The sequence below is a fragment of the Ambystoma mexicanum genome, chromosome 7q, assembly GCF_040938575.1.
Source record: "Ambystoma mexicanum isolate Mex_15411 chromosome 7q, UKY_AmexF1_1, whole genome shotgun sequence".
Taxonomy (NCBI): Eukaryota; Metazoa; Chordata; class Amphibia; order Caudata; family Ambystomatidae; genus Ambystoma; species Ambystoma mexicanum.
This window is the reverse complement of record NC_090941.1, coordinates 574,263,820-574,552,177: the sequence shown is the minus strand read 5'-3', so window position 1 is coordinate 574,552,177 and position 288,358 is coordinate 574,263,820.

Here is a 288,358-nt window from a genome sequence, read left to right as displayed (position 1 = left end):
TAGCTATGCAAAGCTTATGATGGCATTATTAGGCCATTTCAGGGTGAAATCTGGCATGTGTTAATAGCACTTGAAATTGTGGGCCTATCCAATATATAGATTGTTCATACCAGATTTATATTGAGATTATTGGAGCATTATATGCTGTCATCACCTGCCAAGTGTACCTTTCATACGCTGGCTTATCAGGCATTATTAGGGTATTTAAGGCTGCACTTCGCACATGAGTGTAGCATCTGCATATTTGAGTTTATAGCTGGATTAAGGTGACTCTTCCAATAATATAATGGCATATTGGGGCATTTGAGGACTGCACTTGACATACGAAAGCCAAACTACCGGATTTGACTCATAGCCTCTGTGCTATATATGTAACCTAATGTGCCCGCAACTACCGGATTTGACTCATAGCCTCTGTGCTGTATATGTAACCCAATGTGCCTGCAACTATCGTATTTGACTCATAGCCTCTGTGCTATATATGTAGCCTAGTGTGCCTACAACTACTTGATATGACTCATAGCCTCTGTGCTATATATGTAACCTAATGTGCCTGCAACTACCAGATTTGACTCATAGCCTCTGTGCTATATATGTAAACCTAATGTGCCATAACTACCGGATTTGACTCGTAGCCTCTGTGTTATATATGCAACCTAATTTGCCCGCAACTACCGCAGTTGAATCAGAGCCTCTATGCTACATATGTAACCTAATGAGCCTGCAACTATCGGATTTGACTCATAGTCTCTGTGCTATATATGTAACCTAATGTGCTGCAACTACCGTATTTGACTAATACCCTCTGTGCCATGTATGTAACCTAATGTACCCGCAACTACCATATTTTACTCATAGCCTCTGTGCTATATATGTAACCTAATGTGCCCGCAACTACCGGATTTGACTCATAGCCTCTGTGCTATATATGTAAACCTAATGTGCCTGCAACTACCGGATTTGACTCATAGCCTCTGTGATATATATGTAACCTAATGTGCCCATAACTACCGGATTTGACTTGTAGCCTCTGTGTTATATATGCAACCTAATTTGCCCGCAAATACCGCAGTTGAATCAGAGCCTCTATGCTACATATGTAACCTAATGAGCCTGCAACTATCGGATTTGACTCATAGTCTCTGTGCTATATATGTAACCTAATGTGCTGCAACTACCGTATTTGACTAATACCCTCTGTGCCATGTATGTAACCTAATGTACCCGCAACTACCGTATTTTACTCATAGCCTCTGTTCTATAAATGTAACCTAATGTGCCTGCAACTACTTGATTTGACTCATAGCCTCTATGCTATATATGTAACCTAATGTGCCTGCAACTACTGGATTTGGCTCATAGCCTCTGTGATATATATGGAACCTAATGTGCCCGCAATTTACCGGGTTTGACTGATTGCCTTGTGCTGCTGATTTACCCAAATTGTCTGCAACAGATCATTTTTGACCTGCACCAAATGTAACTAGCGCCTACATGCCTGAGGGCTTTTTGTGTTGCTATAAATGTAAAAATGAATAAATAAATACATTTAAATAGGCTGTTTTTGTTCTTTAAAAATTATCATTAAATGAGACTACTTCCTACGCTGCAGAGTGCCTCTGTGATGACATACTAGTTTTGTTAGTTCCTCCACATTAGTGTTACCTGTGCCTCTACTCTCCCAATTTACTTCAATTGTTTACCCTGATAGTCAATAACAAATACAACTGGTGTCTCTCCTACTCAAGTCATCATCCAATTGTCTAACATATCTGTCCTGTCATTTGACCCCAATGGTCTTTCCTTTGAAGCACACTTAAGTCAACCGGATGTAACTTGTGTTGATGCCCATGAGTAAGAAACAGCAAAATATAGAATGGCCAATGGTCACCTTCTGATCGTGGATGACCCTAACGTATGTGCACAATTTAAATAATCTAATACCTAAGTATAAATAGTCTACAATAGAGCAGCTTTGACCCTGCAAGTGGATTGGTCTATCTAGACAGTCACCTTGAACTTTATTGTTAACATGGTGCTTATGAAGGGAGTTCCTCCTACCCACGAGAGTGCAGCCCTGTTTATTTCCAGGGCCCTGTATATCACCCTCCCAAATCCAATCTCTGTTATCTATGCTTTCTAGTTAAACTCCCTCTCGAATAATCTGAGAAACCCGAGCAGCGAATACTTTGCAACACGTTTTCCAAAACTCTATGATACATACCATTATATAAGGAAGAATAGGGATCTAGCTTTATATAACGAAGGATATAATCGATATAAAGAAAAAGAATCAATTCACATAAATAAGTTGCCCCTTCACTATCAATGTTTATTGCCATAAAGTAATGGAAATCCTGGGGAGCTCTACAATCTCCAGCGAGGCTAAGACAGAGACTAATTTATTGAGTCCACCACTAGGCTGTGCACATATTTATCTTGACTCATTTGTGAAAAGAGAGAAACTAAGCATCCCAAGCCTTTGTGGCCTTCACTATAATACACCCACAATTATTTTAAAAAGGAGAAATGTGATCAAAGCTTTACCTCCAATCCTGCAATGAAACCATCAAACCCTTTTCCATAGCAGAATTATCATGGGAGTGGTGTAACATTTGGCTGAAGAACTTTGATTGCAGGGGAAACTAAATTTCTATATACAGATGAGAGATGTTTGATGTTACTCAACTCAATACTACTGATGCTACCATCCTCTGAACTACAAACCTATGCAGTTTCTGGTGGTGAAAAACCTTAATTTGATTAAACAAGAAGGGCCTGTTAGGGCTGAACATACCTCTCCAATACCCAATCAAAATAGGGCTACACAACAGAGAGAGGAAAACAACACTTTTTATACTGGAAAACCTAGTTTAAATCTCCCTATAAAGGTACTAGCTGTCCCTTTTTGTGTCCATGAATGGGGAGGAACAGAATGTTGTTAATGCCTCCTATCTAAGGAAGGACATGGAGTGAATCTTTCCATATTATAGTCTTAGTTCATTCAGTATTCATGTCCGGTTTTGGAAAAGATGAACCATAAAAGAGCAGTTTTTTAAATAAAATTGATCAAGAAAATGATACAAAAATATATATATATGGTAACAGGGTAGAAGGTGGGTTCTAGAAGGTGAACACTCCAGTGCTGAGCTCTGTATTTATTTGTTGCATAGAGTTTTATATCTCTGCAAGGTCACAGGTAAGGAGAGGTAAACCCAATACCTCTTGTACACAAAATGCAAAAAAAGTCCTGGCTACCTTGCAATAAAATAAGGAATTGCGTGACCCTTTAAAGAAAGGATCTGACGCTTGTTGCTGTATTTTCAGAGTGCATTTTCTTGTATTGTTATAGTGTAGACGTTTTGTCTCGAGAGGTTGGTCAGCTGACACGTGTTTCAACCCCTGAGGGTCTTTCTCAAGGTGGTGAGGGTATTGAACGTAGGATAGTATCCTGTTATGTTATGTTGCCGGATGGCAGGAAAGTCTGAAGGAATCAAAGATTGTCCATAAGGCTGAGAAATAGTTAAGATTATGGGTATAGGGCCTGTGTTAGGGCGCTCTGCCCACTTGAGAATATTTGTGCTGGACTGAGCTGCGGTGTGTAGGTCATATAATAGGTGTACCCACTTCCACCAAATTGTAGAGAATCACTAGTAGTGGTATGACTTGTTCACCGCGCTCTTCCCTTGAAAATTAGATTGTACTCATAATTCTCAGCCTGGCTGACGTAGTGTCTCAATAAAGAATTGTGCAGATGGAACTTTGAATGGCTTTAATATTAACATAATGTTAGAATTATGAGTACAATCTAATTTTCAAGGGAAGAGTGCGGTGAACAAGTCATACCACTACTAGTTGTCCATAAGGCTGCTGCCTTTTGCTTGCGAGTCCCTGCACAGTCACTAAAGAAAGCACAGAATAGAGCACAGAAGGTTTTGAGTTGCCTACATACGACTGAAAAAGCAGCAAAGGAGGTAAAGAAAGCTAAAGTACCTACTCTCCCAAAGATCTATCTAAGCAAAAATGAGTCGATGCATATCAACAGAGATCCTGCAGTCCTAGTCAATAGGGCTAGTGATCGACATTAAATGGCCAGCTACACTCTAAAACCACAGCTTGAGCGAGACCCAGGATTAACAAAGAGCTCTTCTACCGGCCCCAGGATTATGAACTTGAAGGAAGTTGTCGTGTTCTGAAATAATTGACCACACATCACCTCATTCTGTGTTTTAAAACATCCCCCTTGAGGAAAGCAGGTTTGAAATTGAAAAATCTGAAAGACAGAATCAATTTTATATCCTATCATGCGCCACAACAGGGGAGCCAGGTTGTTACCAACTTACAGGGTGCTGCACATTCCAGTGTCAAAAAATAGGACAGTGAGGTTCAAATTAACAATTTTGATCCAACGGTGCTGCTCATACTGACCAACCGACAAATAGGGTGGGAGAGAGCGGGCAACACTGCGGTTGCAAACATAAAGATAGCTCGCTACATGGCACCCGGATCCAGAGTAAACATTATAATTGCGGCAACCACTAGAGAGAGAGCTGCATGAATGGTGGAGGTGGTGTGTTCAATAAAGCTGGTCAGAGGACAGTAGCCCCCAGTGGCCTTATCGAGACACAATCTCAGGGAAGGCCAGATAAGCAGGCCTTGGGCAAACACCTGGGAAACCCAGCTGTCTCGACTATAGAGACGCAAGCTGATAAACTCATGAGAGCAAAGACAAACATGCCTTTTTTTTAACAACTTCAAGCCAATTTGGTTAGTGGCCCATCATGGCAGGCTGACCATTCAAACTAAAAGTGGAGCATATGGACCTGCATGGGGATGAAGGGGGGAAAGAAACCAATACCAGGGAAAGAGACTTTACCTGAGCATAAGTTCCCAGCAATGGTCCGCTGCACCACAAGGACCCCAAAGTCCAAGAATCTGCTTCAACCTACGTAATGTTGAAATTTGTTCTTGATCCTAGATTGTGTCCAGGCTTGGTTCTGAACCACAGCAACATATTAACGTTAATGAAAGAAATTGCAGAGTTATGTTTCATTTTGAGTAAAGGTATTGCCCAAGTAAAATTGTATGACAAAAGGCTGGACACAGCGGTGATAAATGTACCATCTAATTTTGTTTATGTTACTAAATGCGAGTGCATCACTTGATAAGCTAGGGTTTAGGATCACTCCCTGCCCAAATCCTAATAAGGGATTTCTTTCATGGGTAACCAGAGGGTGGACTCAAGGGGGTTATTCCGACTTTAGGGGTGTGGCCCATGGCAGTCCTGCCTCCTGGAGTAGGTGCCCACACCCAATTGCGAGTGGACGTCCCTACTGGTAACATCACTAATGAGGAGATGGTGTAGTGAAAACCAATTAGCAATAACACAACGCTGTCATCATGGAATGTAAGGGGATTTGGGAAGTTAAGGACTCACTCACCCCTTTTGGAAGTTGTGGGTACTCATGCTATAGTGTGTCTACAAGAAACAAATGCTATGATGCCATTGGTTTGGGATGGATACGTGAGCATCTGTCAGGGGGCAACAAGATTTAATGGAAGTAGGGCATTAGGGGCCTTTGCATAGCACTAAAACATTCCTTCGGTATTAAGAGAGCCTTATTCAATGATACTACTAAATGGCTTTTTGCAACCGATATTGAATTGGAAGTTGGTCAAACTACCAGACATACGCTGCTAATTAAAATCTACTGGAATTGTGCCCACTCAACGCTAGTGAATTGTCTGGAGGCGCTGCAGGATATCATTGATATGTATAAATCAAAATACCCTGTTTCTGAAATGATGTTGTGGGAGATCTGAACTCCCATTGCCTAGACCCAAATGTTGTCTTGGGGACGGAATGCAGGAATCAGAGTGAATATTGGGCTCAACAAATTATACATGGTGAAAAATTGATAGAATTCTGGGAGGGATGGGGTACAAGTACTGCATGGTCAGACTTTGGGGGACATTTCACCTAAATCGACTTGGCATAGAAATGAATTCAGATTCTGGATTGACTACATAGTAGTATCGGAGTCCATTTTTAAAGAGTCGATCTATTTTGAGATAAAGTGTTCCAACCGCAGTGATCACAAAAATCTGATTTAACATCTCGATCGAATAGCCAGATCCCAGGGCAGGCCACTTTGTAAAAACTTAGTGGTAAATGCCAAGAAAAAACGGCTTGGTTGGAACCACAAAAGTCTTGAGCTTTTCAGTAAATTCATTAAGCGTCTCTGGTCTGAAACCACATTGTTAGATAAACTGGGAGCGCTTGAAGTTAGTCATTTTCCCTTCATTTTATATAGAGGAATGTCAGAAGAGCCCATTAATGGCATTACCCATCATAAATCAACCCGCCACCACCCTTTTGACAGAGAGGTCCAGGCAAGGAAGACCTCTATGCGAAATAGTGTAAGAGCACTTAAATCCCTTACTGGGGATGGTAGAAGCTTATAGGAAGAGTGGACCCCCGCGCTGATCTATTCTTTCTAAGTTGACCTGAATTCATCCTGTAGCCCGATGTTGAGGTTCCTGTGGGACAGAGCTCCTGAAGTCCCAGTAGTTTGAAGTAGAGAGTTGGGTTAGGAACCTCAGTTACAATAGCGCTGGATATGGCGGTTGCCAAGAGGTATGGTAGTACCTTAGTATGATTTTTCAATAACTGCTGGACATAGTTGGATGATAAGGTTGGGCAGACATACTTGTGTACTGTTGCATATGAAGTATATGTCATTTGCATGTCAAGAATTGCCAACACGTGTTTTGACCTAGGGTCTTTCCCAAAGCTGTGCATAGGTGTGATAGTGACAGTGTGTGCAAGTAAGGTGAGTGCGTATCGTGAGGGACATGGTTTATGATGATATTTATACATATTTTTATGTAATTAATTGTTTGGCATGTATACAGTTGCAAAGGTTAATACCAGTTGTCGGTCAGATTGTTGAAAACACATAAGATGGCAAGAATCCTATGTGTACAGTTTTTGTTTCATGGAGGAACGTGAGTTGACCATGAGTCATGAGTAGTGTCAGTGAAGTGACCAAAATGCAAGAATCTTTGCAGTTTCTGTGACCTCACCAATGCAACATTAAATTTGACTAACCTTAACATCCAACTGTGTCCAGCAGTTATTGGAAAATCATACTAAGGTTCTACCATACCTCTTGGTAACCGCCATATTCTCTTAAATCCCTTGGCATAAGTGAACAGAATAACATTACATTTATTTGAAAGAGAAACAAAGTTACAAGAACTGGACCATATCAAATAGACATTTAGTGATGCAAAAAGATGGAGAAAAATTGCTGGAGGCTATATTGAATCCCTTTAATTGGAATTTCTGGTCATTGGTAAATAACCAAAAGGGTGAAAATGCTGCGGAAATGACTAACCAAATCTCTGAGGCGAAGTAGGTATCTTACTTTGGGGACCTATTTAAGAAGAAGAATGGTGCAGGTTTTACTCTTCAGTATAATGGGAAATTGGACTTAGACATTTCCTTGGAAACACTCACTTGAATAATAAAGGCAGGATCAAACTCTCAGGCTGCAGGACCTAATGGTGTCTGTAATGTAATCATGAAACGAGACCCTGACCTCTGGGATGCTATTCTATAAACATTGTTTCAGGGTGTATTAAAGGGAAAATATTCCCAGACTCATGGGAGACTGCCATAATTATACCTATTCATAAAAAAGGCAATTGAATGTATCCTGGGAATTATCGTTCAATAGCCCTCTTGGACATTGAAAGTAAAGTCTTCGCCAATTGCGTACTAAAAAGTCTAGAAGAATGGATATCCCTGACAGGGAAAGTCTTGAAATTTCAAACAGGTTTTATGAGAACTATTGGAACTGAAGCGAGAGGGCTACTTATACAGATATTAATTGATCAAGTGTGTGGTAAAGGATAGGATCGTCTTTACATGGCGTGTGTTGATTTGTCTCAAGCGTTTGACATGGTTGATAGGGGGAGGCTATGGTCCAAATTGTTGAAATGGGGCATTCCTAGAGATCTCTTAGACATAATAGTCCAGTTCCATGCTAATACCACAGTGTGGGTGAGGCTGAGCAACACAGACAAAGTGACCAATTCAATCACACCTGCTTGTGGCCTAAGGCAGGGGTGTTCCCTTGCAGCATGCTTATTCAATCTCTATTTATCCGATGTGGGGGATTCTGTGGGGAAAACAGGTTTAGTGTCCCCTAAGATCCAGGGTGAGCCATGTTTCTGCATTGCATACGCAGATGATGTCATATTATTGGACAAGACGCCCTTAGGTCTCCTGAAACATCTGACAGGTTTTGAGGCATACGTGGCCTTGAATAGACAAGAAATAAATCGGTCCAAGTCTATGGTTTTGTGCTTTAATGGGAGGAAAAAAAAGAATATACGTTTTGCCAAGAAACTAGGATGAATGAAGAATAACGTCCTCTCTTGAGTAAAATATCTGGGCATAACCTTAGTAAAACCATCAGATCTAAGAGTTAGGAGAGAGGAATTATGGGCTTGAGGGTTACCGTTCGCAGTCCAAATGAAGCATTTGAAGAACAAGTATTGCCGGTTTAGCCTCCGTCCATTGGTTGCATTTTTTAAGAGCAAAGTTGTCCCGGCACTTCTATATGGTCTGGAAATGGGGGTTGAGAATGAAAACATGTATTTGAGTAAATTGGATGGGTTGTTCTGGAGTAGCCTCCCGAATTGCATTCCAGTCACCATCTTGCATTTCGAATCAGGACTAAGCTCCATGAAGTGTGCAGTACATATAAAGAAATGAATGCGGAAACTATTAACTAGTGATAAGAATTCCTTGTATACCTGATTGGGAAAAACATCGAACAACCAAGAGAAGGACGATAGTCCCATTTAGGGACAACTGCATTAACATCATGGAGCTATTTGGGATCAGTTTAGAGGCCCTGTTGGAGAATGCCAATAAAGTTAAACTCAAAATGCTAGAAGCTGACTGGATAAAAACTAGCGTAGCGAGAACAGCATAACCATCACAAGCAGATATATATATCTGGAGTCAGAGAAACAGGGAAGCCGGCTGAAATATCTTAGACAATGCTCAGATGGCCGCCTCAGAGACACCATCATGAGAATGAGGTTTAATCTCCTGCCTACAAAAGAAATTCTGTTTAAGGGAGGCCGAAGTGAACATTCTGTTTGTCGTTACTGTGGGAGAGAAGTGGAGTCAATTAGACACTTGGTAAATGTATGTCCTGTCCTTCAAGAGGCAAGGGTAGAGGTCTTAGGCTAATTTGTACATAACCTTAGATCATTAAATGAGGTAACATTTTGGAATTATGTTCTGGAATGCACTAATACTCCACTTCTGATTAGAGTCGGTACATTTTTAAAACAAAGGTGGAGCTGAATTTCTGATACTATGAATTTTTATAGAATTTTATAGAAATCATGATATCATGAATTATCAACTGATTTTATATGTATATATTACTATCTGTATTAATATGTTAATGTATTAATGTCTCTATTGGTTGTATTGTATGAGGTTTAAATAGACCATGTGCAAATACAAATTAAAATGCATTAAGAACCTTATTCCTAAAACAATTCTCTCCTTAACTACACCCTTCTTGTTTGGAATTCGTAAGAGATATTGAAGTGGATGTGCTTACCACTCTAATTCTCCCTGCAGATAACTGTGCCTTACCTCCAATATCGAATGTAATGTCATGTTGTGTCCAGAGGTCATCACCAGATAATACCCTCAGCCTTTTGTGCTTCCCCTGCCCTAAGGACCCTTTAAACAAGTGTCCACATAGTCGGTGAATGTAGCCTCTCACCTCCACTGAAGATCTGTAAATGACATGTTCAATATAACATGCCACAGACTCTTAGGTACAGCCCAAGTTTTAGGCACAGGTTTTGCATTAAACCTAATTACATCATGGCCATAATGTTCATAATAGTGGCGTATCCATCTCAGGGAAGTGGGTGGACTGTTGGATGGAAGGTTTCCAAGGGACAATGGTGTGGTATGCAAAATTGGTGCCTCACCCAGATCTGACCTATTCTAGGAGATACCACACCTGACTTGATTGTTAGTTAAATTAAATGAGTGCTATAATGCATAATTGGATCTTTAAAAAAACAGTGAAGTTATCATCAGTGGCACTCTGGAGCATTGAAATTCACTATATGTAATTATGCAAAATACTCTCCAAAATGTACCTTAAAATAGACTTTCGTGGGCAGTTATTTTAAAATTATTATTTGGCACTCGTCAGAAAATCCTACAAATTAGCAAGAGATGATTAATGACTAGAAGACATTAGTTTAGCTGAGTCTGGTCCATGTGTTTAAGTAAAAACAGGGACACGTTGAATTATTCCACTAACAGTAGACAACATCTCTGCAAAGTTATATTCTCTACTGTTTAGTGCCGGAATACAATGTGGCCATATATATAAGAAAGAAACCTGGCCTGATTGGCTGTGCAAGACCACCAAGTTGGTGGTGATATTTATACTTTTTGTCGGTACTGTTGTGAAGTGCTTTGCTGGATGGATGCAGGTAAGCTTGTCTGGAATGCGTGAGGTCAGTGAGAATGTCGGACGGTGAGAATGTTGATATGTGAGTGAGAGAATGCTAGTGTGCTGGTGTTCCTACCCAGGCAGTTGGAAGATGTAAGCCTGGGTATTGGGAGCCAGTGGATTCTTCCTGTGTAACTATATGACTTAAGAGAAACAGGAATAAAGGACTTGCCATGTACCTGCCTGAAGCGTCTGACTGTCTTCCTTTATAACACTGGGACGAGTTGGCTTTTTAAGAGGACCTAGAGACAGACCAGCATGCGTTGAAGCAACAGGACCTGAAAAAGAAAAAAATGTCAAGTAAGCTGCTGCAGGGGTTGCAGTAAGAGTAACAGAGGACCCATCGCCCCCAAATTGAAGTCCATTCACACAGGGCTCCTCGTTGAATTGTTGGTAGATGAAGGAGGTGTTGCCAGAGCAGCCTGTGAGTTATGAATTATGGAGTAAGCAGGTATGTGAAAGGTGTTTTATGGACATGGCAGCTGTTGGCAATTAGGCTCAAAACTGTTGAGGACTGAGAGGCCTGGAAAGCTATGGAAGTAGACGTTGGAGCTGTCCCATTGCAATGATGTTGGGACAAGGATACCTGTATACTAAAAAAGGACTAGGGTTTTTTTTGTTAAAACAAGAGGACAGGGTCGTGCCCCTTTTAACAGAATAATTTATACTAGAAAATCCTGTCACCTCTTAGCTATTCCCAAACAATACAAACCTTTTTTAGGTTGAAATACATGAGGATTGATAAACATGCTCCCAACTCTTATTACAAGACAAAGGGGGTAATTCATAGAATTTAGCGCACAAGTGGCGCACGCGGCTGGCGCACAGTGTGCGCGTGCGAATGTCTACGCCAGCCGCGTGTGCTAAAATCCATTTACGCGCACAGCGTATTCATGGATTTTCACCTCCAAAACCAGCCGTGGCGCAGAGTGATGCAGCAACCCTGCAGCAGCACCACTTATGCCCCCAGGAACGCCCCTAGCGCAGGGAAAAGCCATCAAAATCCCCAATCCAGCGCAAAGGGCTGCGCTAACCCTGGACCAGTTTACAGGGCTGCCAAATAACAAACACCAAGCGGGGAACATGCATTACTGGGGTTCGCGTGAAGTTTCACACACAAAAGGGCCTGTGCGAGTGGGGTACGTGTATAACTGGGGTTCGCGGGAAGTTTCACACGCAATTTCAGCATGGTACGTGTATTACGGGGGTTCGCAGGAAGTTTCACACGCGAAAGGGCCTGTTCAAGTGGGGTACGTGTATAACTGGGGTTCGCGGGAAGTTTCACACGCGATTTCAGCATGGTACGTGTATTACGGGGGTTCGCGGGAAGTTTGACACGCGAAAGGGCCTGTGCGAGTGGGGTACGTGTATAACTGGGGTTCGCGGGAAGTTTCACACGCGATTTCAGCAGGGTACGTGCATTACGGGGGTTTGCGGGAAGTTTCACACGCGAAAGGGCCTGTGCGAGTGGGGTACGTGTATAACTGGGGTACGCGGGAAGTTTCACACGTGATTTCAGCATGGTACGTGAATTACGGGGGTTTGTGGGAAGTTTCACACGCGAAAGGGCCTGTTCAAGTGGGGTACGTGTATAACTAGGGTTCGCGGGAAGTTTCACACGCAATTTCATCAGGGTACATGCATTACGGGGGTTCGCAGGAAGTTTCACACGCGAAAGGGCCTGTGTGAGTGGGGTACGTGTATAACTGGGGTTCGCGGGAAGTTTTACACGCGATTTCAGCAGGGTACGCGTATTACAGGGGTTCGCAGGAAGTTTCACACGTGAAAGGGCCTGTGCGAGTGGGGTACGTGTATAACTGGGGTTCGCGGGAAGTTTCACACGCAATTTTGCTGTCAGAGCGGGGTACGTGAATTTCAGGGATGCGCGGTGAGTCCTACACGTGAATTGGCAGTGTGGGTCCTCCCAGGTGTTCCCTCTACACCCCCCACGGCACCTGCAGGCAGCCCACACCACAGGGGACTATCCCCCACCCCTGGTCATGTCCCGCAGGCAGCCCATCCACCATGGGCATGCCCCCCAGCCAAGCCACATGTCAGCTTACACCCCCCAGCAGTCAGGGGCACCTGCCAGCAGGCCCCCCCACATGTCCCCCTGCACCCCCACCCCCAGCAGTCAGGGGCACCTGCCAGCAGGCCCCCACTCATGTCCCACTCATGACCCCCTGCACCCCCACCCCCCAGCAGTCAGGGGCACCTGCCAGCAGGCCCCCACTCATGCCCCCTCTACCCCCACCCCCCAGCAGTCAGGTGCACCTGCCAGCAGGCCCCCACACATGTCTCCCTGCACCCCCACCCCCCAGCAGTCATGGGCACCTGCCAGCAGGCCCCCACACATGTCCCACTCATGTCCCCCTGCACCCCCACCCCCCAGCAGTCAGAGGCACCTGCCAGCAGGCCCCCACTCATGTCCCACACATGTCCCCCTGCACCCCACCCCCCAGCAGTCAGGGGCACCTGCCAGCAAGCCCCCACTCATTTCCCACTCATGACCCCCTGCACCCCCACACCGCCAGCAGTGCAGGGCACCTGCCAGCAGGCCCCCACTCATGACCCCCTGCACCCCCACCCCCCAGCAGTGCAGGGCACCTGCCAGCAGGCCCCCACTCATGTCCCACTCATGACCCCCTGCACCCCCACCCCCCAGCAGTGCAGGGCTCCTGCCAGCAGGCCCCCACTCATGTCCCACTCATGACCCCCTTCACCCCCACCCCCCAGCAGTGCAGGGCACCTGCCAGCAGGCCCCCACTCATGTCCCACTCATGTCCCCCAGCACCCCCACCCCCCCATCATTGACAGGCACCTGCCAGCAGGCCCTGACACATGTCCCCCAGCCAACACGTCATCACAATACAGATCCCTGGCTCTTATGGCCACACAAATCCCACCCCACAGCACCCCAGTCCAAACACCCAACAAAGCTTTACATCCACTCCAAATTGAAATCCCCATTACATGATAGATCACAAATAAGCAGTATGCGCATGAGTACAAGTCTGTCCGACCCACACGATGCCTCCCACGTTGAGCCTGCTGCTGCCTCCGACGCAACTGCCTCTGCCAGCATGACGGCATCCAGGCTGATGGAATACACCGACGCCGTCGTGCACGTGCCCTGCTCGATGCCGGCACATCCTCCATCTGCTGGGGTCCAGTTGCTGTGGTGTCTACCCCTGCTGGACCTCCGACTCCTGACTGTGGCAGGGATGGGATCCCCACCGAGCTGGCTGCATTGGTCAGGGCAGGTCCACAGGGGGCCCTGGTGGCATCTGGGCCGGAAGACGGCATGGAGAACGACGGCGCATAGTCTCCACAGAGGAGGAGAGGGCCGCCAGAGTGGCCGACACATGTACAAAACCCCCGACCATGGACACTCCCAACTGGGCCACGTTGGCACGCTGCTCTTTGTGATGACGTGCATGCTCCCCCCGGGAAGCACGCACGTCATCACGAATGTCACCAATCAGGACCTTCTCCATACGGCCCGGGGTCCCCTCCTCCGCAGGTAGAGGAGTGTCAGATGACATGGACATCCCCCCTACCTGCGGATGGGCCTGGGATGGGGCATCCCTGTTGGTGCATGGTGGTGCAGTCACAGGGTCAGGGACAGTGACATGCACAGGCCCCTCCGCGGCGACCTGTGCTGCCTCCTGCCCCTGCCCCTGGACTGCACCACTTGCACCAGTAGTACCACCCCCAACAGGCCCCATGTGCGACTCAGTAGCGGCCTCCTCCTCCTCTGTGGAAACCACCAACCTGGATGGCTCCACACCGTCTTCCGCCGTTGCAAGCCCCTGTGGGGACTCACCCACCCCTTCCGCTGCAGCCGTAGTGGCAGACCCAGCACCAGTCCCCTCACTCCCGGACGATGGTAAATTCTGGGAGGGTGACTGGGCCTTGCGTCGCCGGCCGGTGGGGGCATCCCCGCCGCTTTGCTCCACAGCGCCGTCTCTGCCCTCTTCATCACTTGCCGCTGTGTAGAGAGAGACATAGAACACAAGCATCAGGGTACTGTAGAATGGTCCCCTAGACAGGAAGCAATAGCAGATGACTGGCACTGTCAAACATCACTTCCATCATGTCCCTCCACAACACATGGGTCAGTGCAGGCAAAACACATGCAGTAACAGGCATGGCACATGCTATGAACATTAGCATATATGTCCAAGGGACTCTTGAAACATACCATGCTGGTTTGAAACTCACATGCATCATGGGTCATGCCTATCACATGCACACACTGCACCGTAGTTTCATCCATCTGGCCTCGTACACCCCAGACACAGTGGATACAAGGATGAGTAGGCTGCATCAGTGAATCTGAACATGTCACCGACATGTATCATGCATCCATGGCATTTACAAGTCATAGGGCCTCATTCCGAGTACGGCGCTAACCAATGGCGCTATTAACGCCTTGGTTGACGCCGTACCCGGACCGGCAGCGCCTTGGTGGATGGCGGAATTACCGCCCCATTCCAAGGTTGGCGGGGCGGTAATTCCCCATTCACCAAGGCTCTTCCCCATTCCCAAATGAGCCCCCATAGGGCTCAATGGGAATGGGGAAGATGCAAATAACGGTGACCGTTAATTACGGTCACCGTTATTGGCTTGGAGGCCCCTTTGCGCCCTCGACTTTAACACCTGCTCAAAGCAGGCGTTAAGGGCGAGGGCGCAAAGGGAACTCGGAGTATGGCGGTAAGGGATCACCGCCACCGGTCTCGTTATCGGTGGCCGCTATCCCTTAACGCCATACTCGGAATGAGGCCCATAGACACACAAGTCAGACACACAGACATGCACAACATACATGTCCATGACCGCAGCACCCATCTCTCACACCCCATCCATGTTCAATAACAGAGACAGGCATGCATTAATGTGTGCATTCCGCATGCTGCTCTGCATGTTGCATTGCAACACATGCACCTACCGTGTGGTTCACACATTACTGGTCTCACATGCATGACCATGATGTCCCTGCACACACACATACGTACATGGCCTATGTCAGACATACAGGCAAGTATCAGACAACCAGCACCCTGCAACATGCCCTGTCTCACACACCAATGCTTGGCCACTTACCGCTCAACTCCGGACGGATCTGCCTCTGAAGGATCTGGGCATGGAGCGCTGGGGCTACGAGTTCCAGGACCCTCACCTGGATGGTACTCATGCGGCCCCGGACCCCCTCCACGAGGCGCCGGGCCTTTACGAGGGTCCTGGACCTCAAGTCCTCCCAGCGCTTCTTGACTTGCTTGATGTTGCGGGTTGCTACCCCCTCAGCATTGATGGCAACCACAAAGTCGTCCCCGATCCTATTCCGTCCTTCCTTGTTGGCGCGTGATGTTCCGAAGAGGGCATCATAATGCCCCAGGACATGCTCCACCAGGACACCAAATTCCTTCTGACTGAAGCTGGTGGCCCTCTGCCCCTCTGGCTGGGGGTCTCCAGTGGTCTCAGATGGTGTTTGCCCCGACATGGCAACCCCCGAGGCAGGCGTGGGTGGGCAACTGGGTCCTGGGACTGGGCTGTGGAGCGATGGTATCCCATTTGGGAGTCTTCTGTTCCAGCAGGGGTGGACACGGCAACTGGACCCCTGCAGATGGCTGATGTGCAGGCACCAAATAGCAGGGCACGTGGGCAGCAGGCAGTCCGGCAGCAGCAGATGGCAGGTGGGAGCGAGCTCGGGGCTCTGGGGGGCAGGAAAATGGCCTTCAGGGCAGGAGCGTGGTCTTCTGTGTGTTTTCGCGTGGCCAGCTTGATACGGAGTGATTTGGCACGTGAAAAAATTGCACGTCAGCGTGTAATTCGAGGAAAGGCCCTTAGCGCGTGAGCGCATCAGCGATTTCATTGGACCAAAGGCCCTTCGCGTCCCCATGTAAATGCGTGTAATCCGAGGAATGGGCCTACGCGCGTAAGTGACGTGACACGCGCGGGCGTTTCCCTAAGAATGGGTTAAAGGTGAGCGGGGCCAGCAGTTCACTGTACGTGCCTTTCGTGGAGACCGACGTGTGTTGCTGCTTCGTGTTGTTTTGCGCGCCATCACAACTTCACAGCTATCAAGGACGTATCTCTTCTTTTGCCAGGGGTATTGGCTACGCGTGTTTTTCTGCATCGCGCTAGTCAGACGGTGAGTCGCGCACGCTATTTTTCCCACTGCGGGTGCCCCTGTGTATCGCACTGTTTTTGATGTCATAGTAGCCTGCGTGTCCCACGCGTATGCATTTTTTGTGTTACTGGGTGCCACCGCGTACTGCGGGAGGTTGATTCCACGCACGTAGGCTGCAGGGCTGCATGCACGGTTTTCCAGCAGTTTTGGGGTGTCTGAGCATTGCGTGACCTGTCACTACATCACCGGGGTCACATAAAGCCTTGCAGGTGCAGGGGGGCTGTTAACATCTTGCTTCCCACCCCCTTCACCCCAATTGCCCAGGTCAATTACCGCTCGAGCAGGAAAAAATAACTGCCCTAGCAATCCTTGAGGCCACAGGTGTGGAGTGTCGTCGTCAGCCTGGTACCGGGAACGCCGGAAGGATCCCTGAGTGCTGTAAGGCAAAGGGTTAGAATCAAGGAAACACCCAAAAGGCAACTGGCAGAGGGAGCAAACAAGGTACAGTGACACCAGCTTACCTAAAGGATGGTAGCATAGGTAGGAGACCTACACAGACAGCAGGGGAAACCAACAGCAGGCTGGGATGATGCAGTTGGCACTCCGGAAACACCTGGGTGAAGCAAGAACTTGATCTGTGGCAAAACTTGAAGCAATCCGAGGTTTCAGAAACAGAGGGACAATCCAGAGCCAAGTCCAGTGTTCAAACAGAGGTCAAGATGATCCGGGGGTCAGAGAGCGCGCCAAAGTCCAAGGGTAATCCAAAGCAAGTCCAAGTAAAACGTTCCGAGGTCGAGGTAAGGATAGTAACAAGGTGCAGTAAGTAACGCCTGGCAGTTCTCCGAAGAAGTAGCTGTGAAGCGACGCGGTGCATTTGCCGGCTTCTTTTGAAGCTGCGAGCGGAGTCACGTGATGCATTACGTGACCGCTCGCGCGCATTACGCGGAGCGCAACGCAGCCAGCGATTGGTGCTGCCGGCGCTTCCTGGTATGCTGGCATCGCCGGGTGTGGAGGAGGCGCCATGGCAACTGCCACCGTGAAAAGGGCGAAAAGAGGCGGCTCTGCCCACCGTGGTATCCCACCTGCCGTGCCTCCCCTGATGATGTGGGTGGAAAACATGATGGCGAGAAGCGCCAGGTAGGGGAGACAGGTGTGAGGGAGAAAGTGGGAGTGGGGGTGTGTGCGGGGGCGTGACACACAGCCGTGACATGCTAGTGGGTGCCAATAGTCAGACTACGGCTGCCCAACATGATACCCACTGGAAGCATGTTGCGGAACATGTCAGTGCATTCGGCCATGAGGTGCGCATGGCGCAAGAGTGCAAAAAGCGTTGGAATGACATCAAACGCAGCGCTAAGGCTAAGCGTGCCTCAAATTACAACTTGACTCTGGTGACTAGCGGTGGGCCTGCACCAGAGGAGGAAGTCCTCACCCCACATGAGTCACTTGTTGCAGAGTTCATACCATCTGAATCGGTCGAAGGAGTGGGAGAGATGCCAGACTTTGATGCCCAGTCCAATGAGTGTTGATGCATGTTTGTTGAGGACGTGTGTGTTTTACTTGTGTGATGTATTGTGCATGATTGCCACTACATGTGACGTGTACATGTTTCGGATGTGCAAGTAATGCAATGCTTCCGTGATGCATGTCTGCTCTGCTGGATGGAGGACATGTGGCGCAGACGGGGACTGTCGGCATCAACACTATTGCACCCTACTCACATGCTGGTTACCAGTATGCCCCTCCGGTCCATATCCCAGCTCACTGGCCCTTCTGCATGTAGCGTGGGGTGACCTTCGTCTCAGCCCAGGCACGATGTCATAGCATGACTGACATGCATGTGTCCTCTGCCTGCATGCGGGTACTCCATGTAGGCATGCTCCCTTGCCCCTCCACCCCCCGCTCTGCACCCCAATTCCACCTTTGCACTGGTCTGCTTCAATATTGCCATTGGGTACTTCCCGGTTAATGCGTCCTGTGTACATGCTAACTTCCCACAACCAATCTGCCAGACATATGCTGTGTGGTACAGCCTTAGTTCTTGATGCAGGGTATCTCACTTGTACTCTTCAGAGGTCAGATGCCCCGCAGGGACATGAGTGCCCATTCATGCTCCATGTGCATTGCACGCATGCCCCTATGTGTCCTTGACTGGATGATCACTGTAATACAAGTCCTGGGTGACATACATTGCATGGCATTTCATAAGCCTTCCCATTTCTACTGTGGCTCAGTACTGCATTGCACACATGTTTAGGGTCTGACAATCTGGGTGGGTCACAGGCCTCAGCCTGTTTAATGGCCAATGACTCTGTCCAACTGGTTTACTGTCCTCTTCACACGTGGGTGGCCTCCAGACTTTTCATCATGTGTCCTGCTTACTGTCCCATCATCATTTGCAGTGTTGTCACTTGACTCACATGAAGATGTTGATGCTAGTCAACACGGCCTGTCAATGCACAGGTCTATGGTCAGCCTTTTGATAACATGCTAGGCATCCATGCTTTTGCACTTGGGTGGAGGGGTGCTTTGCTTGTAGATATGCTACCCATTGAATGCACATTGCACGTGATGCCTGAAGTTGACCTTGCACTGCCTTCACATTTTCTGACACACACCATGAAGTACTTGTACATGTAGGTAGTGAGTAACATACACATTGGCTGCACTACATAGACCCACTTCAATGCAAACTGCCACCTTTCAACAGGTCTGATCACAGAAGCAATTCCAAGTTGACCCAGCATGCATGCCAGGTTCTATTTTGTGTGTCACATTTCTGCCTGATGTTGTCGGTGTGTGTGTGTGTGTTGTGTGCTTCTGACATGTGTAGTGACCTTTTTTCTCTATATTTTTCAGATGATGACGCAATGGAGCCGGAGGATGGTGTTGTCATGCCAGGCACAGGGTTGGTATCACTACATCAACCCGGCACAAGTGGGGGTTGTGGGGTGGCAGGCCACGAAAACCCCCAAGTGCTACAGGCCACCTTGTCTCTGGCTGCCTATGAGTCCGGCCCTGATGACGACTCAGACGTCCATGTCGAGTTGGATGAGCAACAGGTCCATGTGTCAGGGGTGAGTGATTCTGATGTGGACACTCCTCTGTCCGCGACACCTGCACTGAGGGGTCAGACAGTCTTGGAACCTCTGTCCGTGGTGGATCAGGACGCAGGGTCACCTTCCACACCAGTCACTGATGTGCCTGGGACATCACGTCGACGGGGGCATGTAGTCGTGCAGCCGCGGGCGGTGCTAACACAATGAGGACAACCGGACCTTGGGTCCCGCACGGGTCAAGCCCAGCAATGCGGTCGCCGCGCGCAACCGCTGTATACTGAGTGGGAGCAAGACATGACTGCCAATTCAAAACGGCAGGGGGTAGCAATGGAGAACATCACTGAGAGCATGGAGCGTGTGGCCCGATCCGTGCTCCCCCCTGCTAGGCAGGTGCTTCTCCAGCAGCAGGCGGCACGGTCCACGGCCCGCTCGCACAGGCTGGGCATGGCGGCCTCAGACAGGGCACACCAGGCTGAAATGTCGTCTCTGCATCAAGCAATTGCTGCTCACGCAGAGGGACACATGGAGGCCCTGAGGGAGGAGTATGCTTCCCTCAGATCCACTCTGGGTGTCCTTCTGATATCCCAGAGGGAGCGGTCAGAGGAGAGGTTTGCACAGCTTGAGCGTACCATCTCGGCTGATCTACAGGCTTGCCGGAGGTGCAGCGGTTGTCCAGCCAGGCCTTGCAGGAGGAACTCCGTGTTACACGTGCTACCTTGCAAGAGGAAGCGCGTGTATCACGGGCGGTTCGGCATGCAAACCTACAAGTCATCGCCACACAGAACCAGGCTCACCCGTCCGGCAGACTTGCTGCTGACGGGGGCAAGCTGCGGCTAGGCGTGGCCAGGCTACTGTGCCACGTCCTCCTTTCCAGGATGAGCCAGACTCGGACGACCATCTATCTCCCACATAGGTCGGGCTGTGCAGGCGTTGAGCCCATGGAGTTTTTTTTTTTGGCTCAGCATCATCGCATGTGGGTGTTGAGCAGCACCCTGTACCTCCCCCCTCCTGAGTGCCACCCCCCGGGTCGTATGTGGCCATTTTTGATTTTTCTTTTAGTTTAGTTAGTTAGGTTTCTGTTTGATAGTTTAATTCGGTAAAGTAGGTTTTTCGGAGTTAGTGTAATTAGTTAATATAGTTTAAAATTGCTTGTCTCTTGTGCTTTCATGTGACAGTGTGGTGCTTTGTGGCTTTCGAAAGCATCCACTGTCTGTTCCAGCTGAGCCCTTCAGGCTTGTCTTGTGTATGTGTTTGCTGCTTGGGGTCCTTGACTCACATATGCCACTCCTGCTTCCCTTATCCATGGGCTCGCAAGGATGGTTCGGTGTAACAGCCTATTACACAAGGGCTTTGGACTGTCACATCTGTGGCATGTCTGCCGCTGTGGAACTTGTGTTAACACCCCTAGTGGGGATGATTGGGGTGTTATTGACCACTGTTTTGCTTTTGCTAGATGGGGTGTTTCATGATTCATGTGTACATTCATTGCTATGCATTGTGCAGTATGTTTCTTATCTTTACTGTACATGTGCTTGTTGCAATTCATGCCGTAGATAGTGTGTTCCACACTTTGGCTGTGAAAGACGGACTGTGGTGTGATTTTTGATGTACGTCTCTGACATGGTCCAATGATGTGATGCCTGAAGAGACACACACAGGTGAATCTAATGCATTAATCATTTGTTTCATGCCCTTTCTGCAGGGGGATGTGCCTCCAGACCACCTTTGCCAGCGGACATGGGCCATTGTACGTCTAGAATCTGGACATGTTTGGTGGTGCCCACATGCACATGTGTGCGCAAGCAGAGGCACAGGGATTGCAATCATACACCCGAAAACTGCTGACGTGTTTCAAGGGACTCCAGGCAAGGTGAGCAGCACAGGGGGGCCACAACACAGCAAACCTTCCACCATGCCAGTTGCACATGCATGCTTAGTAGCAGCACTGAGGGTGAGCTTGGACGAATATTGGTATTGAAAAGCACAATACAGCTCAGGTGTGTTGGTGGACTCATGGCTAGTTGATTGTAAGGTTGCCTGGGGCACCTGCACGGGCAGTGGCACATTCCCTCCGGTCCACCATGGTCCATTGAGGCACTTGTATCACCCATGTAGCATTCCGAGAAATGGAAAGAAGCAGCTCACAGGAACAGACGGCAAGGGACAGACTCGGGTGCAGTGCATTTCATTTCCATGTAGAATTTGAAACATGCACTGCCTACTTTATTTGGGTCATGGTGGAACACGACTTGTTTGGAAGTCATACCTTGCTATATGCGTCTGTCTGCTTACCCAGGGAACATTGCATGTTGTGTGATTCGTGACACATTGGGGTTCCTTTTGCCACGCACCCACCGGCGCCTGACTTACTGTATTGACTGTGTATGAACCATCACAGGGGTAATGTTACGTATGGGTACGAAGCATCCACACCAGATTGTCTGTTTGTAGAGTAGTTTGTTACTTTGGGGCATATTTGGTGGTGTGTTTGTGTGTTATCGGCACGCACAGATTTTTAACTGTGGCTCTCTTTGCAGCATTGAAGTGCTCCTGTACCGGACCTGAGAGTGCGCAGGCAGGAGGCCAGCACTCACCCCAGAGATAAGTTTCTCTTTGACTTCCATTTCAGTGAATTGCTGCTATGTTTATGATTAACAAGTTTGGTATGATTGTGTATGTGTTAATGTGAGTACTACATTCTTGGCCATTCCCTACTTTCCCGTGTCAATCCTACTCCCCTCTCCTGCCCCTCATTCCGGTTATCCAGTATCCCAACGCGTGTCCCGACTCCATATACCTGACCCTCCTTCCCCACCAAGTTCTCAGAGGCCCGTGTGAGTTTGACCTTGCAGCCACCCAGACCACGGTGGGGGTGGTTGGTTCGTGCCACTCCTGCACCTGTACACGGGAGCAGTGACAGTACACATCCGTTTGTGGTGCTTCATCCTATGTTATGTACCACACATGGTACACATCCTGTTTGACATTGTTTTACTGTGCTACCTTGGTTGTTACGTCATTGTGGTAGTTCTTGGCCTTTGTGGGGTACTGCTACTTCAAGTCATCTACTGGAGGCTGTTCTGGTTAGTTTTTCTGCCTACAGGCTTTTTGCTTGGCTTCTGTGTTGGCCTGCTTTGAGTTCTCTTGGATGTAGTGTTTTTGCAAATCAAGGTGGACTCTGAGGGTGCAGGTACATTTTTACACACAAGGTGGGAGATGGTGACAAAGGGGAAGGGTGATCCTGTGGCCAGGTGAAATTCAAGGATGAAGGCTCCATAACCCCGGTGCAGTTGGTCATGGTGATTTTGAGGGAGGGGTGGTGCTTGGTTGGTGATAGTTGCCTTGCCCTGCAGTGTGATGGGCACCCTGACATTGTAATTGTGGTATCCTATGTACATGATGTGTTCTGCTGATCAATGCCTGTTCATGTGTTGTGTTTACCTTTCAGGTGTGAGGGGATAGTTGTGGTTTGACATGCTGGGGTGCACACATGGTGAATGTTCACATGTGATGTGTATAGGACACTGATGGTCACTTGATAGCACATGCATATGTTGAGTGCATGTCCCTACTGACCCACACACTCGCACTATAATGCACTACATGTACAACCACCCTTCCATGTCCACATGAACACTCTGTGTTCCTTCTGGTGCCCACTGTGTCCCTGCAGCACATGTCCTTTGACCAATTGTGGATCCTGTACATGCCTAATTTGCTTTTTGATGTGGTTTGTCGCTTAGATGTGATGCTCAGGGTGTGCATCACACGCAATGGCTGTTAACTGTGCTGTGCACTGAGCAGTGTGTTGCAGGAGGTGGACACGGCACACAGAAGCTGCAGTGTTGATTTTTCAATGCACACTGTGCATGTAGACAGGCATTCATTGTTATGTTACAACTTCGACTTTTGGAATGCATTTTGGTATGACTTATTTTGGGTGGGAGGTTGTTGGTTAGTCATTTCATCTGATTCCATGTCAGGCATCATTGTCTGATGCCAATTTACATTTTTCACATAGCAATGTGTACCTTATTGGTACTGTGTCGGTGTATGGCTATTGCTTGTCATGTCATGTTGTGCTTTGGGAGGGTTTGAGTCACATACCAGTGATAGTCATGGCCTGTTTTGCAGGTGTGTGTGATTCACACCTTGCATGTGTGCCTTTTGGTCACACAGGATTGCTTGTGTTTAAGTAGCTAGGGATGCACACAATGCGGCACTTCCATGGCAACAATCTCAGGGTGGTAAGGTTGTGACAGTTGACTGTCTCTTTGTCATCATCGATTGTCACCTGGTATGTGCCAGGCCTGTGTGCACTCCGCAGGGGTGGGAGTTTAGGTGAAAAATGTGTCCACAAGCTGGGTCCGGGCATCCTCGCCAAATGCCCTATCCCCACCCATGGGCAGTGCCTGTGCCTGTGGTTGGGGATGTGGGGGCACCACCATGTCCACCAGTACGCCCTGCCGTGTTGCAACATTGTGCAGGACACATGCTGCCACAATGATCCTGCACACTACTGGGGGTGCATAGAGTAGCTGCCCACCAGAGCGGTCAAGGGAGCGGAAGCGTGACTTGAGCACTCCGAATGTGCGCTCCACTATGGCCCTGGTTGCAATATGGGTCGCGTTGTATCTTACCTGGGGTGGTGTGGTGGGGTTCCGGATTGGCATCATCATGTGGTTGCTCAGAGGGTAGGCACTGTCCCCTGGAGAGGTGATAATGGTTGTGATCATTGGGGTTTGTGCATTTGTGTGTGTGTGTGTGACATGCATGAATGTGCAAGGGCATTTGTACTGACCTAGGAGCCATGTGTCGCCATGCTGCCCAGCTTCCAGGGCCCGGCTCAGGGCAGACATTCTGTTTATGAAACTGTCATGGGTGGAGCCAGGGTAGTTTGCATAGACAGAGGTGATGATTCCCTTTGCATCGCATACCACCTGTACATGGATGGAATGCCAGTGCTTGCGGTTTCGGTAGATGTGCTCAGTGGCCCTAGGTGGACGTAGGGCCACATGGGTGCAATCTATGGCACCAAGCACTTTGGGGAAGTGTGCCACCATGTAAAAGTCCAGGACAACGGCCTGCCTTTCTGCGGGTGTTCTGGGCATGTATATGTGCCTGCGGACTGAGGGGCGCGCTGTCATGATTGCCAAGACCTGGTGTAGGCAGCGTGACTACGTGGCCTGTGAGACCCCCCCACTATGGCAGTAGTCCACTGAAATGACCCAGTGGCCAAAAAATGCAGGACATTGAGCACCTTCTCCAAGGGGCTCAATGCTTGGGAGCAAAGGGTGGGGGATCTAAGGTCATCTTCCCACTCCCTGACCAGGTCTAGGATGATACGGGGTGGAAACCTATACCTGCCGTAGACCTGGTCATCAGGCATCCCAAAAAGGCTTGTCCGTGGTGAAAAAATGCATGCCCTGGCTATTCTCCTCCTCCTGCGGTGTCCCACGATCAGTGCTGCGACAAATGGGGCATTCATCGTAGCTGTATGTACGTGTTTGTTGTTTGTGTGCCCTTTTATACTGTGCGCAGGGACGCTTCCGCCTGCCTTCGTGTGGCGGACGCATTCACGCCTGTGTGCGTCTTTTGCCGTGCACGGGTTTCCAGTATTCGTATCCATGAATACGGGTTGTTCGCGTGTGTGGGGGCGTTCCGTGTAGTTCCCCAGTACTTCCCCAGTTGCGCCTTCTTTTTCACACGTTATTCCCCATTCCGCGTGTTACGCCCACTGTTCTGCCTACTTTTGTTGTGTGCGTTTGCTGTGCGCGTAGCGCACTCTGTTTGATGAGGTGTGTGCCCGAGTGCGACATGCACCGATTTGGCGCACAACCAGTGGGAAACAAGCGCAGCGCCTTCCTTGAATCGCACGAGTGCGCTTGCTTTCTCACGCTTGCGCCACCTTGCGCCTGCTTGCGCTGGGATTTTCGGCACACGTTTGTTCCATGAATCGGCCCCAAAGTTTTTAAGGTCTTATCGCGTGAGTATACTCATTGAAACCTCACACCTTTTGGTACAAAAATAATGCATCTTTTTATTATACAAAAATTGTTCATAAAAACAGACCACACATATCTAACATGGTCATTTTCAAAAATTACAAAAATAACTCAATAGAAAACAGAAAAGAAAGTTAGAAAAAAGTGAAAGTAGATAAAAACACAATAGGAAAGTAAAACCACAAAGAACCTGTGATCTATTCACTAAATCAACATTATATATTATATATTTTTTTTTTATTTGTTTGGCTGAAATTCAACCTTTCAAATATTTGGTACAAAAACAGACATAGGAAATCTTGAATAAATCATTACATTACAATACATCATTTTAAAAATATATTCACAATTTTTCAGAGTTAAAAAAGAAAAAAAAAGAGGTAGAGAGAAAAGGTTGCCACTCTTTATGCTTTTAGCATTCACATTAATAAAGAATAGCAGGTATGAATTTAACTAACGCAATTTGTATTGCTGAACGTTCACTGTTAATCAACAACCCCCACATTTCTTCATTAGAGCGAGAACAGTAAAGCTGTAACAAATTTTTGAAATATGCTTACCGTAGTGTTTCCAATGCTGGGCAGCACACTACTAAGTGCATGAGGGACTCAGTAAGTTTGTTGTTCTCGCAAAAACGACACCATTTACTTTGCTTTAATTCATAATCCCGTCTAGCCAGAATTTCATAGGTAGGGTGAAGATTTAGGCGCGTTCTGAACCTTTGAGCTCACACAAAATGTGATGGACATTTTTGGAGATATTTTTCCATTGTGCCCAATTTTTTCGGAAGAATAATTGTTGAGGATAAATCAACTAGTTTTTTACACATATCTTAGGTCAAGATCCAGTCGTGTACAAATAGTGTTTTCTTGGCTTTTGTTGGGTTTAAAATTAACATTTGTAAAGATATGTTTGCTTCAGAGAGTGAATTAAGTACACATTGGAACCAGACTTTTGGAAATTTGTCAGAGGCCGTTAGAAGATAGTATGCAATAGTGTTCAGCACATTTTTCTGAGAGGCACCTACCAGACACTTCCTGAAGAAGCAGCACATCTTCCATATAACATGGCAGTAGATTGAACAGGAGCCCATTTCTAGTCTCAACAAAGCTGTCGGCGTGCAATTTGGAAGTTTAAAGGCTGATTTCCAAAATAAGCCTTCATACCTGTCCCAATATTTCCTTGGTTGAGGTGATTGGGAATCGGCTCCATACGATATTATGGGAATTACCTTTTGCTTGTAGAATAGCAGTACATGATTTGTTGTAAATTTCCCATATTTTCGTATTATAATGGAAGCTTAAGAGGCTACTGATTGAATTTTGGCTTTTAGGATGGAAGATTGCAACATAGGCTCAGAGCTGCCAGAAAAGTGTAGGCCTAGATATGTATATGTGTTAACTACACAGAGCTTTTGCTTGTTTAGTAACCATTTACAGCATTTAGTATTTTTCTTAGTTTTATTCTTTTGACAGATAACCACCTAAGTTTTTTCTGAGTTGATTACCAGATTATTCACTCTGCTGTAGTTCTCTAGGCACTGAAGCAAGTTCTGAAGACCTCTGGGGGTTTGTGATACAAGTACTAAGTCATCTGCATAGAGAATCCATCTAACATTTTGAGTACCTAATTTAGGTGCATCACTTTCTGTGCCTTCAAATTCAGTTCCCAGATCTAATAAGAAAAGATTAAAGAGCGTTGAGGCTAAAATACAGCCTTGTTTGATGCCTCTTTCTCATTTTCTTCTTTTGGATAACAGTCCTTCTGTGGATAGTCTGATTTGAACTGTTGTGTTGGAATGCAGTTCTTCTATTATACGTTGTAATGAGTCTGGACAACCATACCTTTTCGGTTTGGAGAATAACAGGCTTCGGTCAACAGAGTCAAAAGCACCACGGAAATCAACAAATGCCATATAAAGATTTTGGTTGCGATTAGCATATTTTGCTCTCAGCATACTAAGGACTATCATGTTTGGTGTCGTGCCGAGGCCTGACACAAACCCAGTTTGGAATGGATCACGCATATTTACTGTGTTCATCCAGCTGTTCAATTCTTTCAAAACAATCCTGGTGTATATTTTACCCGGTGCATCAAGCAACGCAATGGGCCTGTAACTGTCTGGTTTCTCTCAGTTGCCTTTTTTATAAAGAGGGACTATGATGGAGTGTTTCCAAGAGCAAGGGTTGGTTTGAGAGTGGTTAATTTGCTGAAAAATGGAGAATAGAATGTTCGACCACAGATCAGGGTTTTGTTTGAATATGTAATTAGACAGACCATGGGGCCCTGGCGCTCTTGAAGTGCTAATGGTTTAAATGTAATATAATATATCTATTTTATCTATGTTGAGATGGAATGGAGATAACTTAGCTTGGACGGGAACGTGAACAATTTGGTTGGGTGAAGCAAGAATTTTCTGAAAATATTCCACCCAGATAGATTCTGATACTTGTTGAGTTTGTATGCAATGTTGTTGGGATGAAGTTGATTCATTTATGACTTTCCAGATGCGTGAGGTATTCTTATCTTTTATAAGTTCGAGCATGTGTTCTCCGTCAGTTTGTAGCATTTGTGCTTTGTGGTGTCGAATCCAGTTTTTATAGTTTATTTTGAGTAACTTAAGCTTTGGATATCGAATACATGATGGTAAAAGCTTAGCCTGCCGCATTTCTTTTCTGAAGAGCCTTTTCCTTTCCTTAATTATTGAATCGAACACATGGTTACGAGGCTTATATTGTTTAAGCTTGTTATCTGCTAGTCTCATTTTTTGCAAGATGTCATAATAGACGGAACTGGGGGCCACAGTTCTGTGAGTACTGTCAAAAGTTGTTTCCAGCATTATGCCAAACTGAGTGATGGTATCTGTTGTCCAGCGTACTCTATTGACACTATTATTTGTCATTATAGAATGACCCCAATTTGTTTTAGTAGTCAATGATTGTCAATGGGGAGTTAACCATTGCAAGCAGAGCATATTATGGTCACTATTCCTGGTTTGTTCAATTTTAAATTCGGATGGATATACGGTAAGTGAACCACTAATGTAAATGTAGTCAATGATACCACAAGAACCTCTTTGCGACCATGTGTTTTGAGGTGGATGATCCTTGGAGCCCGAACCATTCATCATAATGAAGCCTCTTGAATGAAGTCCATGTTCGACATTTTTCAGTTTTGCTAAACAGTGAAGATTTAAGTCACCCGCTAAGATGATATGTGCTATTTTGGGCACATAGGTAATGTAATCCAACAGCGTTGACACATTAGTAACAAACTCTGAATCTTCAATTCTTAGAGGGTTCCAGTAGAGGTTAATTAGAGCATAAAGGATGGAATTAGTAGACACAATAGTTAATTGAGAGTAGTAATTCAGAGAGAATTTGTGTATGATGAATATGTTTGCACTAGTTTTAGTGGCAGTTAGAAGGCCACACATAGGACGGCCTCTAAGGCTTTTAAGGGCTAACGTGGCATGAACTTCATGATTGTCCCATAGAATTGTATTCGTGATCCACGTTTCCTGTAACATAATGATATCATAATCCGAAAGTGCTTCAGCCTTATTTCCGAGTGAATGGCTAAAACCACATGTATTCCAGGAAATAAGGGATATTGCAATTTTCACTTCCTTTTGCTCCAGTTAACCTTTAGTTACTTTACAATGACATTGACATTTGTGATTTGTATCACAATCAGCAACTTGATTAACATCGTCAAAGCACCACGTAACATTCTTTTTAAGCCCTTCTTTTACAAATGAATTTGGCAAGGTTTCATCTTGAGGTTCGCACATGACAAGGAAACCCATTGAAAATAGTACTTCCTTAGCTTGCCATATGAGACTTTTAATCACTCTGGATCGAAACCAAAGTCTAACAGTGCCTCGTTGATTTGAGGCTATAAATTCAACTTGTTCTATATCAGAGCTAATGATTTCATTCAAGGAATCAATATCAGAAAATATTTCCAAAATGCTTTGACGGTTTAGTGTATATTGAGGGTGTGGTTTAGGGCGACAACACACGAGTAATGAGCCTAGATTATGATAGTTTGGCTTGAGTTGTGTTTTCTCTTGAGAAGTTGACATGTTTTGCTTTACTAATATCGATGGATGTTTGCCTGTTTCAGCATTACTTTTTGCTGGCAAAAGTGATTTTACCATTTGGGCTGTTTCTGTCTCGTAACTAATCTTATGATTGGATAGTGTGGCATTGCCAACAGTATGCACACCTGTGCATGGAGGTTTGATTATTTTTGGGGACATGTTAGTGTGATTTCTGGAGTCACACTTACTTGATTGAACACTGTTGCATTGATGTTCACCAGGTGTTCAAGACCTAGATGTTTTGCCTGTAGTTATAGGAGTGGTGAGGTTTCTTTGGGCTGGACATTGGGTCATATAAGCATCTACTGCTTTCCTAATCTCTTCCCGACGTGCGGCTATACTTTCTTTCAAGTCATTAGCCAGATGACCTAACTGTTGAGATGTCGAAGAGATAGTGACTGTTTTTGATGGTGTTTCTTTGTGAAATTTTGCATGCGAATCCACTGCCTTAATCAATTCGTCAGGTGGTTCATAAGGGATTTCTTTTTGTTTGGAGAGGAAAGCAGCATTTGGTTGTTGTTTGCGAGCTTGAGCTAAGAGTTGATATTTTTTAGCAACAGCCGAAGAGGCTAATTCGGTGCATGAATTTGGTACATTGAGTTGTTTAAAGAACTGCTTGGAAGCAGCAGTCATTGATTGTTTGGTGCTCTTAAGGTTTTTTGTTTTTTTGGTCGCTAAGCTAGATACTTTTTTAGAGTCTGTTTGCTTTGTGGAGTTGTCTTTTTTTGAAAAGATAGTATAGATTTCATTGTCCACTACGTTTGAAGGGATCTTTTTCCCCTGTTTTTCCAGTATGACTTGGTCAGATGGAACATTAACAACCAAATCAACAATGGTATTTGGAAAACATGGTAGCACAGGAGTACATAAGTTAGATACAAAGCATGAATGAGCATTTGTGACAATTTCAGGTGATGTGGCAGAGTCAACCATTTTGGTATGTTTTTTCCTACTGAACTCAGTGGCAGTCGCGGCATCTTGCAACACGGGTACAGCATCATGTTCAGTTTACCAAGATACCACTGAATTGAGTAGGTCAGTTTGGACTTTTATCTTATCATTCAAAGTATCAAATAATTTGATCAGAATGTTCATGGTTGTTTGCATTGCTTCAAAAGATATTATAACTGCTTTGGACACACCTTCATGCATTGGGTGGAGTTGTGATTCAACTTGCCTACGAGGAGTAGGATTTATAAATGAGGAAGATGAGACACATTGATTCTGGCGGGTAATTTCAGAGATGTTAGGTGAGAAAGATAATTTTTCTGCCAAAACGGTTGGATATTTCCTTCTGGGAATTTGCTAAGTCAATTGTCACGGGCACAGCATTATAAGAAATAGATGAAGATGATGAACAATTACCCATGACAAGGCTAGTATGTGGTCTTGATTCACCCCTGAGAACAGTACTGTCTGACAATGAGATATCACATCCTGTAATTTCTATCACATCCTCTACATCTTGAGGTAGTGTCATCAAATCTGCCACACTCGCACCGTTGTTATCTGTCTGACCATTTGTTGTATTAACAATGGGTATATGTGTTTGAGAGGCAGTACAGGCAACAACTGGAGCAGTAGGGAAACAGAAGGAGCGGATGTCAGAGGAATTGCCAGCAGAATCCTTTTTGCTACCTCGCTTTTGACTCCCCGGGACTATTTTTGGGGTGGAACAAGAGGGCGCAGCATTGTTAGATTCAGATATATCAGTGTTATCCCTCATACGTACTGCCCTCCAAACATTTGGAAGCAAAGGCATTCCAGTTCTTAGTGTATAAATATGTCTCATGATTAGCGAGGGGAGACTTTAAGTGCCTCGTAGATTATAACTTTCCTCAAAGGACTCACAGAAGTGGTTGGTAGGAAAATAACTTACGTGAGGTTTTAGCAGAGTCTTTTACCCAGACTTTAAGCTCTATAAATGCAGCGCTGACGCTTCGCGCGCGCACCGCAAACAGCAAACAGTACTTTCTAGTACTTCCGCGGTGCGCGCGCTAATGCGCAGGCACAGCTGTATTTGTACCACACCACCCGTAGTTGAAGGGGCGGAGTTAGAGGCAGCCAGAGATCTACAAACACAAACAAAGGACACTGTGGGAGGAGCTAGCTCAAGATAAGAGTATAGTGACACGTGACACATGACAAAGTCTTTCAAGTCTTTCAATGTCTTTCAGTGTTCACTGCTTAGTGAACAATCAGTTCCTTACTTCTCTTAAAGCTGCACTAGCCCGTCGGTGTCGCAGTGAAATGGTTCCTCCTGCGGATTGGTCCTTGCACGATCTAGCAGTCTTGCAGAGTAGCGTCAGAAGCGCCCGGGCTGAACAGAGAACGGGAACAGCAGACAGCAAACAGTACTTTCTGGTACTTCCGCGGTGCGCGCGCGAATGCGCAGGTGCAGCTGTATTTGTACCACACCACCCGTAGTTGAAGGGGCGGAGTTAGAGGCAGCCAGAGATCTACAAACACAAACAGAGGACACTGTGTGAGGAGCTAGCTCAAGATAAGAGTATAGTGACACGTGACAAAGTCTTTCAAGTCTTTCAATGTCTTTCAGTGTTCACTGTTTAGTGAACAATCAGTTCCTTACTTCTCTTAAAGCTGCACTAGCCCGCCAGAGTCGCAGTGAAATGGTTCCTCCGTCGGATTGGTCCTTGCACGATCTAGCAGTCTTGCAGAGTAGCGTCAGAAGCGCCCGGGCTGAACAGAGAACGGGAACAGCAGACAGCAAACAGTACTTTCTAGTACTTCCGCGGTGCACGCGCGAATGCGCAGGCGCAGCTGTATTTGTACCACACCACCCGTAGTTGAAGGGGCGGAGTTAGAGACAGCCAGAGATCTACAAACACAAACAAAGGACACTGTGTGAGGAGCTAGCTCAAGATAAGAGTATAGTGACACGTGACGAAGTCTTTCAAGTCTTTCAATGTCTTTCAGTGTTCACTGCTTAGTGAACAATCAGTTCCTTACTTCTCTTAAAGCTGCACTAGCCCGCCAATGTCGCAGTGAAATGGTTCCTCCTGCGGATTGGTCCTTGCACGATCTAGCAGTCTTGCAGAGTAGCGTCAGAAGCGCCCGGGCTGAACAGAGAACAAGAACAGCAGACAGCAAACAGTACTTTCTAGTACTTCCGCGGTGCGCGCGCGAATGCGCAGGCGCAGCTGTATTTGTACCACACCACCCGTAGTTGAAGGGGCGGAGTTAGAGGCAGCCAGAGATTTCTCTTAAAGCTGCACTAGCCCGCCGGTGTCGCAGTGAAATGGTTCCTCCTGCGGATTGATCCGTGCACGATCTAGCAGTCTTGCAGAGTAGCGTCAGAAGCGCCCGGGCTGAACAGGGAACGGGAACAGCAGACAGCAAACAGTACTTTCTAGTACTTCCGCAGTGCCTTTATATTGACAAATCAAAAATAAAATATATAAATACAAAAAAACAATTTTACATTTTCAATCAACTGAAAGGTTACAATCAATAAAACGAGCATTTTAAACAATCAAACGTGTTCATGTCTAGTATCTCAACCCATAATCTCAATGAAGGGTTCCTAAGTACAGTTTGGTCTGCTTAGCTTTTAGCGCTTTAGTAGAACTGTGGAACTAATCACACAGTGTTTCTGTTCAGGGCAAAAGTTCAGGTGGTATGAGCCACGTCGTAGCTTGAGATCCACCAAGCAAGGACTGATCAATCCTAGCCTTCCAGGCAAAGCCACTGGTCTAGGTTGAGCTTTTCCGAGTTTGGAAATTTCCCACTGGAACAAACTGCCTTGCAGCCTTAGACTGGAAAGCAACACCCAACTCTTTAGGAGGCATCTGAAGACCTTTCTCTTCAAATAACTAGGCAATTTCTACACCGAATCATGTTGCCATCTTTCTGCCCACCTCTCTTTACTTTCTTTTGTGTCGTCCTGTTAATCTTCGTCCTTGTGTCTTTTTCGCGCCCTGATGCTTGCGAGCTACGGCGCGTTACAAATAAATAAATAAATAAATAAATAAATAAATAAATAAATCTAACCCAACATGTTTCATTCCCAGTGGATTTATGTTAGTTAAAGGGAAATTCATCAGGGGACAACATTCACTGTGTCGACAAAGTTGATTCTAAAGGTCTGTGGCTTCAGCGTTGGGATCACAACTTGTTTTACAATCAGTCCTTGTGGAGTTCTGAACTTCTATTGAATCTGCAGTTACCTAAGGGAATAGTACAACATTGTGTAGGTTGCACTGCTGTCTAATACATTCCAGCAGTCTTCTCACCTAAATTGTATAAATACAAATGGTGGGGCTTACCATGTGTCAGTCCGAAATCACTGATAGCTGTGGGTAGTGGAACTTCTTATAATTAATGGCCGAATCTATGTAAGTAAAAAAGGAAACACATGTCCTTAGTGTTTAGGTACAAGCATGTCCAGCTGTCTAGTACCGCCTACTTGGGAGAATTATTATTGGGACAGGGATACCCAGGTTCACTGCCTGTTTAAGCACAGATTCCCAGTGAACAAGCTGCTGGCATAGGAGATGGAGTGTAGAATGAATGTCTGCAGGTCAATAAGGGAAGGACTGAAGCAAGGAGCGGGTGAGTGGCCGTTGGATGGCCTGGCGATCCATCTCTGGTGAGTGCACATAGAAATTATGACATTAGTCATCCTCTGAGAAGCCACGGCTTCAAGATTTCAGGAAGAAGTTGCAGGAGGAACAGAAGCAGTTGTCCCACCTGAATCCACGAGTGATTAGAAGAAGTACTGTGGAACATGGGGATATTGAAGTGCGTGCCGAGGAACATTGAAGGAGGGATCGAGACAAGACAAGGAGCTGCGGCAGAAGCGTGATGTGAGGATCTGCAGGAGCCGTTCACGAGGTGTCCAGCAAAGTAAGAGTAAGATGGTAACATGATAATGTGGCTGACTGACGAGCCACAGCATGGACTTTTGTCTAGTGCTCTACGGTAATAAGAGAGTTATAGATGTATTAAATAGCGTAGATGCTATCACAGGATATGCAGGTTTAGTGCTGCAATCCAGAAAATAGACTGCTAGATAAATACATATTTTGCAGTGAATCTAATAAATGTCTTGGTAGCAGCGGAGGAGACTTGGGCATGTGTGAACAAATTTGGTATGAGCACCAAAATTGTTCGAAAGAGTTGAAGTTTTGGAAAATAGAGAGTTTTAAGTTTGACTAAAATAACACTATTGAGGAATTGCCGGATGTGGAACTGCTATAAAAAAGGAATATAGACCGTGAGAAGTATTTGGCAATTGAATGTTAAGGAGAAACAAATGTTTTAGATGATTTGTAGGAATTAGAACTGCTAAAGTGCAGTATGGAATCCAGGAGAATTTCAACAAACATTTTATGGCTAGAAGAGGTTAATTTTTAGGAGGAATTGCAGGATGTAGGACTGCCAAAGTGCAGTATGAACCTTATGTGCCATGTGAGTGGTACTGGATTATGTGTGCCATGCGAGTGGTTAAGTTTTAGGAAATCTATACAAGTTCAGAATATTATAGTTATGGTTAGCATGCCTATGATGTAGGCCATTGTGGACTGGAGATGTGGAGTTGTTGAGTGGATATGTAGGTGCCTTAAGGGTGGTACCAGAATGGTTATGTGCCATGTGTGTAGTACTGAATGTTTATGTTGCATGTGAGTGGTACCGGAAAAGCTATGTGCCATGGAGTGGTACTGGATGTTATGTACCATGTCAGTGGTACTGGAGGATATGTGCCATTGGAGTGGCACTTGTAAAATTATGTGCCAGGTGAGTGGTACCGGAAATTGTATTTGCAAGTTAAGTGGTATCAGAAAAGTCATGTGTCATGTGAGTGGTACTGGATATTTATGTTTAGGGGAAGTGAGATGCATTGAGGAGGAGGGGGATTATCTGTTTCACAAGGGCGTGAGTGATCTGCTCATTGCCAGTGTGGATGTTGAGGACGTCGATGCCCCTTGGTGTGATGTGAAGGTTGATGGGCACAGTTTAAGAATGTTGGTTGATTTGGGTTCCAAATGCATAGTTGTGGGGGTGGATGCCTTAAAGACACTAGATTTTGAAGTAGGTGATTTGGATGCTTCTGACATATGTCCCAAGGGATATAGGGGCTCGCCAATCAATATACTGATGTGGAAGTCTGTTGAGATTGCATTTAAGGACCGATCTATAAAGGCTGTGTTGTATGTGGCCGACAAAGGCGTGCTTTTACTAAGCTGGAGTCATCAGAAATGGATGTGCATTGTTCTAAATCTGAATGCTCCGCAACCTGTTATGTTAGTGGAAGTTGATTTGTGGGCTCAGTATCGCAATGTGTTTGCCAACCATCTGGGTTGCCTGGAGGGGTTTTGCCACAAAATAATTTTGGAAAGGGGGTGAAGCCTGTTGTATACAAGGTTCATCCTGTTCCCCTATTGTTGAGGGAAAAAACTAAATCTGAGCTTGACAAGTTGTGTATGAATTACGTAATTGAACCTATTGAAGCAACTGAGTGCTTACTCCCTGTAGTAATTGCAAAAAAAGTGGACGGCAATATAATGATTTGTGTGGACCTCAGATCCCTCAACAATAATATCAGGGTAGATGGGCACCGTTTGCCCAAAGTGCAGGAAATGATCACCCTCCTGCACGGCGCCAAGTATTTTACCACAATTGATTTATCTAGTGCTTATCATCAAATTGTATTGCATCCCAACTCTAGATCTCTAACATCATTTGTTGTAACGTTCAGTGCCTACAGGTTTAAAAGAATTTTGTTCGGGTTGGCGTCAGCTGGAGCAGTGTTCCAGAGAGTTAAGGAATGGTTGTTTAACGGTTTGTCCTATGTGAAGTGCTTCCAGGCCGACATTCTGGTGTTTGCTCCTGATATCGAGTGTCATGAGGAATATGTCTGTGAGGTACAGAGGATTGATTTTGGACCATGCTGGTCTGACTGTAAAGAAAGAAAAGTGCAGATTTAGGAGGACAGAGTTGTCTTACCTAGGGCATGTTATTGACTGGCAAGACCCAGGGCTAACTTAGTGGAGGCTGTGCTAAAGTATCTAGTGCCTCAGAACAAAGATGCTCAGAAAGGGTTCCTAGGCTTAGCTGAGTACTATTCTAACTTTATAGAAAGGTTTGCTACCATTTGTGCCCCAATGAGGGAACTGTTAAAAAAAAATGTCAGGTTTGAATGCAGCACGAGGGGTGAGGGAGCATTCTCCCAGGTGAAGAACAGTATTAGCACGTTCAATCCGTGTTGTAAGACTATCCTAATGACTGATGCTAGTATGGTGGGCCTTGGGGCTTCTCTTATTCAGGTCCAGGAGTGCAGAGAGTGTGTAATTGCATTTGCTTCCAGAACTTTGCTAGGCCCAGAGAGGAACTACTCTACTGTAAAGAGAGAGGCGTTAGCATGTTTTTGGGCTGTCAACCACTTTAAGTTCTTTTTGTGGGATATGCCATTCGCCTTGAAGACTTATGACAAACCGTTGGTTCATGCATTGAGTGGGAAAAATGTGGGGGCTCCCCGAGGATCAATCGTTGGTCTCTAGCCCTCCAAGAGTATAATTTCTCAGTGGTCTATGTCCCAGGCTTAAGGAATGTAGTAGCGGATTGCCTTTTCCATCTTCCCCTTGAACGGGGGGAGAAGGTTCGTGAGGAGGTGTGGTGCATGATTGCAGAAGTTGGTCAGAATAGTGTTTGACTTGGCCAGATGGCGTGGGGAGAATGAGATAGATAGATAGATAGATAGATAGATAGATAGATAGATAGATAGATAGATAGATAGATAGATAGATAGATAGATAGATAGATAGATAGATAGATAGATACTTTATTTCGGGTTTCACCAATTACATCATATAAAATAAAGTGCATTCAAAATGCAAGAGGCATGTTAAAATGTATAATAAAATAAAAATTGCTAAAAACGTAAAATGTTCTGCCCATTCGTTTAAAAGCCTCAATAATGTACTCAAATAAATCATTGATAAAAGAAGCATCGACACAGGACGGTTTATAGTGATATTTTCAAATGTATTATTTTCTAATGCCATTTTCTCGACACAATTTTGCCGAAAATGTTTTTTTTTAATGGTTTCTTTTAATTTTATTTTTTAAATAGGGGGGGTTCCCCAAAACCCCGTTTTTTTTTTACACTTTTTTTTACTAACTAATCAAAAACAAAACATATAAAATAAAATAAAAACATTCGAAAACATTTTTTTCGCCATTTGTTTTTTTAAATGGCATTTTGAAATATGTATTCGAGAATTTAACCGGATACCACATAGGATAGAACAAAATCCATAGCGTCATTGACATGCCTAATATTATTGGATCTAAAATGTCTCCTCAGCCATAGACGTCTAAGATATAATAATTTTCGACAGATAAGTAGAAAATGAGTTAAATCCACATCCGACCCACTTCTGCAAGTACAGAGCTGTGTAATAAATAACCACGTCATCCGGACCCTCAAACGCACCATTGTGATGATACATCTTTGCACCGGAGAGCGAATGACACTTAGCGAGAAATGTTCATAATAGATGTGGCGAGCCCCCATCAAGTGGCTGAGTGACCTTAAGTTTTCCATACTATTTATCACGAAATCTAATGCTCTCCTAGTTTTCCTAGACAATTATTGTTTTTAATCCAGCCACCCCTTCGGTAGTCAAAGGCAATTCCCCATTTTTTGCACAAGATGAGACACCTCCTATGCCAGGGGTAGGTAACATACGTAGCCGCATTTGCTAATTCTTCTGCCACATTCACAATATTAGGGTTCACCACCGGGGCAGAATGTAGTTTACGTAAATACTCTAAGGACCTACATTCATCCTGGACACCAATATTTGGATCCTCAGAGTCCAGTGCAAGGCAAAACCCTGGGATGCTGGAGGTGAGTGAGGCAGATGCAGATATGACTAAGGTTCAACAGTTATTAGAGGGTGGTTGGCCCAACAAGGCTGCAGGTGTTTGGGCACAGTTCTAACAGGTCAAAGAAGAGTTGTGGATAGATGGTGACATTTTGTGCAGAGGTGAGAAAATTGTTCTTCGAAGAGGATGAGGAGTCTCATTCTCAAGATCGCCCACAAGGGCAACTAGGAAGGAATATGACTAAGATGAGAATAAGGGAGACATATTGGTGGGCCAGTATGGGTGCTGAGGTGGAGCATCTAGTTAGGCACTGTGTACCATTTGCATCTAGTGATGAATTTCATGTATTGGCAGAACCTCCATTGTGTCCCATGAAATTCCAGACGAAGCCCTGGGAGAGGGTGGCGCTGGATATAATAAGCCCTTTGCCCAAGAGATATCATAGGCAAACATTCATGTTTATATTCATGGACTACAATTCCAAGTGTAGAGAAAGGGAGGAGCCTGGATAGCTTGCCTTGTTAAATTGTTAAATATCTGAAAAAGAACAAGTTACTTCTTACCTTGTAACATTCTTTCGATGGGATGTTCCTCCAACGTATTCCTTATCTTTGATAGATCATCTCCCAGCTTGCTGGCCTCGGAATGTTTTTTTTCATTAGAGGGCGCTGCGGGTCGACGTCCCTCGAGCCGATGTCCCTCGACGGCCTCTGTATCGGCGCCGACGTCATCACGCGTAAAAATAGACTTGCGCAGCGTCCGTTGCTCAGATCCGTTTTGACGTTAACAGTTGTTTTACATGAATTGGTTATGACCTTGAAGGAGCGTAAGCTGCAATCACAAGGGAAGTATTACTGCTGGGATGGATGGGAGGGGCGATAAGGAATACGTCGGAGGAATATCCCATTGAAAGAACATTACAAGGTAAGAAGTAACTTGTTCTTCGAAGGGATTGTGTCCTCCGACGTATTCCTTATCTTTGATAGACTCCCATAGCAGCGGTGTGTAATTGGAGTTGGGAGTAAAAAGCCATGTTTCCTTTTAGGAATGAACCAAATGTAATACGGCTTTGCCAAACCTAGTCTCTTGACTAGAGGAGGAATCCAGGTAGTATGTGCGGATGACCATGTGGCAGCCGGACATATGTCTCGAACCGGAACCCCTCTTTGGAGGGCCGAGGAGGCTGCGATACCCCTGGTTGAATTAGCCCTAAGATTTTGAGGAGGCTCTTTCCCTGCTAGCTTGTAACATTCCAGGATGGCCAAAATAATCCATCTGGAAATGGTTTGTTTTGTTATCGGTAGTCCTAATTTGTGCCCTCAGTAACCTACGAACAGTTGGTCTGCTTGCCTAATCCTAGCAAGTCTGCTGATGTAAAAGCTTAACGCCCGCTTTGGGTCCAGCCTATGTAGCCTTTCTTCCTCTTTCCCCGGATGGGGAGGCGGATAGAATGAAGGTAAGGTAATTTTCTGAGTGATGTGGAATTCAGAAACCACCTTTGGGAGGAAATTAGGCTTCACCTGTAGGACAACTTTGTCCTTATGAAAAATTGTATGAGGGGGTTTACAAGATAGAGCTTGTAATTCGCTCACCCTTCTAGCAGATGTTAAAGCCACTAATAAGACAGTTTTAAGGGTGAGAAATCTTAGCGAACAAGAGTGGAGTGGTTTGAAGGGAGTACCCATCAGGAAATTTAAGACTAGATTTAAGTCCCATAAAGGAACCTGGAAAGGTCTTGGAGGCTAGACATTAGTTAATCCCTTTAGAAATTGTATTACTAAGGGTAATTTGAAATACGAAGGTTCCTCTGCAGTGCGCTTGAAGATTCATAGCGCTGCGAGATAGCCCTTGATAGTGCCAACTTGAAGGCCTGAATTTGCCAAGTGGAGTAGAAAGGATAACATCGTTGGCGTACCACATAAAAAGGGGTTGATATTCTCTTCTCTACACCAGCTGCATAATTTGTTCCAACGGCAGCGGTATAAAGACTTTGTTGCTGGCCTTCTGGCCGAAAGCAACACTTCCATGACGTCATCAGGGAGGTCCCAATCCTTGTATCTCAACCTTTCGGAAGCCAGGCGTGAAGGTTGAGGGTTCTGATGTCTGGATGGAGAACCTGACCTCCGTTCTGTGAGAGAAGATTCTCCTTGAGTGGAAGACGAATTGGAGGGCAGATGGACATGTCCAGAAGGTCCGGGTACCACGTTCTCCTGGCCCAGTCCGGGGCAATTAGGATTATGGTTCTCCGGAATCTTCTCAACCTCCTGATCATTTGAGGAATGACAGGGACTGGTGGAAACGCGTACAGGAGTGGAATCTCCCAGTCCTCTACGAACGCATCCCCTAAAGCTCCTCTCGGGGAAAATTCCCTTGAACAAAGCAGATCGCACTTTCTGTTGGTACTGGTGGCAAACAGATCCACTTGAGGGGTTCCCCAAAGGGCGAAGATCTCCTGAAGGACTTCCTGAGCTAGTTCCCACTTGTGGGAGACTGTGCTCTGCCTGCTCAGAGTGTCTGCCGTCAAGTTCTTCTCTCCGGCTAGGTGAACTGCCGATAGAGAGATTCCTTCTTGAATTGCCCAAAACCAGAGCTGCATTGCCTCTCTGCACAGTGGCAGTGATCCTACGCCTCCTCTTTTGTTGAGGTAGTGCATGGCCACTGTGTTGTCCGTCATTATCAGGACATTTTTCCCCTGTACAGATGGCAGAAAAGCTTTCAGCGCTAGTCTGATTGTTCTCAGCTCTAACAGGTTGATATGTAGTCTGGATTCTGATGGAGACCAATGACCGCTGATGGTCAAGTCGTTGGTATGGGCTCCCCACCCCGTGAGTGAGGCATCTGTGACTACTGTTATCTCCGGCCATGGTTGCCAAAACAGTTCCCCCTTCAAGATGATTTTCTGGCAGGCCCACCACTGAAAGTCTCGAGCCACCTTGTCCGGAATCTGAAGGAGGTCTGTCATTCTCCCTGAGAATTGCGACCACTGAGTTCTCAGTGCCCACCTAAGAGATCTCATTCTCAGGCGAGCCTCTGGCACAAGGAAGATGCAGGATGACATGAGGCCTAGCAACCTCAAAAAGTCAAAGGCTGGGAGACGTTGGGCATTTTGAAACTTGATGACCATCTGCAGAATATCTTGAGCCCTCACCTCTGGTGGCGAGGCTTTTCCCAGGGAAGTGTCCAGGACCGCTCCAATGAACTGGAGTCTCTGTGATGGTATCATCTGTGACCTCTTTAAATTGAGGGAGAAGCCCAGTTTGTGAAGGAAGTGGCAGACATAATCTTGCTGCATCTGAGCTTGTTCCGAAGATACAGCTCTGATCAGCCAATCGTCCAGGTAAGGGTAAACGTGGATCCCTTCCCTCCTTAGAATTCCAGCCACTACCGACATTAACTTGGTGAAGACCCTCGGGCGGAGGTCAGCCCAAATGGCAGAACTCGAAATTGATAATGAGAGTCGCCAATTGCGAACCTTATGTATTTCCTGTGTTTGTGATGGGTTAGCACATGGAAATAAGCATCCTGGAGGTCCAGAGATACCAGCCAGGCCTGGAGCTGGAGGGCCTGAAGGATCTGAGAGAGAGTTACCATCTTGAACTTGTCCTTCCTGAGGAACTTGTTCAATTCTCGTAAGTCCAAGATAGGTCTCAGTCCTCCGATTTTCTTCGGTATGAGAAAGTAGGGGGAGTACCAGGCCTTGTTCCTCTCCGCTACAGGTACCGGTTCTATGGCACCTTCCTCTAGCAGGTCTACAATTTCCTGCAAGAGGAGAGGATCTGGAACTTTCAGAGAGCTGTTCCACGGTGGATGACTCTGAGGGATGCATAGAAAAGGCAGGCAGTAACCTTGGGCAACTGTCTCCAATGCCCAAGCATCTGACGTAATAGCCTGCCATTCCGTCTGATGTTGAGTTAACCTGCCCCCTACTGGTGTTTTGTGAAGAGAGTCCTCAGAGCGGTTTGGAGGCGGCTGATGCAGATGCCGAGGGTAAAGAGGCACCTGCTGCTGCGGCTTTTGTATTTTTACCCCGTCCACCGCGGGTGAATTTCTTCTGACCCCTTTGAACCGGCTGTCCTCTGCCTTTTCCGAATGCGGAATATAAGCGAAAGGACTTACCTCTCCAAGAGGTTCCTGAGGGGCGATATGGTGTCTGACGGATTGCAGCTCCTAGGGATTTTGCTCCTGCCTTTGATGTTTGTAGTTTTTCTAAACTGTCATCCGCCTTCTTGCCAAACAAAGAAGAGCCGTCAAAGGGCATATTCAAGTGTCTGCTTTGCACAACTGGAGCAAAACCAGACTTTCGCAACCAAGCAAATCTCCGGGTTGTTGTACTTGCCGCCATGGCCCTGCTGATGCTGTCAGCAGAATCAATGCCAGTTTGAAGGGATTCGCACATAGCGTCTTTACCATCCTTGATGATGTTTAGGAATGCTTCCCTTTCTTCTCCCTCCGGGAGGCAGTCAGCCGATGATGAAGCACACTCCCAAAGTGTGTGGCTGAACCTTGCGAGCGTACAAGTAGCATTGATGGATTTCAACGCCATGCTACATGCGGAAAAGACTTTCTTGGCCATAGAGTCATATCTCTTATCATCCCTATCCTGTGGAACAGTAGGGTAAGCCGATTTACTTCCTGCTGAAGTAGCTGCCTGAACAACCAGACTCTCCGGAGTTGGGTGTTTGGATAAATATTAAAGGTCAGCAGAAGACACCCTATATTTAGCTGATATTTTTTTGTTAACCGCCGGGATTACCTCAGGTGTTTCCCAGTTTGCCAGTATTCTCCTTTGTAATGCCGCATGAAATGGCACCACAGGATCCTGCTGTGGACCTTTGACCAAGATGTCTGTGAGGTTGTCTTGCTGAAAAGCAGGTGAGAGTGTGGACCACCCCATAAACTCTATTATCCTTGCCATCAAGGTTCTATAAGGGGTTTCAGCATGTTCCCCTGGGTCTGGTGTGGCAAATTCCACTTCTGGGGAAGTGTCCAACCCACTTGCATCCTGTAGGGTTTCATGGAGGTCTTTCAACCTACCTTCCTCAGAGGTAAATTCCTCTGGTGCAGGAGTTGCAGATCCCTGCAACTCAAAAGGTCTTTCCTGATCCGAATCCGCCCCTTCTTCATAAATAGAAGATAAGACTCTGGAGTGATCAGGTCTTGAAAATGGTATAAATCCCATTTCTCGAGCAGAAGGAGCCAAATTTGTCATGATTGGCTGAGAAAACATCGACGTCGTTGATGCGGACGTTAAAGGCTTCGGAGCCATTGAAAAAGGCGTCGAGAAAGGTGGTAAAGGCCTCGATGAACTCGAGAGTATCGGGATTCTACTCGAGGTTATCAACGACAGTCTCGTGCTCGAGGCTCTGGGTATGGCCACTGGCTGTGAGGTGGCCGTGGGTTTATCCTTTCTCAGCGTCGACGTCGGCGTCGAAGACGGCGTCGACTCGACTGACCTGTGCGTCGAAGAACCCTTCGATAACGGCATCAACAACGCCAATCTATGTGTCGAAGGGATCTTCGACGACGGCGTTGAAGACACAACTTTGCCTTTACTCGAGGGTTTGTGATGCTCTCGAGTGGCTTCTTTCGCCGGGTGCTGCGACTCGTGGCTTTTTGATTTTTCGGGTCTTTCACCCAGGGTATCACCCTCAGCAGTCTTCGAGGGGGTCGAGGCCGCTTTCTCGAAGATGCTTAGCATCTTTTTCCTGAATTCCTCCCACTCAGCCTGAGAGCAATGTTTGTGGGGCAGGAGACCCTTTTTGGGGAAATGGAAGAAGATGAAGATGAGGAAGGGGATCTTCGACGTTTCTTTTTTGAATGCTTAGATCTCGAAGAGTGATGGGAACTGCTTCGAGACCTAGAACGAGAATGTCTTTTGTGATGGTGAGGAGACGAATGTCTCGACACTGCCGAGGAAACTTTCAAAGAAGTTTTAACTGCCTTACCTCTCTCGAGCTTCCCCTTACGCTCCTTCAAGGCTTTTGCCGTCATGGACATGCAGTCCTCGCACTCTGAACAAAGGTGCTCGATTCCCAGGCACCATAAACAGATCCTGTGAGGATCTGTCAACAACATTTTCTTTCCACAGTCTCGACATTTTTTGAAGCCGGACCATGGAGTCGTCGGTTCGGGTGAGGAAGCCATCGAGTACGAGTCGGTATTCACAAGGAATAATGATATATTTGACTGAAGAACTGAGCAACGATATTCTGAGGCCCCACGAAGCGCAGAAAAACTGAACTGAGCAACGGACGCTGCGCAAGTCTATTTATACACGTGATGACATTGGCGCCGATACAGAGGCTGTCGAGGGACATCGGCTAGGGGGACGTCGACGCGCAGCGCCCTCTACTGAAATTTTTTTTTCTGAGGCCAGCAAGCTGGATGATGATCTATCAAAGATAAGGAATACGTTGGAGGACACAATCCCTTCGAAATATATTTTCCACACAGTTTTTTGCGTTTTAGTGCTTCTTTGAATCAGGGTTTGTTTATTTTCTTAGATTATAAATGCCCTTCATGGGTACAGTCGGCGTTCTTATGTCCCCATGTGGTCAGCCGACACATGTTTCAACCCATAGGTCCTTCTCAAGGCTGATACAGGTTAAAAAATCATATTTTGTGACAATTAGTGTTTTTGTGTGTCGTTAAAGTGACATGTTATACATTTCATTTGTGCATGGTGTAGGGTGACCCGATGGTGGGGGTTGTAGTTGGGGACTGGGATGGTTCTCTACCCACCAAACGAGGTGTGGGCTGCACCTCAGCTCTAACCTGTGACCTTGCAAACACCAATAGAACCCAAAAGACAACCAAACACTAGAGCTCAGCAAGGCTGGTTCCATCCTAGAGCCCATGTTCCCCCGCCATTAATATTCCAAGTGGCCTTGTGTGTGGATGTCAGACAAAGTCACAGCAAAGTCTGTGGTGGAGTTTCTGGTGCCATTTTTAGAATAGAAGGGTTTCTGTCCATCCTGTTCACCAACAATGGAGTCCAATTCAAATCGAATGTGGTGGCAGATTATTTGAGGGGGCAGCGGTTTGTCATTAGACAACGGCCTTGTATTGTATGTGCCAAAAATAGAATGGTGGAGCGCTTCAACAGAGTGGTGAAAGGGATGCTTCAGCTGGCAAAAATGTCCAACTTTGATGTTGTGAGTTTGACTTGTGATAAGCGCAGGGCTTACAGGACCACACCCCATTCCACTACAGGGGTGACGTCCTTTGTGGCATTGAGGGGCAGGAAACCGGTTGAACAGCTGACTCTGGAATGGCTGGGGACCGCTGGCCCAGTTAAGGTGAACAGGGAGGAGCTTATCAGTAGGGCAGAGAAGTGCCAGGAAAGGAACAAACGGTGGTATGATAGTAGGAAACGTCTGAATACAGAGCTGTTTGAGGTTGTGGCTTCGTCAGGGTGAGGACCCCGAGAGTGAGAGGTGCAGGTACCCAAATCTGTCTGCTCCCAGGAAAATGTACAAGGTCATGGGCCCTGTGGTTGTGTTGGAGGAGGGCACAAAGGGGAGTCTAAGCCAGCTGGTGAGGTGTCATCAGATGGAGCACAGTGTGCGTGATTGTAGTGGAGTTGTGCACCAGGAGGTATCTCAACAGTTCCCCGTTTATGGTGGCAATAAGTAGAGATGTATCTGTGGCTTCTCAGGAAGGATGTGAGAGGATGCCTGTTGTGGGTGTGGAGAGTGGCTACCCATCAGTTCAAAGCGAGAATGCTAGTGGTGACTCCTCAATTCGAGGTTGTGATGATGTTTTAAGTCAAGGTGTAGGAGGTTTGTAGGGGGTATTGGCGAGCAGCTCTGAAGAAGGAACTCTGGCAGGCAGCTCTGTAGAAGGAACTCCAGAGACCCAGGTTTAGGTCAGCATACAGAAGAGTAGTTGGCTGCAAGACGAACAAGGAGATATTGTGCATGGCGCACATGTGTGATGGCCTCCTGTCAAATTCAAGGACCGTGTGTTGAGTTTGTTTAAGTTAAGGGGGAAGGTGTGTGGACGGATCTACAGCTGCAGGCCCAGCTCTCTTGTGGGCTTGTGGGTGCTTGTCGTGTGCCCCATGTGGCGGGTCCCACAGGAGCATCCTTTGAATGCTCCTGTGTGACGCACTGTTCGGGGCACCCTAGATACGGTTGCCCTTGTGTCCGAGAAAGGTGCTGCACCCATCTTGAAAGCAGGCTTGTATTAATAAAGAATGTGCACTTACCTTGTGTGTCTACTGCTCTTCCCTGGGTCTTCCTTTTTCTGGTCGCGTCATAGACCACAACCCACGCTTATGGCCTAGATGTGTATGTATATGCCTGTTATGCTTCCATGCATTTGATACCTTTTTAAGCATAGCATGTTTTGAAGGCATTCTGTGCTTTTCACTACCTTCAGTGGTTTTAAGGACTTTGCATAACTTTAATGCGTACCTTACGTTTGAATAATGCCTTTATGACCGTTAATGCCTCATAACGCTTTATATACCCTCCATGCCTCTTTATGCATGCCATTAGTGATTTGTATGCATTTTGAATGACGTCTCTGCCTCTTTAACACCATCAATGCCTATAAATGACTTCCGTGCTTTTAAGGCCTTCGATGACAATTAATTCCATTGTGCCTCTAAATACTTTCTCTGCCTTCCATGAGCCATTTAATCCTTGCTATGCCTTCCATGCCATTAATGGCGCTCATAATGCCTCCCAGGCCTTTAAAGCACTTTTTATAGGTGGAATTCTGTTTTATGACTCTCAATGCACCTGGATCCCTCTTAAAGGCTGTTATGCCTTCTGAAGCAACTCTATGCCCTGGTATGCATCACGTCCCGTTTCTATTCACCTTTGTTGACCTTTATGCCTCCCATGACCAAGGTTGATCCGCCTTTTATGTCTCCAGTACCTTTTAAGGAACATTCCTAACTTCCATACATTATAAATCACCCTCTGTGCCTTTTTATGTCTTTCATGCCTAGTATGCTGCACTAATGACCTCCAGAAACCCATTACCATGGAAGCTGATAGGCATAGGCTGACTAAAGCTCTATGAGGCCATACCAACGGCATGTATGTGCTATAGAAATGACACACACTGAGCAGTTCTTCGGGGGTTATTAAACTATGCCACGGTCATTGTTACAGGCCCTATTGCAGGTATTTCTCCCCATTAAATTGTATTTTTGGAGCAGGTGGTGAAAGTAGGCAGCAGAACACAGATGCCTGTGCAGAAATAAGCAATACTAAACCAATCATTTCTAGCAGCAGACGTTCACAACAACAAGGTGATGATGCTTACAAGGGTACTGAGTGCCACTGCCAACCCCACGACCACCTTGGACAGCGGTCAACTCTCACTGCCCACTCCACCAGTGATCCAGCAGACCTCCGCCCCCCTCACCAACCACTGCTTAGAAAGAGCTGTGTATTGTTTAAAAATGGTGCATAATATCTTTCGCGTGTTGGAAATGCACATGAGCAAACATTGTCTAAAATGGCAGCTACTGTTAAAGAACTGCAACGTGCATGCGCATGCACCCTAAGGCTTCTGGGAAAAGGCAGAATAGAATGCTTCCGGTGCGCGGAAAAAGCAGAGCACTTATTTAAACTTGGTGGCCTTAAAAGAACATCTTTAAAAGTCGCACGACCGTTTCACTGTAGGATTTAGCATCGTGTACCTCTGCGTTTACTGCCCCATTATTAGGAGAGGTCTAAGAGCTTCTAGCGCACGTGCCACACACGGAATCGCCTCTGCGCACTGACCGCAATTCAGAGGCGCTTGGCCAGACAACCTTCGCTGCTAAACCGTCGGGTCAACAGGGACACGTTTTAAAGCCATCGTGCTCGAAACGACGGAGATTATGTCAAGCTGGAGCTTTTCCAAATTCAGGAGAATTCACAAATGCTTTTGTATTAATCACAAGGGGACGTCTTTCTTCATCAGATACTCGTGATTAAGCCATACTCTTTCACAGCCCTAGGTACATAGGAGACTCGTTGAATGGAGGGAGGGGTTTGCCCTGAAGAGGTGGTTGACACGTGCTGTGTCCACAGGGACTGTTTGCTTGGTGAGCTCATGGTGTGTAACCGGCTGGGTCGTGTGTGCTGTTAGTCATCATTAGGTGTGCGCCTGCCATTGTTTTTCTTTGAGGTGTGTAGACTTAAGGGGGCAGATCTTGACTCCCCAGATTATGGCAGATCACAAACGTCAATAATAATACAAATAGACAATATACATAGATTATAGCATGACAAACACAAATGCGCCCAGACAAATGGACCGATGTCAAGTATCTAACTTATTAACAACATTCAATCGTTTACCTATGGGCTTTTTGCAGACACACACTGCTTTGCGGGTGCTCTGTGCTTGGGTCTTTGATGAGTTGGCCCTCTGCTGGGCTTTCTAGTAGGTAGGGAGTGGGTCAGAGAAGCCAAGGAGCACCCCGAGGGCTATCCACAGATCAGGGGTGAATTGGGAACAAAAAGAGGGAGGCCTGGGAAATCATTTTCAAAGTGGCTCGATATTACACATTTTGAGCAAGCCCAAACTGTTTCCTATAAGAAAATGGGGAACTATAAAAGGTAGCGACAGAAAAGAATCTCATGGTGCAGAGGCCCACCGACTCAACTCCAGAGTCCCCGTAGGCCCGTCTACCCTTAGATCAGTGGGTCTTCTGACTCATGGGCTTAATTTTAGGGGACACAGGGTTGTTTGTCCCCCCCAACTTTCATGGTACACCATTCTGTCCCCATTCATTTGGCCGGGGCACCTTTTCATCAGATGTCATGTCCTCCCCAACATTTTCAGCAAAGTTACTCCACTGTTCCGGCTTCACCAACAGAGGGAGGGGGAGTCCAATTAAAAACTGCACTGTGGGAGAGCGTCCAAGTGAAGGCACAGAATGCTAAACCAAGCAGCGTCACAGAGCAGGCATGCGGCCATTCTTATACAGGAAGCCGCTGCGCAACAGCACACAGGCCTGGCCGCTGCTGCTGTGGATTGTTGTTGATGATGTATCATCAATTTAGGAAAGGCTGCCACTGTTTCGCCGATTCTATTCAAAGCTGTATTTGCTCTGTAGCATAATGCAGTGTATTCGACCGCCCTCATTTTAACGAGCAAGGTTTCTATCTGGTAAAAAAAAAAAAGAAATGCTCAGCCGTTACCTTATCTGCCGCGCTGGATATGTCCAGACTCCCCTACGGAAGTGTGGTAACATTTCACAAATCAGCAAACACAATGCATGAGGGCAGAGTACTGGCATTTCCACACCACTTATGTTGGAGACGACCTCATTATGAGCTATGCAATAAACCAACTGTAAATCCACTGATTTACCACCAGAATCATTTACTGTTACAGCTACTTGGTCCCATGGCATTACCACGGGAGTATGTGTGTTGGCGTTAATCCACATTTTTTAAGTCTGCATGGTAAATCTGATTTTTAGCCTTAAAGTGAAGGTTAAATCCCCCATCCCCATTTCCAGGTCAAATTAGGATTTCTCTGGATCCGTAAAAGTGGCAGTAATTCCGTTAAGGCCCAAAAAGTGGAGGTAACGGAATTACTGCCACTTCTTTACTGCACTGCCAAACTCGTAATTAGGCACTCAAGTACTGTCTTGTGTCTTGTATCCAAGTGCCCTCCAACTGCCCACCACCTTGCATCAGAATATCCACCCCCTTAGCTGTTTCTAAAGACCATCTGCTGCTGCTTGTAACTTTCTCTGCTGCAAACAATGCTGTGCAATTGTTCATTGACGTCCTTGGATTGCTGACCCCTCAAATGGACTGCTTCCCTGGCTGTACCCTAGCCTGGCAACAGATGCCACCCTTTCCTGAAATCCCCAAATCTTGGCCCCTGCAGTCTATCTCAATTGCCATTGGCTGGCTCTTGGATCCCCTTGCTCCCACCACCCATACCCCAATTCCACAAGATCATGTTTGAGAAAATCTGAAAAACAAAATTCTTAGCTAAAGAGCTAACACTCTAGGTGGGTGGTAAGCAGCTATTTGACTACCTATTGACCAAAGATCCACTACAGATCAGAAGCAGTTTGTGGGAGTACCCCTGAGTCAATGCAGTAACTGTGCACCCCTGAAGCTGGTAAGATAAAAAAAATGTGGAAAACCTAAAAAGCACGTGTACAGCAAGGTATGCATGCTGCTTACAGTCTCTGAGCACAGGGTGTGGTGCACCTGGTCATAATGTTGAAGGCGCAGAAGGCCATGCCAATCATCCATATGGCGGGTCTTGAGTGAGTCACAGTTAAGGACACAGTAGGAAAGGTGATATGATATATGTTATTTATAACACGCTTAATACCCAGAGGTTTCTTAGTGCGGACCCAGGGATCTAACCTGTTTGCTCTGTGTCATCTTACTTCCTAGGCGAGCACGTTGCCGCTGAGCTATCCTCCCATGACGAGGTGCAAGTGCACCCATGTATGCCAGCCAATTTTTGTAAATTGATATATCTTATTTTATTTATTGGATATGTATAAGGTGCTTATACAAGTCTTTCAAGGCACATAGGAAGGGAACAAGGGAGCAAATAAACATTGAAACGGACAATGAATAAATAGAAACGGACAGCGGTCCTACTAGGCCTTGTGACATTCGGAGTGTGCAAGTGCAATGAAAGGAAAAAGGAAATAAAAGAGAGGGAGCTAGGGGTAAGTGCTATTATGGTCGCCTAGGCAGAGGAAGTGCTAGAGGTGCCCATTGGGGAGGCAACAGGTAAGTCCATGGGTGGGGACATCCCAGACCAGGAGGAAGGTCTACTGCCCAACAGGTAAGTGCATATAGCGACTGATTCAACCAGAGGATGGCAGTGATGCGTCAGACAACCCCTGCCTACCTGCTAAGAAAACCGCAAAAGTGTAACTGGCCTCCCAACACCCTATCATCCTCCCTCTTGAACCTACCACTTACCCCTCTTCAGTGGCATCAGAAACCATGTTGAATGTGAACCCATGGTTCCTGGGTATAAAGAGGAAATGTCATACATATGGTGAGTATTGTCCGTGGAGGTTAAGGGCTTGCCGCACTGGAGTCCAGCTTAGGAATGGCAATGGGGTCAGAGTTCACTTCCAAAGCAACAGAAACATACAGGGAAAACCATGGAACCGTGCAATCTTTTCCCCGACCCTCCAATCAGGCCAACACATTCAGAACCTTTTGCTCTCTTCCCATCCGCAATGGAAGGACCAATAGGATATTGTGAAGACAGTGCTGAAGTGTTAGAGAAGAAACAATACAGCCTACAGTTAGCCAACACCTTGAGGGTGGCAGAGTTGGAAGAGGCACTCAAGAATGCGGTAGATGTATGCAATGAGATGGCTGCTGCTTGGGTTGGAGCAACGGCTGACTAATGAGCGGACACAGTAGGATGCTCCCTCGTCTGCAAGCATGCCTCCAACCTCAATACTTCCCTTGTCAATGAATGCCTCATAGCGCAGATGAAAAGATGCCATGTCCCCAATCTCTTCATCTGCCAGCTGATGGTCAGCAGCAAAGTGGAACATAACTTGTCACATAACAGGCTTTCTGGGTTTATGGAGCAACAGGAGCAGTCCCTTTTCCCTCTGTTTATTTAGTATGGTAGAGATAGTACAAGCTCACTACTGTCCCTTCCCTGTCTCCCCTTCCAGCTCTCTCTACAAATAAGCACATGGGGCTCTCAGAACTCATCACCACTGCTAATGTTGTCCCCACCTGCCTATATTGTGATTATTCAGGCAGTGGTACATTATACACTTCTGGTGACTGAGGTATAGCCTGTGGCCATGGCCAGTGACCAGATTGTACGCTCTGGCCATGACTCTGACAATCTGGATACTGGGTATTGCCACGAGGGACCGGCAATGGGGTTAAAGTGGGCATCACCACCAGGGACTGGCTATGTGTTAAAGTTCTTCGAAATCAGGATAGGTTCAAATGGGAAAATAAATTCTGCCGTGGCTAACGCCCGAAGTGCTGGATAGGATTGCATCAACAGATCGCTGTGACTACTGCTGCATACACTGCAAGCCCCAACGGGCTCCAAGACAATGCTAATCAGCAGATAAATACTGAGCACGCCAAACCAGACACCCACATGGTCACCAGGCTACCCCTACAAATCATCAACCAACCAACCTTATTTGCAACCATAACGGGACAAGATATTGGGATTGCATCCTGGACTTATTCCCACAACCTCGCAGCAATTACTGGCCCACAATCCACACTCTATGAGAAAGACTCTAGAGAGTTGAAACACGTGTTGGCTGACTTCTAACAATAAATATAGCACCAACAATGGTTTCCGAGACTGCTTTATTACGTCAGCACTTATTTATTGAATAAACCAGCACTCAGGTGAACAGGGCTCACTCTCCTATTCGAAACCTAACACTTGAAGAAGGAAAGGCACCTTTACAAAAGTACACTATCATCAGCAGCAGGGTAATACGATTAAAGTACTAGATCATACTAGACCCCTGACATCTTGTTTCCAACATTATAAACACAACCCCTGTAGAGACTGTTCATCAAAATGAATTTCATGTGTGATGTCATCAGTGAAGGCATCAATGACATTTGTGATTTCATCTTTGATGTCCTGGATGTTAGTCTTAGCAGTGTACGGTGGTGGTGCAAGTTATGGTTGCTTAGCTTACCATAACTGCCGAATTTCTGGGGATTTCGGTTATATTTGTAACCATAAAGTCCCTTTAACAAAGTTTTTTCACTGGTTTTTATTAGTGCAACTTAACCAAAACATCCCTTTAACAAGGTTTTTTCACTGAATATATATATACAGGTTCCCATAAAGCCGGCAATAGATCTCGATGACTCATATACTTTCCCCTTTTTTAACATTACATATAGAGCTTTTCAGAAGCTTGGCCTGGGGCTGCTAGTCCCAGTGTTCCTTTCTAACTCTGGAATACAGTAAACCGTCACAAAGTTGGTACACTGAAGCTTTGGAGAAGCAGCTTTCCTTTAACCGAAGTAGAAGGGAAAGGAAGAACTGAGTTTGCCACCCCCAAAAAAATGAAACAGGTGCGCAGCTACAGCTTGCATAAAAATACAATGGCCAGGAAAAACAGAGGTGCGCTAACAATTATTCAAGATTGGTTTCAGAAGGTAAAAGTCCACCTTCCTGGATTTAGTTGCCACCTTAGTCTAATCCAGGCTCTCCGTCCTGTGGACCCTTTCATCTCTGTCTACCGTGAAGTACTGTGCTTCCCTACATCTCTGGAAGGCACCCAGTCAGGTATCTCCTACCCTGAGCACACTCCAGATTATGCAGCTGCGTTCCTTCTGCTCCTGCATCTTCTCACACCACAGTGTACTTCACCATCTGGGCGGCTGGTGCTGCACAGAGTTGCACATAGGCAAAGACATCGGGCCCCAGAAACGGATAGGGCGAGAAGCCGGTGGATCCACCATAAGGTGGCTGTAACACAGATGGATGAGACCCCGGTTGGGAGGTCAAGGAGAGGGACCTGGCCTGGGAGGGTTCCCAAGGCTTCACTCTCCTTGTCAGTCAGCTCTGCTTTAGTCACCAACGGTCACTTCTACTAAAAAAACATCCAGCCAGGCAGTTTGGAATGTTGCATGTTTAACAATTTTCCATGCTGGGACCATGGCTTGAGCTCTTTCCCACAGAGCACTGAAACAAATCATGATCAAACTATCCAACCTTTTACATTTAAATATAGTAAACTGGTTTCCTCTGAAGGCTAGAGGATCAAGACATACATTGAGTGGATCAGCTTTCATTTTTTGTACTCCCTTTTCTATGTATTTTAAAAGAGAGTGCACAGAATATTTTAGTCAGTAGCTGTGTTTTCATCATTCTTTGATGCATAAATTCATTTTTACTCCAAACATACTTGACTACATATTTGGTACCAATATGGCATGTGTTTTGCTTGTGCAGAGATCACTTACATGCTCAATAGAGTTTAGGTGACCACATGTTTACAGGGAGTTTACACATTCCTGCTGGCATGTTGGGGTTATGGCCATATGGCCATTGTGTTCTTTGCCACCACCCTCCTCCTCTATCAGGGGTGTTTTGAGCGCCATTGCACTGTACTACAATGTGTGCAGTATATAACACAAACCTACATTAGGGAATTCTTTGTCAGGTTGAATTGCAAGGCTTTCCCAGTACTGTGCAATCTTTAAAACCTGCTTCAGGACCCAAAAGGCCACCAAAATGATGTTGTTGATGTGTTGCAGCCGTTCAATGGGGCAATTGCAGGTGGGGTATGGAGCCAAGGGGGCTGTGGGTATCGGGAGTCCCCTGTGAATGGAAGTGTAGCTTTATCTAAACCTATGTGCAGAAAAGTAACATTTCTTGTGTCTTTCATTCCCAGCATAATTTCTCCAGTGTTAGCATGGCAGGCATCCATCCCAATCCTAGTGTAGACATTGCTTATTTATAATATAAGTGCAGGGGTCTAGGTCAACACCAATATTCATCTTGCATCAGCATGGCAACTTAATGTAACAATCATTAACAAAGCCAATAGTTTTGCCATTTGCAGTTCTTTATTTCATTTAACATTTATAAGTGAGAATGCAGAAAATATTTGGGTTCCACGTATTTAGAGTTACAGTGTGCAGACACATTACATTAGTTATAGACATATTAGAAACACTTCTCTTCACTGCTGTGTACCAAAGCCTTTTTGCTAAGGCCATTACCAATGTTATGTGCCACCAAACACTAACCTGAAGACATGGGTGGAACTTGGAAAGTCAGCATGGTATTTTCTGGGGTGAGCTAGGGTTGCGGGCAGGGTGATCTATGGTGGGAGGGTGCTAGGGCTCTGGGGTAAGGTGATCTATGGTGGGAGGGAGCAAAGGTGAGATAGCCTGGAAGAGGTATGCAGGGTAAAGCATGGTAGGCATGTGTGAGGTAGGGAGGGTGGTAGGGATGTAGAGCGGTCGAGTGGAGTGGGTGGAGAAGGCGAGCGGTGAGGTCTGGTGGCTGCTAAGGTCAGGTAGGGTGGGGACAGTGAGGGGTGAGGTTGTTTGGGTGAAAGGGAAAGGTACTTTTTGGGTTGAGTGGGTGGGAAGATCGGTGAGGTCTGGATAGATAGCTGTGAGGTTGTGTGAGTTGGGGATAGAGAGAGGGGCTAGGGATGGAGTAGAGAGAGAGGAAGGAGTGCCAAGGAGGTCTGTGTGTGGATGGGAGTGATTTCAATACAGAGAACTGAAGAGAGAGAAAGATAAATAGAAAGAGAGAGGGGATAGGGTGGGTGGTGAAACAGAAAGAGAAAGAGAGAAATATATGTGTATGTGTATATATACATGTATACTTATATTATAGGGTGGCCGGTCGCCGCCCTATAGTTAAGGTGAGTCAGAGATACATAGGGACCTCTCAAAATTCTATTGTTAATAACTTTTGATTTGAGTCAGAGATACATAGGAACCCCTCAAAATTCTATTGTTAATAACTTTTGATTTGAGTAATGAATTTGACTGATTTCGTTTTGCACCCTGCTTCCATTCATTTTCCCATAAACAAAAAAGGTCAATTTATACCAAAGCACACAGCCCAAACCGCTGGATGGATTTGGACCAGGTCTGAAACAACTTGGGCACGAAACGTTGCCTCGCAAACCATGCATGGTTTGGGGTTATTCTGTACAGTAGATATTTAAATATTTGACAGAGAAGGGGGTGTGCTGTTACCCTAAAAAAAATAGAGTTAACTCCCATGGTGCATTGCAGGATCATGGTTTTCAGAAATGAAACGAACGCCCTCTTGTTTTTCTCTTGATCCAAGAGATATTTGCGGCTATAACCAAGGTTATGGGAAAATGAAACGCAGTGAAAAGCTATAGGCAGGTCAAAAAACATTCAAATGCCATCAGGGTAGAGGTGGGGGGTGGCTAGAGGGCACTCAGTGAAATTTGGGAATTGGAGGGGGCCCAGGGATAGAGTTTGCAAAGCTTTCTGTAGCCTCAGCTATAGCCACGAATAGCCGACATCTGAAATAAGACTGTGTCAAAGAAGCAACGTGTGTTTTGAGGTGAAAGGGAGAGGGCATGGGAGATGAGGAGGTCGTCTGAGGAGTGGGGGGAGCTGGCACAGATGAGGGGTGCACAGGGAGAAGCATTTTTCCCAGTCGTTCTGCCGAAATTCGCGGCTATATCCGAGGCTATGAAGGCCTACAGATACCCGCGGGTAAGAGTAGTTCTGTATTCGCTGCTACATTTTTGGGGGTGTCTGTGTTTCATTTATTTTTGAAAGTTACTTGTATAGGTAGAGTGATGGCGGGGGTGAAAAATCAATGGCCATTGACCCGGTAGGTATTAGAGAGTCATTTTTATTTTGGATGTGTGTGTTTCAGACATTTGAGCATGTGAGACTTTGTAGAAAAATAGAAGAAAATAGTTTAACAAAATTAATATAAAAATGAGCAATTGTAGTCTAGTTTTAGATGTGCCATACAATGGGCCTCATTAGGACCCTGGCGGTAAGGGGTCTACGCCAGCGTTAGCTGCGCCGACCCCTTACCGCCAACTACGAGTTCCCAAAGCGCCATGGTCATTTTTCCGCCCGCTTTTTGCGGGCGGAGAAATCCATGGCGCTATGGGACCTTGGTGTTAATTACGCCACCGTAATTTACGGTGGCGTAATTAACTCCTTCCCCACTCCCATTATACCCTATGGGGCCGAAATGGGAATGGGGAAGGGTAAATGGGTCAATGGGGACTTACCGCCCCGCCGACCTCGGAATGGGGCGGTAAATCCACCATCCGCCATGGCGTAAACGGACTTTACGCCATGGCCGGAAAGTCCGTCGATGGCGGAAAAAATCCGCCAGGGTCGTAATGAGGGCCAATGTATTTTAGGTTGGGTACTCACTTATGGTATTATATTGTGTGGCTGTGAAATGTTTGCCTATCTAGTGTATTGTTATGTATTTTTCTATGCTTTCTTACTTTGCAGTTACTTTACATAAGTACATGCCTAGTGTTGTACTGTATTGATCAATAAGGTTGAATTGTAGCATAAAATTTGAAGTCAATAACTGACTTTTTGTAACCGCGGTTATGGTAAAGTCAATGAACTGTAGCCGCGGGTATAATAAAAAATGTTTTTGTTATGTATTGTATTTGTGTATTTATGTATGATGAGTAGTCCTTAAAAGGCCTGTTTTGGTGTACACTGAGTGTAGAGCAATAGCACATCAGGAGTACTGTGTTGATGTTATGATGGAGCACTGCATTTACTTCATCGGTTAGGTGTACTCTGTCATGTCTATAGAAATTGGACTGTATGTTGTTGTTCGAAATCCATAATTGGTTGTGCTCTATCATGAATGCTGAAACTGCGTTATTAACATTTCTCCGGGATTTCTCAATTTTACCATTATATCTGATGGTCCATTTCCATTTATGCCTTTGAGTGAGATTCAAAAAGCTAAAGATGGGGTGAGGAAATAGTTCCATTAGTTTCCCCATGTCTTGTTTTTATCATTAAAGTAAGGGACACTCCTCATACATTCCCCAAATCATTGCTTCCACAATGAATTAGTATGATGTCTGGGTGCCCTGTACTTCTCAGATTTAACAATTTTGGAAAAACTTGGAACCAACGCATTCAGCGCAATCCAAACCATTTAATTGTAAAATCTCTCAAACCAAGGTCCATATTAATATTTATTTTATCACAAAAAGCCAGCAACCAAAACAGCCAACTATCTCCAATCAGCCACACAGCTTTACAACCAGCCATAATATCTGTAGTATTTCTGTTTCCAGGGAAATGAATCCTAGTTTGAATTTGTAGCAGTTTGTATGAGCAGGGTATGTATGATGTGTGTGTGAGTTGTAGCTTCTATTTGGTTGATGGTGCTGTTGATATTATTTGTGGCTATACAGCAACCACCCAGCACGCAGCATTCCTATTTGTGGGTAGATACCCACACCTCCCCGACCCCCTCTGCAGCCGTGGCTATTTTCGGGCAATATAGCTCGTGTGTTTGTGGACATGTGGTAGCCGCGGCTATCCAAAATTTAGGGTGTGGTTGCATCTCATATTAATTGAGTGGGGGATTGTAAGAGACTAAGGGAGTGGAGGTGGATGGTGAGGAGTGGAAGAGGGCTGGTAGGCATGTTGGGGACAGTTTTGAGCTTGGTGGAGTGGAAATGCAATTTTGAATCCGTCGTTTTTGCGATTAGCCATGGTTATCAGCAAGCGTCTAGGAGGGGCTTTTGTATAACCGCGTCTATGAAAAGCATGTGCATATGCACGTCAATACTATTCTGCATTTTATTGGTTGTGGCTGGATCCGCAGATTTATTTAAAGTCATGCCTATAAGTATACATATTCACTGCAATAATCATATTCTTATGTGGATGATACAGTACAGAATTGTATGTGTCTGTGTTATTTTATGTACTTAGTTCTTCACTTATTTGATTTTAAGGTTTGAGGGCCAATTTAGTTTGAGATGGGGCTTGCAGAAAAATGCGCATGTAGCCGCGGATACAAACCAAGATCAATAGCTGCATCGAGTAGCCGCGGCTATGAAAGATGCTAAGTGGGAAAAAATTGATTTCTGTCAGTTTCATAATTTTTTATTGGTTATTGTTACTTTCCTTTTTATGTAGCTGACTGTCATAGGTTGTGGGGAAAATATATCATCAATTTTAGTAGTTTTATTGGTATATAGTCCTTTTTTTAGTATTCATTTTCTGCAGTTTCATCCTTTTGTTTGCAGAACTCTGCCTGTGTACATGGCAGGAGTGTGGGTGATGTCAAAGTAAGTGTTATTAAATGTTTATATGTTTTAAGGTTTATTTGCAGTGTTGTGTGTGTTAGTTATAGTAGTAACTGCTAGTAGATGGTGTTTATTTTCATTTGTTTCATCTGCTCTGATTGTGTGGCAAGTATTTTTTAACTTAATTTTTAACTTTCACTAACATGGACCTACAAAATTCGATTTGTCAATCAGTGGCATTTATATGTAGGCATTTCGTTTTTTAATTCATGTCAGTGAGGTTGAAGGTTTATTTGATTGTATTTGTTGTAATTTAAATGCAGTTTCGGCTATGCAGTACTCTTAGTTTTGAGTTTTCTGTGAGGTACTACCATTGATGGTGTTTTGTAAATTAATTTGTGTCATTTATTTTGTTGTAGCTGTATCATTGTTATTATCCTGGTGGATTTGCACCAGATGTTGAATAGTTAACTTCTGTGAAAGGTCAACCTATATTCAAAATATAGTGGTACTGCTGGAGATAGGAGCAGCACATTTGTAGACAGTTTTTGAGAAGCCTTTTTTTTTTTAAACCTCTCTAGCATGTTTGATGATTGCTGAAATGGAGTGCTGCAGGTGTTTCAAGTCTCTGGTTTGATTCCAGAATTCTCGCTGTGGAGATGACAGGCATGTGGTTGATGTGCTGATTTTTCTGCATTTAATGTTTGAGCCCCATGAATTTGTATTTTGTGGCACTTGTGTGATTTTTGATAGGCATCATGCACATCTTTGTAGTAGATTCGTAGCAGATGGTTTGACATTTCTGAAATGTGGCTACTCTCTTAACTATCCATTTGTGGCATCGTCTACACATGACGGATCATGGAATGATCAGGAGACGGTAAAAGAGGTGTGTGTGTAGGTGACATTGTTGTTGAAGTTGAGGCTTCATTTGCACTTGGTGATGTTGTTGAACTGGAGGATGGAGGGTGTGCAGGTGGTGCTGATCTCTGTCTATGCAAGGAATGGGCCCCAAGCATTTTTTCTATTATGTTTTTTTTTTTACTTTAAAGAAGTGTGAACTGTGAGCAGTGGCTTTCATTCTGGATGTCAATGGATTCAGAAAGCAAATTATGACATTATCAATGCTGCTATTCAAAAAGTGTGTTTTCTATCCGTTGTTCTCCAAGTTTACTTAGCCAAGCCTATTCTATTTTGTTATCCAAGTTCACGTAACCTTTGCATTCCTTTGTCCTGCAACCACTCAGTATAATGTTCTTTTTTTTATTTTTACACAGTTTATATATCCTTGTTCTCCAAGTTTACTTAACCTTCCCTTCCTCTGCCCTGCATGCAACTAGTTTTAACCCAGTTTATATGGTATTTTCTTATTGTTTTTTTATATTGTTGTATGTTTTTTAATCCAAGTTGGATCTTTCCCAATGACCCAATGCTTACTGTGTGCGAAGAGAACAACAGTGTACTATGCACGAATATTGTATCTTATATAGTGCATGTGATGCACTGCATACAAAATATGAGGGTCATAAAAACGTGTGTATAAAACTGTCTTTATTAAAGTGTGTGTTTTGTTGAACTGATTATGTTTTCTTTTTTTCAGCTAGAAGGATAATTTTTGTTTAAACATAGATGTGTAACCACAGCTACATTTGAGTCCAATGGGCTGTTGGATGTTGGAAGCGTGGTTTCCTGCAGGCACAACTGGGAGGGGTCCTAGCCGCAATTTCGATGACTATAGATGCGGTTATAGCTGTAATGTATAAAAAGTGCATTATTCACATACTCTTTTTTTTACTGTGTCTTCCGTTATCAATATTTTGCACTAAGTTTATAAAAAGAAACAGACGCAGTAGCATAGCCACAGGGGTGTCATTGGATTTTTGGTAACTGTGACTATACATCATTTTTGGAGAAAAAAAAAATAAATGTGGAAAGAAAATTTACCATGTATTGAGTGCAGTGCTTGTAACATTTGTAATACTTTTTATTCATTAATAATGCATATAAGTGTACGTACTTGAAATTAGTAAATAAATATTCAAACACAGTTTATTGAAAACAGGTTTATTTGGGGGGCATATGGTTGTGGGTTTTCTTCTTCTTTTATTTGGAACACATGCTCAATTATCTGGATTTTTACTGTCCATGATTTCTCAAAAATGTTAAATGTCCTTTTTCATTGATTGTATTTCTTGTTATTAAGTACTAGTTCTCTTAGTTCTGTTAAGGAATCCATAATTGGATTTGTGGGCACTTGTGCTGGTGCTTCCTGCTTGAATCTTCTTGAGACCTGAATGATTTCTTCATCTGTTTGAAAATATTTGAAATATTCTGAAACAATTGAAGACATAATACACTTTAAAAATATTTGTGTTGGCTGCATAAACATTTAAAAGTAGTTAAACTATATCTGTTTGTTTGGTGACTGATGTTTGTTCAATCACATATTATTGCCAGTCTAACTAAAATATATAAAGAGTGTACACACAAAATCCTAAATGTGATGTATTTTCTTTTGGTTCCTTTTCTTGAGTATATTCTTTTTTAATTTCTTCCTCTGTAGGATAATTTTCCTCCATCCATTCCATGTCATTTTCCATTGTACTGTGATAGACACAAATACTGCTTGTCAACTTAGATATCAGAATCAGCAATGGAGGGAGATTTCATGAGGAGAGAAGGTCACATTTCTTGTATTTACTTTCTGATTGGTTGTTTATTGTCTATGTGGTGGGTGTAAAGTACGTCAGATGCTGTTGAATGTTGTACCTATCAGAGTATGCATTTTTTTGAGTGATGTTTATATATGCCAATAAAACTGAAGATTATATTGTAATATTATACTGAGGTGTTCTACATAGTACATTTATATTGTTCGAGGGTGAGGTGTACTTTTAGGAGATAGTGCTGTTTTGGGGGTATTTTATTGTTTCATTGGATATTTGAAACATGGAGCAAATTTCAGAAGGAAAGGAATCTCTTTGTTCAGAACACTGTGGAAAATGTGTGAATTTTGGTGTTAATAGTGATGTTGAGGACATAGGTGATGAGTTCGCAAAGCATTGCCTTACAAGGTTTTTTTGGTTTTATAATATTATTTTAGAAGGCGTGTTTTAAATGAGAGGTATATGCTGCGATTGTGGAGAAATATTTTTGACACAGAGCACAGGTTTTTTCTCTTTGGGAAAACAAAATTAATCATCTAAAGAAAGAGCACAGACAAGTTATTCAAAAATGTTTGAATCATCATAGAGGTGAAGACTATTTCTCTGATTTAAAATATATTTTTGGGTGATATGTTAGCAAATGAACCCAAAGGCTCTTTTAAGAGCCACCCAGAGACCTTTTTAAGTATATTGGAAAAGGAAAATACCTTTGATGCCATTTATTTTAAATAGCCGCAGTTACGATAGCAGCCAATGAAACATTGTGTCCTATCAGATGTTTTATAGCTGCGGGTACCAACTGTTAGATGGGTTAGAGCCGTGGGTATGAGCAAGTAAATGGCACGTCGTGTATTTTTGGCGGGTGGAGCTGTGTTTATAACTATTGCCCTAGCTGTGGGTATAATGATTCCAATTTCTATGCATTGATCATGTTGCTCCATTGATTTTACACTACACAATTTCACATGTGTTTCTGATTCCATGCCCTCATATGTACCTTTATGTTATTTGAATTGTTACAGCTTGTCAATATGCCTTTTTGAATCTGTAAAAATGTTATGTGTAGCTGCGACTACTTGTGGTTGACTTGATCCGTGGGTATGAATGCTCCAATCGCACGTCATACTTTGGCTCGGTCTTTGATAGCCATGGGTATGACTCCGTTTGCTCTACCCGCGGTTATAGCTGGTTGTATTTTGATGCAGTGATCATATTATATTATGGATGTTTTAGCTCAGCTGTGTATATGTGTTTCTGCTTGGATGTTCTCACCTGAAGGCTTATGTTAATTGATTTTGAAATCTTTGTAATATGTGTTTGTGAGCGCATTTGAAAAATGTACGTGTAACTGTGTCTATAGGTGGGTTTTCATCATGTATCCGGGGTTATAGCCACAGTTCTGTTATTTGGAAAAATTAGGAAATATTAAAAGATTGTTTTTAATATAGTGTGTAAATATTGTATAACGTATTCTTTGAAGGATTCTGTTGGGGTTTATTGATTGATATAAATTATGATAAAAATGTGTTTGACATTTTATTTGTTTACATTCTACAGTCCTCTTTTAGTGCTATTGATTTGTGAAAGCTGTGTAAGTTACCTTTTTTGTGAACATTTGACAGTCTGACCCCAGAATAGTTGGATATTAAGCAGTTCTTTGTGACCCTATATTGGTGATTTTTAACTGGGTTAGAATTGTGAAAGTGTGAAATTATGAAGTGAAGAAGCTGAATTCATAGTGGCTAAGTGGGTTTGGTTTGATAGCAGATGCGATTTCTTATTATACAACAGAATTTCCACTGTCATGTAATTGTTGGTAGTATTTTATAAATAATAATGAACAATTGTGTTTGCAATGTTTCCAATTTGCTTACAACCGGTGTGCTTTGGAAGGGCAGGAATCTATTTGGGTTCCATGCTATGTAATGCTATATGTTGTTATACAATGCACTGCCATAAGGAGATGTAACATGAATGGGGGTGCATAGTGGGTTAGAGGAAACAGTATTACTGATGAGGTTTGCCAATAAAGTTTTCGGGGGCTGCTTAGGGCACATGAACATTGAGGCGAATGGGGATGGACAGTGAAGGGAGTACATACATGCTGTTATCTTTTTTGGAGTAGCAGTAGTAGGTATTAGTTTGAAGGTGAAAGGCATGATAGTGGATCCGGCTATTGTCTTATTATGCTGAAATACATGGAAACAGGTGAGGTAGTTAATTGTGCATGTTTTTTGTTGAGGATGGCTAAGGAGGAGTAATTAAATGGGTGCTTGGAGAAGCAAGGATGTGGTTGGGCCTTTAATGTAACTACTAGTATACTCAATGGTGTGTGCCTGGAGTTGGCGTTCAGCTGTTAAAAAGAGGCTTGTGAGATGTGAAAACTGGAGCCGGGTAGACCAACTAAGTGGCAGTCCATTATCTTGGTGGTATGTTCTCTAATCACGTTACTTCTGAATGGAGAACATAACATAGATGAATGAATAGTTGGTTGGTATATGAAAGCAGATGTGTTACATATTATTTTGGAACACCTTTATGAATGTGAATGAAAAATATCATGTTGTTTCTAGTGAACATTTCCTCTATTTAGAAGTTGTTTGGGAATTGTACTCTGAAGTTATGTGTAGAGTATGTGAGGTATTATTAAGAAGCGTATAGTGGTATGGGGATTACAGTACTATTGATTAGGTTTGGTAGGGTAGTTTTATGGGGTTGCCAGTGGACTTAGCCATTCAAACTGTAGTGATAGTGGGGATGGGTAGTGAAGGGAGGATATACATGCAGATATGCTTTGTTGAGTAGTAGTAGTAATATTAGTTTAAAGGTTCCTTTTTGGTGGCCAGTTTGGAATAGTTTTGTTTATGTTTGCTGTCATCTGAATAGGGACCAAGTCTCTTTTTGATTTAAAACGTGGTGGCAAATTATTTATTTCTGATGGGAGGTGTACTCCATTTGAGTATATCTCTTGTCAGGAGTAAAAGAAAAGAACATTATTTGCACCCCAGGCAAATCCCAGGGTGTGAATAACTATTACTCCTGGGCTGACGGGCAGACACAGGTTTTTACATCCAGCAGCTTTGACTGAGTCTCTTGTTTCACTTGGCCGCACAAATCCTGGGTTGGCAGGCTGTTCAATTCCATCTCCACCTATCAGCCTGGGCTTGAAAGTTATATTATATTGAGAATATAAAGAAACACAATGCGTGAACTTAATCATTGAGTGCAAAACACCAAGTAAGTCTCTTGCAGTTTTAAATCAAATACTTTTGACTGGAACTGTAGAAAGTTTAGTTTCTACAATGCAAATGATAAATATGATGCATTTAAAAGAGTATCTTGTCAACACACTTTTTATAAGTCTCAAGTACAACTAGTGTATGTTGAGAACAAAATTAAACATACTGTAGAAGATGTTTGGAATGGACTTTATCTGTATTTGTCTATAGAAGAACGATTTAATGCAGGTGAAGCACTTTATGTTTGTAGACACTGTTGGATTTCATAATCAAACACGTATTCCTCCAAGAAGTGTCTTAAACGACATGGTCGTGCCTGATATCCCTGTTGTGCTTCAAATATGTGACATGTTTGAAGTGATTGCATTGAAAACTGTTAATCCTTTCCAAGTTATTGTTAGATTGCAAACAAATATGTCAAATCTGCCTAAAGCATCATTAGCACAAGGTGTGAGAGGCAAATTTCTGTATTTACCTCTAAATTTGGAAGAAAATGTTAATACTATAGGAGTGAAGCATGACATTGCAGATTCTTTGTTCTTTTAGTAAATGGTGTTCCCACTAAAGACAAGAGCATTTGACAACAGCTTATTGATATTGGAAAAGTTAAATACGCATTGGCGTTTCTATTGGAGCACAATTATTTATGCAAAGGCAGTGTGACTGTACCAGATTTGTGGATGCTTGATGGTGAGTAAACAAACAAAAGGAGTGAAGGTCAGTTTCATGGTCTATCTGTTGCAGAAGGGAAAAGTTCGCATGAACATTACACTATTCATCCTCCACACTACCGTGAAGGCATGAGCGACAGTTTAGAAATGTATCAAATTAAAGCAATGAATGTTGCACCAATTAGTATCTGGGAAAATACATTAGAAGCCTGTTGTTTCCCTATGCTTTTTCCAACTGGTACTGGAGGGAGATTGGATGATTGGAAGGTGTCGAATCTCTGCTTCAGAATAGCGTTGTACAAGAATGTATTCAGAAGATTCACGATTCTGCACAAATGTTGAATATATTTTTCACTTATTGTATGAAAGTGAATTTTCAATATTATGTTATGCTGTTGCTCATACACTTCAGACCGGAACTAGATTTCAAAATCTTTCTGTATATGAGATGCTGCAAGAGGTGAAACACACATTTATTAGAGGGCAAACTTACAAATATTCTTGCTACAATGAGAGGAACTAAAGAATATTGGCATAGGAGACACTCCAAGGTTAAATGCATGATCAGAAACCAGGTTTGTGACTCTTAGTTGCGCTGCATATGGTTGGAATGATGTTGCAGAGTGGATATGGGAAAGTGATGCAGAGAAAGAAAACATAAAACACATGGCACCAGGCCAATTGTGTTCTATGGACCCCGTAAGTCTATTGCATTTTTTATCACATATTTTTAGCCATGTTAGACTTTATATGTAATAAAGAAAATGGTCCATTATGCCATTTGGAACATTTCGTTTGGAGGAAAGAGTAGCAGGCACATCGGGCTCCACATATACATATGCTGTTGTGGAATAAAAATGCCCTTCAGTTTGGTAAAGAAAGTGATGGCTGTGTGATGTAGTTCATTGAAAAATATGTTACTTGTTCTTTTCTAGTGCATCACGTGAATACTGATCTATGGAACACAGTTGAAAGGTTTCAAAAACATTTATATGGAAAGTACTGTCACAGAAAATACAAAAGTAAAGACAAGTACCACACTGTTACAGCATACATGACAAAAGCAGAAAAGAGCAATGCAGCTGAAGTATGGGCAGATTTATCAGCAGATAAAAGTCTCAGTCAGAAACTTATAAGCTTTGATTTAAAGATGCTTTCACATAGAGAGTGTGGTAGCTGCAAAGCTGCAAATTGGCTAACGAGTTTGCCTCTGTATGGATGTAGCATTAATGTAGTTTGGTTAAGTCTTGGACCGGCTAGTAGTACTAGAAATACAGTTTTGAAGCCTTTGAATGAAATTGAGCAGTTAGCTGAAGCAGCACCTGACAGTACAGAGATTTTGAAAACCAACTTGATTGATACATATTATCCAAAACAATCTGAAATGTTGGAGAGTCTTTGTTTATATGAAGTAAAACAATGCTACTCATATTGCAATATTGAAGCAAACAGTGACAGAGGACGGTTTAAAGTACATGGATGTAGTGGTTGTCTAGCGAGACATGAGAAAGGAAGTCGCATTAACCACATTAAACTGTCTTGCCAAACTGCAGAGAAAAGGGAATTACTTTATTTTTGTCTTTTGCAGTTGTTCTTCACATGGCGCGCAGAGAGAGATTTACTTGGAAGTTTTGAAACTTTTGAAAAATAAATTTTGTTAAAAAATGTTTAATTACATGTCCAAATTTGAGCAGCACTAGGAGTTACTGGAGAAAGATCTACGTCAAGAAGAACTTTTGGCAGCTGAATTTGCAAAAAAGACTCCTGGAGGTAGTGAAGATTCTGCAGCAGGAAGTCAAAATATCCTTAGTGAGCCAATTATTCAAATTGATGTAGAGCTTTTCTATGGAGGAAGTAAACATTGCAATGCAACAAAGTAAAGTTGCAGATGTGAATTGTGATGAAATGGTTATTACACTTAATATAGAGCAAAAAGAAGTTAATTATAAAATTAAAGTTAGGTTCTTACATGGTTTACTGCATGACAATAGTGAATGCTCTTGTGTGCAATACAAACATGTATTGATGTATATTAGTGGACAAGCAGGAACAGGTAAATCTTTTGTTAATTCATGCAATAAAAGCTATGATCCAAAATGTAACAGATTACTCTTTGTTGTGTATAATAACTGTTCCAAAAGGTGTTATTTTACATCACATGTTAATGTTACCAGTGCAGCATGACAGCAAACTAGAGTATGGAAAACTGATATCAAATGCAGCATAAGAAGTAGGAAAAGTTCTTAGAATATTAAATACCTTGATTGTAGATGAAGTAAGTATGGTGTCTAACTTGTAGCTAGCTTTCCTTCACTTGCAAAAGTAAGAGGTTTTGAAGACTGACTACAACATTTTGTTTTGAGGTAAACATGTACTTGTTTTTGGAGACTTGCTACAATTAACTCCTGTGAAAGGTCAATCAGTTTTCAGAATGCTGCAATCTAAGGATAGTAAAAGAAGTTTAATGTATTGGTAATTTTAACCTTTGGAATTGTTGTGAATTCCAGGAACTTACCATTAATATGAGGCAATCTGCAGACTTAAAGTATGCAGAAATGCTTAATAAGATTTGTATAGGTGTTCTTGTGGAAAATGTGAAAGCAGTCTTAAAGGAAAGACTGATTTCTAACATGTTTCATGCAGATTGCAGTCTGTTTGATGTCATGTTGACTCTTGAGGAAAGAAACATTTCTTGTGTTGCATTAATGTGCACACTTGCAGAGTGTAACACGTTTAACTTTACAATGCTACTGTCAGAGAAGCAAAATATTGCAGAGATAAACAGGCCGATTCATAGAATTAATGTGCGCCGAAAATCTCAGCGCAAGCGCGCGAAAGCGTGCGAATTGGAGCGCAAGCGTGAAAATCACAGTGCAAACGTGCGAAAGCCGCGCACATCGATTCATGGAAGTCCATGCGCGTGTAAATACTGGGATGTGCGCTAAAATCCTGTGTGGCGCACGCAGGCGCACACGTCATCAAACGGCGTGCGCTATGCACACAGCAAAAGCGCACATAGCACGGCGCACACAACAAAAGTAGGCGGAACACGGGGCATAACACGCGGAATGGGGAACAACACGTGAAAATGTGGGCGTTACGGGGGAAGTACAGCAGGCAAATGCATGGAACGCCCACACGCGCGCCTACAACACGTATTCATGGAATCGAACAGGGGAAACGCGTGCGCCAAAAAAGACGCGCTAATCCAGAAACACGTATGCCAGCAGGAAGCAGGCATACGCGGACCTGCACAGCATAAAAGTGCGTGCAAACAACAAACAAGCTCAGACGCTACGATGAATATACCGTTCCTCGCAGCAGTGGTCATGGGACACCGCAGGAGGAGGAGGATAGTCAGGGCCAGAATTTCTACACCCAAGACCAGCCTTTTTGGGATGCCTGATGACCAGGTGTATGGGAGGTACAGGTTTCCACCTCACATAATACTAGACCTGGTGAGTGAGTGGGAGGATGACCTCACATCACCCACCCTGTGCTCCCAAGCACTGAGCCTCTTGGAAAAGGTGCTCAATGTACTGCACTTCTTGGCCACTGGTTCATTTCAGCGGACAAGTGCCATAGTGGGGGGTGTCACAGGCCACGCAGTCACACTGCCTACACCAGGTGATGGCCATCATGACTGCACGCCCATCAGTCCGCAGGCACATATACCTGCCCAGAACACCTGCAGAAAGGCAGGCTGCCGTCTAGGATTTTTACGGGATGGCACACTTCCCCAAAGTGCTAGGTGCCATTGATTGCACCCATGTGGCTCTATGTCCTCCCAGGGCAACTGAGCACATCTGTAGAAACCGCAAGCACTGGCATTCCATCAACGTGCAGGTAGTATGTGATGCCAAGGGAATCATCACCTCAGTATATGCCAACTATCCAGGGTCCACCCATGACAGTTTCATTTTCAGAATGTCAACCCTAAACCGGGACCTAGAAGCTTGGCGGCATGGCGATACATGGCTGCTTGGTGAGTATAAATGCCTCTGCACATGCATGCATGTGAGATACTGAGTAATGTCACAACCCCACTAATAATACCCATCATCACCTCACCAGGGGACAGTGCCTACCCTCTGAGCACCCACATGATGATGCCAATTCGGAACCCCACCACACCACCCGAGGTAAGATACAACACAGCCCATATTGCAACCCGGGGCATAGTGGAGCGCACATTCGGAGTGCTCAAGTCACGCTTCCGCTCCCTTGACCGCTCTGGTGGGCAGCTGCTATACGCGCCCCCAGTAGTGTGCAGGATCATAGTTGCAGCATGTGTCCTGCACAAAGTTGCAACCCGCCGGGGCCTGCCGGTGGACATGGTGGTGCCCCCACATCCCCAACCACATGCACGGCCGCTGCGCATGGGAGGGGAAAGGGCACGTGGTGAGGCAGCCCGTACGCAGCTGGTGGATGATTACTTCACCTAAAATCATACCCCTGTGGAGTGCACACAGCCCTGGCACATACCAGCTGACAATCAATGATGATGACATAAGGGACAGTCAACTGTCACAACCATACCAGCCTGAGATTGGTCACCTGGAAGTGTTACATTGTGTGCATCCCTACCTACCTAAAGACAACCAATGCTGTGTCACAAAAAGACACACATTTATGCTGCATGAATAACTACCCCCTTGCAAAATAGAACATGAAAACAGTACCATGTCACCCAACCCCTCCCCATCTCCGCTACCCAACACACCATGGCATGTCATGCAATGTGAAAGCAAACAAATGAATGCAAAACACAAAACACAAGTGTCACAAAGTGCACTGTCCCAAATGGAAACAGGCCACAGACAATATGCTCCCAGTAATCAATAGCAAACAGCACACATGACCAAAAACTTACCAGCAACACAATACAGCAACAAAGGGTGAAACATTGCCAAAATATGACAGTACCAAATCAAAGTAGTGCAAGTTTTACAACCTGAATAAGCCAGCACATCCACCCCTTCGAATTGCAGAGTGTTGACGTCAGGCAAATGTGTCAGTGTACTGCATACATCATTAACTGAATCCGCAAAGGAGATGGCCTTGTGAAGACATGAAGAAGGTACCTGTGAATAAGGAGGAAGACATGGATGCACAAGCACATATCAATACACCATGCAGTGTTCAATACGACAACAATCCCCACTAGGGATGTACACACAGTTTTGACTACAGACTGCCCACACAGCTCATGAAAGCCCAATGTCACTGTGCAAGTCACTGTCACTTGGTCACACCCTTTGCAAGCCCATGGAAAGGTAAGCATGAGGGGTGTGTGACAGGAACCCAAGCATCTAACCCAAAGACAGGACAAGCCTGCATGTGCCCAGCTGGAATACACAGTGGATGCCCACGGGAGCCACACAAGGCAACACACTGTAAAAAAATACCTCCATGGGCTCATGGCCTGCACGGCTACGCTATTGTGGGAGAACTGCTGCTGTCGCTCTCTTCACCCTCTGCTTCTGCATCAGGAGGTGGTGGTGCTATGGGAGGCAGCCCACACAAAGCCCTGATATGGTCCTCCATGGCAGCAAGCATGCAGGTGTTGAAGGTCCGATTCTAGAGGATGATAGTGCGGAGATCCCCATGCAGCACCTCACGGGTTGCCTGTATTTCTGCACGCAGGGCCTCGCGTGATGCCCGGATCTCCTCCTGAGTTGCCTTCAGCTCAGCTGAGAGCGAATGTGTGAGCTGCTCCAGCTGCTGTTCTGACCTTAAATTTCGGAACCCTCAAGTTCACTTAGAGTCTGCCTGAGGAACTGGAGTTCTAACATCAGGGCTTCCCTGTGGCCCTGTGACTCTACAGAAATGGCTTCCCGCAGAGCCTCCAGTGCCGCCCATCAGTCCCTGTTGGACGCCAACTTGTCTTCCCTGTGTGATCGGCAAATGGAGTCTGTTGCCTGCTGTTGTTGCTCCATCTGTCTTTCAGGGGGGAGAGTGGAAGTTGCCACCCTCTCCATTGCCTGAGTCATCATTTCAACTGATGCTCCCTTTTGTGCTGGTACGGCCACCGCGTCGGCGGGCACCACACCTGTTTGGGGCAGGGCAATCTGCACCTTGCTGTGCCGGCACTGTCTGAGGCTGCAGGACTGCATTCCCCCTCTGATCTGCTGGCCCAGGAACAGGATCAGATGTTGTGGAGTGTGACCCTGCATCCGTAACCGCCAAAGGCGGACTTACCAACACTGACATCCCCCTAGAGGGTTCTACCCCTGGTGCAGGTGGGTTGGACAGAACAGAATCCCTGCCAGAAACACTCACCTGCGACAGCACATAAGTCTCATCATCCAATTCAGCACCTGAATCATAGAGGTCTGGGGAGGTGCATCCAGAGACACCCCTGGACAGTATGGTCTGCAATAAGATTGGGTTTTCACCCACCACCACACCACGTCCTCCACTTGTGCCCGGTCGTGCCTGAGATTCCTCCTGGGTCTGCACCATCTCCTCAACCTCAACAGCATCAAGTGCGTCATCACCTGCAAAAACATGAAAGACAACAAATGGAAACAGGCATGAGCACCATAGCACACACATAGGCCTGACAAGCCAGAGATCCAGTACATGATTTACACATGTCCCACATGACAATGGGCCTCATTACGACCCAGGCGGTAAGTTACCGCCTGGGCCGTGACTTTACCACCATGGCGTAAACTACGTTTACGCCATGGTGGTTGGCGGACTTACCGCCCCATTCCGACCTTGGCGGGGCGGTAAGTCCCCAATCCCCATTTACCCTTCCCCATTCCCATTTTTGCCCCATAGGGCATAATGGGAGTGGAGAAGGCGTTAATTACGCCACCGTAAATTACGGTGGCGTAATTAACTCCATGGTCCCTTAGCGCCATGGATTTTAACACCTGCTAAAAGCAGGTGTTAAATCCACCATGGCGCTAAGGGACCTCGTACTCAGGCGGTAAGGGTCGGCGCTGTTTACGCTGCCGTAAACCCCTTACCGCCTGGGTCGTAATGAGGCCCAATAACCCTGGCATGCATGCCCTGTCAATGAGTTGGAAGGGGAGGCAAAAAGCAGACACTGAGAACACCAAGATGGAAAAGCAACACATTTGCTGCATGCTGGGTAGCACTGGCTTCACACATTAGCCTGTGAGTGGCATGTCCAATACACATCCATGACACATGCCAGCACACAGATGGCATGTAGCCTAGCCCTGGTACATTTGACAAGTACAGTCATTGAATGAGTACTGTCACCCATCCATGTGAGATGGACATGATGAGATGAAAAATGCTAAATAGTATGACAAAATGTGCATGTGCCACACACTGCAACACATCCAGTGTACAATAATACAGTGATCGCAGGCAGATGTACACATCAATGGTTGGTCACTTCAACATGACAGGAAACAACTATCATGTTCTGCATTCAAACAGGCCCCAAAAATTAATGTGAGCAGGCCAATACTCAATCAGCCTGAATGGTCTAATCATTCACATAACAAGGCAACAAATGTGGGCCAATGTGGGGTGTAATCAATGACAGAAGCATGTCACATATGTGGCATTAGGGCTGAAAAATGCGTTGCAAAAATTGGAAAATTGAAACAATCAACCTGAATGAACACTGAAAAATTCAGAACAATGTTGTTGCAAGATGACATTTCAAGGGCAACTGCAGTAATGTGGCGCTAATTGGCTACTGTGGGCAGAAGGGATACTGTCATACCCAAATCCAAGGCCGGTGAATGTTTTGGGGGAAGCACATGGGTGACCCATACCACCCAGGAGTACACACCCTCACCTGGCACTCAATCAGAACCCATCACCCAAACAACATACACATGGATTACACACACATGCATGGGCACTCACCAGACAATGCGTCGTAATCTTGTAGGTCTCCCACGCCTTGGATCTGTTCCTCTGTGATGAAGGTTCCTGCAACAGACTCATGTTCAGTGAGTTGGTTGTCCTCTGGTGGAGACCCACTGCCAGTTACCAGAGTAGAGGCATGATTTGAGGCCAGCTTGTTCTTTGCTCTGTGTTTCAGGTAATTCCACCGCTTGTAGCAATCATCAGCTGTGCGCCTCACAAATCCAAGGGCACTAATGTGGTCCGCGATGGTCTGCCAGTGTGCCCTACGTTGACCAGGTGTGGTCTTGCACCCTGCAGTCACCACCATTTCGCGGCTATGTGCCGACACATAGGCCACAAATGCATCAAGTTCGGCATCATTAAAGCTAGGCTTCCTTGATGTGCCAGAGTGTGTAGCCGTGTCTGGTGTCAGCCTGTAGTGCCAGAGCACCCTTCTTCTTCTTTTTCAAAGGTGGTGCGGATCCTGAGTTGCTTACGACGCTCTGGTCAGTAGGGGCAGAAGCGCAGGTGGACTCGGTACTAGAAGTGTGCGAATGCACAATGACTATATGTCTTGGTGCAGGCATTGGCTGCAGGGTGATGTTAGCAGGGCCAACGTCGGTTTGATGGACCTGGACCGACACTGTCCCGGCTGGGAGACTCAGAGCTGGGGTGGATATAGCTGCAGCTGCCCCTACATCCTCCCCACCCTGCCTACTTGGGGCAGCAGATGACATTGCTGCCCCAGATCCACATACCATGATGACAGCAACTTGCACCGCCACACGTGGCTTAGACTTGCTGACCTGGAAGTCAGCCTGGGAGTCATCCTGTGCCGGTTCAGGTGCCAAAATGGGCCAGTCCAACAAGGGCTGAGCTGGGATGGTGTCAGCTACGTTTCCCACAACCATGGGGGATGGGGGGCATGGGTGTCCCTGATTGGTCCTCCACACACAGGGGTCTAGGGGCACCCTGCAAATCCTGGCCACGTCCCCTACCGCGCCCACCACGCCCACCTTTTGGAGGTCGGCCACCTTTGCCTCCCTTACTGCTTGGTCGCCTCCCAACCATGGCACTGATGTTGTTGTGCGTATGGGAGTTGCAATAAACAATTATCCTGGGCAATTGGGGTGAAAGGGGTAGGGTACTAGATGGAATTCGTACCCTAGTGCTCTAGCAAGGCTGTATGTGACCCCTGGGGGAAGATGATGGGTCACGCAATGCACAGGCACCCCAAAAACAAAAGCACACGTGCACGCAACCCCTGGTAGACCACGTGCATGGAAAAATAAACCTGCACTACGCTGTGGCACCCAGAAACACAAAAATAAGCGTGTGCGTGTTACACGCAGCCTAAAATTACCTCTGAAGGGGTAAGCGACACACGGGGGCAACCACAGTTGGAAAATAGGTGCGCGACTCCCCGTCTGCCTTCAAAAAGAAAATGAAAAAGACGCGCGTGTGCAGGTAGGCAACACCCCCGCCAAAAGAAGAAATGAACACAGTCTGAGGAAACAGGGAGTACGAACTGGAAACGTGAAGTAATCGCGTGTGAACCGACAAGAAGTACAAGAAACACCCGCTCGGTCTACACAAAAAGCACGTACAAGGAAATAGAGTGATACTCGTACCTTTTAAGCCAGCCCACACGTGAAACGTCACTTACGCGCTTACGCGGTAAGGCCCTTTTCTCCAATAGCACGGTGACGTGCAGTTTTCTCACGTGATGATTCACAATGCACCCGTGTTGTGGGCAACGCCTGCGTCCCTAACGTCACTGACGCGCTAAGGCGCTAAGGGCCTTTCCTCGAATTACACACTGACGTGCAATTTTTTCACGTGCCAAATCACTCTGTATCAAGCTAGCCACGCGAATACACACGGAAGAGCACGCTCCTGCCCAAAAGGCCATTTTCCTATCCCCCAGGGCCCATCCCATCTGCTGCTGCCTGACTGCCTGCTGCCCACGTGCCCTGCTATTTGCTGCCTGCACATCAGCCAGGGGTGCAGTTGCTGTGACCACCCCTGCTGGAACTGAAGACTCCCAACTGGGATACCATCGCTCCACAGCCCAGCCCCATGACCCAGTTGCCCACCCACACCTGCCTCTGGTTGCCATGTCGGCCACAACACCATCTGACACCACTGGCAACCCCCAGCCAGAGAGGCAAAGGGCCACCAGCTTCAGTGCCAGGGAAGTTGGTGCCCTGGTGGAGCAAGTCCTGGGGCAGTATGATGCCCTCTTTGGAAGTTCCCGCGCCGACAATGAAGGATGGACCAGGATCTGGATGGACATCGTGACTGTCATCAACGAGGAGGCGGTGGCAGTCCGTGACATCAAACATATCCGGAAGAGCTGGGAGGACTTCAGGTCCAGGACCCTCGACAAAGCCCAGCGCCTCTTGAAGGCAGCGGATGCCAAGGGTCGCCGGGGCCACCTGTCAGACCACCAAATGAGAGTCCTGGAACGCACACGCCCAGCGCTCCACGTCCAGGTCCTTGAGAGGCAGACCCATCTGGAGTCGAGCGGTAAGTGTACATGCATACTGATTGGATGCTGTGCGTGTTGTGGTGTGCCAGTAGTGTGCAGGTGTCACTTGTGTTTTTGTAGGGCCATGTATGGATGTGTATGTACAGGGGCGTGAGGGGCATGAGGCTGACACATGTGAGTCCTCTCATGTGTGAGACACATGGATGGTGTATGTGTTGGTAAGCATGCAGGCCAAATGCAGGTGTGGGAGCACACATGTTTGAATTACTGTGTATGTACGTTGGCATGGTTGTGGTGTCACACATGGATGGTGGTTCCAGCTGCATGTATCTGCACTGTGTACATGTGCATGTGTGTGTATTTGACAAGTGTGCAACTGTGATGCAACATGGATGCATGTGACACTGACATGTAGAAGGCTGAATGGCAGACGTGACATGGATGGCGATCTCATCACTGCGACAGTTGGTGGAGATATACACATGCATGTAAGTGTGGTGGCCTGTGTGCATGTGTTGTGCACTCCCCGTGTTTCATGTGACATCAGGCTCACCTTCGGCTGCTCGTGCTGTTGTTTGTGTATGTATGGATGGTGCTGCCTGGTGCAATAATGCTGTTGAATTGCTCATGTGTGTGAGTTGAAATGACATGTGTGTTGGGGAGTGTGATGCCATGTCTGAAGTTTGACACTGACACTCATGTACAACTGTCATGTGTGTATCAGTCCATTGTGCAGTGCCCTGATGCCTGTGTTCTATCTCTCCCTGTCTGCAGCGTCAACTGATGAAGAGGGCAGAGAGGGTGCTGTGGAGCAAAGTGGCAGGGATCGCACCACCAGCCGGAGACGCAAGGCCCGGCTCCCCTCCCAGGTTGCCATCTTGTCAGGGAGTGAGGAGTCTGGTGCTGCGTCCCAGGCTGCAGCTGCCGAGGGTAGGTCCAAGAGGCGGAGGTTGGAGGTGGACTCCTCGGCAGCAGAAGGGGCAGCTGAGACCCCACAGGGTCTGATGGAGGAAGATGTCACAGAGTCATCCAGGTTGGTGGGGGATTTGGTGGAGGAGGAGGCCGTGGAAGGGACACACACGGGGTCTGGAGGTGGGGATTCCACTGGTGCTAGTGGTGTAGTGCAGGGGCAGGGACAGGAGGCAGCACAGGCCGCCGCGGAGGTGCCTGACCCGTTTTCAGGGAGGGGATCCGCTTGCAACATCTGGCCTTCCTTTCCCTGCGGACGTGGCTATCCAGAACCGGGTTGAGCCTCTCCTGAGTCGGATGGCGTTGTGTCAACGGGGCATGCGAGGTGACCTGCAGTGTTTTCGTGAAGACACTGCACGTCATCTCGAATGCCTCATTGACTGCGTTGACCTACTGGCACTGGTCACCAGGGCTGGATTCCTCCGTTTGCTGGACCTTGGCCCAACCCCCTCCTCACCTGAACTTCCCCCCTAGTCGTACTCCATGCCCTCTTCCCACCCATGTATCACCTGGGTACCCTGTGGAGCTGCCTCTGACCCAGCGGCCAGGCTGGTGGGGGACACATCCCTGCCACAGTCGGGAGTCGGATGTCCAGCAGGGGTGGCCACCACGACAACTGCACCCCAGCCAGTGGAGGATGTGCAGGCAGCAAGAGCAGGGGCACAGGCACAGCAGCAGCAGCAACAAGGTGGGAGCCATGATGGCTCGGGGCCATCGACATCGGAGGGGCAGGCATCGGCCAGAGGGCAGGAGGACCCAGGATTACAAGTGTCTTCCATGTGGCAGCGGTTGGGCCACGCCATAGATGCGGAGCGGCAGTGGGCGGGAGAGGCACGGCTCACAATGGTCAGGGCGGAGAACTCCATGCGGAGGGTACTGAAGTGGGCTGAGTGCCTCGAGGCAATTCGCAGGGAGTTGGAGGTCAACATGTCATCCTCCCTGCGAACCCTTGGGGCCATGGAAGAGGATCGCCTCCAGGACATTGAGCGGGAGTTCGATGATGCCCTGGCCCGGGACATCGAAAAGTGAGCCGTCGGACTAGACCACCGCCATTGTAAATAGTTTTTAGTGTTAGGTTTCATTTTCGTTTTCCTTTGATTTTGGGTGATTGGACTATGCCCCACACATTTGTATATAGTTTTTTTCTTAGGTAGTTTCTTAGGTAGGTTTAATTTCTTTCGTTTTGCTCATGGACCCTTGACAATGGAATGTACATAGTTGGACAATGGATTTATTTGAACTTTTCATTTGGATTTGGACATGGATTAATGGATTTTTCTTTTTGACAATGGATTGTACATAGTTGGACAATTGATTCATTTGTACTTTTCCTTTGGATTTCACCATGGATTAATGGATTTTTTTTTTTACGTTTCCTTTGGATTTGCTTTGGTGGAGGGAGTGTTTGGACTATTTTTCTTTTGAATTTCTTTGGATTGGTTATACTTTTCATTTACTCATCTTTTGGACATGCTTTTCATTTCATGTTTGCTATTTTTTATGCTTTCATTTTATTGCTTTATTTTTGTCCATAATAAATTTTGATATTTTACTTCCATGTGTGTGGTTCGCTCATTGGGTTCATGCATGTGAAAATGTGGGTTTACACAATCAATGCCAACCAGTGTGTGTGTGTGTGTGACGGACATGTGTTGATGTACATAGTTGACTTTTGGTTTGTGTCTTGAGATAGGCATGTCAGTGTGGGTGGATTGGGAAATCATTGCGTCTCAAGACTGGGGTGGCGTGCTGTGGTATTTTGGTGTAGAAGTGGGCCATGATTGTGCATCTTTATGTCATGTAGGGGGGACATGAGTGGGGGCCTGCTGGCAGGTGCCCTTCACTGCTGTGGGGTGGGGATGCAGGGGGACATGAGTGGGGGCCTGCTGGCAGGTGCCCCTCACTGCTGGGGGGTGGGGGTGCAGGGGGACATGAGTGGGACATGAGTGGGGGCCTGCTGGCAGGTGCCCCTCACTGCTGGGGGTGGGGGTGCAGGGGGACATGAGCGGGACATGAATGGGGGCCTGCTGGTAGGTGCCCCTCACTGCTGGGGGGTGGGGGTGCAGGGGGACATGACTGGGGGCCTTCTGGCAGGTGCCCCTCACTGCTGGGGGGTGGTAGTGCAGGGGGACATGAGTGGGTCCTGCTGGCCGGTGCCCCTTACTGCTCGGGGGTGGGGGTGCAGGGGGACCTGAGTGGGGGCCTGCTGGCAGGTGCCCCTCACTGCTGCGGGGTGGGGGTGCAGGGGGACATGAGTGGGACATGAATGGGGGCCTGGGGGGTGCAGGGGGACATGAGTGGGTCCTGCTGGCAGGTGCCCCTCACTGCTGGGGGCTGGGGTGCAGGGGGACATGAGTGGGGACATGCTGGCAGGTGCCCTTCACTGCTGGGGGGTGGGGGTGCAGGGGGACATGAGTGGGGACATGCTGGCAGGTGCCCTTCACTGCTGGGGGGTGGGGGTGCAGGGGGACATGAGTGGGACATGAGTGGGGGCCTGCTGGCAGGTGCCCCTCACTACTGGGGGGTGGGGGTGCAGGGGGACATGAGCGGGACATGAGTGGGGGCCTGCTGGCAGGTGCCCCTCACTGCTGGGGGGTGGGGGTGCAGGGGGACATGAGTGGGGGCCTGCTGGCAGGTGCCCCTCACTGCTGGGGGGTGGGGGTGCAGGGGGACATGAGTGGGACATGAATGGGGGCCTGCTAGCAGGTGCCCCTCACTGCTGGGGGGTGGGGGTGCAGCGGGACATGAGTGGGACATGAATGGGGGCCTGCTCGCAGGTGCCCCTTACTGCTGTGGGGTGGGGGTGCAGGGGGCATGATTGGGACATGAGTAGGGGCCTGCTGGCAGGTGCACCTCACTGCTGGGGGGTGGGGGTGCAGGGGGACATGAGTGGGGGCCTGCTGGCAGGTGCCCCTCACTGCTGGGGGGTGGGGGTGCAGGGGGACATGAGCGGGACATGAGTCGGGGCCTGCTGGCAGGTACCCCTCACTGCTGGGGGTGTGGGTGCAGGGGGACATGAGTGGGGGCCTCCTGGCAGGTGCCCCTCATGCTGGGGGGTGGGGGTGCAGGGGGACATGAGTGGGGGCCTGCTGGCAGGCGCCCCTCAATGCTGGGGGGTGGGGGTGCAGGGGGACATGAGTGGGACATGAGTGGGGGCCTGCTGGCAGGTGCCCCTCACTGCTGGGGGGTGGGGGTGCAGGGGGACATGAGTGGGACATGAGTGGGGGCCTGCTGGCAGGTGCCCCTCACTGCTGGGGGTGGGGGTGCAGGGGGACATGAGTGGGGGCCTGCTGGCATGTGCCCCTCAATGCTGGGGGGTGGGGGTGCAGGGGGACATGAGTGGGGGCCTGCTGGCAGGTGCCCCTCACTGCTGGGGGGTGGGGGTGCAGGGGGGCATGAGTGGGGGCCTGCTGGCAGGCGTCCCTCAATGCTGGGGGGTGGGGGTGCAGGGGGACATGAGTGGGACATGAGTGGGGGCCTGCTGGCAGGTGACCCTCACTGCTGGGGGGTGGGGGTGCAGGGGGACATGAGTGGGGGCCTGCTGGCATGTGCCCCTCACTGCTGGGGGGTGGGGTTGCAGGGGGACATGAGTGGGGGCCTGCTGGCAGGTGCCCCTCACTGCTGGGGGGTGGGGTGCAGGGGGACATGAGTGGGGGCCTGCTGGCAGGTGCCCCTCACTGCTGGGGGGTGGGAGAGCAGGGGGACATGAGTGGGACATGAATGGGGGCCTGCTCGCAGGTGCCCCTTACTGTTGGTGGGTGGGGGTGCAGGGGGCATGATTGGGACATGAGTAGGGGCCTGCTGGCAGGTGCCCCTCACTGCTGGGGGGTCGGGGTGCAGGGGGACATGAGTGGGACATGAATGGGGGCCTGCTCGCAGGTGCCCCTTACTGCTGGGGGGTGGGGGTGCAGGGGGCATGATTGAGACATGAGTAGGGGCCTGCTGGTAGGTGTCCCTCACTGCTGGGGGGTGGGGGCGCAGGGGGACATGAGTGGGACATGAATGGGGGCCTGCGGGCAGGTGCCCCTCACTGCTGGGGGGTGGGGGTGTAGGGGGACATGAGTGGGGGCCTGCTGGCAGGTGCCCCTCACTGCTAGGGGGTGGGGGTGCAGGGGGACATGAGTGGGGGCCTGCTGGCAGGTGCCCCTCACTGCTGGAGGGTGGGGGTGCAGGGGGACATGAGCGGGACATGAGTGGGGGCCTGCTGGCCGGTGCCCCTCACTGCTGGGGGGTAGGGGTGCATGAATGGGACATGAGGGGGGGCCTCCTGGCAGGTGCCCCTCACTGCTGGGGGTGGGGGTGAAGGGGGACATGAGTAGGGGCCTACTGGCAGGTGCCCCTCACTGCTGGGGCGTGGGGGTGCAGGGGGACATGAGTGGGACATGAGTGGGGGCCTGCTGGCAGGTGCCCCTCACTGCTGGGGGGTGGGGGTACAGGGGCACATGAGTGGGGGCCTGCTGGCATGTGCCCCTCACTGCTGGGGGGTGAGGGTGCAGGGGGACATGAGTGGGGGTCTGCTGGCAGGTGCCCCTCACTGCTGCGGGGTGGGGTGCAGGGGGACATGAGTGGGGGCCTGCTGGCAGGTGCCCCTCACTGCTGGGGAGTGGGAGAGCAGGGGGACATGAGTGGGACATGAATGGGGGCCTGCTAGCAGGTGCCCCTCACTGCTGGGGGGTAGGGGTGCAGGGGGACATGAGTGGGACATGAATGGGGGCCTGCTCGCAGGTGCCCCTTACTGCTGGTGGGTGGGGGTGCAGGGGGCATGATTGGGACATGAGTAGGGGCCTGCTGGCAGGTGCCCCTCACTGCTGGGGGGTGGGGGTGCAGGGGGACATGAGTGGGACATGAATGGGGGCCTGCTGGCAGGTGCCCCTCACTGCTGGGGGGTGGGGGTGCAGGGGGACATGAGTGGGACATGAGTGGGGGCCTGCTGGCAGGTGCCCCTCACTGCTGGGAGGTGGGGGTGCAGGGGGACATGAGTTGGTGATCACTAGTGCAAGGTCACATGTGGCCTGGCTGGGGGGCATGCCCATGGTGGATGGGCTGCCAGCGGGACATGACATGGGGTGCAGGGTAAAAGTGGTGTGGGCTGCCTGCAGGGCCCGTGGAGGGGGTAAAGGGCACACCTGGGAGGACCCACACTGCCAATTCATGTGTGGGACTCCCCGTGCACCCCACTGGATACACGTACCCCGCTCTGACTGTGAAATTGCGTGTGAAACTTCCTGCGCACCCCCGAAATACACGTACCCCTCCCACACAGGGCCAATCGCGTGTGAAACTTCCCGCGCTCCCACAAAATACACGTACCCCACTCGCACAGGGCCAATCGCATGTGAAACTTCCTGCGCACCCCCGAAATACACGTACCCCTCCCACACAGGGCCAATCGTGTGTGAAACTTCCCACGCTCCCACGAAATGCATGTACCCTGCTCGCACAGGGCCAATCGCATGTGAAACTTCCCGCGCACCCCTGAAATCCATGTACTACAATCTCACAGGACCGACCGCGTGTGAAACTTCCTGCGTACCCCCCAAATACATGTAGCCTGCTCGCACAGGCCCAATCGCATGTGAAACTCCCCACGAACCCCAGTCATACACATACCCCACTCGCACAGGGCCAATCGCGTGTGAAACTTCCCACGCACCCCCGAAATCCACGTACCACGCTCGCACAGGCCCTACCGCGTGTGAAACTCCCCGCGAACCCCAGTAATACACGTTCCCCACTCGCACAGGCCCTACCACGTGTGATAATTCCAGCACACCCTACGAATACACGTTCCGCGCTCAGCGTTTGCTGTGTAGCGGCCCTGTAAGCTGGTCCAGGGTTAGCGCAGCCCTTTGCGCTGGATTGGGGATTTTGATGGCTTTTCCTTGCGCGAGGGGCGTTCTTGGGGCGTAACTGGCGCTGTGGGATGTTCTCTGCCCCAGGGCTCTTTTTGCCTTGGGAATTCCATGAATATGCGGTGTGCCAGAATGCTGTTTAGCGCACACGGCTGGCGCACGCTGGCGCACGATCCCTCTCTGCGCTGCTCGCATGCACTGCCTCAGCGCTGAAATCTATGAATTACCCCCTTAATTGTGTGATGTTTTGGATGGTCAGGTTATGCCTTTAGAGTTAGATAAGAGAATTCTATTTCCATTTCTAAAAAAGCAGGCCCTGAAGGAGTTTTAAAACTGTGCATCAATGCATGAGTAATGTTAAAGAGGAGCTTGAATGTAGACATTGCTCTAGTCAATGGAGCAATGGGAAGAGTGATTGCATGTTACACTTTTCCTCACAGTACAGATATTGAACATGCTGAAGTAAGGTTTGATCGTGTAGAGAGAACTCACTTCATATATTGATACCTTTGTGAAAAGAGCACAGTTTCCATTGTGCTCTGCTTATGCAATTACTATTCATAAATCACTAGGGTTACTTCAGAAGCAGCACTTATTAACATTGGTCATACTGTGTTCAAAGAAGGAATGTCATATGTAGCTTTGTCGCGTGTGAAAAATATAGGTTTATTTTTAATAAACTTTGATGAAAGAAAACTGACATTTCTTGCATTGAAGAATATAATAGGTTGTGTGTACTGTATGCTCCTCACCTGACCCTTATAACCGTACCTGTGAAGCACTCATCCAGAAATGTAAGGAGTAAGGGGAAGCACATTCAAATGAAATCAGTCCTTGGAAGACTAAAAAAGCAACTTAACGGAATTTAACAGAATTGAAGAGTAGTTCAACTATAACATACTCTCATTACAGATTTAGTAATGAAACAGGAGTTGAATGCAATTGTAAATCAGCTTTGTGTATGTTGTTTCAAATTACTTCATTGATGCAAGAAATAGCTTCCGCAGCAGAGAAGCAGAGAAGCAGCTAGGTGTGGAACCTTTCTTTCTTAAAATATCTGTAGATGAAAATCCACTATGTTTATTTTTCGACAATGTCAATCCAAAATGTAATAGCTGTTGCAAGTGAAAATCAACAATTTTCTCAAAGTACACAGGAAGATAGTCAAGAATTTTGATTGATTGTCTTTGATTTATTAGTGAAGGAAACTGTTAATGTAGATAGGTATGTAGGAATTAGTCATGAGTGGAATCATATGTGTCCAATGTAAGAAAGGTTATTCTACTCCCGATCTCTGTTGTAAGTTTTGTATACCTGCATGTGGATGATCAGAAAAATGTGCACTTTTCTGATCTTGTTATTGATGCATTCCATGATATGCAATGCAGTGGCTATGGTTGTAATTTACAATCAACCCTGGAAAATCTAGTTTTTAATAAGTATGTATTGATTATGTTTCAAATATAAAGTGTAGATGGTAGGAAAATTAACACGCCAATAAAGAATTATAAATATGCTAAAGTTTCTGCTAGTTAGAAAATGTAAAAAAACATCTACAATTATTTTTCATGAGGGGACATGCATTGTATCTGAACATTTCATTACATGGGTGCCTACAGAAGTATATTGGCTTGTTTTGTAATGGCTCTAAATTGACACACCAAGCTAGATTGCCAAATGGTTTAAAGAATGCTTAGTTATTGTTGTTAGCAGCAAAGATTTAAAATATATGTGTAATATCCTTTGTGAATATCATGCAAAATAAAAGTTTGAAATGGAGAAATAGGGTAATAGGTGTTTTATTTAGAGTAGGAGATGTATTGTTACTAGGATGTACTTTAATAACAGTACTAAATAAATGTAGAGGAAATATTCTGAAGATTACATACATTAGAAGAGAAAACAGCATTCTGCAATCTTCTACTTCTGTTTTGTTTTATAAAACACTGTACATTTTAATATGTACAAGTGTTCCCTAAAAGTGCTAGGTTACATAAATGGTTCCATGTACATTATTTTTAGTGTGAGGGAGTGTAGAAGGTAATGACTGTTTACATATTAAACAAGTAAACAGTAGGTTGTCAATACAAAAAACACAAAGTGCAATGTTTGAAAAATAAATGAGATGTAACTATTAATATGAGTTTTAGGGGCGAATTTAGGTAGATTGGGTTTACTTATTATGAGTATAGGTGTTGAAAATAAGTATACACACAACATTTTACAAAAAGTATTCTAATTAAACTTAAAAAATTAAATACGTTACTCAAAAGGTTAGCTTGTTAAATGTATAAATATGTTCTATATGCAGTTTTCAGAAAAGTGGTATAATCTATTAAGTCATTAAACCGTCCATGTTTTTTTTAATTTTCCATAGTAAGTTTAAGAAAATTGAGGTTGGCTACTTAGGTGTGTAGGTGGCCAGAAAAAGGATGCACACCAAATTAGGAAAGAAGTTATGAAATGGCAATGTAGATATCATTTTTATAATTTAGAATGAATGTTGATATATTAAAAAAGGTATACCACACTGCGTAGAAGTATCAGTGCTAACAGAAGTTTATATAATAATTTGTAGTTTAACATTTTTTTAAATATGATGTGTACAATTTGACATGTCATTATGAACTTCTCGTGTGTAGGTGGACAAACAAGGGACACACACAGATGTCATAGGAAGTATGGAAATTACATTTGTTAGGTTATTAGTGTAGTTTTTGCTAAGTGTTAATATGTTTACACAGAAATGTTTTTATTGTATACCTATTATTTGAAATTTAGGTATGACTATACTTTAAAAGATGAATACTCAAAATAATGTTACAGTGTTGGCATGTCTTCATTTATTTATCTGTAAAAATAAAGACATAGGGGGTCTAACGAGTTTGGAGGCAGCCATGGTGCTAACAGCACCATGGTTGCCTCCAAACCTGAGTCCGGGTCCGTGGTGTCGGAATGGGGACTTACCAGGACATTCCGACCCTTGTGGACCCGCTAAATCCCCATTTCGAAAACCATTCCCATTTGATTCCCCATAGGGCTCAATGGGAATGGGGAAGGAGCTAATAACGGGCCCGCAAAACCAGCCGGCCCTAGTGGGACCCGCTAAGGGACCTCGGAATGCGGCGGTAGGGGGTTAACGGCACTGGCAACCTTACCGGTGCCATTAACCCCCTACCGCCGTACTCATAATGACCCCCATAGTTAGGTTATATGCTTTGGTTTCCAGGGGTGGAGGTTGTATAAAGTAATTTGTAAATGTGTCATCATGTAGTATAAAGTAATGTTTGTGTAATATTGTAAAATCTGTGCATTGTAGTGAAATGCCTTTATCGGTATACAACGTATGGATGTTGTGTGCAATTCTTTTTTAAATGTGCTGATGCAAAAACTAGTTTGTAATTATCTAAATGTTAAATATTTAAAATAACAGAAGAGATGTTTTTTTCTCTAATGAGAAGTTTTTTCCTCTATAGCATGATTAATGAAAACAACCTGTTAATGGTTGTGAACTTGGAATACAATCAGTATTCTTTTAGTATCATTATGAAAAAAACATAAATAATGTTGTATTTATTTTGTATGATGAACACCAGAGGACCACTCTGGTGGTGATAGTGTGTGGTGTAAATGGCCTTTAACATTAATATTAAGTACATTTTCTTTTCTTTCAGAGTTGGTAATGTGGAATAAAAGAGGTGAACACATATTAAGGTATTTGGTAAGACTTTTGAGAAATATTTATGTACATACAAACAGTTGAATATTTTGTTCATAATATTATTTCTAGCCGCGGCTACAGTATTAGCCAAAGAATCACAGGATTTTTCTTGTGCGGCTAAAGTGAGCAATGACTGGAGTACCTTTATTCGTGGCTAAACGGTTTCCCCTGTTAACTGTGTCTACAGACAGCAATTTCGAATTCTGAGTACTGAAACCTCATAAAATAAATTACAATCAATTTTGTAATATATTTTTGCAGTCTGTGTTCAATTTTATCTGTTCTTGTAACGTAAAATATGGCCCTTAAAAGGGCAGTTTTGGGAGATGGAAAAAGGGGGTGGAATAGGGGAGGAAAACATATAACAAAGGGAATTAAAATAAAAAGAAACATATATTTTAAAGTAATTTATTTGTATTTTTTAGAAAAAAGGGGGAAGGGAAATTGCCACTTAAAAAAAAATAAAGATGGCAAGTAATCTAGTGTTGTGTGATTAATTTCTGCCATTCATTATATGTGGCACATTCCTTGACTACCCATTTGCAGCATTTTCTGACATGACTTTCATCATGGTTAGATCGGGTGCTGGTAAGAGAGGAGTTTGTGTAGTGGATACCAGTGCTGATGTAGAGGCCTTATTTCCAGTTGGAGTTGTTGGCACACTCATGGATGGAAGTTCTGTGGGTGGTGCTGTTCACCTTCTATGCAAGGAATTGGCCCCATGCATTTTCGTTTTATGGTGTTTGTGTGCTTTTCGATATTCATCATCCACCTCAACCCAATGTACTCTCACTAGATGGTTGATCATTATTCATCTTCCTAGAATTTGAGATGGAACATCAGAAGGCCCACGGCATAGCGTCTTATTACAGAAGGTGCAGAGTACCTCCTTTGATTGTTTTCTGGAGCAGTGTTCCTTCACTTTGAAGACGCGCCAACTGTCAGCTGTTTTTTTTTCATTCCGGTGTGCTTCTTCCTTGGTGGTGATGGATTGTCGAACCAAATGATGACATCATCACTACTCATGCTCTCATGTTCAGCCATGTTGGAATGTCTTAGGAGGAAGGAAAAAGTAAAACTTTCAAAAAGAGAAGGCAAAAAGACAATGCTGCAAAAAAAAAAACATTTTTCTTTAAAAAAGATAAAAAGTAAAAATCACAGTACAAAGGATCAGGAATTTAAGGGTAAAGTGCCAAAAGTGCTTGCAGTTACTGAGAAATCCTTTCACTAGCAAGTACAGAAAGCAATGATAAATGTGAACTTTTTTTTGGGTGTGGTGATTAATCGCAGCTATAGATTGGCGCACCATCTGATTGGACAGTCTGGTACGCGTGGATGTCACCAAATGGTGTGGGTGTGGCCATGTCTATATACCGTAACATTTGATTGGCTCATTCGTTCACGTGCATAAAGGTCAGGTGTAGACTCAGAGCTGCAGCCTGTGCTTTCATTGGTTGGTAGATCATGCACAAATATTGGTAGACTCGTTAAAGGAGTTCGCCATCCTAATGCCTCATTTAGCTCACGCAGGTTACGCCAGATGGCATGGGCATATTCACGTGAATACATCCCAACGTTTGATTGGATCGTTCGTTGACTCACATAAAATTCACATGTAGGCGCGGAGCCGCAGCGCATGATATGATTATTAGGCGCGAAGATACGTAGCCATGTTGAAGGATGTCGACATCTATTGGCTCATTTCACACACACGGGTAACCCCCCCAGTCGTTGCTGCATGCAGCCGTGCATGCATCCTTAGTAGGCGCGGCTATAAAACCTTTTTTAAAGATATATATATATATATATATATATATATATATATATATATTCAGTAAAAAAACTTTGTTAAAGGGACGTTATGGTTAAGCTGCGCTACTAAAAACCTATGAAATTCAGTAAAAAAAACTTTGTTAAAGGTACATTGTGGTAACAAGTAAAACCGAAAAACCCCTGAAATTCGCCAGTTATGGTAAGCTAAGCAACCATAACTCGCGGCACCACCGTGCACTGCTAAGAATAACACCCAGGCCATCAAAGATGACATCACAAATGTCATTGATGACATCACTGATAACATCACATGTGCATTTACTTTTCATGAAAACTCTGTACAAGGGATTCTTATTATAATGTTGACAGAAAAAGTGTCAAAGATAATTGGAATAGATATCTTGAGCTATCTAGTGCATTCTAGTGCATTAGGCAATGTATTGATATAAATAGCATTCTATTATGAAGTTCTTTACAGTATACTAAGCTACTCAAGTATAAATATAAGCATTGTGTGCAGCATACATGATGGAGGTGCAATATTCATAAACTTACCATGTTGAATAGTGAAATGATAAATGCTTTCTTATTAGAGTTTTGTGTAATGTGCAACATGTAATAAGTAGCTAATAAAACCACTTACTACATAATTTCATTATTACATACAAAACACAAAGACACAACAACACATACAAATATGAGTATCTATAGAGAAAGTGAAGTATGCAAAAAAAGCAGCAGTAGAAGCAGAAAGTGTACACAACCTAACTGATTATCTTTATGCACAGAAAGGGTTGCTCTGTTTCAAACCTACTACTTCCCTATGTACAAATATCACATTATGTGACTGCACCCTAAAGAAACTAATGCAAATACAAATATGAGCACATCCAGAGAAAGTACAGTAATAAAAAAACAGCAAAACAATAAGAAAGTGTTAATAACCTTACTGATTGTGTATTTTTCCTATGTATATGTTTTATATGCTGTGAGTGGACCCTAAGTGAATTATTGTAAGAACATATTTAAAAATATACTACTTTTTGATTTTTTTGTTCCTAACTATTACTGTCTAAGATATATCACTAAAGGAAAAAACAGCGAGTCAGACATGTGATGTTATCAGTGATGTCATCAATGTCATTTGTGATGTCATCTTTGATGTCCTGGGTGTTAGTCTTAGCAGCGCACGGTGGTGGCGCGAGTTATGGTTGCTTAGCTTACCATAACTGGCGAATTTCAAGGTTTTTCGGTTTTACTTGGAACTTTAACGTCCCTTTAACAAACTTTTTTTTACTGAATTTCATAGGTTTTTAGTAGTGCAACTTAACCATAACGTCCCTTTAACAAAGTTATTTTACAGAATTTCATAGGTTTTTAGTAGCGCAACTTAACCATAACGTCCCTTTAACACAGTTTTTTACTAATTTTCATAGGTTTTTAGTAGCACAACTTAACCATAACCTCCCTTTATCAAAGTTTTTTTTACTGAATATACATTTTCATAGTGTGAATTTGATATTTGATAGATGTTTACTAGGATTCCCTTACTTTATATACATTTAACAAAGAACATACTGAACCCCCTGCTAATGATGTTGATGTCCGCGGACTGTGTGTATGTCCGCGAACGGACGCGGACAACATCAACACTACCCAAACACTCATGGGGTATCTTAAATTGTTCTAGCATGCCATATAAACACTGCACAAGCAGCAAATAAACACATTATATTTAATAATAAATAAAAAGTGGAACCTATATATCTAACACATCAACCATCCATTTAAATACCACAAGTACTAAAATGGAATATACCAAAACAAAAAAGATATGCTTCCAACATAATTACCTCACAGAAAATGCACAGCTAGGAGCAACAGCAGACCTACACAACAGTAAGAATACAACTTACGAGAAACTAGTAAGTAAACTTTATTTTTCTTATATATTTCTTAACTTTACGTATTAGGTACACTAAAATTAATATATTTTTGTTTTTTACACAGAAATGTCCAGTACTTTGGAATGGCTTGAGGAAAATGTCCCACGTTAGGAAATGTCTAAAGACAGTAATACTAATGGTAGACACTTCTCTTTATAAGCAAATTAATAATCATTACTTTATGTGCACTTAACATATATCTTTTTTTTAACAGACCATACAAACATTGAAAATAATACACCAAAAGACACATTGGAAAATACTCTGCAGCACATGGAACAACAAATGGACATGCTCAAGGAAAATTTCAATCTTTTGAAACATTTTGTGGAGGACCACATAAAAGAAAAAATTAAATACCATTGTCCCACATGTACCTGTTCCCCCTCTCCATGTCCCAGTCAACTATCCCCAAACCCTCAACACCAAGAAAAACGTTTTGATGAGACTTCAATCCCTTCATATCCTCCCATCTATGCTTTCCAAACCCCTAATTTGCCTATATTTGTATCAGTTTCTGCTTCCCCCTCTCTTTCATAAAGTGTGTATCTGTATATAATTAAAACAAATATTATGTGTCTTTTAATTCAATCCTTTGTGTCTTATTTTTTTTTTTTAAAGTCAGTTGTGGTGTCCGCAGACAGCGCGCCTGTCTGGAATGTTTGTAATCAGCCAAAATGGGGGTGTCCTAAGGACACTATACCTGTACATACCGTTCCCAAGCAAGATGGAACTATTCTTAGAACACACTTGGTGTCCGGGATGTCCATAAGTGAACAAGATGGAGATGTCCAAAGGACACTATACCTGTCCGTACCGTCCACAGGCAAGTTGAAACTGTCCAAAGAACACGCACGGTGTCTGGGATGTCCATAATTAAACAAAATGGAGGTGTCCTGAGGACACTATACCTGTCCGTACAGTCTGTAGAACATCTACGCACATGTGCACCACACCCATAAGTCCTGCGAACATCGCGCCTGTCCGTAACTCTCCGTCTCACTTGTGTCGCACTTTTAATTTGTTGAGGAACTAAACACTGTCCGTAGAACACCCGCGCGCATGCGCATGACCGTTCCCGTGCACCTGTTTCCTTCGCGGACATGTTCCCGACGTCATCATGTGACCGCACCCACGCTGAGCATCTGTCCTGATTTGCGGACACTGTCCGGTTCCCCAACATTTTAAAAGAACTTTTTCAGACAATCCAAATTATTTTACAGTAAATATTCACCATTGCACATGTCCCAGACAATGACCATGGCTTTCCAAATACTTTTTGGAACTTTTGGAACCTTTTTGGGTGTGTTCGATCTGTCCACAAGGGCACCCCTGCACCCCTATAAAAGTCCACACCCCAGAGCTGATCTTCATACTTTTGCTGCCTTTGCTGCTCTTGCTGAGATTATCTCATCAACCCTGATGGCATCCATGGCTGCTGTTGCTACATCTGCCTCAGCACCACCCCCAAACCCTCCACCACCACCACCTGCCCAAGGACCTGCAGAGGGGAACAGGCATCAGGATGTAGAGGACGAGGATGACTAGGATGAAGAGGATGAGGTAGAGGAACTCCCTACTACCAGCACTCGCCAGGAGTCTTGGGTGTGGCGGTTGTTTACCATTCTTGGTAATGTACCAAAAGCACGTGCGAACATGGTCATCTGCAACCAGTGCAAAATGGTGCTGAGTCATGGGAGACGTGGTTCGTACAGCTTTGGTGCAACATCCATGAAGCGACACCTGAAGTCGTTCCACGGTGGGGCCGTTCGCAAGGTTGTACCTTGTGATGAACGTAGTAGGTTGAGCTCCTGTACCACATGCTCTGTTTCCACTCCTCTCAACACAAGTGACACTCCTGTGGGAGAGCGCATCCCTCCAGCTGCCTCACAGGCCATTCACGATGCTGTTGACCCTTATCTTTTGAGGGTCACAATATTGGGTATGTACTGCGACGCAGTACTCTGCAGGGGGGGAGAGTCTTCGAAGTGCTTTCGAGACTGCGGTCACAAAGCACCAGAAGACCTGCTACCTACCTAAGTAAGGCCCACCCTACATCTTCCTCTCTCCACCTGCCCTTTCGTATCCCTGTGGTTAGTGTGTCATCATTACCCTCTTTTTCCCTCCTCTCTTAGTGTGTCGTGTGTAAAAAACAAAAAAAATATAAAAGAACAAAAATAAGAAAAGGCTCTTTTCAGAGCCGCCTTTCACAGTTTAAAAATAGAAGTGGCAAATAAACAGTGCAGGCCCCTGTGCATTTTTTAGAAGTCTGCGGACAGTTCTAGGACATATAGGGGCCGTTTCATGGAACAAACGTGCGCCGAAAATCTTCGCGTAAGCAGGCGCAAGCGCAAAAAAACAGGCGCACGCGTGCGATTCATGGAAGTCCCTGCGCGTGTTTACCTCGGGATGTGCGCCAAACTCGTGCATGGCGCACAAGTCACTGCAACATCCCGAAAGGCGTGCGTGACGCGCACAGTGATAGCGCACAACCTCGGCGCATACACCAGAAAGTGGGCGCGACACGGGGCGTAACGCCCGGAATGGGGAACAACGTGCGAAAATAAGGGCGTAACTGGGGATGTACTGCAGGGAAGCAGACGGAACGCCCACACGCACTCGAACCACGCGTATTCATGGATCGAATAGGGCAAAGCCACGCACAGCCAAAGACACGCACAAGCTGAAACACGTCCGCCACACGAAGGCAGGCGGTAGAGTCCCAGCGCATCACAAAAGTGGCAACATACAGCAATTGGGCCTGTGCGAGCGGGGCACGTGTATTGCGGGGGTGCGTGGGAAGTAACACACGCGATCGAGCGGGGTACGTGTATTTCGGGGGTGCGCGGGAAGTTACACACGCGATTGAGCAGGGTACGTGTACATCGGGGGTGCGCGGGAAGTTACACACGCAATTGAGCGGGGTGCGTGTATTTCGGGGGCGCGTGGGAAGTTGCACATGCGATTGAGTGGGGTACGTGTATTTTGGGGGTGCGTGGGAAGTTACACACGCGATTGAGTGGGGTACGTGTATTTCAGTGGTGCGCGGGAAGTTACACACGCGATTGAGCGGGGTACGTGTATTTCGGGGGTGCGCGGGAAGTTACACACGCAATTGAGCGGGTACGTGTATTTCGGGGGTGCGCGGGAAGTTACACACGCGATTGAGCGGGGTACGTGTATTTCGGGGGTGCGCGGGAAGTTACACACGCGATCACATCAGGGTACGTGTATTTCGGGGGTGCGCAGGAAGTTACACACGCGATCTCATCAGGGTACGTGTATTTCGGGGTGCGGAGGAAGTATCACACGCAACATCAGCAGGGTACGTGTATTCCAGGGGTGCGCGGGAAGTTCCACACGCAATTTCATCAGGGTACGTGTATTACAGGGGTGCGCGGGAAGTTCCACACGCGATCTCATCAGGGTACGTGTATTACAGGGGTGCGCGGGGAGCACCACACGTGAATTGCACGTGTGGGTCCTCCCAGGTGTTCCCTCTACACCCTCCACGGCCCCTGCAGGTGGCTCACACCACAGGGGCCTACCCTGCACATGTCCTGCAGGCAACCCATCCACCATGGCCATGCCCCCCAGCCAACCCACATGTCAACTTGCACTACTGCCCACCAACGCATGTCCCCCTGCACCCCCAGCCACCAGGGGCACCCTCCACCAGGCCCCCACCCATGTCTCCCACCACCCCCTCCCCCAGCAGTGCAGGGGCACCCTCCACCAGGCCCCCACCCATGTCTCCCACCACCCCCACCCCACCAGCAGTGCAGGGGCAGCCTCCACCAGGCCCCCACGCATGTCTCCCAGCACCCCCACCCCCCAGCCACCAGGGGCAGTCTCCACCAGGCCCCCACCCATGTCTCCCACCACCCCCACCCCCCAGCACTGTGGGGCACCTGCCAGCAGGCCCCCACCCATGTCCAACTCATGTTCCCCACCACCACCAGCCCCCAGCACTGTCGGGCACCTGCCAGCAGGCCCCCACCCATGTCTCCCAGCACCCCCACCCCCCAGCAGTGCAGGGGCACCCACCACCAGGCCCCCATCCATGTCTCCCAGCACCCCCACCCCCCAGCCACCAGGGGCACCCACCACCAGGCCCCCACCCATGTCTCCCAGCACCCCCACCCCCCAGCCACCAGGGGCAGCCTCCACCAGGCCCCCACCCATGTCTCCCACCACCCCCACCCCCCAGCAGTGCAGGGGCAGCCTCCACCAGGCCCCCACCCATGTCTCCCACCACCCCCACCCCCCAGCCTCCAGGGGCAGCCTCCACCAGGCCCCCACCCATGTCTCCCACCACCCCCACCCCCCAGCAGTGCAGGGGCAGCCTCCACCAGGCCCCCACCCATGTCTCCCACCACCCCCACCCCCCCAGCAGTGCAGGGGCAGCCTCCACCAGGCCCCCACCCATGTCTCCCAGCACCCCCACCCCCCAGCCACCAGGGGCAGCCTCCACCAGTCCCCACCCATGTCTCCCACCACCCCTACCCCCCAGCACTGTGGGGCACCTGCCAGCAGGCCCCCACCCATGTCCAACTCATGTTCCCCACCACCCCCACCCCCCAGCACTGTGGGGCACCTGCCAGCAGGCCCCCACCCATGTCCAACTCATGTTCCCCAACACCCCACCCCCCAGCACTGTGGGGCACCTGCCAGCAGGCCCCCACCCATGTCTCCCAGCACCCCCACCCCCCAGCAGTGCAGGGGCACCCACCACCAGCCCCCCACCCATGTCTCCCAGCACCCCCACCCCCCAGCCACCAGGGGCAGCCTCCACCAGGCCCCCACCCATGTCTCCCACCACCCCCACCCCCCAGCAGTGCAGGGGCATCCTCCACCAGGCCCCCACCCATGTCTCCCAGCACCCCCACCCCCCAGCCACCAGGGGCAGCCTCCACCAGGCCCCCACCCATGTCTCCCACTACCCCCACCCCCCAGCAGCGCAGGGGCACCTGCCACCAGGCCCCCACCCATGTCTCCCAGCCCCCCACCCCCCAGCCACCAGGGGCAGCCTCCACCAGGCCCCCACCCATGTCTCCCACCACCCCCACGCCCCAGCAGTGCAGGGGCAGCCTCCACTAGGCCCCCACCCATGTCTCCCACCACCCCCCAGCCACCAGGGGCAGCCTCCACCAGGTCCCCACCCATGTCTCCCACCACCCCCACTCCCCCAGCAGTGCAGGGGCAGCCTCCACCAGGCCCCACCCATGTCTCCCAGCACCCCCACCCCCCCAGCCACCAGGGGCAGCCTCCACCAGGCCCCCACCCATGTCTCCCACCACCCCCACCCCCCAGCACTGTGGGGCACCTGCCAGCAGGCCCCCACCCATGTCCAACTCATGTTCCCCACCACCCCCAACCCCCAGCACTGTGGGGCACCTGCCAGCAGGCCCCCACCCATGTCCAACTCATGTTCCCCACCACCCCCACCCCCCAGCACTGTGGGGCACCTGCCAGCAGGCCCCCACCCATGTCTCCCAGCACCCCCACCCCCCAGCAGTACAGGGGCACCCACCACCAGGCCCCCACCCATGTCTCCCAGCACCCCCACCTCCCAGCCACCAGTGGCAGCCTCCACCAGGCCCCCACCCATGTCTCCCACCACCCCCACCCCCCCAGCAGTGCAGGGGCATCCTCCACCAGGCCCCCACCCATGTCTCCCAGCACCCCCACCCCCCAGCACTGTGGGGCACCTGCCAGCAGGCCCTCACCCATGTCCAACTCATGTTCCCCACCACCCCCACCCCCCAGCACTGTGGGGCACCTGCCAGCAGGCCCCCACCCATGTCTCCCAGCACCCCCACCCCCCAGCCACCAGGGGCCGCCTCCACCAGGCCCCCACCCATGTCTCCCACCACCCCCACCCCCCGGCAGTGCAGGGGCAGCCTCTGCCAGGCCCCCACCCATGTCTCCCACCACCCCCACCCCCCAGCACTGTGGGGCACCTGCCAGCAGGCCCCCATCCATGTCCAACTCATGTTCCCCACCACCCCCACCCCCCAGCACTGTCGGGCACCTGCCAGCAGGCCCCCACCCATGTGCAACTCATGGGTGGGGGCCAGCCAACATGTCATCACAATCTAGATCCCTGGTCCCTATGATTAGCCTCCAAATTCAATACACCCACCCGAGTATTGCATCCACCCACTCATAATTTGCAATTACATCACAGAACACCAATTGCAAGTTCCGAAACAAACACATTTCCCTCACATACACCCAATGGGTGTCAGTGAATCTCAAAACCCATATCATGAAATGCATGAAACCAATGAGATACCACACATTGAAGTTCACCAAAAAAAAATATGTATTAAAGGAAACATAAATAGAATCAAAAATGAAGAAACAGAAATGTGAATGTACAAAAATTAAAAGAAGCATGTCTGTGAAAAAAAGCAAAACCAAAAATAAAATTCCAAAGTAATGGTGTCCAAAGTCAATGTCCACAAAACAAAATCCAATGGGAAATAAAAAAAGAAAGCCATTGCTCCATGGTTAAAATGTGAAAAAAAAATACAATCCAACAGTGAACTATGTACATGGGAACAAGCCAGGGTCCATTATCCCAACAAAAGAAAGGAAACCTATCTAACTACACTAACTAATAAAATAAACTATATACAAAAATGTGGCCAATGTCCGAAAGGTCCAAATAAAATCAAAACAAAAATGAAACCTAACACTACCTACATAACTATGTACAAGGGCAGCGGGCTAGTTTCACGGCTCACTTGTGGATGTCCCGGGCCAGGGCATCATCAACCTCCTCCTCAATGTCCTGGAGGTGGTCCTCCTCCATGGCCCCGATGGTCCGCAGGGCCGTCGACGTGTCCACCTCCAAACCCCTGCGGATTGCCTCGAGGCACTCGGCCCACCTCAGGGCCCTCCGCATGGAGTTCTCCGCCCTGACCATTGTGAGCCGTGCCTCTTCCGCCCGCTGCCGCTCTGCATCTATGGCGTGGCCCAACCGCTGCCACACGGAGGACACTCTCTGTCCTGGGTCCTCCTGCCCTCCGGCTGATGCCTGCCCCTCCGATGTTGAAGGCCCGAGCCTTCATGGCTCCCACCACATTGCTGCTGCTGCTGTGCCTCTGCCCATGCACTTCCTCCTGCTGCCTGCACATCCTCCGCCGGCTGGGGTGCAGTCGTAGATGTGGCCACCCCTGCTGGACGTCCGACTCCCGACTGTGGCAGGGATGCCTCCTCCACCAGCCTGGCCGCACCGTCAGAGGCAGCTCCACAGGGCACCCAGGTGACTGATTGGTGGGAAGATGGCACGGAGTACGACTGGTGCGTAGGGGGTCCAGTTGAGGAGGGGGTCGTAGCAAGCCCCATCAGATGGAGGAATCCGGCCTGGGTGACCTGTCCCAGCAGGCTGACGTGGTCAACGAGCCATTCGAGATGACGTGCAGTCTCCTCATGAAAAGACTGCAGGTCACCTCGCATGGCCCATTGACGCAACGCCACACCAGTCAGGACAGACTCAACCCGGACCCGGATAGCCACGTCCGCAGGCAGAGGAAGGCCAGTTGACGTGAGCTCATCCCCTGCCTGAAAACGGGTCTGGACGTAGGCATCCCTGCTGGTGCAAGATGATTCAAGGACAGGATCAGGGACAGGATTGCACACAGGCACCTCCGCAGCGGCCTGTGCTGCCTCCTGTCCCTGGTCCTGCACTGCACCACTAGATCCCCACCTCCAGACCCCGTCTCTGGTGCTTGCACGGCCTCCTCCTCCACCAAACCCCCCACCAACCTGGATGACTCCATGCCATCTTCCCCTGTTGGGCCCTGTGGGGTCCCAGCTGCCCCTTCTGCTGCCGAGGAGTCCAACTCCAACCTCCACCTCTTGGACCTCCCCCCGCAGCTGCGGACTGGGACGCGGCACTGGACTCCTCACTCCCCGACGAGATGACAACATGGGAGGGGAGCCGGGCCTTGCGTCTCCGGCTGGCGGTGGGATCCCCGCCGCTGTGCTCCACAGCACCTTCTCCGCCCTCTTCATCAGTTGACGCTGCAGACAGGGAGAAACAAAACACAGGCATCAGGGCACTGTACAATGGACACATACACACATGACAGTTGTACATGAGTGGCATTGGCAAACCTCAGACATGTCATCACAATCCCCAACACATGTCATTTCAACTCGCACACATGAGCCATACCACAGCCATATCGCAACTGCCAGCACCATCCATACACATACAACAGCATGAGCAGCCAAAGGTGAACCAGACATCACATGCAACACAGGAAGTGCACCACACATGTACACACACCACCACACTTGCATGCATGTGTACACCTCTGCCAAGTGTCGCAGTGTTCAGACGGGCATCCATGTCACATCTGCCAATCAGGCTTCCACATACCGCTGTCACATGCATCCATGTTGCATCACTGTTGCACCCTTGTCAAATACACACATATGCACATGTACTCAGCGCTGATACATGCAGCCGAAAACAACATACATGCGTGACATCACGGACATGTCTACTTACATACACATTCATCCAAACATGTGTGCCCACACAACTGCATTTGGCATGCAAGCCTACACACACAAGCACCATCCATGTCTCACACATTCCAGCCCTCGCATGTGTTAGCCCACGGCCCTGTACACCCCCACCCATACTCAACCCCATACAAACAGATGTGCAACCTGCACACTACTGAAAAATCACCATACGCACTGCTCACAATCAGGATGCATGTACACTTACCGCTCGACTCCAGACGGGTCTGCCTCTCAAGGACCTGGACGTGGAGCGCTGGGGATATGCGTTCCAGGACCCTCATCTGTTCTTCTGACAAGTGGCCCCGGCGCCCCTTGGCATCCGCTGCCTTCAAGAGGCGCCGGGCCTTGTTCAGGGTCCTGGACCTGAAGTCCGCCCAGCGCTTCTTGACATGTTGTAAGTCGCGGACTGCCACCCCCTCCGCGTTGATGGCAGTCACGATGTCAGTCCAGATCCGAGTCCGTCCTTCCTTGTCGGCGCGGGAACTTCCGAAGAGGGCATCATACTGCCCCAGCACTTGCTCCACCAGGACACCAACTTCGGTGGCACTGAAGCTGGTGCCCCTCTGCCTCTCTGGCCGGGGGTTGTCAGTGGTCTCAGATGGTGTTTTCCCCGACATGACAACCCCAGAGGCAGGAGTGGGTGGGCAACTTGGTCCTGGGGCTGGGCTGTGGAGCGATGGAATCCCAGTCGGGAGTCTTCGGTTCCAGCAGGGGTGGTCACAGCAACAGCACCCCTGGCTGATGTGCAGGCAGCAAATGTCAGGGCACGTGGGCAGCAGGCAGTCAGGCAGCAGCAGATGGCAGGTGGGAGCGTGCTCGGGGCTCTGGGGGGCAGTAGTTCGGCCTTCTGGGCAGGAGCGTGGTCTTCCGTGTGCTTACGCGTGGCCAGCTTGATACGGAGTGATTTGGCACGTGAAAAATCTGCATGTCAGCGTGTAATTCGAGGAAAGGCCCTTAGCGCGTATGCACGGCAGCACGCATATGCGATTTCATTGGACATAAGGCCCTTAGCGCGTGAGCGCGTCTGTGACGTGACGCGCGCGGGTGTTTCCCTCATTGCACGTGATGACAGAACACACGTGGATTTCCACCAATCCCGTGTAAAAGTTCCCGGCACCCCGGAACACACGTACCCAGGCTAATCACGTGTGGAACTTCCCGCGCACCACGAAACACACGTACCCAGGCCAATCGCGTGTACGCTCACTCCCCTCCGATCACACGTGATGACACTCGGACGTACAGTCTTACCACGTATCCGAATACGGGAAACCCGCGCACGGCAAAAGACGTGCAAAGGCGTCAACGCGTCCGCCCACACGAAGGCAGGCGGAGGCTTCCCCGCGCACAGCATAAAAGTGCGCGCAAACAACAAACGCATATATACAGCTACGATGAATGCCCCATTTGTCGCTGCACTGTTCGTGGTCCAGCGCAGGAGGAGGAGAATAGCCAGGGCACGCATTTTCGCACCATGGACAAGCCTTTTTGGGATGCCTTATGACCAGGTCTACGGCAGGTATAGGTTTCCACCCCATATCATCCTAGACCAGGTCAGGGAGTGGGAAGATGACCTCACATCCCCCACCCTTTGCTCCCAAGCATTGAGCCCCTTGGAGAAGCTGCTCAATGTCCTGCATTTTTTGGCCACTGGGTCATTTCAGCGGACCACTGCCATAGTGGGGGGTTCTCAAAGGCCACGCAGTCACGCTGCCTACACCAGGTACTGGCAATCATGACAGCGCGCCCCTCAGTCCGCAGGAACATATACATGCCCAGAACACCCGCAGAAAGGCAGGCCGTTGTCCTGGATTTTTTCAGGGTGGCACACTTCCCCAAAGTGCTCAGTGCCATAGATTGCACCCATGTGGCCCTACGTCCACCTAGGGCCACTGAGCACATCTACCGAAACCGCAAGCACTGGCATTCCATCAATGTACAGGTGGTATGTGATGCAAAGGGAATCATCACCTCTGTCTATGCAAACTACCCTGGCTCCACCCATGACAGTTTCATATACAGAATGTCCGCCCTGAGCCGGGCCCTGGAAGCTGGGCAGCATGGTGACACATGGCTCCTAGGTCAATACAAATGCCCTTGCACATGCATGCAAGTCACACACAGACAAATATCCAAACCCTAATAATCTCAACTATTATCACCTCCCCAGGGGACAGTGCCTACCCTCTGAGCAACCACATGATGACGCCAATCCGGAACCCCACCATACCACCCCAGGTAAGATACAACGCCGCCCATATTGCAAACAGGGGCATAGTGGAGCGCACATTCGGAGTGCTCAAGTCACGTTTCCCCTCCCTTGACCGCTCTGGTGGGCAACTACTCTATGCACCACCAGTAGTGTGCAGGATCATTGTGCCAGCATGTGTCCTGCACAATGTTGCAACATGGCAGGGCGTCCCGGTGGACATGGTGGTGCCCCCACATCCCGAACCACAGGCACAGGCGCTGCCCATGGGAGGGGACAGGGCACGTGGCGAGGAAGCCCGGACCCAGCTTGTGGCCACATTTTTCACCTAAACTCCCACCCCTGCGGAGTGCACACAGGCCTGGCACATACCAGGTGACAATCGATGATGACAAAGGGACAGTCAACTGTCACAACCCTACCACCCTGAGATAGTTGCCATGGAAGTGCCACATCGTCTGCATCCCTAGCTACTTAAACACAAGCTATCCTGTGTGACCAAAAGGCACACATATGACATATGACATGATATGGCCCACACACAAGTATTTCAAGGCGCAATGAGGCAGGGAGGGGGGAACAAGGGAAGACAGACAACGGTACTACTAGGCCAGGTATCATTGAGATCGTGCAAGTGCAGGGGTAGGGGGAAGGGAAAAGTGCAAGGGGAAGGGTGGGGGGGGAGTCCAGTACAGGGGAAGTATCCCAAAAAAATAATACATAGGTCGGCTGGTGGCAACTGCAAAGGTAAGTGCAGACAAGTGCTGGGAAGGGAGGGCTGTGGGGATAGAGAGACAGTACTGCAGTGCAGGGGTTGCCAGGGAGGCAGTGCAAGTGGAGAGTGGCTGGGCCAGGGACCGAGGTCGGTGAGAGTGGCCCAGTTGCAGCTCCTGTGCAGTTCCAATGAAGAATTCTGCAAGGGAGAGGCAGAGAGTAAGCAGAAGCAAAGGGGAAGGTCTTGAGGTGCTTCCAGAACTGGAGATGGTTCCCCTCAAGTTCAAATCAGGCAGGAAGTCTGTTCCAGGGGGAGGGCCCTGCCGCGGAGAGAAATCTACCCCCAGCTAATTGCTCTGAGAAGCGGATGACCCTGACATGCAAGGTGTGCATCACACACACCTGCAAAACAGGCCATGGCCATCACTGTCATGTCACTCAAACCCTCCCAAACATCAACATGACATGGCAAGCAATACCCATACACCAACACAGTAACGATAAGGTACACATTGCCATGTCCTAAATGTACAGTGGCATCGAACAATGATGCCTAACCCGGAATCAGATGAAATGACGGACCAACAAAATCTCCCACCCAAAATAAGTCATTTCCAAATGCATTACAACAGTCGTAGACGTAACATAACAATGAATGCCTGTCTACATGCACATTATGCATTGCAAAATCAACACTGCAGCTCATGTGTGCAGTGTCCTACTCCTGCATCACACTGCTCAGCGCACAGCACAGTGAACAGCCATTGTGTGTGATGCAGACCCTGAGCATCACATCTAAGTGCCAGACCACATCAAACATCAAATTAGGCATGTACTGGATCCATAATCGGTCACAGAACATGTGCTGCAGGGACACAGTGGGCACCAGAAGGCAAACAGTGTACACGTGGATATGCAAGGGTGGGAGTACATGTAGTGCATCAGAGTGCAAGTGTGTGGTTCTGCAAGGACATGCACTCCACATATGCATGTGCACTCAAGTGACCATCAGTGTTCCCTACACATCACATGTGAACATTCACCATGTGTACAGCCCAGCATGTCAAACCACAACTATCCCCTCGCACCTGAAAGGAAAACACAACACATGAACAGGCATTGATCAGCAGAACACAACATGTACATAGGATACCACCATTACAATGTCAGAGTTCCCATCACTTCAGGGCAAGGCAACTATCAACAACACCCCCCCTCCCTCACAAATGACCATGACCCACTGAACAACTGCACCTGGGTCATGGAGCCTCCAACCCTCAATTCCACCTGGCCACAGGATCACCTTTACCCTTCGTCACCATCTCCCACCTTGTGTGTAAAAAGATGCCTGAACCCTCAGAATCCACACTCATTTCCAAAATCACAAAATCCAAGGCATAAAAACGAACCCGAACACCCTCCAGTAGATGACTTGACGTAGCAGTACCTCACAAAGGCCAAGTACTACCACAATGATGCAACAACCAAGGTAGCACAGCAAAACAATGTCACGACAGGATGTGAGACATGTGTGGTACATGACATAGGATGATGCACCATGAATGGATGTGTACTGTCACAGGTCCCCTGTACAGGCGCGGGAGTGTCACGAAACAACCGCCCCCACCATGTCCCGGGTGCCTGCAAGGTCAAACTCACACAGGCCCCTGAGACCCTGGTGGGGAAGGAGGTTCAGGGATATGCAGTCGGGACAGGTGTTGACACACTGGATGACTGGAATGAGTGGCAGGAGAGGGGAGGAGGAATGATACATGAAACTAGGGAATGCACGAAAATGTACAACCTGCATGAACACATACACAATCCAAACAAACTTGGACATCATTGTCATGGCCTTCTGTAGTCCAGGCTCAGGAGTGGTACGAACCAACCACCCCCTCTAGGGTTTTGGCGCCTGCAAGTTCGGGGCTTACACAGGCATCCGCAACCCCAGCGGGGAAAGAGGGTCAGGGAACGTTGCTTGGATAGGTACGGGAAGCAGGAACACCGGGTAGAGGGTACAGGTTTCAAAATTGCATAGGATCACGGGTGATTAGGGAGAAAAAACATACCAAATTGAACCACACATACATCCATGCATCAGTACACTCCCCAGCAAGCCTATGCAGAGCAGTTCGAAAGAAAAACAACAAGACACTTAGCTCTGGTTTTGAGTGCTGGCCTCCTGCCTGCGCACTCTCAGGTCCGGTTACAGGAGCACTGCAATGCTGCAAAGAGAGCCACAGTCAACAACCTGTACGTGCCAATTACACAAAAACACAACACCAAACATGCCCCATAGCAACAAACTACTCTACAAACAGACAATCTGGGGTCCATGCTTCGTACCCATATATAACATCACCCCTGTGACGGGTCATACACAGTCAATGCAGTAAGTCAGCCGCTGGTGGGTGCGTGGCAAATGGAACACCAATGTGTCACAATTCACACAACGTGCAATGTTCCCTCGGTAAGCAGACATACCCATATAGCAAGACATGACTTCAGAGCAAGTTGTGTACCACCATGACCGAAACAAAGTTGGCAGTGCATTTATCATAATGTACATGGAAATGAAATGCACAGCACCCAAGTATGTCCCTTGCTGTATGTCCCTGTGAGCTGCCCCTTTCCATGTCTCGGAAGGCTATATGGTTGATACAAGTGCCTCGATGGACCTTGGTGTACCGGAGGGTATGTGCCACTGCCCCTGCATGTGTCCCAGACAACCCTACTATCAATAGCCATCAGTCCACAAACACATCTGAGCTGCATTGTGTGCTTCAAAACTAATATTCGTCTAAGCTCACCCTCAGTGCTGTGACTAAACCTGCATGTGCAACTCGCCTGGTGCAAGTTTTGCTGTGTCGTGGCCCCCCTGTGATGCTCACCTTCCCTGGAGTTCCTTGGAACATGTCAGCAGTTCTAGGATGTGGGTCTGCAATCACTGTGCCTCTGCTTGTGCACACATGTGCATGTGGGCACCAACAAACGGGTCCAGAATTCCGTCGTCCAATGGGCCATGTCTGCTGGCAAAGGTGCTCTGGAGACTCATCCCCCTGCAGAAAGGGCATGAAACACATGATTAATGCTTCAAAGTCATCTGTGTGTGTCTCATCAGGCATCTCATTACTTGACCATGTCAGAGAGTCACATCACAAATCACACCATCAGTCCGTCTTTCACATCCAAAGTGTGGAACACTATCTACAGCATGAATTGCAACAAGCACGTGTACAGGAAAGATATGAAACATACTACACAATGCATAGCAATCAATGTACACATTAATCATGACACACCCCATCTAGCAAAAGCTGAACAGTGGACAATAACACCTAAATCATCCCCACTAGGGGTGTCAACACAAGTCGCACAGCACCAGACATGCCACAGATATGACAGTCCAAAGCCCTTGTGTAATATTCTGTAACACCGAACCATCCTTGCGAGCCCATGGATAAGGGAGGCAGGAGTGGCATATGTGAGTCAAGGACCCCAAGCAGCAAACACATACACAAGACAACCATGAAGGGCCCAGCTGGAACAGACAGTGGATGCCTTCAAAAGCCACAAAGCACCGCACCGTCACATGAAAGCACAATAGACTAGCAATTTTAAACTAAATCAACTATTAACTAATTACACTAACAATGGAAAACCTACATTACCTATTTAAACTAACTATCAAACAGAAACGTAACTAACTAAACTAAAAGAAAAATCAAAAATGGCCACATACGACCCGGGGGGGAGGGGAGGCACCCAGGAGGGGGAGGTACAGGGTGCTGCTCAACATCCACATGCGATGATGCTGAGCCAAAAAAAAAACCTCCATGGGCTCAACGCCTGCACAGCCCGACCTATGTGGGAGATAGATGGTCGTCCGAGTCTGGCTCATCTTGTAAAGGAGGATGTGGCACAGTAGCCTGGCCACGCCTAGCCGCAGCTTGCCCCTCGTCGGCAGCAAGTCTGCCGGACGGTTGAGCCTGGTTCTGTGTGGCGATGTGAGATAGGTCTGCATGCAGAACCTCACGTGATACACGTGCTTCCTCTTGCAAGGTAGCACGTGTAACACGGAGTTCCTCCTGCAAGGCCTGGCTGGACAACTGCTGTACCTCCCGGCAAGCCTGTAGCTCAGCCGAGATGGTACGCTCAAGCTGTGCAAACCTCTCCTCTGCCTGCTGCCTCTGGGACATCATAAGGACACCCAGAGGGGATCTGAGGGAAGCATACTCCTCCCTCAGGGCACCCATGTGCGATCCACCACGGGCGGAGGAACCAAGACTGTCTGATCCCTCAGTGCAGGTGTCGCAGACAGAGGAGTGTCCACATCAGAATCACTCACCCCTGACACATGGACTTGATAATCATCCAACTCAACATGGACGTCAGAGTCGTCATCAAGGCTGGACTCATAGGCAGCCAGAGACAAGATGGACTGCAGCACTTGGGGGTTTTCGTGGCCTACACATGTCAGAAGCACACAACACACACACACACCGACAGCAAAGGCATCCGGCAGACATGTGACACACAACATATGACCTGGCATGCATGCTGGGTCTACTTTGAATAGCTTCTGTGATCAGACCTGTTGAAAGGTGGCAGTTTCCATGGAAGTGGGTCTATGCAGTGCAGAAAATGTGTACGCCACTCACTACCTACATGTACAAGCACTCCATGGTGTGTGCCAGGAAATGTGAAGGCAGTGCAATGTCAAATTCACACATCCCGTGCATTGTGCATTCAATGTGTACCATGTCTAGAAGCCAAGCACCCCTCCACCCCAGTACCAAAGCAGGGATGCCTAGCATGGTATCAAAAGGCTGACCATACACCTGTGTATTGACAGCAGTGTTGACTGGCATCAGCAGCTTAATGTGATTCAAATTACAACACTGCAAATGATGCTGGGACAGTGGGCAGGACACATGATGAAAACTCCGGAGGCCGCCCACGTGTGAAGAAGACACAACAAGAGTTGGACAGAGTCATTGGCCATTGAACAGGCTGAGGCCTGTGAGCCACACAGATTGTCAGAGCCTAAGCATGTGTGCAACGCAGGACTGAGCCACAGTTGACATGGGGAGGCCGATGAGATGGCAGGCAATGTATGTTACCAAGGACTCATATTACAGTGATCATCCAGTCAAGGACACATAGGGGCATGCATGCAATGCACATGGAGCATGAATGGGCACTCATGTCCCTGAAGGACATCTGACCCATGCACAGTACAAGTGAGATACCCTGCAGCGAGTACTAAGGCTGTACCACACGGCATATGTCTGGCAGTTTCTACGCTGGAAGTTAGCATCTACACAGGACACATGAACAAGAAACTACACATTGGCAAGATTGAAGTAGACCAGTGCAAAGGTGGAACTGGGGTGCAGAGTGGCGGAGGAGGGGCAAGGGAGCATGCCCACATGGAGTCCCGTATGCAGGCAGAGGAGACATGCATGACGGAAGCATTGCATTACTTACACATCAGAACCATGTACACGTCACATGTAGCAGCAATCATGCACAACACATCCCACAAGTGAAACACACCGGTCCTCAACAAACACACATCAACACTCACTGGCCTGGGCATCAAAGTCCAGCATCTCTCCCACTCCTTCGACCAATTCAGGTGGTATGAACTCCGCAACGAGAGCCTCATGCGGAGTGAGTTCTTCCTCCTCTGGTGCAGGCCCACTGCCAGTCACCAGAGTCAAGTTGTAATTTGAGGCACGCTTAGCCTTAGTGCTGCGCTTGATGTCATTCCAACGCTTTTTGCACTCCTGCGCCGTGCGCACCTCATGGCCGAATGAACTGATATGTTCCGCAACATGCTTCCAGTGGGTGTCACGTTGGGCAGCCGTAGTCTGACTATTGGCACCCACTAGCATGTCATGGCTGTGGCCCCGCACGTAGTCCACGAGGAAGTCCAGTTCCTGCTTACAGAAAGGCTTCTTCCTCGACGTGCAGGAGGTCGTGGCTGTGTGTGGGGTCCCAGCCTGTGCTGCTGGTGCAACCTTCCTCCTCTTGGACTGTGGCGCAGACCCTGGCTAGCTAATGCCGCCCTGACCAGTATGGCCAGTGGGTTCAGTGGATTGAGCCAAGGGAGTGGCAGGTGGAGGGATGACCAAAGGCCTGACTTGTGTCAGTGGCAGCTGGGTGCCCACTAATGGACCCTGCGCAGCAACATCAGCTGTGGCAGGGTCATTGACCGCAATGGTCCTGGTTGGCAGACTCACAACCGGGGTGCTGTTGGGTGCATCTGCCCCTGCACTTGCCAACACCCGGCTGTTCGGGGCAGCAGATGACATGACTGCCCCAGGGACACGTGTTTTGGTCTGAGCAGCCCGGCATGCCCCTAAGGCTTCCCCCCTGGCCTGTTGGAGATCTACCAAGGGCTCTTCAAGTGCCAACGCAGCCTGCGCTGGCAGACCCTGAGCCTGGGTGGCGGTGTCCACAGCTGCACCTGCAGCTACCACTACCCTTGGGCCCGTGGCAGTCGATGGAACGGACTGCCGGGTCGTACGGGTGCCAGTGCCAGATGCAGGAGCGGCATCCCCCGGAACCACAGGGGGTGGTGGCATGGCTGCACCGACACATGTCACAACATTGTGCTCAAGTGGCGCACCCCTGCCTCTTCCCCCTCTGTGGCTGCCCTGGACACCCTGGAGTCCCCCTACTCCCTGGTCACCACGGCCACGTCCCCGACCACGCCCGCCACGAGGAGGACGCCCAGCTGAGGCACCCCTCACCTTTGGTGCCCTCCCAACCATGGAACAGATGTAGTATTGCTGGCACAGATGGAGTGGTGCCAATGGGAGGTGTACACCACAATTGACCTGGGCAATTGGGGTGAAGGGGGTGGGAATCAAGATGTTAACAGCCCCCCTGCACCTGCAAGGCTGTATGTGACCCCGGTGATGTGGTGACGAGTCACGCAACGCTCAGGCACCCCAAAACTGCAGTAAAACCGTGCACGCAACCCTGCAGCCTACGTGTGTGGATTCAACCTCCCGCAGTACGCGGTGGCACCCAGTAACACGAATAACGCGTACGCATGGGACACGCAGGCTACTATGACATCGACAATGGGTGCGATACACAGGGGCACCCGCAGTGGGAAAAAGAGCGTGTGCGACTCACCGTCTGACTAGCGCGATGCAGAAAAACACGCGTAGCCAATACCCCCGCCAAAAGAAGAGATACGTCCTTGATAGCTGTGAAGTTGTGATGGCGCGCGAAACAACAGGAAGCAGCAACACACGTCGGTCTCCACGAAAGGCACGTACAGCGAACTGCTGGGCCCGCTCACCTTTAACCCGTGCTGAGGGAAACGCACGCGTGCGTCATGTCACTTACGCGCATGGGCCCTTTTCTCGTATTGCACGCGGACGTGCAGTTTTTCATGCGCGCTTACGCGCATGGGCCCTTTCCTCGTATTACACGCGGACGTGCAGTTTTTCACACGCGATGAAATGCCAATGCACGTCTGTACGCGTCACGTCACAGGGGCGCTTGCGCTTGAGGGGCCTTCTGTCCAATGAAAATGCGTATGCATGCAGACGTGCTTACGCGCTAACGGCCTTTCCTCGAATTACACGCTGACGTGCATATTTTTCACGTGCCAAATCACTCCGTATCAAGCTGGCCACGCGTAAGCACATGGAAGACCACGCTCCTGCCCAGAAGGCCGAACTACTGCCCCCCAGAGCCCCGAGCACGCTCCCACCTGCCATCTGCTGCTGCCTGACTGCCTGCTGCCCACATGCCCTGACATTTGCTGCCTGCACATCAGCCAGGGGTGCTGTTGCTGTGACCACCCCTGCTGGAACCGAAGACTCCCGACTGGGATTCCATCGCTCCACAGCCCAGCCCCAGGACCCAGTTGCCCACCCACTCCTGCCTCTGGGGTTGTCATGTCGGGCAAACACCATCTGAGACCACTGACAACCGTCGGCCAGAGAGGCAGAGGGGCACCAGCTTCAGTGCCACCGAAGTTGGTGTCCTGGTGGAGCAAGTCCTGGGGCAGTATGATGCCCTCTTCGGAAGTTCCCGCGCCGACAAGGAAGGACGGACTCAGATCTGGACTGACATCGTGACTGCCATCAACGCAGAGTGGGTGGCAGTCTGCGACTTACAACATGTCAAGAAGCGCTGGGAGGACTTCAGGTCCAGGACCCTGAACAAGGCCCGGCGCCTCTTGAAGGCAGCGGATGCCAAGGGGCGCCGGGGCCACTTGTCGGAAGAACAGATGAGGGTCCTGGAACGCATATCCCCAGCGCTCCACGTCCAGGTCCTTGAGAGGCAAACCCGTCTGGAGTCGAGCAGTAAGTGTACATGCATCTTGATTGTGAGCAGTGCGTGTGGTGATTTTTCAGTAGTGTGCAGGTTGCACATCTGTTTGTATGGGGTCGGGTATGGGTGGGGGTTACAGGGCCGTGGGGCTAACACATGCGAGGGCTGGAATGTGTGAGAGATGGATGGTGCTTGTGTGTGTAGGCTTGCATGCCAAATGCAGTTGTGTGGGCACACATGTTTGGATGAATGTGTATGTAAGTAGACTTGTCCGTGATGTCACGCATGTATGTTGTTTTCGGCTGCATGTATCAGCACTGTGTACATGTGCATGTTTGTGTATTTGACAAGGGTGCAACAGTGATGCAACATGGATGCATGTGACAGCGGTATGTGGAAGCCTGATTGGCAGATGTGACATGGATGCCCGTCTGAACACTGCAACACTTGGCAGAGGTGTACACATGCATGCAAGTGTGGTGGTGTGTGTACATGTGTGGTGCACTTCCTGTGTTGCATGTGATGTCTGGCTCACCTTTGGCTGCTCCTGCTGTTGTATGTGTATGGATGGTGCTGGCAGTTGCGATATGGCTGTGGTATGGCTCATGTGTGCGAGTTGAAATGACATGTGTGTTGGGGATTGTGATGACATGTCTGAGGTTTGCCAATGCCACTCATGTACAACTGTCATGTGTGTATGTGTCCATTGTACAGTGCCCTGATGCCTGTGTTTTGTTTCTCCCTGTCTGCAGCGTCAACTGATGAAGAGGGCGGAGAAGGTGCTGTGGAGCACAGCGGCGGGGATCCCACCGCCAGCCGGAGACGCAAGGCCCGGCTCCCCTCCCATGTTGTCATCTCGTCGGGGAGTGAGGAGTCCTGTGCCACGTCCCAGGCCGCAGCTGCCGGGGGGAGGTCCAAGAGGCGGAGGTTGGAGTTGGACTCCTCGGCAGCAGAAGGGGCAGCTGGGACCCCACAGGGCCCAACAGGGGAAGATGGCACGGAGTCATCCAGGTTGGTGGGGGGTTTGGTGGAGGAGGAGGCCGTGCAAGCACCAGAGACGGGGTCTGGAGGTGGGGATCCCACTGGTGCTAGTGGTGCAGTGCAGGACCAGGGACAGGAGGCAGCAGAGGCCGCCGCGGAGGTGCCTGTGTGCAATCCTGTCCCTGATCCTGTCCCTGCATCATCTTGCCCCAGCAGGGATGCCTACGTCCAGACCCGTTTTCAGGCAGGGGATGAGCTCACGTCAACTGGCCTTCCTCTGCCTGCGGACGTGGTTATCCGGGTCCGGGTTGAGCCTGTCCTGACTGGTGTGGCGTTCCGTCAATGGGTCATGCGAGGTGACCTGCAGTCTTTTCATGAGGAGACTGCACGTCATCTCGAATGGCTCGTTGACCACGTCAGCCTGCTGGGACAGGTCACCCATGCCGGATTCCTCCGTCTGATGGGGCTTGCTACGACCCCCTCCTCAACTGGACCCCCTACGCGCCAGTCGTCCTCCGTGCCATCTTCCCACCCATCAGTCACCTGGGTGCCCTGTGGAGCTGCCTCTGACGGTGCAGCCAGGCTGGTGGAGGAGGCATCCCTGCCACAGTCGGGAGTCGGACGTCCAGCAGGGGTGGCCACATCTACGACTGCACCCCAGCCGGCGGAGGATGTGCAGGCAGCAGGAGGCAGTGCACGGGCAGAGGCACAGCAGCAGCAGCAACGTGGTGGGAGCCATGAAGGCTCGGGGCCTTCAACATCGGAGGGGCAGGCATCGGCCGGAGGGCAGGAGGACCCAGGACAGAGAGTGTCTTCCGTGTGGCAGCGGTTGGGCCACGCCATAGATGCGGAGCGGCAGCGGGCGGAAGAGGCACGGCTCACAATGGTCAGGGCGGAGAACTCCATGCGGAGGGCCCTGAGGCGGGCCGAGTGCCTCGAGGCAATCCGCAGGGGTTTGGAGGTGGACACGTCGACAGCCCTGCGGACCCTCGGGCCATGGAGGAGGACCGCCTCCGGGACATTGAGGAGGAGTTTGATGATGCCCTGGCCCGGGACATCCACAAGTGAGCCGTGAAACTAGCCCGCTGCCCTTGTACATAGTTATGTAGGTAGTGTTAGGTTTCATTTTTGTTTTGATTTTATTTGGACCTTTCGGACATTGGCCACATTTTTGTATATAGTTTATTTTATTAGTTAGTGTAGTTAGATAGGTTTCCTTTCTTTTGTTGGGATAATGGACCCTGGCTTGTTCCCATGTACATAGTTCACTGTTGGATTGTATTTTTTTTCACATTTTAACCATGGAGCAATGGCTTTCTTTTTTATTTCCCATTGGATTTTGTTTTGTAGACATTGACTTTGGACACCATTACTTTGGAATTTTATTTTTGGTTTTGCTTTTTTTCACGGACATGCTTCTTTTAATTTTTGTACATTCACATTTCTGTTTCTTCATTTTTGATTCTATTTATGTTTTCTTTAATGGTGAACTTCAATGTGTGGTATCTCATTGGTTTCATGCATTTCATGATATGGGTTTTGAGATTCACTGACACCCATTGGGTGTATGTGAGGGAAATGTGTTTGTTTCGGAACTTGCAATTGGTGTTCTGTGATGTAATTGCAAATTATGAGTGGGTGGATGCAATACTCGGGTGGGTTTTTTGCATTTGGAGGGTGACCATAGGGACCAGGGATCTAGATTGTGATGACATGTTGGCTGGGGAACATGAGTTGCACATGGGTGGGGGCCTGCTGGCAGGTGCCCCACAGTGCTGGGGGGTGGGGGTGGTGGGGAACATGAGTTGGACATGGGTGGGGGCCTGCTGGCAGGTGCCCCACAGTGCTGGGGGGTGGGGTGGTGGGGAACATGAGTTGGACATGGGTGGGGGCCTGCTGGCAGGTGCCCCACAGTGCTGGGGGGTGGGGTGGTGGGGAACATGAGTTGGACATGGGTGTGGGCCTGCTGGCAGGTGCCCCACAGTGCTGGGGGGTGGGGGTGGTGGGGAACATGAGTTGGACATGGGTGTGGGCCTGCTGGCAGGTGCCCCACAGTGCTGGGGGGTGGGGGTGGTGGGAGACATGGGTGGGGGCCTGGTGGAGGGTGCCCCTGCACTGCTGGGGGATGGGGGTGGTGGGAGACATGGGTGGGTCCTGGTGGAGGCTGCCCCTGCACTGCTGGGGGGGTGGGGGTGGTGGGAGACATGGGTGGGGGCCTGGTGGAGGCTGCTCCTGGTGGCTGGGGGGTGGGGGTGCTGGGAGACATGGGTGGGGGCCTGGTGGAGGCTGCCCCAGCACTGCTGGGGGGTGGGGGTGCTGGGAGACATGGGTGGGGGCCTGCTGGCAGGTGCCCCACAGTGCTGGGGGGTGGGGGTGGTGGGGAACATGAGTTGGACATGGGTGTGGGCCTGCTGGCAGGTGCCCCACAGTGCTGGGGGGTGGGGGTGGTGGTAGACATGGGTGGGGGCCTGGTGGAGGCTGCCCCTGCACTGCTGGGGGGGTGCGGGTGGTTGGAGACATGGGTGGGGGCCTGGTGGAGGCTGCCCCTGGTGGGTGGGGGGTGGGGGTGCTAGGAGACATGGATGGGGGCCTGGTGGAGCCTGCCCCTGCACTGCTGGGGGGTGGGGTGGTGGGAGACATGGTTGGGGGCCTGGTGGAGGCTGCCCCTGGTGGCTGGGGGGTGGGGGTGCTGGGAGACATGGGTGGGGGCCTGGTGGAGGCTGCCCCTGCACTGCTGGGGGGTGGGGGGTGGTGGGAGACATGGGTGGGGGCCTGGTGGAGGCTGCCCCTGGTGGCTGGGGGTGGGGGTGCTGGAAGACATGGGTGGGGGCCTGGTGGAGGCTGCCCCTGCACTGCTGGGGGGTGGGGGTGGTGGGAGACATGGGTGGGGGCCTGGTGGAGGCTGCCCCTGGTGGCTGGGGGGTGGGGGTGCTGGGAGACATGGGTGGGGGCCTGGTGGTGGGTGCCCCTGCACTGCTGGGGGGTGGGGTTGCTGAGAGACATGGGTAAGGGCCTGCTGGCAGGTGCCCCACAGTGCTGGGGGTGGGGGTGGTGGGGAACATGAGTTGGACATGGGTGGGGGCCTGCTGGCAGGTGCCCCACAGTGCTGGGGGGTGGGGGTGGTGGGAGACATGGGTGGGGGCCTGGTGGAGGCTGCCCCTGCACTGCTGGGGGGTGGGGGTGGTGGGAGACATGGGTGGGGGCCTGGTGGAGGGTGCCCCTGGTGGCTGGGGGGTGGGGGTGGTGGGAGACATGGGTGGGGGCCTGGTGGAGGCTGCCCCTGCACTGCTGGGGGGGTGGGGGTGGTGGGAGACATGTGTGGGGTCCTGGTGGAGGCTGCCCCTGGTGGCTGGGGGTGGGGGTGCTGGGAGACATGGCTGGGGACCTGGTGGTGGGTGCCCCTGCACTGCTGGGGGGTGGGGGTGCTGGGGAACATGAGTTGGACATGGGTGGGGGCCTGCTGGCAGGTGCCCCACAGTGCTGGGGGGTGGGGGTGGTGGGAGACATGGGTGGGGGCCTGGTGGAGGCTGCCCCTGTTGGCTGGGGTGTGGAGGTGGTGGGAGACATGGGTGGGGGCCTGGTGGAGGCTATCCCTGCACTGCTGGGGGGGTGGGGGTGTTGGGCGACATGGGTGGGGGCCTTGTGGAGGCTGCCCCTGGTGGCTGGGGGGTGGGGGTGCTGGGAGACATGGGTGGGAGCCTGGTGGAGGCTGCCCCTGCAGTGCTGGGGGGTGGGGGTGGTGGGAGACATGGGTGGGGGCCTGGTGGAGGCTGCCCCTGGTGGCTGGGGGGTGGGGGTGCTGGGAGACATGGGTGGGGGCCTGGTGGAGGCTGCCCCTGCACTGCTGGGGGGGGTGGGGGTGGTGGGAGACATGGGTGGGGGCCTGGTGGAGGCTGCCCCTGGTGGCTGGGGGGTGGGGGTGCTGGGAGACATGGGTGGGGGCCTGGTGGAGGCTGCCCCTGCACTGCTGGGGGGTGGGGGTGGTGGGAGACATGGGTGGGGACCTGGTGGAGGCTGCCCCTGGTGGCTGGGGGGTGGGGGTGCTGGGAGACATGGGTGGGGGCCTGGTGGTGGTTGCCCCTGCACTGCTGGGGGGTGGGGGTGCTGGGAGACATGGGTGGGGGCCTGCTGGCAGGTGCCCCACAGTGCTGGGGGGTGGGGGTGGTGGGGAACATGAGTTGGACATGGGTGGGGGCCTGCTGGCAGGTGCCCCACAGTGCTGGGGGGTGGGGTTGGTGGGAGACATTGGTGGGGGCCTGGTGGAGACTGCCCCTGCACTGCTGGAGGGTGGGGGTGGTGGGAGACATGGGTGGGGGCCTGGTGGAGGGTGCCCCTGGTGGCTGGGGGGTGGGGGTGGTGGGAGACATGGGTGGGGGCCTGGTGGAGGCTGCCCCTGCACTGCTGGGGGGGTGGAGGTGGTGGGAGACATGGGTGGGGGCCTGGTGGAGGCTGCCCCTGGTGGCTGGGGGGTGGGGGTGCTGGGAGACATGGGTGGGGGCCTGGTGGAGGCTGCCCCTGCACTGCTGGGGGGTGGGGGTGGTGGGAGACATGGGTGGGGGCCTGGTGGAGGCTGCCCCTGGTGGCTGGGGGGTGGGGGTGCTGGGAGACATGGGTGGGGGCCTGGTGGAGGCTGCCCCAGCACTGCTGGGGAGGTGGGGGGGTGTGAGACATGGGTGGGGGCCTGGTGGAGGCTGCGCCTGGTGGCTGGGGGTTGGGGTGCTGGGAGACATGGGTGGGGGCCTGGTGGAGGCTGCCCCTGCACTGCTGGGGGGTGGGGGAGGTGGGAGACATGGGTGGGGGCCTGGTGGAGGCTGCCCCTGGTGGCTGGGGGGTGGGGGTGCTGGGAGACATGGGTGGGGGCCTGGTGGTGGGTGCCCCTGCACTGCTGGGGGGTGGGGGTGCTGGGAGACATGGGTGGGGGCCTGCTGGCAGGTGCCCCACAGTGCTGGGGGTGGGGGTGGTGGGGAACATGAGTTGGACATGGGTGGGGGCCTGCTGGCAGGTGCCCCACAGTGCTGGGGGGTGGGGGTGGTGGGGAACATGAGTTGGACATGGGTGTGGGCCTGCTGTAAGGTGCCCCACAGTGCTGGGGGGTGGGGTGGTGGGAGACATGGGTGGGGGCCTGGTGGAGGGTGCCCCACAGTGCTGGGGGGTGGGGGTGGTGGGAGACATGGGTGGGGGCGTGCTGGCAGGTGCCCCACAGTGGTGGGGGCTGGGGGTGGTGGGAGACATGGGTGGGGGCCTGGTGGAGGGTGCCCCACAGTGCTGGGGGGTGGGGGTGGTGGGAGACATGAGTTGGACATGGGTGGGGGCCTGCTGGCAGGTGCCCCACAGTGCTGGGAGGTCGGGGTGGTGGGAGACATGGGTGGGGGCCTGGTGGAGGGTGCCCCTGCACTGCTGTGGGGTGGGGGTGGTGGGAGACATGGGTGGGGGCCTGGTGGAGGGTGCCCCTGGTGGCTGGGGGTGCAGGGGACATGCGTTGGTGGGCAGTAATGCAAGTTGACATGTGGGTTGACTGGGGGTCATGGCCATGGTGGATGGTGTGCCTGCAGGACATGTGCAGGGTAGGCCGCTGTGGTGTGAGCCACCTGCAGGGGCCGTGGAGGGTGTAGAGGGAACACCTGCGAGGACCCACACGTGCAATTCACGTGTGGTGCTCCCCGCGCACCCCTGTAATACACGTATCCTGATGGAATCGCATGTTGAACTTCCCGCGCACCCCTGAAATGCGCGTACCCTGCTCGCACGGGCCCAATCGCGTGTGGAACTTCCCGCGCACCCCTGAAATACACGTACCCTGATGGAATCGCGTGTGGAACTTCCCGCGCACCCCTGGAATACACGTACACGGCTGATGTCGCGTGTGAAACTTCCCCCGCACCACGAAATACACGTACCCTGATGAAATCGCGTGTGGAACTTCCCGCGCACCCCTGCAATGCACATACCCTGCTGCAATCGCGTGTGGCACTTCCCGCACACCCCTGAGATACACATACTGTGCTCGCATGGGCCCAATCGCGTGTGGAATTTCCCGCGCACCCCTGAAATACACGTACCCTGCTGAAATCGCGTGTGGCACTTCCCGCGCACCCCTGAGATACGCGTACCCTACTCGCACGGGCCCAATCGCGTGTGGAAATTCCCGCGCACCCCTGAAATACACGTACCCTGCTAAAATCGCATGTGAAACTTGCCCCGGACCCCGAAATACACGTACCCTGCTGAAATCGCGTATGGCACTTCCCACGCACCTCTGAGATACGCGTACCCTGCGGAAATCGCGTGTGGAACTTCCCGCGCACCCCTGAAATACGCATACCCTGCTCGCACGGGTCCAATCGCGTGAGGTACTTCCCGCGCACCCCAGTGATACACGTAGCCCGCTTGCCGTGCTGGTACAGCGTTAGCGCAGCCCTTTGCGCTGGATTGGGTATATTGATGGCTTTTCCCTGCGCGAGAGGCGTTCTTGGGGGCGTAACTGGCGCTGCTGCAGGGTCGCTGCGCCACTGTGCGCCACGGCAGGTTTTGGTGGCTGGAATCCATGAATATGCTGTGCGCGGAAATGGATTTTAGCGCACGCGGCTGGCGCAGGGATTTGCATGCGCACACTGTGCGCCAGCCGCGTGCGCCACTTGTACGCTGAATTCTATGAATTACCCCCATAAAGTTTTAGGCTACTGCCCTAGCAAAACCAATGGACTTTTCTCTTGGAGGAAGTCGTGTCTCTGATAGAGCCTTTTGGTGGTGTTTTTGTGTATTTGAAAATCTACTGCAAAATAGATGACTGTAATTCCAAAAAGGTTGCAATGCATTTTTTACATTTCTCCAAAAAATCTGATTGCCAGCATAAGTAAAATGGATTCCATCTCTGCAAAAAATGTATGTGCTATGAAACATAATATTTTCATTGTGAAAAGAGGACATGCCAACATCTCTTAGAAAGGCACAAACAGCCTTATTGACATTGCGCCTCGCTTTCTCCATTTGTGGACCAACTGAAGAAGAACGCAGCCACATTTGTCTTTGTGCAATACGAGAAACAATTACTTAATTTGGAAACATGTCCATGACCTTCCCAAGTTCTTCTTTCATTGCAAATTGCAAAGAAATTCCAGACACATGTCCTAAACTGTTCCCTCCACAATGAATTATAATTATGTCTGGATGATGCTCTGTCTCTAAAGTAGCACAGAGAGGTAGCAAGTCCAGCCACTTCATTCCACGCACTCCATGCCAGTGCACTTCCAGATGAGGGAATCCAAGATCTGCAGCTACTCCACAGCGTTCTGCATGCACCTCCAACCAATGTATCCATGAGTCTCCCAAAATCCAGATAATCTGTTTTCGGAAACACAAAGCCATAGCTATCTGTTCTTCTCTCAGGAAAATGACGTTCTGACAAACTCTCTCCTTACACAACACACCCAGTAAACTTTACTGACCAATCCCTAGCTCTGCTCATTCTTATTTGCATGCCTCTCTACCCCAAAATCCCTGTATGTGATAAGTGTTGTCCGTGGACTACCGCCATGTCCGCGGACATATCGAAAACCTAAGAGTGGTGAATGTGAAATTAAATAGTGTGCCCCATTTCCCCTTTGAGGTTGGCTGTGAAAAGAGTCATTTTATGGGTTTTTTTTGCAGATGCTTGACAGACACCTGTTATTTTGTATTTTTTTGGGGGTTTTTTCTTCTTACTTTACTACTAAAATCTTCACATAACCTTCTCCAAAGCAACCCTTATATTCCAAAACAGCAAAGCATTTCCCAAAAAAGATAAGGAAATGCCATCTTCTTTAAAATAAACAGCATTACTGGAATCAATATTCTCATTATTACAGAAAAACATACCAGCTTAAAGCACGAAAGCACACATGCCTCGGTTGATTGCACACCTACCAATGTTTTGCTGAGGACAAAAAACAGAACTATTGTCCTATATTGCCTTAGGTAGTAATCCAGAAAAATTACTTTGTCATTTAGAAGGATGTTCATTACTGCTTGAACCAAGTGTTCCAAATCTGCCAACAAAGTAGGGGCACTGATGTAGCCCAAATGAAAGCACCATAGTTCAAAACTACCAGATGCAGACTGTTCATCCTGGCCATATCTTCACAAACATGTACAATTCCCTCTACATTGCAATCAGGCACAGTGCTCCACACCACCACCACTCCTGAAATCAAAATTGTTTGCCACATGCCTGCATTGAGCATACTTCTGTAAAGAATGCACAAACATATCTCCAAGCACCATCACCCTGACTTTCTCCACCTCTGCCATCTTCACTGCACACAGTCTCTTTCAACACAAATCCACAACCTCAACATCTGATTGGCTGATCCCTACAGTCCCCTTTCCATGCTGGATTTGCTGAAAAACCCCGGATGTGGCACACCCTCCCGCACAACTCTTAGCCAGCCCTTCTACCCTTTTCACATCACTCTCTGGGCCATTCCCTAATTGGATACAGCTAAGCAGTCACACAACCATCCACCAATCACATCCAAGAGCTCTACATCTAACTCCATCATCAGAGTTCCATACTTCAAATGTACTGTTGATCACTCTGAGTACAAGTCTCATATCATTGGAAAGCACCTACTACAAAAACTACTCTACAAGTCTCCAAAATTTCTACTTACAGCTGCATGCATATCCACATGCATGAATACAAACTACATGTATGCACATTTTATTCACAGTACATGTACAACTCTTATGAATGCATATAAACAGAGTAATGCCACTAAACCTGCATAACCTATAAAATGAACTTATTGCAATGTTTCCCATCTACTATAATTAACTGTCACTTCCAAACCTGTCTGCTATCTACAGCACAGCTTTAAAAAAACCAAGTGAATTTCATGCACTTAAAATTCTACTCATTTTCAAACCATGTTGAACTAACATTTTGTAAATAAAATATAAAGGCTGCACAGAGTCAAATGAAATGCATGCATACACTATGATCAGATATCAAAAAAGAATACTACTACAAAAACATAAAAATCAATCACTAAATTAACATCAGTGCTATAAACACACAAAATTACTAACTTCTTTCTTTTGCAATTGCTGTGAAGACCATGCTGCTGAAAATCAGCAGCATCTGAACTGCAAACAACATATCCGAAGAAACCTGCTCATTCCACAAAAAAAGAGTAAGTACAATACTAACTTAATATTCCTACTGTTACTCAAACAGACTGTGTAGTTCATGCATGTAATTTGCACACCAAAAAAACAGAGATTTCTGAACCATTCTGCCCACAAATCCCCATTTATTAAAAAGGGATTAGCAGGCAGAATGGCACACAAATCCCCGTTTTTTGGAACCCAAATAAAATAAGTCAACCCCTAGAATGTTAGTATTACGAAACAAAGAACTGTTTTAAATGTATACCATTAGATTTACTATTAGTGCTTCTCCTCACCACTAGCTCAGTTTCTACCTTCATCTGAACCGCTGTAAGAATAGCCTTCCCAACTAATTGTAGCTGCCCAATGCACAATCACACACCACCCAATACATCTTTACCATCATACTCAGACACTCATGCACACAGCAAACATAAATTGCAGAACGGCCCAACCCATACCTTCTTTTTTTTCAACAGACCCCAAAGAATACCTACCAAAAAGCAAGTCCGTACAAAGCAACGCAGAAATGGAGCAAATGCAAATAAAAATGTCCAAAAAAGCATCCATCTCTAGCAGAGTTTGTACAAAAAGTTCCAACAAAACAGCTAATACAGTCATTTAGCGAAACAAAACAAGCTTCCAGTACAGAAACTTTGCCTCCTCTATCAAAATGTAAAACGAAACAGAAAATGATTAACAAGAATTCTGCTACCAGTACTGCTAAAACTGCTCCTATAAATCTTGATATACTAGCAAGTAACCATACCCAAAAAAGTATTTTAGCAAAAATGTTCCGCCACAGAGTCCTTCAGAATCTTATAAAAACAGGAGACAAATCATGCACAACCCTTAAAACCTACCGTAGAAAATTAATCTTAGAAGCTTTGGTAGATAGTGCAATCCTACTCAAAAGAAAGGTATTTATTTTAGTGTTAAACAGAATGAAACCACTAACAAAACTAACTACTAAATGACAAAAAACACTTCTCAAAAAATGGAATGTCAACAAAAATAACTTCTTAAATATCTGTGGAGGTGAATGGAGTCACACCAAAAACACAGAACCATATTTTAATGTAGAAGCATACAAACAAAACCAAACAAACACAATTGCCATACATAGCAGTGGACGAGGTTATGAAAAACAAAATAATACCATAATGAAACAAGAAATACTGCTTACAAAAATATCCCCAGAAAACTCAGAATTACCTCTCCATTCGACTGAACCAGAATGTCCAGTATACAAATGGCTATGCACGTCAATGTGTAACATTCCCAAAAAATCTTTCAAATCTTTATGCCAGTTCCTCAATCAGTATGTGAAAGGCAAATATAAAATCAAAATGAAACTGCTGCAAAATATGGATACCTGTCCAGTGCGCAAATACACAGGACTACAAGGACATTCATTAGCCTGCATTTCAGGACCTATTTGCAAAAGCACCTTCCATCATATCAAAATGATATCAACACATCATTCAACTATAAGAAATCTAGTCCATAAACTATACTATGCTAAAAGTCCTGCTTTAGCACTAGCCAATTTAAATAACAATCTTCTACATGGTACAGCCAAAGACATAGCCAGAAAAAATATTTTGGAAGTGAAAGCCACTTACAAAATGTAATAGCTTTACAACAGACTATCAACAATTTTACACATGACAACCTTCTACTACACACATAACAGAAAGAAATACTAACATTTAAAAGTACATCCGTTGAAGTAACAAACCATGTGTTGTTGCCGCAGAACTTTTTTTATAAAAGTAACACAAAAACTATAGATGTAACATACAAAATAGAAGACAATGAAGATTCCAAATGGTTTGAATTAGCTCTCTACCTTATAGCAGAAAACAAATACAAAATAACTGACCCCTTAACAATTTGCAGTTACTGCACTACAAAACTTGACAACAGCCAAACTCCTTCATGTGCTATCACAAATAACTTGGAATTATTCCCACTACCAAAACCCCTCCAACAACTCAATTTATATGAGAGCATCATAATTCAAACAGTGCACCCCTTTCAAGCAATAATACGCCTTCAACCAAAAACAGCAAAATTACCTCCCTCTGAATTGGTGAAAGGCATTTGTGGCAAAGTAGTTTATTTACCATTAGATCTAAAAGAAAATGTGCACACTCTGGGAGTGCAACGTCCAATAGAGCAATCTTTAATTGTCTTAGTAAATGGTGTACCTACAAAAGACAAAACAATTTGTCAACAACTCGTAGACTTACATAAAGTTAGACAAGACTTGCAATATCTAAAAGACAATAATGAATACTACGAAGAAAACTTAAGGGAAACAACTGAAATAATTCAAGAGTCACCAGATACTGGTCCATTTGAACTTCTAGATCCTGCTACAGTAGCCAATATTTTAGACAATTACACAATTCATCCATTACACTCTAATGACACCCTAGATGATGCACTAGAAATGTACCAAATGCGACAAACCAAAGGATCAACAATCAGCATATGGGAAAAAAGTATAGAAGCACATGCTTTTCCTCTACTCTTTCCTACTGGCAAAGGAGGAAGGTACGATGATAGACCTATTCAGATAACAGCATCAGAATACCGCTCGTTGCAAATGTATTCTGAAGATCCCAGATTTAGACAAAATGTGGAATACATATTCCACCTACTCTTTGAAAGTGAACTAGCAACCCTATGTTACGGAGTTGCACACACATTGAAATCAGGAACCCACTTTCAAAATATGTCAGCTACACAATTAATACAAAAAGTGCAAGAAAAAGATGAGGTTTTACAATCAAGCATTATAAATCTGTTAGCAAACATGCGTGGTATGAACGAGTACTGGTTCTGACGTCAAGGAGCTGTACGTATGATAAGAAACCTTGGCTCACCCACTTGGTTTGTTACATTAAGTTGTGCAGAATATGCATGGAAAGATTTACATAATTTCCTACGCATATCAAAAAAAAAAAAACAAACATAGATATACTAACACCTGGAGAACTTTGCTCTCTAGATCTTGTTAATGTTTCAAGATATTTGTATCATCGTTTCATTGCTATGCTACACTTTATTTGTAATAAAACTGTTCCTCCCCTCGGAGAAGTGCAATACTTCTTTTGGAGAAAAGAATACCAAGCCGGAGGAGCACCAAATATCCACATGCTTTTATGGATTAAAGATGCTCCTAAATTTGGTCAAGACAGTGATGCCACTGTTTTACAGTTCATCGAAAAATATTTAGTGAATTTCACTATTCCAGCACAGTAGTCCAATTCGTGTCTTATTCCATGAACACTGTATGTGTTATCAGGTTTGATGCTTGCATTTCTATGAAGGACTAACATTTGCAAACACAATTGGTCTATATTGTGTAAGTAAATGTTGTCAACAATTGGTAGCAATTGAAATAGAATATTTATTGCTACATTTGCGTATCAATGTACACCAGTTATATTTGAACATTTGAATCGACCAGATAGTTCTGTGTCCATGTCATTTCTTTGGAGTGTGTGTTGCTTCTTTGAAGAAGTACCTGAGTTACTTTGAGTAGTAGATTATTCTTTGGTTGTAGTAATTGATGAAGTATTAGCTTCTTTTACTCTCTTTGGAGGATTTGCAGTGAGATCCTGTGCATTTCTGTTTGAAGTAGTTTTCTTTTACAACATTTTGCTTTTTGTGGAACAGGATAGGTTTTTAGATGGGGGTGTATAGTGAACGTGGTCTATTGTATTCTTAAATGCAAGGAATATCAGCGTTTACTTTACTTGCATCAAAGTTCATTAGAAATAGACCGTCAAGTGTACATAAGTGTGATAGTGCTACATAGCTCATGCCTTCTTTAAAGACTGTTTTCCCAATATCTATCAATGCTTTATCTAGAGAAAGTCCTTGTGATTTGTGAATGGTGACTGAGTATACTAGAGTTAGAGAAAATTGTTCTCTACAAACATACATGTCTTTGAAACGAAGGAATCGAGCTGTTGAGCATCCTATCCTTTTTTACTTCTGATAGTTTGTCAAAGAGAATATTGACAAACTGAATGTTGTTTATACGTGGGTATGTTTGAAAGCCAACAACTGTACCAAGTGCTCCATTAACTAGTCCTTGCTCCACGTCAAGGTTACGTTTAAGCATTACTCTAGTTTAAAGATAATTTTAATATTTTCTCCAAACCAGCTGTGTTGGAGATAGAGTTTTCTAAGGTATTTAGTCTTGTTGTGGCTTGTTGACACATGGGTAGTGTCATACCATGTACGTCCAGTTTGTCTGTGGAGCAAATTTGAATTATTGGTTGCATTTCTTTTTTCAACATTGTTTCATTAAATTTGGAACAGCTTTCAAGAGTTTGCATCAAGAACATACAATTGACATTTTTGTGTGCTAATTGTTCCATGATATCAGTAGCACATGAGTTATGGACATAAAGTGCATGGATGTGCCGAGGTTTTAATATTGCTTGTGCTTCTTGAGATAGTAAACCAACTCTAATACTTTTTAAAATGTTGGCGTAGGTGAGGTCTGCAGACTGGCGCATGCTTTCTGTTAATTCTCTGTATTGGAAATGTTACCAAAGGTTAACATTTAATATGCTGCCAACAGTTTTATGGCAGAGATTGTGTCTTAAGGTTTTAAAAATAGGTTCACCTTTCACTGGTGTCAATTGGAGAAGATCTCTGAAAACAATAATGTGTTTTCATCCAAAGAGTTCTTAGTAATTTGTTTTGAGTACTTTTTGTAATCTGAGGTGAATCAAAGCCAACTTTAGGCTGGAGACCATGCTCACGTCATCCATTAGTAGCATTTTCATTTGTTTTAACACACTGCGTAGTTCCATTGCAACTTCTGTAGAAAGTTTGTAGTAGTCTAATTTGTTTTGGTGTTCTACTGGAAGGAGTAGTAATTGGTGTAAAGTGACACCGCCTATGTTGTAGGCAGCTAAACCTGTGTGGGCAGTTAAAACAGCTGACAGTTTGTTGTTCGTCAATTGTTGAAGGAACTTACTGATGATTTTGATTAAGAATGTTTTGCCTGAACCAGCTTGACCACTGACGTACAGCAGTATGGGTTTGTAATTTTGGCAGGTACATTCTTTATTTTCATGCTGTACACCATGTGCAATTTCTTTTGTTACTTCTTGAAAAATCCTTAGCTGGTCATTGTTCAGTTTTGATTGCTGTACAGTTAAGTTTTCTGTATCTTCTTCACAGTGACACATGGTGTTTTCTACTTCTGTCATAGCTAATTCTGCCTCATTTGCTATTAGTGGTTGTCCCAGTGGTTCTTGGCTTCCTGTTACAGAAGGTTGAATCCTGTTGGGAGTGTCCTTATCTAATTGGGCTTGGAGTTCTTCTTCATGTTACTGTTCATTGTGCAACATTGTTTTGTACTGTGTAAAGTTTACATCGGTTATAGTGCTTTCATTTGCTTTGAAAGCGTCTTCATAGGAGTCATAGGTATCTAGTAACTCTTCGTCTTTTCTCCATGGTTTAAAATGTTGTAGCAGGGACATATAATATAGTTCTTTATGTTGAGGAGTTTTTAATGACAATTTGATATGATTAATTAAGCTTTGTTTGGTAAGTTTCACTAAACTGCCTTTTATTTTCATCAGGTGTTATATTATTTTTGTATGTGAAGTTTTGGGCTATGTGGTATAGACACATGGTTTCCAAAGTGGTACTCCTGTTTGGGTAGTATGTGTCTAGTAAATTGTTTTTCAAAATGTCTTGGCTGTTGGGATCATTTTTGGCTATTGTTTCTATGTCATCGTATGATTTGAAAACTCTTTTTCTAGATTTAGTAGGACCAAGACTTAGCCATACTATGTTTTCAGATTTTCCATACAAAGCAGTACCAGTTAAACAATCTGCAGTTTCATGGGAGCCACCTTCTCTATGAGAGAGCATTTTTATGCCTAAAATGTACAATTTCTGAGACAGTGTTTTGTCCGATGATAGGTCATTCCAGAGGTCTTGAAGCTCGTTTTTTCTGCTTTGGTTAAGTAGGCTGTAACATATCGGCGGAATTGTCTGCAGTGTACTGCAATGTACTGCACATCTATGTTTGCATTCCATAAGAGGGCAATGATTGCATTGTAATCATTGATATATTTTGCTTCTTCTGTTCTTTTTATGTAATATGTGTTCTTAGGTGATTTACCTTTAACACTATGTCTAACTGAAGACATGAAGTTGTTCACTTCACCTGTTTCTGTAACTGGTCTAGGGAAACCAAAGCAGCATTTGGTGTAGTATTTCCCTTTGTTTTTGTATTTGCGACAACAATGTTCCCCACATTTGTGTGTTTGAAATTGTACAATTTGTGCATGAAGATCACTATTTGTTGTTTCTTATGGAATTTCACAAGTGATAAACTATAAAACAGTGGCATCACTGTCTTGACCAAATTTAGGAGCATCTTTAATCCATAAAAGCATGTAGATATGTGCTGCTCCTCTGGCCTGGTATTCTTTTCTCCAAAAGAAGTGTTGCACTTCTCCGAGAGGAGGAACAGTTTTATTACAAATAAAGTGTAGCATGGCAATGAAGCGATGATGGAAATATCTTGAAAAGTTAACAGGATATAGAGAGCAAAGTTCTCCAGGTGTTAGTATATCTATGTTTGTGTTGTTTTTGTTTGATATGCGTAGGAAATCAATGTAAATCTTCCCATGCATATTCTGCACAACTTAATGTATCAAACCAAGTGGGCGGGCCAAGGTTTCTTATCATACAACGTACATCTCAGTGACGTCAGAACCAGTACTCTTTAGTACCACGAATATTTGCTAACAGATTTGTAATGCTTGATTGTAGAGCCTCATCTTTTTATTGCACTTTTTGTAGTAATTGCGTAGCTGACATATTTTGAAAGTGGGTACCTGATTTCAATGTGTCTGCAACTTTGTAGCATAGAGTTGCTAGTTCATTTCCAAAGAGTAGGTGGAATATGTACTCCACATTTTGTCTAAATCTGGGATCTTCAGAATACATTCGTAACAAGCTGTATTCTGATGCTGTTATCTGAATGGGTCTATCATCATACCTTCCTCCTTTTAAATTTTAGTATTTCTTTTTTGTATGTGTGTAGTAGAAGTTTACCATGTATAAAATTGTTGCTAGTCTGTTGTAAAGCTATTGTATTTTGTAAGTGGCTTTTACTTCCAAAATATTTTCTCTGGATATGCTCTATTTCTTCGAGTTGGTCTTTGGCTGTACCATGTAGAAGATTGTTATTTAAATTGGCTAGTGCTAAAGTAGGACTTTCAGCATAGTACAGTTTATAGACTAGATTTCTTATAGTGGAATGATGTGTTGATATCATTTTGATATGGTGGAAGGTGCTTTTGCAAATAGGTCCTTAAATGCAGGCTAATGAATGTCCTTGTAGTCCTGTGTGTTTGCGCACTGGACAGGTATCCATATTTTGTAGTAGTTTCATTTTGATTTTGTCTTTGCCTTTCCCATACTGATTGAGGAACTGGCGTAAAGATTTGAAATATTTTTTGGCAATGCTGCACATTGACGTGCTCGGCCTGTGTATACTGGACGGCCTGGTTAAGTCGAATGGAGAGGTGATACTGAGTTTTGTCGGTACATTTTTGTGAGCAGCATTTCTTGTTGTATTATGGTATTATTAAGTTTTCCATACCCTCATCCACTGCTATGTATGGCAATTGTGTTGGTTTGCTTTTGTTTGTATGCTTCTTCATTGAAATATGGTTCTCTGCTCGTGGTGTGACTCCATTCACCTCAACAGATATTTAAGAAGTTGTTTGTTGAGATTCTGTTTATTGAGAAGTCTTTTTTGTAATTTAGTAGTTAGTTTTGTTAGTGGTTTCATTCTGTTTAACACTAAAATTAATAACTTTCTTTTGAGAAGGATTGCACTGTCTATCAAAGCTTCTAAGATTCATTTTCTACGGTAGGTTTTAAGGGTTGTGCATGATTTCTCTCCTGTTTTTATAAGATTCTGAAGGACTCTGTGACAGACATTTTTTTCTAAAATACTTTCTTTAAAGGAGCAGTGTTAGCAGTAGTGGTAGCTGAATTCTTGTTAATCACTTTCTGTTTCGTTTTACATTTTGAAAGAGGAGGGAAAGTTTTTGTATTGGAAGCTTGTTTTATTTCGCTTAATGACTCTAATAGATCTTTTGTTTGAACTTTTTGTACAAATTCTGCTAAGGATGGATGCTTATTTTGGACACTTTTATTTTCATTTGCTCTACTTCTGCGTTGCTTTCTACGGACCTGATTCCTGGTAGGCATTCTTTGGGGTCTGTTGAAAAAAAAAGAATGTATGGGTTGGGCTGTTCTGCAATGTATGTGTGCTGTGTGCATGAGTGTCTGAGTATGATGGGAAGGATTTATGTGGTAGTGTGTGATTGTGCATTGGGCAGCTACACCTAGTTGGGAAGGTTATTCTTGTATTTTTGTGTTACTATACTGGGGTTCAGATGACAGTACAAAGTAAGCTCGTGGTGAGGAGAAGCACTAATACTAAATCTAATGGTATTGAATTAAAACAGTTCTTTGTTCTGTAATACTAACTTTCTAGGGGCTGAGTTATGTCATTTGTGCGCTGAAAAACGGGGATTTGTGTGCCATTCTGCCTGCTAATCCCTGTTTAACAAATGGGGATTTGTGGGCAGAATGGTGCACAAATCTCTGTTTTTTGGTGCACAAATTCCATGAATCAACCCCACAGTTGAGTAACAGTAAGAATATTATGGTAGTATTGTACTTACTTTTTTTGTTTGGAATGAGCAGGTTTCTTCTGAGTTGTTGTTTGTACATCAGATGCTGCTGCTTTTCAGGAGAGTGGTCTTCACTGCAATTGTAAAAGAAAGAAGTTAGTAATTTTGTGTGTTTATAGAACTGATGTTAATTTAGACGTTGATTTTTATGTTTTTGTAGTAGTATTCTTGTTTGATAACCGAACATAGTAGTGTGTGAATGCAGTTTACTTTGACTATGTGCAGGCTTTATATTTTACTTACAATATGTTAGTTCAACATGCTTTGCAAATGAGTAGAATACTAAGTGTATGAAACTCACTTGGTTTCTTAAGGCTGTGTTATTGAATGTTAGGAGATAGAAGAAATAATGATGTACTTATTTTGCAATTTTTATGAGGTAAATGGCAGAAACTGTATATAAAAGCAGGGAATGTATACATATGTGAAGGTATGGGTAATAAAGCAGAATGATGTGATTTACAGGCAGTGGTGTTATTTCAGCTGGGATCATTTCAATTATAGTGTCTATTTGTGTGAGTGTATGAAGATGCATGACCTTATCCTGGCTGTGTGTAATTTTATAATACACTACTAAGTGTTTTTCTACAATTATACTGTTATTTCTCACATCTTTTAATACTATAATTATTTAGATAGCTGTGTGTGTAAAATCAAATTTAGATAGCAGACAGGTTTGGAAGTGACAGTTCATTATAGCAGATGGGAAAAATGACAGTAAGTTCATTTTATAGGTTATACAGGTTAAGTGGCAGTTACTCTGTTTATATCCATTCATAAGAGTTATACATGTACTGTGCAGAAAATATGCATACATGTAGTCTGTATTCATGCATGTGGATATGCATACAGCTGCACGTAGAAATCTTGGAGACTTGTACAGTAGTTTTTGTAGTGGGTGCTTTCCAATGACATGAGACTTGCACTCAGAGTTAACAGTACTTTTGAAGTGCTGAACTCTGATGATGGAGTTAGATGTAGAGGTCTTGGATGTGATTGGTGGATGGTTGTGTGACTGCTTAGCTGTATCCAATGAGGGAACGGCACAGAAAGTGAAGTGGAAAGGGTAGAAGGGCTGTCCAAGAGTTACGCAGTCTGCGGACACAGCGGCTGTCCGCTGACAGGGCGTGCCACATCTGGGGTTTTCCAGCAAATCTAGCATGGAAAGGGGCTGTAGGGATTACCCAATCAGATGTTGAGGTTGTGGATTTGTGTTGAAAGTGACTGTGAGTAGTGAAGATGGCAGAGGTGGAGAAAGTCAGGGTGTTGGTGCTTGGAGATATGTTTGTGCATGGTTTACAGCAGTATGCTCAATGCAGGCATGTGGCAAACAATTTTGATGTTAAAGGAGTGGAGGTGGTGTGGAGCACTGTGCCTGATTGCAAAGTACAGGGAATTGTACATGTTTGTGAAGATATGGGCAGGATGAACAGTCCCCATGTGGTAGTTTTGCACTATGGTGCTTTCCATTTGGGCAATATCAGTTCCCCTACTTTGTTGGCAGATTTGGAACACTTGGTTCAAGCAGTAATGAACATCCTTCCAAATGCCAAAGTAATTTTTTCTGGATTAGTACCTAGGGCAATATGGGACAATAGTTCTGTTTTTTGTCCTCAGCAAAACATTGCTAGGTGTGCAATCAACCGAGGCATGTGTGCTTTAATGCTTAGAGCTGGTATGTTCTTCTGTAATAATGAGAATATTGATTCTAGTAATTCTGTTTATTTTAAAGAAAATGGCATTTCTTTATCTTTTATGGGAAATGCCATTCTGTTTTGGAATGTAAGGGTTGCTTTGGAGAAGGTTATGTGAAGATTTTAAGAGTAAAGTAAGAAAAAAAAAGAAAAAAATACAAAACAATAGGTGTATGTTAAGCATCTGCAAAAAACCCAGAAAAAACGGCTCTTTTCAGAACCAACCTCAAAGGGGAAATGGGGCACACGATTTAAAGCAGTAGTCCGCGGACACCCCGTATTACATACAGGGATTTGTGGGTGCAGAGGCATGCAATTGAGAATGAGCAGAGCAAGGGATTGGTCAGTAAAGTTTACTGGGTGTATTCTGCAAGGAGAGAGTTTGTCAGAAAGTCTTTTTCTTGAGAGAAGAACAGATAGCTATGGCTGTGTGTTTTAGAAAACACATTATATGGATTTTGGGAGACTCATGGATACATTGGTTGGAGGTGCATGCAGAACGCTGTGGAGGAGCTGCAGATCTTGGATTCCCTCATGTGCACTGGCATGGAGTGCGTGGAATGAAGTGGCTGGACTTGGTACCTCTCCGTGCTAGTTTAGAGACAGAGCATCATCCAGACATAATTATAATTCATTGTGGAGGGAACAGTTTAGGACATGTGTCTGGAATTTCATTGCAATTTGCAATGAAAGAAGGATTTGGGAAGGTTATGGACATGTTTTCAAATTCCCAAGTAATTTTTTCTCGTATTGCACAGAAACAAATGTGGCTACGTTCTTCTAAATTTGATCCACAAATGGAGACAGTTAGGCGTAATGTCAATAAGGCTGTTTGTGCCTCTCTAAGAGATGTTGGCATGTCCTTTTTTCTCAATGAAACTATTATGTTTCGTAGCACATACATTTTTCGCAGAGATGTAGTCCATCTTACTTATGCTGGAAATCAGATTTTCTGAGAAATGTACAAAATGCATTGCAACCTTTTTTGGAATTACAGCCATCCATTTTGCAGTAGGTGTTGGCCATTTGAAGATTTGCAAACACAAACACCACCAAAAGGCTCTTTTCAGAGCCACCACTTCCTCCCAGAGAAAAGTGCATTGGTTTTGATAGGGCAGCACCCCAAAATTGAAGATGTCCGCAAACTTTCAGCAGACTTCCAAAAAATGCACAGGACCCTGCTCCATTTATTTGCCACTTCTATTTTTAAACTGTGAAAGGCGGCTCTGAAAAGAGCTTTTTTTTGGGGGGGGTTTGTTGTTTTATATTTTCTGTTTTTTTTTACACATGACACACTAGGAGAGGAGGGGAAAGGAGGGTAAGGAAGGGATACCAACCACTGGGATAAGAAAGGGCAGGTGGAGAGAGGAAGATGTAGGGTGGGCCTTATTTAGGTAGGTAGCAGACCTTCTGGTGCTCCTTGACCGCAGTCTCGAAAGCACTTTGAAGATTCTCCCCCTGCAGAGTACTGTGTCGCAGTACATACACACTATTGTGACCCTCGAAAGGTAAGGGTCAACAGCATCGTGAATGGCCTGTGAGGCAGCTGGAGGGATGTGCTGTCTGACAGAAATGTCTCTTGTGGTGAAAGGAGCAGAAACGGAGGATGTGGTAGAAAAATTCAACCTACTACGTTGATTACAAGGTACAACCCTGCAAATGGCCCCACCGTGGAACAACCTTAGGTGTCGCTTCATGGATGTCGTACCAAAGCTATACGAACCAGGCCTCCCACGACTCAGCACCATTTTGCACTGGTTGCAGGTGACCTTGTTCACACATGCTTTTGGTACATCACCATGAATGGTAAACAACCGCCACATTCAAGACTCATGGCGAGTGCTGGTAGTAGGGACTTCCACTTCCTCCTCCTCTACATCCTCACGCCTGTTCCCCTCTGCAGGCCCTTGGGGAGGTGGTGGTGGTGGAGGGTTTGGGCGTAGTTCTGAGGCAGATGTAGCACCAGCTGGAGCAGCAGCAGCTATGGATGCCATCAGGATTGGTGAGATAATCACTGCAAGAGCAGCAAAGGCAGCAAAAGTCAATCTGCAATAGCCAGAAGCACAATGAAGATGAGCTCTGAGGTGTGGCCTTTTATAAGGGTGCAGGTGTGTGCTCCGCAGACAGCCGCGCTGTCCACGGACAGATCGAACATCCCAAAAAGGCTCAAAAAGTTCCAAAAAGTATGTAGAAAGACAGGGTCATTGTCTGGGACATGTGCAATTTGTACTGTAAAATACTTTGGATTGTCTGAAAAAGTACTTATAAAATGTTTGGGGACCCAGACAGTGTCCGCAAATCAGACAACACGCTCAGCGTGGGTGCGGTCACATGATGACATCGCGAACACGTCCGCAAAGGGAACGGGGGTCCGCAGGACACCAAATTCACAGGAACGGTCGTGCGCATGCACGCGGGTGTTCTACGGACAGTTACAGACATGCGCAATGTTCGCAGGACTTATGGGTGTGGTGTGCATGTGCGTAGATGTTCTACAGACAGTACGGACAGGTATAGTGTCATTAGAACCCCGCCATTTGGGTTAATTGCGAATATTCCAGACACCGGGTGTGTTCTAAGAACAGTTCCATGTTGCTTGCGGACAGTACGGACAGGTATAGTGTCCCTAGGACACCTCCATTTTGGTTAATTGCGAACATTCTGGACATCGGGTGTGTTCTAAGAACAGCTCCATCTTGCTTGCGAACAGTACGGACACATATAGTGTCCTTAGGACACCTCCATTTTGGTTAATTGCGAACATTCTGGGCATCGGTGTGTGCTTGCAAACAGTTAAAGATATTGCTCCACACTTCAGGAACTGCGCCACACTGAATACTAGTGAGAAAGTTGGTATTTATTGTATTGCCCTTTATGGATAACACATGTTTCGACACACCAGTGTCTTTTTCAAATCAGGGCTATTAGCAAAGCTACAACAAAATATATATATTGTTCATGTGATAAAATTGACAGAGTAAGCATTTGAGGTCAACATGTAAAATAAAACAAATATAGGAAAAGGTCATAATAAAAGAAAATGATCATGGTGTGGTGTAATGCTCAAGAAGAATGGCATACGCTATTCAATAAACAGCCCTTCTAATTATTGGCCATTAAGGAATTATTTCCATTACCCATTATTCCCGTCTTTTTCCATCTGACAGCGACCAGTGAGATAGATATACATACACACACTTTTATCAGAGATGTGAGACCTTTGTTCCACGTTGTTCCATCTCCTGCGAATAGAACATGCCTTCTTTGCCTGGCGCATTTATTCTATTACTGCTTCTCTTCATCATGTAGTTTTCTTCCTCTACTTTCTTTAACATTGTTACAATCATTTATTCGACACGTGTGTACTCCTTTTCACATACATATTATTATTCTAGGGGTGCAGTAGGTCTTACTCTAGCCCCCCTTCCTCTTCTTCATTCAACTTCTGGTGCCTATGGATGCAATATGGGTTTGAGCTTCTGTCACACTCTTACGTACCTTTTCTTCTTTACTTGGTTCATTCCTTTGACGCGCCACATGTGCGCTTTTCGTTCTAGTTTATTTTCTCAGCTGACGTTAGTTCAGGCACGTTCTCGGCTTCGGACTGTACATTACTCTCCACTTAGCCACGCCCCCAGCTGACTTAAATGGAGCCGCATTTCCTCGGCGAGCGTTCGGTTGCATCCGACCAATTTCGCCTTACAGCCCGGCTCCAGACGGTCGACTCAGGTAAGCTGCTTGAGCCTTAACATGCTGTCCTTGGGCTCTCTATGCATTGCTAGAGAGTCCGTGCTTTATTGGGGAACACACGAGACTCTCTCGTGCGGGTTGTAAAAGTTCATCCTGCCTACATTTAATTGCGAGCCGACACGAGCCGCCCTTGTGGGTGGATTTGCGCTTCTCCAGAGTCACTGTTGTTGTTTTTCTAACCATAAGAACTTCAACCAGCGAGCTGTAGGACGCTATTTACTTGCCGGAAGTCTGTTTGTCCAATCTGGATACCTCACTCATACATTGCATTTTTATTTCATTTTTACCAGCTTACGGTCTGGATTTATTGACATATTTTGGACAGAATACTGGGAATCTCTTGGAGACTTGGAACTTCGATCCAACCAGAGGCCATAGTTCAAACCAAGGACAGCCTTTTGCGCTGCCTTCGGCAAACCTGGATACATTCCACCTCATCCAGTTTCCAGGTGAGCCTCATTGGCTTCATTAACTTCGATTAGGCACTTTGCTTAGGTTCAGCACACTTAACATCTTTTCGGGTGTCTCTTGTTCTGGACTGTTTAATTTCAATTATTCGCCTTTCTTTCTATCACCGTGTTGAACTAGTGTTATTCTTTTTTGTTTTCCTCTTTGTTGATTTTTGCTTTGTTTTGATTGGTTCTTTTTTAAGTTTACTTTTGACTTGGTTTCTGGTGCTCCCCTATTTTTTCACTAATTTTTTGAATTCAGAAAACCTCAAAGACCCTTCTGTGGCCATTTTTTAGCTCTTAGCTCTCAATTGTTTGTAAAATTATTATTTTTATGTTTCAGATCTAAAGCATTTGTGATCTATTGTTGGCATGGCCGGACTGTGATTTCCTGGACTTTCTAGACAGGATTCCTGTGCCTTTGCCCCTCCAGTGGTTGAGATTATGGTAATTAGATTTTCTCCCCCTTAGTTACTTGACATGGCTGACTCTATGAATGTGGGAGCGGTTCCCCTGGTTTAACCCTCGGATCACCTTATTTTATGTGTACAGACCATTTGTATTGCTTACATGCTTGTTTTTTTTCTCTTCCCCTCGTTTTATTTCAGGTAGAACCATTATCTATGTGCTATTACCTTTAGCTTAAAGGTTGTTTTTATCATTCAACAATTTATGCATTCGTCATCTAAAACAAATCATAGACGAATCCTCAAGAATACGTGTATGGGAATGCCACGTCCTGACGAAGATGGACATCATCTGTAATCCAGTTAGATGTTTCTTCCATCGAAACTACTCGTTTTTGGTGTCATGCTTATTACATTGTGTTTATGTATTTATGTGAATTTTGGCATGCCACCTTAGTAGTGGACGTATAGCATCCTATGTCAGATTTTTAGTGTATGGCTTTAGAATTGTGAGGCTTTGCAGTGCTAATACACCATTGGACTGCCCTATTTGGGATCAATTTATTGTTCCTTCTTTTCAATTGCTTATGTGATAGGTTGATCTAATCAACTAATCAACATATTAATTGAATCAAATTGTTATATTCATCAGTGTCCAGTTGACCTGGCTCCTCTCGCCGGAGAGATCATTCTTTTCCCCGATGGAGATGGTGGCCTTGGCAACTGAACAGCTATTTGAGGGACTACTGTCATTCTTCCCCTGAATTGTTTATTGGCATTGAATTGTTTGCTGCCTCCCTCTATGACGAGCACTTTTTAACACACATTGCACTTTATATTTCTGTATGTTTATTCCTGTGTGTATTTCTAACTATTTAATATCCTCTTCAATGAAATTTGACTAAAATAATAAAAATTTATTTTTTTAAAGCTTTTTCTGTGGTCTGTATGGGGTGATCAGTGGAGTTGACTTTGGGTTACTGCTTTCATGTTTTTGTTGGAACCATGTTTTCCTAAGTGAACTTAGTATCATATCCGCTGGCTTGACCTTGTTCAGTATTGCGAGTTGCTTCCCCTTCTTGCCAGCGAAGTAGGGGTTACCCATCCATTTAGCGTTGAATGGTGTGGTGTAATCACAGAGAAATAAAGAGGGGGGAGAGGGGAGGAAGTTGACGGTAAGTACAAGAAAAAACACAGTATGGAAAAAGGAATAGAAACAACACATTAATAAATGCTTTAAATCAAATGTGTAGCTCATAAAACAAATTATCATTTGTCCTTTGAAGATAAGTTATAAAGAGTTTCGCCTTTTGGGTCCTTACCTATATTCCAAATCTAGATTTTCCAATTTAATGAAACAAACAGTCACGGGATAAATCACCCTATTGAAAATGGTGCCAAAAAACCTGAGTTAACCAGCAGTTGCAAAGCATGTAAATTTCCTTTTAGTGTCAAATATTATGTGTAAATGAGTAGTGATGTTTCATCTATTAAGGGTAGTCAAACAATAAGCAATTGAAGTAAGTGCACATAATGATTAAAAAATGGAAAAGGTACTTGACTGGTAAATACTGGAATCGTGCAAAGAAAATGCAGCGGTTGCAACAGCGCTATAGTTGCGCTCGTAGCCTAAACACTGATTTAAAGAACGGACACGGCGAGGTGAATGCTTCCGATAAAGCCTTGTGGTGTACAGCACTATGGATTGTGCTGGTGCACATAATATCAAAGTATAAGCGCTATGTTTGTGCTTGTGACATAAACGCTGGTTTTTAGACAAACACGGCAAGGATACAGCTGTGTGGTACACAGCGCTACAATTGCGCTCCTCCCCTCTCGCCCCTCCTTATTTCTCTGTGATTACACCACACCATGATCATTTTCTTTTATTATGACCTTTTCCTATGTTTGTCTTATTTTACATGTTGACCTCAAATATATGCTTACTCAAGGGGTTGGGGTCAAAAGCCCCTTTTCTGCCCCACACCAACTGCGACATTTGTTTGAATTGCAATAATAGCCAGGCGCATGGAAACATCTTTAGTTGGCACAAAACTCAACCCCAGACTTGTGGTATTGCTTGCAAACAGTACAGACGGATAGAGTGTCCTTAGGACACCTCCATTTTGGTTAATTACGGACATCCCGGAATTCGCGCGTGTTCTAAGAACAGTTCCATCTTGCTTGAGGATAGTACGGACAGGTATAGTGTTGTTAGGACACCTCCATTTTGTTTAATTACGGACATCCCGGACACTGCGCGTGTTCTAAGAACAGTTCCATTTTGCTTTTGGACAGCACGGACAGGAATAGTGTCCTTAGGACACCTCCATTTTGATTCATTATGGACATCCCGGACACCGCGCGTGTTCTAAGAACAGTTCCATTTTGCTTGCGGACAGTACGGACAGGTACAGTGTCCTTAGGACACCTCCATTTTGGTTAATTACGGACATCCCGAACACTGCATGTGTTCTAACAACAGTTCCATCTTGCTTGCGGACAGTACGGACAGGTATAGTGTCCTTAGGACACCCCCATTTTGCTAATTACAGACATCCCAGACAGGCGCGCTGTCCACAGACACCTTAACTGACTTTTTTTTAAAATTAAGACACAAAGGACTGAATTAAAACACACATCATTTTTTTAATTATATACAGTTATAAAATGTATGAAAGAGACGGGGAAGCAGAAAGTGAGACAAAAACAGGGGAATTAGGGGTTTGGAGAGGAAGGATGGGAGGGGATGAAGGGATGGATGTCTCATCAAAACGTTTTTCTTGGTGTTGAGGGCTTGGGGATAGTTGACTGGGACATGGAGAGGGGGAACAAGTGCATGTGAACAATGATATTTATTTTTTTCTTTTATGTGGTCCTCTACAAAATGTTTCAAAAGATTGAAATTTTCCATAAGCATGTCCATTTTGTGTTCCATGCGCTGCAGAGTATTTTCTAATGTCTCTTTTTGGTGTATTCTTTTCAATGTTTGTATGGTCTGTTAAAAAGAAATATATACGCTAAGTCCAAATAAAGAAATGAGTATTAATTTGCTTATACCGAGAAGTGTCTACCATTAGCATCACTGTCTTCAGACATTTCCTCACGTGGGAAATTTTCCTCAAGCTATTCCAAAGTACTGGACATTTCTGTGTAAAATAAAATATATTACTTTTAGTGTACCAAATACAGAAAGTTTAGAAATATATAAGAAAAATGAAGTTGACTTACTAGTTTCTGGTAAATTGTGTTCTTACTGTTGTGTAGGTCTGCTGTTGCTCCTAGCTGTGCAGTTTCTGTGAGGTAATTATGTTGGAAGGATATCTTTTTTGTTTTGGTATATTCCAATTTAGTACATATGTTATTTAAATGGATGGTTGATGTGTTTCATATAAAGGTTCCACTTCTTATTTATTATTACATATAATTTTTCATGCTGCTTTTTGGACTTGTTCAATGTTTATATAGCATGATAGAAGAATCTAAGATACCCCCTGAGTTTTTGGGTAGTGTTGATGTTGTCTGTGTCGTCCGCAGACATTCACACAGTCCGCGGACATCAAAATCACTAGCAGGGGGTTCAGCATGTTCTATGTATGTTATATGTATATAAAGTAAGGGAATCCTAGTAAACATTCAAACTATGTATTCAGTAAAAAAACTTTGATAAAGGGATGTTATGGTTAAGTTGCGTTACTAAAAACTATTCAGTAAAAAGATGTTGTTAAAGGGACATTATGGTTAGGTTGCGCTACTAAAAACCTATGAAATTCAGTAAAAAAAACTTTGTTAAAGGGACGTTATGGTTCCAAGTAAAACCGAAAAACCCCTGAAATTCGCCAGTTATGGTAAGCTAAGCAACCATAACTCGCGCCACCACCGTGCATTGCTAAGACTAACACCCAGGACATCAAAGATGACATCACAAATGTCATTGATGACATCACTGATGACATCACATGTCTGGTTCCCTCTTTTTTCCTTTAGTGATATATCTTGGCCAGTAATACTTAGGAACAAAAAAATCAAAAAGTACTATATTTGTAGATTTATAACTATGTTCTTACAGTAATTCATTTGGGGTTCACTCACAGCATATGGAATATATACATAGGGAGAATACACACTTAAAAGATAGCAATGCTTTCTGTGTATGAAGGCAATCAGTAAGGGTTATCAACAATTTCTTATTGTTCTGCTGTTTTTTTATTACTGTACCTTCTCTGGATATGCTCATATTTGTATTCGCATTACTTTCTTTAGGGTGCAGGCACATCATGTGATATTTATACATAGGGAAGTAGTAGGTGTGAAGCAGAACAATCATTTCTGTGCATAAAGATAATCAGGTAGGTTATGAACATTTTCTGGTCGTACTGCTGCTTTTTTTGCGTATTTCACTTGCCCTGTATATACTCATTTTTGTATGTGTTGTTGTGTCTTTGTGTTTTGTATGTAATAATGAAATTATATAGGAAGTGGGTTTCATTAGCTACTTATTAAATGTTGCACAGTACACAAAACTCTAATAAGAAAGCATTTATCATTTCCCTATTCAACATGGGAAGATTATGAATATTGCTCCTCCATCATGTATGCTGGACACAATGCTTATGTTTAAATATGAGTAGCTTATTATACTGTAAAGATCTTCATAATAGAATGCTATTTATATCAATGCATTGCTTAATGCACTACATAGCTCATGACATCTATTCCAATGATCCTTGACACTTTTTTTTGTCAACATTATAATAAGAATCCCTTGTACAGACTTTTCATGAAAAGTACATGCACATGTGATGTCATCAGTGTTGTCATCAATTAAATTTGTGATGTCATCTTTGACGTCCTGGGTGTTAGTCTTAGCAATGCATGGTGGTGGCACGAGTTATGGTTCCTTATCGTACCATAACTGGCGAATTTCAGGTTTTTTTTGGTTTTACTTGGAACCATAACGTCCCGTTAACAAAGTTTTTTTACTGAATATATTCATATATATATATATATATATATATATATATATATATATATATATATATATACATATATATATATATATATATATATATATATATATATATATATATATATATATATATATATATAACATGGCCCATGGTAGTGGCCGTGTAGTTATGGTTAAGTTGCTAATCCCATAGGAAGAGCACTTTTTGGGCGGCTTATAACTTCGCTCCACAAAGTTTGTGAGGTTTGGTCCAGAGGGGGTCCCAAAATAGACTGAATGGGGAAAAAACTTTGCTCATGCCTACAGCCCAAACCGCTGGACGGATTTTCACCAAATTTGTGGCAGGAGCAGTGGCTAGCTCCTGACAGCGTGCTTTTGTAAATTTGGTGAAAATCCGTCCAGTAGTTTTTAAAAAAAACAACCAAAAAGTAGGTCACAAAAAATTAGTGATATCTATGTCTGCTCCGCGGACACACTTCCCTGTTCGCTCAGCGGACAGGACACCGATTGGTTAATCGGCTTGAGTCATGTCCGCGGACATGCAACGTGTTCGCTGACTGGATGGTGAAAAGCATGAAGTGCATCAGATTTTTGGAAACGCCCGCCATCTTGGATTCGCGGACAGCAGCCGGTGTCCGCGGACATCACGGTAAAAACATTTTAAAAAACACAACCCTACACTTGTCAAACTTATCAAAGAATCTCTGGGGAGGTGAGGGGTGATGAGGATGGGATGGGATATGGCTGCAAGAAGCAAAAAAAATGGTGTTTTTTGCCGCAAAAGTCCACAAACATTCCGGATGTTTGCAAACAGTCCTGTGAAGTTCGCAAACACCTCAGCATTACAGGGTTGGTGAAATGCAGTTCTTGGATGGCTTATGACTTTGGCACCGCTTAATGGAACTGCATGAAATGTATATTTCTGACCTGATTCCGAGTGAGTTTGCCAAGTTTGGTCGGATTCTGTCATGAGGGGACAAAATTAGAGGGGGGTCCAAAAATAATGAAAGGGTTCTAAATGAGGTGCCATTTGATGAATCTGCACTTACTTTGGCAAACTGATAGTACATTTAGAAATAAATGTTTTTGCAAAGTTTGGTGGGATTTTGTCAAGAGGGGTCAAAATTAGAGTGGGATCCCAAAATAATGTAAAGGCTTATAAATGAGGTGCCATTTGACGAATCTACACTTAATTTGGTAAACTGATAATAGATCTAGATATACATGTTTTTGTGAAGTTTGGTGGGATCCTGTCAAGAGGGAGAAAAATTAGAGGGGGGGTCCCAAAATATTCTAAAGGCTTATAAATGTGGTGCCATTTGACAAATCTACACAAAGCTTTGCAAAAAGATTATAAATCTAGATATAGATGTTTTCATAAATGGATTTTGTCAAGTGGGGGCTAGGTTATATGACGATTGTATGTGCATACATTTGACACTTTTGAAAAAATAAAACATGGGTGAATTTCCAGCAAACTTGCGTACGGAGCATTGGCAAGGAACTACAAGCATGGTTTTGCAAATGTGTCAGTGTTTTATTATTTGACAAGTGTCATAATGTAGCTACAAAAAATGGCATACCTTTAGTGACTGAGGGGTAGCCTGTGGCCATTGGCAGTGGCCAGATTGTCCGGGTTATGGAATAAGGTCATGATCCGGACAATCTGGCTACTGGCCATGACCACAAGGGACAAAACATAGGATTAAAGTGGACATGTCCACCTGGGACTGGGTTTGTGGTAAAGTTATTCAAAATTAGGATTGATCTGAAAGGGGAGAAAAATGTGCTTGTGGTAATATGGTCATAGGGTTCTCTTTTTGCTTTCTGCTAGCTGCTATGGAAAGCAAAGAGGGGCCCTGTATGGAACCCTCGCCTTCCCTTTCCATGTTGGCCATCTTGGAAAAGGATTTTCCTTCCTACACCTGGACGCCACAAGCCACAGGTGTTCCGGTGTAGGAAGGAAAATCCTTGTTTTTTAGCACCCCGGGTTCCCGCTTTGGGAACCTAGGGTGCTAATGGACTTCCTCCCCCATTTCAGGAGCTGGAATGGGGGGATAAAGGTCCAGAGACCTCGTTATCACCCTTGCTTCGCTTGGGCTGATAACCTGGGCTGCTGGGCCGGTATCCACCGTTCCAGTCCCTGGAACGGAGTATGAACGCCACAATATTCCGATTAGCATAACACAAAATCCAAATGGAAATGTTGGAAAATCTTATTGAGTCTATGTACTTTACTGAGAAATATAAAGCAGATGGAGTCTATCCTTTTTTTTTTGTTCTATTTTTTAACTGTGAAAGGTGGTTCCTAAAGGAATACGTCTTTTGTTGTTTTTGGATGTATTTATTTTGGCAGGAGAGCTAAGAACAAAAGGTGGCGAGGGAAATGAGGGCAGAGGAACCAAACACTAATATGGAGGCGAAGGTGGACAAGGGAAAATGTTGCGCATGTGTTATTTCTAAGGTAGGGGCCAGTGTTTCTCATGCTCCTTGATTACAGCAGTGATGGTGGCTCTTGGGGAGGAGGGATGGCATTAACTGATGCCATTTTAAGATAAATAGCGGTTTTGCTAAAAGTATGTACTGTGTACTAGATTGTTAATGGATAATAAGTAGGAATAGGTGTTGGAGCTGTGCAAGCGAAATTTGAAGTTGAAAGTTTTTAGATCAGTAGAAAATGCAGTTCCGAACTGTCCGCGAAGCAGAGATCTTATCGTGAAGTGCGGACGGGTTCTCAGACACGTCATCATGCCGCGTACCAGCGCATGGTCATGTAGCACTGTCTGGAAGGTCCGTTATGAAGTCAGATGTTCGTGGACATCTACGGATGCAAAACTAGTTGAAATAGTTGCAAAAAGTGTATAGAAGTGTTAAAAATGATTCCAGAAGTTGGGAAATGGCAGAGATTTAAGGTGACACTTAAATTAGACACAAACATTGCTATATTGGGTAAGTATGATATTAGTAAGTTGTAGGAAAATAGCATGCACTGGTAAAAACCCATGAAATTCACTGAAAAAACTTTGTTAAAGGGGCGTTATGGTTAAGTTGGACTAATAAAAACCTATGAAATTCAATGAAAAAACTTTGTTAAGGGGACGTTATGGTTAAGTTGCTCTAATAAAAACCATTGAAATTCACTGAAAAAACTTTGTTAAAGGGACGTTATGGTTTCAAGTAAAATCAAAAGACCCCAGAAATTCGCCAGTCATGGTAAGCTAAACAACCATAACTTGCGCCACCACCGTGCACTGCTATGACTAACACCTAGTGTTTGAGGCCTGCTCATTTCCCCATGTATGTGCACCATGAGCTGAGACCAAACCCTAAGTAAAGTACTTAAAGAACATATGACAAGGTTAACGTCTAGATATATAGCACCTTTTTCAATTTTATTATTCTGACTGCCAGTGAACAAAACCACCTAGCGTATATATGTCAATAAACAAAAACAAGTGGCCATGATATGTGATGTCATCAGTGATGTCATCAATGACATTTGTGATGTCGTCTTTGATGTCTTGGGTGTTAGTTTTAGCAGTGCACGGTGGTGGCGCGAGTTATGGTTGTTTAGCTTACCATAACTGGCGAATTTCTGGGGTTTTTCGATTTTACTTAACCATAAACCATAACGTCCCTTTAACAAAGTTTTTTCTTTGAATTTCATAGGTTTTTATTAGTCCAACATAACCATAACGTCCCTTTAACAACGTTTTTTCAGTGAATATATATATATATATATATATATATATATATATATATATATATATATATATATATATATATATTATAGAGGAAGAGAGAGAAAGAGAGAGAAGGGGTTGGGTGGGGAAGAGAGAGGGGAATTGCTTGGGTGGAGTAGAGAGTGGTGAGTAGGGTAGGTGATGTAGGGAGAGGGAGTAGGGTGGGGTAGAGAGAGAAGGGTTAGAGGGAGATGGGGCAACATTTTTAGTTACCTCTAAGGTCGCTAATTAACTCATTGCAATATTATATGTTTTTGTGTTGTGTTGTGCTCTCTCTCTCTCTCTCTCTCTCACTCCTGACTGGCACTGACACTTATGCAGCCATACTATGTGTCACAGCCAGAGAATGAGGAGCAGTAGCACAATACAAAAGCCTATATTCTTGCAAACAATGTATTAGCGGGTGAGCACCACCGATTAGAGAGGCCAAATTCTTACCTTAGATTGAGGCAGTCTACAGGCCTAGAGCTTGATCACTTTGGCACTGCTTGTATGGCTCAGCTCGGTTCCTCATCCTCGGTCATGAGTCACTGCCTCCGGCACCAAGCCTCTCCCCTACTCGTAGGCCCGGCCCTAGCTGCACATCAACACATTTCATTGGCTCTCAAACTGCCAATGAGGTTTGCTGATCTATGTGACTGGCTGACAGTCACACTTTAGTGACCAACTGTACAGTTTATTGAAGAAAGCATACTCTGGTGCTCTGCCGGCATCCTAATTACACTCCTTACACTGGCTGTGCCAAGGCCAAAGTGGTCCATTCTGACTGTAAAGGAAATGTTCAAGGTGAGCTCCCCCACCCCGCGCCTGCACACCATGTCACCACCACACATTCTAGCCCAGATTTAATAATATATTTATGTGTTCACTTCAAATGAATACATAAATAATCCTCAAGCATCACTGATTAACTTTGATGGCTTTAATGTCCACCTGTCTGTCAGCATGCCATCACTGCCTCAGGCTATTTGCAGCTTGTGTGGACCAGTTAATGAGGGGTGGCACCACCCCACCTACAACAACCCACCACTATTTAATGCTCACAGAACGGATGTTGAAAGTAGCACAAAATAGATAAAAAATTCAAAGGCTGGAGCTCAACTTACTCCTCACAAAACTCCGGCTTAGAGCAAACATTGTTAAGGAACTTACCTTTGGGTAGTACAGAAGTGCAGTTGGAAAAAAATAAACTTTAGTAATTAGGTGATTTCATGCCATGACATTGCCTTCTGCTATGGCAACCAGATATTCTCAAGCTCCAGACCCTGCTTCCCTCTGTTACTGTAACAATGGTTTCAGCATTTTTGTGTTGAAGCGCCACAAACATTTGCCAAAATCAAAAGGCTGGGTGCAAATAATTTGCTGTTATTGTGATTATTAGTAGAGCTTTTGTAAGGCGCAAAACTGCCCAAACATTTCTTAGTGCTAAATTGTGTATCTGGGGTCCATGTACTGTTCTGGTGTTGCATGAAGTGTGAAGGTGCCCGCTTCCCGACACAATATCCCAAAATCTGACAAATGGACAAATCCCAGTATGGAATGAGACCAGGAGAGAGATTGCAAGTTGAACAAAGTTTATATAAAGAAAATTGTGAACGCAGAGAACTCTGCTGCTCGGAGAGCACTCTGCCAACAGATACACGGGCAGCACATTAAAAAGGCATTCAGCATTATAAATGTCATCACATTACAATATACAATCCAGTGGCTTGATTCAGTTACATCGACAGTCCAGTATGGAGCGATATGGGTTGCCCTCATGGGATTGGTAGGTACTTAGTCGTCACTCCTACAGCACATGGGTCAGCTGGGCTCATCTTTGCGAGGTGAAGGTCCGACTAGCAAAATGACACATTCCCTGACTAACTAATCTTGCAAGAACAACATTGTGAGCATGAGACAAATGACACTCATAAAATCGAGTAGGAATGTGGATGCCTTTCAGAGTTCATTCACAAGTTATAGGCAGGCCTTGTACCCTCTGCACCTAAGTACCCATAAACCTAGAGTCCCTGTCCCAGGTGCCCACCTTGGAGGTTTTGATCTACCTATTGCCTCATGGTAAATAGACAAGTGTTGTGGTTGGAAAGAAATATAGGTGGGTCAGGGGTCGAGGCTCTCGAGGGAGCCTTCATGGTGTCACTACAGGGGGCCACATGTGTATCTGTATCAAAGGACAGATGGGCAGGGGCCTGGTAGTTTACAGCACAGCAAGGTGGGGGTCAAAGAGAGACATTGGCAGGTTAGTGGAGACGAAAGGCAACTCAGGCGGGGGCCTGCTCTGGTCTCTCGCAGAGCAGTGGGCTCATCTGCTCTGGGGCGATACTGAAGGTTACAACAATGTATCGCTGAACTTCTGTGAGAACAGGGTTTGCACGGAGCAGACAGGAAGTTGTGGGGTGGGTGCTGGAGCTGGTGGTACGAAGAGCAGGGCAGAGGGAGAGACAAGTTTTTAGAGATAATTTTCAGGCCTGGAAAAAGATGGCTCCAGGTGAGGTATCCAAAAAAGAGTTTTCGTGCGTTAGTAAAGTCTAATTGCATGATTTCCTTCTTAGTGATTAATAAGTTATTAACACTGATTACTGTTGTGTGGAAGGGGGTCGTCTCCCCCTTCCATGCAAGGGAGATCTGTGTCATGTGGGAGTGGTGAAGGGGGTGGAATAAACTATGTCCCTCTCAACACTCCCCCTTTTCGTTACTCCTAAAGTAACAAATACCCTCTTCCAGCACGTCTACATTCCTCTGCCCTGCTTACAGCTTCAGCCCATGCAGGTGTGCCTTTTATTGGCATCCCTGCATGGCACAAACTTCTTAGACTTTCACCTCATCGAGCATATTCCTCGGGAGTACACGTTATATAAATGCACCCCTCATCACCTGCTAGGTCAACCCATACTTCCTTATGGTTTTCAAAGTCTTGGGGCTGTATGATAGTTGTGTGGTATAAAGTGTCTACTATATCCTCTGTATTGTAGATGGCCATGCGATATTTAGGTTTGTCACTTTCCCCTGTTTGTACTTGGGCTTCCCTAGTACCATGAGGCATTTTCAAACTTCTAATTGGATTACCCACTGTCACCATCATCATCACACTATTAGGTATTACCTCTGCACAACATTGTATTCCCAGATGGCACACACAGAAGATCAGCAGGAGGAAGACAATAATAGGAATCAATAGCTTCATTGCAGTTTCGAGCCATGATGGTACCCAGTCGAATGCCGCACTGAACCAGTCACTTCCTTGTACTCCGCCTTCTTTCATCCACACTCCCAGTTCATGCACTGCTGATATTACATGCAAAAGTGTTCCGTTTTCAGTGTCTGAAGAAGGTACGAAAGTGCAACGTGCTCCCGATTTTTCAGCAAACACTGCTTCCATTGCCGTGAGCAGGTCGAGCACATACCTATTTTGTATCGTCATCAGTCTTAGTGCTCTTAGTTCTACCTTTATCACATTGAATCCTTCTTCTGTGTCATTGGTCAGCTAGATCAGTTCCCAGAGCACGATTTGAAGCCATTTGCAATTTGCTTGTGCCTGGATGCTTGGAATGAGTGATGCAAAAAATGTCTCTGCTGATTTAAATAACTTGTACTGGTTGGGGATTTGTGCCAAGAGGTTGGAAGAGTCTTTCAAGAGGAAATTGGATGCCCTCTTTCTGTGGGACACTTGATATTGCAGTTTATCTTCTGATAGGACATCATAGATGGGGGGCTCTTTGCTTGCAGGTTTGGGTGCCAGCCGCCTTGGATTGGGCACACCCTCCCCCTTGATGTTGTCCTCCGCAATCACCAGCAGTGCAGAGTGCAGCCAGGCCAGAGCACAGTAACCCCTCCATGATCACGGAAGGTGTAAGTATGCCTGTTTGCCACACACCCTGTAGTGGTCCATCAATGCAGCTGTTCCTTTTCGCATGTCAGGTATTACAAGAGTTCTGTTGCAGCGTGTGTTGGAGCCCATGGGTACTCTTCCCTCCCCCTGGAAACACAGTTCATAATTTTCTTCATGCCGGATTTTGATTGGTTTTTCGAGATCTGTGACCCATGTTAACTTTGTAATGTGTTGTGACCAGATGTTGGAACATGTATCTACCATCCATTGCAGTCTCTTGTCGGATAGGCCGCGCAATGCTTCTGCCTTACACATCACTGTCGCATTTTGCCATTTATTTTCAGCGAACATTGTCCCTTTAATTACAAAGAACGGTTCTTTAAAGCATGTTGTACCTTGAGGTTTTTTCTTGCACAGCTTTTCATCAGGAGGAAGCAATTGCAGTTTTACTGTGTGTGCCTGGAAGGTGCTCCTTATCCTACATAGTGTGAGATGAAGGAGACACTGGGCTTACACTAAGGGGGATTCTTGTGGCACTAAAACCCTAGGCATCCCTGACACATGAGGTATCAGTGAACACACATAACAACTTTCATTTGTGGCCTGTCTCCCTGTGATGCTCATATCAGAGTACCACTTGTTAGACTGGTCTGGGTGATGGAGATCCTCCACCTCATCCAACCCCAACCCATGGTATGCATCGTATTTTAGTTGTTTCGTTTGCTGCTTCTGCCTGTGTACTAGCCTATTTTTATTATTAGCAAATTACCTTTTATGACGATTAACATCAACACTGGGCATTTTGTGGGTACCAGAGACATATGAATGGTAAATGGGGAAGAGACCTGCATCAGATGTTATATTGGTGTCATTATTAAGCTGCCAGTACTGAATATTCAAAAGTGCCTCTGACATATTAGGAGAAGACAGGGTATATAAAGTATTTACATTTGAGGTAGGATGTCTGGTTGTATGCATTTCATTTGGTGGTGTTGTAAACATTACTGGAGTTGAAAAGTAGTCATCATCTACATATATTACATTTTCTCTTTCATTCCTTGCAAATGGTTCAAGCTGAGAAGACACCTTTGTGAGATTCTTGTGTAGTGTGGTGTTATTTTAAAAAGTATTATGACACCATATTAGCTTTACACCATCCCATATTAGTTTACTCCCTTCTTTTATTACCTTTTGCCCACCACCCCTTCTTTTGCATCTCCGATGATAAAATCAAGACTCCAATGAAGCCCCAAACACAATAAATTGGTGAAAAAACAATGGCCGTAAAATAAAGGCTGCAGTCATAGGAATACATTCTAGTAGCACTGATACTATTCCTACTTCTATCTAACTCAACATTATTAGTAACCAAGGAACTACTGTCCACCATCGTTGCACCTACAGAGTGGGACATAAGGTGTTAAACACATTTGCAGTTCATCGTAATTATTAATATTCTTAAAGGCACATGTGCAATTGAGAACGAGAGAGAGAGCATAATAAACAATACATTTTTCCATAAGCATATACATTTTCTGTCACTATCATATTGCTATTGCTCTGCTAATGATTGTACAACAATGCATTGTTGCTCTGTTATTTATTAAGGAGTCACCGTTTCTTTCTCTCCTTGTTGTAATGCCTCTGGTACTACACTGTCATGTGACTTCCTGACGTCAGATAGGTGAATCCAGTATTTTAGGCTCTTCACCTTCACTGCTGAAGGTGTACAATATATTACTTTATAAGGGCCATGAAATCTTGGACTATTCCATCTACGTACAATGCTGCGGACATATACTAATTCTCCAGGCATTAAAGGGCTTGAAGGGCTGTCTGCTAAGGGTGTCAAAGTGTCTGTTTCATTTTCTCTAGTAAATGGTGGGGCCGTTTGTTTTAATATTACACTTACTGCTCTTGTAAGCAGTGTGAGGTATTCTTTAAATTCCTCTCCCAGCACTGTAGCACTCCTAAGGGCATCAGGCATTCTTCTCACCGGGGGAAAAGGTTGTCTGCATTCATCGCCCAGTCACTATTTTGTGGGGGGCCAAACGGTGGTCCTTACTCGGTTGTGTTCGTAGTTGAAACAAGGCCAATCGGAGACAATAGACCTATTTTTTCTTAAGAGTGTGACATAGTTTTATTTATTTTATTTATTCGCATTTGTTGAGGGCGCAACAGCCCGGGGGCATCGTGGCGCTGGTTACAGACTTTTTTATTTCTTAGTTACAGAACATATTACAGATTTGCATTTAGTTAAAGTTCATATTCTTGGCTGCAGTTGCGTTGACATTTGCATAAGAGATGGAGTGGGATTAGTTGAAGAGGGTGGTTTTTAGTTTTTTTCGGAAGGCGAGGAGGGAGTTCTCTGCTCTGATGTCAGCAGGTAGTGAGTTCCATGCCTTGGATGCTATATATGGGAAGCCTAGCCCACCCGCTCTGGCTTTGTTTATGTGCGGGGTGTGTAATAGGTTGGCGTAGCGCGTCCTGATTGGGCATGTGGAGGTGGATTTGGTTATGGTCTCAGATAGGTATGTGGGTGCTGTGTGGGTGAGGCATTTATGAGTGAGGGTGAGGATTTCGAATGTAATGCGTTCTTTGACCGGGAACCATTGTGCTTCATGTCTAGCATGGGTAATGTGGTCTCTTTTAGGGATGCTGAGTGCTGCTCTTAGAGCATTGTTCTGCGTGATTTCGAGTCGGTTAATGTTTTTAGCTGAGGTACCTGCAAGGGGGGCATTACAATAGTCCAGTTTGGCACCAACGGTTGCTCTGGTTATGGATAGACAGTTGGGTTTGGAGAGGTATGGCTTTATTGCATTTATAAATTTGATGGTGTAAGCTGAGGCAGAGGAGATGGCACTGACTTGCTTTGTCATGGATAAGCTAGAGTCAATTTAAACTCCTAAGGTATTCACAGAGTTAGACACATGGATGGTTGTTTTGTCTATGGTGAAGTTGGAGTATGATTTGTCGAGTTTGGCTATAGTAGTTTTTTGCCCTAATATAATGATTTTGGTCTTTTCCCCATTGAGGCAGAGGCCGCTGGTTGCCATCCAAGCCTGGATGGTGGCGTAAATTAGGTTCAGAGCTTCAGCATCTTTGTGGTATACTCCAGAGAGTGGTAGGAGTACCTGGGTATCGTCAGCATAGTTGGTGTATGCACTACCAAAGGCATCAAGCTTATCGAAGAGAGGCTTGGTGAACAGGTTATATAGGGTGGGAGCTGTGCAGGAGCCCTGCGGGACTCCACAGTGGATGGTGGTGGGGCTGCGTTGGCAGTGCTGAAGAAGACCTTCATGGCTTTGCCCTCGAGGAAGGAGGTGACCCAGAGTGCTGCTTCTTTGGAGAAGTTTGCTGATTGGATAAGATGGGAAGTGAGGGTCCTGTGGTCAACAAGATCGAACGCAGCCAAGAGGTCTAGGAGTAGCAGAAGGGGTGGTTTTCCTTTATCAAGGATTTGTGTGATCAGGTTTTTTAAATCTACTAGGGCAGTTTCTGTACCATGTCCTTTGCGGAAGCCGAATTGTCTGGTTCCGAAGATGGAGTGGGTTTCAAGGAATTGTTGGATTTGGCAATGGGCAACCTTGTCCAATATCTTGAGAAGGAAGGGCACGGTAGTTATGGAGCGGTAGTTGTTAGTTTGGGTGGGGTCTAGTGTGGGCTTTTTGAGGAGGAGGCGGACCCTGGCCTCTTTAAGGCTGGTGGGGATGATACCGATTCTGAATGAGGCATTGATGAAGGCTGTCAGTATGGGTGCAAGGCTGTCAGCGCAGTCCTTGAGGAGCTTAGGAGGACAAATGTCTCCCTTGCATATAGAAGGTTTTAGGTTTTTGAGGATGTTATTGACTTCAAGCTCTGAAATGTCTCTGAAGGAGAAAAGGGGCTTGTTGGGAGGAGGCATGGGTTGATTCTGAGTGACCCTAGTGTTGCGGGGTAGAGCATTGTACTGGTCCTGTTTTTTTTTTTGCAGAAGATTAATTTTATTAAGCATGGCCGCTTGAATAATGGCACACCCTTCATCTTTGGTGATCTCATCGGGGGAGTTAGGGGGAGAGGTGAGTTCCTTAAATATGGCAAAGATTTCCTTGAATTGAGAGTTGGCATTAGTGATTTCAGTGTCAAAGGCGTCAGATTTGGCTTTGGTGGTGGCGTCTTTATATTGTGAGGGATTATGTTGAAACAGTTCTTGGTAGTTTTGCAAGGGTTGGTTTGCCAGTTTTTTAAGGCCTCTCTTTTGCAGGAGCGCATAGATTGTAGTTCTTCCGTGAACCAGAAGTTAGCGTGAAGAGTCTTTTTTCCTTTTTTGTTTTCTAGTGGGGCTATGGCCTTAGTTGCCTTGGATTGTGTGTTTTTGTAGATGTCCTCTAGGACATTGGGGTCATCTGAGAATGGGTGGGCAAGTGCTGGGATGTTAAGGTACAGGCGTAGATTGTCTGCATTGAGTTTTCTGGAGCTTCTAGCTTGAGCGGGAGGGATGGGTGAGGGTTTTTTTAGGCTAGATGTGATAGGCAGGTTGAATTCAATATAGTTGTGGTCAGTCCATGGTAGTGCTAGATTGGCTGTGATGGTGGTGAGACAGTTATGGTCTGCGACCCAGTCGAGGGAGCGGACTTTGTTGTGAGTCGGGGTGGAAATTCTTTGTGTGAATCCTAAGTCACCAAGTTCTTTGGCAAGGGTGGCAGCAGTATTGTCCTTGGGATTGTTAAATCCTAGGTTCAGGTCTCCAACAAGGAGGGTTTTGGAGGATTCTTTGATGCTATTGCAGAGTAGATGACTGAGGTGTCCCTAGAAGTCTGATAGGAAGCCTGGGGGCGGTAGAGTGTGTGTATGTTTATGGTGCTGTTAGGGGACAGAGAGAGTGTAGCAGAGAGCAAATCAGTGCTGCTTTGCCAATGGTGGCTAATCGATCTGAGGGATAGAGTTTCTTTGAATATGAGGGCTACTCCTCCTCCAGGTCGGTTAGGTCTGTCTTGTCTGAGAATGGCATAGCCTTTTGGGAGTGCAAGGGCCATGGCAGGGCCTGATGCCTCATGCAGCCATGTTTCAGTGGTGGCTAGAAGGTCATTATTGTTGTTGGTTAAGAGATCATTTATTTCTATGGCGTGAGCTGTGAGTGATCTGACGTTGAGGAGGGCACATTTGAGGTGATGAGGTGGAGCAGTTGTGATATTGGCTGTAGTGTGGATGATGGAAGTGCGAGGAGTGGGTGGTGCGTGGGTGAGGCAGTGAGCTTGGATGTGCTTGGATGTGAGAGTGGGAGTGGGAGTGCGAGGGTGTTTGATGTGCGACGTGTATTTGTGTGTGTATCGGGAACCTAAGTGTAGATTACGGAATGAGATGGAAGGTGGATCGTGAGCAAGTGTAAGAGTGCATGCTCTAAGTCTTAAGTGACAGTTTATGTGTGAGGAGGTGGTTTCTGCATGAGAGGTGCGCTAGTGGTGTAAGAGTGGTGGGGCTCTTGGATGGAGTAGTAGGTGTGAAGTGTGGTGTAGTGGCGGAGTAGAGGTGGTATAGAGCCGTGAGGTTGGGTATTTAGCGACAGTGAGTGTGAGGGCAAAAACTGTGGTTGCAGTAAGAACATTATATAGGATCTTGTTTGTGGGCTGCGTGGTGTGCATAGGTGGCACGGAGTTGGCAATCAATATGCAGTACAATGCAACAATCAATGGGGGCGGCAGGGGCCAGCAATCAATAGGAAGTACAGTGCAACAATCAAGGCGGCGGCAGGGGTCAGCAATCATTAGGCAGTACAGTGCAACAAACAATGGGGGTGGCAGGGGCCAGCAACCAATAGGCAGTACAGTGCAACAATCAATCGGGGCGGCAGGGGCCAGCAATCAATAGGCAGTACAGTGCAACAATCAATGGGGCAGCAGGGGCCAGCAATCAATAGGCAATACAGTGCAGCAATCAATGGGGGTGACAGGGGCCAGCAATCAATAGGGCTGTACAGTGCAACAAACAATGGTGGTGGCAGGGGTCGACCTGTAGTCTTAGGGGGTGGTTGCCACATCCGTATTTCGGTGTGGGCGGTAGGCTGTGGTAGGACTTGTGAGATTTGATCTTTGGGCAGTACACATACCTCTCAACCATCGAAAACTAGGAGTGTGGGCAGCGGTGCGTGTCTCAGCGCGTAACAGGTGCAGAACATGGCCTTGTCCAGAGGGCCTTCGCTGGAAAGGGACAAAGCTGGCTTCCGCTTGCCGGTGAGCCAGTGCTATGGAAAAGGATGCGCATTGTTATAGCAACGCTACGTGGCAGCCATGTTTGTCTGCTGAGCGGCCATTTTGGATACAGGCAATACTCAGTGATTGTATCGTAGCATAGGTAGTTTTGGATCAGGCAATGGTAAATCAGACAGTTAGGTACTTTCAGCACGACGGATGCTCCACTGGTGTGTGCTCACTTAGATCAGGGCTTCGTGGGACCGAAGAAGAAGCAGTGGGCAATGGTAAGATGGAGAAGGGTCACGAGCGGCTGATGCTGCCTCGTGGGTGCAGCATGGGTGTGAGGAGGGGTGAGAGGGACTCCTGCTCGAGCCTTAGCACTGCTCCTGCATTGTATGTGCATTGACCGTAGCACTCTGATGAGTGGGGCTCCTGCGCTTTTTCATAATGCGGGCTTGCAGAGGACCTTGTTGGTTCTGGAGCATGGGGATGGCGTCTAGGGTACAGGGGGAGAGTGGGACTCCTGCCCTCTCCAACGTTGGGGTTTTGACAATCTGCTTTTAAGAAGGCCATTGATTTTTTCCACCATCCCATTTGCTTGCAGGTGATGAATTGAACACATGTTATGCTTTATCCCTAACAATGTTGTCACTTCTTTGAAAAGATCATTTATGAAGTGAGTCCCACTGTCGGAGCGTATCACATCGCATATGCCCCAACGTGGGAATACATCTCTTACTAAAAATTTAGCAGCACATTTTGTGTCTTGGTGTGCACAAGGTCCAGCTTCCATCCAGCGTGAAAAGGGGCAAGCCACCACAAACAAATACCATGCCCGATTGCACCTTTCTCCCATGCTGGCATAATCATTATGCAGTTCACGGAAGGGTCCGATGCGGCCGGGCATATGTTCCCCGCAATGTTGTGAGAGTCATTCCAAAATTGAATGTCTGACAGGTTATATATGCAATCGTCAATTTGCTAATGTATTCCTGGAGGTTTGGGATGAACCAATCCTTCTGGATGTCTGCTGCAATGTGCTGTTTTGATGTGTGTGCTGGAAAGTGTAATTGTGTGAATGCTATTTGCAATAGTTCCACAGGAATTACCACCTTTCCTGTTGTATCCTGTCTCTGTAGGTGTCTTTTTCTGTAGCTCTATTATTTGTACTCTGGAGAGGGAATTATAACCGCTATCTTTGGGCTCTTCTGCCAGTTCTTTCATCACGCATTCTGTTGCTAAGTCTTTCTGGAAGTATGCTGCTTGTTTGGCAGTGGCTTCCGCCGCTGCGTTTCCTAGTGATATTTCGTCTTTGTTATTGGTGTGGGCTTGGCATTTGACCAGGGGTTCTATTGATGGTTCTGCAAGTGCATCTATTAATTCATCCAATAGCCCTGCATGTTGCACTGTTTGACCCATCTGCTCTCCTGAACCCTCTTCTCCTCCACCTAGAGAGTCCAGCATGTACTGTGGTTGTTACATATGCTGAATATGTGTATATTGTCACTGCGCACCCTTTCACTGCATGGAGTGCCTCTTTTAACACTACTAATTCTGCTGTTTGAGCTGAATAGTGCATTGACAACCTCTTTTGTATCAACACCTCATATTCCCCTAACTCCAATCTCACTACTGCCGCCCCAACATGCTTTTCACCAGTCTCTGTACAAAGAGATGCTGATCCATACACACAATATACCTAACCTTCACTCAACGGAATCTCACTTGCTTTGGGAAGGTCGTCTCCTTCTCCCTCATAGGTGGCACAGTCAATTGTCTGTATATCTTCCAATGTGCATGGCTTTGTAATGAATGTAGCTGGAGTTACTGTCTTGCAACGTATCACATGAACGTTGGGGCTTGAAATGATTATCTCATAAGCAGTTGCCCTCTGTGTAGTGAGTGTGGATTTTGATCGTTCAAGTATGGCAAACAGAGAATGCTCGACAAAAAACATTACAGAGCATCCTATCACAATTGTGGATCTATTTTCAATTGTGAAGGCTGCTGCAGCAAGAGCCTGTTTGCACGCAAAGTGTCCTTGCATCACGGAATCAAGTGTACCGCTGTAGTAAGATAGTGGTTTATGACATAATGAAGTTTTTTGAGTCAGTACTGCATTCATCAGTGTTCCGTTTGAATGTGAGAACAAGAAAACTTCTCGTCCATAATCGGATGTGGTGAGGACGGGTGCTGTACATATCAGTTCTTTTAAGATTGATGAACGCGGTATACATTTCAGGGGCCCATGTTATAGCCGTGTTTTTTTCTGTGCTTCTTTTAAAGCTTGCCATAGGGGCCATGTTTACATGGCATAATCTAAGATCCATGCCCTGCAGCAATTACATATACCAAGGAACTTTTGCATGTCCTTTACTGCGTGAGGTCTGGCTGTGGCTCGTACTGTTGCTGCTCTGTCAGGAATTATTCTTTTACCGTCCTTGGATATTAATTGACCTAAGTATACTACTTCAGCCAGACAGTATTGGCGTTTGTTCTTATCCACCTTGTACCCTTTGTGTGCCAATAGTGTTAACAAGGTTACTGAGTCTTTCCTGCATATTTCCTCTCCTTTACAACATACTAGGAGATCATCAATGTATTGAATGATGGTGCTTTGGACAGAAATATTGCAGAGGTCTTCGCACAGTATTCTGTTGAAAATACTTGGACTTTCACAGTAACCCTGGGGCAATCGGCAATGTTCATATATTTTCCCTTCCGGGGTAAATGCTGTCAAGTATTGAGATTCTGGGTCGAGGGGCACTGAGAAAAAGGCATTTTTCAAATCCACCACAGTGAAATGGGTGGCCTGTTTTGGAATACTACATAAAATGGATGCCAGATTCGGGACAAGCGGGAACTCTTTTTGGATGATATCATTAAGTGGGTGGAGGTCCTGCACCATCCTCCACAACCCCCCCTTTTGTTTTCTTAATTGGATAAATTGCAGTGTTAAATGGGGAATTTGAGGGTACAGTAATGCCCTGTTGCAATAGTGCATATATAGTGTCTTTGATGCCTTCCTCCACTTCTCTAGACAAGGGGTACTGCCTCACTCTGGGCAACACGGCTCCTTGCTTGATCTTTATTTTTATTGGGGTCACTTCCTTCAATAACTATACATCATGGGGGATCATCGTCCATAAATTGGGCGGCCCTAGTTGTAAATCCTTGCCTCAGAAAGGCAGCGGTGCATTGACAATGGTCATGGGGGTTAATCATGGCTCTGTTATTATTATTATTATTATTATTTTTTATTATTTATTATGCGCAACCAAGTGGCCCATGGGCATACATGCACAGATCGTGGGCGAACACTTCCAAGAGAGAAGAGGGGGTGAAACCTAGGTTATCTAAAGAGATTGTCTTAAGTTTGTTTTTAAATTCCTTGATCGATCCGCAATTTCTTATAGAGGGTTGACGTGCGTTCCATTTAATGGGGGCACTTGACCAGAACGCACCCTTTCTTACTAGTTCCAGAGAGGTTTTTGGTACCTGTAGGTTCCTAGCTCCGTTAGAGCGAAGTGAGCGCAACGCCTGCTTGAGTTTTAGTCTATCAACAATGTAAGGTGGTGTACCACCGGCTAAAGCCTTGTACGTAATGGTGAGAAGTCTAAACTCAACCCTTTCTTCAATTGGTATCCAGTGCAGCTTCCTTCTTATATCTGATACATGAGCATATTTATGTAGACCCATAATGGATCTTATAGCACTGTTGTGAACTACTTGAAGTTTTTTCAGTTCAGCTTTATTGATGCCAATGAGGAGTGATCCACAGTAAACCAGTTTTTCAGATACAATGGCCCTGGCAATGGTTTTGCACCCGGTTTGTGACAGAAATGGTGATGTGTACTAAAAGCCTAATATAGCATGCGGATGATGCTACCAGATTATTAACATGGGCTGACATATTCAAGGATTGGTCGAAGGTGACTACAAGAATTTTAATTTTTTCCTTCACATGAATGTCATGATTAGTAATACGAAATGCGCAGAAAAGAAACATTGGCTCCTCCATTTCTGACTGAAATTAATGTGTTCCTTTCTTCATTCACACATGTAAAGAACAGTATCCTCTGACTGCAGACTGCAGTCACACTTCAACTAACAAGATGTGCACCATAGCACTTTTCAATATATTGTTTCCATAAAGTAGCAAATACAAAAAAAATCAAGAGCTGCCAACATCTCATTAAAACTTTATTAAAATAGTTATAAATACAAATATAGGCAGGCGATTAAGGAATGGGTATAGTAAATATGTTGCCTTATGCTGTACTTAACATTGGCTGAAACCAAGTTGATTTTCCTTGTTTTTGGAATAGCGTTATGGCAGGTGACAAACAAAGTGATTACACTGTGAGAGATGCAGCCGACCGTATAGCGGCAAAGGACACATTGTGCATTGGCCGAGTTTAAAAATGTTGATGTCAAGTACTACATGCTGGCTATGTGAAACCAAGCCCAGGTTGGCAGTGCTCTAGAATGACCTAGTTTCACTAATATGGAACAACACTAATGATTTGTGAGACTAGGGATAACAGTAGAGAGGGAAGTGTTGGGCGGAAGCTTTTTCTGGATGTCACCCAAAATGACCTGGATCCTCATCACATGATGTTTCGATGTGTTCAGCATTTATTTTTCATGTATGACCTCTTTGGGTGAAAGCCTGGACCTGAAGACACTTGGTGCCATCCACGACTGTAGAGCCTGTCTTTGGGCTTGTCGATGCTCCACATCCAGCAGTGTTCTTGTGTTAAATATTAGTGTTTGCCTGTGTGCACCTATATGACCATCTCTCATGGAATAGAGGGCATTTTGAACATTTATAGTGGTCAGGAAGCTGATTTTCAACTGGTTTTAGGGGGTGTAGAAATAATATTGTGGTGTTTGCCTATAGTTTGCAAAAGTGCGGTTGTTTAGCCGTAAAGACAGGTGAACTTTTCCCTGGCAGAACTGCCGGGTTAAGCCAAATAACACATTCAATATTTGGATGACATGAGAGACCTCCCAGGATCCGCTGACAGCCCAAAAATTGTGCTTGAACGTGTGCGTAAAATCAGTGGGGCAATCAAAACTGGTCCGCCTCTCAGAAACATTCAGCAGGATATCCACGGTCCTACAGTATCAGAGTAGTTCGAAGTTTCCTTCTCTGTCAAAAACATGTTTTCTTCACAACTACTAGTATGTCACATCACAAATCCGTGCAACTAGTCTGTTACAAAATGTTGGCACACATATTACAGCCACTGCATTTTAACTCTCTGCCTTCAAGAACCTCTGGGATGCAATGTTTAAGTTCTCCCTTAACTGAAGCCTATTTTAATTTTCTACATCACCCTAAACTAAATCCTATGTAATGTTCTACTTCCCTTCAACAGCTCTAGAAATATTGTGTCATTACCTCACCTACCAGAGGGATAAGCCATTCAAACTGTGTATGCCGCCATTTTCATAACGGTTTAACCCTTTGACAGAACCCTGAATGAATTTTGTGTAAGCTCAAGTCGACTGAATCCGCCAACAGTTTATTGATTCAGAATTTGGGGAACTAAATCAACTGAGGCTCAAACAGGAAGAGCGGTTTCTGCATTTCTGCATGGGTAAATGTTTTCCACAGGAAGATGGCATTACAACTGTGGACCGCAATTCACATTCCTGTGGAAATCCCATGTTGATGCATATGCCAACACACCCTACATCTGCAGTGAATCGATATGTGTGATACCGTACTTATAGGAATATGTGGAGGCTGAATATTTCCAGGAAAACCCATTCTGACAACATTTTCTGCTGATTGTACAACCTCTAATATGACTGGTATGTAGCCAAACAAGTTAGTTTGGAATGGTTGGGAGCTGAGAGGATGAAAGCATAGACCAAAAAAGTACTGAGGTGTACTGAGGTTAAGAAAAACACATTTCAGTAGTTAGTGGTGACACCAATTCATCATGAGCTATGGAGCCTGGTTATGATATTGACTACAGTGACAGAATGAGGAAGATTTTTGTGGTACAGCTGGAAAGGTTTGAAGACATTCCGTATTGTTTACGTTTAAATGAAAAATAAAACTGTCAGGTTAACTTTAGAACCATAAAGAGAGAACTTAGTCTCCATTTTGCTGGTCCCAAGAAGCAGGAGTTGTGAGAATAAATATGGATTCCCAGGGTAGAGTCAGGCGTAAACAGTTGACACGGAGAGGTTTTAGATGGAATCTGTGCTTGAGAAAGAGGAGGACAATTAAAGAGGTCAAAGTGAAGATATGAAAAGAGGTCAGGTACAGAACCTTGAGATACTGTGATGGTTCAAATGGGATTATAAGATCACTTTGCGTATAAAAGAGCTCCACATGTTTGCCTTGCATTTTAGGGACAGTGCAAGTGTGCCCATGAAATGAAAGAGCTGTATGGATAGATGGTAGCCCTAAAGAACACAAGTGAATTACTACAGTACCTGCCACTGACCTTTATGGGGTTGCTTGACAGGTGATGTGTCTTACTACCTTATACAATGTGCTGAATATTGCTCAAACACTTTTCCTTTCTTGTTGTCTATCATGCTGTTCTACCAAAATCAGGATAACTCGCAGTACATTGGTGTCCATCTTGGAATGGCAATTTTAGATGCTGTAACCACTGCATTTTATAGCATATGAATACAGCATATAGCATGACTATTACTGTACTTTTTCATTAATACCTATCTTAAGATTGTGCTCAAGAATCCTGGATGCTTCCTCTGTTGAAGAAGCCGACACTGGATCCCTCAGTCCCCAATAGTTACCGCCCCATCACCACAGTACCATTCCTATTTAAAATCCTTGACAGAGCAGCCTATGACCAAATGCAATCATTCTTAGAAACTAACCATATCCTAGGCTTACGCCAATCAGGTTTCTGGCCAGGGCATGGAACTAAATCAGCTTTATAAGACCTACAAATTCAGTTTTACGCCTTCAAAGATGAAGGCAAACCAGCCCTCCTTCTACACCTAGATCTCTCCACCACCTTCGATCTGCACACGACCCTTTAACCATCTTACTAAGTCTGAACATTTTTCCCATGAAGCCTCAACCTGGGTAGCCTCCTTCTTAGAGGACAGATACATGAGAGTCTTCTCTGAGACATTATATACCCCCCGTTCCCCTGCAGAGTGCCTCAAGGATCCTGTGTATCCCCCTCCCTTTAAAACATTTTCATAAAACCCTTATTCAACCTTCTGGATTCCCTGAGCATAACATACACAAACTACACTGATGACACCCAATTTCTCCTCCCACTGACTGGCTGCTACGACACCGACTCTACCGTGATCAACTATATATACTCAATCATCCAAGCCTGGATGGCTAAGGGCAGAGGAATCCTATTGGCCCTTCAGGAAATCCCTAAATACTTGGCTCTTCGCATAAAAGGCCACCTAAGGTGCAGGCCATTAGGAAGAGCAGTAGAAGAAGGTGAAGTAGTTTTGACACCTCCATGTGGCTGCAGAAGGAAATGTTAGATGAGAGCCGAGACACCTCTTTAAATTTCTCCATAATGCCACACTATTGATGGCTGTTTTCCAAATAGCAGAAGTTGAAAAACCTGACTTGGATGAAAGAAACTACAAGTCTCAGAACCCTAGAGGGACTAAGATGAGGATGAAGGCTGAGGAGGCATGCAGTTGTCGAAGTCAGACAATTAAGCCTAGTAGCCGTTGCAATAGTCAGGCAGTTGAGGCTAATAGCTTCCACCTGAAAATGATCACTGAATCTGTGTTAAAAATGAGTTTGTTTTTAGATGTACAGCCTTATTGCTTCTCAGTGGAACATCGGAAAGGTAAAGTACCAGGGAATGTTGATTTTCTTTCCAGATTTCCCTTAGAGGCTGAGAAAACCAGCAGTATTAGGACAAGTGTATGTGAAGAATCAGAGATGATTCTCCCCAGAAACCTGGTCCAGAAACCTGATCCCGACCATGGGGGTGGTGTACTGTGAGAGGATCACATGGGGGGGAACAGACCAGGAAGACTGGGATAACCCCCTCTTTAACTTTCCCCATAATCTCACACTATTGATGGCTGTTTGCCAAATTGCAGAAGTTGAAAAATCTAACTTTGTTGAAAGAAGCTGCAAGTCCCTGAATCCTAGAGGGACTAAGACAAAGAAGAGCGCTGAGGAGGCACAGAGTTGTCAAAGTCAGGCAATTAAGCCTAGTAGCCATTGCAATAGTCACGCGATTGAGGCTAATAGCCCACACCTGAAAATTATTGCTGGATGTGGAAGGCATAAAAGACCCCTCAGGGAGAGAAAGTTGGAAGCAGTGGAAGGAGCTAGAACATTGGCTGGAGTGCCGGATTTGCCAGTGGAAGCAGAAGTTAGACACAAGGCTGGCAAACCAAGCAGAAGTAGGAGAACAAGAGGGACACCAGACCGAGGAGACAGACGATTTCACCTGCCTGTTCTGAGAGAGTCCTGTTCTACCAAACTCTGAAGTTCAGAGGCTGTGCAGCAGAAGACATGCTGGAGAATTTTTTTTCCCATGTGAGCCTGATTGCTGTGGTTGTCGAGCTGTTGGCGTGTCGAACACTGAGGCAAGAAGTAATTGCCAAGTCAAGGGTCTCAGAAGTATAGGAAACTCCCAAGACGTGTAGCCGGATCAGAGTCACCTATTTAGGAGAGGGGTGTGGGTCCCCAGCGAGCCAGAAGCAGTAAAAGTTGTAGTAGAAGTTGGGAAAGCAATGCGACCCGCAGTGAAAACGCTTCAGAAGCCGGTGAGTGAAGCACCGTGTTCTAAAGCATTGGATGAGCCTTGCCGGTAACAGTGACCAGCTCCTTTGCCACTCACGTAAGATTTTCAGCAGGTAGAATTGGACTGCTGTATTAAAGATTCTTTAAACAAAGGAAATGTAACACACACGTATTGAGGAAAAGGCTTCATGCTTGCGTAGGAGGATAACGCTGTTGCAGCCCATTGTTCCTTTAACGAAAGACTATTAATGTTGAAGGAGTGGTCTTGTGTCCCTAGTTAAGAAATGGGGACGCTGTGCAGACCATTGCAAAACACTTACCGGTGACAATTTCAAAGTTACAATCTTTATCGTGAGAAACTACATCAAAGAGTGGTTGTGTGCGCCTAATTGTGGTTTCTTAGGAAAGACTGAACTTTATACTTTATATATAAATGACATACCTTTCATTCACAAGAGTATAAAAGGATGAAGAAGAGAACACGTATTGCCTAAAACCAAGAGATACCCCATTTTAATTGTGAAGCTGAACCTTTCTCAGAGTTTAAAACAATCCAACAATACTGTGAAGGTATTTCCAGTTCATTGCCATACACCAACAAGTATACAACTGTTACCTTTGGTTAAGAGGGTAGAACCAAGGCATCTGGGTAATTGTTGGGCTGAAAGCTGGCAGAAAGGTGCAGGTAAAGTTGTTAGAGTGTTTCGTTTAGTTTATTTTAGGCAGGGGCATTCTCGTCAGGGTAGGGATAGTGAGGCGTGTAGCCAGCCTTTTGAGTTAATAAAATGGCATCATTTGAAAAACCTTCACAAAGTTGTCCACCTCACATTTCTGACCCTTCACACTTCCCCATCTCCATTGACAGGAAACCAGCTTAGAAAGTCGACATTTCCCTGTTCTTTGCCCTTTCGTTGTTCGAAGGTGCAACGAAAAGGTTGTAAATCCAAAAACCGCTGCATGACCCTTGCGTTAGGGTCCTTTCTCACTGTTATCTAGGTCAATGGTGAGTGGCCTCTAATCAACCTGAATTTTCTTTTGGTCAAATAATACCTCAAATTCATGATAGCCCATTTAATTGTCAAAGGCTTCTAATTCCACTGTAGCATAAGACTGCTCTTGGTTGCTCCTGGGGGGAAAGCTTTCTGCTGGTATATTACAGTGGGTGTTTGATTCCATCATACTCTTGAGATAGTACTGCTCTCAGGCCCACCTTCGATGCATCTGTTTGTAAGATGAATTATTTATTGAAGTCCGGACATCTTAAGGACAGGTACATGACAAAGTATGCTCTTAAAACCATCAAAGTGTGCTTGATCTTTCTTATCCCTGATGCAATTTCTGTGGTTGGGAATTTTTCAGTTTATCTGTTAGGTTAGCGGCTAAGGTGGAATATTGCAGAATTAACCTCCTATAATTATCGGTTAATCCTAGGAAGTCACAGAGTTCTTGCTTGGTCTTTGCTGTGAGAGTTTGTTGGACCGCTTTCACTTTCTCAGTCTGAGGTTGAATTAGACCATTTTCATTGACAAATATGAGATACTTTATAGCACATTGGGCCAGATGACATTTTTGAGGGTTGACTTTTAAGCCAGCTGTTCGGAGAGCTTGGGTGGCTAAGTATAGATGATGCATGTGTTAAGGCCATCTGTCACTGTGAACAACTATGTGTTGTGAGTGGGGATAGCTCATGGGCAACATTTTTGTCTTGGAAGCAAGACAACGCAGTGCAACACAGGTTTGCATCCTGATCCCGCGCTTAGAAACCAATCTCTGGTATTAAGCGCATTATTAAAGAACAAATATAATTATAATTATCTAGATAGGCCCCACAGAAAGCTGAGTGTGGTTTTAATACTCTGTCCATCAACCTCTGAAAGTGGCCAGAGCTCCATGTAGGTCAAAGGGTAATTCCTTAAATTGGAATAATCCTTGTGGAGTTGAAATAGCTGTCTTTTCATTGTCATCAGGGTGTAGCTGTACTTGCCAGTAACCCTTTGTCAAATTTGCTGTCGATATATATTTAGCCATACCTAGTGTAAGGGTGCAGAAGTACCAGTCTGATACAGTGGTGGCATGCTTGTTGGCAAAGACTTTTATTTATGAAAGTGAAAGAAAAAGAAACGCCAGCTTGCCCTATTACTATGAGGGGTTGCCCTACCTCAACGAAAATACTAAGGACTTTGTCAGGATGTCCGTAAAGTAAAATGTCCGCCGTCCTGTGTCCAAACCTATTTCCGTACCTTATACTCTAACCTTAAGAAAAGGTGACTTCTTAATCCAGAAGGAGGCCCCTCTCAATCTGGGTATATACTCAGAGGCTCAATCTTGTAAAAGAATGTTTCACTTCAAAGCTCACTTCTTGAATGTTCATTCCAACATATACACAACAGAGTTCCCAGGCATCTGGAGGGAACCACTTCTTCTGTCCACGCTTCAGTTCACAAATGTTCTATCAGGTTTGATACATTAGCCTGCCAGACCTTACCGTAGACTTTACTCTTTACAAAAAAAAAACAATATTGAAAATATCTCCAGGTCACCAATGTAGTACCAAGTCTGGTGCATTATCTTGCCATGATTGACTGTGGCCTCTCTATTCACAAAAGACAATCGCCAAGTATCTCCAGGTCACAAATGTAGTAAGTATAAAGTCTGGTTCACTATCCTGCCAAACTTGACTGTGTCATTCCTTTTTCAAAACACACTTTCTAAGTGTCTCCAGGTCACAAATGTGGAGTCAAGTCTGGTTAACTATGTTGCCACATATGACTATGCCCTTCCTTTTGACAGAACACAATTTCCAAGTCTCTCTAGATCACCAATGAGTTATCAAGTCTGGTTAACTATCCTGCCAGACTTGATTACATATTTTAGAGTTCCAAAATATATTTTTCTCTTTTGCAAAGGGTCCCTGACCCCTTGTTTTGGTCTATGTCACCTCTGAACCTTCTCGACCCTGACCCCAGATCTCTCGGGACTGTGTATACTGGCAGGGCTTCCCTGCTTTCATATGGGTCCCAGGCCCTGATCTTCTGTTTATGTGGGACCCCTCTCACGGTTTCACTTGATACCCGCTTGAACAGACCTGGTGTACTGTCCTCCCAGGTACTGATCGGCATAGGCTTTTTCACAAAGTTTATATCATGTGGTTCACAAAGTTCATATCAAATTGTATAATTCCTCTGCTATCCCCTTTTGTATCTCTGGATGCATTTATGTGAGTCACAAAGTTTGTATCAAATTGTCCAATTGATCTGTTATCCAGTTTGGCTTGTTGGGATGCATATGTGTACCTCTTTAATTCATTTAGCTCCCATTCGTGCCCCATTAGCCGGTCCAACCCTTTCCCTACCTTCGGGAAGTCTTGGTGCGCTCTGCGGTCTCTCCTGGATGCAGAGTGGGGCTTCTGTGTCGCTGCTGCACTCAGCTTTCTGTCTTCAGGGGCTCTGCAGCATTAGTCCCTCACGTCCTTGGCTGTGCGTGTTCTCGTTATCGTTTCACTTTGGCATGTCGGGCATCGCTTCTCTCTGCCACAGGCCATGTCTCTGTTGCTGGGTCCTCTTGCAGAGTCGCTTCTCTCCTTGACAGCGTCTGGGCTTTCAGCCATCTGGTCCCTCACCATGGAACCAGAATCTTGTTCCTCGCTCCTCCAGGGCTACTTGATGCTCCATCAAGTCCTTCTTTCCTTTTTATGATTGAGGCTGCCTCTTGCAAGCTGTATCGCGTGTGTTGGTTCTGCTGTGGGATTTTGCTTCCTTGTTCCAGCTTCCTCGTATCAGGGCTCACTTGTATTTTACCTAGGTAGACCTCACTCTTCCTCATCCCAGTATGTTTAATGAAACCACTGACTCTACTGAAACACATAGAGGTATGGGGGACCAGAGGGGACTGAGTGTGGTGTATGGACAAGGGGGACAACAATGGAGGGGCTGGCTACCCCATTCTCCCACAGAAATCTTCACTGGTGCCATGGAGGGTTTCCCTCCCCATGAGATCCAACCGCTGAGTACCACCACCAGGGGGACTATCGGGTAGCTGCCCACCACCCTGGCCTCATGGGAAGGGGCTTCCCCATGGAAATAGTGACAGTACCGTGGTATTCGTCACACTAGTTTTTCAATTAGGTCATTAATCTGTGTCAAAATTACAAATCGAATTCAGTTTTCTGAAATCTACACTAAAACGCCAGGAAGGATCTGGCTTGGCCACTAAGACAATAGGGACTCTGGGTTTGATGATATCAGCGTTGAGCATTTCCTCTATCTCTTTCTCTATGATTTCCTTCCTGGCTTCTGGTATCCTGTAGGGCTTTAGATTAATGGTTTTACTGGCAGGTGTTCTGATGTGATGGAAGAAATTAGCAACTCTACCAGGTTGTTCTGAGAATACCTCAGGAAACTGAGACAGCAAGTCGATAATATCTTTTTTTTGGGTAAGTGACAGATTGGGGAGCCCAAAGGGGTTCCAATATCTACATCAGTAAGGTGGCAGGCATAGTAACTGTAGTGTCTGTGCTACGGTCTATTTTCCACTACTTGAGCAGGTTAACACAGTAGACTTATGTATTCTGATGTCTATCAGGTAATTCAAGGGCCTTTCTTCTCTTGAACTTCATATGGCCCATGCCACTTGAAAACTATCTTATTCTCTGATGATAGAAGGAGAATTAAGACTGGCTGTCCTACTGAGAAGGATTGTGGTATAGCATGTTTATTATAAACTACTTGTTGTTGTTCTTGGGCTTGTCCCAGATGTTTTTTTACAATGTCTCTTACTGCTGCCATGCATGTTTTCAATTTCTGTGCGGTTTGGGAAATGGGTAAAATTGCCTCTTATCTCTCTTCCCAGGTTTCCTTCAGTTTGTCTAACACATCCTGGGGTTCCCTCTTATAGAGTAACTCAAACAGGGAGTATCCCAGGGATGCTTTTGGGGTCTTCCGTACTGCGAGCCGGGTCCAGGCTATCATTGATATCACATTTTTTCCCATCTGTTTCCACCAAGTTCTGGAGGATCCTTTTAACGTCTGATTAAAATGCTCTACTAAACCATCTGTTTGGGGATAGTAGACCAACGTTCGTAGAGTTTCTATATTAAGCAACTGTTTAACCTCTTGCATTAAGTGTGACATGAAAGTAGTTCCTTGACCCATAAGGATCTCCTTCAGAAATCTCAACCTGGATAAGAAGGATAACAGATGTTTTAATATCTGCTGGGTAGTTTTATGGTGCAAGGAAAATGCTTCTGGATATTGAGTGGCATAATTCATATTCACTAAGATAAAGTGGTTCCCGAATTTAGAGGTTTCTAGGGGGCCCACTATATCCATTGCTATTCTTGAGAATGGAACATCTGTAATGGGTAATGGTTGTAATGGGGCTGTCGGGACCAGAGTGGCAGCGGACTTCTGACAGATATCACAGGTCAGAACAAAATGATTAACATCAGCAAAAACTCCTGGCCAGTAGAACTTGGGTATTATGTGACTCTGGGTTTGTCCCACCCCTTTGTCGAGGGGAAATTCTGCCGGGGTCGGCCGGGCCGTCTGCAGACCTCTGGGCAGGGAGGCCCCAACTCCTCCCGTGTATCCCAAACGAGATAGAGTATGCAACACACACAAGAAGCAAGGTGACTTCTACTGTTTATTAAACACAAACGGCAGGGATGGGTCAAGGAGCGTACGCGTCTGTCCTGACACACACACAATCGTGGGCTCGCAGGCCCTTTTTACTTTAGTATGACGCGCTACTTGCGTCATCTTAAAAAGTTTAGCAAAAAACCTATTTCCACTCTGGATTGGTTGCTCGAGTGGTAGGGTTAGTATAGCATACGTATAGAGAATAATATTAGTGGGTAAAGTGGGTCAGGTGATATATCTGGGTTGTCCCTACAATTAGATACATGAGAATTGTTACATGAAGACTACTAATGATTGGTCAAGCTAATGGCGTCAGTGATAAGAGCCCCATGTTCTGATTGGTGCGTTCGCGAGCCTCCCAGTCTGGGACCATCGCTGTTCCCAGCTCGCGGTGCACCTGTTATTTGCAACAATGTTTCACTATGAGTACGTGTAGACAATGTGAAGACTTATTCATGAGCTGGAAGGCCGACTACTCCCACTGTCGCAGATGCCCATTGAGCCTTTCAAGTGTATCTGCCTGTGTCTCGTACTGAGGGATCCAGACGCCTTCTTTCTTCTGGGCTTGGCATCCTGTCAGGTTCGGCTTGGTCACGTGAGGTGGGACCGTGTTTGAGGCAGACTTTTCACCATTAATATTGTTTTTCCATTGTGCGCTTAGTTTAATTTTGCAGGTGTGACCTTAACGTTGGTGTGCGGCATGCGGGGTGGCAACATCGTGCCTTTGATGGTCTGCTTTCGGAATGTGGGTTTGCAACATTACGACCTTGGCTGTCTGCTCTCGTCGGGCTCCTTCCGCAGGATCAGCAACTCGACTCTTGTTCTTTTCACGTTCATGGAAGCTCTTGCTTGCGGCCTACTAAGGCCTGGTGTATAGGTAGAACCATTTGGTGCACGACGCTTTAGGTTATAGTAACATATTGTCTTATGACCAGGATCATGTCTTCGTTATATTTCTCATTATTGAAAAGCGTAGCAAGCTCTTTAGGTGAGTTCGTGGTGCGTCTTGCGTTTCTGCATTTAAAAAGCCTATATGAAAAATAATAAAGATGCACGTCCGTGAGTATGTCTGTCGCCTACGTCATAGCACTGAGTATATTCTTCGTGTAGATTGGTGCGGGAGTGTCCAGCGTGTATATTTGCACAGGTGCGCTGATCGTTGACTAGGTCGTCATGGCATCTCTAACGATGTGTTGGCTTTAATCTAGTTGATCCGTGCCGCAGGTGTCAGCATGGGCAGGTCGTGCTGTCGGGCAGGCAGATGGACACATCCGTATGTTCCTGTACCAGGGTATTTGGTCGTCTGGTAGATGGGCAAACTCTTCTCGTGGCGGGTGTCTGGGCCGTGATCCTTTAGGCCAGGCGCGAGAGGACAGGGACGGGAGTCTCTTTTTCCATTCTCCCACTTCAGTCCCCCCTCTGGTCGACTTGTCGACCACCAACATATCCTTTTCGTTATCTCCTCTCACTCTCCATATTTTAGTTATCCCTCCTAGATGTCCATAGTTGTTAACATGATCTTCAAACGACCAGTACATATATTCACAGGTTCCTCCAGGAGTGCAGTATACCCATTTCCCTATGTAACTCCTGGGGTTCCTTGGGTTTTCAATCTTCACTGAAGGTGGGTCCAGATGGTTGGTGATGATCTGGTTTCGCAGCTTCTCCCTTTCTTGTATTATTATGCCTGTGTGTTGGCCGTCATCTACTGGCATCAAGGGGTGCATACCAACCATTTCAAGCAATTCGTCAGAGGTGCGTACCTTCCGGGCCTTCCAAAATCTTATTATGATCAGTATAGCTCCAGCCAAAATAGTACAACCAACTATTATTTTCAGTCCATCTGACAGCCAAGATGGCATCCATGACCATAATAACGAAAACCAGCTCTCATCCTTTTTTACGCCGTTGCTTTCATCCGTCATTTTGGAGTGCATCTGGGCCAATTGTGAAACTGCTTCAGTCAGTGTGCCGTTGTCAGCATCGTTGGCAGGAATGAACGTGCAGCATGATTGTCCAATCTTTGCGCATACTCCTCCTTCCATGGCTGTCAGGAGATCCAATACATATCTGTTCTGGAGTGCTACCATGCTGGGGATGGTGTTGTATCCTACGTCCACTTCCCCTTTATGTTGGTAGCATACCTTAGGCGCAGTCAGCGGCAGAATTGTTATTGGGTCTTCATCTGTCTCTACCCATGTGAGCATTGGTACGTACTTGATCCAAGTTGTCCAACACCTGTGGTTGTGTGCCTCGATAGTTGAGATAGTTTCCTTTGTCACCATGTTGCTTCCAATCACTCCTATCTCCCAATTGTTATCCAAGTACACCTTCCCTGTTATCGTCACCAGTGGCCTCTCCCAGCATCCTAGTTTACCAGGAACTTCAGTTGCATACCAATCACATGGCAAATACTGCAATGTTACTTTCTTTGTTTCCCCTTTTGCAGGACCACTTGTTATGTATCTGAATGCTTCAGCATGTAAACTGCTCTTGTGATAACTCAAATAGGTCTTGAGGAAGTTGTTTTCGTATGGGTATGAATCTCGTGTTTTCCACGCCATGTGCACCACTGTCCCTTGAAATCTTCCTTTCGTTTGGAACAGTGCCAAGTATATAATGCATCGTGCTGTCTTTTCATCTATTTCCGTAGCCACAAATGTTCGGGACGCGCTCATGGCGTATGGTATTAATGAGCAAACGTAGCAGCTGTCTTCTGTTGTCTGCTTACCAATGCGGGTCATGTGTTGATACCATATGTTGTTTGAGACATGTGCTGAATCTTGAATATAATTATCAATACCTTTATTATCTGAGTATGTGCTGCGTTTAACTCTGTTTTGTTTGTGTATAGTTTTACTAATATCACCTGACTTGACACCTGTTGCAGCTCGGGATGGGGGTGTATTAGGTTTGGGTACAGCAATAATATTGATAGCACAGCTGTACTGCCATACAGAGGCAGCCAAGAACCTGGTGATCATCAAAATCCCTATTATTTTTATTACATATGCTAATTTCACCGGCATTTTGCTCTTACCTTTGCTGCGGTCCGGCAGCGTATTCTTGCGACGTTAAAGTTGCCCGCCTGAAAATTCTCAATGTGCTTATTATTAAATATTAGTTGTTGTTAATTAAGCTCTCCCTATCAGATAGTCATTCAGTGCCCAGGCGAAGAGTTGTTCCCACGCCAATCTAAGCGACCTATCTCTTAGGACAGGCAGGTATGGGTGGAGGTGGGGCATTGAATGTTCTATGGCCAAGAGGAATGCTGTGTAGTACACACGTACCCTTCTCTTTTTCAGATACGTTGGCCTTTTGATTTCATATACAAATTGGTGTGACAATTCTTCTGGGTAGTAATCGTCTGGGGGTACCATCTACTCCTGGGCAATGAATTTGTTAGTTATCTATTTTCTTAACAGTACAATAATACGCAGTTCCTGCATGTGCGAGAGAAAAAAACAAATCATTCACGTGTTTACATGTGTATTTGTGCAATATAATGTCCTTTAGTACAGTTATTACTCGTAGTTGGGGTAGGGGTCAATGGGCAGGGGGTTTTTGTTCAATTGGCTGAAGTAGTTTTACTCTTGGAGCGTGTGACCATGGGGTGGGCAGTATGGGGATCACCCTTTTCTTCTTCAGTTATTTTCTCTGGGCAATTTGGGAAGTGACAGGGTATGGGGACACTTGGGTCGTTGGCTGTGATAGAACTCTCTTCTTCCGTTGGCGATGTTGTTGTTCTTCCAACAGACCTGTCGGTGGCGCTGGGGCGGGTCTGAGGTCTGTAGATCTTTACATCGTGTAGGTGATTCCAGGCGCGCTTGTCCTGTAGCTTTACTGCTCTCGTTGATACCTCTTCTACTAGATGTGGGCCAGTAAACCTGGGGTCGCTCCACCTTCTATTGAAGTTGCGAAGCAATACGTGGTCACCTTTAGTAACTTTACACAGTCTTTCTTTGTCCAATTCTTTATCCGCGTCTTCTTGTTGACTGCTGTTAGACCCGCCCCGTATGCGCTCGAGCTGTTGAGACACAAACACCACACTAGTATTCAAAGAAGACACATATTGGTACATTTCATCTCCAAAGACATCGGCAGTACTTTCATTGTCAGTAAATGCTCTCGATGTTGGCGTTAGGGGAAGGCGCATCTGACGTCCGGTAACCACCTCGTGTGGGGTGAGGTGGTGGTCGGACCCTGGTCTATTCCTTAGTTCGAATAGTGCTAATGGAAGACAGCATAACCAATTCTTATTAGTTGCTTGCTTTATCTTTGCTATAGCCTCCTTTAATAGGCCATTCAGGCGTTCACATACACCGTTAGCCTGTGGGTGGTATGCACATGCAAATTTATGCTTTATGTTCAACAAGGATGTAATATGCTGGAACATTTCGTTTGCGAAATGTGGGCCATTGTCTGATCTTAACACCTCGCACACTCCCCATCTTGGGAAGACCTCCCTCACTAGGAATTTAGCTGCTCTAAATGCATCTGGGTGTGAACAGGGCCCTGCTTCAATCCACCTAGAAAATGGGCATACTACTACGATCATATACCTATTTCCTTGACATATATTTATCATATCGACATAATCAATATGGAGATGCCGGAAAGGTCCTTCTGGCCGGGGTATAGTACCTCTTACCACCTTTAGAGTATGGCCGGCCGTAAACTGTTGACATGTGAGACAATTACTGATAAATTTAGACACATGCGAATTTAGCTCGGGGCAGAACCAGTCTTCCCTAATTCGTGCTGCTATTACTTCTTTGCCTGTGTGGGCTGGATGATGTAGTTGGCTTAGGGCAGTATCCAAAAGTGCCAATGGTATTACAACTTTTCCAGTGCCGCCTTGGCGCCATAGTGCGTCAGTTGGTGACATTATGCATCCTCTTTTTACCCATATTTCTTTTTCGGCCATTGGTGCGGCCGCTTGTAGCTCCATAATCTGCGTGGCTGGGAGGTGGGAATACCCTTCTCTTATCATCATCTCCTTAGCTATTCCCCTCCCTCTCCCTCTCTGTGACTCTGGGGGGTTCCATATCTCTCCGAAGTATGCAGCATACTTCGCATGTGCGTCTGCTGCTGCATTCCCCTTTGAGACGTGATCTTCACCATTGGTGTGTGCTGTGCATTTTACTAAAGCTAATTCTTGGGGGTCGTTTATTACTTCAATTAGTTCAGCCAATAACAGAGCATGTTGCACTGGGGTGCCATCAGCTCTTCTAAATCCTCTCCTTCTCCATTCTGACAGCCCTGAGTGGACAGTAGATGTAACATATGCGCTGTCAGAGTATATGGTTACTCGTTTGTGAAGGCTTTCCTTTAACGCCAAGATCAGTGCAACCAATTCGGCTGCTTGAGCGGAGTAATGCTGTGGTAATTGTACACATTTTATTGTCACACACACCGGTACTTCCATCATTTTTACCACTGCTGCCCCAGTTCTCCTAATACCGTCCCCTTGGTCGATAGTTGATGACCCATCAATAAATAATAGCTCACCACCCTCCAGTGCGTTTTCTTCCACCTTCCTGCTACATGAGTATATTTCAGTTACCTCCGTACAGTCATGGGCATAGTCTCCCTCCTCAATTACTTCTGCTATGAACCTTGCAGGGTTGACCGTGCTACATCTAACTATTGATAGTTCAGCTCTCGATAAAATTATCTCATAACCAGATGCTCTCTGCGTTGTTAGGGTGGACTTAGGTTTATTCAATATAGCAAATAGTGCATGTTCCACAAACAAGGTAGTTGGGCATCCCATGGTTATTGTTGATGCCTTTTCCACTGCGAAAGCAGCTGCGGCTAGACCTTGTTTGCAAGGGAAGTGACCCAACATTACAGGATCTAAGTGGCCGCTGTAAAATGCTACTGGTTTGTAGCCCATGCTTGTTCTTTGAGCCAACACTGCCTTCATTACTGCTGAGTCGCAGTGTGAGAATATAAAAAATCTTCTCTCATAATCTGGGGATGCAAGCACTGGAGCAGTAGATATCGCATCTTTTAATTCACCAAAAGCCTCTTTCATCTCCATTGTCCACCCCAGCTTTTTCTCCCCTTTATTAGCTTCCCTCAACGCCTCAAGCAGGGGTCCTATGTACGAGCTGTAATCAAACACCCATGCCCTACAATAGTTGCACAGCCCCAGAAACTGCTGCAGTTCCCTCACAGTTTGTGGCAGTGGAGTGTTTGAAATTGCTTGTGCTCTTTGTGGTGCAATCTTTCTTCCATATTGGGATATAAGTTGACCAATGTAAAGTACCTGTTCTTGACAGTACTGTATCTTTTCCATGTCTACCTTGTACCCCTTTTCAGCCAATATTGTCAACATCTTTAAAGAGTCCTCTCTGCATGTTCTCTCGTTCGTGCTGCATATTATTATGTCATCCACATACTGCAACACCGTGCTTTCCACTTCAATATTACCCAAATCCATCTGTATCACTCTATTGAAAATTGAGGGTGATTCGCAATACCCTTGTGGCAGTCTAGTGTGTTTCCACTTTGTGTTTCTGTAAGTGAAGCTCGTCAGATCTTGTGAGTCGGGGTGCAATGGTATTGAGAAAAAAGCGTTTTTAAGGTCGATCACTGTAAATCGTGATACCTCTGCTGGAATGCCACACAATATTGTGGCCGGGTTTGCTGCTACGGGATATTCTGCTTCTACTATGTTGTTCAAGGGCCTGAGGTCCTGTATGAAGCGCCAAGACCCCCCTTTAGCCTTGCGCACTGGGTACACAGCCGTGTTGCAAGGTGATTCCGAGGGGACCAATATGCCGTTATTTACAAGGGCCGTTATGGTTTCATAGATACCCTCATCTGCCTCTTTTGATAGTGGGTACTGTTTAACTCTGGGAAGTATTGCACCTTTTTTCAACTTTATTCTTACTCCCCCTATACTTTTTATACACCCGTCATAGGGGCCGGTGGTCCACAATGATTTGGGTACTTTTGACATATCTTCTTCAAAGAAGGGGACTGGGGTGCATGCGGGTGCCTCAAGTGCCATTGCAATTTTCTGTGCTACTTGTTTGTACGCCACCCTTAGCCATATTCCCACACTCATCATAAACACCATTTCATCTTCTTCCTTTTCATCTGAGAACAGCTCCTCATCTGACACCTGGGTGAGCCTACATCCTTCTGCTAATGCTATCACTGCCCTCCATGCTCTTCCTTCTTTGTCTTGGGCATGTACAGCAATGTAGTCAGCTGTTGGAATAATACTCTCAATGTCCATTAAGAACACCTTCCCTTCTGGTTCATTGGCAGGTGTTTCTGGTCTGAATAGATAGGTTGCTGGCCTCCTCCATATTTTCCCTTCTATCCCTGGCATCCATGCAATCGCCATGTCAGTTCCATACTGGAATAGTTCGCCATCTATTGGCTCCGCCCTAATCGCGGTCTGTCCGCAATATGCCTGCATAATTTGTCGCGCTGTGAGCATGTTAATCCCTGGAGTAGAGCAAATTATGCCGTCCTCAGTAAAGGAGATCGTCATATTCAACCTGTTCATTATGTCTCTCCCCAATATATTCACTGGTGAGGCACTATAATATAAAAGTGGAACTGACAAATCATAATCTCCGATAGATAAGGGAATGTTATCAGTAAAGGGAACCAACCCTCTAGCCCCAGAGAATCCTTGGGTGTTCATGGCTTCGCCTGACATCTTAAACTTACCTTCCCTTATGCAAGACCGGGTTGCCCCGGTGTCGACAAGGAATGATAATTTTTTGTCACCTATCGTTACCTCTATGCGTGGCTCCTCCGCACTATTAGGTGTTACTGACAGGATGGGACACACCAAGGCCGTCTCTGGGCTGTCCTATTGGGGGTACAATGATTGGCCATTCCCTGTGTAAGGGTTGTGTCCCAAGACCGTCACCCTACCCAGTTGTGTTTGTTGTGCTTGGGACTGCTGTGTCATCGCTACCTGTTGTTGTGGCAGCGAATACGTCTGTGGCTGTTGTTGTGTCAGTTGTGGTTGTTATTGTTGTTATTGTTATTGTTATTTTGCACTTATATAGCGCCTTATATACCATTGGTATGGTCTGAAGGCGCTGGTAGGTTGAACGCCCTTGGGAACCGAAGTTCAGATCAGTAGAGAGAGTAGGGGGAGTCAAAAGGTGCGTGTGTGCACCGGATATGTGTGCAGCTCGTGCGGTACACAAAGTATTAGCTGATTCTTATTGGTAGGTGTGGTGGTTGAGAGATCAGGAGAATGTGTTCGTTCTGGCAGGATTTATCCGGAACGGATGTGGCTGCGTTAGGCCTGAGGAGAACGCCTGGCTGGGGGTGTGAGACCAGCAGTGTTTACATAGAATGATGTGGAGTAAGCGGTGGATGTTCGTATGGGAACAGTTATACCGAATGGTGTCATAGTATCTCTGTGTTCTAGTTGAGTGGTGATGTAAAGGAGAGAGTAAGCGTGGGGTGTGGTAAGAATGGTTATATGCTCTTTCAATGTGCAAACTTCTAAAATCACTTTCACAGAGAGGCTACCGGGCGAACTTCTAAGTATAATTTTCCATACAGAGGCTATTGGGAACGTTTCTAAATTCAGTTTATCAGCGAGGCTACTAGGCACACTTCTAAGTGTAACACTCGCGGAGGCTATTGGGTACACTTCTAAATGCAAATTTTCACAGAGCGTCTACTGGGCTACATTTCTAAGTTCAATTTTTCAGAGAGGTTATTGGGCAAACTTCTACTTGAGACTTTCCAGGGTGTCTATTGGATACACTTCTATGATCAACTTTCACGGATGCTATTGGTAGCACTTCTAAATGCAGCTTTCACAGTGTGGCTAATGGGCACACTTCTAGATGCAGCTTTCACAGAGGATATTGGGCCCATATCTAAATTCAATTTTCCACAGAGAGGCTACTGGGCGCACTATTAACTTCATTTTCCAGCGAGGCTATTGGGGATACTTCCAAATTCAGTTTTCCAGCGAGGCTATTAGGAACATTTCTAAATTCAATTTACCAGGGAGGCTATTGGGCACACCTCTAAATGTAACTCATTGCGGCTAATGGGTACACCTCTAAATTTCACAGAGGGGTTGTTGGGCACACTTCTGAAAGCAACTTTCACAGAGTGGTTATTGGGAACACTACTAAATTCACAGCGAGGTTATTGGGCACACTTCTAATGGAACTTTCCAGAGTGTCTATTGGGTTCATTTCTAAATGCGGCTTTCCAGAGTGTCTATTGGGCACACTACTGAATGCAATTTTCATAGAGTGGCTATTGGGCTCATTTCTAAATGCATCTTTCACAGAGGATCTTGGGCACACATCTAAATTCAATTTACCAGAGAGGCTATTGGGCACATTTCTAAGCTTGACGGAGAGGCTGTAGGGCACACTTTCTAAATGCAACTTTTACATGCTAACTTTCACAATTCCGCCAAGGAGTGGACATGCCAACTTTCACAGTTTTGGAGTGGACATGCTAACTTTCACAATTCCGTCTAGGAGTGGACATGCTAACTTTCACAGTTCTAGAGTGGACATGCTAACTTTCACAGTTCTAGAGTGGACATGCTAACTTTCACAAATTCCGTCTAGGAGTGGACATGCTAACTTTCACAGTTCTAGAGTGGACATCCTAACTTTCACAATTCCGTCTAGGAGTGGACATGCTAACTTTCACAGTTCTAGAGTGGACATGCTAACTTTCACAGTTCTAGAGTGGACATGCTAACTTTCACAAATTCCGTCTAAGAGTGGATATGCTAACTTTCACAGTTCTAGAGTGGACATGCTAACTTTCACAATTCCATCTAGGAGTGGGCATGCCAACTTTCACAATTCCGTCTAGGAGTGGACATGCTAACTTTCACAGTTTTAGAGTGGACATGCTAACTTTCACAATTCCATCTAGGGGTGGACATGCCAACTTTCACAGTTTTAGAGTGGACATGTTAACTTTCACAATTCCGTCTAGGAGTGGACATGCCAACTTTCACAGTTTTAGAGTGGACATGCTAACTTTCACAATTCAGTCTAGAGTGGACATGCCAACTTTCACAGTTTTAGAGTGGACATGCTAACTTTCACAATTTCGTCTAGGAGTGGACATGCTAGCTTTCACAATTCCGTCTAGGGGTGGACATGCTAACTTTCACAGTTCTAGAGTGGACATGCGAACTTTCACAATTCCGTCTAGGAGTGGACATGCTAGCTTTCACAATTCCGTCTAGGAGTGGACATGCTAACTTTCACAGTTTTAGAGTGGACATGCTAACTTTCACAATTCCGTCTAGGAGTGGACATGCCAACTTTCACAGTTTTAGAGTGGACATGTTAACTTTCACAATTCCGTCTAGGAGTGGACATGCCAACTTTCACAGTTTTAGAGTGGACATGCTAACTTTCACAATTCCGTCTAGGAGTGGACATGCCAACTTTCACAGTTTTAGAGTGGACATGCTAACTTTCATAATTCCGTCTAGGAGTGGACATGCTAACTATCACAGTTCTAGAGTGGACATGCTAACTTTCACAACTCCGTTTAGGAGTGGACATGCTAACTTTCACAATTCCGTCTAGGAGTGGACATGCCAACTTTCACAGTATTAGAGTGGACATGCTAACTTTCATAATTCCGTCTAGGAGTGGACATGGTAACTTTCACAATTCCGTCTAGGAGTGGACATGCTAACTTTCACAGTTCTAGAGTGGACATGTTAACTTTCATAATTCCGTCTAGGAGTGGACATGCTAACTTTCACAGTTCTAGAGTGGACATGCTAACTTTCACAATTCCATCTAGGAGTGGACATGCCAACTTTCACAATTCCGTCTAGGAGTGGACATGCTAACTTTCACAGTTCTAGAGTGGACATGCTAACTTTCACAAATTCCGTCTAGGAGTGGACATGCTAACTTGCACAGTTCTAGAGTGGACATGCTAACTTTCACAATTCCGTCTAGGAGTGGACATGCTAACTTTCACAATTCCGTATAGGAGTGGACATGCTAACTTTCACAATTCCGTCTAGGAGTGGACATGCCAACTTTCACAATTCCGTCTAGAAGTGGACATGCCAACTTTCACAATCCCGTCTAGGAGTGGACATGCTAACTTTCACAATTCCATCTAGGAGTGGACATGCCAACTTTCACAATTCCGTCTAGGAGTGGACATGCTAACTTTCACAATTCCGTCTAGGAGTGGACATGCTAACTTTCACAGTTCTAGAGTGGACATGCTAACTTTCACAAATTCCGTCTAGGAGTGGACATGCTAACTTGCACAGTTCTAGAGTGGACATGCTAACTTTCACAATTCCGTCTAGGAGTGGACATGCTAACTTTCACAATTCCGTATAGGAGTGGACATGCTAACTTTCACAATTCCGTCTAGGAGTGGACATGCCAACTTTCACAATTCCGTCTAGAAGTGGACATGCCAACTTTCACAATTCCGTATAGGAGTGGACATGCTAACTTTCACAATTCCGTCTAGGAGTGGACATGCCAACTTTCACAATTCCGTCTAGGAGTGGACATGCCAACTTTCACAATTCCGTCTAGAAGTGGACATGCCAACTTTCACAATTCCGTCTAGGAGTGGACATGCTAACTTTCACAATTCCGTCTAGGAGTGGACATGCTAACTTTCACAAATTCTGTCTAGGAGTGGACATGCTAACATTATGGCAATCTATGTTATTTGGTGGTAAGATAGAGTGGCGTGGGCTTTCTGGAGTGGAGTGATTGCTCTACTCCCCTACCCATTCCACACTCACGGTTTTGGTGGTGTCTGTTGGTTGCTGGCTTCCTTGGCGTCCCCTGCGGACACCTGCTGACACTTCCTGGAGCCGCCTCTGTTGGAGCTGCCCTTGGCCATGGGGCCCTTAGCCGCTGGGGCTGCCGGGCAGAGGGCTGCCGTGGGAGGACCAGTGATGAAGGGAGGGATGGGCGGGTGGGGGGCGGGGGCTGGGTTAGGGAGGGGGTGGGGGGCGGGCTGGGAGGCGGGCATTTGAACGATTGCGGAAGGAAGAGGCAGGGAAACACGGGGAAACGCAGGGCGGGGGGGGAAATACAAAATACACGCGGCAAGGGTCGCGGAGGGGGGCGCACTCACCTGCTCCTCAGATGGAAAGAGGAGTAGGTGCAGTGGCTCGGGTCGCTAGACCCAGCAAGGCCGACTTGGTGACCAATCAGGGGTGGGGGGCGGGCTGGGAGGCGGGCGGGTGAACGATTGCGGAAGGAAGAGGCAGGGAAACACGGGGAAACGCAGGGCCGGGGGGGGGGAAATACAAAATACACGCGGCAAGGGTCACGGAGGGGGGCGCACTCACCTGCTCCTCAGATGGAAAGAGGAGTAGGTGCAGTGGCTCGGGTCGCTAGACCCAGCAAGGCCGACTTGGTGACCAATCAGGGGTGGGGGGCGGGCTGGGAGGCGGGCGGGTGAACGATTGCGGAAGGAAGAGGCAGGGAAACACGGGGAAACGCAGGGCCGGGGGGGGGGGAAATACAAAATACACGCGGCAAGGGTCGCGGAGGGGGGCGCACTCACCTGCTCCTCAGATGGAAAGAGGAGTAGGTGCAGTGGCTCGGGTCGCTAGACCCAGCAAGGCCGACTTGGTGACCAATCAGGGGTGGGAGGCGCGCGGGTGAACGATTGCAGAAGGAAGAGGCAGGGAAACACGGGGAAACGCAGGGCCGGGGGGGGGGGGAAATACAAAATACACGCGGCAAGGGTCGCGGAGGGGGGCGCACTCACCTGCTCCTCAGATGGAAAGAGGAGTAGGTGCAGTGGCTCGGGTCGCTAGACCCAGCAAGGCCGACTTGGTGACCAATCAGGGGTGGGGGGCGGGCTGGGAGGCGGGCGGGTGAACGATTGCGGAAGGAAGAGGCAGGGAAACACGGGGAAACGCAGGGCCGGGGGGGGGGAAATACAAAATACACGCGGCAAGGGTCGCGGAGGGGGGCGCACTCACCTGCTCCTCAGATGGAAAGAGGAGTAGGTGCAGTGGCTCGGGTCGCTAGACCCAGCAAGGCCGACTTGGTGACCAATCAGGGGTGGGGGGCGGGCTGGGAGGCGGGCGGGTGAACGATTGCGGAAGGAAGAGGCACGGAAACACGGGGAAACGCAGGGCCGGGGGGGGGAGGGAAATACAAAATACACGCGGCAAGGGTCGCGGAGGGGGGCGCACTCACCTGCTCCTCAGATGGAAAGAGGAGTTGTTCATTTCCCTGTTGCAACGCCTGCTGTTGCTGTATGCCCTGCTGTTCCTGTGAGGGTCTTTGTTGTCCCTGTTCACTCCATGATGGTATACCAGGTCTAACTCTACACGTGCGGGACATGTGTCCTAATAGTCCACAACTCCAACACACCGGTGGTTCCCTACTTTGCCATGGAAAGCTCCCTGTGTTGTCCTGGTATACTGGTTGCCCTGTGGGGTAGGGGTTTCTAAATCCTCCCACCTGTTGTTGGGCGTTATATCCGTATCCTCTCCCTCTCATAAATCCTCCTCTCCCCCTGTTATAATTATAATAACCAGCTCCAGTCATCGTTTGTCCACCTCCCATGCTAGTCATGTATGGTTGTATTTGCGGCGCCTGTTGTGTTACAATCTGCGAGGGTGGTATTTGTGCACAATCGTGTGCAGCCACTACTTGTGCGGGGCTTTGGGTCATTGTTGTGGGCGTAGTTATTAGTGCCCCTTCCATCGTATACTTGGTAAGTTTTTTCTGTACTAGTTTAGCCTCTTCTGTTTTCCTGTCCTCTTCTTTTTGTTTCATTTTACCTTGCCATGTTCTGCAATGATGTACTATAGTAAGTTGTATTTCTGGCCATGGTTTTGCTTCCATTCCCACTACTTTCTTTAGTTGTTTCTGAACTCCTTCTGGGAGCCCTTGTACTAGTATATGGTAAAATATTGCTGGTGTTTTATCCCATTGTTCCCTCGTTTCCATACGCCACTTCTCCTGAATCTCCTGGATATAATCAACAGGATCTTCATTTTCACGCATCTTACGAGAGGTAATTGCACCTATGTCTGATGTGTCTGGGTACTGTACCCTCAGTGCCTGCCATAGTGCATGTCTGCAGTTTGCGAATGGTGCCCCATCGTGCGATGTGTTTGTTATTGTTACCCCGTGGAATCCCGCTCTCTTCCAAATGTCATCCGCTCTATCCCCTAATATTGATATTAACAGGCCCTTTACATCTCCTACCGCTAGTTTCTGTCCTGCAGTGTGTTTTTCCATTTCATATATCCATTTACCCGCACCTCCACTTAATGATGGGAGCCTGCATTTTATATTTTCTTTATCAGTATGCTTCCAAGGGACGTACTGTGGTCTAACCCCTCCTCTCTCTAAAAGTGGCATCAAGTTATGTCTTGTTTCACCCAGTGTGTTCCACAATACCAAGTCCTCACACCCTTCCTCCTCCTCCCTTTCTTTTACATCTTCAATTTCGTCCGTATTTCCCCTGGTCTCAACTTTTTCTTCTACATTTTTTCCTACGTTTACTGTGGGCATGTTTATTCGACTTTCTTGTCTGCGACTGGGGAGGTTTCTAAGCCGATATGCATAGGGTGTCAATTCTTCTGTGAATGGCGCGAGTTTTACTTTGCGTAACGAGCGTGAGGTGGTTGAGCATGTAGGGTGCAATGGGTGAGGGTGTGATGGTGATGGAGGTGGTGTTGTGTCATGTGTTTGCTTTTCCACTACTCTTCGCTCTCCCTCCTCACTTCTTCCCAGTTCATCCATTCTCCTACTTATCCATGGTGAATCTACGTTGGTTCGGGTGATGTATAGTTTATCTAAACTTTCCCTTCCACTGCTACTCCCTTCTTTCTCCACTCCTTCTTCTCCCCCACTGCAAAAGTCAGACATAGATGGTAACCCCCACTCGGTTTTTTTCCCCTTTATCGTCACTGTTTCTAGATCTATCAGGTCCAGTTCTCTTGTTTCTCCTCTATCAACCACTCCCCTTTGTGCTGATGTTGTTGCTACTTCTGTGTTTCTATATACATTCCCCCATTCTCCACTCTCCCTACTCCTATCTTCTCTTTCTCCTTCATCTCTCTCCTCCATCTCCCTACTATTTTCCTCCCTTTTCCTTTTTAACTCCTCCATTACTTCATTTCTCATCTTTTCTAATATTCTTTCATCCTCCTTTTTTCTTTCCCATTTCATCCTTTCTCTTTCTACTATACTCTCTATCACTTTTCCTTCTTCGTATTTCTTACTAGTTTCTAATAATACTCTCCTCCTCCATATTGCCATTTCTTTTTCTTTTTCTTCCTCTTCCCTTTTCTTTTCTCGCAGTACTACTCTTGATACCCTTTCTGCTGCTGCTTTTACCCTTTCAGCTTCTCTCTTTTTCTCCTCCCTTCGTTCCCGTATTCTCTCCAATTCCTCCATACCTTCTTTTCTTTTCCTCGCTCTCTTTTTCTCCTCCCTTTCAAGCTCCTTAATCAATTCATTCCTCTCATCCCTTAATGTTGCTAGTCGTTCCTCCAAAATCTCTTCCTGTTGTCGCAACAGCTCTTCTCCCCTCATTTCACTATCTCTGGCATTATCCTCATCTGTTTTCCTTACTACCTCCTTCTCTTCTCCTGTTAATGAACCCCGTAGTTTTAATAATATCTGTGCAGCTACCCACTCATCGTTTCCTATTTCCACAGTCTGGTTTACTCCAGTTCCCCCTTCCCCCGCTAACATCTTCTTCTGAGCCACATATGGTGGAGGGCTGTATGCCGGGTTCGAGTATCCCTCAGCCGCCCTTAACTGTCCTCTTTCTATTTCTCCTAGTTCTCTTAAAGGGTACAACCCCCCTACCTCTGTTTTTTCCCCCTTTGCTATAGGTATTTCGTTGCTCTGTTCCGTTTTTATCTCATCTGTTTTATTATTCTCTCCTCCTCCCTCTCTTCTGTTCCCCGTGTTCTTTGTGTCCTCACTCCCCTTTTCCCCGTTCTTTCCTTCCTCCTTAATCTCTTTTCCTTCCGGTATTTCCCCCATGGTGAACATTCCATTTGATCCTGGTCTGGACCCCTGGAACATCCTCCATAAGTTAAACACCTCCACATGGTTTGCCAACTTCTTCCCTTTATATGTATTGTGTAGATGGTTTAGTAATGAATGTTGGACATATCTATCGAAGCTACCGTTAGGCGGCCATGGTGTTAGCATCTTGTTATCCGTCCCCTGGGTCCATTCTATGCTATATTTAATCAGTTTCTCCCTATGGGGTGGCAGTGTTGTGCAGATGTGTTGTAGTGGGGTAGTGAGTGTGTTCCCCCACCCTCCCGATCCAGCCCCATATGACATAGTCGCGCTCCACTTGTTACCCTTCCCCTATCTGGTATCAGTTTATCTCACCAGCAGATTGCAATATACAGCCTTATATTTCTTACCTGGCCCCGTAGGTTTGGGGACTTACGATAGTCCGTTTAAGAAAAGTTACAGAAACTACGGTATGTTACATTTATATGTTTCCTTCTCTCTCCCCTACGGCCCCCTGCGGCCGAGGCGCACGTAGCCCCCTGCGGCTGCGTACCCCTTGATACGTTCTTATACAGTCGTCCTATTTCCACGAGCTCCTCCCCCTTCTACACTGACCGTGGCCGGCGTTCTCCGTGCGCGGCCACGTTCCCCCTCTTCACCTTTCCCCAATTCACTTATTTCTGTTTATCCCCGTTTCCACTCCCTTACCACAATTCTCTCCCCCACCAACCTCACTATTCAATAAGCCTTGTGCTCGGGATATCCTATGAAAACCCTACTGGTGACGTCACCGATTTCTTCGAGCTACTGATGAGTTCTTCATATATTCTTTATATTCAAAATACACTTCTAATCTACCCCCGTTAACCCTACAGCTGTCTTCCTGTCACTCCTGGAACAAGGTAATCAAATCAATCATATAATCGGACTGCGCACACTGCGTCGCCTCGCGTGTGATACGCCCCTCAACAGGAGGGCTTAACCAGCCAACTATCTTCCGTATTAGGCAACTAACTAGCTACCGCCTACAGGGAAACGTCATCTACCTATCGAGTTTCTTGCTCGAACAATAGGGATCCTCATCTACTCATTGATCAATAAATGCCAAATCGTAGGAAACCACGCACACCCACACCCTTACACGTAGTCGCGACCTAGGCCAATCAGTGTCTACGAGCGGCCGCACGTGATGTTTTCGTGCTCCGCCCCCTCCTTTCGCGTAACGTAGCCGTCTGCTCTCGCACTTTTCCGGTTACCATTCACTCCATTTCCAACACCAAATTCTCAACCCTTCGCCGCACACCTATGTAACACCCCCGCCTCCCTTATTTAACTCCTCCCCCCTCCCTTACAATTTCACATTTCTTGTTGTGCGTGGCATGCTCACCAAGTTCTCTTGATGCGGGGCCGCTCGACTGCGTGCACCCCTCCAAGCGGCTCGCCACCTCCCCTCGTCTGGACCACGTCTGGACACTCGCCAACCGCGGGCGGGATACTTCGCAACCGGCTCCCGAGGGCCAATATCCGGATTGCGTTGTCCGGTCTTCTCGCAGCTCCGCGATGGTCCTGTAGTCCTCAGAAGGGGCAACGGCAGAGGGGGCCGCGCCGCCGGGCCTCCTCGCAACCGGAGTCCCTGGAAAAAGTAAAAAATAAAAAGGCGGATCTTAAACAGATCTCAGCAGTGCCTCCAACTTGTCGGGGGGAAATTCTGCCGGGGTCGGCCGGGCCGTCCGCAGACCTCCGGGCAGAGAGGCCCCAACTCCTCCCGTGTATCCCAAACGAGATAGAGTATGCAACACACACAAGAAGCAAGGTGACTTCTGCTGTTTATTAAACACAAACGGCAGGGATGGGTCAAGGAGCGTACGCGTCCGTCCTGACACACACACAATCGTGGGCTCGCAGGCCCTTTTTACTTTAGTATGACGCGCTACTTGCGTCATCTTACAAAGTTTAGCAAGAAACCTATTTCCACTCTGGATTGGTTGCTCGAGTGGTAGGGTTAGTATAGCATACGTATAGAGAATAATATAAGTGGGTAAAGTGGGTCAGGTGATATATCTGGGTTGTCCCTACAATTAGATACATGAGAATTGTTACATGAAGACTACTAATGATTGGTCAAGCTAATGGCGTCAGTGATAAGAGCCCCATGTTCTGATTGGTGTGTTTGCAAGCCTCCCAGTCTGGGACCATCGCTGTTCCCAGCTCGCGGTGCACCTGTTATTTGCAACAATGTTTCACTATGAGTACGTGTAGACAATGTGAAGACTTATTCATGAGCTGGAAGGCCGACTACTCCCACTGTCGCAGATGCCCATTGAGCCTTTCAAGTGTATCTGCCTGTGTCTCGTACTGAGGGATCCAGACGCCTTCTTTCTTCTGGGCTTGGCATCCTGTCAGGTTCGGCTTGGTCACGTGAGGTGGGACCGTGTTTGAGGCAGACTTTTCACCATTAATATTGTTTTTCCATTGTGCGCTTAGTTTAATTTTGCAGGTGTGACCTTAACGTTGGTGTGCGGCATGCGGGGTGGCAACATCGTGCCTTTGATGGTCTGCTTTCGGAATGTGGGTTTGCAACATTACGACCTTGGCTGTCTGCTCTCGTCGGGCTCCTTCTGCAGGATCAGCAACTCGACTCTTGTTCTTTTCACGTTCATGGAAGCTCTTGCTTGCGGCCTACTAAGGCCTGGTGTATAGGTAGAACCATTTGGTGCACGACGCTTTAGGTTATAGTAACATATTGTCTTATGACCAGGATCATGTCTTTGTTATATTTCTCATTATTGAAAAGCGTAGCAAGCTCTTTAGGTGAGTTCGTGGTGCGTCTTGCGTTTCTGCATTTAAAAAGCCTATATGAAAAATAATAAAGATGCACGTCCGTGAGTATGTCTGTCGCCTACGTCATAGCACTGAGTATATTCTTCGTGTAGATTGGTGCGGGCGTGTCCAGCATGTATATTTGCACAGGTGCGCTGATCGTTGACTAGGTTGTCATGGCATCTCTAACGATGTGTTGGCTTTAATCTAGTTGATCCGTGCCGCAGGTGTCAGCATGGGCAGGTCGTGCTGTCGGGCAGGCAGATGGACACATCCGTATGTTCCTGTACCAGGGTATTTGGTCGTCTGGTAGATGGGCAAACTCTTCTCGTGGCGGGTGTCTGGGCCGTGATCCTTTAGGCCAGGCGCGAGAGGACAGGGACGGGAGTCTGTTTTTCCATTCTCCCACTTCACCTTGATGAGCTGACGTCAGATGTGAATGGTCCAGCTCTAAAATTATTTGTCCATGGCTTTGGGGAACCACTAGTTGAGTTCGGTATACTCCCTCCTTTGTTATATTCCCTCGATATAAAAATATTTTTTTATGAAAACGAAAGGATTGGCCTGGTTGCATTCAGCCTCCTCAGGCATCGAACCTTCAAGTTCCAGAGTTCTACGTTACTCCTCTAATGATGGAGGAATTAGCACCTATTATAAAGCAACTTAAGTCCACATTGTGTAAAGGCAATCCATGCTCCGCTGTAATTATTAAATCCTGTTCGGTTTTACTAATGAAAGCCATTAGTAAGTTTATCAATGCCTCCTTTATTGAAAATCGGGTGCCAACGGAATTTTAAAAAGCATGGATAACGCCGTTATCAAAAACCGAAGCCTACCTGAGGATAATCCACTGAACTTTAAACCCATTACAAACACACCTTTCTTATTGAAGATTCTCGACCGAGTAGCCTACGTACAGTTAACTGCCCACTTGAACTGTTATCCCTTTGTTCACTCACATCAATCCGGCTTCAGACAGGTGTACGGTACTGAATCAGTCCTACTGAAATTGAAGTTGAGATTGGTTGATCGTATGGCTAGAGGCTTGCCATCTCTTCTCAAGTTATTCGACCGCCTTCGACCTGATGGATCATACTATTTTGATCCACAGGTTCAAGGAGGTAGCAAACTTCTCCAATGAGGCAACCATGTGTCTTTCTTCATTTCCTAATGATAGGGAATGTAAGGTCTTCTCGGGTGAGGCAGAATCTCGCCCGATAATTTTAAAATTTGGTGTGCCTCAGGGGGCCTGTCTTTCGCCCTGTACACACAACATTTTTACTGTTACTTTTTTATGAATATCTCTATTCTAATGGTATAGAATTCACTAATTATGCCAATGATTCTCAGTGTTTGATACCACTAACCAGCAATGATGAGAAGGATGAATGTTACCTTAATAAGGTATACTCTATAATGGAAAACTGGATGATCCAGAACAATCTGACACTTAATAAGGACAAGACAGAGCTCATGGTCGTGGGCTCTCAAAACCTGCTAAAAAATTAGGTGCAAACTATGAGAGCTTTAGCCTTAATGGAACTAAAATCCTCACACACGCATTGAGGACGGTAACCAGCACTGCACACAGAGACCATATCCCAGAAGCTCGCCCTAACCTTCACTGGCTCCCTGTGGAGTCCAGACTTGTATATCGCCTCACCCTCATTGTATGTAAATGTCAGCAGGGCAGGATGTCAGAGTATCTTCAGGCTTTAATTAGTGATAAGGTGCAACCCAGGTGTCTAAGATCCAATAACACCAATTTGTTACACACCCTGAAATTCCATACTGTCAGGGCCAGCAAAACTGCTTTTATGCATGCTGCTCCTAGAATCTGGAATGGACTTCAACCTGAGCTTCGGGAATTGAAATCTATTGATGCTTTTAAAAGTAAACTCAAGACGTGGCATTTTAAATAATCTGTTTTTAATTACTTTTAACTGTCACCCATAACTTTTAACTATTAATATCCTCCTTATCTTCCGTTCATTGTTTCATGTTTGTATGTCATTTTGGCGCCCTCAAGCCTCCGTGTCCAAGGATAGCACGGTATAAATTATTAAAGTAAAGTAAAGTCAGTGTTTATCCTACTGAAGCTCTGGTCTTTTTAAGTTGGCTATCCTTTGGGGCAACGTGAGCCTTCATTCTTCTGGCGTGGCTCAGTTTATTCACTTATTCTCTGTCCTACATCACTGGACTTCAGTTCCCATTTAGATTCCCACCCTTCTTCCCAGGGTGCTTGTTTCTAGTTCTTAACACCTTCTCTATCAGGTTCATTCACTATTCTCGGGATCAGCTGAATACAGTTAAGCTTTACGAGCTTCACTGGAACGAGTTTCTCTTGGTGTCCATTCCTTGAAACCTTGTTTCCCAGGTTTATTCATTTTTCTCCTGCTTAAGTTCATACAGATCAACTTTGCTGTGTTATTTTCAATTTCTCATCAATTTCTGTGGGGCGAGTTTCTCCACTTACATAGAGATGCCCTGATGGCTTCCCGGTACTCACGTTCTCCCTGTTACCTTTCTGTTTGCAGGGGAATGATTTTGCAATCACTTCTCGCTTGATCTTTCTTCCTCCACTTCACTGATCATATCCCTCCTTGGCCTCGGTATGCCACACTTGGTTCTCTTCTTCTGGAGAACTGCGTCATACTACAGATCACAGGATCTCTCATGGACTCTATTGCTTAGCGGTTTCGGTGCTGTTCAACGGACAGACTGCCCACCATGAGGTCCCCGTAGTCATGCCACCACAGGGATAAGGCTTCTCTTCTTCTGTGTTCTCGCCTTGGAAACGCTCATTATCTTGCGTTTCCCTCTTCTGCTGAGGACTCCTTTGAAAGTCGGGGCCTCCGCAGCACTCTTTGGCTCCACCTCCTCCCGGCGTCACCTCATCAGGGGGCTTCCCCTCCTTACGCTCTTCTCTCTCTGTTTGTGCTTCACCTCTAATCGGCGTACTCTCCCCCACCAGCCTCCTCATCTGAGGTAAATGTACATCTCGCTTTAAAGAGACAGATCCTTTTTACACTCTGTGATATTTGAGTTTTGTCTCCTTGAAGTCCCTTGAGTTCACAATGTTCTTTACATCTGGCAATCCCACATATGCCATTATGATGGATGGTCTGGGGAGTTCCTCGCGGGAACAGGAGTCCTTGTCCTCTAAGGGGAAGTCTCACCCAGTGAGGTCCCACTTGCTCAGAACCCTAGGGAAGGTCTTGCGGAGCAGGCTCACCTCCCTAGCCTCAAAGAGAAGGCTCCCATTTGGGGAGAAGGGACGAACACCTTTGATTCGTCACACATCACATATGACATTACTACTCTGCAACAGTCCTGATGGAAAGTCCATACGAGGGGTCCTGTTTAAAGTGTTACTAGCAACATAGGAAGGGTGATGGGTAGGCCTCTAATGAACTACTGCATGTATCACCAAATGTACTTATTGAAACAGAAACATTCTACTGAAATGTTGTTGTTAGTACAGCACTCTAATAATAAACATAGACAATGGCTGCAGCATGGACCACAGAAGTAGAGTATTCTTAATCTGATTTGTTTGGCCAGTACAATCAAAAGCCCAAGCCTATCAGAATCGTGACTAATGTTAAACTTGGAATCAACAGCTAACAATACACAAATTACTACACACGTGTTAGTATACAGAGTATATATAGGGCATGAATGCATGCAAATTTGAGGCACATAAAAGAAAACTCTAGCAAGGGAGAAACAAATACAATGATTGGAAAATGAAACTAATATTAGAGCCCATCGTCATGCATAACAATTGTATTATCTGTCTGGGGCCTGCCTATTGATCCACGTATGTGCACCATGTGCTCAGGGCAAACCCTAAGAAAAGTAACTTAAGGTTGTAGCACAAGGTTAAGGTCTCCAGATGCAACACCTTTCGACTCTGTGTATCATGTTTTCAATGCAGTATGACCAGATCAAGACCTCTGCTTACAATTCCTACTGTCACTGAAGGAAAACAAGAAAACAACTAGGATAAGTGATGCCATCTGTGATGTCATCAATGACGCAATTATTATGTCATCTTTGATATCCTGTGAGTTAGTCTAAGCAATGCATGGGGGAAGAGTGAGTTATAGTTGCATAGCTTACCATAACTGGTGAATTTCTTTGGTATTTCAATTTTACCTTGCAACCATAAGGTTCCTTCAACAAAAATGAGTCTCATAGATTTTTATTAGTGTACATTAGCCATAATGTCCCTTTAACAAAGTTTTTTCTGTGAATATATATATTATGTCTGAGTGATCAATTTGCCATTATCCAACAGTACATTTTCAATATTGTGGGGATGAAACCACTGCCGGTGCTGGTGCACGCATTGAGGTGAGTGTGCCTCATCTTTTCTGCAGGAGTGTTCTTGGGCTCTGTGGCTCGGGAGTATGTTGCAGTTCATAGGGCTGATCACCTGGGACCAAAACACCAAACCTGGTCCCTTCAAATCAACCACAGCTTCATGGGCACTAAACCAACGACTGCAATAGAAAACATATGTGTATTCCTTTAGACAAGAGAGAAGACGCATTTCACACAGGGACATGCAGCCCCCAGAGGCCAGAAATTATGTGCATAGATAAAGGCAGCAGTAGGAAACCTTGTCCTCTGCTGGGGGTACAGTCTCAGTACACTTTAGGCCTTCTGGTGTGCGCTTTGGATGGTGGAGGCCACTGATCGTGCAAAAGCAGAATCTGAAAGCCAGAGGAAAGAAGGCTTTGTATAATTTGAAGGCCAGTTTAGTTGCCAATTTGAAGGACAGTTTAGTGGTTGTACTTTCACTGACATATAAAAGGAACAGATATCCCAATTATGTAAACTGCTCAGTTCCTATGCAACGTAGAGGCAAAGCAGTCTGAGTAAAGGGAGAGAATTGTTCCCTCTCCACCCTCAGTTGTTGCATTCTCTTGTTTCCTCTTCACAGGGCAATGTGAAGAGGAAAAACTGTAAAGCTTTTTCCCTCTTAAGATCTCCTCGGCTCTTACTGATTCATGGGTAATGTGTTCCTCTGCCATCCTTACCAGGATAACTCCAGCCTACCTGAGGCATTGAGGGTAAATACACACAAGGGACAGCAAGCTTATCTCAAGGAAACTACCTCACCTTTCACTGTCTGACAGCACATGCCAGAGACCACCTGACAGGCTGACCAATCGGAACAAAACTTGTCTGTCTTCTGTTTCTATCGAATTTAACAGCCCTCGTTTCTCCTGTGATTTTACCTTAGAACTGGCTACCAGGAGGCAATCGGCTAAATAACAGGTGCATAGGGTGAAGAGGCATCCCCCAGGTGACAGCCACCTCCAACCACAACATGGATCACACAGACATGAAGGAGGCAGAGGCATCTCCCAGGTGACAGCCCATTTCAACCCCAACATGGATACCACAAACGCGTAAGCTGCAGAGACAATCACTGTGAAACCCCCCTCCAATAAAACCATGTTTCCCACAGAGGCATAGGCTGCAGATATATCCACCAGGTGACAGCCCCATCGAACCACACTTTCGATCCAACAGTCATATAGAGTGCTAAGGCATGCCTCAGGTGACAGCCCCCTCCAACCACTCAGGTGACAGCCCCTCAAACCACACCATGGATCCCAAAGATGCGTACATTGCAAAGGCATCCCTCAGGTGACCACCCCTTGCAACCACACCATGGATGCCAAAGATGAGTACACTGCAAAGGCATCCCTCAGGTGACTTCCCCCTGCAACCATACCATGGATCCCACAGACGCATAGATTGCAAAGGCATCCCTCAGGTGACAGCCCCCTGAAACCACACCATGGATCCCACAGATGCATACACTGCGAGACATTCCCCAGGTGGCGGCCCCCTCCAACCACATCATGTATCCAACAGACGCATAGACTACAAAGGCATCCCTCAGGTGACAGCCCCCTGCAACCACACCATGGATCCCACATGACGCATACACTGCAAAGGCATCCCTCAGGTGACAGCCCCCTGCAACCACACCATGGATCCCACAGATGCATAGGCTGCAAAGGCATCCCTCAGGTGACAGCCCCCTGCAACCACACCATGGATCACACAGATGCATAAACTGTGAGACATTCCCCAGGTTACGGCCCCCCCAACCACATAATGTATCGAACAGACGCATAGTTTGCAGAGAGATTCCCCAGGTAACGACCCCTTCCCAGTGGAGGACAGGGAACCAAAAGAGGCCCTGGAAATCATTTTCAAAAGTAGCCGCGTATTACACATTTTCAGCAAGCACAACCCTTTTCCTATGGGAAAATGTGGAAATACCACACAGAAGAGGCTTATGATGCAGAGGCCTACTGGGAAATCTTCAGAGTTCCCTATAGGCCAGTCCACCCCTGCCCCCTCCACCATCAATCCCACAGACAAAGACTCCAAACACACCTATATTCCCTCAGTTCAGGCCCTTAATGCAACGTCCTCATTATTACCACATTAATCTTACAGTCGCCAGTTTTTCATCTTTTAAAAACTACATTATCTACCACTTGCTTTACACAGCGGTCCTTTACTTACTAGCCAGGGGTGCGATATACCAGAGAAACACCAGTATATACATGCACAGAAACTGAAATGAAGCAATGGAAAGAGAAGGGCAAACTCATCACACATGCTCCTTGTCCGAACTTGGAGCTTTACGCTGACAAAACGTGATCTACAATAAATGCCCACACTCACCCTTTTGCTAACTCCTCTCCTCCCCAGCACAGCCACTGGGCCTCATTACGACCCTTGCGGAAATGGAAAAATGATGGCGGAAATGCAATACCGCCATCGAACACCGCTCGTTGCGATCATGACCCGTCACCGTAAAGTACGATGCCATTAGCGACACCGCAGTGAACGGCAACGCTAACTGCACCAAGTACGCGCACGCGCGCCTTGCAAAACCGGAATCACCGCCATGGCGCAACGGTACGCGAATTCTGACCCTAGCGGACATGTACTGAACGCCATCAAGCACGTCGTAAAGTACCATTCCGCCATGGCGAGAAATACGGCAACGCGAACCAACCGTAAATGGCCCACTGAGTGCCTGTACTCCACTCCCTGGCCTCATTGCACAACTCCTGGCAGGCGCAATGTACTCACACTATGCAACCAGTGAAATCCACAATTCACCCATGCATGCCAACGTAGAAAAGCATGCAGGGGCTCAAAGCGCCCCGTGAGTGGGCATCCATGTACGGCATGTCACCATAGCCGTACTGACGCAGCACAGGCATGTGAAGGTACAATACATCAAAATGAAAATCAAGAACACATGACACAAAACAACAGTAGTCCCCCATCGCTTGCCACCAGCGCAAGGCAACATCCAAAACAGCATCCTGAGGGGGATTGCACCAGCCCTGTACTCATGCCAGTAAACAAACCAACCATCAGCAGAAGCATGTACCACACAAGTCGGCAGAGTGACTGAGCAGCCAGGCACATCCCAAGAGGGGCCGATGGGAGCTGCAGGGCACAGATGGCATCAATACAGAAGCTATTCCAATGGACATGACCCCAGTCCCCCTCCAACAAACGCACGCAAACACAGTCACCTGTGACCAGCCACATTCTGAACAACCCATCATTCCACCAATCGACCTGGCTGACAGGCACCAGTCGGCCAAAAGCCAATCCCCCGCCCCTGAACAGCACATCATGTAAACAGTCACAATGGCAGCCCCTATCCGTGACCATACTGTGCTACGTAGGCAAACGCGGCCAGTACTGTACCACGCAACTCAACTCAGAAGGCGGAACACAATGCAGATCATCACGCAATACATACCGCCACAAAGCGAAATTCGCCACATCACCTGCAAAGAACAACGCAACACGACAAATATCGGAATACAATTTAAATGCACATCCAAATGACAAAGGCCCCACAGCAATTTGCAAAATACCACCAAAACAACCATCATCACCGAGGGCTGCATCTGCAATAATTGACCGGCTTCCACTTGTGTGACGCCCTGTACCATCATGGCACACAGGGCCTACATCAACGTTCCAAAAGGCACCATGGAAGCGGCAAGAACCGCAGGTCCGTCCCATGAGGCAGGCACTAGTCGAGCTGAAAGGCCGAAATGTTGCACCTAGCCACCAGTACAGCGTAAGGGCATGTGGCCCATTGGCGATCGTCCCATATGATCGAAATGGTGCTCCACTGATTCACCCGAAGCTGCAGGAGTCGAGAGTAAAAACCATCTGGAGGAGTGGCGTAGAGATGGCATCTGCAATAGGGCAGGAGATACCTGTCACCCAAAAGAAACACAAATCAACCGATTGCATTACGGGACTCATGATGCATTACAATCTTCATTCAACACACCAAATCCACACCCATATGCATGCTAGCCCACTCCAAAGGAATATACACACCCCTAAATCAGTATCGAATCATAACGAAACCAATTGAGCTAAATACACCATTGTCAACGTCGGTTACTGTGCATGCGTCCGTCAAGATAGAACCCATGACATGGGATTAGTAACGTGCCTAGACACAAGTGTATGAAGGCGCGTCGAGACAGGGAGGATCCGACAAGGGCAGATAGACGTATGTCCCACTATGGCAGCCTTGCATCACATAACGCAGGGGAAGGGGAGTGAATCAAAAAACCCATGTACATGGCAGACCCTAAACGGAATCATCAGTCCATGCATCCACACATCATTCCCTCATCCCGCAATGAAAACGCATGAATATTCACTCACATAATATGTGAAACTTCCATCGCGTCTGTGCGTAATGCAGTCCGCAAAAACCACTGTGCCCCTGGCCGGATCTGTAGTGTTGTGAGGCAAGATGGATTTGGGAACGTCCTGCCTTATCGTCCACTACGCTGTTGCGCATCCCATTCAATTCATATCATTCATTGCCTGCTCGTCATGGGCCATGTCCCAAGGACATACTACAATAGAACGTTACATTTCCAGCCAGACCTGTGGGCGTATCCTCGCCGCTACTTCAAAACCCAAAATGCTGGCCTTCGAATTCCTCACTTGCAACATTACGTCGAAAAGGCTTCTGTGAACGCTTGCATTCACAATTACATCAATGTAGTGCGGCTGTGTGTCATGATGCTAACTGGCTGCAATCACAAATGGCACGCCACGCCCGTCGGTGAAGTACGTTACTGTGCTGCATGAGGGTCGGCCATCGATCGAGCCCTACATACCACTGACTCTTCACAGGTATGGAAGCGGCTGCAATCATAGCATGTGTAACAATGGGAGCATAGCATGAAAATCAGTCAAAGTACATCACACTGCCATCGGGATTTGATACATGATTCAAATCCCAAGATGCCATGCGGCCAAATTCAGCCTTACGTGCGGGACGTGCTCGGCCAGAAGGGATTGCATCTGCCACAGATTCATTCAATCAGCACAGGTGGAGGCCATACAGGCCGACAGCACATATATTGCAGACCCAAACCCCTCCCACAACCACTCCCACTCCAAAATGCTACCGGCAGGACTAGCGATGTTGGGCCTGGGGTACCAGATAGCACTGCAAGTGCTACAACTACAAGAAGACGACGAACAACAACAGGTACAACAACCGGGCGCACAGGGGAGACGGAGGAGAAGGAGGAGGAGGAGGGCAAGGCAGGGTCAGCAAGGCCCACAAGCACTGCCACTACCACCACGCAGGCGGCCCGCAATCCCACGCCTCCGAGCCGATCCGTTCAACCTCACTGCTGAGCAGATCCACACCCTCTACCGTTTGGACCGGGACACCATAATCGCCATTGTGGACATGACACATGCTGACCTCGTGAGCATGATAGATAGCCCAACCGCCATCCCACCCCTACTGAAGGTGGTGTCTGCACTCCACTTCCTGGCCACAGGCACCTACCAGCACACAGTGGGACAGTTGCATGGCATTTCACAGCCACTGTTCTCACGGACACTCTTCCAAGTGCACGATGCCCTCCTGAAGCACGCCGACGACCACATCACACTACCACGCACGTACCAGGAGATTACCAACGCTAAAGTGGGATTCCATGCACTTGGCGGCATCCCGGGTTGCATTGGTGCCATCGACTGCACCCATGTAGAATTGGTTGTCCCACATGCCATGGAGGTCCAGTACCGCAACCGGAAACAATTTCATTCAATCAATGTGCAAATGGTGTGTGACTCCAACAAGATCTTTACGCATTGTTGTGCCAGATTTCCAGGATCTACCCATGATTCTATGGTCCTGAGGAACACAAGAATACCACGCTACATGGAGCGACACGCAGGGCACAGATCCTGGCTACTCGGTGAGTCTCATTCCATGCATGACATCGTGGCCCATTTGATGCGTCAATGACCTTGCAGGGGGGGGGGGGGCTACTTAGCACTATCATTCCACTGACACCCTTAATTCGTCTCATACAGGTGATGCCGGGTATCCACTGAAGAGATGGCTCCTTACACCAATCCGGAACCCACAGAACGAGCATGAGGAGGACTACAACCATGCCCACTCACGTACCCGTGTGGTCATTGAACAGGCATTCGGCCTACTGAAGGCTCGTTTCCGCAGCCTCAGCAGGTCTGGCGGGGCACTCATGTACAGCCATGAGAAGGTTTCTAAGATGGTCATGGCATGTGTCATGCTGCACAACATGTGCATACGTAGGAATGTGCCCATGCCCCCTGACGCTGTACTGCATGCACCTGAAGATGATGATGGTGATGAGGGTGGGGATGTGGAGGCACCTCAAGGAGTCCATGAGGCACAGGATGTACGTGCAATCCGACAGAGCATCATAGATGCATGCTTCTAGTAACCACGCATGGTGCCTATTACACGGAAAGGGGACCTGTGGCACTGTGTGTGTGTAGTACAGGCACATTGTGGACTGTACGCCTATGAAGGCCTCGTACGCAAATATCAATGTCCACACATGTCATTGGATGATAATGAGGTGCTGTATTGTTAATGTGATTTGATTTATACACCCTATGGACCCGCCACCCAGTGAAGCCCAACACACCCCCTCCACCCTACTACCTCCCCCCCCAACACCAGTGTCCAAATATGCATGCTGTCCGTGGGTAGACGCTATTGCAAGCCCCCTCTACGGGTATCAGGGGCACCCCTGCCCGTGGAGCGCAGGTTCCTGCCAGATCTGCGTTGGGGGCTGCCCTGGACGGAACTTGCCACGGATGATGTCTCTGCCTGCTCGCGTCCATGCATGTCTCTGAGGGTTTGTGAGAGCTCCGAGAGCACACGGCGCACAGCAGCAAGTTCAGCACAAACGTCTTTGGACGTCGCATGCAGTTCCCCCCTCAGGCTCTCGGTGCTTTTCTCCATTTGTGCTCTCATGCTCTCGGTGCTTCTCTCCATTTCTCCCCTGAGGCTCTCACTACTTTTCTCTATTTGTGCCCTGAGTGTCTCGGTGGATGTTTCCATGGCTGCCCTGGAACCCCCGCATTCATTTGCATGGTCCTTGAGTAGCGTGGACGCTTCCTGCTGTTGCTCGATCAGCAGGTCGAGGGACTGTTGCCTCTGCTGGGCCATGGACATTTGCGGTGGTGTGACAGGGGGGCTGCTCAACACATGTTGCCTTGGCACAGGACTTGTGGGGGTTGGCCAGTCGTCGTCTTCAGGGTGCCCCTGCGTGGTTTCGTCATGGTGTAGGGGATGGAACATGCAGGGGGATTGGGAAAGGTCATGGATGGTACCTACGTCGCCAGCACTGTTTTCCGTGTCGGAGCATGCTGGCATGACAGCTGTGTCACCTATGGTGCTGCTACCACCAGAGGCAGTGCCATCAGATACGTTCTTTGGGGGGACCTGTGGTGCTGGGGTTGTGGACTTGCTGGCTGCTGGGGTGCCTGTTGCAGTCCCCTCCAGTGTGCTGCCACTTGATTCCTGCTGCTGCCGTGTCTTGATCCTTGCACCTGAGGTGGAGGCTCTTGGGACGTTGGTCCTGGCCCTCTTTGCAGGCGTGCTGGTAGGGGTGTCCTGCAGCTCGTCGTTGGTATCGGACCCTGTGGTGGAGTAAAGAGGGGCGAGCGTTAGTTATGGGTCTGTCGGATTTGGAATGGCAACGTATCAAATGCATTGGGGTGGTACATGTGGCTGATTTGGGACTGGGCCTTGGAGGTGGTCTCATTTTCGTGTGGATTGAGGATGCATTCATTTGGCTGCCTGCAGTTAGGGGGTGCATGCTGCACATGTAGGGGTTGTTTATGGCTTCTTGATTGATTTGTTTGTTCATTCTGACTTTTAGAGGGCGCTGTCAGGGCAAAGTATGTATTGCACTATGGGGTCACATGGTACTGCACATGTTCGTGGTTTGTGGATTTCGCATTGTTTCTCTTGGCCAACCTACCTGATTCTCCGGATGTCGGCACTCCTTTCTCCATCCCTCCGACTCCCTCTATGCTCTCCATTCCTATGGTGGAGGCGCAGATTTCCTCCCAGGGGGTCAACTTGATGGGCGACTCTGAACCCCCCCCGGTAGCTGTGGCGATGTTCCTGTTCGCAGAAAGTATGCTGCGTACGCGGATCCGCAGGTCGTCCCACCGCTTGCGACATTGCTGTGGCGTGCGGGGTGTTGTCCCCACCGCACTTACGCGCTGTGCCACCAGGGCCCATATGGCCTTCTTGTTGGCAAGGGCCGTCCTGGTCATTTGACTGGAGAAGACGACGGCGGAATTTTCCTGGAGGGTCTCGGTGAGCACGGTCAGTTCCTCTCGGGAGAAGTGTACCTGCCGCTTGCGGTCACACGCTTTCTTGGCTACCTTTCCCATATTTATTTTTTTAACTGGGGTTGCTAACGGGTTGGGATGTGTGTCAGGGTCGGATTTTTTATGGTTGTGTTGGGATTCGGATTTTATAGTTGTGCGGCGTGCTGTTTCCCGTTCCGGCCACATGCTTTTACTTCCGTTTCCGTATATTTACGGTGGCCGTAATTTGCGGTGCACGCTCGTTACGGTTACCGCTCATTACGGTGACCGCTAAGATGGGTGGCGGTATTGCACCTGGTGCAGCGTACGGCGGCGGTAAGGGCCGTTTTGGGGTCATTTCCGCCATCGCAGCCTTTCGGATTCCGCCATGGCGTAATGCTCGTGCCCGATGGGTCGTGATTGGCCGCACTTTGCTCCTTCGTGCAATGGCGGAAACGCTATTTACGCTGTTGCGGTCCGGTCAGTCACTTTCCGCCAGGGTCGTAACTGAGCTTAACGTGGACTTTCCCCAGGCAGCGTGAAGCGTGATACGTCATCGACTCAGCGTTGGCACGCTCTTGACACCTCCGCACGTCTTGCTCATGGTTCATTTCTTCCTTTTCCATCAACAGATCTGATCACTCCATTGTCTGCTCGCGAGAAGACCGACATCTGTCCCAGCCTGTTTTCATTGAGTCATAAACGTATGCGTTGCTAATGGGGGCTTGCCCTTTACAAGTAAATCTACACTGACACCCTGTGGAAGCAGCTTAGCTGCAGTGAATGATTGTGCAGAGAGTGTGTGCTGTATCTCACTGCCAAACCCTGCCTGACCTGTGTGAAGGCCTCGCGCAACTACCAAGGGGGAGAAGGAGTTTTGACCCACTCAAAATATGGAACAGAGTAAGGTGATTTTGTCTGTATATATTCTTTCTTTTTGCACTCTTATAAAAATGGGAAATTGAAAATAGGGCACCCACCAGAATGTGAGTGCTAATGCTGGTTTTCCCCTGCATGCAATAACCGCTTTTAACAAAATCCATTGTTGAATTGTTGACTGATTGAATTATTTATAGACTGAGCGTGAGGGTGTTCTATTTACACACAGGGGTTTATTTACAAAATGGGCGTTACAATGGATTGCTAGACTCTGGCCTGGTGGACAGATTTTAGGAGGTCACCCTATTTATAGTGAACTGGGAACTCTGAGAGGTTAGCGAAAACACAATCAACGTACGCGGATGAGCAGTCAAGGCTTATTTTCAGGGGCGTGTGAGTGGGATTTGGGGTCCTCACTGAGTCCACACAGTATGACATACTAGACAGTAAATATAAAACATTCAGTTATTTGCTATAGGCCTTCTTAACACAATGAAAAAAGAATCTAACAGGTAATATTATCGCAAAATACGCTATGATACAAATATATACATTCACCATAGGTTCATAAAAATACCAAATAACTCATTCAGCAAAGCAGGTAGGTAAACAGATGCAAAAAATGATGCAAAAAATGATGGAACCAGATCACAAGTTCATAACGTAACTTAAGCAGTCCAAACCCTTAGAACAATGAGACCTTGTGCTCAAAAGTCATAGGAGCCACGTTTCTCAGCAGAATGATGCTTCTTCATATAAGTGGTAATTTACTTGTACTGGTAATAGCTCAAAGAAGGTCTTCCACAATTTTACTAAAGGTAAGTAAATGTTTTCTTATGTTTAAGGTTACTCTACACAGGTGCAATGGCCAAAAGGTGCGTGGGATGGAATGTAGTGTATCCAGTGAAAATCTTGTCAAGGAAAAAGTCGCCGGGGGGCCACATTACCCAAACTTGGCACCCTGGCCAAATTCAAACACTTTCCCCAAGTATTCTAGAATTGGAGCTTATAATCGTAAATTACACCCCTCCCAGAATATATGGGGAACTTTTTTTAGGGGTCAGGAAAAAGAATTGCCTACCTGACGACATTTTGCCAGCGAGATATTTACATGGAACCGAATGTAGGAGACAAAGGGACTTATTCACAATTTTATCCTATGAAGGACAGGGGAGAGAAAGATACACTATGTATACTTACCCCCCTGACTCTGATTTTCCCAGATGACTTTGTGAATTGCCTGAGGGTTGCTGTGGGCTCATTCTTCTGCTGTTGGCTATGCTCAGAGGTGCCCAGGAGGTGCAGGTTCAAGGACTCTTCCGGTCGGTGCAGCGGCAAGATGCAACCTCTGTCGATGAATAAATGCAGACCTCTTCGGGACACATCACAGGTTGGAGAAAGGCAAGTTCCAGCGATGGTCTCCACACACGACAGGCGCCTGGGATGTTGATATTTGGGGAAAAGGCGATTTGTGGCAACAGTTGGCGACCACCAAATTTCCAGCCTTGAATGTAGAACGGCAACACTTCTGGTGAGGCAGCCCATAAGAGAGCTGGTCAGACCACTGGGAGTACAGGGACACTTCAGAAGGCTCAGGTGCGTCAGGATCCTCAAGAAGGTGTCGAGAATAGTTGGTCCCATTAGTCCAAGAGCTGAAGCACCCCTCAGGGTCTTCAGACATCAATTAGTTAAACAGGGCTTCACCAGGCCGAACACAGGAAGGGATGCTGGGCCACTTTAGGAGTCATCTTCGAATCGTCAGCTGGCTCTTCCTCTTTGAGAGATTGTTGGCTGTAACATTGATCTGAAGAAATGGTTCAGAGGTCCTCTTCTTATCCACAATCCGAGCTCGAAGCAAGTCCAAGCCCATGAATGGTAAGGATCAGCACCATTTAAACCGCAGGTAGTTCCCAATCAGGGACAACTATTTGTTTCACATTTTCCCCACACCTAGACTTTTTGGCACCATAACTGTGGATTGGGACTAGGCAGCCCCCCCCTGCCTGGGCCACATACACTAAAAGGCAAAACAAGCCCTCGAAAGTTGCAGCTTTCCCAGGCAAGTGCATGATCCTGACCTGACAAGGCAGGAAGAAGGTCAAACAACAATATGGCCAAAGAAGCAAGCGAAAATCTCATGGCATGGCGATTTTAGAGCACTAGCCACATTTAGTAGCCATACATGGTAAACATGAATTTGCACATTAAACATAATGCAAACATTTTAAAACTGCATCTGCTACCACCAGGTTGTCCTGAGACACATATAAAAGTAACCAAAAATCCCACGTGTAAAAAGCTAAGGTGATAAAAAAAAGTATACAAAGGTATACCCATTGCACTGCACTGTATGGTGCTGTGTGCAATGTTTGAAAGTAGAATAATTCAAAAGGGAAACATAGTTTCCCAGTACTTATAGTCTGAGAGCCTGATCAGTTTCCCTATTACAATGAACAAAATGCAAGGGAAGTGAAGCTGAAGGCTCTACTTCCTGTCTAACCGTGATAATAGGTTTAAAAACAGAGCAAAAAGAACGGGGGTCCATAGAAACTATGGTGTAAAAGTTGCAAAAAGAGAGTTATTTCCTAACACTGGGCCAGAGAGATGTATGTACAATATACAGACGGGATACAAACTATACTTAAGGAGACGGTACTGTTTGACCCAAAACACATATATCTCTTTCCTCAGCCGAGGCCTCCCTCTGGAACAGCCTCCCTGAAACTTGAGGGGAATCGTCTTCAGTTCCGGAAGCACCTCAAGACCTTCCTCTTTGCTTCTGCTTTTTCTTCTCCTCGCCCCTGCTGACTTCCTGGCTGACACCTGATACTGCACTGGTTACCTGACCACCCACTGATCTCGGGCCCAAGTCGCCTCTCCCGCTAGTCGCACTCCTGCACTGCCTTTCTGGCAACCCCCACACTTGGGGACTGTTTCTGTATCCCTACAGTCCCACTACCAGCACTTGACAACTGTTGTCTATTCGATCAAATATATTCGACCATTTGACTGGACAGCCACTTACCCTTCCAGACAACAAGTCTACCTTTACCTATTGTTATTTATTCTTATCCCATGTACTGCACTGTCCTCTCTCCCTCCCCTCGCACTTCTCCTCCCTCCCCTTCCCATGCACTTGCGCGATCTGAATGACACCTGGCCTAGTAGGATCATTGTCTGTCTTCCCTCTGTTCCCCCTCCCTTGCCTCGTCGCGCCTTGAAACACTTGTTTATAGGCGCGTTATAAATGCCATATCATATCATCATATCATATTTGCAGGGTTTCATGATTTATCTTTTGGGCATGCGGCTCCCCTTTCAGGTATCACCCATCAATCTATAAGCCACACCCCTTGTTAGAGCACCACCCAACTTCACATCTGCTGGATTGTTTGATGTATTACCCTATAGAGCCAATTGTACGTTTTATCTCTTTTAGCTCCCCTTTTCTCACGAACTGTGCTGAAAAATGCACTTATTCAACAAATCATTTAAAAAATATTCACAGGGGTAAGCTCCCTACATTACTTAGGGCTTCCCATACTGTGCTTCTACACTTCCACTACTTTGTAAAGATGTTGCAGCCCCTCCATTAAAATACTCATCTACTGCTGCTTTTGCAATGCCAGTGCCCACTCAGGTTCACCCGCCCCTTCAACATCAAAAGCTGCCTCTGCCTATGTCATACACCTAATAATAATACTGGTGGTACACAGTGTTAGCTGGTATGTTTCACCTAGTGCAGCAAACCGAGTGCCCCTCTAACACCATGATCATCTCATCATTCGCATTGCACATGCATGATGGCCCAGACCAGCTTGAGAGTCTGTGGTGCAGCATGTGTTTCTTCAAGGAGCTTGGAGGAACGGCTCAGCATGGCTTAGAGGCCACCCCGTCCCCCTCATTTTGTGTTATGCCACTGGCACACAGACTTTCATTTTATTTGGAGGCTTCTGCTGGCCTGGCAATAACATTGTCACAATGATGAGACTGTCCGAAACCATTCATCTTCTTTTCAACATGCTGCTGCCTGCATTTGACTTATGCTGACTGTACTATGCAGGATTCGACTGCTGCAGCTGACTGTGATTTTACTAACTCAACGCAGAGCATTTTGCACAAGGGCCTGGCATTGTGCCAGCTTGCATCATCACTATCAGCAGGTGTGCAGGTGAAAGCTGCTGGCCTACCACAGAGCTAGAACACTAAGTCAGAGAAAGAGCGAGGTATCCAATGTCAGTCAGACACTAGATTGAGGCAGAAGAGTGCCAAGCCATCTGTGGCTGCAGTCCACCCAACATCAACTCTTCCCTGGGTTGCAAGAAAATTGTCCCAAATTCTGAACCCTACAAAGAACTGCCTGCGCCAACCAGCCCTTCATCTTGGAAAGAGCCTATTTTGTCTACAGGTAAAGGTTCTTTTGCCATCAGCAAATCCCACACATCAATCCTTCCTACAGATGATAGGCTCTTTGTCCATGGGCGACTACCCAGAACCCTTACTACCTACAAGGTAAAGGTTGTTTTTGTCCCTTGAAGTAAAATCCCAGAATTCTCTCTTTCTACAGGGAAGAGATTCTCTATCCCTCTTTGAATCAATTGGACCATCAATTCTTTCAGGTAATAGCTCATGCTTTGTTTCTGGGTCCTGAAAATTCCCCATAACCAATTATTACAACAGTTTAACGTGTTACATCCTTTCTTTGAGTGAGAAAATGCCCAGAATCATAACAGGTGAAATGCAGTGTTTTGTCCTTGGCACATTGAGCAGAACCTATAATTCTTAGAAGTGTAATGTAGTGTTTTGACCCTGAGAAAATCCCCACAACCCAGCAGCCCCTACAGTTGCCAGGTAGTTTGTCCATGAGCACATTTCTGGGTCCCATCCATCTTGCATTCAGGTGGCAGTTCCTTCATGCCTTTACACAGTCAATTTGCCCTGCAACATTGACTACTGTGACAGGGTCATGGGCTTGACCCTGTCATGGGGCACCGGGGACCTTCCCCGACCTGAGGTAGGAGGCCTACGAAGGTATAAGCCAAAGCCATTCCTACCTTAGAGGTGGGGCGAGGGAGTTGGGAGGACCCCAGTCTCTGAACCACCTGAATGAGCCTTGACTACTAACATTGGTACCACTTGCAAACACCTAATGTCATGCACCCTCAAATCTCGACCGAATTCTATTTTCTTTATATCAGAACTACCTCGGCCATCATGCACTGCCACAGTGAGCGAGCTCAGCAAGCAGCTGGAGAAAATAAATTCTGGCATTTCGTTGCCTGTCATAGAAGAGAAGCATCACTCACTGCAGCCTAAATGGAGCATTATACTGACCTGGCATCCAGAGGAGGAAAAGCCCGAAACTATTAGAAAAACCTGTGCCAAAAGGGGGCAGCGCTAAGTGGTTTATTTTGTAGCACTGCACTATCATGACCCAACCATGGCGGAAAACAAAGCTTTACATTGGCCCATAATGGCAGCTGAAACACGGGACCAATGGAGGGAGATGAAGGACAGAAGAAGAGAGTCACAGGTATAAAAGACCCCGAGGAATGAATAGAGTGAAGAAAGTTTGTGTGAATTAAAGGAAGTGTGGAGTTAGACCGAGCGACCAGGAGGAGGATGGAAGGTGTAATGGAGTGCTGAAGAATCTGTGGAGGAGTTGGATAGATGTGGAGGTGAGGTATTATGTGTGAGAGTGGTCCCAATGGAGAGGATGTCGTTTTGTTGTGAGAGTATATGTGATAGTTGATGGTAGTAGGGTTGGAGGTAAGAGGTAGAACAGGGGTAGAGGGAGAGTATGCAGGGAGGGGTAGAGGGAGAGTGTTCAGGGTGAAAGAGAGTTAGAGTGTGAGAGAGGCATGAATTCTAACAAGAGAATGATATTGAAGGACAGAGACATGGGGGAGGCAGGTGATGTAGAAGGAAAGTTTGCAGAGTGGAGAGTGTGGTTGGCGGAGGAGGCAAGTGATAAAGATGGGGTGAAATGAGTGTGAGAAAATCGGAGGGACAGAAGTGGAAATAGGTGGGAGGAAAGAGAGAGAGGAGAGAAGGGGGGTGAGAGACAGAGAGAGAGAGAGAAAGAGGAAGAGCGAGAGGAAGAGAGAGAGAGAACCTACTGCCTCAGATCCAGGACACACACCACCATGACTCCTCCTAACATAGGCCCAAGCAAAAGTAAAACTAAACCTAAACCAGCCACTCACATCACACACACAACAGTATCTCCCGACCAGTTCACTCCCCGCTCCAATGCCTCCTCCCCCCGTACACTCAACAGAAACCACACCAAGCTACCACTGAAACAATCAAAGGTGCACTTATCAACGCTAGATCATTAGTTGCCCATGCCCTAGACATAGCTGACATCATCTCTCTCAACGATCTAGACTTCATAGCTATTACCAAGACCTGGCTCCACGCAGCATCAGGCCCCACCGTAGTGCTAGCCATCCCAAATGACTATACCATCTACCGCGCAGACAGACAAACAGCCAAAGGCGGTGGTGTAGCCATTATTGCAAGACGCTCCCTTAACATAAGACACATACAAAACCAATCACACCCATCTGCTGAACTACTCACCATCAAACTATCCACAACTAATACAAGCACAATCACCACTCATCTATAGACCGCCGGGCCTCATGTCCTCATTTAACGATGATATAGCTCTCCTGCTCTCTAACAACACCAGATCGAATTCATGTTTACTTATTCTAGGTGACTTCAACCTGGGGTACAATGACGAGAAAGATGACAAAGCAAGCACAGTTGCTAATACTATCTCAGAATTAGGACTCACCCACCACATCTCTCAACCCACACATAACGAAGGCTGCATCCTCGACTAGATAGCAGACCTCAACTGCAACACCACCATCCTCTCCAACACACCATGTGCCTGGACTGACCATCACCTCATCACTTTCACCATCAACAAAGACAAACAAACACCTGCGTCCCTTCCCAACGCTCCACCCACACTCACAGGAAACAGCAAAAATATTACAGTCGAGAAACTCATCTGTCTACTCCAACCCATCATCGACTTCACACCCACCACTACCAACCCCACTGAATTAATAAACCTCTATAACACAACCATTTTCAAGGCCATAAATACTGTAGCACCACTCAAACTATGGAAAACCAAACCACGCGTGCATCTCAACTCCTGGTTCACTCCTGAACTAAAAACTCTCTGCAAAAACAAAAGACAAGCTGAATTAGCATGGAAACAGTCTCCTTCCACTAACAATAAAACATCCTACTCCCTAGCCTCCAATATCTACAAGTCAGCAATCATCCAAACAAAAAAAACACATGTACAATGAGAGAATCTGCAATGCCAAATCCAACACCAAAGAGCTCTTTAACATCCTGAGAGACCTCGAGTCCCCATCTCCCATCCCAGACACATGTACCAAAGACATCTCTTGGTGCACCAACATACAAGAAGCACTCCTTGGCAAAATTGGTATGTTACAAGCCAAAATTGAGTCAAAGAAAGAAAGTCTAGCCTTCGCAGACAAGCCCATCTCTCCCACCCACACCTCACGAATGGACGATAACAACCTATTCGAATTCTCCACCATCACTAACAAAGAAGTTGAAGACATAATCAATTCTCTGAAACCTTCCAAATGCCAAGGTGACATCTGCCCTGCTCCAGTTATCAAAGACCCGGCCAAACATCTTGCCCCTTTCATCACATCTCTTATAAACTCATCCTTCACATCTAGCATAGTACCTAACAACCTAAAGGATTCCTGGGTTTTACCTCTACTCAAGAAACCCACGCTAGACCCCAGTGTCCCCACGAATTACAGACCTATTACTACTGTGCCCTTCCTCCTAAAAATCCTTGACAGAGCTGCTTACCTGCAGATCCAGAACCATCTAGAGAAAAATAGCTTGCTAGGACTAAGACAATCGGGCTTCCGCCCCAAACACGGCACAGAGACAGCCTTGATCGATCTCAAGACACAAATGGACAACCTCAAAGACAATGGCAAACTAGCCCTTCTTCTCCTCCTCGACCTGTCGGCTGCCTTTGACTTGGTAAATCATGATATTCTCTGCAAACATATAGCCTCAGCAGCCAAATTCTCTGACAGGGCCAATGCCTGGATTCAGTCCTTCCTGAATAACAGATCCATGAGGGTCTTTGCTCCGGTATCCAGTCATATTTTCGAATACATATTTTCGAAACACCATTATGTCGAAAACATTTTGCCGTCATTTTTTTTTCCGCATATATTTTTTTAATTTTATGTTTTTATTTTGTTTGGTAAGTTAAAAAAAAGTGTTAAAAAAACAGCAGTTTGGGGGGGAACCCCACATTTTAAACATAAAATAAAAAATAAAAAAAAGTGAAAAAACATTTTTGGGCAAAATTACATCAACATGATGGCATTCAAAAATATGCCATTCGAAAATATCACTATAAACCCTTTGCTCCCACAGCCTCTGCCGAACCAGCCCCCTGTTACATGTGGCGTCCCCCAGGGCTCCTGTGTTTCCCCCACACTATACAATGGGCCTCATTACGAGATTGGCAGAATGGGTTTACCGGCACCGCTAATGGTGCCGGTACCGGTAAACCCATTCCGCCCGATTAAGAGGTTCCCTTGCGGGACCCGCACAGAATGTCTGGTCAGACCAGACGTCCTTTGCGGGTCCCGCAAGCCGACCAAGGAGCTAATAACGTTAATAACGGGCCCGTTATTGGCTCCATCCCCATTCCCATTGAGCCCTACAGGGGCTCGAACGGGAATGGGGAATGGTTTTGTGAATGAGGAATTACCGGGTACTCCAAGGTTGGAATGACCTGGTAATTCCTCATTCACAGACATCGGACCCGGACACGGTTTTCGAGGCAGCCATGGCGCTAATAGCACCATATATTACATAAAGAGGGCCACTATATCGTGGCAGTGGTCTGCCCCTGGGGTGACGTACCAGTTGGGGGCGAGAATGACTAATATTGACAAAAAAGAAAAGTACTGGTACGTCAGGGATTGGCCCATGTAAGGTGTAAATAAATTAGAACAATTTACCCGTTCCAACCTGTATAACCGCACAGGTTATAACTTCTACATATAGTTGTATATAGGAAAACAATACACCAAGGGAGACATTAAAACTTGTTGAGATTGAAACAACACTTTATAACAAAAAGATTATGCATGTGGTGAAACCCACAATGTGGGGGCATATACAATCAACAAAACTATTTGCACATTTTTTTTAAACATAAATAGAATGAATGAAACAAGGAGGAATACGGAGAAATATATAAGAAACAGAACAAAATCTGAACATAAACAAAAAAATTACTTGTCACATTAGTGCTCAGAACATCTTATTCAGACAAAAATGAAGTATCTCTGAAAGTCAATTCAATATTCCTGGCTGTATTGTTACAGCAAATTAGAAACCTGAAATATGACAAAAACATTTTTTCAAATGTATAGTCAGATTCATCAAAAGTGAAATCCCAAGGTAAAGATTATTATAAACTGGGATTTGGTCTGCCAACGCATAAGGGGGAAAATATAACGAGGAGGGGCTTCTGAAAGAAGTGTCCCTTCCAGCTGGTGGACTGAAAAGAGTTCAAGGTCCAAATTGGAAAATATATTCTGTGGAGGACCTCCAATCCCCTCTTAACAGCAATGCATTTCGGCGGTAAGAAATGGATGGAGAAAAATATTCTTCACTGCTGAAGAAAATGCTCTGCCTTCATCATGGCAGTAAGTAGCAGGACCTTGTGTTATGAAAAAGGAGGAAGAAAAGAAGACTTTAAACAAAAATAGAGAAGTATGGAAAGGGAAGACAGCAATTAAAAGATAGAATGTCCAGTTCACATGGTGTGAGGAATGGTATATACAAAATTTCTTTAAAAAGATGTAGGCAAGATGCACTCGTCTGGTTGAAGTTCTAAGAACCTGGTCATGGCTGCAAATCACCTCAGTACCATGTCTAAATGTCCTGCGAGCAGGGGATTCTGTGACAAAATGCAGATGAGTCCCCCGGGGAAATAAAGATAATGGCACAGGTTCCCCTTCAAAGATAAATCACATGGGTCCCCATGCACCCCCCACGGGTCCACCAACTCCGAGTGGTGCGGGAGGCAGCGGAAGTGGAAAGGAATGCAAGAAGAAAAAGGTCTAAAAAAAACCCTGGGGCGTGGCTGTAGCTTAATAAGCTGTAAACCACTTACCTATTAACAGAAATGAAACATAGAACTGCTTTTAATTGAGTAGTTCCTGGTGTATGTAATGGATGCACTCGTTCGCCTACGCTGAAAACAGAAGAAAGCGCAGTGGTCGTGTGTCGTAGGTACCAACATTTCCAGACGAAATACCTGGACCCTAACGAAAAAATATATATATTTGATTTTTGAATGCAGTTTGTTGTGGTCATATACGTAATCTAGCCGTATATGACTGTATCGGTGAGATTGGAGACGGAGCAGGCTACAGGAGAGAGATTACCTGTATTGTGCCCTCTATGAGTCACCTTGGAAATGAAACCGCCAAGAACAGATGAAAAAGTCCTGTATCTTGTCGAGTGTCGAAAATATGGTTGAACGGTCCGTTGAAACGTCCCCACTGTGGCGTTCTGAACCATGTCTCTGTGTAAAAAAACAAAGAAGGAGAAACAAGAAGTGAAAAAGGGGAGAAAACAAAACGTGCCACGGAGATGAGTGTTCCCGTACATAGGCCTGATGGTGCGTGAGGAAGGCCGTAAAGGGGGCATCAAAAATAAGCATTAAAAATAGCACCATGGCTACCTCCAAACTCGTAATGAGGCCCAATGTGTTTACAAAACCCCTCTTCGACATAGTGGACCAGTTGGGTGTCATCTACAAGAATTACGCAGATGACACTCAAATACTCATCCCACTAACAGGCGATTACTCCACCGACAACACAGTACTGAACAACATTTAATCCATTATCCAAGAATGGTTGGCCAAACACGGCCTCTGCCTCAATGATGACAAGACCGAGCTTCTTCTCCTAGGCTCCCAATCCAGACTCAATAAACTTGACAAACTTTACCAGACATTCACCATCGTCGGCAACAACATTTCTGTCTCCAACAACATCAAAACTCTTGGGATTTACCTTGACCCCTCCCTTACACTGACAAGACAAATCAACACCATCTCATCCTCCACCGCTTACACATGTAAGCTCATTAATGCCAGTAGACCTTACCTCTCGACCTCCAATTGCACCTCCTTAGCCAGAGCACTAGTACTCTCCAAAGTCGACTATTGCAACGCTCTCTACCTGGGTACCAGCCAAAAGAACATCAACAAGCTTCAAGTTATCCAAAATAACGCACTAAGAGCAGCTATGAACATACCCAAACACGCGCACATCTCTGACGCCAGACGCTCCTGTCAATGGCTATCTATTCCTCAGAGAATCGAATATAAAACACTCTCTCTTACACACAAATGCTTATCCAACCAAGCACCTAGATACCTCTCGGACAACTTCACGCACCACACCCCATCTCGCCCAACTAGATCAGCCCAAAAACACTGCTTAAATATCCCTAGATTTAAGCTCCAAAAAGCAGGCGGCACAAGCTTCCTTGTGCTTGCTGCCAAACTCTGGAATTCACTACCAGCCGATCTCAGATCTAGAACCATCCTTTCACTGATTCAGACACAGTGCCAAAACTTGGCTACTGGCCAAAGAAGCCTGAAACGCCAACTTATTACCACACAAATGTACATACTGCCTGTATAATCTGCACAATTTCAAACCCTGTAAATACGTTATAATGTATATATTATCAGTAACTGTTTCGTAATGTCTATATTACCTGTTATGTTTACATACGTTTACCATGCTTGTAATACTTTGGCTACTTTGTTACCATGTCAAGCGCCTGGATGCCCCAGGGCCAGGCGGCACTATATAAATAATAAACTAAACTAAACTAAACTAGAAGGAGAGAGTCTTGAAGGAGGGAGAGTAGGATGGAGAAGACCAGAGAGATTAGGAATGGAGTGGAGAAGATGGGAAAGTAGGAGGGAGGACCAGAGAGGAAGGAGTAGATGTGAGAGTAAAACGTAAGGTGGCAAAAGACCATGGAGAGGAGTGAGAGGGAGAGAGAAAGGTAGAGTAATTGAAGAAAGAGCAACCATCTCAAACATTAACGGGGGAACACTAGAGTTTGTTACCCTTAGGAAGTCCCAGAAGGAGCAAGGTATATACGGCTGTGGCAAGGTAGAGAGGCTAGGGGATACCCATCTTTAGTGTTCACGCTGACCTTGTGCAACCAGGAAGTCTGGGTTAGCCCATGTGAGATGAGTGGCCAGCCAGAACACCCCTTTAGTCAAATTACACTGCAGTCTCAAGGACAAGGTAAATATCTGATAATAAAAACCAGTAAATCATCTATTGGCTTGTGAGTGTCTCGGACAATAAGCAGTAATTTTGCAAACGAATGCTGCAAAATTACTCTAACATTGCACTCCTAAACGTAAATCTGGAAATATTGGTCCCCCCTCCAACACTGTAACAGTGGTTGCTCCCCTGCTCACACAAATGTCCCGTCAATGCATATTTCTACTAAAATTAGCATTCTGGGGAACTTCCAGTGAGGCGGAATCTGGGGTTTCGATGATTAAAGCTCATGCCAAATTAGCATAACCTTTTCTCTACCTGAATCACTTATAGAAATAAAGCAGGCCGTGAATCCGCGTGTGCATAGTCTGAATTATGCATTAAGCCCTTGATTATCAAAGCAGCCAGATGATGAAAGGTAAACGCGAAGGGCTCTTTCCAAGCTGTTCCATCTCGAGTCCTGCGCCTAATAAAGGGCAGTGTGATTAACCGTAGGCAGTTTATTGGCTAGCAGTGCATGCTTCTGTGCCCACTTAAGTCACTACAACACACTTGGCTTCTGTGGTGGACTGGCCTATAGGGAACTCTGGCGATTTCCTGGTAGCCCTCTGCACCCTGGGCCTCCTTTGTGTGGAATTTCCACATTTTCTCATAGGAAAAGGGTTGTGCCTCCTAAAAATGTGTAATCTGGGGTCACTTTGAAAATGATTTCGAGGGTTTCTTTTGGTTCCCAGTCCGACCCCAGCTTGGCTTTAAAGTTTAAGGGCCCATTTAACAATCATTCATCCCCTCTTCTGAACAAGATGCACTGTACAATCTGGGGTGTTATGGTTAAACTAAGGCAGGAGTCACGTGTTAGCCAGGTGCTGCACCTACGCACCTACGCAACAACCGTACTCTCCCGCCATAATGAACAGCTTCGAGGAATTTCCTTTTCATGTGATTTTGCCCTTCAGCAGCTCAATTTAACAATAGCATCTGACGTCTACGGGGAAATTCCATTCTCATAGCTACGCATTTCTATACGGAAGTTATTATCACCCGAAACCCGTTCTCGAAAGAGACTTTAGTGTTCGAAACTCACATTTACATTTTGCCACATTGTTTAACTCTACCTCAAACATGGGTTTGCAGAGCTTTTGTAAGAGAATAGCTAAAATGGCGGCTGCTGCATCTTCCGCCTTTCAAGTTAGGGGTGAGGGAGATGGTTGCAAGTGTAACCTAATGTTAGCCTACCACATAAGAGCTTGGATTTGGTTTTCAGTGACCAGTGAGGTTTACAAGAAGTTAATGCTGAAAGCTTGATGGCGATGCCACACACCAATGCGTACCTCCCAATAACCTTTAGGGGGATATTAAACAGGCAGACGCTCTGCACTATGACAATTATGATGCCACAAGCTGCATGCTTTATATAGGCACAGAAGAACTTCAGAGTGACTTCTAATATCATTTTGTATCATATTATAATTTGATTAAAGGGGGTTGTTTATTGTGTGTAAAATCAAAATGAGATGATCAAGTTGTCATTGTGGTGATTAGGTAAAGTTTCTTGTATTTCGTTGTTTATTTTATTAATGCATTTTTGCTTTTAACTATATATTTATTCTGATTTGTTTTCTTTTTGGGTACATGTACCATATTCAGTGCAGCATTCGGGTTTGCAGCCATCTTTTTGATGCAGACACATGGAGGCCCTCCACATGCCACCCACACACAGGGAATGCAAAGCTGCCACCCAAGGACCTCCAGTATCTATCTTTACTTGTGGCAACAGTCACTGATCCAGGAAGCCGCATCATCTTCTTGTAGCCACATTCGGATGTCTCCCCATATGTCACAAACTGTGCGTGCATGTAAGCATACTTATATTGCTCACTGGCAAGCAAAATGTTTCAGGTGCTGTTCTGGCAATTAACAGCAATGAAGGAAATTTTTAGAATACATTAAGCTGTTAACGGTTACTTGGTCCTTAGTGTGGGCCCTGGGCTATTACCATCAGGTTAAGCCCTCGACCAATATGTACCATGGGCACGTGATCCAGGGTGCTAATAGATTTTTTTAAGGTGACTACCTGTTGCATGCTTTGTGCAAACCGAATTCCCTTAAAAAACCTACAAAGATGGCAGCCATAGACATCAAAATGGTGTTCCTTTTCCGTGGTCATAGTAGCAGGGAAGACGGTGGTCCAGCAATGGGCGAAGGAGATGGGTGAGAGATGATGGGTGAGGACACAAGGTAAAAGGGGCATGGGAGTGTGGGGTGCAGGTGCTGAGGGACCTCCAGTGGGAAAGAAGGCAACAGTACACATGGAAAATAAAATGGCACCTGGAGGTGAGGCTCTGGTGGCCTGACTGGAATGCAGCATTTGCCATGTTGTAAAGCTCACCTTCCTGGCCACTTGATTGGTTGTCACCTCTCCGTAGCTGCTAATTAGAGTTAGGACGAGATATGAATTCCCTCAGAGATTTCTGTGTAAGTAAAGAGCAAAGAAGGCTATTCCCTCGTTTTACTGCCAGCCACGACAGCCTACGAGCACCCACCACAGTGAGATGAAATGGCTTTTGAGCACATAGATTAGGATTAGATGATTTTAGGCGTCCCATAGAGCAATGTGGGTGAATTTTGTAGGTACTGAGATGCAGATGCAGAAAAGCACCTAAAGAATCAAGCATTATCAAACGGTTTCTGCTCATCTGCATATGCAACGGGCATTTGCAAATGTGAGACAGAGCACACCAGCATATCACAAATGCACATCTGAGAATCAGGGTGACACAGTTGTGGAGGTTAGGTAGAGTGAGGATATGACAGGCACACTTGAAAGTGTGTCACAATTCTCAATAGGTTTCACATTTAAACCGGCACAAGGCATCGGCCTCCTGTTAAGCTGCAAAGGGCCTTCCACTTCGGGGGCGCTTGCAGCCACACCTTGCTGATTAATAGGGTACTGTGTCTTGACACTACTCCCCTGGAACCTGGCTTTAGGGCTAGGGCCTCCAAATGCCTTTTTTTACAGGTTTTTGTACATTTGAATGGTTAGCTCTCTATCAGTGGTTAATGGCGGTAACTCACTCTAATTTAGCGTTGAGGATTGGGTGACTAGAACTGAGGATGCTTTGTATCGGAAAGGCCGCACAAAGCTACAGGTGGCTGCTTACAATCTGTCTTTTTACTCATAACAATTAAACAAGGTCACAAAACACCCCTTTTGAAACCCTTGAGTTCATGGCAATGATGTCTGTTTTTTTAAAATATATTAAGGGTACCTAGAAAACCTTGATCATCCAGGCTCACAATGACATATATAAGGTACAAGTGACCAAGGCTTTTATCTCACACACTATAAATTTCCATTTGTTTCTGACACGCAACTTTCAGTTAGTTCCACAAAATATATTTTAAATCATACAATAAAACATATTTTATTTTAAAAACAGTTCATATATATATATATTCAGTGAAAAAACTTTGTTAAAGGGACGTTATGGTTAAGTTGCGCTACTAAAAATCTATGAAATTCAGTGAAAAAACTTTGTCAAAGGGACGTTATGGTTCCAAGTAAAACCGAAAAACCCTTAAAATTCGCCAGTTATGGTAAGCTAAGCAACCATAACTCGCGCCACCACTGTGCACTGCTAAAACTAACACCCAGGACATCAAAGATGACATCACAAATGTCATTGATGACATCACTGATGACATCACATGTCTGGCTCGCTCTTTTTTCTTTTGCTGACATGTCTAGGCCACATGGTTTTCTTCAGTAACAGTCAGAAACTAAAAAATGTTATTTTATTTGTAGACGTATCCTTCAAGTAGGTTCTTACAGTAATTCCCTTAGAGTCCAGTCACATCATATGAAACATATACATACGGGAAGACACAAGCTTGAAAGACAGCAATCCTTTTTGTGCATAAAGATAATCAATAAACTTATGAGCACTTCCTGATAGTTCTTTTTTTTTTATGGCTGTACTTTCCCTGTGGGTCCAATAACATCAAGTGATGCATATACATAGGGTAAATAGCAGCTTTGAAACAGAGCAATCATTTATTTGCATGAAAATAATCAGTTAAGTTATTAATTGTTTCTGCTACTACTTGTGCTTTTTTGCTAACTTCACTTTCCCTGTATATACCCATATTGGTATGTGTTTTGTGTCTTTGTGTTTTGTCTATAGTAATGCAATTATGTAATACATGTGTTTTATTAGCTACGTATTACATATTTCACAGTACACAAAAATCTATTAAGAAAACAATTATCATTTCAATATTCAACATATTAACATTACGAATATTATACCTTCATCTTGTACGCTGCACACAATGTTATGTTTCTGTATGAGTAGCTTAGTATACCAGATAGAACCCCATAATAGAATGCTATTTATATCAATAGGTCGTTCCATGCACTAATTAGGGTATGATATTTATTGCAATGATCCTTGACACTTGTTTCGCAACATTATAATAAGAATCCCTTGTACACATATTTCATGAAAAGTACATACACATGTGATGGCATCAGTGATGTCATCAATGACATTTGTGATGTCATCTTTGATGTCCTGGGTGTTAGTCTTAGCAGTGCACGGTGGTGGCGCGAGTTATGGTTGCTTAGCTTACCATAACTGGCGAATTTCAAGGGTTTTTCGGTTTTACTTGGAACCATAACGTCCCTTTGACAAAGTTTTTTCACTGAATTTCATAGGTTTTTAGTAGCGCAACTTAACCATAACATCCCTTTAACAAAGTTTTTTCACTGAATTTCATAGGTTTTTAGTAGCGCAACTTAACCATAACGTCCCTTTAACAAAGTTTTTTCACTGAATTTCGTAGGTTTTTAGTAGCGCAACTTAAACATAACGTCCCTTTAACAAAGTTTTTTCACTGAATTTCGTAGGTTTTTAGTAGCGCAACTTAACCATAACGTCCCTTTAACAAAGTTTTTTCATTGAATTTCGTAGGTTTTTAGTAGTGCAACTTAACAATAATGACTTTCACTTTATATACATATCATATGGAACTGACTGAATCTCTTCTACTGTACTTGATGTCCGCAAACTCATTTAATGTTCGCGGACATGTTCGAAGAACAGTACCACTACCTAAAAAACTCTGGGGGGGTATGTTTGATTGTTATATCATAACATAGGAACATTTAACAAATTTAATAAAAAAGCACACAAACACATTATATGTACTAATACATAAGAAATGTAACCCATATATACAACACACTAACCATTCATTTAAATGCACTATGTTCTAAAATGGAATATACCACAAGAAAATAAATTGGCTTCCAACATAATTACCTCACAAACACAACAGAACTGAGAACAAGAGCAGACCCACTGAGTACATAGTACATATCTTACCTGAAATAGTAAGTGTACTTAATTTTATTCATATATTTATAAACCTTCTGTATTAGATAAAAAAATATATTATCTTTTTTTTTTCTCTCACAGAAATGTCTAGTACTCTGGAATGGCTAGAGGAACATTTCCCACATGAAGAAATGTCACAAGATAGTGAAACTAATGGTAAACACTTTATAATATAAACCATTTAATTATTATTATTTTGTATACATTTAACAGATATATATTTTTTTTGTACAGAGCATAACAAAATAGAAACTACCTCTGAAGAAGCTGTTATGGAAAACACGCTTGACAGCATAAAAGAAAAAATTGATTTATTGTTGACCAATTTTAATAATTTGAAAACTTTTGTTTAAGATCATTTTAAAACAAAAACGTCATACCATTGCCCCACATGTACATGTCCCCCCTCACCATATCCCAGTCAATTATCCCCAAACCCTCTCCATAACACAAAACGTTTTGATGAGACTTCCATCCCTTCTTCACCTAATAACAATCATGATGAAACCCCTAATTCTCCTGTTTTTGTTTCTGTTTCTGCCTCACCTTCTCTGTCATAAATTATTAATATATGTTAAATAAAGTTTAATTTTTATATTGTGTTGTAAATAGTTTCGTTTTTAAAAAAAAAAAACAATGTAGGTGTCCGCGGACAGTGCAGGTGTTCTAAAATGTTCGTAAATAAACGAAAATGAAGGTGTCCTGAAGAACACTATACCTGTTCGTACTGTTCGCTAGCAAGATGAAACTATTCTAAGAACACACGCGGTGTCCTGAAATGTTCGTAAACAAAAAAAATTAAAGTGTCCTAAAGAATACTATATCTGTCCGTAGTGTTCGCTAGCAAGTTCAAACTGTTCTAAGAACACACGCGGTGTCCTGAATTGTTTGTAATTAAACGAAAATGGAGGTGTCTTAAAGAACACTATACCTGTCCGTACTGTTCGCTAGCAACTTGAAAATCTTCTAAGAACACAATTGGTGTCCTGAAATGTTCGTACATAAACAAAATTGAACGTGTCCTGAAGAATAGTATATCTGTCCTTACTGTTCGCTAGCAAATTTAAACTGTTCTAAGAACACACGCAGTGTCTTAAAATGTTCGTTTCACGTGTGACGCAATTTTAATTAGTTCAGGACCCAAACAGTGTCCGTAGAACATCAACGTGCATGCGCTAGCCAATCTCTGTGCATTTGGTGTCCTGCGGACATGTGCTTCCTTCGCGGACTTGTTCGCGAACGGATCATATGACCGCGCCCACGCTGATCGCGTCTTCTGAATGCGGACACTGTTCGGGTCCCCGAACAAATTAAAAGTACATTTTCAATTAATCCATAATATTTTTCAATAAAATCTCACCATGGCACAAGTCCCACATAGTAATCCTGAGTTTCTACATACCTTTTGAAACTTTTCAAACTTTTTTTTGTGTTCGATCTGTCCGCGGACAGCGCGCATGTCCACGAACCGCGTACAAACACCCCTATAAAAGACCACGCACTAGAGCTTATTCTCATTGTGTTTCTGGCTATTCTTCAGAGCACAGCTATTTCTCCAGCAACATGCTGATTACACCATCAAGATGGCATCCCTGGCTGCAGAACTGCCACCTGGTGCTGCACCTGCTTCAGCACCTCCCCCACCCCCTCCACCACCTCCCCAAGGGCCTGAAGAGGGGAACAGGAGTGAGGATGTGGAGGAGGAAGAAGAGGATGATGAGAATGAGGTAGAGGAAAACCCTACTACCCGCACTAGGCGTGAGTCTTGGGTGTGGCGGTTATTTACCATTCATGGTAATGTTCCTAAGGCTCGTACGAACCGTGTTACCTGCAATGAGTGCAAAATGATACTCAGTCGTGGGAAGCACGGTAAGTACAGCTTTGGGACCACTACTATGAAGCGACACCTGAGGTCATTTCACTCTGGGGCTATTCGCAGGGTTGTACCTTGCGAAGAACGTAGCAGGTTGATTTCCTCTACTTCATCCTCTGTTTCTGATCCTGTCACCACAAGGACCACCTCTGTGGGACAGCGTCTTCCTCAAGCTGCCTCACAGGCCATACAGAATGCTGATGACCCTTACCTTTCGAGGGTCACAGTTGTATGTATGTACTGTGACACAGTACTCTGCAGGGGGGAGCGACTTCGTAGTGCTTTTGAGACTATCGTCTCAGAGCACGAGAAGATCTGCTCACTACCCAAATAAAACCCACTCTACATCTTCCTCTCTCAGCTCGCCCTTTCTTATCCCTGTGGTTGGTGTCCCCCCCTTTACCTTCCTTTCCCCTCCTCTCCTAGTGTGTCGTGGATAAAAAACCAAAACAAATACAAAATATCAAAAATCAAAAAAAAAATAAGGCTCTTTTCAGAGCCGCCTTTCACAGTTAAAAAATAGAAGTGAAAATAAATGAAGCAGGTCCCTTTGTATTTTTTAGAAGTCCGCGGACAGTTGGCGAACATTTAAAAAATTGGGTTGCTACCCCATCACAAACATTGGAATTTTCTCTGGGAAGAAGTGGTGGCTCTGAAAAGAGCCTTTGGGTGGTGTTTGTAAGTCAAAAATTATAAATGCTTAACACCTACTTCAAAATGGTTGTTGTAATTCCAAAAAAGGTCGCAATGCATTTTGTACATTTCTCAGAAAAATCTGATTGCCAGCATAAGTAAGATGGACTCCATCTCTGTGAAAAATGTATGTACTACGAAACATAATATTTTCATTGTGAAAAGAGGACATGCCAAAATCTCTTAGAAAGGCACAAACAGCCTTATTAACATTGCACCTTGCTTTTTCCATTTGTGTACCAAATGAAGAAGAACGAAGCCACATTTGTCTCTGCGCAATCCGTGAAAATATCACTTGAGAATTAGGAAACATGTCCATAACCTTCCCAAGTCCTTCTTTCACAGCAAATTGCAAAAAAATTCCAGTCACATGTCCTAAACTGTTCCCTCCACAATGAATTACAATTATGTCTGGATGTTGCTCTGTCTCCAAAGTAGCACAGAGAGGTAGCAAGTCCAACCACTTCATTCCACGTACTCCATGCCAGTGTACTTCCACATGTGGGAATCCAAGATCTACAGCTACTCCACAGCTTTCTGCATGCACCTTCAACCAATGTATCCACGAATCTCCCAAAATCCAAACAATCTGTTTTCTGAAACACATAGCCATAGCTATCTTTGGTTCTCTCAGCAAAAAGAGTATCTGAGAAACTTTCTCCTGGCACAACACACCCACTAAACTTTCCTGACCAATCCCTTTCAGTGCTTATTCTCATTTGCATGACTTCTGAACCCAAAAATCCCCGGATGTAACTCCCGATGTCCGCGAACTACCGCCATGTCCGCAGACATATCGTAACATGAACAGCCCTTCTACCATTTCCACTTCACTCTCTCTGCCATTCCCTCATTGGATGTAGCTAAAAAATCACATGACCATGCACCAATAACATTCAAGACCTCTACATCTAACTGCATCATCATAGATCAGCACTGCAAATGTACTGTGAATCTCTCTGAGTACAAGTGTCATATCATTGGCAAGCACCATCTACCAGAAATACTGTACAAATCTCCAAGATTTCTACTTGCAGCTCCATGCATATCCATATGCATGAACACAAACTTCAGGTATGCATATTTTCTGTACAGTAGATGAACACATTTTCAAACAGACTTTTAGCTTGTGTAATCTGTAAAATGAATTTACTGTATTTTTTTCAATATCGTAAAATCAACTATCACTTATAAACCTTTATACTATTTACTTTCTTTATACACACACACTCAAATCATGTTAAACTAACATTTTTTAAATGAAATATATAGACTACATATATTCAAACAAAATTGCATGCAAGCACAATCTATGTTTAAATCTTTAAAAAAATACTTATACAATTTCATATTTTTTTGTTTTTATTTATTTATTTACTTAATTACTTTAATTTAGACATAACATTGAGGCGCTATTACCTAGAACAGCTTACTTACAGAAATAGTAGTATTCACTGGTATATTATAAATTTCACAAGACATAGAAAAGATATTTTTTTTGCTACAGTTAGTCATTCAATACAATTTGTTCATTAAGAACATATCATATGTACTGAACTGATGCAATTTATCTTATGTAAATAAATTAGTTTAATGGTTTTAAAGAAGGCACTGAGGATTTCAATTAAAAAAATCAATATCTAAATTAAAAACAGCACTATATACAAACAAAGTTACTAATTTAAAGCTTTTACAATTGCAGGGAAGACCAGTCTACTGAAAAGAAGCAGCCGAGTTCGAAGAACAAAGAAGAACTAAGAAGTTACCTGTTAATCTAAGAAAAAAAGTAAGTAGAATATCACCATAATATTTGTATTATTAATCAAACTTACTATAACATTAATACAAGCTATTTTGGAGCCTAAAAATAGAGATTGTGTACCATTTTGTCCAAAAATCTCCATGTCTTAAACAGCGATTCACAGCCAGAATGGCACACAAATTACCCAACTGAACCGCTACAATTTTCATAATATAGAACAAACAACTGTTTTAATTGTATACATTAGATTTACTATTTGTACTTTTCCACACCACTAGCTTACTTTTTTTTTGTCATCTGAACCCCAGTTTAGTAACACATAAATTCAAAAATACCTATCCCTACTAGTTGTAGTTCCCAATGCACAATCACACACCATTACATACATCTTTATCATCTTACTCAAACACTCATGCACACAGCACACATACATTCCAGAACACCCCAACCCATATCTTCTTTATTTTTTTCAACAGACCCTAAAGAATGCCTACCAAAAGTCAAGTCCGTAGAAAGCAACGCAAAAGTAGAGCAAATGAAAATAAAAGTGTCCAACATAAGCATCCATCTCTAGCAGAATTTGTAAAAAAAAGTTGAAACAAAACAGCTAATACAGTCATTTAGTGAAACACAAGAAGTTTCAAGTACAAAAACGTTGCCTCCTCTATCAAAATGTAAAACAAACCAAAAAACAATTAACAGAAAATCAGCTATCACTACAGATAAAACTACTTCTTCAAATTCTAATATAGTGCAAAGTAAGCATACCAAGAAAAGTATTTTAGCCAAAATGTACCGTCACAAAGTCCTTCAAAATCTTATAAAAACAGGAGAGAAATCAGGTTCAATGCTTGAAGTGTTGATGGACAGTGCAATTCTTCTGAAAAGAAAGTTATTTATTTTACTGTTAAACAAAATGAAACCACTAACAAAACTAATAACTAAATTACAAAAAAGACTTCTCAATAAGCGAAATGTCAACAGAAAGAGCTTCTTAAGTATCTGCGGAGGTGAATGGAATCACACTACGAGTACAGAACCATATTTTAATGAAGAAGCGTACAAACAAAAGCAAACAAATACAATTGCCATACATAGCAGTGGTCGAGGTTATGAAAAAGTGAATAATACCATATTGGAACAAGAAGTACTCCTTACAAAAATATGCCCTGAAAACTTAAAGTTACCCCTCCACTCAACTGAATCAGAACGTCTAGTGTACAAATGGCCATGCACGTCAATGTGTAACATTCCCAAACAATGTTTCAAATCTTTACGCCAATTCCTCAATAAATATGTAAAAAGCAAAGACAAAATCAAAATTAAATTACTGCAAAATTTGGATACCTGTCCAGTGCGCAAGTACACAGGCCTACAAGGACATTCCTTGGCCTGCATTACAGGACCTACTTGTAAAACCACTTTCCATGATATCAAAAGGATATCAACACATCATTCAACTATAAGAAATCTAGTCTATAAACTGTACTATGCTAAAAGTCCTGCTTTTAGCACTAGCAAAGTTAAATAACATCCTTCTACATGGTACAGCAAAAGACCTACTTGAAGAAATTCACTATATCCAGAAAAAATATTTTGGAAGTGAAAGCCATTTACAGAATGAAATAGCTTTAAACCAATTAAGCAACAATTATACACATGGCAACTTTTTGCTAAACACATACAAAAAAGAAATACTAAAATTTAAAAGTACATCAGCTGAAGTACCAAACCATGTATGTGTATGTTGCGGTAGAACTTTTTATAAAAGTAACACAAAAACTGTAGACCTATCATACAAAGTAGAAGACAATGAAGATTCTAAATGGTTTGAATTAGCTCTCTACCTTGTAGCAGAAAACAAATACAAAATAACTGAGCCCTTAATACTTTGCAGTTACTGCACAACAAAACTTGACAACAACCAAACTCCTTCACGTGCTATCACAAATAATTTGTAATTATACCCAGTACCAAAACCACTACAACAACTTAATTTATATGAGAGCATCATAATTCAAACAGTACACCCATTTCAAGCAATAATACGCCTTCAACCAAAAACAGCAAAATTACCTCCTTCTGAATTGGTAAAAGGCATTCATGGAAAAGTAGTTTATTTACCATTAGATCTAAAAGAAAATGTGCATACTCTAGGAGTGCAACGTCCAATGCAGCAATCTTTAATTATCTTAGTAAATGGAGTACCTACAAAAGACAAAAAAATATGGCAACAGCTGGTAGATTTACATAAAGTTAGACAAGCCTTCCAATATCTTAAAGAGAATAATGAATATTACAAAGAAATTAATATTGAAGAAAACTTGAAAGATACAACTGAAATAATTCAAGAAACACAAGAAGCTGGTCAATTTGAGCTACTAGATCCTGCTACAATATCAAATACTTTAGACCATTATACAATTCATCCTTTGCACTGTAATGACACCGTAGAAGATGCACTGGAAACTTACCAAATGCGTCAAACAAAAGGATCGCCAATCAGCATATGGGAAAAAAGTATAGAAGCACGTGTTTTTCCACTACTCTTTCCTACTGGCAAAGGAGGAAGGTATGATGATAGACCTATTCAAATATCAGCTTCAGAATACCGCTCATTACGGATGTATTCTGAAGATCCCAGATTTAGACAAAATGTGGAATACATATTCCACCTACTCTTTGAAAGTGAACTAGCAACTTTATGTTACGGAGTTGCACACATATTAAAATCAGGATCACACTTTCAAAATATGACAGCTACACAATTATTAGAAAAAGTGCAACAAAAGGATGAGGTTTTACAATCAAATATTACAAATCTATTAGCAAATATGCGTGGTACTAAAGAGTACTGGTTTCGATGTCATGGAGATGTACGTTGTATGATCAGAAACCTTGGCCCACTTGGTTTGTTACATTAAGTTGTGCAGAATATGCATGGGAAGATTTACATGATTTCCTACGCATATCAAATAAAAACAAAACAAACATAGATATACTAACACCTGGAGAACTTTGTTCTTTGGATCCTGTTAATGTTTCAAGATATTTTCACCATCGCTTCATTGCTATGCTACATTTTATTTGTAATAAAACTGTTCCTCCCCTTGGAGAAGTGCAACACTTGGAGAAAAAGAATACCAAGCCAGAGGAGCACCACATATCCACATGCTTTTATGGATTAAAGATGCTCCTAAATTTGGTCAAGACAGTGATGCCACTGTTTTACAGTTTATTGAAAAATATGTCACTACTGAAATTCCATCAGAAGCCACAAATAGTGATCTTCATGCACAAATTTTACAATTTGAAAGACACAAATGTGGAAAATATTGTCGTCGCAAATACAAAAACAAATGGAAATACTACACCAAATGCCGATTTGGTTTCCCTAGACGAGTTACAAATGCAGGTCAAGTGAACAACCTCATGTCTTCAGTTAGACATAGTGTTAAAGGTAAGTCACCTAAAAATACATATTACATAAAAAGAAAAGAAGAAGAAAAATATATCAATGATTATAATGCAATCATTGCCCACTTATGGAATGCAAACATAGATGTGCAGTACATTGCAGACAATTCTACTGCAGTTGCACGATATGTCACAGCATACTTAACTAAAGCAGAAAAGACTCCAAGACCTCTGGAATGACCTGTCATCAGATAAAACAGTATCTCAGAAATTATACATCTTGGGCATAAAAATGCTCACCCATAGAGCATGTGGATCATATGAAGCAGCTGATTGTTTAACTGGTACTGCATTGTATGGTAAATCTGAAAATATAGTATGGCTAAGTCTTGGTCCAGCTAAATCTAGAAAAAGAGTTCTAAAATCATATGAAGATATAGAAACAATAGCCAAACATGATCCCAACAGCCAAGACATTTTAAAAAACAATTTATTGGACACATACTACCCAAACAGAAGTAATACTTTGGAAAACATGTGTCTATACTACATAGCCCAAAACTACACATACAAAAATATTATGAAACCTGATGAAAAAAAAGGTAAATATAGAGTAACAAACTGTGAAGGCAGCTTAGTTAAACTCACTAAACCAAATTTAATTAATCATATCAAATTGTCATTAAAGACTCCTCAACATAACGAAGTATATTACATGTCCCTGCTACAACTCTTCAAACCATGGAGAAAAGAAGAACAATTACTAGATAACAATGACTCATATGAGGATGCTTTCAAAGCAAATGAAAGCACTATAACTGATGTAAACTTTACACAGTACAAAACAATGTTGCACAATGAACAGCAACACGAAGAAGAACTCCAAGCCCAACTAGATAAGGACACTCCTGACAGTAGTCAACCTTCTGTAACAGGAAGCCAAGAACCACTGGGAGAACCACTAATAATAAATGAGGCAGAATTAGCTATGATAGAAGTAGAAAACACCATGTGTCAGTATGAAGATAAGGAAGACTTAACTATACTACAATCAAAACTAAACAATGAGCAAAGTAGCATTTTTCAAGAAGTAACAAAACAAATTGCACATGGTGTAAAACATGAAAATAAAGAATGTTCCTGCCATAATTATAAACCTATACTACTGTACGTCAGTGGTGAAGCTGGTTCTGGCAAAACATTCCTAATCAAAATCATTAGTAAGTTCCTTCAACAATTGACAAACAACAAACTGTCAGCTGTTGTCACTGCCCCCACAGGTTTAGCTGCCTACAACATAGGTGGTGTTACATTACACTGATTACTACTATTACCAGTAGAACACCAGAACAAATTAAACTATTACAAACTTTCTGCAGAAGCTGCAATGGAATTACGCAGAGTATTGAAACAAATGAAAATGCTACTAATAGATGAAGTGAGCATGGTCTCCAACCTGATGTTAGCTTTGATTCACCTCAGATTACAAGAAGTACTCAAAACAGACTATGAAGAGCTGTTTGCAGGAAAACACATTATTGTTTTTGGAGATCTGCTTCAATTAACACCAGTAAAAGGTGAGCCTATTTTTAAAACATTAGGACACAAACTCTGCCGCAAAACTGTTGGCAGCATTGGAAATGTCAACCTTTGGCAACATTTCCAATACAGAGAATTAACAGAAAACATGCGGCAATCTGCAGATCTCACTTATGCCAACATTTTAAAAAGTAACAGAGTTGGTATACTTTCTAAAGAAGCAGAAGGAATATTGAAAACCCGGCACATTAATGCACTTTATGGCGATAATGCATGTGCTACAGATGTTATAGAACAATTAGCCCACAAAAATGTCAATTGTATGGCCTTAATGCCAACTCTTGCAAGCTGTTTCAAATTCAATGAAGAAATGCAACCAATCATGGAAATTAGCTCCACAGACAAACTAGATGTACATGGTATGACACTACCCATGTGTGACCAAGCCACAACAAGACTAAATAGTTTAGAAAAATCAATCTCAAACACAGCAGGCTTAGAAAAGATATTAAAATTACCCTTAAATTGCAGAGTAATGCTTAAACGTAACCTTGACGTGGACCAAGGACTAGTTAATGGAGCACTGGGTACAGTTGTTGGCTTTCAAACATACCCACGCGACAACAAAATTCAGTTTGTCAATATACTCTTTGACAAACTTTCAGAAGTAAAAAGGATAGGACGCTCAACAGCTAGATTCCTTCTCTTCAAAGATATGTATGTACGCAGAGAACAATTTTCTCTAACTCTTGCATACGCAGTCACGATTCATAAATCACAAGGTCTTACCCTAGACAAAGCAATGATAGATATTGGTAACACAGTCTTTAAAGAAGGCATGAGCTATGTAGCACTATCACGCTTACGTACACTTGACGGTCTATTTCTAATCAACTTTGATGCAAGTAAAATAAACGCTGATATTCCTTGCATTTTAGAATACAATAGACTTCGCTCACTATACACCCCCCACCTAAACACATATTCTGTTCCACAAAAAGTAAAACGTTATAAAAGAAAAATAAATCAAACAGAAATGCAACAGGATGTCATTGCAAATCCTCCAAAGAGAGTAAAAGAAACTAATACTTCATCAAGTAACACAAGCAAAAAAGAATCAAATAGGGAAAGTAAACCAAGTACTTCTTTAAAGAAGGAAGACAAACTCCAAAAAAAGCAGTTAGATACAGAACTACCTGGACCATTTAAATTCTTAAATATAGTTGGTGTAAGTTGCTACGCAAATGTAGCAATTCTTTTAATTACCACCAATTGTTGACAACATTTACTTACACAGTACAGACCCATTGTGTTTGCAAATGTTAGTACTTCACAGAAATGCAGCAAACAATCCTGACAACACGTATAGTGTTTTTGGAATAAGACAACAATTGGACTACTGTGCTGGAATGGTGAAATTCACTATAAATTCACAGGAAGATCCACACAAATTTCTAATGTACTTACTACAAGTACTGGAAAAAAAAAAACATACCTATAAATGAAATCTTTTAGATTTCATACATGTGGAAACATACATGCACTCTCTGCAACAATGTGACACAAGAAGAAATCCCCAATGAATGCTTCATATATATATCAATACCAAATTGTGAATCCATTCCATTTCGCCACATGTACAAAATGCAAACCATGGTAAATTATGCTCTACCTGCAATTCAGATAATCGCTCCACGTTAGTAGTACGAACACATAGTAAATACATAATACTAATGCTTCTACGTTACAATGCAGATGGTACCAAAAACAACTGCAAGCTGACTGGATTCACACATGGTCAAATATCACTTGGTAAGAAAACCTTCACAACAATAGGTATAATCTACCACGAAGGAGCCACAACCAATTCGGGGCACTACACTGCATATATAAAAAAGAAATGTGGATGGTTTGAATGTAATGATAGTACCATTACTCTAAAGCAGAGATTACCAGGAAATCTTACAAACGCTTATTTGATGTTCTTAAAACCAAAATTTGATAACTAAACTGTATTTAAACCCTAAGTAAACTTGTGTTAAAAAAATATAAACTGTTAGAATACTCCAAAAGCTATCTAACTGCTCAAAGATTCTACAACAACTAATCAGATAATGAATACCACTAAATTAGACCAAAAAATACACAGTTAGGATACGCCAATTGGTATCTAACTGTCCCAAAATGTAACAATATCCAAATAGATAAATCAATACCACTAAAATATATAAAAAAAATAGACAGTTAGAATACGCCAATTGGTATCTAACTGCTCCAAAATTTTATAATATCAAAACAAATAAATAATATGTTACTGCTCCAAAAAAAATACAACAAGCCAAAGTATTAAGCATTAGCCAGAAACAACAAGTGAACACTGAAAACAAACAAATAAACTGTAGCATAACAGAAAATGTTTTTTTTTTAATCCAACATGGATTTTCTTTTCTCCCACAGACCCAATGATTTTAGCAACAAATACAGAAACTGAGCAAATTGCACAGTACTCTGATAATCTACTAAATATGAGGGTCCAAAAAAAAAAGTATATTGATTATACAATGTAATAAGTCATTACAAAATACTAATACTAACATGCTATTTTCTTTTATCACAGAAATTAATAAGAAAAACATGGACTCCCGTTACTAGACCAAACAGTAAGTATACAATAATAAGGAGAACCATAGCAGCATATCACATCCATAGTATCTAATACCTTTGTTCCTTATACATTTGTTTTTCACCCAAAGTCATAAGCGAATATGAATGTGATATGCTGCGGTGGTTGTTGCCAGGGCATAGAGTCTTGGGTGCATGGCCATTTGGCCATGCACCCAAGACTCTATGCCCTGGCAACAACCACCGCAGCATATCACATCCATATGGTCAAACATTTCAACTATGGTTTATGAAAACTTTTAATGTCCGCGGACATTATGGGGCCGATTCATGGAACAAACGTGCGCCGAAAATCTTCGCGCAAGCATGCGCAAGCATGCGCAAGCATGCGCAAGCGGAAAAAAACAGGAGCACGCGCACGCGCACGCGTGCGATTCATGGAAGTCCCTGCGCGTGTTCACCGCGGGATGTGCGCCAAACCCATGCATGGCGCACAAGTCACTGCAACATCGCGAAAGGCGTGCGCGACGCGCACAGTGAAAGCGCACAACCTCAGCGCACACACCAGAAAGTGGGCGGGACATGGGGCGTAACGCGCGGAATGGGGAACAACACGGGAAAATAAGGGCGTAACTGGGGATGTACTGCAGGGAAGCAGACGGAACGCCCACACGCACTCGAACCACACGTATTCATGGAATCGAATAGGGCAAAGCCACGCACAGGCAAAGACACGCACAAGCTGAAACACGGCCGCCACACGAAGGCAGGCGGTAGAGTCCCAGCGCATCAAAAAAGTGGCGCGCGGGAAGTCAAATACGTGATTGAGCGGGGTACGTGGATTTCAGGGGTGCGCGAGGAATGCTACACGCGATTGGGCTGGGTACGTGTATTACAGGGGTGCGCGAGAAAATCTACACGCGAATGGGCGGGGTATGTGTGTTTCAGGGGTGCACGTGAAGTTCCACACGCGATAGCCTGGGCGCGTGTATTTCAGGGGTGCGCGTGAAGTTCCACACGCGATTTCAGCAGGGTACGTGTATTTCAGGGGTGCGCGATAAATTCTATACGCGATTGGGCTGGGTACGTGTGTTCCGGGGTGCCGTGAACTTTCACACGCGATTGGTTGGAATCCACGAGTGTTCTGTCATCACGTGCAATGAGGGATACACCCTCGCACGTCACGTCACAGACGCGCTCACGCGCTGAGGGCCTTTGGTCCAATGAAAATGCGTATGCGTGCAGACGCGCTTACGCGCTAAGGGCCTTTCCTCGAATTACACGCTGACGTGCAGATTTTTCACGTGCCAATTCACTCCGTATCAAGCTGGCCACGCGAATACACACGGAAGACCACGCTCCTGCCCAGAAGGCCGAATCACTGCCCCCCCAGTGCCCCGAGCAGCCTCCCACGTGCCATCTGCTGCTGCCTGCCTGCCTGCCTGCCTGCTGCCACCGTGCCCTGCCATTTGGTGCCTGCACATCAGCCATCTGCAGGGGTCCAGTTGCTGTGTCCACCCCTGCTGGAACAGTAGACTCCCGACTGGGATACCATCGCTCCACAGCCCAGCCCCAGGACCCAGTTGCCCACCCACGCCTGCCTCGGGGGTCGCCATGTCGGGGCAAGCACCATCTGAGACCAGTGGCGACCCCCAGCCAGAGAGGCAGAGGGCCACCAGCTTCAGTGAGAAGGAAGTTGGTGTCCTGGTGGAGCATGTCCTGGGGCATTATGATGCCCTCTTCGGAAGACCACGCACCAACAAGGAAGGACGGGAGAGGATCTGGGACGATGTAGTGGTTGCCATCAACGCGGAGGGGGTGGCAACCCGCGAGATCAAGCACATCAAGAAGCGCTGGGAGGACTTGAGGTCCAGGACCCTCAATAAGGCCCAGCGCCTCGCGGAGGGGGGCCGGGCACGCCTGAGTGACATCCAGATGAGGGTCCTGGAACGCGTAGACCCAGCGCTCCACGCCCAGATCCTTCGGAGGCAGACCCATCTGGAGTTGGCCGGTAAGTGGCCAAGCATTGCTGTGTGAGACAGGGCATGTTGCAGTGTGCTGGTTGTCTGATACCTGCCTGTATGTGTGACATAGGCCATGTACGTATGTGTGTGTGCAGGGACATCATGGTCAGGCATGTGAGGACAGTGATGTGTTCTATTGCAACATGGGGGGCTCTGTGCGGAATGGACACATGGAAGCATGGCAGTCTCTGTTCCTGGACATGGGTGGGGGTGAGGGATGGGTGCTGGTCCCATGTACACGTATGGTGTCCATGTGTGTGTGTCTGACCTGCGTGTCTGTGACTTGTCACCGCCATGGATGCATGACACATGTCTGTGACAATGTTCAGATTCACTGATGCAGCCTAGTCATCCTTGTATCCACTGCGTCTGTGGTGCACGAGGCCAGATGGATGGAACTACGGTGAGGTGTGTGCATGTGATGGAAAGACCCATGATGCATGTGAGTTTGAAACCAACATTGTATGAATCATGAGTCCCTTGGTCATGTATGCCAATGTCCATGGCCTGCCCCATGCCTGTTACTGTATGTGTTTTGCCTGCACTGACCCATGTGTTGTGGAGGGACATGATGGGAGTGATGTATGACAGTGCCACTCATCTGCTGTTGCTTCCTGTCTAGGGGACCATTGTACAGTACCCTGATGCTTGTGTTCTATGTCTCCCTCTACACAGTGGCAAGTGAAGAAGAGGGCGGAGAAGGTGCTGTGGAGCAGAGCGGCGGGGATGCCACCACGGCTGCAGCGGAAGGGGTGGGTGAGCCCCCACAGGGGCTTGCACCGGCGGATGACGGCGTGGAGACATCCAGGTTGGTGGTTTCCACAGAGGGGGAGGAGGCCGCTACTGAGCCACACATGGGGCCTGGTGGGGGCATCCCCGCTGGTGCAAGTGATGCAGTCCAGGGCCAGGGGCAGGAGGCAGCACAGGTCGCCGTGGAGGTGCCTGTGCATGTCACTGTCCCTGACACTGTGACTGCACCACCATGCACCAGCAGGGATGCCCCATCCCAGGCCCGTCCGCAGGTAGGGGAGATGTCCATGTCATCTGACACTCCTCTACCTGCGGACGAGGGGACCCCTGGCCGTGTGGAGAGGGTCCTGATTGGTGTCGCGTTGCGCACGGCTGGCATTCGTGATGAGGTGCATGCTTCCCGGGACGAGCATGCACATCATCACGAAGAGCACCGTGCGTACGTGAACCATTTGGGAGCCGCCTTGGTCGGGGGTTTCCTACATGTGTGTGGCCTTCTGGCGACCCTCTCCTCCTCTGTGGGGGCTATGCGCCAGTCGTGCTCCATGCTGTCTTCCGGCCCAGATGCCACCAGGGCCCCCTGTGGACCTGCCCCGACCAACGCAGCCAGCTCGGTGGGGACCCCATCCCTGCCACAGTCGGGAGTCGAAGGTCCAGCAGGGGTGGACACACCAGCAACTGTCCCCCTGCAGATGGAGGATGTGCCGGCATCATCTGGCAGGGCACGTGCACGACGGCATCGGTGGATTCCATCAGCCTGGATGCCGTCGTGCTGGCAGAGGCAGTGGCGTCGGAGGCAGCAGCAGGCTCGACGTGGGAGGCATCATGGCTCGGGGCCATCAAGATCAGAGGGGCAGGCATCGGCCGGAGGGCAGGTGAACCCTGGGATGGCAGTGTCTTCCGTGTGGGAGCAGTTGGTCCAGCGGATAGGTGCGGAGCGGCAGCGGGCGGAAGAGGAGCGGCTCACCATGGTCAGGGCGGAGTTCTCTATGCGTCGGGCGTTGAGGCGGGCTGAGTGACTCGAGGAAGCTCGCAGGGAGTTTGAGGTGGACACGGGGTTGTCCCTGCGAGACCTCGGGGCCAGGACAGAGTCCCGCCTCCGGGACATCGACATGGAGTTCGATGATGCCCTGGCCGGCAACATTACAGAGTGAGCCGCAGGACTTGCCCGCTGCCATTGTATATAGTTCTTTAGTTAGTTAGTGTTAGGTTTCCTTTATTTTTTAAGTTTTTTTTGGACCGCTCGGACAATGGCCACTTTTCTGTATATATTTTTTTCATTAGTTAGTAGTAGTAGGTTTCATTTATGGTGTTGGGCTCATGGACCCTGGGATCTTCTTGTACATAGTTTGATGTTTGGAAAACATTTGTTGGATTTATATTTCCGTTCACCATGAGGCAATGGTTTTTCCTTATTTTTTCCCCCCATTATTTTGCTTTGGACTACATTAGTTTTTGGATTCCTTTGTTTTTTTGTTTTTTCTATTAGTTCTCGGACATGGACCATTAGTTTTGTCATCCCCATTGTTGTGTGTTTTATTTCTTTACTTCATTTTCATCTTCAATACATATATTTATAACTTACATTTGTGGTATTTTCTCATTGGTTTCATGCATGTCATGATATGGGTTTTGACATTCACTTGCACCCATTGTGTATGTGTGTGTGACGGACATGTGTTCATTTACATACTTGCCATTGGGGTTGTATCATGTAATTGCATCTACTATGTGGGTGGATGCAATCCTTGGCTGGGTGTTTGTGCTGGGTATGCTGCCCATTACTGCCATGATTGCGTTTCGTCAGGACCTGGGGGCAGGGGGACATGAGTGGGGGCCTGCTGGCAGGTGCCCCACAGTGCTGGGGGGTGGAGGTGCAAGGGGATATGGTTGGGGGCCTGCTGGCAGGTGCCCCACAGTGCTGGGGGGTGGGGGTGCAAGGGGACATGAGTGGGACATGGTTGGGGGCTTGCTGGCAGGTGCCCCACAGTGCTGGGGGGTGGGGGTGCAGGGGGACATGAGTGGGACATGGTTGGGGGCCTGCTGGCAGGTGCCCCACAGTGCTGGGGGGTGGGGGTGCAAGGGGATATGGTTGGGGGCCTGCTGGCAGGTGCCCCACAGTGCTGGGGGGTGGGGGTGCAGGGGGACATGAGTGGGGGCCTGCTGGGGGGTGGGGGTGCAGGGGGACATGAGTGGGACATGGTTGGGGGCCTGCTGGCAGGTGCCCCACAGTGCTGGGGGGTGGGGGTGCAAGGGGACATGAGTGGGGGCCTGCTGGGGGGTGGGGGTGCAAGGGGACATGGTTGGGGGCCTGCTGGCAGGTGCCCCACAGTGCTGGGGGGTGGGGGTGCAAGGGGATATGCTTGGGGGCCTGCTGGCAGGTGCCCCACAGTGCTGGGGGGTGGGGGTGCAAGGGGACATGAGTGGGGGCCTGCTGGGGGGTGGGGGTGCAAGGGGCCATGGTTGGGGGCCTGCTGGCAGGTGCCCCACAGTGCTGGGGGGTGGGGGTGCAGGGGGACATGAGTGGGGGCCTGCTGGGGGGTGGGGGTGCAAGGGGACATGAGTGGGGGCCTGCTGGGGGGTGGGGGTGCAAGGGGACATGTGGCTTGGCTGGGGGGCATGCCCATGGTGGATGTGCTGCCTGCGGGACATGACCAGGGGTGCAGGCTAGTCCCCTGTGGTGTGGGCTGCCTGCAGAGGTCGTGGAGGGGGTAGAGGGGAGACCTGGGAGGACCCACACTGGCAATTCACCTCTTCAACTTCCCGCACACCCACGTAATACACTGCCCCACTCGCACAGGCCCAATCGCGTGTAGAATTTCTCGCGCACCCCTGAAATCCACGTACCCAGGCCAATCGCGTGTAGAATTTCTCGCGCACCCCTGAAATACACGTACCCTGCTGAAATCGCGTGTAGAATTTCTCGTGCACCCCTGAAATACACGCGCCCAGGCTATTCGCGTGTAGAATTTCTCGCGCACCCCTGAAATACACGCGCCCAGGCTATTCGCGTGTAGGATTTCTCGCGCACCCCTGAAATCCACGTACCCAGGCCAATCGCGTGTAGAATTTCTCGCGCACCCCTGAAATACACGTACCCTGCTGAAATCGCGTGTAGAATTTCTCGCGCACCCCTGAAATACACGCGCCCAGGCTATTCGCGTGTAGAATTTCTCGCGCACCCCTGAAATACACGCGCCCAGGCTATTCGCGTGTAGGATTTCTCGCGCACCCCTGAAATCCACGTACCCAGGCCAATCACGTGTAGAATTTCTCGCGCACCCCTGAAATACACGTACCCTGCTGAAATCACGTGTAGAATTTCTCGCGCACCCCTGTAATACACGCGCCCAGGCTATTCGCGTGTGGAACTTCACGCGAACCCCTGAAATACACGTAGCACGCTCCCCCAGGCCCGATCGCGTGAAGAAGTTCACGCGAACCCCTGCAATACACGTAGCACGCTCCCCCAGGCCCGATCGCGTGAATCAGTTCACGCGAACCCCTGAAATACACGTAGCCCGCTCCCCCAGGCCCGATCGCGTGAATAAGTTCACGCGAACCCCTGAAATACACGTAGCCCGCTCCCCCAGGCCCGATCGCGTGAAAAAGTTCACGCGAACCCCTGAAATACACGTAGCCCGCTCCCCCAGGCCCGATCGCGTGAGTGACTTCACGTGAACCCCTGGAATACACGTAGCCCGCTTGCCGTGCTGGTACAGGGTTTGCGCAGCCCTTTGCGCTGGATTGGGGATTTTGATGGCTTTTCCCTGCGCGGAAGGCGTTCTTGGGGGCGTAACTGGCGCTGCTGCAAGGTCGCTACGCCACTATGCGCCACGGCTGGTTTTGGTGGCTGGAATCCATGAATACGCTGTGCGCAGAAATGGGTTTTGGCGCACGCGGCTGGCGCAGGGATTCGCACGCGCACACTGTGCGCCAGCCGCGTGCGCCACTTGTGCGCCGAATTCTATGAATTGGCCCCTATGAGTGTTCTTAGAACACTTTCAACTTGCCAGCGAACAATACAGACAGCGTTTTCAGGACATCCCTACGAACATTTCAGAACAACGCGATAGTTCTTAGAACACTTTCAACTTGACAACGAACAATACGGACAGTGTCCTCAGGACACCCCCATTTTGTTTATTTGCGAACATTTCAGGACACTGCGAGTGTTCTTAGAACACATTCAACTTGACAACAAACAATACTGACAGTGTCCTCAGAACACCCCCATTTCGTTTATTTGTGAACATTTTAGGACACCATGAGTGTTCTAAGAACACATTCAACTTGACAGAGAACAATACAGACAGCGTCCTCAGGACACCCCCATTTTGTTTATTTGCGAACATTTCAGGACACTGCGAGTGTTCTTAGAACACATTCAACTTGCCAGCGAACAATACGGACTACGCCTTCAGGACACCCCCTACGAACATTCCAGGAAACCGCGAGTGTTCTTAGAAACATCTTCAGAACACCCCCATTTTGTTTATTTGCGAACATTTCAGGACACCGCGAGTGTTCTTAGAACACATTCAACTTGACAACGAACAATACGGACAGCGCCCTCAGGACACCCCGATTTTGTTTATTTGCGAACATTTCAGGACACTGCGAGTGTTCTTAGAACACATTGAACTTGCCAGCGAACAATATGGACTACGCCTTCAGGACACCCCCTACGAACTTTCCAGGACACCGGGAGTGTTCTTAGAAACGTCTTCAGAACATCCCCATTTTGTTTATTTGCAAACATTTCAGGACACCGCGAGTGTTCTTAGAACACATTCAACTTGACAGAGAACAATACCGACAGCGTCCTCAGGACACCCCCATTTTGTTTATTTGCGAACATTTCAGGACACTGCGAGTGTTATTAGAACACATTCAACTTGCCAGCGAACAATACGGACTACGCCTTCAGGACACCCCCTACGAACATTGCAGGACACCGGGAGTGTTCTTAGAAACGTCTTCAGAACACCCCCATTTTGTTTATTTGCGAACATTTCAGGACACCGCGACTGTTCTTAGAACACATTCAACTTGACAGAGAACAATACGGACAGCGTCCTCAGGACACCCCCTACAAACATTCCCCGGACACCGCGAGTGTTCTTAGAAGCGTCTTCACAACACCACCATCTTGTTTATTTGCGAACATTTCAGGACACCGCGAGTGTTCTTAGAACACATTCAACTTGACAACGAACAATATGGACACTGTCCTCAGAACACCCCCATTTCATTTATTTGCGAACATTTCATGACACCATGAGTGTTCTAAGAACACATTCAACTTGACAGAGAACAATACGGACAGCGTCCTCAGGACACCCCCATTTTGTTTATTTGTGAACATTTCAGGACACCGCAAGTGTTCTTAGAACACATTCAACTTGTCAGCCACAACTCCATTCATATTTGCAAACATTTCAGGACACAGCGAGTGTTCGACAACGTCTTCAGAACACCCCCATTTTGTGTATTTGCGAACAATTCAGGACACCGCGAGTGTTCTTAGAACATATTCAACTTGACAACGAACAATGTGGACAGCGTCCTCAGGACACCCCCATTTTGTTTATTTGCGAACATTTCAGGACACTGCGAGTGTTCTTAGAACAGTTTCAGTTTGCCTGCGAACAAAACGGACACATATTGAGTCCTCAGAACACCCCCCATTCAGTTTATTTAGAACATTCAGAACACCCGTGATGTCCGCAGACAAATCGAACACAATAAGAACGTCTAACACATAAAAAACACAACTTTCATCCTATCTCATACACTCCCACCCTCCCCAAACACTTCTACACACCAACACACTCTACTAAATACAAATTTTGAACAATGTTTCACTGCGCTGTCCGCGGACGACCGCGAATCCAAGATGGTGACGCGCTTCACGCTCCACGCCGTCCAATCAGCGAACACGTTGCATGTCCGCGAACATCACGCAAGCCGATTGGCCAATCAGGACACTGTCCGCGTAGCGAACAGGGAAGTCCGTCCTCGGACCGAACACAGATATTATATTATTTTTGACCTACTTTTTGGTCATTTAAAAAAAAACTACAGGACGGATTTTCACCAAATTTGCAAAAGCACGCATTCGGGACCAAGCCGCTGCTCCTGGTCCAAATTTGGTGAAAATCCGTCCAGCGGTTTGGGCTGTAGACGCAAGCAAAACATTTTTCGCATTCAGTCTATGGGAAAAAAAAAAGTTTTGGGACCCCCCCTATAACTTTGCCCCCCCTGGATGAATCCTCACCAAACTTTGCAAAGAAAATTCAGAGTGACCCAAATACTTTTTTTGCAAAGTTTGGTGAGGATTCCTCCAGGGAGAGCGAAGTTATAAGCCGCCCAAAAAGTGCTCTTCCTATGGAAACAGCAACTTAACCATAACTACATGGCCACTACCGTGGCCATGTTATATATATATATATATATATATATATATATATATATATATATATATATATATATATATATATATTCACTAAAAAAACTTTCTTAGAGGGACGTTATGGTTAAGTTGCACTACTAAAAACCTGTGAAATTCACTAAACAAACTTTATAAACGTGACATTATGGTTCAAAGTAAAATCGAAAACCCCCTGAAATTCGACAGTTATGGTAGGCTAAGCAACCATAACTGCCCGCACCACTGACACCCAGGACATCAAAGATGACATCACAAATGTCATTGATGACATCACTGATGACATCACATGTGCATTTACTTTTCAGACGAGGGGTTGTGAATGTAATTTTAGCAAAAAAATATCAGGGATTATCAGGACATGTGTAATAAAGTACATACTTCATCACGTAATGTAGTGTTGTAAAGAAAATTACATTGCAGTGTTCTTTCTAGTACAGGAACCTACTCATACAGAAATGTAGGTATTGGCTGCAGCAGACACCACAGAGGTGCTAAGATTGTACTTTCCAAAGTTCTATAATAAAAAGGTGAATGTTTCTGTATCACACTTTTCTAGTATGTGAAACATGTACTAAGTTGCTAATAATGCATCACTTACTACATATATCTAGTACTACACACAAAACATAAATAGACTACAGTGCATACAAAGATGGGTCTTATATGTGGAGAGTAAAGTAAGCATACAAGGAGCAGTATCATTACCAACTGTGTATAATCTACATGATTATATTCACGCACAAAAATGGTTGCTGTGTTTCAAGCCTGCTTCTTCCCCTATATATGTACATCATAAAATACGATTCAATTCTAAGGAAAGTCGTGTAAGAACATGTGAGAATAGCAATATTTATAAATGTAATACCTTTTGAAAGTTAAGTTTCTGACTGTCAGTAAATAAACCCACCTGGCCTAGACATGGCAGTGAACAAAAACGAAGGGGCTACACATGTGATGTCATCAGTGATGTCATCAATGACATTTGTGGTGCCATCTTTCATGTCCTGGGTGGTAATGTTAGCAGTGCACAGTGGTGCGGGAGGTTATGGTTGCTTAGCCTACCATAACTGTCGAATTTCAGGGGGTTTTCGATTTTACTTTGAACCATATTGTCACGTTTATAAAGTTTTTTTAGTGAATTTGACAGGTTTTTAGTAGTGCAACTTAACCATAACGTCCCTCTAACAACGTTTTTTTTGTGAATTTTATGGGTTTTTAATAGGCGAACTTAACCATAACGTCCCTTTTGCAACTTTTTTTTACTAAAGATGATCGGTTTATAGCAATGCCACGTAACAATAATGTAAAGCAACTTCTGACTTATTTAAACACCTTGCAGAGAATACCACTTGACAATATGCTTGTGTACAGCACGGTAACGTGTTCCAGAATCCGTAAACACTTAACAGTAAGATGTTTGCCTCGTGGGCAATGTGGAAACCGATTTTATATTGATGTAGGAACGTCCACCTGCAACATTTGCCTTGCACAGCACCAACACGTATTGGTAGTCAGCCATTAACAATGTATTACACATTACATACTTTTAGCAAAAGTTTTAGTTATCTGAAAATGGCATCAGCTAAGGCCATCCCTCCTCCCCAAGAAACAGCAGCACTACTGTAATGAAGGAGCATGACAAACACTGCCCCAACCTTAGAAATAACAAACGCACAACATTTTTGCACCGGCCACGCACCGCCCCATATCACTGTTTAATGTGTCTTTCCTCATTTCCGTTCGCAAATGGCCTTATTCGCTGTCCTACCAAAAAAGAAAGCTATCCGTTAACGAAGTAAATGTTGCGTTAAGAACCACCTTTCACAGTGTAAATATATTAAAAAAAAATTGCATACACTCCATGTACTTTATATTTCTCAGTAAAGGACATAGACGCAATAAGATTTGTCAGTAATAGTATAGATATGCAAAGCATTAACCTGTGCTACGGAAAAATAGGATTTCTGGTTATAATCCGGGCCGCCGTAGGCGGGCCGGATTACAAAACAAAATCCTTTTTCAAGATGGCCACCATCAATAGGAAAGGCGGTTGTTCCATACATGGCCCCTCTTCGCTTTCCATGGCAGCAAGCAAAAATCAAAAAGTATGTGCCGAGATGCAGAACCTGTACATAAGCATACAGCGATTACAAAATAAAATCCTTTTTCAAGATGGCCACCATAGAAAGGGAAAGTGGTTGTTACATACATTGCCCCTCTTCGCTTTCCATGACAGCCTCCAAAAAGCAACAGTACGTGCTGTGACGCAGAACCTGCAAATAAACATACAGCGACGTACAACGTGGTACCTTACATTTCAAAATCATACACGGGATTTTAAAAGAAAACGTTAACATTTTAGCATTTGTAAAGTACTTTTATTTAAAAAACAACTTTCAGAGACCAACGGACTAATCCCATTTCCAATTAAATTGTTGCAGTGGTTCTAATGGCGACATTGAAAATGTTCATGGTGAGACACACGCAGTTATTTTCGCATACACAAAGTATGTGTTGCTGTTAAAGCACCTGTTTTGTTTGCACAGGTATTTCCAAGACGACGCCATGACCGTTGCCTTACACCACCATAAATGATGTTATGTCACTCCTAATCGCTAGTTCAGCGTAGGGACAGAGGGGGCTTGGCCGGTCATCCCGAAACATTATAATGGACAGACAGCCGGTCACGAGCTGTTGCATCTGGCGTTGAAAGAAGCCGTCACTCGGCATCTGGAAACCATGGCACGCACAGTACGGCAAGATGTAGCTAAGTGGAAAACGTAAGAGAAAATCTGTGTCAATACCCAACCTTTGGGAAAGTAGTACACAAATTGAAGTGGACAAACAAGACATTTTAAAGAAATATTAGCGTTGACCATGGGTACATATGGTGACACCCTACAAATGCAGAGAATCAGCAGTCGCCGTAAGGGTTAAAAAAAGGGCAACTACACAGTGAGATGGTAATTTAGTTATGAAGGCAGCATGAATGGACAAGCACGAAAGAATTACATGTCTTGATGTAACACAAGACCAAAAGAACGTGCAAGGTGATACACAAAGCTATGTTGGGCAAGAATAACATTTGAAAGAAAAATAAATAACGGTGAACAAGGGTGACTGTAGTCATAGCCTGCAAACGCAAACAATGTGCACTCTCTGATATTGGAGGAAAATTACAACTGTGCAAAAAGATAATACTTCAGTTACATTGTCACAATTAGTGTTTGGAAATATAAAATTAAAACGCGGGTCCGTGTAGAGTCGTCAAAATTAAACTTACAATATCTTGACAGCCTCCATTGTTTTTGGCAAAGTTAGACAGCAAAGTGTTCGCATCAACGAATCTTCGTGAACTGATATTTCATGTTCCTTACAAACATTTTTAAAACATAACCTTATCAAATGGTATTTTTTTCCGAACTTTCATTCCTTGCATAGCTTTTGAAGTTTCCCTTTTGCTCAAGGTAAAAAAACAATAGCCCTTTATGGATTGACTTGCATGCGTGGGCCTACTCAGCTCGCAACCAAAAAAGCAAATCAACTGACTTTCACTCAGAAGGCAAATACATTCTCACTTTGCAACAACATATGAGCATCCAATCATGAGAACCGCTACTCCCATACGCCTCCAAAACCACTGTTTCCATCAAACACGCCAGGTGGCCGCCTCAGATTTGAAAACATATCACGCCAGTCCGACTTCAATATTAATCTGAAAACATTACAACACAGACGCAGGCATTGGTCGCCATACATTGAGCACCAACTTCCACTTTACCGTATCAATTTGGTGGCAAGAAAACACCACTTTTTGAGTTTGCGCTGCCACATTGCATCCCAACCTAATTAAACCTCACCTTCGGAAACAGTATTTCATAAGTATAACAAGTGCAATGGTGTCTTGTTTTGTATGTGTTACCAGCGATGTCCGTGTACACCAAAACATGAACAAAAGATGGCAGAGGCCGCGAAGAAATCTGACGCACTTCACGCTGCTCCACAACCAATCAGTGAAAGCGCCACATGTCTGCGGACATGACGCTATGGATTAGCCAATTGATTTCTTGTCCGCGGAGCGAAAAGGGAAGTGTGACCATGGAGCGGACATGGATATCACTAATTTTTGCAGACCTACTTTTTGATCATTTTAAAGAAAACTACTGGACGGATTTTCACTCTTTTGGGACCAAGCCGCTGCTCCTGCCACAAATTTGGTGAAAATCCGTCCAGCGGTTTCGACTGTAGGCGTGCACAAAGTTTTTCCCCCATTCAGTCTATGGGAAAAAAAGACGTTTTGGGACCTCCCTATAACTTTTCCCCCCCTGGACCAAACATCAGCAAACTTTGCCCAAAAATTCAGAGTGGCCCATATACTTTTCTTTGCATAGTTTGGTGAAGATTCTTCCAGGGGGAGCAAAGTTATAAGCCGCCCAAAAAGAGCTCTTCCTATGGAAACAGCAACTTAACCATAACTACACAGCCACTAGCATGGCTGTTTAATACACATTTTTAAACATTTAGACAAATTCATAAGCAAACAGAAACATCTCTTTGCATTTCCAGACACAAAAGTCTCAGTTGTACTGAATGTAGTAGACCTATGCTCACCCTAGATCTACCCTCAGTGTAGTTTGTGAATACAATCTTGACCGAATAGAAGGATGGCATCACTTCTTGTTTATGTTCGACGCGCCCTTTGTTTGCAATGTCGTTGGTTGATGCATGTATAGTCGACACAGTGTGTTTCGGCCATCTCATGAACCAAACATGTGGCACCCCAGATGTGCAGCCTTCACCAGGAAGTGTTCAATTTCTAATACACAAATGTGTATTGTGTGTCTACAAAAACAACCAAAATATATATGTGTATGTTAATAGCAAGTGGGGTGTGACATATCAATTTAAATAGGACGACTTAATGAATCAGGGGTAATTTAAGGATGTCACCACATGTACTACTGGCCTTCCTACCTTAATAGGTTGCCCAGCCTCAAGATGTGGAGTAGATGGCCCTCCCGATTGTCAAATAGTCTGAAAAAATCTGAACCTATAGATTGAGATATATATATATATATAACATATATGTCAGTGTTATCAAACAGCTATAAATATAAATATAAATATGAGCTCATACCCAGTGCAGCTTACCTGCAATTTGCAAGACATGCCCTGTAGGAGCTGATTTGAGCTTCTCTGGTCAATTACTGATGCAAGGGTGCCCGTCTGGCAGGTATTGTAAGTAGACAAGCCATAAAAGTTGTAAGTTAGCCACACCTGATTCATATTAGGAGAGGCACAGCACGAGAACAACAAGGAAGGAGAGCAACCCCCCAATAAGTGTGGGGACGTTAGTCTAGTGTGGCGCCAGAATACAAGTATCTCTGCCAGACATTGAAAAAAATGCTTGCAGTTTCAGCAATCCCAGAGATACTAATGTTTGATGTTGATGGCAATACGAATCAAATAAGTCACCCTGGGGTGGATAAGGGGTGGCAAAGATAAAAGGTACAGGTGCCGTTTTACCTGTTTCAAATGATTTGTTGCTCGAAAAAGCTGCCGGTCATGGAGTAAGCACTAGCGAACGCAACCGCTAGGTTGCTAAATAACGAACCCAAATACAGGAGACCTGGAAATCTGGGTAAACCTGGTGGCCATCTTTGAATGGCCTAAGGGCTACTGGTATGTAGTGGCACATTTGAAAGGGATTTGGGATATGTAAATCATATGTATTCATATACAGTACCTCAAAATAGTTTCCATTTTATGTTATGTCGTACTAGAACGCTGATGTAAATGAAGTGCGGAATAAGCATGTAATATCCTTTCCTCGTCGCACATTTTGCAGCAAAATATTATAACAGCAAAGGGGCATTTACACAATGTTCTTATATAATGTCCCTTTTCCATACAGTTGCTAACATCATGCATCATGTGTGGATATGTTAAAAACAGGCACAGACCTATCATTTTTCAAATGTCTAGCTGTGTAAATTAAATATTTAAACAGACATTTACGAGTGTATTGATAATGTCTAAACAAATGCTAGTACCCTGCAGCAGCACACATGTGCATGCCTTTGTTCGTACAGTCCAATGGGGCCCTTATCATGTAATATCTTTATTAATGCATTTTCACGGGTTTCCTATACAATCATATATGTTACGTTCTTCTTATACATACACACGCTTTTACCCCCTAGGTTAGTGGCAGGGGCGCAATTTCCAACAAGCCCCGAAGGGAACAAATATAGATCTGCCCCTGTCTATATTGTTATGAGTACCCCTGCGGTACCACATTGTCAAAACACTTACAAGACAGCCACCCTCTCACTAGGAAAAAATAAGATTGTTCCACTCGACAGAGATATGAAGGACATTTTTTACGGTGTTCAACTTATATATCCATCGTTGCTCAAGTTTGTACAGTTGGGCTTCGAGGTTCCCAAGCATTGTGTAAAAATGTGCATATTACCATTAAACCCATCGATAAGGGTGGGGGATAGTGCTACTCAAAACCATCCAGTATGAAGCTGAATGTGAACTGCTGCTTGCTAATGAATCCTTGCATGTGCGACTTCCAGGGGACCCCACTCAGCGGATTCAGGAAGAAATTGAGAGCCTGCTCGCTCATGCCCTGAACCTAGAATGGATTTAAGATGAGGAAAATCACTTCCTAAAGAGAGACCATCCAAAAATCCCTGCTTTTTACATCCTTCGTAAGGTACACAAGGATATGATGCAGCCTCCAGGGAGATCGATTGTTGCGGCCATCAACTCTATTCTGGAACCTCTGTCGGTGTATACGGAATTCTTTTTGAAGCCATTTGTGACAGATAAGTTAAGCGTCCTATGTCCACCAATATGATTAACATGATATGATATGATATGGCATTTATAACGCCCCTATACACAAGTGTTTCAAGGCGCGACGAGGCATGGGAGGGGAAACAGAGGGAAGACAAAGACAACAATCCTACTGGGCCAGGTGACATTGAGATCGAGCAAGTGTAGGGGGGAGGGGAAAAGTGTGGCGGGAAAGGGGAGGGCAAAGTGCGGTACATAGGATGACAGTAAGATAAATAAAGACAATAAGTAAATAAATAAAGACAATATATAAATAAATAAAAGTGCAAGCAGCAGGTGGCAAGTGCAAGGGTAAGTGCAGCCATCAGGTGTCAAGTGCTAGTCGGGCTGTAGGGATACAGAACAGACCCCGAGTGCAAGGGTTACCAGGGGGCAGTGCAGGTGTGGAACTGGCAGGGAGGGGACCTGGGCCCGAGATCAGAGGGTAGTCAGGTAGCCAGTGCAGTTTCAGATTCAGTCAGGCAATCAGCAGGGGAGAGGAGGAGAGAAAGCAGAAGCAAAGAGGAAGGTCTTGAGGTGCTTCCGGAACCGAAGGTGGTGCTCCTCAAGTTTCAGAGGGAGGCCCCAGCCGAAGAAAGAGATCTATCACCAACTTGCTGCTTGGAGAAGCGACTGACCCTGAGGGAGTTGGAGATGGATGAGCAAAGAGCTCCAGAGGGAAGATATTTAGGAAGAGCGAGTTGAAGGTATTGAGGTCCCAGACCCCATAAGGCATCGTGGACAATGCAGAGGGTTTTGAACTTAATCCTCACCACCACTGGGAGTCAGTGCAGGGATTTCAGTCCCGGAGAGATACGATCCCTGGGCTTGAGGCCAAGGACAAATTTGGCAGTCCTGTTTTGGATGAGTTGCAGAGGGAGGAGAGTAGAGGCAGGCAGATTGAGAAAGAGACTGTTGCAGTAGTCCAGCCTAGAGAGAACCAGAGCTCTGGAAATAGAGAGTTTCTGGGGTAAGGCGAGGAAAGGAAGAATACCTTTGAGGAGGTGCAGGTGGTAGTGTGACTTCTTAGAGATGTCAGAGATGTTAGGAGAGAAGGAAAGTGAGGAGTCGAAGATGACCTTGAGGTTTTTAGTCTCACAGGTGGGAGCGGGAAGATGGCCAAGGGAGGCCGGCCAGAGAGGGACAGGAAAGGAGGGAGCAGGTGTGCCGATGAGGAGAATCTCTGGCTTACTGGCATTAAGGCAGAGATCATTGGCGGCACACCACTCCTGGATAACAGAAAGACAGTCAGAGATAAGAGAAGGAGAAGAAGTGGAGGAAGGAAGCCTGAAAATGAGTTGGCTGTCATCCGCATAGCACTGAAAGTTGGGGCAGAGAGCGGCAATGCAGTGGCCAAGAAGTGCCAGGTATTCGTTAAACAGCCAGGGAGAGAGGTTAGCCCACTGGGCACCACCACAGGTAGAGATAGAGTTAGAGCAGAGGAAGGACCCAAGTTGGACCTGGGAGGGTCAATCAGAAAGGAAGGAGGTCAGCCAAGCCAGGGCCTGATCGGTGATACCCAGGTTATCATGGAGACGGTTGAGCAGGATGGCATAGTTGACCTTGTCAAAGGCAGAAGAGAGATCAAGTAAGATGAGGACACAGGGGGTGTTAGAGTCGAGGTTGGACGACAGGTCTTCACGGATGTCCAGAAGAGCAGTTTCTGTGCTTCTAGCAGCTCTGAAGCCAGACTGTTCAAGTAAGATGAGGACACAGGGGGGAAACATACTTACTACTTTGCCAAGAAGGACCAGGACATTCTGGTTACCCTAGATATGGAGTCCTTGGACACCTCGATTCCACAAGGGAATGATTGGTGATTGTGGCTTCAATGTTAGAATCACAGAGTAATCCTACGAAACCTCCCAGCATGTTCATTGTGGAATGTGCCAGATTGGCCATAACTGAAAACTTCTTCCAATATAAAAAACTGTTTTATCAACAGAAGAAAGGGGTGAGCATGGGGGCCACCTTCACACCGGATGTTGCAAATGTATACATGACACATTTTGAAATGCTATATATTTTTTTCAATCTACAATCCATTTGTAAAAGATATAGTGACATGGAAACGCTATGTTGATGACGTGTTTTGCATCTGGTCTGGGAGGGCAATTGACTTAACTTTTTTTTTAATGGCTCAATGGATGTGATACCCATCTAAAATGTACTATGGAGCGAGACCCGAGTGAGAGTTTCTTGGATTAGAAAATCTCCAAAAGTACTGAGGGCTACTCCACATCTTTGTATAGAAAACCCTCTGACAGAATTGGACTTCTACATTTTACAAGTTTTCACCCTGCAGGCCTCAAGCTGAACCTTCCTTACAGCCAATTCCTGCGAATTTGCAGAAACTGCAGTGAGCGAAAAGACTTTGTCATTCATGCTGACAGAGGATACCCGAAAAAAGTGTTAAAAAACTATTGAAGAGAGCTGCCAACACCAATAGGGAGATGGCACCTGTGAAACAACTCAGAGACGCATAAGAAAGGCTGGAATGTGCCACAACATTCAGCCCCGTGAGTAGCCAAATGAGGTGGATTATACAGAAGAATTGGTACCTGGTGAAACAACGAGGCTCACTCAATAGAAAGGCTCTTTTTGCATTAAAAAAAGTGCAAACCTAAGGCAGAAACTGGTACAAATGTACAAAACACCACAGGAGAGCCAGGGGGTCCGTCTCCTGTGTAGTTTACCTCCAGTAAAGGGACACCACAAATGTGGGGGATGTGTGGGATGCAATTTCACAAATACTAAAACTTGGTTTGAATATGGCACAGTCAGATGGGAACTGAGGGCACATACAAACTGCAAAAGTAAATTTGTCATCTATGTTGTTGAGTGCCCCTGCAAGTTGCTATATAGTGTCAAAACTGTCCAACAGGTGACCCAGAGAATATCAGAGCATCGTTCCTGTATAAGGAATAGGGTGCCCGACAAACCTCCAGTTGACTATTATGTACGTCTGGGGCACACAGACCAGGAACTGTCCTGATTCGTCCTACAAATGCTTAAACCACACCGAGAGGTGGGGACCTGGCAGCCCAACTGTACAAACTTGAGCAACGATGAATATATAAGTTGAACACAGTAAACACAGTAAAAAATGGACTTCATATCTCGGTCGAGTGGCTAAGGGTGGCTGTCTTGTAAGTGTTTTGACAATGTGGCACTGTAGGGTAACAATATAGAGACAATATAGAGAGGGGGCGATCTATATTTGTTCCCATCGGGGTTTGTCAGAAATTACACCCCCACCACTAACCTAGGGGGTCAAAGCGTGTGTATGTATAAGAAGAACTTTACATATATGATTGCATAGGGAACGCGTGAAAATGCATTCATAAAGATAATACAGGATAAGGGCCCCATTGGACTCTATGAACAGGGGCATGTGCATGTGTGTTGCTGCAGGGTACTACTATTTGTTTAGACATTGTCAATACGCTGGTAGATGTCTGTTTAAATATTTAATTTACACAGCTAGACATTTGAAAAATTATAGGTCTGTGCCTGTTTTTAACATATCACACATGTGCATGATGTTAGCACCTGTATGGAAAAGGGACATTATATAAGAACATTATGTAAATGCACCTTTGTTGTTATAATATTGTTCTTCAAAACATGCGGGCGAGGAAAGTATATTACATGCTACTTCCGTGCTTCGGTTTACATTTGCTTTACATCAGCGTTCGAGTATGACATAAAATAAAACAGAAACTATTTTGAGGCACTATATACATCCATACAAACCATATGATTGACATATCCCAAATCATTTCGAATGTGCCACTACACAGGTTTACCCGGGTTTCCAGGTCTCCTGTGTTTGGGTTGGTTACTTACCAACCCAGCGGCTGCGTTTACTAGTGCTTACTCCGTGACCAGCAGCTTTTCGAGCAAAACATCATTTGAAACCGGTAAGACGGCACCTCTACCTTTTATCTTTGCCACCCCTTAGCCACCCCAGGGTGACTGATTCGAGTTGTATTGCCAGCGACATCAACACATCAAACTCTAGTATCTCTGGGATGGCTGAGACAACGAGCATTTTTTCAATGCCTGGCAGAGATACTTAGTATTCTGGCATTGCACTAGACTAACGTCCCCACACTTATTGGGGGGGAGGGCTGTTCTCCTTCCTTGTTGTTCTCATGCTGTGACTCTCCTAATATGAATCAGGTGTGGCTAACTTACAACTTTTATGGCTTGTCTACTTACGGGACCCGCCAGACGGGCACCCTTGCATCAGCAATTGACCAGAGAAGCTTGCATCAGCTCCTCAAGGGCATATCTTGCAAATCACAGGTAAACTGCACTGAATATGATCTCATATTTATATTTATATCTGTTTGACAACACCGACAAATATGTTATATTTATATATACGTGTGTATGTAGGTTCACATTTTTGGGGATTATTTGTCAGTAGGGAGGGCCATCTACTTCCCTTCTTGAGACCTGGCAACCTATTAAGGTAGGAAGCCCAGTAGTGCATGTGGTGACACACTTGAATTACCCCTGATGCATTAAGTCATCCTATATAAATTGATATGTCACACCCCACTCGCTATTAACATACACATATATATTTTGTTTGTTTTTTGTAGACACAAAATACCATTTAGATATTCGAAATTGGACACGTCCTGATGAAGGCCGCACCTTTGGGGAACCACATGTTTGGTTCATGAAACGGCCAAAACACACTGCGACGACTATACATGCATCAACCAACGACACTACAAACAAAGGGCAGGTTGAACATAAACAAGAATTCATGCCACCCTATATTCAGTCAGGGTTTTATGCACAAACTGCACCGAGAGGGAAGATCTAGGGCGACTATAGGTCTAAATTCACTACAACCGAGTCTTTTATGTCTGGAAATGGAATGAGATGTTTCTGTTTGTTTATGAATGTGTCTAAATGTTTAAAAATGTGTATATATGAACTGTTCTTAAAAAAATATATGTTTTATTGTATGATTACAAATATATTTTGTGGAACTAACTGAAACTTGTCAGAAACAAATTGAAGTTTATAATGTGTGACATAAAAGCTTCCGTCACTTGTACCTTATATGTCTGTTTCATATGCAAAAAAATGATTTTCTATTTTAGGAACTACACATTTTCTTTACATTTTGCAGAATCATGCTCTTTTTGCTAGATATATCTATGGTATTTATATGTACAGTTACATTGAGTTCTTGATTACTGTGAATTTCCCTGATCTAATACCATCCCACTGCTACCATAGCACCCCTCAATCAGGGGAAAGAAACAGGCTGTTTTAGTTCTAATATTTAGTTTATTTCAAATAATAAATCATGGAAATGCAGGTGGTTCCCTAACTTCCGATGCTGGAAAAATCATCTTTCAAACACTACAAATAACTGCATACTACAATGGAAAAAAGCACACCACAGCTTGCCTACTTTTGTCTCACTAGCATTTTCATTTAACATAAAACATGCAGTCTACTTTGCATCTGCGCACGAACATCCATACAAAGGAAAGCAAACATGCAGGACTGATATAGACAATGGGCTCAGGTACTTTACTATGTGGACACACAAATTGCCGCTGATGGCTTCACAGAGTTAAATCAAGCAATCTGCAGCATAGAATTATGTCTGTTTTAAACCACCTTTCCTTGAAATGAAAAGGTGAATCAGTTTTCAGAATACATTTTGAAACAAAACAATTGACTTTGTTTTCTCTGAAAGCACTAGAGAAGTATGCTTACTACACAATATAGTTCAGCAAGTCTGAGACTGATTTAAATCTAACATGTTTGTTACACTCTTTGACAGACAGACCATGGGTTCTTAACTTGGTCAAATAATAATTTGTGTTTAACATAGTGCTTTAATCTAAAGCGCTTTACATAGGACATTCTTACATACATTACTATTATTACCCAATTGAAATTGGTACTCATTTATCGACCCAGGAAGGATGAAAGGCTGAGTTGACCTTGCAGAAATTTGAACTTGCAACCTGCAGATCAAACACAGATCACAGCAACAAGCGTTTAACCGGCTTTTACCGGCTAATCTAATACAAACCTATTTTATCTTCTATGATGTTGGATTGGTTGCAAATAGTTGTAAGGGCTTGGGCTTCTCTTGAATTTGGTTCCTTTGGAGTGCTGGGACAGTTGAGGCTAATTCTTTCACTATTTTCAAGGAATAAGGCTCACCCTCACAACACCCCAGATTCATGTGTTTATTAAGGAATATATTTCAGTTACTCTATTGACTATGGAAGGCACCAATCAAATTACTTGTTATTACACTTTTCAATCTGAGATGCCTAAGGATTCTGCATATCTCACTTTGTTGTAGAGAGTCCTATTGTGATCAGTGGGAGGTGGGGACTTTGAAAGGTGGTGAGGCGTACATTTTGGGGGCTGAATTTGCGAGCGAGCACAAAAATGTTTTAAGTTGGGTTTGGGGCCAACTGCCCTCAGAACATTTTGCAAAAATGGGTTCCATACTGTGCCATTTACTGCACAATTTTACAAAAACGTTGCCCAGAAGCATTATTAGAAGTCACATGCTAATGTTGGTAAACCAGTAGTTTGACGTTTGCAAATGCAATGGTGCATTTTAAAACAACTTGCATTGAGTATTGCTGGAAAGAAAATGTTGTATGTGCATAGAAATGTGTTATTTGTTTATCTAGTAATGCTGGAAAAGGAAGTGTTTGCTCATTGTTAGGCAGAATCCTCTGCAGTACCCTTATGGAACACTACATATAATTAAGTCTACAAGTGGTAGTACAATTTCACCTTTGGTACAAGCCTGTACTACACAGTTATACTGGTAGCAGTAGCGCAGCAGCCAGACCTATCTCAAGAGCAAATGAGCAGTAATAGGGATTACACCAAGGACTACAATTACTGTGACTCAAACAAACACTGACTCAAGGTTTCTGGTTAAAAAATATAAGTACACCGAGGAAGCACCATTGAAGCACTGCTTTGCCCGCAGATGCTGGCCTCCTGTTGCTCCTTGCCGTGCTTTTTATGTAGACTGTTTCTTTAAGCTAACACAGTATTTTCTCTTCACTTCAACGACTTTAAGTTATGCTGTGACAAACTTCTTCAGTCACCCCCTGTTAATACACTCTTTTGTATTTATCTTTAAGATTGCGAGCATTGGCCACGCCCCCTGACCCACGTTTACAAAAATGTGAATCCGCATGCACCAGCACGTGTGCACCGAGGCAGCACCGTTGAGCACCGATTTGCCGCTTCGCCACGGCACTCAGTGCTAGGTGCTTCCTCTGAACCGTTTTCCTTTTTGCTTGTGCGCGGTGCTGTCCAATAAGTGCTTTACACTTCTTACTTTGCTCTTGTTGTGTGCCCCGAATTGTCTGACTGCTGTTAGGGTATGGCAGACAAAAGAGCAAGAACCTACACTCTTTGCACAGACATGCCATGCTCCAAACGATTTCGTGCATTCTGTGACTCTCCGAATTTGGAAGGACTACCTCATACCCCAAAGTCCTCTCGTCTACCTTCCAAAGGCTGCCACTTGGATAAACAAGCTGGGGTAAAACGCAGCCGCTCCAATACCCCTGCTGCTGATATTCAGGACTTTGGGTTTGGTATTTCCCGCCCCTCTCGAGCGATGGCGCAGATGCCGTCTTTAACGAACTTGAGTGTCTCTAATGCTGAAGCGCAGCCTACATCCATTAACCAAGAATTTTCTGCCACAGATCCTCCTTTAATGAGCTTGCCGTCAGTATCAGACTCTAATGTTAATAACAATGTTGGCAAATTGCCTTGTAACATTTTGCTTTCTGACACCATGATTCTACAAAATGCCCGTACAGGCGATGCTGTACCTCTCTCAAATGAGCATGAAAGTGTTGTTCACAATGTTGATGATGCTGTTATAGGTCCACATTCATCAAATTACTGCTTCTTGGCCAGGGAAGATGTCCATGACCTCTCTAAATCCCCTGTATTATTTCCGAATGTAAGTCCCTCAGAATCTGACATTTCAATCTCTTTTATTCCGCCTACTCCAAGAAGGCCAGTTCGGGAGTTCTCTGTCGTAACTTCTGGCTCATTATCAAAGAAATCCTCCATGATCACTCTCGAAGTCATGAACATAGCTTTAATTTCCCTGGCCAAATTATTCAAATATCTTGATGGTAAAGTAAATTCCATTGCAGACAGTCTCACGGAGACTGCCATTTGGCAGAAGTCAATCATAGACTCCTTGGCTCAGAGGCAGGCATTTGATGGCAGGAGCGCTACCTCGGTGACTATGCAGATCCCTGAGGCCACTCCCCTGATTAAAATGGTAAATGAGAATTCCCGAATCCAGTCTGAGATTTTTACCTCTGATAAAGCTACTCAATGTTTTATGGTTGTGGTTCCCTTTGTTGATGGCATCATTCGAGAGACACCGACTGAGGCGGCACGGTAGTTGTCCATTCCGGTAGTTGTCCCCGAACCAACAATAGCAAACATTGCACAACCTCTCAAGGAGGCCCAGTTATTAAGGTCTCTCAAAATGATGGGACTGTGGATCTTCCCAGGCACATCAAGAAGCGTGATGGGACGAGTGTGTCTATACAGGGCTGCCACGCTGGATGCCCTGCCCTGGCCCAGAGCTTCTTCCGTAGAGTCAACTTGATTGCTTTGTTTTTCCGCCCATTATTTTGTCTAAAATACTCCACACTTTCATGTTACTGTGGTCTGGATTTTCCAGTGTCCAGTTAGAACAGTTGAATTTGTCACATTTGTATGTGCAGTTCTACATGATTGATTATTCCTGCTTCTAAGCGCTGTAACAATTGGTGCCCAGTATAATGGGGCTCAATGTGTCAACCTCAGAACGATGACTGGCTGATTCAGCCTAGCTGAGATTTGAATTTGGAAAGTGCAGGCTGGCACATGTCTGAGTTGAGAATTTAACTCACTAAGCTATCTCCTTGGACTGCAGTATGTTGATTGAGCAACTGTGCAGTTAAAAAGGAACATTTGTTACGAGATATATCAGGTATTAGCATAATTGTTCATTTTTAATTGGGCGAATGGTACATTTGACCGAACTTGGCCTGTACCATTCGACCGATTTAAAAAGAACAATGAAGCTAATACATACCGAACATGTGGAGCGGGGGTTGCAGGGGCGTCTCCTGCTCCCTATGATCGGGATGTATTAGCCTTGGGGGGTTTCCGCGGGTGTGTCCCCTGCTTCCTCAACATGGGAGGCGGGAGCCAGAGAAAAAAAAAAAAAAGGACCCTGCGGCGCCGGATCCGACCGCGTTAGAGGGATGGATCTGATGCTGCAAGGGTAAAGGGGACAAGGCAGCCTGTTAACGGGTAAGTGGGGGAGTGGGGTGCAGGGTGTGGGTTGTTGTGCGTGCATTTGGTTTGTGCTTTCATCCTCTGACAATTGATCGTATGTGGACAGTTTTTTTTAAGGTCTGTTTCCCGTGATCAAGTGTCAGACGATCAAACACCACCAAACCATATATCCACCCACTTATCCTGTCTGCTGCCCCTAACTTATTTGTAATACAAAATGTAACAATCATATTATCATGTTTGTAGGATATGTGCCAAGAAATACTCCCCCTGCTTTGAAGCACTGTACAGATAGGTGTTATTTTAACAAGAAATGTTGCTCTTGGAGTCAAGGCATAGATAGCTCAGGGGATTAAGTTCTCCCTGCTGCAATATGTATATGATCTGCAGGTCACAGGTTTGATCCCCCGACGAAACCTACTCTGCTTTTCATACTTCTGAGGTAGTTAAGTGTGTACCAATTAAGCAATATGACCCGAGCGGCGGGGGCATTACCGACTCAGGTCATGCCCCGGGGCCCATAGCTATAGGCCCGAGCGAAGCGAGGGCATTAACGAAGGCCCCGGGGCATGACCTGAGTCGGTAATCCCCCCGCCGCGAGGGTCATATTGCTATTAGTACCCCGGCCCGCATTATGTGCGTGACCGGGGCACTAAAAGCATTTTTTTCTGTCCCGAAACGCTGCTGCATTTCGGGACAGAAAAAAAACAAAACGACCAAGAAAATGGCCGCCATGCAAAGGGAAAACGGAGTCCGTTTTCCCTTTCCATGGCGGCCATCGGGAGCGGACGTGCTGGGAAAACAAGTGTTCCCAGCGCGTCCGCTCCCGAAAACGAAAAAGAAGCAGAAGGTAAGTGGGATTGGGAGGGAGGGGAAGAAAAAAAAAATATGTACCTGCATCCCCGGCGGGGGACGATGGAAGCTTCCAGCCGTGTGGAGGCGCGGAGCGGGAATGGCCCGACTCCGAGTCTCCACACTGCTGGAGGCTGCTATCATCCCCCACCGGGGACGCAGGAGCAAGCAGGTAAGTGGGGTGGGGAGGGCAGGGAGGAGGGAAGGGAAGGAAAAAAAAAGAATCTTACCTGAGTCCCCCTCGGGGGACGAAGGCAGCCTCTCAGCCGTGTGGAGGCTCGGAGCAGGGATGGCTCCGCTTCGAGCCTCCTCATTGGCTGAGGGGCTGCCACGCCCCCCCGCCGAGGACAAGGCAGCTGGAGTCCTGGCAGAGAATCAAAGGATTCTCTGCCGGGTAAGGACCCGGCAAGAGCCAATCAGAATGCGTGTTGCATTCTGCTTGACTCTCGCCAGGTACTCATTTAGGATGGACAATAGAGGCTGAAACAAATCAGCAATTTTTTTTCAATCACTTTGCTGCAATTTAGTCATCACTTCCATCTGCCGTTGTTTATGTCTGTGAAGGCGTCTTCACAGCAGGCTGTAGTGCTGCCTTTTTAGTTTGGGCTATTTGGTGGCACAGCTGACTATAAGCTGAAACTATTGCATTGGAGAGAGTAGATAGGGAGAAGTGGCATGTGAGGAGGCACACAAAGCTTTCATGTGTTGTTTGGTTATTTGCCCACCCATTGATTGCACATGGCCATGCTAATCGCTATGGCCATCCACGCCAAATTCCTGCCCATCCCCGTTCAAAACACAAAGCAGTCTTCTGAGAGTTAATGACTACATTGGAGTTGTAAACCTGCTACTGATGTAATACAATGTCTTAACCAGGTCTACCTTCAGCCACTCCAATAAGCACTATTTGTGTCATTCACTCAACTCCTGTTAAAAACAAACATTGGCTAAGCCAACAGTTTTGGCTTGTGATTAAGTATTAGGCATTTGCCAGATACTGCTAGTGTATGCTAAGGTACTTGCACAATATTGCACCTGCTACCATCAATGGCCAGTTGATACCACTATAGCAGTGCCTGGCAAATGCCTTTCCCATGTCTACACAAAAGCCCAAACTGTTGGAATTGCCAATGCATGTTTCTATTGCTATCCCAGCCACAACTGGACATTGCATACTCAGATTCCCAAAGAGCTGGAAGGGGATGCTGCAGAACCAGGGGGACTTAGTCTTGCGGAGACCAGGCTGCACTTCACAGGATGAGTTAATTGTGTGTTGCTGGAATGGAAAGCTGGCTGGGGGCTAAGAAGTCCTCCCTCCTTTCTGTATGCCTTTATGGTGCAGATGGGCATATATATGGAACTAGCTGGGGTACCCGGCCTTGCCCATGTCCTGATTGAGTGGTGTCTCATGTGCACTGGAGGATGTTGCTCTTGTCCTCATGTCAGCAAGTCTGGCTTCAGTTTGCTCTGGTGTCTCATGTGCCCTGGAGAACGTTGCTCTTGTCCTCTGGTCGCAAGTCGTGCTGCCGTTTGTTGTTGTGTTTCAGAAGCTCTTGATATTGTTTTTCGCTTTGCATCAGATGCAGCTTTTCCAAGTGATGTTCGTTTTTTGTGCAGCATGTTTCAGTCACTTAATGTGTTCAGCACATTTGAGAAAATGTTGAAGAAAGATACTCTACCCGTGTCTTCCTCGCTTCACTTGCTCTCTCTCTTTCTCATGCACTTTCATAACATGCACCCCCACATATTTCCTCTATCACTTTGTGACTCACTCTCCAAACCTCCTCCATTCCAAAGCAGCTACTCACTTCTCTTCTTCCTCTTTGTTCTTACACACATGAGCACAGATACTCACCTCTTCCTTCCAACCTCCCTCTCTCTCCGTCTGAATCATTCTCTGTCATCATCCCTCTGCATTGCCACCCTTTTTACACTGTACATGTTTCCCTCCCTCCAACCAAAATTCATTTCCTCTTCTCAAAGTCTCTTCTTTTTTCTCACTTTGGGTCTCTCCTTTCAGCCTAACTTTCACTTTGCATAGGTCCCTCTGAGCAAAGAAGTCGAAAAGACCCAAAATACTCTTCAATCTGAGTGATAGCCGGGCACCCGAGGCTGGTAATTAGGGTCCAATCACCTGACATACCTCGGCTCTCCTCCTTTTCCAAAAGCGAAAGCATGAGTGTACCTTTTCACCGAGCATGCGTCACATGAGCCCTTCCTTTGGTATGCTAGCGAGCACAGTGCATCACTCCCTTTATTTCAGGGAGGGGTCCAATTTAAGCATGATTGACAGCACCAGCAACATAAACTTCCGAAGCATGGGGAATGGCTGGGTAAGGTAATCACAAGGCCTACAGTATATTCCTGTTGACAATCCAATTCGATACTGAAAAACCAATGATTTAAATGTGAATGCCAGCAGGTTCCCTCCTGAAGGGCGGTAACCTTCAGGAGGGAGAAGTGCTGCTTTAATCTACATTGTCAAAAGAGCAGGGATGCTGGTGCAGAAATCCAGAAGGTACTGGCCCATTTGCAGTTCCTTTTGACTGATTATTATTCAATTGAATGGTACTGCTATGCTCACCTGGTCTCCACAGGGGCGCCGAACGAAGCTGGACTGCAGCGGTCTCCACCAGCATGACTCGTAGCGAAGTGATGAATGACTGCACCTGCCCACTCAGTTTCATTTTTCTGGCACGAAGGAAGATTTGCCTAAAATGTTGAAATGATATGTTAACTAGCCGTAAGGAGGAGGACCGACTTCCACCTCCCGTGACCTCCTTGTGCACCCTTCTACTATGTCTCACCTTAATGTTATGAATGGCAAGCTCTCCATCCTGTGACTGTATGCAGGGGTGCGTCGAGATTCAGGGATTTAGTTAACTTCACTAATCCTGTAGATTTATTGCAGAGTTCCAGACAACGATCACTATGAGGTAAGTCTTTGTGCTAATACTCGATAGTATGGATTGCTTTACAGTTCAAGTTGCCAAAAGTTCACTCCTGTGCCTTTTCTTTGCAGATTCCCCTTTTGGATGCACCAGATGAAAAGCGACTCCTCTCCGGAAATGGTGAGTAGAATGCCAAGATAAGTTTCTATACTTGCACGATACGATAATATCTAAACATGCAACATTGTTCTTCTGTGCAACTAATCTGCTGTCCCTTTTCTGTTCTGCAGGTGCGGTGCCTCCGGAGCGAAGATCGTGTGATGGTGACTTGTGGAACTGCAAGTGAATGCAGCTTCAGGTGAGTATTTATGCTACGTGAGATTGGATGTCTTTAGAGAGGCGCAGCTCACCTGATGTTTTCTTTTCTATTCAACAGGTGCGGCAGCTCCGAAGCGGCGATCGCTTGCATGTGCCTCGTTGGATCGCAAGAACAAACAGCATTCAGGTGAGTATCACGCTGCGCAATGCTCAATGTCTTTAAAGTGGTTCTTTACTCTGCGCGGGTTAACCTGGTGTACGTTTTCTGCAGATGCGGAGACTCCCGGACGATCGAGATGGAGAATCAGGTAAGGGTCTTGTTCTATTCTCTATTCTCTCTTCCTTTGCAGGCACGGATCAGGATGACCAGGATGGGCATGGCTAAAGACTGGACTGGAGCTTGCAGACACAGTGAGCGTTACGCTGCAGGAGTGCAGAATAACGCGAAGCGTGTTCTGTTCCAAGGGTGTGGTTCAAAAGCCTAAAAAATAGTCCCTCCAACCACACCCTTTCAAAGTAGTTCCAGGTAAAGTAGTCCCTCCAGGATGTCTCAGACTAGGCTACACATGGTCCCTCTTCTCCTGCAGACTGTTCAGGCATTATGAGCCTGGCGGCAACGGAGCCAGGACTGAGTCCAGGAAGCCCTCGGGTGTCCTTTGGGGCCTTAAAGGTCCCCATAGGTGCTAGTTCCTGGGGCAGGTTGGTCTGCTTCCCCTGTCTGGGAGCAAGTACCGTGACAGGTACTCAAATTATTGACTTTGGAAGGATGAAGGACTGACCAAGCCTGTAGCAATTGGAACTTGCAAACACTAGGCTGGTTGAAGTCGGAGGGGAGCACTTAACTCGCTGAGCTATCTTCAGAGCTTTCAGAAAATCTGGGGGCAGACATGGATCAGTAATCTGCAGCAAGGAAGTAGGTAATCTATTGCATTGAGGCAAGTGGGGAGTGGGTGGAATTTTTACGAGTCTTTTTAACGCCTTGATGCTGCAAGGTCTTTGCTGCTCTTTATAAATATGTATGCAATACAATACAATACCAGTGCATATTTAAGGAAGCGTATTAAAGAGCCCTTAATCTTAGACGAAACCTGAACATACACACCACAGAATGTGCACCATCCTGGGACATTGAATGTGTGATGTGTCGAAGAAGGGCAGATGTGGGAAACATTCATGGAAAGAACAGTCTGCAGAGAAATTCCACACACATACTAGACAGAGCATATTTTACAATTTAAACAGCTGTGCTCCTACACTGTGCGCTCCACTAAACAAGGCCAGGTGTGAGCACATTAAGAGCAAGCAGTTGTTGCTGAACTCACATTTGGATCACAAAAAAGGAACTAAGGACGACCTGAGTGAGTCTGAAAGAAAACCCACAGTGTGCAAAGATGGCCTGAAAATCTGAGCAGTCACTTTCAGTCCGGAAGGCACAATGAGTGCTGTAATTCTGGAGGTTTGATAACTTTGGGGCCTACACTGTCTCAAATAAAACACAATTGCTACAGGAGTTTAACAATTTGTGCAATTCACGGGAGGCCTGACAAGGGGGGCAAAGGGGCAATTGCCATCTGGGCTGTTGCCCCATGTGCTGGAGCTTAAAAATGTAAAATAAATAATTGAAAAAGACGAAATCCTTCAACATCTATCCTGCCAGAAGGAACCGAGTGCTGCAAAGCCGGCTGGCATTCAGTATAAATGGGGCAAGGCATTTGTATTGATTTCAGCCATGTTGTACATGTGCTTGAGTGGCGCCCCTACATGGGCCTCCTCAGTTAGTCCGAGGGAGAGGCGTCTAGGCTGCAGGTGCATGTACATACTGCCCATTGGCAATGTAAGCATTTCAATAACGTATTCTGTAACCATGGATGGTAATGTTGGCAGCACTGCTCCCATACACCACTGGCCTGTTACAATCCACAGAAGTGTACCAAGACTCCTACTTGCCAAGGAAGTATGGGTCCATATTTGATAACCGTTTGTCCTCAGTTTGATTATGTATGAATGCTTCCCCTATGTTCTGGAAATTTCTTGATCACCAGTTCATATAAAAAGAGTTTAATAGCACGCTGAAAAGAAACCATGGATTTTACTTATATAGTGGTTATAGAAATGGCTGTTGGACTGTTTGTGATACTTACCTTTGGACATCGTTGAAAAACACATAAAAAGATGTATTCATTTTTAGAAGACTACAAACTAAGGGGGTAATTTAGAGTTCGGTGGATTTTGTAATACTGCTGAAGAAAGTTACCAGCTCTGTCGGTGGAATTTCTTAAAATCCACTCTTCTGAAAGTTTACCACCAGCAACTGGAATACCTCTGGAGCTATTCCAGAAATGCCACCTCCAAGGGCGGTAATGTAAAATGTTTTTTTGAAAACATTTTCAGCATCAATGTAACGGGAGAAATTGATTATGGACAGGTATGACTCGTATCACTACTGTTGATTTTATGCATAAAAGGATACATTCTGTCCCTTTTATAAATGACATGGGAAAGGTGGAGAAAGGAGGCAATCAGAGATGTCCACCTTTGTACCCCCTCGACATTTCCCTTTGTATAAAAAAAAAGCTTTGCTCACTCTATTGGATGGAAGCACCAGTGCTTCTGTTCTGTTCAGTAAAAAGAAAGATTAAACACATTTGGGGGCAGTTTGGATTTTTCACCCCCACCTTGAATGGTGGTAAAAATAAGTGGATCTCCTGCAAAAGGTCCACCTAAAATACCACAGCCGGTATTCCCATGGCATACCACCAATGGTATTTGATTAAACCTGAATTGGGTGGACAGTAAAATCAATTGTATTTGCCAAATACTGACAATTCTATTGTTATCACCCAACTCTGAATGACCTTCAAAGTTTATGATTGTTTTTCATTGTCTTGTCCCGAACACTCACTTCTCTTATGTGACCAACAAAACACACACATGCAAATCAACAGCAGATTCAGATATATATACAATGTCACATGAATACAGACATATCCTTGCACCTATGCTTTACACTATCACTAATAAACTCGAACACATTACCCCACTCACAGTAAATGAAACACACAAACACACTCTGCTTATTTGAAAACACACATAAATGTCCATTTTCCGGTCCAAGGTGTATTTGGCGTTCAGTTCTCTCTGCTTCCATGAGTTGAAATATACAGCCGACTTTCCAAGGAAGTGCATCTTGGGAGCACAAAAATAGCCATGTTCCCCTCCCTGTCTTTCACTTTGAATTGTCCATGTGCAGACCCCATAGCCACAATTACCAGCAAGACCCCGACCACGGATTCTTGTCGTGTCTGGCAGAGCTGACTGGCAAAACATGGTGGTTTAATAACTTTTTTTTCCAAATTTACAACATAGTACAGTCATGTACTATTATTACATCAAGTAACAATTGTGGGTTAAAACTTAGACAAAATAATTACTTTCCTACTTAACAAAGATATAAAGAAATTGAACTCTTTACTATGAAGGCATATAACAGAATCATCAACTATAACTAACCCCTTGAAACATTGCTATATACACACAGGAAACACTAACAAACTAGACAAGATATACACAACATAAATAGACAAAACAACACAACTCAAATCACAATTATCTTCCCATTTGTTCACGTCGTCCAAACCACATATTTATTGCAATTCATCCAACTATTATACTAATAGTTTAGCCTCAGTTATACAGTTCATTGAATGGTCCCCATATTTCCAAATATTCGCCCTTTCGTTTCTGTTTTTGTAGCATTAGCTACTCATAACTGGATAGAGTCTGTAGATCGGACAACCATCCCTCCACTTTTGGCTTTTTCCCTCTCTTCCAGACCCTCAAAATTTGCTTTGCAGACACCACCAATACTCTATTCCGTCCGGCGGTAGCCGTGCCGATAAAAACGGCACTGCTGCCGCCAGAGGGAGTCATTTTTTTTTTCAGCGCTCAGCAATGGGGATTTACCGGGGCATTAAGGCCCCGGTGGCGGTCCCAGTAATTCCTCATTGCCGGGCGCCAAAATAATTTTCTCCACATTCCCATTGGACTCAATGGGAATGTGGAGGACGGATGCACCGGCACCGTTCATGAATGGTGCCGGTGCATCCGTCAAGGTCTGCGAGCGGGTGCCTTTCCGCCCACCAGATCAGACCTGGGGGGCGGAAATGCACGCGCTCGCAGAACTCATAGTTTGCCGATCCAGCAACAACTGTACCGGCAAGTTTATTGGTACCGTTGTTTCCGGACCAGCAACCTCGTAATGAGGCCCTATGTATCGAGTTACCATGATCACAAACTACCTGACATGTGACATTTGAGAGCAGAATTACTGTTTAAGATGATCTTGGAAACACTATTTCCAGAATGATCTCGAACCTGTCCAAGACTTCCCCCCAAAAGTCCACCACCCTGGGACCTTCCCACAACATGTGCACTAAAGTACCTCCCTTCTGACCACATCCACAGCAAGATTCCTCAGTTGTCATACCCAAGTCAACCATCCATACTGCGCCCCAAAATAAACCACACATAATCCTCTGACGGATGAATCGCAGGTTCAGATCCATCTTTGAATTTGTAACTACTTGTATTAAACTATCCCATTGGTTTGTAGTTATGTCTCTACCCAGCTCTTTCATCCATGCTTGCCGTAATTGTTCCCACGAGGCAGCAGACGAGCCCTCCATACGCATCAATTTCAGGAAAATCGAAACCATACGTATATTACAGACCATCGGTCTGTCTTTCATTGGGCTATTTATCATCCCCTACCTTTGTATGAGAAGGCACTCTAACTCTGTAAAACGTCTTTGCTCCCTTTTCCCTTTTCTCCTCACATTTTCAAAGGAAATAATTTGCCCGTTATTCCATGCATCACTCACCCTTAGAATTCCTTTCATTATCCAACTCCGCCTGCATAAGGTCTTGTTCCTAATTTGCAGTCCTGAGTTATACTACAAAGATGCTCCAGAATGGATCCACACATTTTCACCACCATTGACCATCAATGACATTAACCCATCCCTAGTTCCCTCAATAGTTGGTCGTTTTATAGCTAATTTGGGTATTTTCCCCATAGAATAGACATCCCGCAAGGGGTATGGTGAGAATTTAGGTGTTTCTATAACCATCCATAATGGCAAACAATTATCTCTCTAATTGAAATAGAGTGCTGATTTCTTCAATAAAAAACCCATGTAGTAATGCTCCAAATTGGGGTATCCAAACCCCCCCTCTCGCACTGCACGCATTAAAACATACCATGGAATCCCAGGTCTCTTGTCTTCTCCCCATATAACATTTTGAAAGATTTTGTCAATGCACTTTAGGACCTTCATTGTAAACTTAAGTGGATGCGATTGAATAATATAAATAACTTTGGGCAAAAGCACCATCTTAATCTCATTAACCTTTGCCCAAATATTGGAAGTTAAACAAGCCCATTTTTGCACATCTCTTTGAAGTACCTCTATCAATTTGACTACATTCAAATCCACTGTTCTCTTTATATCTTGGACAAGATATACTCCCAGGTACTTTACACTTGTGTTTGCCCAATGACAATTCCAAGCACTGAAGCCATTCTGCGGGTGCGCAGTCTAGTGGAAAAACTACCGACTTCTCCCAATTAATTTTATGGTCTGATAAGAACCCTACATCCTCAAACATACTTTTAAGTCTTCCCCCACCCACTTTTGGGGTTTGCCAGTATTATCGTCATATCATCTGCATAGCATAAAACCTTAATTTCTCTATCCCCCACTCGGAGCCCATGCAGTCCCCGCTCCTGCCCAATATAAGCTATTAGGGGTTCCAATGCCAAATTAAAAAGGAAGGGTAGTTAGCGGCCCACCCTGTCTTGTACCTATAAACAAGGTAAAAGACGCAGAAAGTTCCCCATTTACCCATACTCTGGCGCTAATTGATGAATGTGATGCCCTAATAGTTTTCAAAAAGGTGTTACCAAACCCCATTTTGGTTAATGTAAAATCTAAGAAGCTCCAATTAACACGATCAAATGCATTCTCTGCATCCATAAAGATTAACAGAATTGTACCCACCTCATTCCTAGGGAGCCCCAGAATGACTATAATAGTTCTAATATGGTCATAACCGTGCCTCTCCCCGACAACCCCAACCTGAGAATGATCAATCACCAGTGTATTTGTCCAGTCGATTAGTAAGTAACCTAGTAAATATTTTACCATCCACATTTAGTAATGATATTGGCCTGCAGTTGCCACACTTGGTTTGATCTCTACCTGGCTTAGGAATTACCATGATACACGCTTCTCACATTGTCGGGCATAAGACTCGCTCTATCAGAAAATAGTTGTACAATCCACATAGGAATGGAGCCAGCTCAGTCCCAAAAACTCTATAAAATTCAACTGGCAGTCCATCCAGGCCTGGTGATCTCCCTGTATTAAGCTGGTATATTGCACTCGTTATTTCCTCGTCCCTAATAGGCTGATCAATGGCTATTGCTTGATCCGCAGACAATTTTGGCAAATCAATTTTCCTGAAGAATACCTCTAAATTAGCTGAGGTTGGAAATTGGGTTTCCGCATACAAGGATTTATAAAAGGTCCTAAAGCATTCACATATATCCCACCTCTTCACCATTGATGTTCCCTGCCTGCTCATTCACTATTCTCTGAAATTAATACCTATCCACCATACCTTTCAATTTAATAGCTAACAGCCTACCACTTTTATCACCTTCCTCCCAGTATTTTTGTTTCATATATAACAGGCCTTTCTCTCCGTGTAGATCCATTTCACATCTCAGAGATTCTCGTGCCCTATCCATCTTTGCCTTGAATTCGACATTCTTTGACAGCTGATATTTATTTTGTAACCTGCTAAGCTCATTCTCCAAATGTTTCAATTTTCCCATCCAAGATGTACTTGCACGAGACGTCAGATTAATTAATTCTCCACGAATAGTTGCCTTAAAACTATACCAAAATATGAATACATCAGCTGTACCCTCATTCACCTCAAAGAAGGATTTGATAAATGAATTTAAAAATGTCAATGTGTCTTGATCTTTCAGTATGTATGTTTTCAAACCCCATCTAGCGATGACAGAGCTTGTATTGTTTAAATTTAACTCCAACCTTATCATAGAATGATCCGACAACCCTCGCTCCATCATCTCAACGCTAGTGGTTTTCTCAATAAGTTTATCCAAGACAGAAAAATAATCAATTCTAGAATACGAGTCATGTACTGGTGAAAAGAAGTAAAAATCTCTCTCTCGTGGGTGCAAGGTGCTCCAACTATCTGCTAAGTCAAAAGTATGCAGGAACGTTCCAAATGCTCTACTTGTCCCCACTGCAGTGTATCTGCACTGTGCTGAGCAGCCTAATTTATGGCCAAGAACACAGTTAAAGTCCCCCCAATATAATGTATTCTCCACTCATATTCTGTAACATAAAATATCATTTTGCAAAAGAAATTGTTTCCTGGAGTGCAAGGGCCATAAAGAGATCTCTATTGTTATTATGGTCTAATATCTAACTGTAAGCCAGGGCAATGGAAAGTGGTGAGGGGCAAAGAATGGGCATGATATGATGGGCAATGTAAGGCCATGAGTGGCAAGGAATTGGTGACTGGGCAATGCGGGCAAGGGAAGGAGTTGTGTGTAATGTAAGCAAAGGGGATTGAGTTAATAGTTAAATGATAGAGCAAAAGGGGACCAGAGGTCTTGCATTTAATTGCAAGAAACAGGGGGCATTGAGAATGTGGTTCAAGGGAAGGACACAGGCGGATGATGGGTAAGGAAAATAGGCTAAATGAGACAGACGTACTCCTCTGGAATGGTAGGTTATGTGAGGAGTCAGGAATGAAACTCGGACACAAGTTAGTCATGTTTCTAACTAAAAACTTTTATCGAAAACAAAAGAGTTGGGAGAAAGCCTCTATGACCCTGCTCTAAGAGGAATTTCCCTATCTAAAACCAAAAACTAAGGATCTCTCTGTGTCAGGATGTCAAAGACAAAATCGTCCTTATGTCCAAAATTTCTATTCCGACCCTCACACTATAAACTAAACTATCAGGTGAAAAGGTGAAAAGGGAAATGTCTTTAAACTAGGTGATTGCAAAAGAGTTCATAAAGGAAGAACAAACAGCTCCAACACAAAAGTTATCCAAGGGCAAACAAATCCTTGGCTCCAAGGGGTCGCTCCCTTCCCCTGGACTTCTCCTCATTACAAATGATTCTTTGTCTAACAGTTCTTTGGGCCTCATCAAGACCCTGGCGTTAAGTGTTTAACGGCGCAGGAAAAGGCTGCGTGCCGTTAAACACTTAGCGCCTTACTATGAGGTCCCTTTGCGGGACCCGACCTTAACGGCTGGTCTACACCAGCCGTTAAAGTAGGGACCTGCAAAGGGACCTTGGTGCTAAGTACGGTACCTCAATTTGCGGTACCATACTTAGCGCCTTCCCCATTCCCATTGTGCCCTATGGGGCGAAAATGGGAATGGGGAAGGGCCATGGTTCAATGGGGAATTACCGCCCCGCCAACATTGGAATGGGGTGGTAATTCACCATTGAACCATGGCGGACCCGTTACAACACCGGCACCAACCATGGTGCTAATAGCGCCATGGTTTAGCGCCGGTGTTGTAATGAGGCCCTTTGTGTCTTTCTTGGACCACAACGGTACTGTTATTTACAAAGCTGATTAGTCTTGTAATTCCACTTCTTTCAAAAAGTTCCTTTTGTCTAATAAATTCAGTTATATATTTCTTTGTATTACTTCTTGCAGACTTGCAACTGCCTGGTATAGTCCCCTGCCAGGACTTCCTATTCACCGGTGCTTGCCTGGTATACTGTCCTGCTAGGACTGCCTGTATTCACACTTATCATTGCCTGGTATACTCTCTGGCGAAATCTTCTTGTATGCACACACAATACACAGTTCTATATTTCTTCTTGTGACTTCTTGTAGACGTTTAACTGCCTGTTATACTACCCTGCCAGGACTTCTCATTCACTTGTGGTTCCTCTTTTTCTTCCACAGTTGTGCATACCCTTTTTGGTATAGTATATCTCCTTGATACATTATTTGATTTGGATTCCCCACATATTTGTAATCCACACTATCATTTCTCGTTGGGGACCTTATTCATAATATACTTTCTTGTTTCACATTCAGTCTCTTTACTTTCCCTCCTTCTGTGGTTTTAATTAGTACAGTTCGTATTTGGCCCTTGTGCCGCAACGCCCTGGTGTCCCCGCTGTGTTTGGGTTGACTCACCGGCTCTTGTTGGCATTCTCTGCCCCGGTTGCGCTCAAGCAACAAATGCATACCGCCTGCTTTCCTCTCTGAACTGCTCTCATTTTGCTCCAGTGTCTCCCGCACCCCCGTCTCAGTACGTTTATCTCGACCCAGGTAGGTAAAACGCTGCCTTCTGCGGTCGCCGTGTGCCCAGGAGTTTTCCACTGCCTCCTTGCATGCCTGTGGCGTGACCTGTCCTTGCAGTGTTTCTCTTCGTTCTTGCTGGTCAGCCGCTCAGCTCTGCCACACAGAAGGTTGTGCTTCCAACCTTCACAAGCCTTACGGAGGTGTGAGATGTCTTCTTCCAAACAACAGCAGCCTCTATGACTTGACCTCTGGTCTTTAAATCCCCCAAATACAGGTTCCTCTTGAAAATAACTAGAATGCTCATTGAGCTTGTGGCTCATTTCGTTCTACATTGCTCTTTCCCTCTTCCTCGTCCCATTATTTGGGTGATTGTGGGAAAAGGAGTCCATTGTTGTCGGGTGATATAGATTACTTGGAAAATCACCTTCAACAGTTCTAAAGGATAAATCAGTTCTATATGGTGAATAATTAGAACTGGAAAAGATGGTCTTGGAGCTTCCACATTTTAGACCAGGGATGTCAGTTTGGTCTATAGAGTTTTAGGAAACTGTTTCTCCAGTTTCCGTAAAAGGGGGTGTAGATGTATGGCAACAGGCCATGAGGGTATTGGTTATAAAGGGTTCATCTTCATAGCAAATGGGGGATAACATGTCTCATTCAATGAAGCCATGACATCTCCCTGGAGGCTTTCTCTTCCCATGTGATCCTCCATCATATAGCTGCCCCGAGGGTCAGGATCAGGTAGCAGCAACTGTCCCCTGGCTACATGGGAGGAGGTTACTTCTTTGTATTTAGCGGAAGGTTTGGAAATAGGTTTTTTTTAGTATATGCCTTTTTATTTGACAAGACTCCACTAGGACTGCCTTATTATTATTTGATGGTTGAAGGGTGCTCCTATCTTAGATTTAGGTTTAGATTAGGTGTTTGAACTGTGATCACTTGTGTCTGTCTTTACTGTTGCCACCATGAGTTCCTTACAGTGGTGACCCCTCTTTTGGAACCCATGCTCTACATATATGATGCACACTGTGACCAGTTTGGGCATACTCATCAGGCATGCAAGTCATATATATATACACCCCCTATCTCCTGCCAGGTCAACCCAATGATCTGAATAATGCTCTGGGTCAGGTGGGGGTGAAGTGATAGTGCCGGGAGTGTGTAAGCGCTGCTCTACCACCACCATACATGGTTTATTTGTGTCATCTATTTGGACAGCACTATCTTTTGTACCTTTTGTACCGCAATTAGGTGCATTAGAAACCCCAATTGAAACCATCATCATGGCACTGCTTGGTACTGTTTATAGCCCCCTTCCCTATTTGTAATGCATTGTGAACTTTTATGCAGTCTGGGCCAGATTTTCCCCCAGTCTTCAACTTCAATTTCATTACCCAAGTCCTTTTCCCATTCGAGCATTTATCTTTCTTTTATAGATGGGTCTGCTGTCTAGGAGTCAGTAGAGGGTCAAAGTTCTGCCTTTGCTGGTAGGGGTCGTTAGAGATAGTTCCATCGCCGTTAATTCTCTGGAGCATTTCTCTCTGGTTACCCTGTGGGACAGCCAATGTCGGATTTGGGCGTAGTAGAATCTTTCTCGTTCATGAACCCCAAATTTTGCTTTGCACCGTTCGAATGAGATGGGTGCTCCTGCTTCTAGGACATTGCTGGTTATTTGCAAGCCTCCCTCTATCCGGAATTGGAAGCTGTGTGGAGATATGCCTGGAGAGAATTCAGGGTTGTTCCAGATAGGGGTTACAGGGCCCAGAGAACCGCAGATGCCCCATTTTCGGACCGCTGCCCTCCAGCAGCGGACTGTTGTCCTCGTTGCTAGTAGGGGGCCGGTAGTTGTTTGTGGATGCATGGTGGGTAGGTGTGGGAGTGCGCAGGGTGCTACCGGGCACCAAGCTTCTTCTAGATGTGTCCATTTCGGTGTGTCTGACTCTTGAACCCATGAGAATGTGTGGGACAATTGCGCCGCTAGGGTGTATCTTGCCAGATCGGGGACTCCCAATCCGCCCTGTGCTATCCCCCTCATCATTATTCGTTTGCCGATGCAAGGCTTACCCCCATCCATACGAATTCTTGGATTTTGTTTTGCAAGGCTATCAGGGCCGGACCTGGGATCTGAATCGTTAGTGCTGTGCAATGGTACAGCCATCTAGGGATCAGATTCATCTTGATGGCGGTAATCCGACCAAACCAAGAAATCTCCTGGGGCTTCCACCGTTTAAGATCATTTTGGAGCTCTTTAATCAATTTCGGGAAGTTATAATAATAATTAATAATAATAATAATAATAATAATAATAATTTGGCATTTATATAGCGCTACGAACCCTTAGGTATCTGAGCGCTGCTTATCATTACCCACGGTGTGTGGTGCTCATTTATCGACCTCTGAAGGATGAAACGCTGAGTTTGGCGCTGCCGGGATTCGAACCTGCGTTCGCAGGCTCTGCACTGATGTCAAAGCGAGCGCTCTACTCGCTGTGCCACTAGACCGACTTGTATTTGAATACAAGTGCAATGGGTCGATGGGGATCCGAACCCCGAGATAATCGATTGCGCCTGTCGACCATGGGATTGGCATTAGTGGGCTGAGGGAGTCTTTTTCTTGTTTAGAGAGATTAACTGCTAAGGCAGCGGATTTGGTTAGATTTACCTTGAACCCTGATAGGGCCCCAAACTCTGCGATCTCCTCCCACAGGGTGCCCAGGGACATTGCCAGATTTGATGCTGTTATTAGGACATCATCTGCATATAGTGCTATTTTGTATTCTTGGCCACCCACGGATACCCCATTTATTCTCGGGTTTTGTCTGATTTTTGCTGCGAAGGGCTCCATGGATAGAGCAAAGATTAGAGGTGAAAGTGGGCATCCCTGTCTCGTGCCCCTGGAAATGTGGATTGTCCCAATGTTTTATTGAATCTCATGTTGGCCCCTACGAAAACAGTCACTTCATTTTAGAAACATATGACCTCATTACAAGTTTGGCGGGAGCCTTGCTGGTAAAACCGGCAGGCTGCCACCAAACTTGCGAATTTTTCCGGCCCCTGACAATGGAGAAATACAGGGCCATTACAACTCTGGTGGACCTTGTATTTCCCGGTTGCCAAGGGCCAAAAACGTTTACTCCCCATTCCCATTGAGCCCTATGGGGCACTATAGGGCTCAATGGGAATGGGGAGATCGTATTCACTGGCACCATTCAGAATGATTCCGGTGTATCCGGCATGCTCTGCTCGCGGGTGCCATTCCGCCCGCCAGGTCTGACCTGGCGGGTGAAAAGGCACCCCGCGAGCAGAACTCGTAGTTTGCCAGTCCGGTAACTACGGTACCGGCAAGCTTACCGGTACCGTAGTTACCAGACCGGCAAACTTGTAATAAAGCCCATAGTTCATGGTTTTGTTGTTGTTGCACCTTTACTGTTTTTTCCATTGCTTTGATCAACGTCAGTTTTGCAATATGTTCGTTCCAGAATTGTGCACACATTTTATTCACTTGAGTAAATGCTTCATCTCTGGATCCCAGCAACCCTCCTGCTGCGCAACTCATTGATGTTTCTTGCAACCTGCTGTCCACGTATTTTACCCTTTGTAAGTTGAAGTATGGCCTCTGCAAACATTGGATGCTTTAGGGGTTTTGGGTGCATTGCAGCTGATCAGCATCCGTAGTTTCTAATCGCACGCTTTGCACCTGGAATTTGCCACGCAGACTACACAGTGCCAGACGAGCCTCTAAAATTGGTAGTTCTTGTGATATTAATACCGTTGGTGCTCCCGGCACGTGTGTTATCGACGAACAGACATAACAGCTTCCATTCACCCTAACTTTTCCTATCGAGCTCATGTCTGCGTACCAGATATTTGAGAATTCCAGGTGGTGCACATCTTCTATTGTGTCTAGACCAAGGACGCAGTACTTATCATATTTATATTTGTTCAGTTGCCTTTATCTATGTGCTAAAACCTATGTTATATATATTTTGAAAAGACTTGGTGACATTAGAAAGTATCTTGGAAGAAATGACAGAATTAGTGGTGTTGTGAACAGTACTGTTACTTCTTATTTGATCATTAACATGGGGATCTGTGGCCACAGTGTTTTTGTGTTAAACTGAATGGGAAAACATGCAAGTTTGTATCTATGGTCGTATTTACATCATGAATAGACTCAGTAATGGTAGCAATTGGGTGTATACCTATACCCCTCTCATTATATGCCCCCCCATATAAAAGTACAAATTAAATATATACCTAAACCAAACATGATGTAGCAAACGGCCCAGCAATATAATGTAGCGCGCATAAATGCGAATAGAAAAACCTGGACATTATAAACAGAATCAGTAGAGCTGGCCGGGTCCATTTTTAATGCCACCTGAAAAGGAAGTGCTGGTATAAGATATTGAGGAAAGGACACGAGATTAAAGGAGAGGGAGAGGGAGAGAGAGAGATAGTGATAAAGTCAGGGAAAGAGAGCAGAGAGAGAGAGAGCTAATAGGAGAAAGCAAAGGAGAAGGGCATGTGGAACTGTGAGAGTGCAGTCCCTGAGCAAATGTAATGCGTTGCAGCGGTGTGTGGTAGTATTATACAGTGTTTAGGTTTTTTAAGGCGTTATGCAGGCTGCATCTGAGGATATGTTTTTAGGTGCTGTGGGCATGGGGCAATTTAATTTTCTGCAGCAGGCTGGGGCAGGGGTGCTTTGCAGACATGGGTGTAGGAAATGAGGGGGCTTAGGGGGATACACTATGATTTATCCCCCCCGCCAGACTATGGAGCAAATGAAAAGAAAAGCTGTTTTTTTTCTCCAATTGAGAAGCATGGATTGTCGTCCTGTTTAGAAACCTGCCTTTCTTTTCCCAAGTGCTAGAAATGTAAACAGACCATGCGTTCCTTCCCTTGAATTACCCACTAAGGTCACTGTTCTGTAGAGTAGGGGGTGAGTGGGCGCGTAGCTGGATGCTATCGCATCCTCTCCCACCTTACTGTCAGAGATTGGAGGGCAAATCCGAGAACTCAGAAGCATTCTTCACAGCATATTTTCAAAGATAGTGAAAAGATTTTAATATTAAGCCTACAAAGTCAATATGTATGATTCAGCGTTTAAAAGTTATTAATATTCAAAGAAAATGGTTGTCATTTTGTAATGTATCAAAAGCAAATAAAAGCCATTAAACTCCTTTTCGCCCCTACCACATCCACTGATCTGTTACAAAAGCACATGCAGGGGCATCTTTGGAGTGCCAATTGATTTCAGATTAGCCTGACCCCATTTACTGTTAAATTGCTTTATTTAGATTTAGCAAGATGAGAATTGCTCTCCTGGTAAAGACATACTGGTTATTTTTTGTATGTTTGTATGTGATGGGTTGGAGAGGAGACCTGTGCTTTTGTACCAGTAGAATACAAAAACATCACACTTTAAGAAAGAGGGTGCTTTATTAGCAGTTCATGCTGAGAGCCTGACCAGAAATTTGTTGCAAAGCTATTATTTTACAGTTTGCCACAGAGAGATGGTGCGACAGTTGTTACCATAAAACACATTTTTAGCCAGAGGGGTGATTTTTTCCTAACCATTTTGGTTGGAACAGCAACATTTTCTCTGCAATTCACAACCCAGGTACAGAATGAAAGAACAGGTAAAAGAGATCCTTGACAAGGACGTCATTTCACCAAAATGCCTGGGGTAGAGGAAGTGACATCACATGACCTTTGACCTCTGATGACATCACAGGAAGTGACATCACAAGAAGCGATGGAGCACGTGCTTTCACCCCTTGACAAAACAGGAATGGACATCACATATTGTTACTAAGTACACTATGTGAAATATGTTTGCGATATCACTATAATGTTATATACATTTCATAGAAGAATGGATCACCATATGTATCATTAATATCAGTGTGTATAGGACCATATTACCAAATTACTGTGAATGCAAGCAGACGTTCAAGGCCAAATGATAATGATGTGTTATTATATAGCACTTAGGCTTAAGCGCTTATACATACAATATCACCCAACCTGTGTTGAGTCTCATTTATCGACCTCAGAAGGGTGAACGGCTCAGTTGAGGTGTTTACGAACAGGCCAAATCAGTGAGTCATCACCTGAAGTGTGCCTCTAAATAAACCTTTATGAGTCTGGCAATTATTGGATAGAATTCCAGAAAGACAAATTATGTGTTATTCCTATTCTTTCTTATTTAGCGTCACTGCTCAAAGTGATACACTTGTGGAACCCCGTTTCTTTTTTAGAGGCCTGAACAAGAAAGTCAGCCACTGCAGAAATAAAGAGCCACATGACACTGGCCACAGCCCAGGAGCTTACATTTTTTTTTAAAGTTAAACAAAAAAAAAAGGTTTTACAAAAAAAATCTTTTTTTCTAGGGGTACTAAGGGAGACCTCAAGGGTCTCAACTGCGACCTCTGTTGACCCCCAAATGACGTCTCTGATCCTTGAGTAAAACATAATTCTCCACCTGAACAAGAGGAGTCTTGGTTGAGCTGCAGTTTCACAACCTAGATCTGAAGGAACTTTTAATTCCCCAACCCTGGACATGCTACTTCATGGTTCCATTTCCTACTGGACCTACTTGCTTGCCATTGGAGGAAAGCTACTGACTTTGCCACTGATCCCAGAGCAGGGATGGCGTCAGAGCCTTTACATTTTCTCAGTTGAACTGTGCCATGGAGCATTGGGGGCCGGGAGCAGGTGCCCCGGGTTGGAAGACTTATGAAACAGAAACAAAACCCTTTAAATGTGCACAGTGAACACATTGTAAACCGTGGCCTCCTTCTGGCAGTCTCTAGGAATGTTCTTAGCAACTCGTTCCTTTTTTATTCAGAACTTCCCATCATTAGCACCCTGCTGCCAAAGAGCAATTAATAACTTTTCCTGAGACATTTAGGGGGTAATTCATAGAATTTAGCGCAGAAGTGGCACACGCGGTTGGCGCACAGTGTGCGCGTGCGAATCCCTGCGCCAGCCACGTGCGCTAAAATCCATTTCCGCGCACAGCGTATTCATGGATTCCAGCTACCAAAACCAGCCGTGGCGCACAGTGGCGCAGCGACCCTGCAGCAGCGCCAGTTACGCCCCCAAGAACGCCTCTCGCGCAGGGAAAAGCCATCAAAATCCCCAATCCAGCGCAAAGGGCTGCGCTAACCCTGTACCAGCACGGCAAGCGGGCTACGTGTATCACTGGGGTGCGCGGGAAGTACCTCACGTCATTTCAGCTGGGTACGTGTATTTCAGGGGTGCGCTGGAAGTTCCACACGCGATTCCATCAGGGTACGTGTACATCAGGGGTGCGCGGGAAGTTTCACACATGAATTCAGCAGGGTACATGTATATCAGGGGTGCGCGGGAAGTTCCACACGCGAATGTCCTGGGTACGTGTATTTCGGGGTGCGCAGGAAGTTTCACACGCGATATCAGCAGGGTACGTGTATTCCAGGGGTGTGCTGGAAGTTCCACACGCGAATGTCCTGGCTACGTGTATCTTGGGGTGCGCGGGAAGTTTCACACGCGATATCAGCAGGGTACGTGTATATCAGGGGTGCGCGGGAAGTTCCACACGCGAATGTCCTGGCTATGTGTATTTCGGGGTGCGTGGGAAGTTTCACACGCGATATCAGCAGGGTACGTGTATTTCAGGGGTGCGCTGGAAGTTCCACACGCGAATGTCCTGGGTACATGTATCTTGGGGTGCGCAGGAAGTTTCACACGCGATATCAGCAGGGTACGTGTATATCAGGGGTGCGCGGGAAGTTCCACACGCGAATGTCCTGGCTACGTGTATTTCGGGGTGCGCGGGAAGTTTCACGCGTGATATCAGCAGGGTACGTGTATTTCAGGGGTGCGCTGGAAGTTCCACACGTGAATGTCCTCGGTACGTGTATCTTGGGGTGCGCGGGAAGTTTCACACGCGACATCAGCAGGGTACGTGTATTTCAGGGGTTCCGTGGAGTACTACATGTGAATTGGCCGTGTGGGTCCTCCCAGGTGTTCGCTCCACAACCTCCACGGCCCCTGCAGGCAGCCCACACCACGGGGGACTAGCCTGCACACCCACTCGTCCCCCTTCCCTCCCATCCCCCAGCACTGTGGGGCACCCTCCACCAGGCCCCAACTCATGTTCCCCTGCACCCCCACCCCCCAGCACTGTGGGGCACCTGCCAACAGGCCCCCACTCATGTCCAACTCATGTTCCCCTGCACCCCCACCCCCCAGCACTGTGGTGCACCCTCCACCAAGCCCCAACTCATGTTCCCCTGCACCCCCACCCCCCAGCACTGTGGAGCGCCCTCCACCAGGCTCCCACTCATGTCTCCCATCACCCCCACCCCCAGCACTGTGGTGCACCCTCCACCCCAGGCCCCAACTCATGTTCCCCTGCACCCCCACCCCACAGCACTGTGGTGCACCCTCCACCAGGCCCCAACTCATGTTCCCCTGCACCCCACCCCCCAGCACTGTGGTGCACCCTCCACCAGGCTCCCACTCATGTCTCCCATCACCCCCACCCCCAGCACTGTGGTGCACCCTCCACCAGGCCCCAACTCATGTTCCCCTGCACCCCCACCCCCCAGCACTGTAGTGCACCCTGCACCAGGCCCCGACTCATGTTCCCCTGCACCCCCACCCCCCAGCACTGTGGTGCACCCTCCACCAGGCCCCAACTCATGTTCCCCTGCACCCCCAGCCCCCAGCACTGTGGTGCACCCTCCACCAGGCCCCAACTCATGTTCCCCTGCACCCCCACCATCCAGCACTGGGGGGAACCTGCCAGCAGGCCCCCACTCATGTCCAACTCATGTTCCCCTGCACCCCCACCCCCCAGCACTGTGGTGCACCCTCCACCAGGCCCCAACTCATGTTCCCCTGCACCCCCACCCCCCAGAACTGTGGTGCACCTGCCAGAAGGCCCCCACTCATGTCCAACTCATGTTCCCCATCACCCCCACCCCCCAGCACTGTGGTGCATCCTCCACCAGGCTCCCACTCATGTTCCCCTGCACCCCCACCCCCCAGCACTGTGCTGCACCCTCCACCAGGCCCCAACTCATGTTCCCCTGCACCCCCACCCCCCAGCACTGTGGTGCACCCTCCACCAGGCCCCAACTCATGTTCCCCTGCACCCCCACCCCCCAGCACTGTGGGGCACCTACCAGCAGGCCCCCACTCATGTCCAACTCATGTTCCCCTGCACCCCCACCCCCCAGCACTGTGGTGCACCCTCCACCAGGCCGCAACTCATGTTCCCCTGCACCCCCACCCCCCAGCACTGTGGTGCACCCTCCACCAGGCCCCAACTCATGTCCAACTCATGTTCCCCTGCACCCCCACCCCCCAGCACTGTGGTACACCCTCCACCAGGCTCCCACTCATGTCTCCCATCACCCCCACCCCCCAGCACTGTGGTGCACCCTCCACCAGGCCCCAACTCATGTTCCCCTGCACCTCCACCCCCCAGCACTGTGGGGCACCCTCCACCAGGCTCCCACTCATGTCTCCCATCACCCCCACCCCCCAGCACAGTGGTGCACCCTCCACCAGGCCCCAACTCATGTTCCCCTGCACCCCCACCCCCAGCACTGTGGTGCACCCTCCACTAGTCTCCCACTCATGTCTCACATCACCCCAACCCCCCAGCACTGTGGTGCACCCTCCACCAGGCCCCAACTCATGTTCCCCTGCACCCCCACCCCCCAGCACTGTGGGGCACCCTCCACCAGGCTCCCACTCATGTCTCCCATCACCCCCACCCCCCAGCATGGTGGGGCACCTGCCAGCAGGCCCCCACTCATGTCCAACTCATGTTCCCCTGCACCCCACCCCCCAGCACTGTGGTGCACCCTCCACCAGGCCCCAACTCATGTTCCCCTGCACCCCCACCCCCCAGCACTGTGGTGCACCCTCCACCAGGCCCCAACTCATGTTCCCCTGCACCCCCACCCCCCAGCACTGTGGCGCACCCTCCACCAGGCTCCCACTCATGTTCCCCTGCACCCCCACCCCCCAGCACTGTGGTGCACCCTCCACCAGGCCCCAACTCATGTTCCCCTGCACCCCCACCCCCCAGCACTGTGAGGCACCCTCCACCAGGCTCCCACTCATGTCTCCCATCACCCCCACCCCCCAGCACTGTGGGGCACCTGCCAGCAGGCCCCAACTCATGTTCCCCTGCACCCCCACCCCCAGCACTGTGGTGCACCCTCCACCAGGCCCCAACTCATGTTCCCCTGCTCCCCCACTCCCCAGCACTGTGGTGCACCCTCCACCAGGCCCCCACTCATGTCCAACTCATGTTCCCCTGCACCCCCACCCCCCAGCACTGTGGTGCACCCTCCACCAGGCCCCAACTCATGTTCCCCTGCACCCCCACCCCCCAGCACTGTGGTGCACCCTCCACCAGGCCCCAACTCATGTTCCCCTGCACCCCCACCCCCCAGCACTGTGGGGCACCTGCCAGCAGGCCCCCACTCATGTCCAACTCATGTTCCCCATCACCCCCACCCCCCAGCACTGTGGGGCACCCTCCACCAGGCTCCCACTCATGTCTCCCATCACCCCCACCCCCAGCACTGTGGTGCACCCTCCACCAGGCCCCAACTCATGTTCCCCTGCACCCCCACCCCCCAGCACTGTGGTGCACCCTCCACCAGGCCCCAACTCATGTTCCCCTGCACCCCACACCCCAGCACTGTGGGGCACCCTCCACCAGGCTCCCACTCATGTCTCCCATCACCCCCACCCCCCAGCACTGTGGGGCACCTGCCAGCAGGCCCCCACTCATGTCCAACTCATGTTCCCCTGCACCCCCAACCCCGAGCAGTGTTGTGCACCCTCCACCAGGCCCCAACTCATGTTCCCCAGCCAACATGTCATCACAATCTAGATCCCTGGTCCCTATGGTCAGCCTCCAAATGCAAAACACCCACCCGAGTATTGCATCCACCCACTTAGAAATGGCAATAACATGATAGAACACCAATTGCAAGTTTGGAAACAAACACATGTCCCTCACATACACCCAATGGGTGTCAGTGAATCTCAAAACCCATATCATGATATGCATGAAACCAATGAGATGATACTACACATTGAAGTTTGATAAAAAAAATATGTATTAAAGGAAACATAAATTGAATCAAAAATAAACAAACAGAAATGGGAATGTAAAAAAATAAAAAGAAGCATGTCCGTGAAAAAATGCAAAACCAAAAATCATAATCCAAAGGAATGGTGTCCAAAGTCACAGTCCACAAAAGAAAATCCAATGGAAAATTATAATTGAAAGCCATTGCTCCATGAGTAAATTGTAAAATAAAAAGAAAATCCAACAGTGAACTATGTACAGATGAACAAGCCAGGGTCCATGATCCCAACAAAAGAAATGAAACCAATCTAACAACACTACCTAATTAAAAAAAACTATATACAAAAATGTGGCCCATTGTCCAAAAAGTCCAAAAAAAAATGCAAAAACAAAGGAAACCTAACACTAACTACAGAACTATGTACAAGGGCAGCGGGCTAGTCCGACGGCTCACTTTTGGATGTCCCGGGCCAGGGCATCATCGAACTCCTGCTCAATGTCCCGGAGGCGGTCCTCCTCCATGGCCCCGAGGGTCCGCAGGGCCGTCGACGTGTCCACCTCCAACCCCCTGCGGATTGCCTCGAGGCACTCGGCCCGCCTCAGGGCCCTCCGCATGGAGTTCTCTGCCCTGACCATCGTGAGCCGTGCCTCTTCCGCCCGCTGCCGCTCCGCATCTATGGCGTGGCCCAACCGCTGCCACACGGAAAAGACACTTTCTGTCCTGGGTCCTCCTGCCCTCCGGCCGATGCCTGCCCCTCCGATGTCGAAGGCCCCGAGCCTTCATGGCTCCCACCACGTTGCTGCTGCTGCTGTGCCTCTGCCCGTGCACTGCCTCCTGCTGCCTGCTCATCCTCCTCAGGCTGGGGTGCAGTCGTTGATGTGGCCACCCCTGCTGGACATCCGACTCCCGACTGTGGCAGGGATGCCTCCTCCACCAGCCTGGCCGCACCGTCAGAGGCAGCTCCACAGGGCACCCAGGTGACTGATGGGTGGGAAGATGGCACAGAGGACGACTGGCGCATAGGGGGTTCAGTTGAGGAGGGGGTCGCAGCAAGCCCCATCAAACGGAGGAATCCGGCCTGGGTGACCTGTCCCAGTAGGCCGACGGGATCAACGAGCCATTCGAGATGACGTGCAGTCTCCTCATGAAAAGACTGCAGGTCACCTCGCGTGGCCCGTTGACGCAACGCCACACCAGTCAGGACAGGCTCAACCCGGACCCGGATAGCCACGTCCGAAGGCAGAGGAAGGCCAGTTGTCGTGAGCTCATCCCCTGCCTGAAAACGGGTCTGGACGTAGGCATCCCTGCTGGTGCAAGATGATGCAGGGACAGGATCAGGGACAGGATTGCACACAGGCACCTCCGCGGCGGCCTGTGCTGCCTCCTGTCCCTGGTCCTGCACTGCACCACTAGCACCAGTGGAATCCCCACCTCCAGACCCCGTCGCTGTTGCTTGCACGGCCTCCTCCTCCACCAAACCCCCCACCAACCTGGATGACTCCGTGCCATCTTCCCCCGTTGGGCCCTGTGGGGTCCCAGCTGCCCCTTCTGCTGCCGAGGAGTCCAACTCCAACCTCTGCCTCTTGGACCTCCCCCCGGCAGCTGCAGCCTGGGACGCGGCACCGGACTCCTCACTCCCCGACGAGATCACAACCTGGGAGGGGAGCCGGGCCTTGCGTCTCCGGCTGGCGGTGGGATCCCCGCCGCTGTGCTCCACAGCACCTTCTCCGCCCTCTTCATCAGTTGACACTGCAGACAGGGAGAAATAAAACACAGGCATCAGGGCACTGTACAATGGACACATACAAACATGACAGTTGTACATGAGTGGCATTGGCAAACCTCAGACATGCCATCACAATCCCCAACACACATGTCATTTCAACTCGCACACATGAGCCATACCACAGCCATATCACAACTGCCAGCACCATCCATACACATACAACAGCATGAGCAGGCAAAACTGAGCCAGACATCACATGCAACACAGGAAGTGCACTACACATGTACACACACCACCACACTTGCATGCATGTGTACACCTCTGCCAAGTGTTGCAGTGTTCAGATGGGCATCCATGTCACATCTGCCAATCAGGCTTCCACATCCCGCTGTCACATGCATCCATGTTGCATCACTGTTGCACCCTTGTCAAATACACACAAATGCACATGTACACAGTGCTGATACATGCAGCTGAACACAACATACATGTGTGACATCACGAACATGTCTACTTACATACACATTCATCCAAACATGTGTGCCCACACAACTGCATTTGGCATGCAAGCCTACACACACAAGCACCATCCATGTCTCACACATTACAGCCCTCGCATGTGTTAGCCTCACGGCCCTGTACACCCCCACCCATACTCGACCCCATGCAAACAGATGTGCAACCTGCACACTACTGAAACATCACCACACGCACAGCTCACAATCAGGATGCATGTACACTTACCGCTCGACTCCAGACGGGTCTGCCTCTCAAGGACCTGGACGTGGAGCGCTGGGGATATGCGTTCCAGGACCCTCATCTGATCTTCCGACAAGTGGCCCGGCGCCCCTTAGCATGCATCCGCTGCCTTCAAGAGGCGCCGGGCCTTGTTCAGGGTCCTGGACCTGAAGTCCTCCCAGCGCTTCTTGACATGTTGGAAGTCGCGGACTGCCATCCCCTCCGCGTTGATGGCAGTCACGATGTCAGTCCAGATCCGAGTCCGTCCTTCCTTGTCGGCGCGCACACTTCCGAAGAGGGCATCATACTGCCCCAGGACTTGCTCCACCAGGACACCAACTTCCCTGGCACTGAAGCTGGTCCCCCTCTGCCTCTCTTGCCGGGGGTTGTCAGTGGTGCCAGATGTTGCAGTGCCCGACATGACAAACCCAGAGGCAGGAGTGGGTGGGCAACTTGGTCCTGGGGCTGGGCTGTGGAGCGATGGAATCCCAGTCGGGAGTCTTCGGTTCCAGCAGGGGTGGTCACAGCAACAGCACCCCTGGCTGATGTGCAGGCAGCAAATGGCAGGGCACGTGGGCAGCAGGCAGTCAGGCAGCAGCAGATGGCAGGTGGGAGCGTGCTCGGGGCTCTGGGGGGCAGTAATTCGGCCTTCTGGGCAGGAGCGTGGTCTTCCGTGTGCTTACGCGTGGCCAGCTTGATACGGAGTGATTTGGCACGTGAAAATTCTGCACGTCAGCGTGTAATTCGAGGAAAGGCCCTTAGCCCGTAAGCGCGTCTGCACGCATACGCAATTTCATTGGACAGAAAGCCCCTCAAGCGCAAGCGCCCCTGTGACGTGACGCGCGCAGGCGTGCATGGGCATTTCAGCGCGCGTGAAAAACTGCACGTCCGCGTGTAATCCGAGGAAAGGGCCCATGCGCGTAAGTGACATGACGCGCGCGGGCGTTTCCCTCAGCACGAGTTAAAGGTGAGCGGGCCCAGCAGTTCGCTGTACGTGCCTTTCGTGGAGACCGACGTGTGTTGCTGCTTCCTGTTGTTTTGCGCGCCATCACAACTTCACAGCTATCAAGGACGTATCTCTTCTTTTGGCGGGGATATTGGCTACGCGTGTTTTTCTGCATCACGCTAGTCAGACGGTGAGTCGCACACGCTCTTTTTCCCACTGCGGGTACCCCTGTGTATCGCACCCATTTTCGATGTCATAGTAGCCTGCGTGTCCCACGCGTACGCGTTATTCGTGTTACTGGGTGCCACCGCGTTCTGCGGGAGGTTGAATCCACGCACGTAGGCTGCAGGGTTGCGTGCACGGTTTTACTGCAGTTTTGGGGTGCCTGAGCGTTGCGTGACCCGTCACTACATCACCGGGGTCACATACAGCCTTGCAGGTGCAGGGGGGCTGTTAACATCTTGCTTCCCACCCCCTTCGCCCCAATTGCCCAGGTCAATTGTGGTGTACACCTCCCATTGGCACCACTCCACCTGTGCCATGGTTGGGAGGCCCCCAAAGGTGAGGGGCGCCTCAGCTGGGCGTCCTCCTCGTGGCGGGTGTGGTCGGGGACATGGCCATGGTAACCAGGGAGTAGGGGGACTCCAGGGTGTCCAGGGCGGCCACAGAGGGGGAAGAGGCAGGGGTGCGCCACTTGAGCACAATGTTGTGCCATGTGTCGGTGCAGTCATGCCACCACCCCCTGTGGTACCGGGGGATGCAGCTTCTGCATCTGGCACTGGCGCCCGTGTGACCCAGCAGTCTGTTCCATCGACTGCCACGGGCCCAAGGGTAGTGGTAGCTGCAGGTGCAGTTGTGGACACCGCCACCCAGGCTCAGGGTCTGCCAGCGCAGGCTGCGTTGGCACTTGAGGATCCCTTGGTAGATCTCCAACAGGCCAGGAGGTAACCATAGGGCAGGCCGGGCTGCTCAGACCAAGACACGTGTCCCTGGGGCAGTCATGTCATCTGCTGCCCCGAACAGCCGGGTGTTGGCAAGTGCAGGGGCAGATGCACCCAACAACACCCCGGTTGTGAGTCTGCCAACCAGGACTGTTGCGGTCAATGACCCTGCCACAGCTGATGTTGCTGCGCAGGGTCCATTAGAGGGCACCCAGCTGCCACTGACACAAGTCAGGCCTTTGGTCGTCCCTCCACCTGCCACTCCCTTGGCTCAATCCACCAAACCCACTGGCCATACTGGTCAGGGCGGCATTAGCCAGCCAGGGTCTGCGCCACAGTCCAAGAGGAGGAAGGTTGCACCTGCAGCACAGGCTGGGACCCCACACACAGCCACGACCTCCTGCACGTCGAGGAAGAAGCCTTTCTGCAAGCAGGAACTGGACTTCCTCGTGGACTACGTGCGGGCCACAGCCGTGACATGCTAGTGGGTGCCAATAGTTAGACTACGGCTGCCCAACGTGACACCCACTGGAAGCATGTTGCGGAACATGTCAGTTCATTCGGCCATGAGGTGCGCACGGCGCAAGAGTGCAAAAAGCGTTGGAATGACATCAAATGCAGCACTAAGGCTAAGCGTGCCTCTAATTACAACTTGACTCTGGTGACTGGCGGTGGGCCTGCACCAGAGGAGGAAGTGCTCACTCCGCATGAGGCACTCATTGCGGAGTTCATACCACCTGAATTGGTCGAAGGAGTGGGAGAGATGCTGGACTTTGATGCCCAGTCCAGTGAGTGTAGATACGTGTTTGTTGAGGACGTGTGTGTTTCACTTGTGGGATGTGTTGTGCATGATTGCCACTACATGTGACGTGTACATGGTTCTGATGTGTAAGTAATGCAATGCTTCTGTCATGCATGTCTCCTCTGCCTGCATGTGGGGACTCCATGTAGGCATGCTCCCTTGCCCCTTCTCCGCCACTCTGCACCCCAGTTCCACCTTTGCACTGGTGTTCTTCAATCTTGCCAATGTGTACTTTCTTGTTCATGCGTCCTGTGTAGATGCTAACTTCCAGCGTAGAATCTGCCAGACATATGCCGTGTGGTACAGCCTTAGTATTTGATGCAGGGTATCTCACTTGTACTGTGCATAGGTCAGATGTCCCGCAGGGACATGAGTGCCCATTCATGCGCTCCATGTGCATTGCACGCATGCCCCTATGTGTCCTTGACTGGATGATCACTGTAATACAAGTCCTTGGTTACATACATTGCCTGCCATCTCATCAGCCTTCCCATGTCAACTGTGGCTCAGTCCTGCGTTGCACACATGTTTAGGGTCTGACAATCTGTGTGGCTCACAGGCCTCAGCCTGTTCAATGGCCAATGACTCTGTCCAACTGTTGTTGTGTCTTCTTCACACATGGGCGGCATCCAGAGTTTTCATCATGTGTCCTGCTTACTGTCCCAGCATCATTTGCAGTGTTGTCACTTGAATCACATTAAGCTGTTGATGCCAGTCAACACTGCCTGTCAATACACAGGTGTATGGTCAGCCTTTTGATACCATGCTAGGCATCCCTGCTTTGGTACTGGGGTGGAGGGGTGCTTGGCTTCTAGATATGGTACACATTGAATGCACAATGCACGTGATGTCTGAATTTGACATTGCACTGCCTTCACATTTCCTGGCACACACCATGGAGTCCTTGTGCATGTAGGCAGTGAGTGGCGTACACATTTTCTGCACTGCATAGACCCACTTCCATGGAAACTGCCACCTTTCAACAGGTCTGATCACAGAAGCAATTCAAAGTTGACCCAGCATGCATGCCAGGTTATATGTTGTGTGTCACATGTCTGCCTGATGCGTTTGCTGTCGGTGTGTGTGTGTGTTGTGTGCTTCTGGTATGTGTAGTGACCTTTTTTCTCTCTATTTTTCAGGTGATGACGCAATGGAGGCGGAGGATGGTGTTGTCATGCCAGACACAGGGTTGTTACCACTACATCAACCCGGCACTAGTGGGGGTCGTGGGGTGGTAGGGCACGAAAACCCCCAAGTGCTACAGTCCATCTTGTCTCTGGCTGCCTATGAGTCCAGCCTTGATGACGACTCTGACGTCCATGTTGAGTTGAATGAGCATCAAGTCCATGTGTCAGGGGTGAGTGATTCTGATGTGGACACTCCTCTGTCTGCGACACCTGCACTGAGGGATCAGACAGTCTTGGTTCCTCCGCCCGTGGTGGATCGGGACGCAGGGTCCCCCTTCACACCAGTCACTGATGTGCCTGGGACATCACGTCGACGGGGGCATGTAGTCGTACAGCCGCGGGCGGTGCCAACACAGCGAGGACCCCCGGTCCTTGGGTCCTGCAGGGGTCAAGCCCGGCAACGCGGTCGCCGCGCGCAACTGAGTGGGAGCAAGACATGACTGCCAATTCAGAACGGCAGGGGGCAGCAATGGAGAACATCGCTGAGAGCATGGAGCGTGTGGCCCGATCTGTGCTCCCCCCTGCTAGGCAGGTGCTTCTCCAGCAGCAGGCGGCACGGTCCATGGCCCGCTCTCTCAGGCTGGGCATGGCGGCCTCAGACAGGGCACGCCAGGCTGAAATGTCATCTCTGCGTCAAGCAATTGCTGCTCACACAGAGGCGCACATGGATGCCCTGAGGGAGGAGTATGCTTCCCTCAAATCCACTCTGGGTGTCCTTATGATGTCCCAGAGGCAGCGGGCAGAGGAGAGGTTTGCACAGCTTGAGCGTACCATCTCGGCTGAGCTACAGGCTTGCCGGGAGGTGCAGCGGTTGTCCAGCCAGGCCTTGCAGGAGGAACTCCGTGTTACACGTGCTACCTTGCAAGAGGAAGCACGTGTATCACGTGAGGTTCTGCATGCAGACCTACGTCACATCGCTACACAGAACCAGGCTCACCGGTCCGGCAGACTTGCTGCCGACGAGGGGCAAGCTGTGGCTAGGCGTGGCCAGGCTACTGTGCCACGTCCTCCTTTACAGGATGAGCCAGACTCGGATGACCATCTATCTCCCACATAGGTCGGGCTGTGCAGGCGTTGAGCCCATGGAGGTTTTTTTTTGGATTAGCATAATCGCTTGTGGATGTTGAGCAGCACCCTGTACCTCCCCCCTCCTGGGTGCCTCCCCTCCCCCCCGGGTCGTATGTGGCCATTTTTGATTTTTCTTTTAGTTTAGTTAATTAAGTTTCTGTTTGATAGTTAGTTTAATTAGGTAATGTAGGTTTTCCATAGTTAGTGTAATTAGTTAATATAGTTTAAAATTGCT